This window comes from Oxyura jamaicensis, chromosome 18 (assembly GCF_011077185.1).
Source record: "Oxyura jamaicensis isolate SHBP4307 breed ruddy duck chromosome 18, BPBGC_Ojam_1.0, whole genome shotgun sequence".
NCBI classification, from domain to species: Eukaryota; Metazoa; Chordata; class Aves; order Anseriformes; family Anatidae; genus Oxyura; species Oxyura jamaicensis.
This window is the reverse complement of record NC_048910.1, coordinates 9,501,298-9,789,655: the sequence shown is the minus strand read 5'-3', so window position 1 is coordinate 9,789,655 and position 288,358 is coordinate 9,501,298. Positions and strand designations below refer to the sequence as shown.

Genomic DNA, 288,358 nt, shown 5'->3' with positions numbered 1-288,358 from the left:
AGACTTTTGTATCAAAAGCACAACTGTTAGCTGTACATCAGGCATGTTTCCAGGGGGATATGTATACAGTGCTGTGCTACAGCGAATGCTCATCAACTATTTTAGATCTAGGTCCCAACACAGGCAGCAAATGAACTGTCTCCCTTAGAAAGAAAGAAAGGAAAAGGGGTGTAAGCCGTCAGGAGGACCAGTGCTGCCGCTCGTCCATCTGCTGTACCAAAAGAAGAAACGCATGAATTCCTGAACCACAAGCCAAAATCCTGTTTGGCCTAAGGGAGTGCTCTGTCTTCAATAGATGTCTTTGCCAATCGGTCTGGACATCACTTCTAAGCCAGATACAGAGCAGAAAAGGCAGTGCTCGGAGTGGGAGAAGCATTTTATTGGAAAATACTGCAACAGGAGAGGAAGATGTAGGACTAGGAATTGTCCAAATAAAATAAAATAAAATAAAAACAGAATAAAATAGATCAAATCATCTTTTCAGTAGCCCTTGAACCTCAATGGTATCGTCTGCTATTAAGATAAGGGGCTTCTGCATAAATATATTGTGAATATAATATTATATTATTTTATTATATCATGAATAATAAATATTTTATGAATAATTTCTTCCACCTCCAAACTTACTTAAGTTGCATCTCCATAGCCATGTTTTACTCAGCTCAATAAACATAAAAATAAAAGGCCATGATATTTTACACTAAAGGACTACTTTTTAAGATTGAAAACATTTTTAAAAAATAAAATAGTATAGCTGCATGCAGAGATGCTTTAACTCTACAGGGTTTTTGAGCTTTAATCATTAGGGAAAAAAAATCATGTTTCCTACAAGTGCAAGGAAAGCTCCTGATCATTATTTGCCAAGCCCAAGAAACACTAGAGCCGAAGTACCATGGCATAGTCCTTACTGTGTCTTTCTCCTAGCTAGCATGAGCAAAAATGTGTATCTTGCAGTTAAAAATGTACCACTCACCCATCAAGGGGCATCAGGTGATTCTTAATAATCATGAGCTTGACAAAATAGGGAGCAGATGGCAAAAAAAAAATCACAAAGCCAAATGAATGAATCAAATATTGATTACAAGAACTGAAAATGCCAGACCTCATTCTAGTTCTCTCTGTAAGCAACTTTACCACACACACTTACACAAAAATGGCTCTGGAAGCCCAGTATTTCTGATGTGGTTAAGAGTACAGTGTTGCTATAGCTACTACAGATTTTGATTTGCAATACATTCCACCTAGCTACAAAAGAATTCTTCACTATGTTGTAATCTAACACGCGATTTATCTAAAGAGTATGTGTGCATGCAGAAGAACGAGAAAGGACAAAGCTACAAAGACAGTTTCAGTACTGCTTCTCTGATGTATTTCCATGAACCTTGGTTCCTGTAAAACAGTATTGCTCAATTGAATGGTAATTTACAGTAATTTTTAAGTGACAGTTGACTTTGTAAGTTTCAAAATTTTACCCTTCCTCCCCCCTCCAGGTTAATGAAACCATTATCAATCTTTCCAGAATTAGACTAAATATTTTATTTCTGCTCCAAAAATGATAAAGTCAAGTCATTTTGAAGTTGGAGGAGAGCCTCATGGCACAGTAAATGACAGAAACTGACCTTAAAATTGTAGGATTTGTTCTGTTGCCCTCAGAGATCTAGTTTGCAAAAACACACAGTGCTTTTATGTGTTTGCTCTTGGTTTTTTATTTCCAAATTATTATTTGCTGTCTGCACAGGTCTTAAAAAAAATAATCAGCAATAAAACGCCTTGCTTCCTTTTTCACTTTCGTCAAGGATTTTGGAAAAATCAAAACTTCGCAAGAACAACAAAAGGAAAATTCACTAAATTATAACTACATGACAACATATTTTATCCTTCTAAGAAAATTTCAAGCACAGTAGGTTTTCTTCTGTCAAACTTCTAAATTCATAGTAATTGTGAAACCCATATGAGAAGTTAGTAATTTGTAAGGGGAAAAAAATCTGTTTTAATCACCTCATGCTTGTTTTTCACATATCTGTCACTGTTTTAAATTTAATCTATTTTTGATTTTTGTACCTGTAAAGTGATTCTCCCCTGTAAGAAAGCTGTTTTCATTCCAAAGAATATTAAAGAATATTAAATTTCTGAGAGCTCCAATGATGCTTAGTAGTAGGTGATATCCATACCTTCATACATCAAACTATTCATATCTTAATATATCGATTGATCTTCATATATGTATATATATTCTTTTTTCTTTTATTTTTCCTCCAACTCTCCAGGTTTTGGAACACTCCTAAGGAATAGGAGAGAAGCTTTGTGACTGAAACTTTTCTTTTTTCTTTTCTTTTTGTGATAGAAGTTTTACCACTGCACTACACCATCACCATCCTTAGAAATCTTGTACAATATTGGATTACAGCATCCTGCTGTCAATAACAAGGTTTGGTTACGATGGGTGAGGTTAGAAAACTGAGCATATGGTTAGATAGAATTACAAACTCATGATACATATAGGGATTTTGATCACACGAACAAGTTAACAAAATACTGTCCTGTCTGTTTTGATCACCTGTCACTTATTCCTTATTTCACTTATCATGCTGCATTTTTAAAATACTGGAGATAATGGTTAAACTGTTGCTTGTTCCGTGAGGAATTTAAGATGCTAAAATATTTATACATAAATTCTTACTAGTAAATCTCAGGGAGAGAAAAATGGGTTTTACTGTCATCTGCCCATGGATGACAGCAGGCACAATGGCTCTGCCCCACGTAGGCTCAAACTGATTACAAGACCTCATTAACAGAGCCCAGAGTTGTTCCAAAAAGAGTAGGAAGAGACACACATTTAAGTGGGAAAATTATACACGTTGTTCTGCAGGGGTGTATAAACTAACACTTTATACTCTCACTACTGAAAATCCCTAATCAGTATCATAACTGCAGATATCTTTATAACAATGACAATTCTGGCTTTGTTAGAAAGATGAAACAACTGCTAACATCCCTTTTTGACTTGCTAGCAAAGACACTACATTGTGAAAGATTTTGATGTAGCACTATCAAGTGAAGCATGTTTCTGGCATTATAAGATCAGAATATGCTATCCTACTGAGACAGAGTTTCAGAAAGGCTGGCATTGTGACCTCCTCACCTGCTGTTTCATTTCAGCACAGACTTTTTCTGAGTTCAGCTCCACCTGCCGCTTAAACTCCTCCAGGGCAGCTTCTGCCTGCTGGGCCTGCAGCCTCTGTACCTCTGTCACCCGAGTCAGCTGCTCCTCCTTCTCCCTAGAAAGTCACAGAAAATTTTCAGAGTTCAAGTATCAAATAAAAGAACAAGTGTGCTAGTGTAAAAGAAAGGCCTTTAACCCTATCAGTTTAAAATAGTATTCAGATTTCAATTTCCTGTCCCAGCTTCTGCCAAACTTCCCTTAGCAATACTTTGAAGAAGGGAATAGAAGTCTAGAGTTATTTTCACTTTCTCCTGTTGAATTTCACAAGCCTAAACATAGCGTTCATAGCCTATGACAATACCTCTGGCTTCAAAGTCTGCATTGACGTGAATGGTTCACTACTTGGTCTACAACCTCCTTCTTTTAAATCTCACCCTAAGAAGTGTATTGTCCCACTAATATTTAAGTGAATTGCTTCTAGCATGATTGTATTCCACCACAAAACACTTATCCCAGTGCCATCTTTGCTCGGACAAGATGAGGAATTATTCATTACTTGGCATATATCAAAACGTAACACAGCGTTAGCGTGTGAGCTGTGGTACCTTCTGAATCTATCGGAAAGCCATAATGCTGCAAATATCTATTCAGCCTTCAAAGTAATGACAGATGGTAAATTTTTATGCAGAGATGGTACATATTAACAGCCTATACTATTTGGCACATTAATGTCAAAACATACATAGAAATTGGTCTGGGCATCTTAAGACATCAGTTTATCAATAGTAACACCGGTACAACATTTTATGTACATACACGCACAGATACACACACACACCCCTAAAAAAGATGTTACCATACTGACACACCACAGAAGAAAATTCTGATAACCCATAAATATTTAGGAAATATTGATGCGATTCTTCACATAGGAGACAATCAGGAAGCATTGTTAACTTTGTTTTCACAGGACAGCGGAGTCAGTTGCCCCGGCTGTGTCAAAACACACGCGAACACCATGGTGCTATCAATGGACAAAGCTGGCTCTACCAAGGGTTTATAACAGAAGACACATTCAAACAGACCTGTAGCTGACATTTTCATTTTACAGGCAGAGGAAGTACCTCATGATAAATTTCCCATTTTGACAGAGATTATTTCCATATAAAACAAAGAATCTGACACACAAGAGATGGAAAAGACCAACTAATTCATCTAGTCTGTCACCTTGCCAGCACTGAACTAGCTGTTACAGCACTGAGCAAGCCTTTTATAAAGGTCAGGAAGCTGCCAATCCCAAAGTTACAGTATTCACATCCTCTTCCGTGGTTTTCATACCAGACTTTGACAATGGGACAAAGAACATAATCCTACATCTTCACACAGTGTCCATTTGCTGTGCAGGAGAGCAGAGTAATTCTATTAGTAAAGAGATCAAAGAAATGCCACAAGCCCTGAGTAAGTATCTTACTGTTTACTTTTTTTTTCATTATGCACATTTGAAAATATATGCATATATATATATACATACACACACTTGATTTTGGTACCCTGCTTACAGATGATGATATTCAGACATAAGGAGACTGATATTTTCATTAAGGAAAGGGAAAGTAACTTTTTTGTTTACCCAGCATAAACTAGACCAAAAAACCTGCATCACATTTTGGTGTTTATTGTTCAGGTGTTTTGTGTATGTGCGTGTTTTGATAGAGGAAGGTGTTTCTAAAAACTTTATTCAAATTTGCTAAGGAGCATCCATCAGCTTTACACAAATACACTGTATTTCCACTGTCACGATAATTACATTTGCTAAACTCCAGCCCCCTTCAGGAGAAAGAACCCTGCATATTAATCTAAGTTACCATATTCTCCAATAAATTATGGGACAATAAGAATTACACAGGAAAATAACACTTTTTTTTTTTTTTTTTTTTGTATAAATTGAACTGTTATAAAGACCACTTAGGACCTAAGCTTCTACTGCACAGGATCCGAAATACCATAACCAACGTGCACACCAACGATGCCTCAAAAGCTAAACATGATACGAATTGTTTGATGAGTTGCTCATGCATTGACTCTAACTGCAGAGGCATTTGGCTTAATTATCCCCCTGAAATGCAAGTACTAGAGACAAAGTTCTGTGTTCAGCAGCTCCAAGTTAACAGCTGCTCAATACTGAAGTACAGAGCGCACATCATTCCCTTCTCCCACAATAAAATCTACCAACAATTCACAGAAATGAATAATAAGCAAACAAACGATCTTCTGAGCCCTAGACACAGCTCAACATCCTGAAAGAGAAGATGGGAGCAGGGCAGCAGCGTGGTGCAGCGGCAGAGCATTGCCTTAGAGGAAACACTGAGAGGGGAAAACTCTTCTCCCAAAGATCCTTAATTAATTTATGGGCACTGGAAAACACTTCTTCCTCCCCACAAACTGCATCTAAATACTTCCAACTCCATGCTGGAAACAAAACCAAAACCAAAGCTTATTCAAACACTGATAAGTGTCAAGAGGCACTGGAAGAACATCTTTGGTCTAGGCAGATGGAAACAACAAATCTGAACATAAAAGGACAAGATGTCAGTCTTTGTGCTGTTAGTGAGCCTCCAAATTTATGCATCTTCTTCTGGAGGAATATATATTATTTTGAAATATTACAAGGTAAACTTTTTGGAATCAGGTTTTATGCACCATCCTTTCATTTAAGGACTTAATCCCATGAATAGATGTAACATCTCATTATAACCAGGAATAAAACAACTTTTTTTTTTTTTTTTAAGGATGTGGGAGCTAGCTGTCTACTTTTTGTGCATTTAAGATTTGTACAGAAGCTTAGAAAACATGCACAACAATGGACTGTGGTTCACAAATATAAGAAAAGCTTCACTTTTCTTTCCCCAAGACACTGAGCAATGTGCCTAGCATGAAGAACTAAAATATTCACTTTGAAGATTATTTTTTTTCAGTTGGACTATTTGTGGGGCCGAATACAATACAATTACATCACTTAAATCCCCTACAGCTGAGCTGGCTTGAATATAAAAATAGGGTGAATTTACTCTTTGGCCCCAATTTAAAAAGCAGCAAATTCCTCTTGTTTCAGTGTATAAAGGAGATGTCCACGGAATTAGCAATCTTACACAGCACAAACCATCTCAATGAAAGTTTACTATGAAGTCCAGAATTGCAATTTCAGAAAGCAGCACTCTGAAGTGCACTGATAAATGGAAAATAGAAACATCTTAAATACTTCTTCATGCTTAATCAAAAATATTTTCCTTGCTTCATAAAATGTCTTCCAAGAGGTAACAACTAAAACACAGTGAGACACCACAGCATTGCGAGTCAGGTTAATGAAACACAGGGCAATCCAGCGATTTACATGGGGTTAAATAAATTCAAGATGTTCCAGCATAGTATGAACTGGCAATACTATTCACAGAGCTCTCGAGGCCAAAAGGTTCTCACCAGTCCCTACACGACAGCAAGGGCTGACCAACACCAAACAAGAGCAGAACATTCACACAGTCTTCAACAAATGAAAAATATTTTAGACCACATGTGAACATACACATGTACAGAAGGCGTACCCCCATGAGCTACACATGGACAGCCTCTGTAGATAGTTTCACATCCCATTAGCAGATCTGCACACAAGCACCCTGGGCATAACTTAGACGCTTTTCAGTGATAGGAAAAAATTATTAGATCACGTTTATTATAAAGAATACCAGGCTTTAGGTCATGAATATGCAAATTCTTTGCCAGGTCTCAAACTCTTCTGGCAGCAGTGAAAACCTGCTTGTGTCCAAACAGACCTTTGTTTCTTGAGTTTAGTGGAGCGCAAAAGGGGAGCATGCAATGTCATTGATAGGGATGCATCTTACCACTGAATAAGCTACCAAAACTCAGTGGCATGTATAGCAAACAATAGGAAAAAATAGTTATTAAAATGGTGAAATTCAATTTAGAAGATACAGTGCTTTCCAGAAAGTAGTGAGCTCTGTAAACTGCATCATGCCTGCTATGGCAGCACCTTGAGGTTAGATTCTGATGGACTCTACCAGAGGGACAGTCTTCATCTCTCGCACAAAACTATCACAAAACTATCCCTGTGTTTATACCTTCAGATAAAAACAAATGGTACTTAACTGTTTCCCATCACTTTGGATTAAAACGGTTGAGGATTAGATAGGAAATATCTAATCTGTGATCAAAATTAATGATTAAAATGAAAAAAATTGAGGGCTTTCTTTTTACACTAAGCTGGGTTCAAACTAAGTCAGTTATCATTTGTACAGTCCATTTAGGTTATAAAAACTATGTAAACACGTTCCTAAAGATGATGACAACTCTCTGGACAACATAAAACACAGCATTGTAAGTAACTAAAAGCAACCTTCATCAAAACATACACAGCCTTCCCATACAAAAGAAAAATTTGGGACATCCATCTTACTATCTTTACAAACACGAGTACCCATCCAGAATCCGGCCACGTTTCCAGACACAACATCTTCTTTAAGTGAACTTCGGATCCTGCTGCCTGACCTCGGAGAGCCTCGCGTGGAGGCGCCCTGTTACCAGCTTCCCCGTCGATGCAGCAGTTTATCGATCGATAGCCAAATGCAAGATTCATGACACTACTACACAGCTGGTGGGATAACCATTAAGAACACTCTGCACAACAGCCCCTCTATTTTTGTTTTTTAGAACAAAGACTATTTCAACTACAAAAACAACACACCAAGGCCTTACGTACCATGTACTTGGATAAAGCAAGGGTTGCTGGTTTAGTTTACTGCTACAGAAAAATGCTTCAGTAGCAATAACAACCCTCTGCAATACACCGCTTTACTTCTCACCCTCCACTATTTGTTACAGGCAGTGGTAGTTAACTAACAGCTTTCCGTGTAAATTATAGATAGGGCCTAAGACGTTAACTACAGCTAAGATGGATGCATCTTACTACGGAGGCAGTGATTACCAGCAAACAATGAGGAATAACAATGCTCTCCCACAGCAAGAGCGCCCAAACATATGGAATATGTGCATAACACTTCTTTTTGGTGTGGAGAGGAAGAAAGACAGTGTGAAGTCATTCAAGCGGAATGATAACTAAACCAAAGCCAGATCAAAGGAATGAAGAAGAAAGACTGAAATGTGAAGCTGAAATATTTATTGCCTTCAAAACATCATCCCTATCCTGTCCCTGGGCACTTTAATATTTCGAAGTTGTTAGAAAGCATTCTAACTTGTTTCATCATTTCAAAGAAATAAAGCCAAAAATATAAAGTAGAGAACAATTTTATCTTTTACTCCCTGATTTCCAGTATAAGATGAGCTTGTCTTTATGAGAAAAAGCATGAATCCACTTATAAATTGTTTACAGTTTGCATAATTTGAGATGTTAACATCAAAAAGCTGGTCTGGTCTGCATTCCTTCAAGTAAGCTGTAACAATGAGTGATATTTACAATGCAATTATTATTTTAAACTATATACTTATGTTTTAAATAAATCATGAGATAACATTAACAAACTAAACCACTACTTAAAGCTGTTAATGAATTTAGAGTAAATACTCCATGTGTCTAGTATCACACTTCAGTAAAATAAGAATAATGCATCACATTCAAAATTAATGGCCCACAAGTTAACCAGACATTGGTTAAACACACTAATAATTTTTGTAACTATTTCTCATTATAATAATGACAGGCTGCTGTTGTGCTAGGTGCTATGCAAACAGAATAAAACAGCAACTGCAAAATGATGAATGAGATGTGGCTTCAAAGCCTGGGTGAGCGCTGTAAATGTGGTTGGAAAGGAGAATGTTATAACTTAGCTAAACATTGCAGATATTGTCTACAAGATTTAGATACATCACATACAAAAGGCCACAGAGGCTCAGTTATCCAGAAAGGAGGATTAGGACAGATTAATTGTTGTGGCTTTTACATGCTGAGATGACAGCAAAACCTCAGCCACAAGAAAATGGAGGGGAGAAGCAGAGAGACAGGTGTAGATAACTGCTTAGATTAAAGGAGACAAGGCTGTAATTAAAAGGCAGACCAGAAAGTCAGCAGCACAGATAGTAAATAGATCCATGAGATCACCCAGAGAAGAAGTGCAGAGAAGGAAAAGATAGGAATCAGAGAACAGTGCTGTGCCACAGAAAGCTGGAGGGCAAATAAATACACCATCCAAAGGACCAACTATGGAAGAGATCACTGAGAAGAGCACCAGACAAGAAGAGTCATTTAACACTTGCAAAGAACAGCCCAAGATGTTATGAGTGACAGTGCCAACAGTGGCTAGCAAGTCAGAGACAATGAGGATTAAATAACAGTAGTAAGACTGTCTCCAATTTTTCCCAATATGGAATTCAAAGTATAATACCGAACTAATTACTTCAGTTTAAAGCATGCCAAGTTTATTACTTCAAAGAGGTCTGTAGTGATAAAAACAACCTGAGTCAAAAAGCCTTTAGTAAAAAAAGTTTCCCCACCGATCTTGCTTCTCTTCCATCCTTGACAATCATGGCTACATCACCAAGTACCATTTCTGAATGAGCAAGAGTCCAAGAAGTAAGCACATCACTCATGCACTTGTACAAGAATGTGCAAGGATCCCGTATTCATTCAGGCATTTTCTACATCTAAGGCAACTATTTTAAGGGCTAAAATAATTGTCCTATTATATTTTAGGGTTCAGAATAATATCCAAGTTGTAGAGGACTGAGTAGTAACTCAGTACTGAGGAGTGATGAGCACCTATTTGGCTCATCAGTTGATTCATGTCCACTAGCGTGGTGAACATATTTTTTCACATTTTTTAAATAAAAGCACCTGCAGAAATATTAACTTTCATTCCTCAGTGAAGGTTGCTTGTGCTGTTGATAAACCTGGAGGAAAGTTGCACAAAGTACGCAAAAAGTAACCTCAAAATTACCAAGCGTCATTTGAGTCTAGCAATCAATTATCTAACAACAAATAAACAAGGAAGAAAAACATTTTGCATGATTTTGGTAGATAATTTTAAACTAACCCTAAAGAGGTGACAGCCTGAAACATTTTAGGCTCATTAAAAATCAGTAATTGATTTCAATGATCTAGAAGACTTTCTTTGGCCAACAGAAGGCTCTTCATTCCATCAAAGTTTTCAGCACTGTAGCCTTGAAATACTCTGCCCTGAATTTAAAAGATGTGCTAATGTTGAAGGGAAGCTTCTTGGAATAAGGGAATAATTCTGACATTTGTGTTAAGTATTTATATTCTCTTAGTGAAGTCAAACTCTATAGCCCTTAACTATATTAATTATTACAACAGCAGTTTACATCAGTTAACCTAAGTGTTACAGCTCTACACACTGAAGCTGTTCACCTAACAGGACAATACTTTTCATTTCATACACCTGTACTTTATATCGAAGCATTTTCATTGTTAATATCATTAAAAAGATGGCATACGATATAACTATAATCATCTGAAGGGACAGAACAGTATATGCTGGATATAGACAAAAATTAAAAAGTCACTTTTCTTTTTGTACAAGTAGCGTTTTCTTTAAATACATATTTCATTATTGCCAGTAGGTCTCCAGAGAAACTGGTGAAAGAAAATGAAAGGTTGTAAATAGTTAATAGAACACTTTAGTTTTGCTTTTAAGTGAGACTATTAAATAAAGCTACCACATTTTTTTGTCCTCTGTTCATACTTTACATTGTGCCCCCTAGAGTGAGGGTTATGTCAGCATGTTCACTAGAGCTAAAGGAATGTTTACAATATGCTGGAAACTTTGACTGTTTTTGCTCTAAAAGGTTTCAGATGCTCAAACAGAGCACCAAGTGGAGAACAGCTGGCTGTTTTTCCACTGATTCTTAGAGGGGGAAAAAAAAAAAAACACACATACACACAAAACCACCACAACCCTGTCTTAAAGAGTAAGATTATATCCAAACTGTTCAGCCACTTGACATTACCATTGCTTTTAAATCACAAGGTTTGCCTTTTTCACCATATTGCAATTGTTGTAACAATTGTTGTATTTTTCATAGAAGAGAATGATGAACACAATGAACATGAGTATAAACTCTTAATGTTCTTTATTGCAACATTTGGAATTAAAGACAATGGCTTCTCATATTTCTTTAATTATTTCCTGCTTTAAATAGTAATAGCTTTTCCATTCCTACACAAATTCCTCCACAAACAAATACTTCATTTTCAAGGAAAAATGGAATTAACTACAGGAAAACAGCTACACTTGGGCAATTATCCTAAAAATATTAACAACAACAAGCAATTACTCAGAATCTGGATTGAACTTAGAGCAGCAAAAAAGAAGAAAACAAAAAACAATGAAACCTTGTGGTTAAAGTTATCACTCCATTTATTTATCATTGTATCGATGATTATCACGCAGTTGTATTTTTCTGTATGCAATGGCATTTGTCACATCCTCCACTACAGGAAATCCATACAATGTACTCCATACAATAGTATTTTGAAGAGGAATCCGTTTAAAAATATAGTTCTTGTAGGGTTTGGTATCATTAAATCCTCAAGATCCTCCATAAATCACAGCTGATTTAAAATACTAGTTCAAATTTCAAATTTAACCTTTTAGAAGTGTTGCGATCCAACATTAAATGCAAAATTATACAACTGTAGCCTGCAAAAATAAAAAAAATATATTCACTGCTATTTATTCTATCTACTTCTGCCATCTATCTTCAGGATTTTACTTATTCTTGCCTTCACCCATTTCCTTTTTTATTAGCGCAGCAGCAGTATGTATACCATCTCCTTATCTCAGACTTACGTACCCTCGTTTCTTTTACTTCGTCCCTGTTAAAACAATTTAGGCAAGTAATATAAAGACCAAGGGGATTTTGCAAGAGATTAGTATTCTAAGGGACTGAAAGACCCTTACATAAAAACTGGCGCTAAAATTCAATATATTTTTTGGTATTACAAACAAAGCAAAGAGAGCCTTTTAGAGCAAACAACATCTGGGCCTTCTCTTCACGTATGAAAGCAAGCTATACTATGAGAAATGAGTCATTGCACAGCCATAGCTGCAGGAAAAAGTAGGAGAGGGATTCAACATTAGTTTTTCTGTGTACCTGAGCAAAACTGTATATGGGAAAGAAAGGTAAGTTGCTTTTATTTCCGTATTGTATTGAATTTTTACTGCCATGAACCATCTTCATACCATGCTTTCAGGTGAAAAGACTTTGAAACATTTTGGTCTGCCATCTAAAACAAAATCACAAAATACTTTGAAAACTGAAATGCATGCTTAAAAAACCTATTCTAAAACTACAAATCTGCTGATAGGTAAGAGCTGCTCTGTTGGTTTCTAGAGAGTTTATCCCCTCTTTCTTCCCCAGGAGAGTTTTAAACAAGTTCAGAAGAGAAGGAGTAGAGAAGCACTGGAGAAAAGAGGTGTTGCTAGTTTCTTATGTAAACAAACAATTTTATTGAGTGACTTTCAATAAGCCAGCTGCTAAACATTTGCTCTGTATCATCACCACTTGCAAAGTGCTGAGATTTGGCTCCATAGGCAGGTTTAAAAAAATGAGAAAGATTATGAGGAAGAATGCTATGAAGCATTTAACTGTGAATAGCGTGGACATATTCCTTGACAATTCAATTTTCAGTTGCAACATCTGCACCTCGAGAGGTAACGTTTCATTTCTCCTAAGATCACTTTATAAAACTTGTTTCCTTCAATTATACTTCAGAATAGACGAGTAAGAACTCAGGAAAGCTATATTTCAGTAGCATAATGACAATATTAATTTACATACGGGAGATGCAAAGCAAGTAGCATTAAATTAGATCCTATAGCTATTTCTGTATGTGAGAATCATCACAACCGTTACCCTGAGAAAGCAGCAGCAGGAAGGTCTGCATTTCCATGCAGGTGACAGATGTGAAGACTTAGGAAGAAAGATGATAACAATCTCTTATATATATTTATAATTGATTCTAAAAAGTCCCATTTTGAGACAGACAGACTTAATACAGCCCATGGAGTCATAAAGGTATTATGGACTCCAGAATGGAAGTGAACTGAAGACACTAACACTGAGGCATCTAAACATATGCTGTATTCACACAACTCACATGAAGAAAAACAGTAACTACATACCATCAAATCAGTCATCCCTATCCTAAACACAACTATTTATTTTGTAATTAAAAAAAAAAAAAGCCATTTGTTAGGTTTTTAGGAATAGGTCATAAATCGTCCACCTGCAATACGGCTGTTGGGAACATTACCCAAGTGCAGATCAGCTAAGTGCTCCAGAGATGATCACTGAAATAGAAAAAGTGGTCAAAAAAGACAGGCTGACAGCCTTTAACATACATGCCCTAGCCTCATTTTTAAATCACTTCAAGGCTGTGCCTATTTCCATTTTCCTAAATTGCCATAGGTCTCTGAGCTTCAACATTTGAATTCTTCAGTTAAATGGGGAATTAAAATTATGAAGTAATCAGATATTAAAATATTAGCAGAGGCAAAATAAATATTTTTAATAAATTGGTGTCCAGATTTCACAGACAAGACACTATAGATCATTTTAAAATCTACTCTGGGTACGTGTTGTATGTCAGAAAAATCTTTTATTTCTCTTCCATGTAATTTCTTTAGCAAAAAGTGAATATAGATTATCTGTTGTATTCAACTCAGTACGGAGTGTGACAAATTGTAATGTAACTATACCTCTTTAATTCTTATTCCTCTACTTAAAATAAAAGATAAGAACCACAGAGATTTAGCCTGTATGTAACCCATTCTCATGACATTTTATGCAACCGAACTAAAGGGATTAGAGAAATAACCTTTCCCACTCAGTAATTACACAGAAGCTTTCTACGTTGTTATAAATATGCAGTTTAAATGCTTTTCTAGAAAAAAATAAGGAAATCCTTGGAGCACTTCTTAGAGTCACTTTTGCTATGAGGCAATGCCTGTGATGTTCATTGCTAAACTAAGTATTAAATTTCTATCTAAAAGTCACTGCCAATAATCACAAGTATTAGAGCAATTCTTTTGCAAAAGATTTGTTTTTGACAAAGATTTCTGCCATGAACATCAGAAAGAAAAAACACAAAACCTTCCATAAACCGTGTAAAGTCCTTCAGTATTAAAACTCTGGCAGCATTATTTATTCAAAGTGAATGATACCCGTAGAAATATACATTTTACTCTTTCACAAAACGCCTCAAATCACTTTCATTGTGCATCCATATGGATGTGTTTGAAACTGCAAAAGAACTCTGCTGTCACACCACTGAAAAAATAAAAGTAATAATAATAAAATCACTAAAATGCTTACCACTTCCCTTTCTTTGTTTGCAGCTGACTAGCTACTCAAGATATAATCCTGTGGCCATTTCAGAATCAAAGTGCATTCAGATCAAAGTAGTTCATGAGATATCACTGATGTACCTACTGGATTCTGAGTTGCAATTCCACAAGGCATCATTTCTATTGAAGATGGTGGACTATATTTTCACCCATCTCAAGGAAGATAAGGCTGTTTTCTAAAGATTTACTGTGTCTGCTTTAGCCTGTATTTACTTAATTTGATTCTGCAAATAGTCAAAGAAATTCAGAAAAACAAAGCATTTTCAAATAAAACATTGTATATTTGAATTCATTTTAATAGCAAGAGATTTTTAAATTAACTAATTTTTGCAGCAATGTAAAGAAACCTTAAAGAACACATCCATTTTTCTGATAAATTTATTACTGCTTACTGTATTACTTATACAGTAAGCTGGTGCTTATTGTATATAAATGCATACATATAAAATCTTTACGTTGTTCAGATGTAGAATCACAGAATGGTTTGGGCTAGAAAAGGCCCATAAATATCTAATTCCAACCCCCTGCCATGGGCATGGACACCGCCCAAGAGGCCAGGTTGCCCAAAGTCCCATCCAACTCAAATGCTTCCAGGGATGGGGCATATTCTGGTACTAAACTAAAGGTTTGTTTTCCAGAAAGTCACCCCTTCGTAATTAGCATTTCTTCTGTACCAGACTCACAGTGAGTCTCTTCCTAACATCACGTGTTACTAACATTACTGATAAAGTAGTGAATCATCTACGACATAGAATAAGCCATTTACATCTCCAATTAGCGTGTTCTGTAGCCTTCATGTGAAGTGAAAATGAAAGCAGATGACCAGACCATCAGGAATATTACTACTTCTCATGCCAAAAATACCTTCTTGTCAACTACTTTTAGTGATTCAGTTTCAACAGGAAAGCAGCCTCTGGACAGCCTTTCACAGGAACTAACAATTCAGAGGTTTTCTACCAGAGTTGAAATCTGAAAGAACTGGTTAAAAGAGTATCTGTTGGACTTATACTATGGCACTATACCTGCCAGTAAAATGTTTTTAATCTCTAGATGCCCAGATCAGCCCTGATGATTCTTCCGACATCTGACTCCATACAGACAAAAACAAAGCTCATTTTAATTTTGATTCTTTTTTAAAAAAATCACTTATTAGCATTACTAATTCCATTATTAACCTTAAAATTAACCCTAAATCACTTCTATAAGACAAACAAAATGCCAGTAATACAGATTTGCTACTGAAGAGTAAACTATCTCCAAAATTAAAATGCTTACCCAGAGGCTGACCCATCCTCAGTTTCAGGCCAAGGACCCATTCACAAAAGCAAAACTTTGCGAGCCCTGAAATATCACCAGAAAACTGGGTTCTTGAAACATCAGTCTTTCACATCCTTACTGTAACCCGAACATTAAACCTAAGCTAATTACAGTTAAGAAATATCTGAAATACTTCACCACCTCCTCAGATATCTGCAGAGCTTCGCAGCACAGTGCTGTTAACTAAAAAGTAGGTTCAAAATCTCCAACCCACTAACCCACTGTACTTGCCTGAAGGGAAGCACTACCATGTTTACTCTGCTAGAGGAGCACCCACATAGGGTATAAGTTCTGAGCAACCAGTGGCCTGAAAATTCAGGTTTGTTGTATTAAACATACACATACTTAACTTCAAAATGACATGTTATTTGTAAGCCATGGAAGATAATTAATGCAACTACCTTAGCAATGAGTCTGATGATTCAATATTAAAAGACATGTTCACTTGATAAACAGTAAAATCTCTCATCTTATAAAAAGACAAATAGCATAAAGAATTTGAAGATTAAGTGCTGAAGATTTTATTCATATTTGTAGGGACTTAAAAGAGTCTCTGTTGATAAATACCTATGAGATTACAGAAATAAAGGAAAACCAATTTCAGCCAAAGTGACCTGTATTGAATAAAAGTATCTTCACAATGCCTCTATCAGCTTACATAAGGTATATTATAATATTTAACTACTACTACTACTTTTATAGTTTTCACACACAAATTGTTTTGTCTCAGAATAACCTGTTTTTCTTAGAAAAAAATACATAATTTTTAATTTAAACTGTATCAACATATGGAAATGTTTTACTTAATCAAAAAAAGGAAGAAGCATAACAAGAGAATCTTGTTATATGTGCATCTGCTGTATGTAGACTATGCCTCTGCTCAGAAAATATCAGACTTGTTCTATCCTGATTAGTTTTGTGACGTACAATGGTCAGCAAAAAAGCTGTCCAAGTTCAGTACTGAAAAGCATCTTCTGTTTGCAGTAGACCATCTCTCTGACCCCTGGCTACATTTGTAAAATAACGACTGACACCAAAACGTGAGGTACCAGAAAATAGAAAAAAACATGTTAAAGTTGTGATTCAAATACCCATAAATTACAAATACATTTACGAAACCAAATTCAAATATAATTTCCAAGATTAAAATCAATATTGAAGTTTTTCTTAACAGTCTTGCCTGTCCTGTGACTTCTCCTAAATCATAAATAAATACCTTAAGTACTGAACAGGAGATTGCACAGAATACAAAATCACAGACCACTACATTAGAGCCTAATGCAATAAACACATTTTCAAATGTATCCCTTCCAAAGTAGTCCAAAGCAATCTTTGGTTTGGATTCTTTGCCTATTATGTATCCACTCTAAACTGAAGACTGTTTCATATATTTGACAGTGAATGATCTGCTGAAATCACTAACTTCGATTCTGTTTTATTCCTACCACTTAACAGATCAACAAACTTGGGTGGTTTGTTTCTTGCCTTGTTTTTTTTAGTTTTTATAGCTAACACCCCTAAGACATGGCTTTACAATGGGAATATAACTCAGACAAATTTTGGGAAGGTGGTTAGACAGCACACAGCATATGTCTACCTAATAAATGGGACTAAAAATTTACAAGTGTTTCAACAATTATTCCATATTCACTTACTTCAAAGTCTCTTGCAGCTTGTGAATTTTCTTTTGAGCATCCCCTCTTTCTTTATCAAGATCATTCCGGATACCATGAATCTACCATTGGAAGGAAAAAATACCATATTTTAGGTAAAGCAAAGCCTGATAAAGTTTTATTTTAAATTATAAACTTTATTTTACAAATTTCTTTTGCACTGATATAGATAACTGTCGATATATTTCTAAAATTACATAAAACGACAAGAATAAATATTAACAGAGATGTGAGTAATTTTGTTTGATCCTGAACATTTGTACAAAAACTGTAACCAGATACAGCACAACGTTCAGACCTCCAATGAAAAAGCAAATCTACTTTTGCTACCGTAAACAGCTCTATGTAGGTGTTTACTATATGGAAACCTGAAGTGTTAGCCTGTTTCAAAAAGCCCAAGTATTGGCAGGCTGTGCATCAGAGAGTAAAGGTGTTACCAACTCTGACAAAGTTATATAGATGTAACAGCTGGCTCAAGGATAGTTCTCAGTAATAATCTGTCACTGTTCTTATGCTGAGCTGAATGTTTGCAAAACAAGCAGTAGATTATTTATAAAAAGCAGGTGTTTCCTTTGCTTGTAAAACCATTTAGCCTAACTGGTTCCTGATTCAGCAGATAAGCACATTTAATCAAACAGTGACATTTAGGGTTACTACCTATTATTTGTTTGATGTTTAAATATCATAGCAGGCAATAGCCACTGTAGACCAATAAAGATTATTAGATAATGGGTAGGTACTTAAGTGAACAGATTGCATCAGGGACTTCATGATTCCTCTACTTGAAGGCAAGCTTGATTTTAGCATTTTATGGGCCAATCTATACGATTTTATGGATCAACAGATTGTTCATGTGTATTTTTCCCCCTCATCCTTTCTTGAGTTTTTTTTTTTCCAACGCTTACTGTTGCATCAGAATTTCTGAGTACGCAAACTGCTATAGAATTATCTATTGAAAAGAAAGGGTCTTCTTTCGTGTTTAGTGATTCACAGTATCCCAACTAAAGTAAGCTTTACCTTACCTATAATAGAAATCAAATAACGTAGTTCTGCAAGATTCTGCAAGAATCTATTTTTAACCTGAGCTTGAAATGACATCTTGAAATATCAGAGAAATTGAAGTTTGAACCTTGTGAACACTGTAAGAAAATGATTCTAACTAGGTGTGCTGTTACTATCAAACCAACATCCACTGTACTTCAGTAGCCAGAAGTTATCCAAATCTTGCTAACATACTTTTATTTCAATCAGCAATATTATTTCAATCCTAGGCCTTTCTTGAGGCCAACGTTCACAAAAACCATGACTTGGTCTAAAATGACAAACGAGGGCTAGGATTAGTGCAAAACATATCTTGGAACAAAAAAGAATTTAATTCAAGTCAGCAGGAGGCACTAACTCAAACCAAAAATCTCACTACAGTTCATGTAGCAAATGCTATTACTAAGCGACAAGTCGCTATGATCACAAGTCATTATTTTGTTATATATTTGCCACATTCTGAAATGATGTTTGAATAACACATCCTTTCCAGTAAACAGTCGTCTAACACACTCTCTTACTAAACACTGCATGAGTTGAATACATAACGTTGCTAAAAATGAAGTTTAACTTGAAACCTATTGATGTTTAAAGCCTGAAAGAGTAGATAGCATTTGCAAAGTGCTTAGGATGAAGTGCTTCTGAGAACTACACTTTCTAATTTAAGTTTCTAATGTAAAAACAATGCATATTGACAACATATAGAAACCACATTCAAACCACGTAGCCTTACAGAATAAAGATACATTGGGAAAAAAGTACAGAAGAACATATGGAGATGGACAACAGGTCAGGCAAATTTCAACTTAGTTCATTGTTTTTTCCTCTAACAGCAGTTAGTATCAGATACCAACAAAAGACGACTTTACAAATAGGACAGGCATACAGCAGCACTTTGGTAATGTTCTCCCAGCCTGCATAATTTGAGGTGATATATCAGCAATTAAATGGCTGCACTTAAATCTTCCTCAAATTTGTCTAATTATTTTTCTAACTCGTGAAATGCTTGGACTGCACAGTACCCTATAAAAGACCTCCACATATTCACTAGAGATTTTTTGAAAAAGTTTGTTCTGAAACTGCCACCTGCTAATTTTGGTTAAGGCCTCCTGCTTCTCACACCGAGAAACAGCAAACAAGCAACCCATCTCCAGAATCTGTCACTGCCAGTTCTTCGTTTAAACAACAATAGCTAAGACAGACTCAAAATAATAAAAGAAATACAGTAAGAGCACTGAAAGCACTGCGCCCTTTTAGCTGGAGTGAATTCCTCTCAGAGGGAGTTAAAGAGCATGTAAGGAGTCTTGAAAACGTGCATAAGACAGTATATTTTCCTGAAAATATTACCTGCTTTTCATATACACGCTCCAAGTGAAGTTTGTCCTGTTGAAGTTTGTAGTCTTGATCCTGCAAATGAAGAGGCATTTCTAAACTGACAAATTACAACTTTCTTTTATTTCAATGCAGTCATTATCAGTCACATCCATATTTGCACTTTATAACATTGCTAAATACTTTCAAATTGACATTTAGCTGTTATTTGCAATTATGGAAAACACACCACTTTATTTAGTGCCTCATTGGCTTATAAAGGGCATCTAAAAAAATGTAAAGTTACAGGACTTCGTTCTTTGTTCATAAATCCAAGATGCGAGCAACACTCAGATTTTTCTCAGAGAAAAATCTTTGACAAAAAAATCCAACCAACAGCAAAAAATACCCCACAAAACCATCTCTAAAGTCATGGTTTAAGCTTCAGAAGAGAAAAAGCAACTTGTTCTCCTGAGCTATTAAAATGCTGTTCTGTACTATGTCAACTCTGAAATGAAAGACATCAGAGGAAAAGTAGATGTTAAAACATGAACAGGCTTGATATGTTATACAGACAGGGAACTCATTATCCTGAGATAATGAAAATTGAACTGAATTGTTAAAAAGCAAAATAATTTGAATCTTAAAAATGTATGCTGATTAGAAAAATGTATCTGTATTTTTTTGACATTTCTCTTTAATACAGACACAGGTTTCTACTGTTAAATCATATTAAAACATATGAATTAAGACAAATAGTCAAAAAGTGCCTGTAAAAATTCTGCTCTTACCCATAAAGTGATCTCTTCTACTCTTTTTAATCAACCTTGAAGCATAAGGTGACATCTATATTTCTGGGAATAATATACAATATGCATCCTCATGTATTTGAGTGTATTTTACTATGGCTATCTAAAAGTTCAGATCACTGAGAAAAGTGCTAGGAACTGGTCATTCCTGAGTGAGAAATTCAGGGCTCACCCTCAGCTGTTGCTGTCTTTGATGTTCTGAATCTTGTAACTGTTGTTTTAATATACACACACCATGCTGCAACTCTTCAATCACATCAGATGCCTGTAAAGATTTAACAGAAAGAATCTTTGTGTTATTAGCTCTACAAGATGCAACTTTGGCCTTTTAAATTCACTTTTCAAAGGTGACTAAAAACTGGAAAATTATTAGTGTAGGAAAAAAAATGAGTTTTTAACTCCAAATGTGTTACATCAGCGCTTATAGAAGTACCACTTGTATATGCACATAGACACCCACCCACCAGAATTACTAGTTAGCTTCAGATACTTTTCCAGGGAAATTTAGGAATGAAAAATTAAGTTAGTGTTTTTGCATTTTTATTTTTAAACTTATGCACATGAATAGCTTATGCAACTGAACATTTTCTGGGATTTATTCATATGCATTACATTTATATTGAGGAGACCACTTTAAAATAAACATTTTAATTCCTGTTATAGATGGAAGCATACCTTAGCTGCAGAGAGAGCATGCTCCTGTTTTATAAAATTTATATCAACATCATATTTACTTTGTAGTTGCTGAATGTTCTCCTCATATTCCTGTACAATACGGTCCTTGTCTTTCTCAAGTGAGCTGTGCCTGTAAGTAGTAAGCAAACAAAACATGGAAATTGCTTTCATATTTTGTCACTTTACCTGCTCAACTTCTATTTTACAGAGTAAATCTGACCGTATCACATGCTTGTTGTAACAGAATTAAATGCTTATAAAAAATGGAAAGATAATTTACTTATGATGGTCAGTTGGGTCAGTTCCAAAATGAGTTTTGCATCAATTAATACATTTTTATGAAAATCCTCTAAAGCAAATTACCATTCACTGAGTTCTTGAGTGAAAAAAAATGTTTGAAGAATATGGAATTTCCAAAAGCAATTGTTAAAAACAGCAAGCTCTATTTAATTACCTTGCTTTTACTTCCTGAAGTTCAGAGCATACCGCCTGGTAACGTTGTTCTGCTTCAATTTTTTCTTTAGATAATTTTTGACGCTGTAAGTTACTATTTTCAGCCTCAACAGTCAACTGCTGCACACGAGCCTCAAGATTTTTGACCGTCTGGTTCTAAAAGAATAAGTCATTGTTAAAAAGCACCAGAATAAATTAGCATATACCCCTGTTGCTATCCAGTACAGAGCAGCAAGGTTCTTTGGTGGTCCAGAAACACAGGAGTTACAATGGCAAATCATGATCAATGTCAATCGTGACGGTAAGTTTTATAAAAAGAAAAAAAGATTTTACTGTTTGTTATTGTGAGGAGCAGCTATAGAAGTCTGCTAGGAAACGTAGTAGACTGCATAGCATCCAGTTAAATCTGTAGGTTTCTCATGCCAAAATATTCTATCAAGTACTTTTACCATCATCATAAATACTTTTGTCTGTAAGCGTATCAAATTTCTAAACTAAAATGCAGAGTAATGCACTTAGGTTGCTAAATTATAGATTTTAAATGACTGTTTTAAGTGTACACTTTGGGAAAACCACATCCAAGGATGTAAACCATAAGATACAGCAATATATGGTATGGACACAGAATACAAGAGGAATGATTATAATACTAATGCTACATTAACAGTGCAAATGCTGTTGTGTTTCAAATCCACTAACAAATATTAACTGAAAAAAAAATCACCAATTATCTCATAAGGTATGTATATCACCTCCATTTTATTACTGGAAAAGTGGAGGCACACAGGGAAGGAAAGCATGTGCAGGAATATAGCAAATACATATCAGGACTGAAACCACATTCCTCTAGTCTCTGCTGATATACATTTCATTAATCCACTTCTCATAAACATATCATATGCTTGATTATAGTGATTTTCTTTCAATATATTACAAATATTTCCCTCCCCCCCCCCAGTTTTATACTCCTAATATAAACAATCTTGAAAATGAGCAGAAATAGAAGAGGCAGGTAGCATGAGACTACTATTTCTCACTCTTCCCTAAATTTATGTTAATATGCACGGAAATGACTGAAGTATTCCTCAGGAGGTTAGAGTCAAAAAATAAGACACAGCTGTCCTTCCAGGATGTACATATCATTGTTATTTTTATATTAACAAAGGTCTGAACACGAGGGAAGTGGAAAAGTATGTTCACCCTCTGTCAAGTAAAAGAAAAACCTCAAACATCTGCCCTCTCAAGTGAATGCCCCAACTGCCACATAATTTTAAATGAGCCCATAAAGCAAGAACCTCATGCAGTTGGAATGGTTACCTGAACTTTGGCCAGTCACTTAAGATATTTTATGCACATAGCACAGCAATTTTTTCCACCAACACAAAGTCAGCTGCGCAGCATGTTTTGTTGTTGTTGTTGTTGCTTTTAAACAGTCGCGTACACATCACATTGCCAAATATCACAGTTCCTCCCTGCGAACCCACCCCTCAGGAATAGTTCAATGTACAAAACCCTGCTTAGGAGTTCTACGGTATTACTTAAATTGTTCAGCCAATTTCACTTGCTAAGAGCAATGGCATTCTTGACAATGTGAAACTCTGAACAAGAAAACTCTGAAATACAAAAAAAAAAACACAACCAAGAAAGAAAGAGAAAGGAAAAAGAAAACTAATTTCCAGTGACAGTCTAGTCTTTCATCTTAAGCCCTGCCTTGAACTGTACCTTGTTTAATTATTAAATCAGAAGCTGCTCGGCAAGATCTGTCTAGTTTTGATGGTTCTTAAATTCAATCTTGCTGACAGACTGTGTCCATTTTTCTTTGTATTTACTGTTACCTATGACATGACCTGAATGCTAGTTTTTAAATTAAACATTCATTAATAAAGGAATAAACTTTATTTGACATTGTCCTTTCACTCATTCAATTTTCTTCATACATCACAATGATAAAAACCAGGATGCTTTCTTAAGGATACTTGTTAATTTCTTTCTTTTTTACACTCTTTACATATTGAATTATTTCATATCTATCATATTCAATTCCTCGGATTTTCTCCTTTTTTTTTTTTTTTTCTTTTTTTTTTTTTACAACACAAACAGTTTCACTTGATTTTTCTGTGCATTTCTGCAACTGGGGAAGAATTTGTTTCTATTTGTCAAACTGATGGTCATCACAAGTGCATTTTTGTGTATGAGAACACCACTTGAACACATGACAAAAAGTAGGAATAAAAGTATGAGCTTTATGTAAGCAAAAGTTAAAGAAACACTAGAAAAAGTTATCTCGGAGAGATAAATAGAATTCAAATCCTGCGCTTTCAGAAAAAGATAGATATTGCTTGGAAAGATTTCAAATCTATGTTCCACGTCAGAAGAAAAAGAACGAGGACAAAAAAGTATTCACAAAGTAATTGAACAATATGGTTTAGGCTGATGATGCCTTACTACAAATTGTTGTATAATTTACATAATTACAAACCTTGTATGCTTGCACAAGACCCACTTAAAAGGTCTGGTATAGGATTACACTTCCTTACGAATAAAGTTGAGGTTGATGATTAAATCTCCCCACCTATCTTATCACCACCACCAGGAGACATTTATCTATGACACCGATTATGATTACAATGTATTTTTTAAAGCTAAACAAAGATCAAAAAGATTTGGGCACATGATTAAATAGCATCTCTAGATTATTAGAGTGCTTCCAGAGTTTTATAGACAGCTTACAAATTTCCAATTGAAAGAAAATTACACTTTTGCAAAAATAAACAGGAGCTTCGACCAACCCTGTTTCTGTGAGATGAAGCCCAGAAGAAACATAAAATGAAGTACAGGGACAGAGGCTAATAGCTAAATCCACATATCAGCACCAGGTTCTTCCTTACTAGACCAAAAGCAGGCTTTGGAGGCAAAACTCCTGCACTTGCCATCTACTGTGCTTTAGTTCACACTGCAGAAGTCTCAAAGCAAAGGAACTGGATTCCTTTTGGATACAACTAATTTGGAAGATGTCAATCAGAAACAGACCTAATGACTTCCAGTCATTAATTACTATTAAATCAATGTATCCAGGCTAAAGCTAGCCTGAAAAAGTCTCTGAAGCATGTTGAACAGGGACATTGGTCCTCAGTATCAACAGCTTCATTCTACACACATGCTCACACAGCATCGACCTTACTTGATCACACAAACCTAGCTAACTCTAAGTAGCTTGGTAGAGAGGGCAAATTAACACCTGCTTACATTTTTTTCCTGATTATTCTAAGAAAGAAGCTCAGTAAATTAAAATACTACTAGGATTATTAAAAAAAAAATATCTTGGTATTTGATCTCCAATCTAACAGAAGCACTCAGTCATTTGAAGAGGAGATTTGTAAGTACAAAGTTGCATGGATCTGTAGATGCTACATAAATCTTTTTTATAGTTTACAAATCTACAGAGATGGAAGTTTTGGTAATTTGACTCAAAACCAGTGAGAAATGGTAGAAACAGTCCTTCAATACGAATACTTATCTGCATAAAACTCATTGAAGGGCTGTATTTCAATGTTCATTTCCAGTGGCAAAAAATCTTTGACTGAACTAGCTTTTTGTACTGTCCTTTCCCAAGACAGGATAATTGCATTTCTTGGCCAACAGTATTTATGTACACTTTTGCACAGAGACACAAAATTCAACTGCTTAAAAAGACACTATTCCTATTGTCACACACTAACAAAAACTTACTGTTGACTTTATTTGCTCCAGATAATCTTTCTCCATTTTGCTAAGACGAGCATTGGTGTCCTCAAGTAGTTCCTGCATATCTTCTGTGTGCTTCTTCCGAATATTAAACTTCTCTTTTTCCATTTCAGCTACAGCATTGTGAAGCTGCACCACAAAAATATTAGCAGATAGTAACTGACATATAAAAGTAGCATTTATATATTTTATTATCACAGTACACCAACAGAACACCTGACAAGTGCAGGTTACACCTCTATCATCTACAACACAACTATAAAATTGTCTCACTAAAAATAGTCTGTGACTCTATAAAGCAGTAATTTTTTAAAAAATTATTGTATTACCATCATCCTTCACACTACCATCTTCAAGATAAAGATGCTACTCCAATTTAACTTTTATAGTTTCGTTACATTATAATTAACATTAGCATTTTGTGTTCTTGTTTGTATTCTTGCCTCATTGATGACAATTACAGATGACAATCACAATTACTTGCTATGTAACTACCAAAAAGTGTGATCTCAGGCCGAAAATAATGCTTTTCTAAAACAAACAAACAGAAAACCCTGAACACTCAAGCTTCTAGGTCTTAAGCACGTAGGACAGGATTTATGATTTCTCTCTTACAAGACAAGAATTAAAACCAACATCACTTCCAGATGCAGGGCTGGGAAGAAAAAAAATTAAACGTAAGCAGCATGCTTCATCTATGAAGGGAAGCATTCTGCCCTTTTTGTGACCCTCCCTCTCCTGAGAGGGGTAAGCAAGGCAAATACTGACAATAATTTGGGCAAAGGTGAAGCTGTTCTGCAGTAAACATGCTTCTCTACGCTTTGCTGCTGCCTTAAGTCTAACAATAATTAAAAATACCTTGAAGAATTCATGACCCAATGAGAAAGTAATAGTTCAAAGGAATCACCGTGACAGCAGGTAGCAGGAGGTTTACCAAGATTAAAATTCCATGTCAGGTCAACCAGAAATAAACACTTCCCTATTACCTCCAGCGACTTGCCAGGAGGACCAGATGAAGCCCAGGAACAGCTTCTACAGAGACCAGCTGGGTGGGGGCACGTGACTATGGGTGTGCAAGAGAGTCAGCTAAAAGAACCTTGCAAGATTACTCTAGATGTAATTAAAATCAACACAAGAAAATCTCCCTAAAAGTAAAATCCTTTCTATTATATTTATGTTTTTGAAGCAACAAAATGTATTATCCCAGATACAGACTGTAGGAGTCTTTCAAAGAAAGCATTATATTCATTACCCTTTTCTCCCACTCATTGTTCAAAGAATCAGTGCTTTGCTCACACATCTTCTTTAACTCCACAATCTGCTTTTCCTTTGCTTCCCTGATGACTTGTGACTCACGAACAAGGGTCTGAACTGTCAAAAAAAGGAAAATAAACAACCATTCAAGAGATACCTTTGGGACTTTTCACTGTTGGCTACAGATGCAATCAGATTAGAACAGTTTTCCAATTGACCTGGCTTTCTGATGTTTTTCTGCTGTTAAAAAAAAAAACAAAAAACAAAAAAAACCACCTTTATGCCTGTGCTTTCTAACTTAGCACACTTAAATTCTATGTCACTAAAATAGTACAAGCTGTTCTCTATTATATTTAAAAATATTTCGTAGTGAGGTTTTCCTTACTCTAGCAGTAAACAAACATGAGTAAAATTCCTAAAGAAAATGGGGATTTCTAAGCTGATTTCATATGCATCCAGAAAATATTTTCATGCAGGTTGAATGACCAATACAAAAAAAAATAATTTCCCAAAATCTCTCCCAGGAGAAGCACTGGATTCCTTGCAGGACACTTTACTTAGCAAGGAGCAGGAAACAAAATACATTTAACTTTCTCTTTTCTGTACCTAGGTCACCAAACTCATGCATTATTTTACATGGGGGTTCCATACAGAGTGTGAATACACTACAAGGAATTCTAAAAGAAATTTATACTCAAAAACTGCTGACAAGCCACACTCAGATGGGCCAAGTTTTATACATATGACATACTCAGGACTACTGCTCATGTTTGAAACCTCTTGCCACAACAGTCCTAAATAAATAATACATTGTGGTTTGATTAAAATGTACTGAATGTATAAATAAATGAACCTTGAACCAGAGATCCCAGAAGTTTTGAATAAGTGGCCAAAATATTTCAGTATCAAAAAAATGCTTGGTGACGCTCATGAAAGCGTGTAGGCATTAACCATAAGCACACACTGCCTCTTGGAAAATTTGCTTTGGCAACTAGACAACCAGCAAAGAACCAGGCAAGCCTCTAAAATCTAAAGAAAAAAAAAAAAAAAAAAAAAAAAAAAAAAAAAAAAAACAGGAAAGACCTGCAAATGAGGAGGAAGAGTATGCTTGCACCTAGAAGGAACACACAGGCTCATGACCACAAGGACGCAGTACAATACCACCATGTAGAAAAAAACAAACAAAAAACCCAACACAACAACCAACAGTTGTGAAGATAAAAATCACCTTTTTTCTCCAGTTTTCTAATCGTCTCCTCAGCTTCATTTTGTTTGGTTTTGTAGAGGGACTTCAATACCTCTATTTCATCATTCTTTCTATCCAAAATCTGTAGCAAAGATTCACAATACTTTAACAAATTTCCAAAAACCACAAAGCTACAACCAGTGCACACTGATAACTGTCAACGGAGCTGCCTTCAAGATATCCTTAGATCTTGCAGGCTAAGCAATGAAATATAAATAATTTTCATAGCTAAGACTACCAAGTCATAAACAAAGGATTGATTTAGATAAAAGCAGGCACTAGGGTAGATTAAAAAGACATTTCATGGTTTTTTTTTGGGGGGGGTGGGGGGGTCTTTTTGTTTTCTTTAAACTTGGGCAAATCCAACCTTGCATTTACAAGACAGAAAAATTAAGCTAATGCCCTAGAAGAGTTTGGAAGTTTCACGGTTCTACAACTCCAAATAGAAAGGATTTGTTTCCCTTTCCATATTTATACTGCCTAGGTATACTTAAAAGCATCTCAATATTTCTTAAACCTGATGAGAATTTAAATCATTACTGAACTTCATTACACTTTCTTTGACTTCACCAGTACTATTAATTGTAACAGACCAAGTCCTTGAGGTGTAACTACATTTACATTTCTGTACATGTTGATTTTGGAAAAAATGGTTTGAGTATTTGCATACTTTGAGATATTATATTAATTTAAACTTCAAGTTTAAAATAAACAATCAACTCAGATTTTATAGCAGTGCCCCAAATCTCTCATCAAACAGATGCTTTTATCTTAAAACAATATTACCCTATTTGCATTAAACATTTTTTTTTTTTGTCTTTAAAGATTGATATGACGATATTTAACCTTTTCTAAAACATCCAACACTATTAAACGACTTCAGAAGCTGGAATTCTAAGATCAGTTAGAAAAGGATGACAACTCACGGGATGAGAAAGCATTTAAACTATTTCTTATTCTCACAAAGCTGTTTCCTTTAGACTCCCATCTTTGCTAGCTAGTTATGCTTGCAAGGCTCTGAGAACAGATGAGCCAAAAATGCACCTGACCAAATATTAACATCCTTTCAGGAGGCTTTGATGTGTCATAGTGTTGTGTCAACTGACTTCCTCCAAGTCTGTGACTCAGTCTTAAGAAACAAAACTGAGATACTCAGTGATGCTAAGCGTACGGTAGGATAAGTCATTGTGATCCCAATCCTGAGCTGAGCTCCCATTACACTCCTGGAATCACAGCGCTTCAGAAGGCACTTAGTACCTCACAGGATTTGACCCCACACATTCAAAACACGGTATTAAATGTAACAGAATGGTCTTTGATGGTCTTCTTGTCATCTTCCCCCAAGTGGTGTTATGCAATACAGTAAAAGCAAACCCAGCTTAGCCTAAAGGAAGTGCACCTGGTGTCATTTTATTGCTGTGAAGGGTTAAAAGCAACACACAGCGTCAATAATGCAATAGCATAAAAAAACTGTTTATAGACCAGCCCATGCTTTAAGATGGTGTCAAACCAGAGACTATTGCTGTATGAGTAGAAACGTGATAAACCTGCATATTGTCTTACTGCTATTTTTTGCACTGTCCATAACAATATAATTCTTTTCAATATTTTTGTGTACAATTTCCTAATATACAGGTGTCTTCTCTTTAAAATAAAAATCAGAAGTTTATGATTTCATCAGCATACAAATCGATAGAAGCTGCTAGACTGGTAAAATGGGTTGCTTAGTTAAAACAAACAAACAGAAGTCACCTGGTATGTTCATCTGCTTTCTGCAAGCATTTTTCTTTTCCTAAATTCCTGCTATCAGAGAGTATTCCACGTTCTTATCAGCTTATGGAATCGGTTACCTACAATCTTACTTTAAAGGAACATTAATTGCAATTCTGAATAAGTACAATTGTGAACAATTTATTAGTCGGATTCTCTATTATTTTGTTCTATATATTGTCTCTGGAAAAAAAATAGTCCTTACCTTTTGAACATCAGTATCATGCTTCTGCTGTAATTTAACTTTTTCTTCATGAAATTTACCTTCCAATATTTTCATTTTCACATCCAGCTTTAAAAACAAAATAGAATCAATAAACAACTAAATTCAAGACTAAATTTCACTGATGTCCTTTGCATAACCTTTATCTTATTCATGTATGTTCTTTGAGAAGGCAATGGGAAGTCACTAACAAATAACCACGATGAAAAAAATTAAAAAATCAACAGTCAGGTTCTTGGTGTTTCCATATTTATCTGATAAAGCTGCTACAGAAGTTCTCAACTTAAAATATTTATTTAGAAAATGAATTTGTAAGATGTTTTAGTTGGCAATAAAAACAACTGCTACTGCCCAGAAAAGAGCTATCGTCTTTTATTTAAACAAACACTTAAGAATTAAACTTTTCATTTTTGTGTTACTATACCAAGCACGGTAAGCATGCTTTTATTCTTTAGGCAGGTGTTACATTTACACAAAGAACGTCCTTTAGCACAGATGCATGTTTATTTTTGTTTTCTATTATTCAGAGGTTTCACATTATAATCACATTTCCTTTTAAAGGTTTCTTATAAAGGGATTAAGATTACTGCTGAATTTGATTGCTACTATACATTTCTTGCTTCCGCTCGTTTGTTCATTGTAGTGTACTTAACACCCCCCCAACAACAGCATATTGCTATTTATTACTTATAGTCTCAGTTTGCATCCTAAAAGTGTTTTTAATCTATTGTGTATTTGCACTATGCCTCTAAAGCTTGTCTTCAGGACTCTGCAAATATGAGAGAGGTTTTGCGCTTTTCAGAGCTCTTCCCCAAAATGACAGATCCCAGCGACCTCCCTCACTTTACAGAGGACAGGCCACAACCATTGCAGCATGAGTACCAACATCTCACCAGAAGATGTATTTAACCATTACGCTGCCATCAGAAAAGAAATTTGCTTTCAGGATGTTCCAAGAGCCCACGGTGCCAAGGCCCATCTGGACAGCAGTGGGGCACCAGGCTCAAGCCATTGTGCAGCTCTCTCATGCTTAGTTTTGGTTAGCTCGGCTAAGAACCTCACTTCCAATCTTCTCAGCTGACAAACTCTAAAGGAAGCAACAAGCATTACTCATTTTGCCCTTATTTTTACTCCTCTGACTTACCCAAAGCACATAAAGATTCTTGCTGGAATGAGTAACATATAGAAGCAATAAATACACCACAGATGATTAATAGCTATTATACAATTACTTTGTAGCATGCATCTGTTCACTATGACTTGCAGAAATACTTTAAAAAAAAATCGAGCTACAAAACTCCAAGTCATCATTCAACAAAAAAATGCAAAATGTAGTGCAATAAATACTGCAGTCCTCAACAGCTGAGAGCAGAAGAGCAGCACACGCTGTCCATTTCCAGACTCCACACCCACTGACAGCCAGAGTATATGCCTGCTTATTACACCACGTAAAGAGGCTTCTTATCTCTCAAGAAGAAAGAGGCACTCAGTCTTATGCAAATTATCAAAAAAATAAAACTGGATTGTAAATTAATCCAAAGAAAAGGGTAAGTACGCTTAGCTGTCAGACATCATCCAAAAATAAGCATCACAATAAAAACGCATGTTCTATTCTTTAAGTATATGCATGTGTATATGTGAAAAGAAATGTATGCACATATCCTTCTAACAAAGTGACATTATAGAAGAAAATCTCACTACCAGGAGATGAACAAGCATTGATTTTAAAAAACAGCACAGTAATCCACTTCCAGACAGACAGTTTGTGAACATACCATAAATAAATACAAAGTACATGTAAAAACACAAAGCCTAGAAACAAAACATGACAGAACCTTCAATCTACTTGAATTACATTAAAAGCGTACAAATTTCTATCCCACTCACACACCTATTAAGTACACGCAAACACATTACATTTAAAAGTCATTAACGAAGTGAGAACATCTTGGCTGACATAATTTAATCCTCAGCATTTTGCATCAGTTGAGACCTGGCCCATGCCTTTATTGTTCTATACGTTGAAAGAACATAAAAATGAGACAAACTAAAAGTCGTCTTGTATTAAATACAGACACCTATTTTAAAGTGTTGGTGACTGTTCTCAGCAACTTGGCTGTCTTTCCACAGGTTAACAGCAATTCTTGAAGTTGGCTCCTGCTTCTAGTCATTAATCTTCCACTTAACAACTTTCACTTGCATTACTTCTTATCAATTTCACTTCATTTTCTATTCATTGCACTAATTCTGGGAGGGTGGACCTCCCCCTTAAAAAGCACACAGATTTTGGGACTACTTTCCAAAAAGGTTTGACAGCTTCGTCTCAGGAGAGCTACTGGCAATCAAACAAAATGAATTGGAAAAATGTGTCCAAGACACAGAAGTCAACTCTTAACAAAGGCAAGCACTGCAGTAACCACATGAACTACTTGCTTTTTAATTAAAAAAAATAATATTTTTTAAAAATCTCTTGATAATGATTTATCAAGCTTTCAGCTTAAGTTGAAACCTGTATTTGTAATGAGTATCCGATAAATAAAATAAAAATAAAATAATCTCCAGGAACAGTACTTCCAAGTGCAATACTTCCAAGACACACATCTTCAGCATTTTTCATTGTAATCTCTGGAAATGTTAGTGCGAGTATTTGCTGTAAAAATACAGATGTATTGGTTTTAAAACCCTACATTTGTAATTTCTTCTATGGAAAATTTCCAGAAGAGCCAGAAAGCAAACTTTTTGGCCCACACTTTTTTTGGCCTTGCACAAATTCTCCGCACACGTAAATTAAAAAAACAAATCGCATGATGCAAACACGTTTTAAAAAGGGATCTCATCAAGACTGGGCTTGAAGCAAATGGGCTCACTTCACAATTGGGTGAAACTTCTCCCCCGCCACTTCAAAGTTTTAATCTTTGATTAAATACTAATTTAAATAAAGGAGTATCTTTGAAATGACAAGCATACTTAATTGAATCAATTACATATCTGTAGTTACCCAAATGCCAAACCTCGTTTGCTAAGTTGGTCTCAATTTCCTGTGGAACAGCACTTTATAACTTTTACGTGTTCATCTTTTATAAACTGCCCTTTACACTTCAGCGTTTTACTTTATTAAACATATATTGAGAAACAAACTGACTGAGTGCAGTAACAAACTAACACTTTCACAAGTGTTAGAGAAAACACATAAAGGCAGCTTAAAAAATCTGTCATTCACTTTGGTAGAAGCGACTAATTGCTCTGATGCTCATCGGTTTTAATAGCTTTTATTACTAGTTCAGAGGCAGCAGAGAACATTAAGTTTACAACATGTTACCAGAGTAAAAAAAAAAAAAAAAAAAAAAAAAAGCATAGATATTGTGTAGATAGCTGTATCAGAAAAGTTTCCAACTATGTATGAAATGCAGCCATTGCTGTAGCCTGAACATCATTCCTTTGGATTTCTGTCATTGTTTACTCTCCTTACAAAGAGTATGAGGCAATTAAACCCTAAGGCCATGTAAACATTACTGATGTCAAACATCTGTGCTGTCCCTGTTATTTAAAGCCATGGAGGGTGGTATCAACAGAACCACTTTTATGTGCCTAGTCACACTTTCTTCCTAATTAACAAAAAAACAACAAAACACACACTAAATCCAGCAAATAGTAACCTGAAAATGGACTTTCATCATATCACTGTCTTACATTTTCATAATGCAAGTTAGTTGCCATGAAAATTTAAATAACTGTCCAACTAAAACTGATAGAAACTAAACTGCAAGAGTCATAAATCTTAGGAAAAATAAAGGTGACATCCCAGCTTTTCCTCACGACAAAAGACAAATATTCATCTTGTCACTATTTACAAGAATTTGTAGGAATATTGAAATACCTGATTTAAAAGTCAATTACTAAGTAAACTAAGGATATTAATTTGAGGCTGTAGTTTGGAGAGAGCTTTGAGCCACTGCTCACTGTTCGCTTGTCTCATTACCAGGATCACCCTTAGGCCAGAGGGGCATCGCGAAGCTCTAACATCCCTCAGAGAGGGGTTTTGGATATTTGACAAAACAGCACTTGTTTGCTTGCCAGATTTCTTCCAAGTCTATGAATATATGGGAGAGGGAGGAGGAGAGGAAAGGGGGAGGAGGATGTAAACAATAAATGAGAACTTCAAAGTAAGAGCTAACAGCGCAGAACAATGACTTGCATATCTTACAGCGTACCACAAAACTTACTTGTTGTGGTGTAATGCAGCTGCTTAAAGAAAGCAGTTCACAATGCAAAGCTTTGATATTTTCACGGAAGAGAAAGATTTCTTAAAAAAAACAACCGGAAACACAACCAGAACTTTCTACTGAATCATGTTTACTTGATTTTAACATCCAGGGTTAAAAAGAATATACAAATACCTATAATTCATATGGTGTTTTAATCCATATGGGCAGGCTGCGGCAATAGACACCACACCTGAAAAACACTCAAGATTACGTGTAAAACCAGAACTTCAAGCAAAAGCAATTTAGAATAATGCATCTCAGATTATAATTAACAAGGTATTTTTTTCATTGTGTTATTTCTCTATCTTGTATTGTACCCTCAAAAAAAATCAGATCAACTTTGAGGTGCATTAAATATTAAAATAAAAAATGTTAACATTTAGAGCAATTCAAGGGGCAGAACAACCTGAAAAACATCAAAAAATTACTGGAGAGGGGAAAAAAGGAAAGAACTGAATACTATATTTATAACAATTACTTTGAATAGAAATTTCTGCAGTATATATATTTTCTCATATTGCAACTACTCTTCCATTTTCAAAATAATTGTAAAAATTGTGCCTCCTGTTTTTGTTGCAATCAGCTGTCTGTAACTAGCACACTTGTCACATGATATATACCTTAATATCATTTGTCACATTTAACAAGCACACCAAAAAAGATTTGCTTTCCTTGTAAGTGCTGATCGTATTCTTGGAGCACATTGCACAGGAAAGTTTTGTGACTATACACAAAGTCTAAAAGGTGGAATAGCAGAAAAACTGTATTTTGGAAGCGTCAAGTCTCTCAAGCCTGCGTTGTTAAATTAAACTAATTAGAGGAAGGATAACAAGCCAAGAAGTCTCAGACTTACAAGAAAAAAAAAAACATCTCGGATCTGACACGGATGACATTGTAGGTAATTGTTCACCATAAAATCCCAGGAAGGGTAAAACCAGGAGAACGTTTAAGCTATGGCAATGTAAAGCAATGTAAGGCTACAGACAAGCTTGTCAAAGACACCTTTACAAATAAATTAGCAAGGTGTAAGGATATATGTTTTGTTGAGGAAAATGATACTTTGGTGAGAAGTTTGCATTTCTCCACAGGTTTAGATATCAAGAGGTCTGACTTTGAGCAGCAGGAAGATGAAGCCTAGCCATAGTAGAGTTCCTCTTCCTGTGCTCCAGGTACAAAACCAGCGAGTGCTCCATCTCCCTGAGCTTCACTTTGGTTCCTTCGATAAACAGGATTCTATACAATAAAAGGACTATTTTGAGTCCTTTTTACACATACATTTTTTATAATATGCAAAGGAGCTTTTAAGTGTCAAGGCCCATTGTTTTTCACTGTTTCTGGTGCAGACATTTCCCAAAATGATCCTGTGAGGGCTAGACAGGATACTTTTGCAGCCTGTCTTTTTTTGATTTCCAGGGCACTAATGTATAAATTAAAGGAAGTCATAAATAATATTTTTCCTAGTAGAACATTACACACAATAAAAGCAGGTTTTCCAGCTGGGATTCACATTAAGGTTGGGCTTTTTTCCTGATGTTGCTGTGCTCATCTTCCCAGGGTAATATAGATATCTCTTTCCTTGCCCCCCGAAAAATAAATGTATAACTTCATTTTGAAACAGCAGATACACAATCACTCTTTAAATAATAAATAAATAAACTCCTCAAATAATAGATAAACTCCTGCATTAAATACCATCAATATTTCCATCCAGCATAATGTCTAACATGAAAAAAAGTGTCTTGGAAAGTCTCTGTTGCAAAGAGCTTACAGTCTCAATAATCCAGACAGACTGAAAGAAAAGCAGCAGACAAGTGAAACATGCAAGCCAGAAGTTAGAATGTAAAAAGAGCCTTTATATACATGGCATTTTGCCCAGATGCAGAGGTCCTTCCACAAGAGACTATGTTTATGATCTGGACTACATTATTTGACCTAACAAACATCTATACTTCCCTCCACATATCTAACCTTCTTTGTATTTGTACTCTTTAAAAACATGACAGCTACTACTTTCAATTACAATATTTTTACAGGGTACTGTTTGAAGAGAAACTAGATATTCACCTACGTAAAAAATTAGTATGACATTGTTCCATTTTTATGGCCACTAAAAATGAAAGGCTTTGTCCTAAATCAAACCATACCAGCCCAGCTTTACGCTGTCAAGAAAAATGTCTGAGTTGTTTTTTTTTTTAATGACACTGAGCATTTGATGTATACAGAAAAATAATTGAATGGATAATTGTTGGTATTTATATGTAAATGTCATTAATCTCTTCTAAAAGAGAACAATATATTTTTTCATAGATTTCCAAGTTGAGGGTGGTGGGAATGGAGAGAAAAGCATACTGCCTTGTATCCCAACAACTGTTATAACTTCAATTGGTATTTTTACTCTAAAGGGTTTTTTATATAGCTAATAAACATAGTGTGTGTATTAGCACTACAGCACATCATATTACTTAACAGCTCTATTTGGAGTGGTAACCACCCCACTTCCATACATAACAAATGTGTCTGCCACTTGTAGCAGAGACTGACATCAATAAGTACCAAAAAAGTTAAAACTGTGTTTAGGAATTGTCAAAGCTTATGTATGGTAACAAATTATCAGATGCAATTACATAAAAGAGAGCTCAGAAATGTAACAAACTATCTTCAATTGACAGCATTGAAAACTGACCCCTGCTGAGCCTTCTGAACGTGCCAAAATCATACCAATTTTAAAGGGAGTTAGTAAAAATCTGAGTATAATGAAGATAGTAGATACTACTTGAAAAGTTCATATAATTGAATTCTGCTTAGTGCTATGCCTAGCAAAATAAATTGTTCTATATACACTCAACCAACAGAACTTATTTTCCCAGTGTTATTTCATATTTGTTTATATGTTATATTTTACCAGCTACTGGATTTTGTACTCATCTCAGGATCTCCTAAAACAGTCATTAAAAGCACACTTCTGCCTTTATCTCACAATTGCAACATGTGGCAATAACAATGTATGGTACCCACTTTTTCTACTCAATGTATTTTCTGCCATGAATACCAGGATCTATACACATAAAAAACAAACTTAAAAAGACAAAAATGAGACACTGAGGTAGAGATTAATCATGCAGCAAAAGATTAATTCCCAGCTGCTTGGCAACCATCTGGACATTTTACTGGTTAAAATGCTAGTTTGAATTGCTAACCTACCTCTTTGATCTTTCTCAATGTCTCCAGCACATATGTGCAATAATTAAAGACAGTTCACAAACTATTGCAAAAAAATAAATAAATATACATGTCCATATATATCCCCATGACCAGCCCAATTAGTATCAGGAATTATAAATCACAAGTCAGTTTATGAAAACATGTCTCATCCTGATACACACTATATGTCTCACACCAGTCTAGCAATAAAAGAAGGTTTGGATTTTATTACACTACATTCTGAAGAGTTATCAAAGCAGACAGGATGCGATTTCCTCATACGGGAGACAATGGACAACTTGCACATGTTCTTGGGAACAGGACATTCAGTCAGGAACCGTGTTAACAAGTCAAGATTGTTGTGTTTTTAAACTAATAGATCTGTGATCGGAATGATAACTGGGGGGGAGAGTCAGTTTACAACTGAATTCTCAAAGTAAATCAGACACTTCATTCAACATAGACTTCAGGTTAGTGCATAAAGAAGAGACGTCAGACAAGCCAGAGAATATTCTAAGTCATAATAGTTACTGTTTGGAATATAATATATTGTAATATATATCATTTTTTTTTAAGGGAAATAGAAAAGTTATGGAAAAGTAAAAATCAAGAAGGAATAATTATGTCTTTTCTGCCTTTTTGGATTTTTTTTTTTGCCTCTTCTTATGAGCCACATTTAAGTAAACAGAATTCAACATGCATTCTGGTGGATGTTCTTGTTAAAATGTAAGAATTAAAAATTTTAAGTTTTACCAGTTTAAAAACAGCAGGAAGTTTAACAACAGAAGTATGACTTGGACAGTTTTGGGTGAACAGGGAGACAAAAGAAGATGAACAGTAAATTAGGATAAGTGGGAATAAAGAACAGAGGGATCAGAAAGATCACTGCAACACAAGAAGCTCCAAACTGACCATGGAACTGCATGAAGCTCCAGTTACTGTACATTTCAAGTTTTAGGCCCACCTGTAAGTACCTTTGCAACTGAACCTCATTCACAAAGTCAAAAACATTCTCTCTCCTGCTATTATCAGTAAATAATACTAATACTCTGAGCTTAAAGTGTAAGCAGGGTCACCAGCCGCAGGACATGCCTAAATAGGCTCCTTCAGCCTATAAGCTCCTTCAGCCTTCTCAGCTCCACATCTATACATATTTATATCCATCCACTGTGTACATTTAAACTCTAGACAGACATATGTACACATGAGCACACATCCGCTTTTGTTTCATTATAACGTACAAGAGAGCAATACTGATCAATTTTATTACCATTCTCAGAAAATATGGAAAAAATATCTTTTTTCAATGAGGAAAAAAATATCAACTCAGTGATGTAGCTCAAAGCACAATAATGCTAAATTGGTAAAAGCTTAATTTAATTACAAGCATCTTTCTTTAAGAATACTGTCTCCATATAAGTTTGGTTATTGCTTCTAATTAATCTAGCATGCATTAAATGTCTCATTCACGTATTTAAATATTTTGCCATAGAACAAAGCAATTAAGAGGAAGAGATCAAAACCAAAGTAATGGTGCTCACTGATCCCTTCATAGCTTTGCTGAAAGGAGAATACAAGGTTCAGCTGCTGTTGAAATTAAGGTTAATATAATTGTTTCTACAATCTGATCCATTTTGCATCATTCCTACACAGCATGTCCATCTCCTTCTAATTGGAGTAGCACATTTTTATCTCCAATTGTCTTCTCATTTGTTTCTAAAACACCACTGCTATTCTCTGATAACACCAGCCAGTACTATTTACTCTTCCTCCAGAAGTTCAACAACTTACTTTCCTCTCTGCCTTCTTTCCACTGCATCCCATGTACATTCCCTTTTGGTGAATGTCTAGACCACAGCCCTTGTGCAATTCTCTCCACATCAAGCTATAATCTCCTGCTGGTTAAGTGAGAAGCAAAGCATATCTGCTTTCAACACCTTAAATTCAGGTCATTTTTAGCCAGACCAACACTTAACTATAACATCGTCACTGCAGCACACTGATTTTATCTGAATGTAAATAAATGACTAGATGCCAACACTTTCAGCGCGGCAAAGCTATATTCATTGCTCGATGATCTTTACAGACAAAATTTCTATCATTGCAGGGCTATTCACAAAGAAGGATAGAAAAAAATGAAGATTATGAAGACAAAAGTTCTAAATCTGTATTTTAAACATTTTTGAAAGCAAAAAAAACCTTTCTTCTTTTTCAACTTCCATCCAGTCCTCAATCTATTAAAGTGAGTTCAGGGGGAAAAAAGAGACCTTTTCTCCCCATTCTCTTAACTTTAAGGTATCTTTCAATCCTCAGATCATCTCTCCTTTTCTCTGGGCTCCTACACTCTCCATCAGTCCTCATTTCACATGACAAATTGGTGGAAATTATCCTGCAAGCATTCCATATCCTCTTGAAAATTCAACCACTGCCTTCCCCACAACTACTCCTCCCTTCAGTTGCACTACAACATCTACTCAGCTGACTGTAGAAAAGACAACCATTTCTGCCAGATTGCTTCAAGATACATGAGGCTGGAAAAGAGTGGGCCCCGCAATACTCAGTCTCTATCATCACCGGTTTTCTAAAAATCAAAACAGCAAAGTGATAAAGTCAACAAAAGCATCGCAAACACTCAGTGCTTTTAGTTATCCCAGACAGATGAAACTTCCTAACAGTTATTGCACAAAGTACTAACATTGTTTACAACCTTCAATTTAAAAAGAATAATACGAGAAGATTCTTGTCTCAGATTCATTTAGACATCGTTTGTAGAGTCTAGTCTGCTCTGTGGAGTATTGGGTTGCACCCGGGATGACCAAAGGTGAAGTTCAAAGGGAGGCTTTTTCCTCTTTCTCAAGATAAGCCACTCATACAATCTGTTCTGTTTTTCTGTACCGCTGAAAACTGATATACTCCTGTTTTGTGACATCTTCCTTGTTTGAATCCAGGATTTTTCGGCAATGACAGTTTCCCAAATGGTTTAATCCATGTCAGAAGTATTTGGGGAAAATATGACTAAAAACCACTGCCTGATGATATTCACATTTTCATAAATCTGTGATGTGGTTATCATTGAAAACAGCCATGTGTTTAGCATTACAGAGTCAAAACAGGTGCAGGAATGGTTTATGAACAAAGGTCTAAAGGTTAAAAGCAAAAAACCACAGTTATCCCATTTTATGTTCTACTACAAAGAGGTTGAAAACAATTAAAGGTTTACAAAAGCTCTTGTACAGCACTCCTTCTGTTAATACATTTACATTCTATAAATGAAAAGACTTTATTCTTAATTGAGCTTCACAAACAAAATAAGATGAAAACACATTTAAGTTTTCTACTTAACAGCGCACACATGGTGATTGCGAAACACTTTCTATAGCCTTTCCAGTTTAAACTAGCCCATTGTAGAGTAACATTAGGAAAAAGCTCTGGATTTTTACTGCGTGGTTTAGAGGATTTTTTCACATAACTAGAAACCCATTCACTGAGTACTTTATGTAGCTACTTGGCATGCATTCCTATTTGTTTAATTTAAAAATATTATTTAAATGACAACATCTTGCTTACAATTTATTTTTTAGTCTGTTTTCTTATCTTATGAAACCTTGCCTTGTCTCACCCTGAGGCAATGGTGGTTTGAAGACTTTCAATACAAAAGAACAGTGAATACTAGAACAGTGCAGAGAAAGTGAAATACATGGGTCATGCAACTGGTGCATGTCTGCTTGTTCACGCATCACATTAGACTTCCAGCCATCAACATAAAGCAGACTTTCATACTCATTGTTAATAAAATAATGTAAGTATCTGCAAACCAAATTTAACCTCCCTTGTGCCTCAGCTAAAGTTGCTTCTGAATTGTCCTTGAAATTAATTATAGGGCCACTCTAATTATTAAATGTTCTTACAACATACCACGTAAGGGAGGGGTGATTTCATGGTTTGCAGACAATGTCCCTTCCTTTCCAGCTCATGCATATTTTCAGTCCTATGTAGGTTTAAGTACTTTTGGATAGCTGGTTCCCTGCACGCACATGATTTACTTTTTCCAATGGCAAATGACTAAAACCAGAAAATTGAAGGATTTGAAGAAAAGAGAAAGAACGTGTGCTGTTGTTTGGGTTTGGTTTTCCTCCTAATACATGTTGAATTTGCTTTACTGAAGTCTGGTTCATGCCTATATGATTTCAGAAGAACCCATGTGCTAAATATAGCATGTTCAAGTTCCATCTCATGACTGATGTTCTAAATGAAATTGGTTTGTGGCAAAAGTCATAGGAATGCAACTTATCAGGCCTTGAACTATGAAAACAGAAAAAGTGATCACAAAACTAATTTTTTAATCTTAAAAGTTGAAAGTAAATAACATAGTATGAGAGAATTAGATAGGCATGTTTTGATGCTGATCTTGCCAAATAACGTTCAAAAGAAATAGCACAAATGAATAAAAGAAGACTGGAGCTAGATGAGGCAAACACAGAAATAATGTAGGCTTTAATAAAAACAAGTTTTATAGCTGCAGATTCTTAGAGGTATATAGAAAGTAAACGCACTAAATCCTTGTTAAGTCGAGGGTTCCATTGCTTCTGTTAAAAGCTAAGTTTGGAAAATTCCTAGATTTCACTTTTCCACACAAAAAAATCATTCGAAAGAATAGTCCATGTGCTCAGGTCTCTTTTATTCCATAAGTAATTGGGAAATACATCAAGTATTTAATGAAAAGCCTTGTCACTTCAGGGAAAATATTCTTATATGAGATTTTCTGGTAGAACAAACGGCTTTGTGAATACTTAAATTGAGAAGAAAATGCCCTAAGTAGCTAATTTAGCTGTAATTCTCTCTTTTTTTTTTTTCCTGAGGAAAAATAAAAAATAAATAGCATCTTACTTCTTTCTCATGGATTTGAAATAGCGCCTGTTCATCACGAGAACTGCTACTTTTTCCTAGGCCAATTTTGGATGTCATCTATTGAATGAGAAAAAGCAGATTCTAAATTCAAAGTAATAACTCCAAGTAAAAATCATTCTTAAACAGAAAAAAAAAAAATAAGCATGTTTTCCTGTCCTTGTAAAATATGAAGGGAATATAAATATAAATACTTACCAAAGACACTGGCTTCGGTTTTTCCCGCAAATATCTTGGATTTTCTAGCTGAAAAACAAAGTTACAGAATAAGCAATCATGTCAGCATTGCCTTCATATTTCTTAAAAAGTCTAAAAAAAGATTATCTCTTTTATTATCTCTTGAAAAGATTCAAAAATGTTTGCAATAAAACTTTGTGTGCATAGTTCGAAAGATAATCTGTTCTAGCGAGCCTGTACTTAACTCAAGCACAGTATCGCTCAATAGGAAACCTGCAAAATATTTAAGCGTGCCTTTGGATGAATCTACCAGTTGAAGAACCTTTTATTTCCACTAGAAAGTTTGCTAATCTATTTGTGTACTTAATCTGCAAATCAGAAACACAGTAATGTTTCTGCTGTTTCTAGATTCAAAGGGTACCATGGCTCTTAAAAAAAGTCAATTTCTCCCATGCATAATTCTTTCTCCTTTTAGAACATTTCAACACATTTTAAGAAAAGGATCAGAATTTAAACGTCCAATACCACACTAATATCTTTTACAAGGTAGAAAAATAGACCATCTTCATGAAAAACTTATTTGTGGATATAATCTTGACAGCAAATTTAAAAATTGTAGTGTTTCCTACTGCAAATGCATTTCAAATTGCACTTACAGAGTAAATATCTGAAAATTGCATGAACTTCAAAATAAGAAAAACCTGGCTGACAAATTACTTCAAAACAACTAAAAATAGCAAGATGAAGAAAATCTCTTCAATGTTCTTCCCTGAAAGATCTAAAAAAATGAAATAAATAGTTTAAAAATAATTTCAAAATTTTTAATTGAAGTTCTGAGATCTTAAGTGATTTATCCAAATTTTGAAACATACCAATGATTTTGACATTGCTTAGATAACAGTCTACAAAACAGTTTGGTAGGATTTGCTGCACTGATTTCTTTGTTAAGCCAGCTGCAGTTTGGGTGGAAATCGCACATTTAAAAATTCAACTTTTCCAAACTCTTGTGATTGTAAAAATTCAATCATTGTGTGTTTTAAAAGAATTAAGTAGCTAAATATGTAGTTTATACAAAAACAAACAAACAAAAAAAAAAAAAAAAAAAAAACACTATTCAATAAACTTACATTTAAATTAGTGTAAAGCTATAGAAAATTTACTGATTACAATGATTTTAATCTAGCATTTTGAAAAATATGAGCGCATTGAAACTGTAACCACATATGTAAGTCATAGAGACAAAACATAAGGAAATAATTCATTAACAGTACTGTATAATTAAAGCAGCTCTTTCAATCACTGTTTTTAAGAACTGAATACAAACCATTGTTCACAACCCACTTCCTCTATCTTTTTAATTTTCTCAGACGATAGGCCTCAAACATCACATCACATACCCAGGAAAAGCTTTCAAGGGTATAATCTGGTAGAATGTGGCAGTGCGATTTGGAATGTGTTTGCAATACATATCTTACAACATTTAGTCTTTTTTTTTCTAAAAAAATTAAAATGATCTGTGAGGCATGGCAAATATCAAGTGTTTGCACTTTCTTCAGTACTATTAAATACATTTGTGAGTTGAATTTACTGGTGAAAAAGAGGCTTAATCCCTCTAAAATTTCAATTTGATACAGTATTATTCGTTTCCTGTGCTAAAATGTTATGTACAATTTTTATATGCTGTTAAAGAGTTGTCATATTTCACCCAGAAGTACTTGAAAATACTAGCATGTTTAACATAGACTTCCAGCTATATCATCAGAAATATTGGATAATACTGTTCAGTGAAACAAAGTTCAATAATGTGTTTTTCTTTACTGTCAAAGAGTTTACTAAAACAGATACATTATGTCTTCTTTCATATAAGCTTTTTTTTTTAAAAAAAATATACCACTGTGACTGGCATGGCAAAAAGCATGGGTAGACAATAGTGAATAAAGGAATCCTGCACACACCTACTAAAAAAAAGTTAGACACAAGAGATTAGTGAGGAAAGAAATAGAGGGTGAGAAATAGAGTAACATCATGAAGTGCAAGTACACAGAACATATATAATAATAAAAAAAAATCAAGGGTGAGATGGAAATGCAAAGGAGAGAAACCTGTAAAATAGAAAAATTAGGATTTTCTTTGGCCTACACATTTGTACCTGCAATACTATTTCATATCTGAAATTCTCCAACTGCAGTAGCATTATGCTCTTCCTTCTAACTCACTTGGTTTCCAGCTCATATTGCATCTGTCCTGCAAGCCTGCAATCTGTCCATTGCCTACAGACACCCAATATTGAAGACGGCTTGCCAAAAGCTCAAGGTTAGCTCCCTGACATTGCTCCCCAGAAAACTGAGCAGCAGATAACCTGAACATTGAAAGCCTTCATCATTACCAGGTGGAATTCTGAGAAGGGTAAGGCTGCAGAACTGAATTTCAAAGGCATAGATATTTTCCAAAAGTCCTCTCTCAGAGGAGAAAAAAAAAAAAAAAAAGTCACCCTTCATTTTTGGTTTTTCGAAAGCTAAAAATTATTGTAAATATTTATGATTAATTCAAAACTTTATCTGACCATGAAATTATACTGTTTACAGTCTAAATAACTAAGGTATATCCTACTTGTTTATAAGAAAGAAAGAAAATGTGTCTCTAATACTTTGTATGGCCTAAGTCTTGCATTTTTTGATTTTGTAACAGCAGCCATATGTGCTTTGAAGTTTAATGTTCCCACTTTGTTACTTGTTGTGGATTATATCCACTTAAACTGATCTGTAAACATTTAATGTCTCAACATTCATTCTTTTCATGCTGGTCTTCTGCAAAACTTCTTGTTCTCAAAATTATACCACATTAAAGAGGGAATATCACAATAAAGAATGCCCAAAAAAGAAAAAAAGCTTGTATTTATGAGAAACATGCAAATTTAAAAATAATAAGCAAAAGGTCAAAGCCAAACCAAAATACATATGCATGAAACTGAAGGGCTGCCATGAGAAGACCAGTAAATCACATCATGCTTTTTTAAGAGTATGAACCAAATAAATGTCATCATGAAAGACGTCTTTATTTGAACTAGAATTGAACTCTAATTTGTAAATACCACTTCTTAATAAAAAATGACATTTTGAATCTCTTTGTAGAAAATATTTTTGTTTCTCCTGTTCTATTGGGCAGTTAGACAACAAATCATTTTTCAATTTGTGAGGACTGCCAGGATCACCTTCCAGTACTCAAGTCTTCATAAACCAGTAAATCCTGGTGTTGGGAGGGCTATAGATAATCAGATTCCCACTAAGAGGGGAGGAAAAAATAAATAAAAATAATCTACTTTATGAAAACATATGCTCTTAATTCATGAAAATAAGTAAAGCAGAAATCCTGCATAAAAACAGATTCCAAAACTGAATTTGAGGTAAGTTAACCATAATTTTTAACTTCAATATTCTCAACTACCATGTATTTTAACAATAGATAGCAGACAAAACTATGTATTTTTAAAGTATACTATTTTAAAGCAATGAAAGCCATGTGTGAAGCATTCATTGGAAGAGTAAACTGAGCTAAAAGGGTTTCACATAATAGCAAGGACAGTGCAGAAAAAGCCTAAGTTTGAGCACGGAGCACTTCCACAAAACTCATCCTCAGGCTGTCAACTACATTTTATCCTCGGGGCTGAAAACAGCATCCAGGCTTTCTACCAGTCACAGTCCAAAAACTTACACCAAAGCTTCTGCTCTTTTGACACAGTAAATATCACAACAAGGACTATGGTAATGTTATGCTTTCATTCTTCCCCTTCCAAAGTCACATTTTGTTCTTCAGAAGATGTTTATCAAGGTCTATTTGTCTTCAATAATACACAATTGTATCCTATTACTGTTCAGTAACGGAGTCAGAAGGTATGTTGTATATATTAAGATGCAGGAAAAAAACATTTAGATCAGCAGGCTTGTTGTACATTCCTCCTGTAAGCTCCTTCAAAGACAAAATGTGATTGTTTTCAAAACAAGGATGGAAAAACACACATGAAAGAGTTAAGAACACTTCAGATTTTGAAATGGTAAACAACTAAACTGAACCTTGCCCTAAGTTCTTACTTTAATCTAACAAACCCAGCCAGCCAGCATGTTCCCTACAGAAATAACTGCTGAGTAGCTTCAGGAAATTTGAGTAAGGACATTCTTATCTAACATCATAATTTGTAGGGAAGCTCACTTTAATGCTGCTTCTGCAGTCTTAGTGGAAGGACATTAAAGCGCATAAAGATTGTTTGTCAGCATAGAAGTTGAATTTATTTTTTGAAGTCACAACACCACTTGGAGTTCACTGTGGGAAAGTTTTTACAGTGTTGCTGCCCTCCAACACCACAACATATACAGTAGGTATGTTTATAGTAAGCAGACAGACTAAGAAACCAAACAAAAGATAATCAAATGGTTTGTACAAAAATGGTTGAGCTTAACGAGACTGGAAAGACACAGGCAGACGTGAACTAAGTACACAAACCAGGCATATCATATGCTGCTGCTGTAGCCACCCAAGAACTCCGTGTTTGCATCTACTTTAACCCTGTGTTATATATAATTTGTCCAAACAAGAGAATATATTTCAAGCCACTGACCACAGAATTTCTTTGGCCTCAGTCCTGTTAAACCTTTATTATGCAATAACGTTTGCCATGATAAATCTTCCTGTACAAGACCTGAGCGTCCAAATTCTTTGGACTGAAGATTGCACATCGCTTCTGGTAAAAGCCAAAGAGATAACTCTTTTCGTTTTCAGTAACGAAAAAATGATGTTCTCCCTGATTAAAAACCCTTTTGCTATTTCCCCAGGATACAATCTCCTTGTATGCTTCCTACCTAAGATGAAGCACTGAATTTCCTGGGATGTTTAAAAGACTGGCTTTGTCACACCTGAAATTGACTACAATGACAAATGAAACCATACCAGAAGCATTGTGAAAAAAACTAAGTAGGTTGGGTAACAATATGCAGGGGTCTAATTCATTGTTATTCCTCTACATAACTTATATTTTACATCAAAAAATTGTTTGTGTACAACCTACAAGTTTAGCAAATACTAGGAGAAAACAGAAAGCAAGTTTCTAAGGAAATAATTCCCTTATTCAGCAAGCTTGTTTTCCTGACACTACATATATTTTATGGTATTTAGTTACTTCTCAAGAAATAACTAAAGGGAAGGTGGGGATGTCCCACTTATGAAGTACACTAAATTTGCAACAGCATGCAGAAGTTTATTGGAAGTTGTTAATAAAATATGATAGTTGAGGAATTTTTAAATATATTCTAAAACAGCTGAAAAATAACAAAGCAAGTTCAAAGTAACAGCATGGCCAAAGATTACTTGAATTTGTCTAAACTCCTGGCTCTGAAACTTTTCCCTTCAAACAACAAAACATTTTTTTTCTTTTCTACATTGCAAATGCAACTTCAAGGCATGAACACTTCATAGTCCCACATCGGTTTAGATAAGAGTCAATAAGGCTAAGAAAAACACATTTTTATAATATATTTAAAATTAGCTAGTTTTAGTATTCATTGTGTGAAAAGCAAATTTAATCACAATCAAAACTTTTTAAAAAAACATTTAACCAAGAATGCCTAGAATACAAAGAACTTGAACAATAAAATGTTTGATAGAGATAATCAGAAATGCTGCAACACAAACGAAAAAAATCTTATTACTCATAAGAAGCAACAATATTAGCAAATTGATTCAAGTTTTACTTTTCATGTAGGAAGTTATTACTGCTAACAACAAATATCTGAACTCTTCATAATACAGTCTGCTAAGCCTTGACCTCTCTGCTTTGTAGAGAAAGCACAAAATTTACCAAACTTTTCACACTATTTTTAATTAAAATATAAAATGCCTGAGCTACTGATGTAGGCATATCATAAAAGTGAAAACGCATTAGAACCACAAGCAGCAGCTATAGTGCAATGTTAAATTCAGTATGTGACCTTAGAAATACATGACCTACATAAGGATTTCATGTTCCCCATAATAAAACTCATATTCCTAAATGTAACCACACTTGTCTGTTCCTCCATGTTTTTAAATTACTCTAATGTCTACATCAAGTTTTTTGGAAACACCTCTGAATCCTACTCAAGGAATTTTTGAGCTTTCCTATTTTCTCCATCAGAAAGAGCCCACTGCCTGGACTAAAGATTCTAGTCATTAAAAGGGAAGAAAAGAGATTAACGCACTGAAAAGCCTCTTGAACTTGCCAACAGGAGGCAAAGCCTAACCAAAAATGTTGAGCTGTAGTAATGGCTTACAAATTTTATATTTCTATATTTAAAAAAAAAAAAAAAAAAAAAAAAAAAACACACACACAGAAAGCCAAGCTCTAATTTATACTAACCTTAAATTCAGAGTAATGTTTTCACGTTTACTAGAAACAGTCTGTGTTTCTACCCTAGTATGACATTTGGTTTTGACCATCAGGTATTATTTTCATTGACCTATCAGTAAGTATATTAAAATTGTTTCTTAGAAATAAGACATTTGAACATTTTTCCTCTTCAGATGACATATATTCATTGTAAGCTTTTCAAGCTTTATAATTTCATTTCTGAAAGACTGACTCCTACACAAAATTTTGACGACTAAATTCAATGATTAAAACTCTTTAGTAATATAGTCTTCATTTCAAGCCAATAAATAAGTAATGTACTTCTTTTTTTACCCCGAGATTCCAACTGTTGAGACGTGCTTCGAGGTCACTGTCATCCAAAGCAGTGTTTTTTTTATGATGGTCCTGGAACATAAAAAGTCAAACGAAATATCAGAAGAGCAAACAGAGGCACAGTGCAAAAAAAGCTTTTCATTAAATTTGGCAATGCCTACTCTGCTCTTTCTAACTGTGTCATGGTACTTGTCACAGCTTTAATCTAAATAGCTCAGTTACCAGTAGCATAGTGTGCTAGAAAGGAGTTCAGAGAAGGATGAATCACCCTCCCTCCTCACTTTAATATAGTTCTTTATTTTACTTACTAATTCCAAAGCAATGGCCTTGTCTACACAGTGTGCGTTCACAAAAATAAGTAAGACAAAACTCCATTCTTCAGGGAACACACTCTAGAAATGAGCCACACCTAACTGTCTTTGGCAGCTGATGGGAGAGCCATACAAGCTTCCAGTTTAACCTGCTTGCAATTCACTTCCTCAGTTCTTATTTGTGCCCAGTAAAGAATAATAAGAACAGTCTATATGAATTGCTCACAGGTCAATAGCCCACTCTCAGCTGCAATCGTTCTAAGCTGTTCCTCTGATACAATCAAGAAAGAAACATGAGCAGACCTAAAATATACATACAGCAAATAAAATATTTCACAGAGTTGTGAGACCTATAACTGATGCACTGGCTACAGTGAATAAACTAGAGGAGATGGACTTCTCTGAGGTAATGAACACTGGATGTTAAAAGGCTACAAAACACATTTGTAAAAGAGAACAGCAACATCATATGTTTTGATAGCTTTAATTTCTCAGGAGTAATTTTTAGTTTTAAATGCTTGCTGTCATACAATACCATTAAATAGTTTGGACTAAGAGTTTTAGTTGAAGTCTGCTGTCTTTCAGACAGATATAATGCTAGTTGTTGAGAGTTTGATAAAACAAACTGTCCAAAATTGACTCAAAGGTCAGCTATCATTAAAGAGAGCCATATCCATCTATGCAGATTTTTTAAAAATCTATTATTGCAAATACAAGATGATGTCAATACAGCCATTTTGCAAAGCCTGTGGATAACAGCATGTCTGACATTAAACACACCATACCAAACATAGCTCAACCTTTAGGATGAATTGAGAGTATTCTACAAGAATTTTTTTCCTGTGCACAAAGGGCAGATTCTGATGAGCTTTAGTCCATGTCACTCCTTCGTAAATATCTCCATTTGTACACAGGGATCATGACTCACGCAATTGGAAATAACAGCTTTACAGGAAAATATAAAAAGAACTCATTGAAACTACAGCAGGTTTTATTACAAGGAGAAGCATCTTACAGACAGCGATGCAGCTAGGTTATCTTCATCTGTCTGGTGAGGAGGACTCATAGACTGTGATCTTAATGTTGGCTTCCCATTGAACGTGAATCTCTCCCTGTTGTAATAACAAGAGTAAGCAGAAAGAAAATTTTAACACTTGTGGCACACAACAGAGCTTACCCGTAATAAGATCCTTTCTACAACAGTAGATGATTATCCAGAAGTAAAGGTCAAAAATAGTATATATATATATATATATATATATATATATATATATATAAAATGGTATATTAAGAGGTGTTTTTTTTTGCATTTCTCAGTTACTACATTACCCAACATCTCTCAACAGATTTTTGAATAAACTTAAGTTCACCAAGAGGGCTGATTTAGGAGAACATGTTTTAAGACAGAATTCCTAAGCACATGAGACAGCATAGGATAAAGTCTGACAACACAGAGAACAGAAAAGGAATGCTGATGTTGGTTGTCCACACCACGGGGCAGACTAGCCTGGGAACTACTAAAAATGAGGTTAGATCAAGGTATATCTTCATGTAACATACAAACCTGAAGACAAGGACAAGAACCACACAAACAGCTCAACAGAAAAGCAATGACTTGAAAGGTCAGGGTGAAGAGTAACACGTGAAAGAAAGAAGTCATATGTATTAGTGTAGTTGCACCTTATTTCAGCTCTCTTTCAGGGACTATAGCGATGAACATGGGAGGGATGGTAAGGAAAGCCCAGAAAGCAATACAGGATATAGTACAGAATAAATAAGTACTCTGTCCAGTACAGAAAAAAATGACACAAGGATGTTTTGGAAAAGCTATTAACATAAAGCTTTTGCACAAGAGATTTCAAGTAGCAGAAGATAACTGTCGTTCGTGAACCTGGACAAGAGACGCCTCCCAGTTACAGAACAAGGAAAGAAGAGAACAGCAGCACAGAACAATAAAAACACAAGAACTGTAAAAGTTTGTTAAATAGGTTGATAGAGCAAAGGATCCACAACAGTAGCAAAACACCTTTCAGCATATACTTGTGTGTCAATTCAGTATGTATTAAAGTAATTAAAGATTCCTGTTAGTCAATCCACCTTCCTGTGACTAGCTATATAGTATTAAAATCAAGTCAGGACATTAAAATGCCTTTCATTCTTTCCATCCAGCAGAAAATTAGACTGTAAGATATGCCAAAAGACACTGAGATGAATTAAGTGTTTATGAAGTGAAAGACAACCGTTGGATGTACAATATAAACTAGTCACTTCTAGGAAGACATACACAAACTTTTCATGAAGCACACCAGCCCAGCTTTCATCAAAACAGCAGGGAATTGTGAAATATAACAACTGGAAGCATATCTTCCCTTCGAGCACCAGTAAATATGAGCAACATATATGGACGCGAAGTAACTACTACTAGCAGTAAATTAGATAAGTTTAGTTAGAAAAGACTTAGAGGAAAAAACCTGAAAAGAAACACACTAATACAATGACTTTCTCTAGCATTCTAAATCACACATCTTACAAAAAATTCATTTTACACAAAATCATCTTACTAGCAGGTAAAGATTTGTTGTCTTTCACTGCAAGTCTGCACTTTTATCAATGGACTTTTCCAAGCAACGTTCAGGTTACCTAGCAATTAAAGTTTCATTCATTTAAAACAAGAAAGAAAAGAATTCATGCTCCTATCATTGAGAGATTGAGAAATACCCAAACCAGCCAACAAGCTACCTGTAATATTTTTAAACTGGAAAAAGGAATGAAGAAAATTAGATATAGTCTTAGTTCTGCACTTGCTATTTTGAAAAGGAACTGAAAAGAAGTCACTTTTTCTCTATAAACAGGCTCCGCAAAGGCCACTAAGGATGGACTGCAACTCTGCTCGTTCCAAATGTATACCACCCATTCACTCCCTTTAGCTTTCAGCTATTGAGTCAGGCTCCAGAAAGCACAAGATGTCATGTAAGATTATTTATTTTTCTTTCCACGGCAGGTGAGTGAAGAACGGTCAGGCCTGACGCTAGCTCTGTGACCTGCCTCAACAAAAACTGAGCTAGTATGGAAGAAGGAAGCAATTTGCTGCTAATAAAAGAGATTAGTAAATAATTTCCTACTAGGAACAAAGTAAGGGAAACTCACTGGTTCCTCCCATCATAGCACAGCCACACACTAACCTTTAATAATGTTTTTGAGGCATAATCTGTAATGCTACAAACATACAGTAGAATTTTCCTACAGTCAGAAGGGCCAGAATTTTTTCCAAACCTAACCATACGTTACTAAAAGCTGTTCTCTAAAGTTTCAAATTAAAGATGCAGCTTTCTAGTGCCTGCTTGCTTGGTTTTAGACAAATCTTCCTTGGAAGTAGAGCAAACATACTTTTTATTTAGCCAGATAAGCAGCAGCTTCTGTAAAAAGGCAAAATCTTCAGACATATAATGTAAATTTTAAGATAAAAATAACTGAACAAAGCTTCTCCATTTGTCTGCTTCTTTTAGAGGAGAGAATCTCAAATAAACAAACATGGAGAAGTTACTCACTGGCATATCTGTTTTGCCTTGAGAAATGTATTAGTCCATCTGTAAGAATTAAGTCATGGTTGGAACATAAAATTTCCATCAAACTAAATATATCACACGCCTATGGACACCGCTTTCCTAATACACATTCTGAAGTAGAGGGACAAGTAAAACGTAACAAGATCCCCATCTGCTGGCTCTTTACAAACTGCAGATTCCAGAAGATTTTTATACTTAATCTCTTTACTTGCACTGACAGCACATTCAAAACTACAAATTCAAAGAAAAACACAATCTTACTATAGACTCTTGTAAATGAGTATTAAAGAAACTGTCCCCATGAAACATAATATCTGAAACATTCACCTGTGGCATTTCTTCCCACATAATTCACACATTTAACATAGTTTCTCACTGCCTTAAGGATTAATTCTTGTTAATCTAAAGGGATATCAATATTTGCAACTGCCAACACAAATTCACGTCTCCTTGTACACAGTTCCATTCTCAGCTTGAGTACACATCAGCAACACCATGCCTATAGTGGTAGATTTCACTTCCGGAACTCATTAAACCAATTACTTGTTTCTCCTGGCATGGTATAATGGGCAACGTGGGTCTCCTGAAAACTTAACAGAGCCTTGGAAACCATCTGTTGATCACTAACGTAGACATTGCTATAGTCCCATGGGACAAAAAAAAAAAAAAAAAGCCCACATCTCAGGGAACTTTGCAAGACCCAGCTAAATCTTGGGTACAGACATGGAATGGGAAAAGGGGTCAGGCTTCCAATATCCTACTATAATCCAGGTAAAGAAAAAAAAAAAAAAAACTAGTAAAGAACATAAGGGAGGGAGTAGGCAGCCCAGCCCTGTGCCTCAGCCTTCCTCAAAAGTAGACAAGTGCAAGCTGGATACAGAGGGAGAAGTATGCTGCCTCACATCCTATTCAATAACACCCCAGCTGACACTACAAGTAAGGACCTCAGAGCAATTAGATGCATTTTTTTTTTATGCTGCAGACATGGCACGGTACAGGTATCAATGTCAGGTTAGGTATTAGAAGTAATAAACCTGTATCAGCACAACTCCACACTATTAGGCCCAAATGACATTTCAACATGGTCATATCAGAGCACTTGTATATAAGCAAAATACCCCTTAGTATTAATGCTTTTAGGACTTGGAAATAGGATTGATGCTCTTTAAATGACTGTTACCATTGGATAATTAATGGAAACATAAGAGGAAAAGTTTTGAGATACTGAATATTAACATGACATAACTTGCAAGAGTGCCTGTCACCTGTAAAAATGACAGCTGAACTATTTGAAACTGCAAGACTCAGCACTGCGATAGAAGGAATGTGAAATGTACACTATAAACATAATTGTCCTTAAAATATAGCTAATTATAACACCTATGAAAAATATAACTGAACACATCAAAAAGCTTTAGACTTCTGAAACAAAACCTATGAACATATTTATAATACAGTGAAACCAAACCAGAAGTTTCATACAGAATGAGAGCAAACACTTCCTCTTCTACAGAGCTTACTTAGGGTGTGAATATAATTCAGAGCTACCTCTAACAATGCTTTTTTTCTGCAAGAATGAGAGTTTAAACATTAACTAAAACGTCAAAATAAGCAAACAAAAGGCAACTCCATTCATGACTGAAATGCAGCTACATAAAAATGAGCACAGAACTTGATCATTAGTACAAAGTAGTACTATGTAAGAAAAACTGAATGAAAGGAAATATTTAAGAATAGAATGCAGACTAAATTTACAGAATCCTCGAGTTTTGAAAAGTACAGCTTCTGACCTGTAATCCAAGATTCAAAAGACTAATGAGAAAAAGAAATCCTGCTATTTCCTAAAGAAGCCATCATGAAACACAGGACAAACAGGCCAAGAAGTTTTTGTTAGAAGAACTATAGCACTTGCAAGAAGATGTATCAAGTCCATTTTTCTTTTTACGCATAAAACTTTTCTTTCTTTGTCACAGAACAACAAAACTTGCTGATCTTCAGGGATCCAGTACTCAGTTTCCTCCAACTTCTGACTGTGAACAACAGAACGTTCTTTAAATTTACCGTCTGTGTGCTTGATTCTATCTTTATTCTCTCGAGAGAAAAACCATCAAAAACTATTTTACATGAAGTTCCTTTCAGCATTATCATCTTAGAACATATTTTAAAAAAATATTATATATTTAATCTCCCCCAAGTTTTTTGTAATTTGCTCATTGTATGTTCCATTTATTTTAACTACATAGAAACTGCGAGGATTAATCTACCTCAGCTTCATTAGTTAATACCATTCCTTTATGCTGATGTACAGAAACTGGAAAGAGAAGACTGCACAACAACTCCAGGGGAACAGTAACTGTTCTGATCTACTTTAAGAAAAATGTGGCCTGAGAGTCTTCATCTACATTGTCTTTTACCACATCGCTTCTTCCTTCCCTCTCCCAATTAAGTACTTTTGTGTGAATTTTGTCTCTTGCCTTGTGACCACTGTGCTTTGCCACCATAATATCTGAGGTCTGAAAAACATAATCAGAGTATCAGCTTATTTGATAGATGTTTAGAATGTCAGAACAATAGCTATTATCTACTTCTGAAATCTACAGAGGATATATTATTACCACAAAGTGAAGTAAGAATGTTGCAAAAATATAGACAGAGATCATTTAGGAAACGGGCTCTTTGGGCCATCTGTGAGTAGCCCATGGTAATCATCAGACCAAATCACTATAAAGCCTTCTCTTCAGTCACTGCTAAATTTCCCAAACTGTTTGCCCTATTGATTTTCCATACTGTCTGTAACTATAAGAATAAAAGGAAAGGGAAAAGGATAGAACTATGAGATTTGGAAGATGACTTACAGGAAGTAAACATAACAGATGAATGAAATAACAGAAAAAGTAGAACAGGGATCATTAAGACATAAGATATTAATGAAATTTCTGTATATAAAGTACAAACACTGTATTCAACATGAGTCCATGCGAAAGTGTAATAAATTCAAATTCAAACACGCAGAGCTTATCAAACCAAGTATATGTTAAATATGAATCAAATACTGAATAAAGCAAATGAAGAAATCTTACCCATATGTAACTGATGTTGCTAAAGATGATTCTTCTTTAGAAGATATTTTCGACAATTCCTCATGTTTGGATTCACTGTTTCCTAGTTCTCCCATTACCCAGTCAGGTAAGCACTCAGGGCTACTACTCTGAACTCTTGGTGAATTTGGTTCATCAAAATAAATCGACTGTAGTTAAAAATACATACAAAATCAACGCTATATTTACACAAATACATTCTTTACACTAACAACGTAACTTCTTGCAGGAATATCTGCACTATATGAATTATTTTCTGAGTAAAGTCAAGGAGGTATGCAAATATAACCCTCCCTACACATGGAGATTAGTACAACACACAAAATGGTGTGTTTTCCTGTACTTTATTTCTTTCAGTATGGGTAACATGGGTAACATGGTTAGCATGAGTCCTGCACTTTCTCAGTAAAGTTGATACTTGCCACGCTACATTCAGGTCTTCAGAAAACTACACGCTTAACAACATTTCTCATAGACATTGTAATCTTTTCTTTCATAAAGTTTTAACGGCTGGAGTTCACAGCAACAGACAGAATGGAAGACTACTTAAGTCACACCACTCACACTTCCTCTCACAAGGATATCTGCTGTTTAATACAAAATACAGCCTAGACTTCTGGGTTTTTATTAGATCCTTTGAAAAAATTAGACAGAAATCATCCTCATGTTCCTTCAGGACACCTATTTTTGTAAGCCTCCTTAGAACCTGAATTTTGAAGAAGAAATAGGTCTCTCATAAAAGGTTTTTGCATAAAAAGATATTTCCAACACTAGTTACAAGATGTACAACATAAATGTATTCAACACACACAAATGCACTCGATTCATTCAAGTTTTTTCACATTTATGCCAAATCAAAGACTTCAAAGTATTTTCAGAATACGTTTAAGCAAGTTTAACTGATAAAAAAGTTATACTCACCATGTACGAAGGTAAAGTTTTCAGTATTCCTGGTTCTGGTTTGTGTGTAAAAGGACCTTCTAGCAAACCCCGTTTTAGCATGTGGAGAAGAAGTTTTGCATATAAGTTCCGATTCTTCCTTCCCGCTACTCCTGTACCTGCTCCTGAGGGTTCACATAGTTTTTTAATCCACAGTGCACATCTTTGTCGTTCTAAAATAAATAAGAAATATTATACATGAAAATTACTATATATCAGAGAAAATTGAACACACAGAAATAACAAAAGCCATTTCTGGTCACCATTTTTTGTGGATGCTTACATTCAACCCAAAAGTTTAAAGCAAAACCAACAAAAAACCCGAATGACTGAACCCAAGTACCTAGATTTAAAATAAGTCTTTAACAACAGCTCAGATTTCTGCCATTCAGAAATATTTTCTATAGATTCACATTTACTAGAAACTTACATGAATTCTAAAAACAACACATTCTGATTAAATCTCTAATGATTAGAGAGCCCTCAAATGACAAAGATTTCTGAACTCCTTCAAATCATCATGAACTGAGGGCTGTTGCTCACTGTAAGGTGATGTATTTAACTACAACATACAGCTTGTATGAGAAATAATATTTTATGAACACATTGAGTCTTCATTCATTCTAAAATTCTCTACACAAGCATTGCTGCCAGATGATAAAACTACTTATATGATTAAATATTCACAAACCAAGGCCTCAGCTTGCAGAAAGCATGTATTTAATAATAATAAATTTGCTTCTAGTCACTAGCTTTATAAGACATCATCTGTGAATTGATGTTTATATCATTACAAGTTCCTAACTCAAATTAACAAAAAAGAGTTTAAAAAATTATATGCAATTTGGTAAATGCAATCTCAGAATTAATGCCTTTTAAAAGCTTTTAGTTTCTACTCAATTTTAAAAACACAAAAACTAATATATTTACGCAAAATCACGTTTACAGTCAACAGTATAATACAGGTAAGTTCAAAACAATAATAGCAACAGCAACCTAAAAACTTTTTTGGGGGAGAGGGGGGAGTACAACTTACAATACCATGTAACATCAGGCATTAAGCATCAATTTAATCATTAAAGCGATACAAATACACAAAATAATTACCAGTAACCTGGAGCTTTGATATTAGTGTTTCTCTACATACACGTTTTATGACATTTACCTGACCTATGCTGTAGCTTTAGAACATGAGGCTTCATATCCACAACGCAGTGATCAAATTCTGCATCTAGTTTTTCCCACGTTTCCTCTTCGCCATTCATTTTGAAAGAACGCAAAGTAACCTGCAAAATTATTCATATTGAAGTAGATGAGACTGAATACCGCTCTATGTTGGTCTCTATTCATCTCGGGCCATGTCAAGACGTCCGTTGAAACTATATAAAGGAAACTTTTTCATTAAATTCACGCAAAAATGACTGTGGTTTGCATTACAAATGATGTTCAATTAAACTTTCTACAAGAATACGCTTGTCTAGTTTTGAAAATAGTCAGCCACACAATAAGGTATTTGGTAGGCACAATTTGTAAAAAACAGCACCTACATTAATTTGAGTAACAGCTACGCTCATACTAGTTTATCTTCCTTTTAATTAGTAAACTTGTAAAATTCTTATTAAAAAGAAAAAAGAAACTGGAAGAAAAACACCAAGCAGACTTAGAAGTGGCATATCTAACATACATTGGCAGAATATTAAATATCATGTTAAAACAAGAAGACAGCCAAACGGGAGCTTTTTATCCAAGCTCTCAGGCCAGAGTTCCCAGGGGGGCAGGCAGGGTTCCGGCTCCTGAGCAGCACCGGGATTTGGGAGGGCCGAGCCGGGCCCGGCCCAGCCCAGCCCAGCCCAGCCCACCCTGCAGCCGGCCCGGGACTTCAGCACCGTCCCCGCAGGGTGAGAGCCGCTATTTCCTTATTTCTCCTCCTCCTCTGGGTGGTTACCTGCGGTTTCACCGCGCGGCGTTGCCGCCTGTGGGGATTTCCTGAGGGGATCTGCAGCGCTTGCCACCCTCAGCGACACCTCCCGCGGTGACAAGCTCGGAAGGACAGCCAGGCTGCTGCTCCCCCCGGCTGCTGTCACCCCACCGACCCCAACCGGTGCCCCGGTCCCCATCGCCCATTTTACATCGCCCACTTTACCTCGTTCTTTTACCCCGCAGCGCCTCGGGCCCTGCCCTGTGGGGCAGCAGGCGCCCGGGGTGGCACCGCGCGGGAAGGGCCGGGCCGGGCCGGGCCGGGCCGGCGGCTCCCGGTGCCCCGGAGCGGGGACAGGCCGGCGGCCAACGGTTCAAACCGACCCCACCCCCGCTCCCGGCGGCCTCCGCTGACAGCCGGCCCCGGCCTGGCCCCTTCCGTTTCCGCGCTGTGCCGCGGGGGTGGCCCCGAGACGCGACCGGCCGCGGCCCGGGCCCGGTGGAGGCCCCGGGGTCGGCGGCGCCCTGAGAGGGGCGAGGGGCGGGCGCGGCTGTGGAGGCCGCTAGGTCCCGGGGTGGGGGCGCTGCTTCTGAGAGGAGCTCTGAGAGGATTTTTGGGGAGCGGGTAGGTTTGGAAGTGCCCAGAAGGAGCTGTGGCCTCTTCTGCTTATATTGCACGAAAAGGAAACACAAATAAAGATTTGGGGAGGTAAAGATAGGTGCTGAAGGCGGTTGTGCTGTGTTAAGAAATGCAGTCAGTGCCCGTACACGCTGTGGTGTCCAGGGTGATCGATGTCGCCTTGTCACCACCTATAGCCACCATCCTGGAGGCCGCTGCTGGCCCAAGCCAGTCACCACAGCATCACCTTGTGGATTTCCACATCAGTGAATAAGCTCTTTGGAAGCTGGTGTGTCTCTAAAACCAAATTGTGCAGTCATCGCTGTGCCCAACACTCTTCCGCCAACGTACACGTGCATAAATACTGATACTTGTTTGTGCACACTCTGAAAATGACAAGAGGGCCCAGCAGATTCTCTGATGGAGCACCAAGAGAGATGCAGGTTCCAGGAATTCCATGAGGTTCACTAAGAACCTTGTTGTGATGTGCCAGGTGCTTCAGCACTGTGGTGGAGCCTGTGCTACAAAAACAAAGGTGTAAAAGGCGTGGGAGGCAACTCTGGGTTAGTTTGGCTGCGTTCCTTTGCTTATTTGTTTTAATTGTTGCTAGTTGGATATCAGCTGAAACTTTTTAGCTGTTGTTTGGTCCATGTCTTTGTTACAATCAAAATCAGTAATCAAAAAATGCTTCCACTCAAAACTTAGTGATCAAAGCTTAGTGAAAAGTGTTTGACACTCTGAAATCGAAGGTCAGCAAATCAGAGGCAGCTTTTGAGTTCTGAGCAAAGTTTTTGTGGCTTCGTAGTGGGTACCACTGAGCAGAGAAAATGACACTGAAATGGCAGGTGCAGGCCGAATAATTTCAGAGCCAATTTTAACTACATTTTTCCAATATTTCTAAGTAAATTTTGTTCAAGTATATCTTTGTAGATAATAGATCAATTTGGGCTTCATCTTAAACCACTTAATATGCTTAATATTGCTTATCTGTCTTACGAAGCTATCCCAAGAGAAAAAAAAAAAAAAAAAAAAGTGTTGTGGAAAAAAACAAACAAACAAACAAACAAACAAAAAAACTTGAAAAGTCCATGCTTGACCTTTTTAAACTAAGTCAGAGGTTATGCTTTTCATTTTGTAGCCACATCAAAAAATCATTAATTAATCCAAAAGAATTAGAGAAACCTCCTAGTCCTTTTAGCTCTTCAGCCACACAGCTCTTTGGCATGCATGTATGATTCTAAACAAAACTTCTGACCTCTTTGATTGATTTAAGTATTTCTCTTTCCCCAAAATCTGTCATTAGCCTATCGTGTGTATAGCATCTGAAATGCTTTCATCTGGAATATGTAAACTCTTCAACTCTTCTAAGCTTGATTCACATGCACATATAAATTAAATAAGAATTTCTTAAATGTATGGTAGCAAATTGGCTGTTTTCTTTGATTTCTCAGCTAATCTCCAGCAGAAATAATTCTGTATCAGTGCTCATTTGGTGATGGCTATGACAGCTATACTGGTTGCCTGCATAGATTTCATGTAATTCCTTAAATCAACATTTGCATAGAAGCAGTGCAAAAAATAACTGATGGAGTGGATTACAAAGGTTATCATCTTTACATTCTAAATTTGAAATAATTCTCATTCGATATATTTTTGAAGATATGACTACTTTCAGTGTTTCAAAATACTGTGGATTTTTGCCACACAGACTAGCAGGAAATTGACTTGCTCAAACAGCTGAACTTGCCAAAATTTTCACTTCTGAATTCCCAGATTGGGAATTTTGTGATCGTTAGGAAATCGATCTGTTCAAGTCAGTCCAAATCACAGGAGACAGCCAAGTGGTTTGTTACTGACTAGGCTGTGGGAGGCTCTATGGATGTACACATCTCTTTCCAAGTGTTTTTTTCAAGAGGTAAGAATTTATAAATCAACTTTTTTGAATGTTAATGTTTATTGATACATGTCTGTGGATTGCCTTCAGAGATGAATACCTCTCTGTCATCGCCATCACAAAACACTATAGTCTGAAAAAATGTATTTGCTGGTGAAAACATTACCAATAGCAGCCAGAGAGGCTGAAGACTACCTGCACTGATTTGACAATTGCATCAGTTCTGTCCAAAAAGAAGGAAAACCAAAAGGTTCAAGCAATGACTGCCGTCTTGTCTGCAGCCAAAGATGCAGTCTGGACATGATGAGTACTGATGTGCACTGAAACTCCAAAGGAAATCACTCCAGATACACAGTTGTAAAACACACAAATATCTCAGCCGGAATACAGAACAAATTCCCAATTTGAATTGCAAAAATATGTTCATTTAAGTAAAACACGTGGTACTTTTTTTCCCCCAAAACTCATTTTACAATGTTCTCTTATCTCTGAAACTGTCTCAGCAGGTTGCCACAAGTAACATGAGCACAGCTTACAGCATTCTTTCAAACATCAAAAAAAAAAAAAAAAAAGGGCAGGTTTCACTCACTCATACCAGCATTCGGAACACCTCTAGTTGCAATACATTATTTTTCAGACCTTCTAAGCAAACCTTTCATGTCTGAAAAGTTGCAATTCAAAAACACTTCTCTACTTCAAAGACTTATCAGGTCACACACTCGCAGCACCCTCCTCCCCTTGTTGCTTCAGGAGACTAGACAATAAATTCAGCGTACAAACATTGACTCCTAAGGGTGATTCTTTCAAGTAGTCAAATACTGCACATTCAGCTAGGAAGCAGGGCCAGCTGATGTGATCAGTTGTCATCCTGCTGTAACTGGGATAACTTGTTAACATTGCTTAGAAAAATCTGAATGTTCCTGGGGCAACTGTTTTTGTGCAAAATACAAATCATTTCAGGGAAAAATAACATTTGCGTGGCAGCAAATGCTAGCTTTACTTATCCCAACTTCACAGTGTTTAGCTATGAAAGACAAGTTAATATTAAACTGTTTGGTATCTCTGCTACTTTCCTGAACATCCTGATCCCAATGTTTTATCCACAAAACATTGAGAGGAGATTTCCAAACAGATAGGTTCTTGCCAGGTGATTTATGTGTTTATTAAAGGCGGCTATGAATATTTTGGCTTCTATGTCAGATGTTATTCAAAGATCCCATTTAAACATGTTTAGAAAGCAAAACAGTGCACTTTGTACCCACAAAATAGAGAAATTTACTCAGGTAACTGAAGAGTCTCTCTCTACATTAGAGAATTGAACTTCTGATAAGTGCAAGTATTAAATACTTAATAACACCTGCCTCAATCTCTTCTTAAAAATACAAAGTATAAGAACAAATGAGTTGAAGAATACTGATAAAATATTCATGTACAGCCTTAAAAGAAGAAAAGCTAATAAGAGTACATTCAACTTTTTTTAATGGTGGCTTTAGCATGTTACAATTCTAGTTCGATCTTGGTGTTAATGTTAAATGGATCTTTTTAGAAGTTCTAAAGTATCCTGATTACTGTGTGGCTTCTGCTTCGAATCACAGAGGAGGCTTTCATACTTCAGAGGGAAGAACCTGTGACTCACTGTAATCTGTTGCAGAGGAATACGTGTCGTACACTAACCACTTTCTAGTAGGCTGAAATTATATATATTGTTTTCTGAATGGAAATACAGACACAAGCACAAAAATTGACAGACTGGATCAAGTGACCTACCTGTATCATAAACCAAATGAAAAGTATAGTTTACTTCAGAGCTACTTACTGACCAGAAATCATTATTATTGCTCAATGGTGCATAGTTCTCTTTCTTTAAAAAGGAATCACCTATGTTGCATAATATTTAAACAGTGTTAAAAATTAACTGATGTTTAAAACAACCATTTCAGGTGAAGTACAAGTCACAAAAACATAAATAGTTTTATTAATTTTAGCAAGTTTTTTTAAGAGTAAAATAATTCTTTATCTGATGCTATTGATATTTAAATGATGGTTGGACACAGCTTCTAAATGCATTTGGAAAGCTCGGTCTTTCTACATACATAAATTCTGGAAAATCCTATGATGACCCTCTGTCTCTCTATAATTAAAGGTCCACTCCCTATCACGGGGGAGAGGAAATGGAATCAGAACCCAGCTAATTACTAATGATGAAGGCCTTCTCTATAAAACAGTTAAGAGCCGAAGGATTTGACTGAGAGTTAGGTAATATTAAATAAGAACACTCTACTGGGGGAAAATTACTTTATTCTAAAGGGGTTGCTATTGAGAAAATGCTTTACAATTACATAAACATTGGCAATATGGAAAGAGAAGTAGTGTTGTGGGGATGTTGAATAAGGCAGAGAAAAAAAGGATGGAAGTTAATGGAAAATGGCTGAAGTAATGTGTCATAGCTTGTGAAAGAGGCTGCTAATAGCAGCAGTAGGGAAAACAGCTGAGACCGTGTTCTCAGAGAGTCCCAAGTTCACCTGGAATTTACCCTCACAGGACCTAGGTTGTCCTTTCTTATATCTCATGTTTTGCCTCAGTAAGGCATTTGGTGCTGTATTTCTTTTTTAACTCATTCGTGATCTTCACATGGTTTCATGTCTGATGGGTCCTTCTTCACAAGAGTTGAAAAGAAGCCACGTTCTGTTGAAAGCAAGAGGTTGAGAACTCAGGTTAAAATAATAGAACCTGCAATAGCTGAAAACAATGCATCTCGTGGACACAGCTGGGTAAGCAGTGAATTTCTGCATCGTTGCAAAACCGCTGGAAGAAATACACTATTTTAATTTCTATTTTAATAAAAGTTAAGCTACATCCATCTGAAGCCAAGCCAAACATAAGGAAGGATGTTTTCACCATGGATTAGGCTGTGTTTTTTCCTTTGCTTACAAATGAAAATAAGACTTGCAAGGAATATTGATAAAAACATGTACAAAGCATTTTGTCTTGCTGACAAACTTCAGTACTTAGTCTGTTTATTTATTCTAAACACCTGTGTGCCTGCAAGCCAGTTTCTCCAGCCTCAGTTCCTCACAATGGCTGTCAGCTGCTTCTTAATGCTTGACCCGGTGTCAGAACCAGTCAGCATAAAGTGGCAATACTTCACCAGAAGATATATATATATATAAGAGGGGAAGTGAATGCGCTTGATTTTTGAGGCTCAAACCGTGTTTAGGCTCCAGAAGTTGATGTGAGGATTTGTGAAATCCCAGAACACGCTACCCATGGCCTGTTGTCTGGGCTAGGCCTCTGCATAACGCCTTCTCAGAACAGAAGACGGATTAAAGCAGGGCCCTGATGTATCAGAACGCTGTGTGTTCTTCCCTTTGCTTAGGTTTTCCTAAATGCCCAATAACTTCAGACAAACTAGCTGGTCAAGTAGGACTCAAAGATGAAATCATGGCAATGCCCCCTGACACAGACAGGCAGCTGTTTTGAAATTAGCCGGGCTCGTACCTTTGAAACAGGCAGGGAGAGTAAGATTGCCATCCACGCACTGAACGGGCACAGTGTAGGCACAGGACTTCTCTTTATTCTTGCAGAAGAAGGATACGGTTTCGCCATGCAGAATGCCTTCCTTAAGGTCACTCTGAACTCTTTTCTTCTCTCCTTCGTATAACACTACAGCTTTCTTAACCGGCATTTTACATGGCTCTGTAAAAGAATCCAGTTAAAAGCAACAAGACATAAGGATAACTGGAGTGTCATTTTGAGAAGCAGGTAGATTAGATCCCATGATAAATTTGCATAAGTGACATTTGAGAATGAAAAATACCGTGGCCCACATGTATGTAGTACTTCTGCTGGTATTACAATGCTGAAGAAATTCTCGCCCCTACATGTAGGGAGAAAAGTTTCTGGTGAATAACCAGCCCCAGTAAAATTTCTAATTATATTAAAGAGGAGGGGAAATATCCAGACATAATAAATTTTGGTAGCTGATTACTGCCGTCAGTTCAGATACATCATGGTATGCCATGTTGAAGGCTAGGAGCCATCGTAGATTATCAAGGCCTTGAAATTACAGCATCAGTTTACTTGTGAGAAGACAGCTCTTCCATGAAGGCACCATAGCTCATTAACGATCAGAGCAGTGCTCTTTCAGGAAAATTATATTTGATTAATTTGTTTCTAAGAGCTGGAATATATATACCTTTACAGGTTGGCTTTGTGGACCAGTTTCCTGTCTTTTCACATCGGGAATGCTTAGGTCCTTCCAGCACGTATCTGGATTGGCAGCTGAAGCTGACGGTTTCGTTGTAGTGATATGTTCTACGAACAGCAAAATTCAAGAATCCATTTTCTATTCCTGATGGAGCGGGACATGTGACAGCTGTGGTACAAAAACAAAAAACAAAGCTTTATCAAAGCTGCAGTTCTGGAAGATGCAGTATTAATTTTGAAGTATACTTAAAACTTTCATGGTGATTCATTTCAGCCTCTTTCACAGGCAAACATAGAGGAAAATATTTTAAAAAACAATAAATAAACAATTGCATTCACAATTATGACTTTCAGAATAACTGTACTGTATGTTTGCAATAGTATTATGATATTTTTCTTTAAAAAATTATGCATATAATCTGATATATGCAATTCTAGGATTCCTATTATATTTTTTAATGCTGCTAAAAGTAAGTTACTTACCCCTGCACTCCGGAATGCTGCTCCAGGTCCCGTTGGCCTGGCAGGTAGCTGTCTCATTTCCAATAAGTGCAAGGGGTGGTACACATTCAAAAATAATCGTGTCCATGTAGTAAGAAGTATTTCCAGGTTTTACGTGACGGTAAGAAAGGACTCCAAATTCAGAAAGCGATGGAGGTGGACAAGTCACAGCTAGAAAAATACTATATTCTTAGAATTAAGTCTTAAAAATTGAATTGTTAATAGTATCACAGGAACAACATGCTTATGGCCAAACTAACCCACAAAATACCTTATGGAAGTGTAGCTACCAAAACAAAAAGATCAGATTTAAAGTCTCAGAAGCCTGAGAGTATGTAATTCATAATTTTTGCTGTATTTTTCATACAATATTATGCAGTATATTGCTTTATCAGTAAAGTGTTTATGCAGGAAAGGTTATAGCAAAAATATGCATAAGAGTTGTAAAGCATGACAATGTCCTCTTTTTAAATACCTGGAAAATGAATTTGAGTGGATAAGCATCTTACCTTCAGCTGTAAATAGCATCCCTGATCCTAGCCTTTCACACAGACCTATAAATTGTATTTCTCTGTAACCAAAAACCACACATATAAAACCAAACATATAAGCTGCTTCTTGATTTTTCCTAATCTCTTTTTGCACAGCACAGTAGGAGGCCTCTGAACAAGAGTATACGTAATTCTGAACAGCATAAAACAGCCCTCCTGTAAGGATAGAATAGTTTTTTGGTATTTAAACACGTACGTTGACACTGTGGGACACTTCCACTCCACTTGCCATCTGCCATGCATTGGCTTGTTCTTGTCCCAATGAGGTTGTAGCTGAAAACAAAACGTCCTGGTTATCAGAAAGCTTAATGAACCTTTATGTGAGGAAAAATAAACTCGTTCTCTGCAAAAACGTGTTTCCATTTCTCACAAACAGACTTAAAAGGAGTCCGGTTCTGAAATCCTTCTCTAATGCAAGCACTTATTAACCTCAAAGGAAGTTTAGATTCAAATATGAAAAATCGTTAATATTCAGGTATTAAAATTTTCCAGAAAGAATACTTGATGAAAAAAGATGTTTTGTACTTTCAACTCAATATCCTGTTTTAATGTTATAATAATTTATACAACTGGTTAATTTTGTGGATATATGTAAATACTGAGCATTGATCTTTGATCAGTGATGTTAATGTTATAGGTTCTCAGGAGAAATTCCTAGTTGTTTATGGCAATTCGGGTCAGTCTATTTGTAACAAACTCAGCACTCAATACCTAAAGGTACTGAAGAGCTTTATTTTATTACAATATCAGATAGCCCAGTTTAATTCACATTTGCATTCCCTCTAAATACTTCTCTAGTTCTCTGCATACATATTACTACTAACTTACACTGAGTTTTTAAAATGCTCACTCTATATTTATCATTTCAATATCACACAGCTGAAGCCTCGTAAATTATCATTAGCAAAATTAAATCAATTCAAGTCCCTTTGCTACACTTGATGTCAGAACTAAATTTATTTATTCCTTCTCTTGCTTCTGCAGAGGAAGGGGTAACTGAGGCTACTGATGTTCTTCAGTGAACTCCAGGCTGTGGCTCTCTTAAGCTCTTTCCAGGTAAGTGCTATTTGTTAATTACTCACCAGGTAGAGTGACTGTCTGCTGCTATCAACTATGTCCCTGCATTTATCATAACTCTATTTCTTTAAACGAATCCTCGTTTCTAAAGTCAGTAAGCAGCCTTCAGTAAAAGTGCATTTGGTCCAGGGACTAAATGAGGATTAACTTTGTGTTTTCATTTACTGAGCTTGGAAGGACACAGAAACAAAATTTTTAGTCTCCAGAGCCTGACAGCATAGCAACTTAAATAGTGATTATCCTTTCTTTGCTGTAGGATTTCATCTCATGATGTAATAAGGGGATTTAAAAAGCAGGGGAAAGTGGTCTGGAATAAGTCGTGGTATAAAATCTCTGCTATTTTGTTGGTTTTCCTGTCTGTAAGATGTTACTTTGGAGTAACAAAGCCCTGGGATGTAATAATTGCGTTTGGGAAGGAACACTAAATACGGCATTTTTAAGCATCTGAGGTTCAGAGGGGTTTTAAGGTAGTATTTTTTAAGTTCCCTGGCTTTTAATGCTCCAACAAGTGATAGCAGAGTGTAATGCTGTGATTTAGATTACTTATTTAGCAGCACAAGAAAGGGAGTGCTTACCCTGGTTCACACGAAAAACTAAGAGAACTCTGGTAATAAGAGTCTATAAAATCAATTTTTCCATGCTGCAGCTGCCCAGGAGTGGGACATCTCTTTGCTGTTAATTAAAGATAAAAAAGATAGTATTATTTCACAAGGCATGAGGCTAGCTAGCATAGTGGAAACAGGTTGGTCATAAAGGGGTCTGGGTACCTTTCAATTTTCTCCACTTTTGTGTGCTGCATTTCTTAAGTGTAACTACTATATATTTCTATTAAAACATAGTAAAAGTAGCTTCAAAACTTTCATGATTAAATCACTTCTAACGACTGTCTGCAATTAAATGGTAAAAATGAATGGCAATGGATACAATAAAGGCAGATGATGTTATCAGCCAATCTGCATCGCTTAGAGTACAAGCACTGCTGGGCTGAGCCAGGTTAAGGTTTGCTTTGTCTGGATCCAGTCCCTGTCGCTCGCTCTCTGGTAGCAGAGGTCTAAGGGAAAACGTATAGAAAGCTCCTTCTCCTGTTACTTTCACCTCTTTCCCTCCACACCCGGTTGTCTTTTGATGACTATTTATTTTCCAGGAGAAAGCTTAGAGCAATCTACGTTTTTACCTATTTTGACTCAGGAAAGTAATAACAAAAAAGCACCCAAAATACAGCAAAACACACAGCTCCTTGGCAGGAAGCAGCAGCTTTGCAGGGAGTAAGATGGCTTCTGCATTTGCTTTTATATAGAAAACTTAGAAATGCAAGGAAAGAACAATCAGAGAACAAAAGCATATCAGTTTTAACACGTCAGATCCATCACATGAACTATAAAATAACCTTTTCAGCTCAGCACATGGTGTGTCAACAAGGTGGTGCAAAATTTGGGGGTAAGTTCTACTTTGTGTTACTTACGCAGGCACAGGAGCGTGTTGAGAGGCCACTTGCCGGTGGGCTGGCAGGTGTACTTCCTCTGGCCGTTGTTGGGGACAAACCCTGGCCTGCAGGTGTACTCGATTTCCTCGCCCACATCGTACACGGTTTTGACCACATTGATTGTGGCAAAGAGCACTTCTGGTGGCTTGGAACAGACTGGAAGAGAGGAGACACTGTACAATATCTCAAACTTTCTGTCCTTTTTCTTTTTTCTTATTTTTTTTTTTTTTTTTTTTTGTAATACCTAAACTGGAAGCACAAGTTTCTGTGTTAAAGCCAGCTGTTGGATGTCCCTACGCTGAGCTAAGTGTCCTGACGTCTACAGGTACCTGACTTACTGAGGCAAGGGAGGGCTGCAGTAAGCATCAGCAAGGAAAAAATGTATTCTTTTCCTTCTCTTTGGCAGCTCTATCATGGCCCCAGTTAGACTTCTTAGGAGGAAAAAAGTGCTTTTTTAAAAATGGATTTATGAAGTGTTCTTCAAAGTGAGGCAACTATGGTAAATGATTTTGGGGGCAAAATAGGGTGGGGGGGGGGGGTTAGAAACAAATTAATGCATTTCATTTTTAATCCAAGTTGGTTTGGTGGGGTCAGAAATTTCCCTCACTGTAGAGATGAAGGAAATTAAGTAAAAAAAGACAGGAAACAGCTTTCAGAGAACTCCCATTCAAAACACTTGACCAGAGCTATCTGAAGGCTTTACAGTTCCATTGCTTTCTCCAGATTTCCTCCCTCACGCTCCAGGGTAGCAGTGGCCATTAGAAAGTGGAGGGCGCTTACCTTTTGCTGCAAGAGCAGAGTGGGTCAGAGCAGCCGCACACACGACCAGCACCAGGGAGTACATTGCTGCCAGTCCACCAGTTTCCCGAATGACCCTCAATCCGGCGTTTCTTCCCCTAAAAATAAAGGCAGCCACAAAAGGGTGGTTACATATTAACTCTTTGTATTTATTCCCACCCTGGTAAACAGAAGATAAAAGGGTCCTTGTGTAGCTGGAATAAAGGATGAAATAAGCATCACATGTTGCACTGGTACATAATGCAGGAATTCAAACAGCAGTCTTGGCTGCAAACATCTCCGCTCCCGTTGTTGCTGCAAAGCTTCTCCTGTTGGGACTGATGGCTTTGGGAAAACAATATTATTTTCTCAGCATCTCTAAAGGATGAGGATGCTTGGAATTCAATATTGGATCAAATAATAGAACTGTCACTGAGAAGCTTTTGTTTCTCCCTCGAGCTTGTATGTTTTCATGTACCAAAGAGTGCTGAGAGTTATAAAGATCTTTTTAAGGCAAAATGGTTAGCGTTGGAGTGACATTGGTGGTGCTACATGCCTCCGGTGATAATACCAGCTTAATAATGATTTAGATGATGATCTGACCTGAAACTTCAGGCCTGCTTTTATCTGATTCACGTTGTCAGTCGTCATCTTTCAATTAATGGATAACCAGTTAACTACTGCATAAGTAGTATAGAGAAGAGTCACCGTGCCAGTGCTATGGGAAAAGTGAAATAGTGGTTCTAGATTGTGCTTATTTGTGATAAGGGCTCATATTTGAGTCATGGTTTTGGGTGGTATAAAAACTTGTTTCGATTTCCCCCGTTTGGGGTCATCAAGTCAAAACTTCACAGCTATCAGCTGATGTTCTGATCACTGCAATCCTCCTAATTTAGCAGATTTTAACTGCAGGAACATCTCAAGTGCAACCAAAATAACATTTGTGTAATCATTGTTCCACAGTTTGGTGTTTCTAATCTAAGTATCCTCCTTCCCCGCTGACTCACAGCCTGCGAGGGGGAGTGAGGGACATTTGAAGCTCAAACGAGAAGCTAGGTTATGTCAAACCCTTATTGCTGAGATCTTAAATAGTTTGTTTATTTTTGCTTGATGAAGTTTCCCTGTTTGCATGTAAAACACAAACTTTAGCCACAACATTAAACAATTAGGATCATGCTAGTTTTCTCAGAAAGAAAGCGATATGAATGTCTTGCTCAAAATATTTACCAAACACACAGTACCAAAGGGCAAAGTACAACTGCTAAATCAACCAAAAAATACAGACTTTATTTTCTGTATTTACATCTGATTATTTTCCCATTTGTCACAGCCTACTTCTTCCTCTACAAAATTTCACAAGTCTTTCACTTTTCCCTTCCCACCACAGTGCAATGCTGTAATGAACTTTCTTGCCTCTGGTTTACATCCTTCCTTAGGTCCGCCTGCTATTCTGACTACGTTCTTTTCTGTGTTTAAAATAGCCCAGGAATAGATGGGCACAGTTTTATCCATTTCAGTGCTGACCATGTGAGCACTTCTCACTGTGCTCACCAGATGGCAGAATGTACTCTGCCATCTACCTTACAGCCATAAACTTGAGCTGAAAAGTTTTTCCTATGCTACTTTAAGAGACAGGGAGACATAGAAAAAGTGGGTTGAATAAAGGGCATTATGATCTTTGCATACAGTTTGGATATCCATTGTGTGTGGTAACTTCGCTACTTCTAAAATTGGAAGCAAAACTTTGAATAATTGCATATGAAATGGAAAGAAAAATACTTAAGTATACCTTTCATACAACACAGTAATAACTGCCAGTGACTCTCTTAAAAAATGTTGTTCTGCAATAAGAAACATCAGGATGTATGTTGCCAATAACTTTTTCCATACCTGGACAAGAGTTATTCAACGTGGCAGAGTATCAGCAACCAATCTACTTCTTTCTGTGCTTGATAATATGCAATTATTTATATCATCTGGTTTTCCATCAAACCCAGCCCACTCCTTCCCATGTATGCTATTTATTGCTAGTGCTTCCATAAACCCAGTCGTGAAGTGGAACTTTGCATTTATTTGGTCACTAACAAAACAGAGGGGACTACTGTTCTCTGCCACAAATGGCCTTATATTCTCAGGGAAGAAATGCTAGCTGTGAGCAGAGGCAGGAGTGCAAGGACACACTGAGATGATATTGGCTAGCATGATGTGCGGAGTATCACAGTAGTCTGTTACCCGATTTTGTGCTAGCACAACCTAAAAGGAGAATATGTAGGAGGGATGTGAATGAACTTTGCAGAAGTTGTGTTGCCAAGACAAAAATATGAAGGGCAGCATAGCAGAGATCAAGAGCACATGTTTGAAAAGATAGCAATTTAATGATGGAGACCGGCATCGCTGACTGATCAGAGAAGTGTCAGTAACAAATAAGAGATGGGGAGAGGGTGTGCCAGCAGAACCTTACAAGTGAAGGTAAGAATGTGTCATGTTGAAGAGTTTAAAAACAAAAAATAGAGGGATGCAAAAGAAAAATGATGATGAAAAGCACTCTATGCAGCAGCATTCTTCATTGATACCAGGGGTCAACTGGAGCTGTCAAGATGAGGAAAATACCTTGTGGTAATTGGGACACTAGCTAATAAGGAGCCAGACAAAGATTTCCAGGCAGGAAACAGTCTTTCTGAGAGATATTATGCAGAAAGTTTGCAAGAACTAGCCAGACTCCAGGTCAGGTCACTGCAGAGTAACAGCTCCCCCAGCTAATGAGCCAGACCTTCCTTTAATCTGCCTGCCTGCTTCTCCAGCTGATGCTATAATTTTCATGATATTGTAGGATATGTCACACCTCTGATCCTGCCACAGACTTTCTGTCTGTCCTTCTGGATGATGAGTGTTGGGTCTGCATTATCCACTGCTCTCAAGGTTTTATGAGTGTTCTTCAACCAGAAGATGCATGACACAGCTTAGTCAGTTCAAAATGCAGATGTTTCTGACATCACCAAGAATATATTGGTTAGGGACACTGAGATAAAATATTAAAGAGATTTGAATGCATTCCTCCCTTACGTGCCAGCAGCCACTTGCTGAGGCACTCTCTCTGGCATGAAATTTGGGCTTGGGACTTGGTTGGACCAAGAGCTGCATCCTTTTCCTACAAGGCTGAGATATTCAGATTCCAGCTTCTTTCACTCTGATCCTCTTGCTTCGCATGCCAGGCACTGGGTTTTCCTGTGTACGCCCATCCCTCCCTGGAGCACGAGGAGATGATGGTCGGGTGTATAGCGGCTGGATCCCTGTTTCTCTGTGGGAGCAGGTGTTAAGTTACGGGTCCAATCATTGCCCTTTGTGTTGCCAAGATAGTTCTATTAATATTTGTTCAAAGTTCATTTATGCCCTGCACAAACATTTTTATCACCTCCACTCAATACATCCGATATTGAAGTGAGTGCTCCATTGCACTGAAGAGATAACAAATAAAAAGTAAGAAGGTGAACTGCATCATTTTCAGTCTTAAAGAAAATTAATTGCATGTAGTTCTGGCCAAGCTGAGGCCGTTTCTGCTTCCTAAATATCAGTTCATTTAATATAGAGCAGTATCGATAATTTAGATTTATGTATTCATTACGAGCAAAATATTCAGCCAGCCAGAAGCCAAGATCCATCTGCACTGAATCATTTTTCCAGTCGATGTTTATATTTCCTACCTTTAGAGATGCTGAAAGTAAGCACGTGGTAACTGATATTGACCTGGAAGAATGTCTCAGTGCCATCAAAAGTAAACAGTGTCTGAATAACTCTTAAAAACATTTTCACTTAGTAGCATATTTTGGGGTTAGATAGCACTTGGATTTACCACTGATGTTCCAGGATGTTTTTTCCTGAAGTTAGTGAAATAATCATCACTTTAGTCCCAGGCATTAAATCTCTTCAAGCACCCACCTGTTTACTGCAAGTGCAGCATCAGAATACCCGGGCCTGTGTTAATACCCAGTTCTTGATTTTAGGGTCCTTTCCAACCCAAGCCATCCTCTGATTAACCTGAGATGCCAGAGGTCTGGCAACAAGGATTTTTCTGGGTTTTAGCAGGCCTATTCTCCCTCGCAGAGGCATGAAGGTGTTCCAGTTTTCATATATATTAAACTCGCAGTGTACAAAACCAGAGAGCATTTTAAAGCCACTTCCTCCTCTCCGCCTTCTCATTTCCTGCACAGAAAATCCAGAGAATCTCTCTCACAGTTGTACTGTGACCCAAATATTGTAAAACAGTCTGTTCCTCTGATAGAACTTGTTTAAATTCTGTCTAAAAAAAAATAAAAAATCCTGCATTATAGTTCTTCATCAGGAATGCTGAATTATGAAGCCTTCAGGGCAAATTATCCTCTATGTGAGTTTGAATCTGCAGTGAACAGCTCTGCAAGGGCCTGTTTTTGAGACATGGGAACACAAAGGTACCGTAGCAAGCCACAGACCCTCCCACCCTCTTGTCTCATCCCACCTTGTTGCCTTTTGCCTCCATGCATCAGAAATACACAGATGCCTCCAAGGAAGATGCCAGCCAGAGTAACAGGGAGGCTGGAGAAGACAGGGAGCTCTCCAAGCTCAAACCAAACTCATTCTTTTCACCCACCAAGCCTGAAACTACGTTATTAAGATTCCCTTCATCATTAGTCTTCTGCTTTCTACTAAGCCAGATGCCACAGGTTTCTGTGAGAGCCTCGCTATGCTTATTTATGTGCGTTGCCTCAGGTTATCATCTTTACAAGCTGGGGAGAGTTCAGACCTGGTCAGGACCAGATGCGAGCTCTCCAGGGGAAGCGCAGTGCTGCAGGAATGCACTTTACACTGCCAGGACATCAGAAATGTCATTAGCATTCTTACCACTTTGTGATCCAGTGGATCAATCCTTGCTAGTTTCCATCCTAGATTGGCTTCATCCCTTCTGGTAAGGACTTCTGTGGGTAAATAAAGGTGCTTTTAACCTGGCTCTGTCTCCCTTGGCACACTGCCGTGATACTACCAGAAAGCCCAGCTAACTCCAGATTTATTTAGTGCTGTTCCTTGGTCTTCCCGAGTGATGGATAAGAGGACCAATAACCAGGAAGCTGTTTGGTATATTTGTCTACATCAAAAACTTCATTGAAAAGTGCATGTGTCTAAAAGCAGCCTAGAATCAATGTGTTTTGGCTGCGTCAGAGGCTTCCATTGCTATCGCCAAATACATCGACAGCCTCAATCTAGAGAGATCCTATGATCTCTATTAACCCATGGATATTATCTGTTAAATTCTTTCTGGGCAGAAGTCCAGAGTGTTCCAGAAGACTAAATCTACCTTCTTTATTATTCAGCTCCTGTGCTCTGTACGGTGTAATCAAAAAGTAGATAGATACTGATCTCCCTTATGGCCAAAGCCCAAACCTTCACGAGCCAGCCAGAGGCTTGTCAGCTGGGGCTTTTGTATGGCATTTCATCACTGTTTTTATACCTAACTGCAATCAACTTGTCAGTTAATGACATGACAGGATTAGGGATTAATGCCAAATTGTTGTTAATCAACACAAATATTTGACTATAATTTTTCCTGACATATTTTTAATCTGGTATTCTTGGTAAACTTATTGCAAAAGTGAAAATTCCCCACTTTACTCTTGTCTGAAAAGGCTGCATGTTCAGTCTCAGAACTGAAAACTTTACAAAACATTGGATCCAGAGGGAAGGCCGTCAGCTTCCACAAACTGATTTTTAAGTGTTCTTGAATACTCAAACTTCAGCTGGTGAGCTAAGGGCTACTCGGATAGGAAAGATTAGTTTGTCTTCAGCTTGACATTTGCAAGAAAATCCTGCTGCTATGTAAGCTCCTGATGCTCATGACATCACATCGTTCTGTGTCTGGATCCTGTGCACAGACTCATCTTGTACCAAGAAGTATGGTGCTTTTATAGTGGGGACCATTAGAGAGTAGGAAGATACCAATAAACTAATTTTGGTTTGTGACAGCCTCTAATATTCAGCAATAAATCCAGGACAAAGCCTTTCTAAGAGGAAGCAGATTTTGAAGGGGCCAGTATCAATAACTGGAATCAGATTTTCAGAAGGGCTTAGATTCTATTTAGACAACTAAATGAAGGTCATGCTTTCAAAAGTGCTCACTTTATTAAAGTAATTTTTTGTCATACTGGGTTACTTGGAAAATGTAGCTACCTCTTTTGGTTTCCAGAAGGCCACTCAGCTTCTTTGACAATCTTGACATGTTTGTATATTGCTGAAAATGTTGATTTTAGAGTTGTAATTTGTGTCACTACCTAGACACCTTTTTATTATAGGTTTGCATTTAGTTGGTAGTCTTATGTTTAAAAAAAAAAAAGTCAATTTTCTTTCTTTATTCATTGCGCATGGAGAGACGAGGATGTTGCCAGCACTTTGGCATCAGAATGAAATACAATTACAGTCATTCTGACATGGCCAGAGCCAGTACCAGTGACATTCTTGTAAATCTGAACTCTGAAAGGAGATGTACAAATCTCTTGGAAAGGACAGGTCATGAGCATTCTATGAAGTGCATAATATTTATGCTACAAGTTGAATATACTCAGAACGCACACAAACTCAGCAGCAAGAATACCTACAATTCATTTTTCTTGATATTTCTAGAAACAGCCTCATTTTCCCACCTCATGTCGCCTAAGCATGTCGCCATTAACAAGACAGTCACTTTATTTTTGCGTGGATATCAGAGCATAGTCAAGTAATATTAATCCACTGGACGAGTTGGCTTAACCACTTCTCCAAGCCTGTTCAAAGCGAGCTGGCTGCCCGGCTCGTATCGCACATGTGCTATGATGCAGCTGGGACAGAATCTGCTGGCCCTTGGCTAAGGGAAGCCCTGTTATTTTTTTTTCCTTAGCAGCACTGTGGATAAAATGTTTGTTTTTTAAAATGATATTTTCTGGAACAAAACAATTTTAAAACGTGATTCCTGGTGAAAGAGCATCTGTAGCATTTTGTATTCTCACAAACAGTAGCTGTGGGCTGTTAAGGTCACCGTGCCTTGTGGAACTGAATGGCAGCATGAGATTTACTTAACGCAACCTGGAGAGATGTTCCCTTGTTATGATATGTATTAGTCTGCTAATCTTTTCAGTCTTTAATCCACAATACTGGATTAAAAGACCAAAAATAGACTCTACTGTCTTTTAAGGACAGTTTCTGTTCGGGGGTTTTCTTTTTTGTTTTGAAAATGAAAATTCCAGAGTGGAATCAAATGAACATTAGATACTAGCATAGTCCTTCCTCGTGTTATATTTTCGAGGCAGAGTAGTTTCCCACACTTCATTTTTCTATTAATGGTCATTATGTTTTTAAATTTTCTTTCTTTTGAAATTAACATCAGCCTGCTTTGCATCAGTGTGTTCTCTTCTCAGTTCCTCTAAGTTAAAGGAATATTTTAAAGAGTTTGCCCAGACAAACTCTTGTCACTTCAATTACTAGTGTTCCCATAATGTAAACACTTGTGTAGAGCACAGACGGACGTGGTACAATTGGAAGCCATGATATTGGGAGTGATATTTGGCTTCCTCTGTGTCAACAGGTCATAATAGAATGGCGGCATGCACAAAGAAGGGCATATGCTGTGTATTCCAGCTGATAGGATTGTTTTCTTCTCAGAGTTATTCTCGAGAATAAACCAACTGTGGTACGTAAGTTACCGTTCCCTTTATCTGTGATAAATGATACTCAGCTGTCAAAAATGATACCTGGAAGTGCAGCGTATATACAACATCTGCTCACACCTCATCTTCACTTGGCAAAATGAGCTTGCTCTTACGAAATTATTGTCCCTTTCAATAGCAGATCTGTATGAATATGATAAATGAAAGATACCACACCGTGCTGTTCACATTGAAATAGTGGGAAATTTGACTTTGGTGTCAGTGGGCGGACATCACATGGCCCATAAGAAGCATAAAGAAACTTCGGGTGTTGTCCTGACACAGCATGGCCTGTCTGGTGCTACCTGTACCGATATTCCAAAACAGCTATTTTCCAGCTGTCAGGTAGTATAAAATAATTCATTTGTTGTCCTATTCGGTGTCAGAAAAGCACACTGGTGATAACAGGCTACCAGGAAGTGTAGTGACTCTGCTTCCCTAATGTTCTGATGGACACATTTTACTCTGCGAGGGATTGCTTGTGCACATACCTACCCACAAACTTAAACCCTACCTGTACAGATCACACTTGTGTTCAAAATGACTGAAGAAAATACAGAGTTCTGAGGATAACTTCTCATCTGCAGGGATGAAGTAAAAAATATGTGTTTAATTTAAGATGAAAATGAAACTCAGAAAATGGTGTTACTGGTGCAGGCAGGGCCCATCTAACCGAGTATTTTGTCTCCAACGGTGGCCACAGGTGCACACTGCAAAAGAAGTGAGAACAAGGCAAGCAGATACGATGCTTCCTCCTAAGAATTTCAGTTTCTGACCACTTTCAGGTTAGGGAGTTTTCAGAGCCAGCTGTGGCCTGTGGTTAGCAACACCAACGTCCGTCTCTTCCAGAGACTTGCTCCCTCCTGAGCCCCCTGTAAGCTCCTTGCAGCACTGCTGGTCCTTGTGCTTGGTTCTTCTGGGCAAGGGATTCCAGGAGCCGATTGTCCACAGCAAGAACCACCTACTTTGTTTCCTTTGAACCTGTGTGCCATGGTTCTCTAAACAAAGTATTAGAGGCGCTCTTGTTTAGCTGGTACAAGAGAGGTTTGTTCTTTTCCACATGGTTTGAGTGCTTTGTTTGTATTTCAAAGTCTGAGTCTTTCTGCCTTTTTTGTGCGTGTGTATGGTTGAAGACTGAAAATTTGCCTACACAAGAGAATTGTTCTGATGCACTCAAAAGAATGTGAATTACTTTTTGGAAGTGATATTTGTAATTTTCCAGAGAGACTGCTGGTGAGGAGGCCAAAATCTGCAAAACAACAATGATAGCAAATATTCCAGCTGAGGCAGAATTTTTTATTTATACAATCTAGAAAGACAAAAACCCATGAAACGTCCCAGAGGACCCCCTCACACTTCAGCATGTAACAGCCTCAAGCTTTCAGCATGCTTCTAATACACCTGAGATATGAGAAAAGAAAACAATAGGTTGTCACTCAGCATTCTGATGAGAACATTGATATATATATAAAAAAAAGATATACAGAACATTGAGGGTAAAATATATCACCAGCCATTTATTTCCAATTCTATGGAGGGCTGCAGCAAGGATAATTCACAGGCAGCTGCCAGCTATCTGTATGACAGAGGGTTTTGTATCACTTTCAAGGAAACACCAGTTGAAATAATGGCACCATCTAACAGGTAGCAAGGAAAGCAGGGCTTTGCTAATTAGGGTGTATCGATGCATTGCAATTTCATCCCTGGCAAATGATCGCTTTTATCATATACCATTTTTTGTCCTGAATTTTTAAGATGTATGCTTTCTGTGAAATTCCATTTCTCATAAGACTTTCTATGCTTCTTCTTCCTGACTGTTTTAATGCACACTCAAACCTTCACATTAGTACTAGCATGTGTGAACGAGCTGTCACGTGGAATGGTTTAATAATAAAATCTGTCTGCTGATCCAGTACTTCCAAACCTACAGTATGAGGAACTTTGAGGGGAAAAAGGCAGAAAAGAGAATCTAAGTACAGAAAGACTTGGAGGTGTACAGAATTTACATGCACAGATGCAGAAAGACACAGATACCAGTGCTGGTATATGAAGAAGCAAAATATTTCTACCTCCTTCTCACCACTCCATAACAGGCAAGCTAACGCTCACACGTGTTTAGGTTACCACATCCTACCTTTTTCTGAGTTTTGGGAAAACTTAGAGTACATCATTACCAAAGCGACTGAATAAAAATAATGATTTTGGTGGGGAATGTGTAAGGGTCTGGAAAACCTGTAAAAGTAGTGGACATAATCTCCTAATTAACAGCTATTGGACAAAACGTGGCAAACAGACTTGAGAAAGGGAGCTTCAAAACTAAACTCTGTAGATGATCTCAAAGGGAGAAACAAAGAATGTGTTGGATGGAAAAAGAAACAGCAAAACCTGACTTTGAAATTTGACTGAATCCTGAATTTTAGGGGAAACTCATGATTGATATTGATCTCTTTACGGCAGATAGTTATCCCACAATAGCTGCTAATGCAAATGTCTCACAAGCTGACTGTGTGGAAATTCATTTGAAAGATGAGACTGGATGAAGCAAATCATTTTTAGACAACAGGTTTGCGATGATCAAGTAGCCCTTCCTAAAAGGGGTTCAGAAAATAGCTACTTGTTCTGATAACTCTCTAGAAAAGGAAGTGGTTGTAATTTGTTTTGAAATAAAGGGAGAAATTAGGTTGTGAACTTCCTCATAGGTCTCCAGCAGGAAGTGATTCCCGTTTGTTGAATACTTCTCACAAGCAGGAAATAATAAAATAGAGCTACAACTGCCTAAGACATGGGTGAAGGTGTTCTTGGCTTTGTCTTTGAGTTAATCTGATGCTGTGCAGAGCCCATAAATCAGGACAGAATAACTCAGGCCTGTGTTGTTTAGGGAGGAGACATCTTTTTACCACTTTTTGAGTGAAAAGTCACATAGGCAATAGCACGCTGATCCAGCAGATGAGTAAAAAGAGAAGGCATTTCATAGGCAGCAGAAATATTCTAAGAAACTACTTTGAAAATGGACACAGGTGCTTGTCCTTACAGAGCGGGGATGGTATTGATGCAAATATAGATGGGACTAGAGGAGCTGTGTGTGTTTCAGCAGTCAGCTGCATTCTTCAGAGAAGAATTCATGCCCCATCCAATGGGAACTTCTAGCAGGGATGTACTCTGTAGGATATTACCCAATATTCATACAGGAATAAACTTGTTATCAGATGACCCCATAAACCGTGCTTTGGAGTCGGGAATTCTGAAAGCTGCTTGCTCGAAAAGCTGGTACTCTGATTAAATAACCACGTATATGCCTGAACACAAACAGCGATAATGCTGACTCCTTGTCCAGATGGCCTGACTCAGAAACAAATTGCAAACACTACCCTAAGCAGAAGGGCAAGGCAGGGGCTGCTGCTGGGAATGTGCGCGCTCGGGAAGGGCTGGCAGGCATCTCTCCTCCAGTAATCTGCAGAGGAAGCGTGAGTTCCTGTATCACCCACAGGAGGGAAAAATGGGTGTCGAGGCGATTGAAAGCCTCCCAGCAAGAGGATGCTACTGTTAGGATGGCATGTACCAAAAGTGTCTGGTGCATGGGATGTGTTCACTGTGGATGTGTCCTGGGCATAGTGAAAAATTATTTACGTGTAAAGACGAATATGTGTATTTACAGATACCCATATGTAAAAACATTGTGTAAGTGATGTTCATCCAAAATGCAATAGTCAGGAGAGTTGCACCTTATGTACATCAAGGGCAGGTTACAATGTCAAAGCAGTTCACCTAGTTACCTGAGGGCTGCTGTGCACACACAAGGGACTTTTTCCCTTGCCTCAGGTGCCTGTTCAGAATGGACAAATAAGTAGTAGGGTTTGACATAAACTGATTGCTTTACAGAGGCAGAGTGATCCCAGAGTGATCTCACAGTGTCACGACCGGCAGGGTTTGGCTTTTCCCCGGGGCCTAACAAGGCGATCAGCAGGTGCTGGAAATAGGAGCCTGGGACACGCGCCAGTGTTTCAGTGAATGAATCTTGACCGGAGTCACTCCTGGGAAAGAAACTGGAATCCAAAATGATTCAGCAGGTTTGTGAGACTGTAAGGAACTACAAAATGTACAGACTCCCCCAAACCTGGTGTGATGGGAGTTGTTTAATTCAGGTGGATTCTCCAGTTTCAGTAGCTCTGTTTGTAACACTGCACTAAAGGAAAGGAAATAAATATATTCCGTATTTCTTGATAGAGCACTTAATGAGAGTACAAAATGTTTCTTAGTGCTCCTCATGCTTTGGCATAAGTTAATTAAGGCAAGAAAAATCCATTCCCGCTGAAGAGGAATAAGGGATTAAAAACATCTGTGCATGATAGGTAGAAACCAAATGAGAAATCTTTCCATTGTGTTGCATTTCTGATCAAATTTGAAAATAGTCGCTTCAAAAATAAGAGTATATGAAGGAAGGGCATATGGCAACAGCTTATAGGACATGTGTGCTGATTCCATAAGCTTAGGAAAAAAAGCACGTCTATCCCTGTGCCAGTTACTTGGGGATGGGCCACGGCCATACCCGTTCAGCCAGGCTGCACCCAGAAACCTGGGTTTGAAAATTAGGAATAGGACAGATAACGTGTAACGAGTAATTTCTGGTCTGTGTCGAATGCCTGTGTGCGCACCTCCCATCAGCAAGACTCGAGTTAATTAGCCTTCTTTCGTTCTTGTGAAATAACAGACATGACACATGCTTACACAGACGTATGGGTGTGCAGGGGGAACTTTCATTGGGCATCCCTTCTCCGTAGTGAAAACTTGTGGCCGTGGGAATGGCGTTTATTAAAAGAAGGGATGTTTAGGATGTGTTCTCTTTGTTTAGAGCATACGGTGCCGTTTCAGGTCCACAGGGCCACGCTTGACACGCTGTATTCCTGGGTGTATGAAACACTGGCTGCACACTAGGTGCAGGTCATATTTCCACATCCAGGGACGTGTGAGAGCTGGGGGTGCAAGGCAAAGGGACGGAGGATTCCTGAGTGCTGTGTGCTGTGCAGGCAGACAGGGGTGAAGAGTTGGGCACGGGGGGGGGCTGCAGCTGCAGATGGGGGCTGCCTCGGGGGCGAGGTGGGGGTAACGGGGCCTGGGGACAGTGCACTCCTGGGGGCTGTGGGAGGGGAAAGGGCCGGTGCTGGGGGGGGGGGGGGGTCGGGGAAGGGGTCATGCAATGTGTGTGCAATCGGTGAGCAGCGGGTGCAGTGTGTGCGATGTGTGTGCAGACAGGCAGCCCCGCAGCAGGTGCCGGCGCCCCCCCCCCCCACCGCCCCTCTTCGCGGTGCCGCCCCGCCCCGGGCTCGCTCTGCCCCCGCGGGCGGAGCAGGAGGCGGCGGGGCCCGGGGCCGGGATCCTCCTCCCGCTCCCTACGCCCCGCTCCGACGTCAGGCAGGAGCGGGAGGCAGCGCCCACCGCCGGGGCCGGGGCCAGAGGCTCGGCGGCCGCCGGACGGGGCGGACGGCGGCGGAGGAGGAGGAGGAGGAAGGCGCTATGGCCGACGTGTTCCCGGGCTCCGAGCCCGCCGCGGCCCCGGACGCTGCTCGGCGCTTCGCTCGCAAGGGAGCCCTGAGGCAGAAGAACGTGCACGAGGTGAAGGAGCACAAATTCATCGCGCGGTTCTTCAAGCAGCCCACCTTCTGCAGCCACTGCACCGACTTCATCTGGTGAGGCTCCCTCCCCTCCCCGCCGCGCTTCGGGGCTCCCACTGGGGGGCGGCCGCCTTCCTCTCCCCCTCTTCTTCCTCCCCCCCGGTGCCGCCGTCCCCGGGCAGCCCCGGCCGGCTCCGAGCCCTCCCCCCCCCGCCACCACCACCGGGTGCTGGCAGCAGAGCTGAGCCCCCTTGGGGGGGGGGCGTTCCCGGTGTTTGGGGGTGCCCCCCGCCGTGCTCCCTGCCTTCACCTTGGCACCGCTCCGTGCCCCCCTCGCACCCCGGCATGGGGAGCGCACGGTGCCGCCCCCGCCGCCCTCCGCGGTCGTCCCGAGCAGGAAAAAAAAAAAGCCTGCAGCCGGAGCGAGGGCGGGGAGGGAGGGAGAAAACTCTTCCTATAGCCGCCCACCTCGCTCAGCCGGCCCGGCACAGCACCTCCCGGCCCGGCACAGCACCTCCCGGCCGGGCCCTGTGCCCGGGGCGGCCCCGCTGCCGCCCCGGGGTGACCGCAGCCCGCCGAGGGGCTGGGGGGGCTGCAGCCGGCCGGGGAGGGCGCCCCGCGTGTGCTCATGCGCCTGGGCACAGCCCTGTGCCTGCCCTCTGGAGTTTCCTTCCCTCTGCATGCCCAGGGGAAGGCTGTGCCTGCTCCTGAAAGGCTTCAAATGGGTTTGAGGAGTAAGGGGGAGAATAAGGACGGGGAGCCTATACAAGAAGCGAGGAGGAAACAGGACGGCTTCTTTGCTTTTTTCTCTTAGTTTGTGGTGTTTTTTTTTTTTTTTTTTTTTTTTTTTTTTTTTCCTTTTTTGTTTTGTTTTGTTTTTCATATTTGGAGGAAAAAATAAAAAAAAGTGAAGTTCAGTATTGTAAAAGTTAGGCACCTTGGGAAAGTGCCTCAAAATGAATCCGGAGCAGGCTGAGCTGCAGGTGTGGGAACGCAGCGGGCTCCTTGTCCGCGGCGACAAGTGGCACAATAAAAAACAAAGCCAAGGGCTGCGGTGAGAAAAGGCACCTGACAACAGGATGGGCTTGAAAGTGAAAGGATATCCTGTCGCTGACAGGTGGCAAGAGGAGCTGCGCTCTAGCCCTTTCCTGCTAGCGAGGCTAGGAAGCTCCGAGCCTTCATCAAAGGAGCATGTGACAGCTCTGAAACTTGTGTCGGTTCCTCGGCTGAAGATAGACAGGTCTTGAATAAGTGCCATGCACCGTGAAAAATGCTTTATCTATTTCCAGAGCGACACGTGGCTATTAACATATGCTTTAAGGTATAAGGAATAGTAAAAACAGCCTTTCAATGAGCTGTGCAGAGAGACTTTTTTCTTAGATTACACTTGACCACGTAATACATACTGAAATAATTCCATGCCTCTCTGTCTGCTTAAACTACCTGACTGGTTTCTGGAGTGCTGCTGTATTTCCGAGACCTTTACTTTAAAACACGCTGCTCCTGCCCAGGGAGCAGGGTGCTGCTCCCCGCTAACCTGGCGGCGCCCAGCTCAGGCACAGAGGCTGGCGGGACCGTTGGAGCAGATACCGTAGCGATGCCCTTTACAACGGAGACCGTCTAAAAAGACAAAACAAACAACCTAAAGCCTGTTTCATGTTCTTAGTTCTGCTGTCCCACAATTGCATTTGCACCCTTGCCTGTTACTTGTGTGAAGACAAGTGATGATAGCAACAGAGTGACATTAGGGTAGAGTTGCAGGCTGCCAAGTAAGCAAGCAACGTTGTATTTCTTCTGGGTTCCTTGATTTAGGCCTATCTGTAACAATAGTTGGGAGTCTTTTCAGTAAAATTTAGAAAAAATGTGAAGCTGTATAACGTCCCTTTCCAACTGACGTAACAGCGCACTAAAGAGTTTGTTCCTTCTTTAAATAATTTAATAAAAAAGTGGGAAAATGGATATACTTCTTAAAAATCACGTCTACAAAGTTCCTAATTAGACTGTGTGTTAACTGCAAGCAGCCTCCTGCCTGGCTCCTGCAGTGCCTGCCTCTGGTGGGTTTCTCTCTTGGTGTGAGCAGCTCCAGCTCTCCAGATGAAAAACATCCTACAAAGAGGGAAAACAGAGAAATGTTTATAGGTCAGATACTCCAAACATTTATTTTTGTGGAAAGAGAATGCTCAGTGTTTAAAGGTAAACAAATAAATACAAGCAACAATGGGGCAATTTGCCGCAGGTGTTGTAACTTTGGAGAGCACTTCGGACACGCGTGTGTGGCTGTATTCATTGGGAAGGGCTGCGTGTACATTTGTTAGGGAAACGAAGGAAGTAACTGGAAGAATAACCAGTATGAAACCAGTGGGTCCGTTGTCTCTCTTGTATTGAAACAAGCAACCTCTTTAACCTGCCTCCGTTCCGTACAACAGGCTGAGGCACTGGTGTGCATCGCTAAAATTGGGATTAGAAACCATCGCGTTTGTTTCCTAGGGCTTCTCTGGAGCTCAGGTTGTTTTATATTGCTGTTAAGTATAGATCTGGCATTATGTGAGTTGAAATATTATGCGTGAATCCCGGTTGATAATAATTGTAGATCCAAAATAGCTTGTGAAATAATAATAATAATAAAAAATTGTTGCCAGAAGCTGGAATTATGTACCCAGTGACAGCTATTGTTCTCTGCTTTGCAACGGGTGGGCTGTTCTGTGGTGTACGTTTTTAAATCTGTTGCTGTCTTAGCAAAATCTAAAGTAATTTAATAAGAAACTATTTTTATGTTGTTACAGATCAGTGAAAGGAAATGTTAACTAAACATACTAAGACAGGTGTTTTTTATTTTCTTTTTCTATGCAGGGGATTTGGGAAACAAGGATTTCAGTGCCAAGGTAAGCCACAAACGCTTTGTTGGCTAGTATGCTTTGTTGCATCTTACTCTGAAGGTAGCCAAAACTTGCCTGCAGCAGGAAGGAAACAAGCCTGGAAAATCTAAGCAGGCATCTTTGCCTGTGTAAATTTTACAGGAAGACAATTATTCAATTAAATAACTATTGGCATTTATATTGTATACAATGAACAATCAAGTCATTGTGATAATGCAAATAAAAAGATGTTATCTTTCTTAAATCTCCTCACAGTAAATGTCATATAATCTGCATATAGTGCAGCTTCTAACTTTTCATGAAAATAATCTGTGCAGTTTAGCTTTTGCAGAGACCATTTTTCACATCAGAAGCTCTCGTCTGTGTGGGCGTCTTGGAAAATGGATTCACTTTTTAGTCATATGGCTTCCTTTCATAACCCAAACTCCCTGTTTTTAATTTTTGTACGTTGTATGTTTAGGAGGACCTTTGGTTTGAATTACATTTTAGGACAGGCAGCATTATTCTCTGTTAATGTAATATTCAGTTAAAAACAAAACAACAACAAAAAAACGAACACATACAAAGCCACCAAAAAAAATCCCTAGTTTATTAAAATTCTACTAGCCTTGAGAAACTGAAAGCTGATACAGTGCAAGATAACTATATGCATGAAAACCAATGCGTGAAATACTGTACTCTCATATATTCTGTGCTATTGCCAAATTCTTATCATTATTCAGCATTTAATTGTAAAATAACCACACCCAACTATTGTTCTTCTTTTTCTATGTCACATGCTTACTGATGAGGCTTTTTGCTGTCCCTTCTCTTCCCCCACCTTCTTCCCTCCCACTTCACCTGCAGGTGTACCTTGTGTGTGCATTAGCTCACCTTCTGCTTGTTTCCTTTATTACATGTTTTAATGGCCATTTGCTAATTCTTCAGAGTGTATTTGACTATCATAAATGTTGTGTTTACTTATTAGTTGGTGAAATTACGGATTCTGGGGTATTTTTGTGAAAATTGATGTTAGCTGGTACTTCCTGAAGTTAAACCTTTGTGAAACCGAATGTAGATGAGGTGCCTTTCAAAGATGTTGCAATATATTTTTCTTTCTTCAAGCAGAGACTTGCAGAGCGGCTGTGGGGCATGGCTAATGCATACAGTGAAAATGCTGCGTGCCTTGTTGAGGCATGGTAGGAATGCAACCACGGTTTTACCACGAATCTTGCGCGCAATTTTGTCTCTGTTCCAAAACGTTACTATGAAATTCTGTGGATATCCTCCCGTTTTTTGCTACTCACCACTTCAGAGCAGCGCTATATGGGTCAGCCTGTGGTCCTGAGTGATAATGGAGTTACATTTCCTGCTGAATCCCATTCAGGATGGCTGAGTGGTTTCTGTCTAAGGAATTATTTAGATGTTCATTAGAGATTTCCATCGGTATATAGAAAATAGTTGGAGCTGTGTTTAAATTATACAGTTATCTTTCTTATGCTTTGTAATTTGCACAGTGCTGACTTTCTTCCCTCTTCTCATCAGGCAGCTAGTGGCTCATGGTGCGTGCAGTCCCGTCAGGTTTAGTGAGGGAGTTCATTTCCAGATTTTGGTCCTCTGTGGCTGGAATTCCTTCTACATTCTAACTGTAGCAATGGAGGAATAGTTTTGTCTGATAAGGACTAATCTTTGTGAAGCTAGCTAAAAATTTTAATCCAGTCTCATTCTCCCAAATGAGGAAACATATTCAAGAATGAAAGCAATAGAGCTGCCTACTTTTTTTTTTTTATGGATTATTACTATTTTTAATAATTCAGAAGTGACACTTTTCAGGAAACTAAATACGTTCTAACCTGACTTCTGTCTTTATGAGAGTAAACTTCTGCAGTTTCTCTTTAATGGGGGGTGTTGCACTCCAGTGTTTTTTCTCTGTATTCTTACACAGTCAAAATCTATCAAAAATATGGCTGGTTTTAATTCCAAGTTTTATGATCATTTTGTGGCAAGTGTTATTGGTGTTGCATTGATAAGTTTAGCAAATGTTAAACTAATAAGTTCAGGAAGTGGTGGTTTGGGTTCTTTTGTTTGTTTTTTCTGAAATTCTCATTCATTATATTTGATTGTAATCAGAGCATTCATGCTCTTGGGATGATAGTCTTGAAAAAATAAAACTTCCACAATAGACTTTCTCTTCAAACTTTCTCTTCAATTTTCTGAAGCTTCATTTAGGAAGTCACCAGCTAAAGCTGAAAGGACAAACGTAATGATTGAAGTCAGTGAGCATGTGAAGAATTAAATAAACCTGTGTGAAGCTAGAAGGTAGGTTGCAAAACAAAACAAACAAACAAACCCTAGCTTTTTAGTTTGCTACCTTTACAGAAAAGAATGGCAAATGAAGAACATAATGGAAATTTCAGTATGACATGAGAGAAAGGAAAAAAATATTAGTGACAGCTCATGGTATAGCTGAAGTCCTTGGTTTGGTTTGTCAGAGTTTCCATTGTAAGAAGCTGTTTCAGCTCTGTTTTCAAGACTGTTGTTAAATCTCCCGCTAGACAGAAACTTGACACCAGGCAGGTTTCAGAGGTGGGTGGTTTTGTTATTTCCAAAGTTGCTTTACCTTCCTCTGCTCTTTGTTACCAAGAGGAAAGGTCTGTAATTATAATGCACTGAAATTAAGTGGTACTCTACTCTTCTAGAACAGAGTAGTTCAGGTGGAAGGGACCTATGGGGATTGCAGGGAGCAGTGAGGCCTCCTCTCGGCCTCCTGGCCTCCAGCCCAGACAAGCCGAGAGCCCTCGGCCTCTCCTCTCGGGACATGCCTTCCAGCCCTCTGCTGGCTTCGTCGTGCTCCTCTGGATGCATTCAAGCATCTCCAAATCCTTTTTGTACCCACACTGTGCTCGAGGGGAGGCCGTGCCATACTCTTAAGAAACTGCAGTTATTTTTACAAATATCTGTGCCAGCAGTTCATGATTTGAAACTCTTAACTTAGTGCTTATGCATTATTAAATATTGCAGCTAACATGGCATGCTTTTATATATTTTAAAATCTTCTTTAAAAAAAGTGTCAAATGCAGTTCAAATGTTATTTTGAAACCACACCCTTGAAATAAGATGTCTTTGTACATAATTTTTTTAAAGTTGAAACTTAAATTTTAATCCTTAATTATATTTTTTAGCCATTAATACATTTTCATTTGAGCTTGCTTTGAGCCTTGGAACATGTTTTCAGTTGGATGTAATCCTTTTATATTTTCTGATTTCCATGCCTGTGTTTCTGATGTAGGGTTCAGCTTCAGCATTAAGCAAGAACCTTTAAGTGTGTCTTTTGGAGTCAAAGAGAAAATTTTCCATTTATTATGTTAAAAAGCTTTGCAAAACTTTTTATTTTTATTTCATTATTACGGGATCCCCATAAATTAGCAAAGGACAGCGAATTCAATTTTGGTATGGCTTTTAATGCCCTTAATGTAGCAGAGGTTCAGGACACAATTGCATTATTACTGTGCAATTGCTTAGCAAGAGACAGTCCAGGTCCTAAGTAGTTTTTCTTAATGTGTATTTTCTAATGTAGCTACTGTATATACCAGTAAATAGACATTCAGAGTTGCCACTTGGGTGTACAACTGAATTGCAGTACGTTATTTCATGGGGAGGCTGCAGAATTCTGTTGCATTTGGATATGATAGGAAATTTGTTTGTCACAGAGAGGATTTGGAGTCAAGAAGTATCAGTGGAGAAGTTCAGAGCCCATCTCTGGTAAGGTGTGAATTCAAAAATGAACTTGAACGAGCTGGATTAATTTTCTCCTAGCTATATTTTCCTTCCTTACTCCTATTTGTAGGATGCATTTTGCTGTTGTTGCTGGTTGTTGAAATTTGTGTTTTACAGTCTGTTTATACAAACATAAACTGTTCTAAAATACTGTGCTTTTGAAACAAGAGTTCGTATTCTGCTGGTTTGTTTTTCTGCTGGCTTGTTTTTCTGTTGTTTGTCTTTGTGGTAGTGAAAACATGAAGGTAAGACTCTTCGAGAGAGTTATGGCTTTGTTTGGATCTCTTAAGTTGTCAAGCAGAACAGCAAGCTGTCAGGGGCACTGAAAGCTTCCTTCTAACGTGCACCTGGAAACACTGCAAGGGAAATGTGAAAAATGGAATCATCTAAAACGTTTCTCAGAGTCTGCCACAGTATGAACGTTCCTCTTGTAAAAAATCAGGCTTTAAATTAAGCAAGCTTTTAAGCTAAATTTTGGCTTCATTTTTGTTTCAGTACTCATTGTTACCTTTTGAGTCGTATCTATATTTTTTCCTTTTGGTTTGATTTCTAAGAAACTTTTGTGGGTTTTTTGGTTTGGCTTTTGTATTGTTTTTATATCTTTTTTTTTTTTTTTTTCCAGTGAGCAGAGCACAGCTAATCATGATTCACTAGGATTTGAAGAATGTATGTGGAAGAACATGTATTCACATATGTTCTGAGGCTGATTTAAGTTTGGAACTAAAGGCCCAGCAAGTTCCTTGAGATGAAAACATATTTAGTTGCAGTAATACAAATGTAATGAACTCCTGCTCAAGGGCCTGCTGTTAATCCTCTCCCAAACATTCAAGATTTGTAGTCATTAACTGCACAATTTCCCTCTCTCACGTGACTTCTGCAGCATCTACTGAAGTGCAGTGTTCTGCTATAGTCCAGCTCTGAAGTGTGTTTGGCTTGAGGATAATAATTGGCTAAGGAAGAGGTTCACATGCATTTTCTAATTTATGTAAATAGAAATTAGAGAACTCAGTTGAAGCAGCTGATTATATTTAGCTAATCTGCGTAACTATTGCTCTTTCCATTTTCTATCTTCATTCTTTCAATTTATTTTCAGAGTATCTCTTAATGAATGTTGGATTTTAACTGAAGTGGCCATGGTAGGCTTTTTGGGACAGCCTGTATCATGCTAGGTGCATTTCCTCATGCAACTGCTGCTGGGCTAGTTAAACATCCGTCATAACTACTTCAGTAGAGATGGGAAAGGTTGGATTTTACTTTTTACTTTTACTTTTTTACTGTCCTTACAAATATCATAGCACTTGCACATTAAATCAGTGGTCAATTCCCCTTCCCCTTCCTTATTTTTTTTAAATCTTCTGGTTCTTGACCTCTCTTCTACATTGAAAAGACCAAAGAACCCACTGGTGCTGCCTCCTTTTAAAATCTGTTTTCATTCAAAATGTTGTATTAAAGATCTTGTGGCATGTGTGTCCAAAACTCATTTTGAATGCTGTATCTGTGGTCTGAAGACTTACACCGATGAAACCTGAACACCTGTGACCTGGTTTACATGTACAGTTTTTATTAATTCTCAGTTCTGTAGTAGCAGGCTCGTAGGGGAAGCAGCACAATTAATTATTGTGGATAGATCAAGGCTTAGTGCTTAGTTTCCCATCCTGCTATTTGTGCTCCCCCAACAGTTTCCTGTTCATTTCACTATGTTCAGTTTTCTTTGCAACAACAACAACAAAGGAAAAGTTAATGAAGAAAAACGTGTTACATTGCTGTGCTACTTCCCATAAAAATATTTTCTGTCTTCCTTACTTGGAAATGTTTTTGCCAAGGGTGAATAAGTTACAAAGTTCCCCTCTCTGTGCCAGAGCTGTTTCTCTGGTATCATTATCATTTCTATGGTAAGAGCGGGTATTACGTACCGCGGTTTGAACAATGTGTGTGTTTTGCTGTGTGCTCTTTGTAGTAATTACTCATGTGCTACAGTTTACATTATCTAAGGTTTCTATAAGCCTGAGACTGAGAAATGAATTCCATGGAAGTTGTTACGAGTCCGTGGCTGCTGATGCTTTCTGCGTAGCTTAAAGGTCAGCATGAATTCTTTGGAGAGGGAGACTTAATATAGATATACTTAAAGCAGCTGACTTTTTAATATATGTTCATGCATTTAACTTGGAGATATCTGTTCAACAATGGAACCCCCAGAGCAAAACAACAAAAACAAAACCTAAAACAACAACCGAACTGGGAGCACAAACTGTGTACACAGATTGTTTCCATCATTCCTCTGGCCAGCTCTGTCCTTCCCATTGGCTTTTTTCCCTCCATCTAATCTGTGGGCTCCTTCTCAAAGGACAATAATTTTAATGATCTGCACTTAATCTGACATGCAGATTACAAGCACGGAGATAAGATGCTTGTTATGCGTTTGTCTTGTCAGCTTTTATTTATCTATTCTTCCCCTCCTTCAGCTGTCCCTTTCCTTCCCCTTGCAACATATGTCCCATATTGTGAGGAAACATGGGCCTGTTAATTGCCTGAGTGTAAGTCGCGATTCTGTTCCTGTTGAACTCTGACAGATCTTGGAAAAATTACTCATGTTCCGAGTTCTTACTGAGAACAGCAGTGACAGATGCAGATGAAACTCCGACTAGTGTAGGTACACGAGGAGCGCTGGTTCAGGCCAGGAAAGCTTCTGTAAAGGTGCATCCCTGTCGTCCCTGCAGACTGTGGCTAATCCACCACAACTCCCCTGGAACACAGGTGGTGTGGGTGTTCTAGAAGTGTTTCCCTCTACAAAACTGTTCCCATCGGAGTATTAATTGCTAATTAATGGGGATGTATATGTTTCGTTTCTGGCAGTTGTTTTCTGTGCAGGGAAGGGGTTCTGTTGCCTCTGAGCATCGCTGCTCTAGAAAAAGGTCTGAGGGAGGCGCCTACAGAAGGGGGAAGATTCCCTGTTACTGCAGTCATGCATGCCACACACACAAAAATAATAATAAAAAAATCTGTGCCTCAAATAAAAATAGGTGTGCAATACACAATTCACTAAACACACAATTCATTCAATGTAGACCATGACAATAAAGTAGAGAAATATGCCATTGTACTACTTTTTTTTTCTAGATAATTGCTTAATATTGTTCTCGTCAAAACTGGAACATAATTACATTTTATCTTGCAGCAAAAGTTTTTTGTTTAATTTTTTTCTTCTTGTATTACATTTCAAGGGCAGAAACATCATCACCCTTCCCACACTTCTGACATGTGAAGTTTTGGTTTGTTTACTTGAATCTGTTCAATATCCCAGCAGTGTGTTCCAGTCAAAAGAAACTGACTGTTCCAGTGCCCTGGATGCAGTTCTGTGAAGCTCTTCAGCTTCTAATTAAACAAGTGGGAGTGATAGCTCGTTCAGAGTTGACAGATAAACCAGTTTGAGACCTGGGGAAGATAAAGTTTGGCATATTCTTTATTTTCCCTTGTGTTTGAGTGTAATACTACACATCAACTGCTGCTACGCAGCCACATATGGTGTTAATTTTATACAAGATTTTTGCAAATGTAAATGACTTATGCCATGAGCGGAATTTAATGAAACGTTAGAAAGAGAGTTGCAGAAAGATGAAGAAAACAGATTTCCCTCTTGAGATGCACTGAGAATTATTTATTTATTTTGTGTGTGTCTGGGGGGGATTGTTTCTTGTCAAGGTGAAGGGTGAAAATAATAAGTTATTTAATTAATACTTCAGGCTCTACTCCCCAGCTTTTACCTCTGCAGTAGAAGGTATAAAAGTCTGAGAAATGACTTGTGTATAGTGGGTAACAGGAGGCACCTTTATGTGCTTGTAGTTCTTGTAGATGCTGCAAGTCGGAGCGTTGCGTGATGAGGTTGTGTAGGGCTCTAGAGTGCTTGGGAGGCGGTTGTCAGCTGTTAACCTGTCAGTCGCAGCCTTTTCTGAATATTGCCTTCCATGAATGCCATTCGTAACAGTTACCTTGTGAGCCAGGCAGCCTAACGCATGCACGTGTATCTCTCGGTGGGTTTCAGTCTTATTTACTTTGATCTTTGAGTTATAATTTGATTTCCGTGAGTATTTTCTCATCATTTGCAGTCACACGTATAGACTGTTGGCACTGTCAGAAGGGTGACTATGAAGGGACAGTGGTCAGCTCAGCTTGTATCACCCATTCATTTACCTCATGTAATAATTGTCAGGTTTTCTTCATTTTTCTTGCTTTTTGTTAAGAAAATTACCCATCTTCAAAACACCAGAACTGTCATTTTAAAGTAGTATTGCAGCCATCCCTCCTCTTTTCTTTGGTTTTAATCAGAAGAGTTGTATAAAGCTATTACTTACTGCATATCTTGTAAACATTTGCATGTAGATAAATGAGGTTTCTGATTGCATTGGAAGTTGCAATTTTTATTCTGCAGCAAAATTTTATAAAGATTATATTTCTGAAAATCATGTTCCTCCAAGTGATCCTTAAAATGATAGAGTAATGAATAGTGAATATTGGTAACAATTTAATTAACAGTTGTCAAGTTATAAATCTACATAAATCTGATGTTTAGAAATTAGCCTTCCTTATGCTTGCATTTCAAAAGCACTGACAATGTACATGAGTATGTCTACTTGGTGTATGTTAAAAATTAAATAGTAACTTAGGTTGGATCAGATACTGTGCTTCGTTATTTTACTATTAAATAGGGGAAAAGTACATGCTGCAGGGTATGGACGGAGGGTAGATGTTCTCCTTTTGAAGAGAGCTGAACTTCCTGGTGTTCAGTGGTTCTCTGTCGCTCTTTCCAAAGCACAAATATTTCACTCCTTATTTTCATTTAAAATTAATAGCATTTTAGCTTCCCCAGAATGTGTGATAAATGTGTTATTTTAGTTCTTCATTAAACAAAACATTTTTCATGTATTAGCATGAGTTGGAGGTTTCTTCTTTCAACTTTTAGCCTGTGTCAGGTTTCTGTTTTGCCCTTTACTCACCAGCACGTCTGCCAGAATCCACTTCAAAACGTTGTCTCGAGGAATTGGTCTTGTTAATGATGAAACATCGGTAACTTTTACATTTTGGTGAAGAGTGCAGGAAGAAGCCTTATCTTGTGGTCAGCTGTTGTGTATGTTAGTATTTCAGTGGGTTGATCTTGAGATTTTCTCGAGTAACACTAAATCTTAGGAAACAATCGTGGTCTGCGTGCTTATCTTCCCTCTGCAGATAAGCTGAAACCAACTTCTGGCAAGTGCAAAACGCTCCCCCTTATAATTGCTTTTGGGGTTAAATGTCTGCAGTTTCACTGTTTCCCTGTCCATTGCAAAATTCCCCATGCACAGAGGCTTTTGGTGTCCTGTCTTTGGGTATCTGGCAATGGCCAGTGCCTGCCTCTCTCTTCACCCATCCTGCCGTGCATGGGGCTGCTGTACCCAGCTAGGAGCTGGGATCCAGCCGGAGGTGATGGAATCCCTGGATGAAAGGGATGGAGGAGGGAACCTCCTTGGGAGAACCCTGGGCTTGTCCATGAGAACTGAGCGTGTTACTTAGAGCTGTTCTGTGGCTCTGAGAGGTCACGGTGGGTTTTTGTTGCTGTTGTCTTCAGGATTTTTTGTCTTATTGATATGTTAAACTGTACGTGGATCATAGGTAGAATTGTACCTGAGGTGTTTCTGGTTTAGAAGTGTTTAACGGGTGCTGTATCCCCCTTTGATCCACAGAGGATTTCTGTGTGTCTGAAGATGACATCCTGCTAGTTGGTGGCAGCTTCTGGGAACCTTGATTTTCTCCTGTTCCAGAATCTTATAAAACTAATAGATATCAACCTAACAATTCCCTGAATTTGACTTAGGTTCTCTATGTGAGTTTCTGAATTGCCTGTGCAGTAATATTCCTGATTTGCCTCTAAAAAGAGCATTGTCCCACAACATAGTTTCTAAAGGGAGCTTTAAAATGCAAGTGGATGTTTTATACATTTTTCTTAGCGGCGTTGTTTCCTACAAGATCATATAGTCGTCATGTCAGCTGCACAGCATGCTATCATATTAGATGACTTTACTCTCTGCTATAATGTATGCTGCTGCCAATTGTTTCTCTGAGTACTACTTCCAAGTGTTTTGTTCTGCCTTAGGTACCAGGTGCCTGACACGTCTTGTAGGCTGTAAAGCTGATGCCTGCCCTTGCCGACTTGCAGTGAAGCTTTTTGCTAAGACTTCTGCAAAACTCAAGTCTTGCTTCAGCTTCCTGGGGCTGTGTAAAGATGAACAGTTTAGTTTTGATGACTCTGTGAAGTTCTGTTCATTTAATTAAGCTTGAGCACAGGTTTGCTTGGCTGAACATTTTGCAAAACCAGAGTTGTCGTTTGTATTGTTGGTGCTGCTACAAGGCCAGGTGTAATTTTCATTTTAGTATACAAGTACGTTATATTTCAAACATGTAAGGATTGTATTTTCTTCATGAATTTATTTTATATCTGCATTTGGTGGAAGCAAATGTTTTACATAATTTCTGCGGGTTTGGCTACTATATAATAAGTATCCCTAAGACAAGAAGGTACCTTAAGTTCAGGGTACTTCTGAAAATCTGCAGAACAGAATATGGAAGGCTGCCTTAGTACCTGGGACAGATATAATGAAACAGAGAGGGGTTTTTTATTATTATTATTATCAGTAATAGAGTAGAAAACATAGTAAGATCACTGTAAAATGCCCGATAAAGGAGATTTCTGTATTGGGAAGACATTGTTGTTACCACCGCATCCCTTTCCTGGTTTCTCCAGAAGGTCTTTGATTTTTGTTTGCTGCCCATGCCTTAAACTTCTCTCTGGGTCTGTGGTGTTGTGCACATTTGTACTCATCTCCTGCAACTACAGCTCCAGTATTTAAAGTACCCAGTGGCTGTAACGGGCATACTGGGACACGAGAGTCCCAAGGCTTTTACTGCTACTGTCATCTTAAGTGCTTTTGAATCCTGACAGCTGTATGATGAAATGTGGGTGGCCAGGTTAATGTTACTGCCTTCATGTTAGAAGACATTTAGTGAACGAATTCATTGATGCGAGGCCATGAATTTATGGACGTGTCATAATTTTGGAGTATTGATTATTTAAGTAAATGTGTAACTGAAGATGGATGAAGGGAATAAGAGACTTTATCATACATCATTAACGTATTGGGGAGGTCTAATTGGGTTTATGCACGTCTTTTATAAACAAGCTTTCTGCAGACAGCGTTGATAAATATGCTCAGTAAATTTTAATGAAGTCCTAAACACTCTCCGTGAGGCTTATTTTGTGATTTAAATCAATACGGTAGAAGAATACTAATTGTAGAACTTAATAGAGAATTTGATTTTTAATAAATCTTGCTCTTTCTTGGCTTTCGTACGATTTATGCAAATATTGACCTTTGAATTCTCGTTGCCTGTGTTTCACTGAGCCTTTGAAGGGTGTGTGCGTGTGTATGGTATCATCTTTAGGCTTTTGTTGTAATAATTAAAAGGGCAGTGTCAGACATACGGATCATTTGACATCTAACATGGCAAAATGAAGAGGAAATTGGTGATAAAATCAGCAGGGTTTAATTTTAGAGCCATCAAATGTGAAGTTTAGAGAATGGAAACTAGGTTGGCCAGCGGGCAGTGTAACTGATGTATTTCCAGAACTTCCAAAGCACAATTCACATCAGTCCTGTGGTCGGGCTCTCAATAACAGCACAGGATCGCATTCATGTTGAGCTAATAAATGTTCCCCTTAATATTTTAAAGCCTGGATCTTTCAAGCTGCTTTATGGGAGTGGATCAGTATCACAGTCCATAGAACATCGATCTATTCCGTTGTTCTATATGGAACACCTATTGGGATCTGACCTTAATCTGCAGTTACCACTATACGCTGTAGTACTTATTTTTATTTGCCGTGAAGAGATCTGAATAACCGAAGCCTTGCATTACACAGAATTCTGTGTTAATATTTAGTAAAGTAAGACTCCCTTTTTACAGGAAGTAAAATTTTACAGTTTAATAACCTAGATGTGCTGGTGTGTGGACAGGTTATCTTATAATTTCCCATATATTTTTTTCTGAAGTGGAAATTATTTGCATGAGCTGGTATTCAAATTTTAATTTACTAGCATTGTAGTCTCTTAATTTTACTTTAAAATATTATGTCACATAAATAGTCAATATCATTTACATTATGCTAGTTATGCCTGTCTAAGGGCAGAGCTGTGAACACCATCTGAAAGATTCATTGCATAAAATACGTGCCCCATCAGGAGAGAGCGCCCAGCTTGCAGGCCAGACCCAGCAGTTCTCGTTATACACACCCCTCTCCTAACAGCAGTGAAGAACCAGCAGGGAGATGATAGAGCCCTTACTTCAGAGGTAACTCATAGGATGGCTTCATCCCCTTTGCACATATAATGCCTGAAACCTCTGGGTGAAATCACCTGGGCATGCCGTTCTTCAGACTTCAGCCGTCTATCAAAGCACAAAGCCTGGCCTTTGGGGACGGGCTTGCTGCCACGTCCCAGCTAGCGTGTCGCATCCTGCTCTTTTCCATCGTTTTTCTTGTGCTCAGTGCACGCGTAGTCCCCAGTGCCACTGCTGAGCACAGCTTGAAGAGGCAGAGCTGGTGATTTGTCCTGGACTTGGCTGCTTCAGCTACCCCTTGTTGTGCCTATGTAGGTGGCGTATAATTGCTACCACGCTACACCACGTTAATCCTGTTAGGAAAACCCTGCACTCTGTTTCTCTGCAGAGATCTGCCAGACCTAACGATCCCAAGACGCCTATTTGTTTGCATTTTCCCTCATTTAAAGCTAGTTATCAATGGAGCAGGACACAATATACTTGAAATTTGTTCTTGGCAAGGAAGTCCTCATCATTTTAGACACAACTTTCCCGTAGTGCTGTTGGGTTGTGTGTGAGGAAGGCTCAGCTGATGTGTTTTGTGGAGGGAGGGACTTGCTCCTTAGACCAAGTTGGGTCTGTAGTTGCTGGTGAGTGTCAGGGACAATGAGGTCTTCCATTCAGGTTATCTTGCTGTGTGCAGTTAATAAACATAATAGGAAATAGAACAGGTGATGGGAAAGTGGATGATCTTGCTTGAAAAAGTGATTAGGAAGTATTTATTTTTTGTGTGTGTGCTATCTGTAATATTGATAAGACTTTTTAATTATTATTATTATTTTCCCATTTCAGGCTATTTTGGAAATACAGATCACTTCTTTCTAGTTCTTGTTGCACTGGCAAATTATTTAGGCCTAGGTCGAGGCTTAAAAACAGAGACTTATTTGTTCTGTGATCTGTTTCAGCAGTCAGAAATTCATTCTGACCCGATGGTGAGAGGCAGGGTAACAGATGCAGCCTTTGGATCAACCAGCCCCAGCTCTTGTGTTAACCAGTCATCAGGAAATATCACTAAATTACTGGAGTACAAAACGCATCTGTTGGAAATATGTTTAAGTCTTTTGTGAAATAGGATGGGAAAAACCTTGCCAGAGCAGAGAGTGGCTCTGGTACCAGCTGTGCTAGACAGCAAAGTGCGGTCCATGCGAACGAGCTCTTGTCAGGTCAGAAACCTGAGCAGACCTGCTTGGAGCTGGGCTCCTGTGGCTTCTCTCCAACTGTTCTGTTCTCTGACAATCACCCCAGTGAGTTCTGTGGTCTGCTAGGGTTTCTGTCAGTTTGAAATCTGCCTGTGTGCAAGTCGGGGGGCAGGAGCCTAAAACGTGTCTGTGGCTTCCTGAGAGATGAAGCTTGCGATTTTCAGGTGCTTGGAATTCCTCATTTAGTCTCACTATGTTGCCTCCTTATTTTGAAGGAACATGGTCTTAATTTCTGCTTTAAAAGGACAGCCTTAGGACTGTGAATCAGCCCTTTAACATTTCATTAACCCTCACCTTTGGTATTTTGTTAGTTTGTTCTAATGGCATAATCCGTGTTGCCATGAAGATGGTTCTCAAGGCGTGCTCTTAAAACCTGGTGCCCCGCGGTGTTTCGTAACAGCTGTCCCAATTCTGAAGCCTCCTGTCCTGTGGCCCTGACACGAGCATCCCCAGCATCTTCCCTTCACCACAGCCTCGTGCTCTGCATAGATGCTGGGAGCATCGCTCCTCCAGTGGCAGCTACAGCACCCGGGCTTTGCAAGGTGCTGAAAGATAATGAGTGCTGTATTCCTTGCTAATCCAGCATAAAAGGCCAGTTTCTTTCATCACTCTTGGTAATGAATCTTTCCAAAAGTTCACAGGCTGAGAGTAGAAAATCATCTGCTAATGTGTCTTTTGGACTTGGGCTTAGGTGCGGTAGAGTGCTGGTTGTTGTGGAACATGTGCAGTGTCTGTGTGATAGGCCTAAAATTAGGCACTGCTGCTTTTAAAATGTGGAGTGCTTTGAAGTTGAGTTAGGATGTGGAAACCTCTTGGAATATCTTATTCGGTAAGCTGTCTCGTGAGACCAGTTAGCCCAGAGCTTCTATTGAAAACTTAAAATGTCAAAGCTTCCTTGGCTTCAGAACAGCTGTGTCCAAAAGGGTTTTTGTGCTGATGGGAAACTGCTTTCTGTAGCACAGTGCACTAAACCATTGGATTTATTTTTTCAAATTCTGTTTTCTAATTCCAGATTATTTCCCTGATTGGACCTTTTGTGGAGATGGTGTTTTCCTTTAGGGTTAAAAAAAAATCTGCATACATTCTCTTGAGAAAATACCAAGGTTTCTGATGACACAACTTCTTACGTACAGATTCCTGATCTGTTTAGAAGGCAGCAGTTTATCGGAGATCCAGAACTTCTCGTTTATTACCTGTGTGTGCATACCCTTCAGCTTTCTTTCCGCACATGCACTTGCAGATCATAACATGCCTATGGACCTGTGTGAGCTAAAAGTATCTCTGGTTTCCTAAACGTTGTCTTTCCTCAGTAACTCTGCATTTGTCTTCATTCAAGATTCTTGAAAATAACTGAAAATGCAACTGCGTTACGTCTCGTTTAAGTGTCAGAGTAATATTTGCTCTGCCTGTAAAACAGTGAAACTTAGCAGTGCTTGGGCGATAGGCTGTGCCAGAATCAAGGACGTGAGATAAATGTGTAACAGACACTTTGTTTATGAGCCCAACCACAACGCCTTGTGCAAAGATGTATTTGTTCTTACCAGGATCTTTGTCCTGAGGAGTTTGAGCACTGAAGGGCTCAGGCAGTGTGGGATGGAGCAGGGCAGTTCGGAGCAGCGCTGCCTGCTTCCAGCCCCTCCTGCCTTCGCCCTCACTCTTTTTCTGCAGTGTGTTTTGGGGGAGCTGCTGCCTGGTTTCCAAGCTCAATATTCCAGAGGAGGTCAGTGTCTAGAAGCAGGGTCTCTTCACGTTGCCTTTCACTGAGGAGTTATCGTTATAATTTATCTGCCTTACCTTTAGAAGGAGTTATCTCCCTCCTCCACCCAGCTTTCTGACAGGGAAGCGTATTCTTGTCTAAACCTCCCTTGCCTTCTCTAGGATGCTACCCGAGTGAAGCGCTGTTTAAAAGGAGAACAGATGTATAATGTATCCCTTTCTCCATGGCTGCTTGCTCTGGAGTAATCTGTCCCTGGGATCATCCGTTTAGCTGGCACTAATTCAGTTCTGTGATGAGTTTCTGTAAACTGTAACACCCCTGCCCATGCCAGACCCCAGCTTGTCACTGCTCCAACATTGTCGTTTTATCACTTGCTTGACAGGTGTGAATTTAAATTCTGATTTCTTAGTTAAGATTTTATGTATTTAGGTTGGGAAGTCAGTGCACTGCTCCCTTTTTTCTAGTCCCTTTCAGGATCTCACTGAGGAAATCCGTGTGGGTCTAAGTTTTTGCACATCATTTTGCACCCCAGCAGCGTCTGCCACACCGGCGTTGTTAAATTGCAGCTGAAAGGCCACATGCAAGGGCTGAAGAGGTAAATGTATGGTTAAGTTGCTGTTATTTGTACTCCATTTCCGAAATTTAGACTCCTTGTAGAGCATGGCACTGTTTTGGGGTCATGGTTAAGACAAAAATTGTATCCAGTCATGCTCTCAGAATCTTGTTATCAGGGCTGGGTTCTGTTTTCAAAGAAGAAGCATTTTAAAAGCTCGTTGCAGATGGCGTTCCATCTTCTGCAGATAATAAGGTTGCAATGTGTGACCAATGCGTCTTTGGAAAAAATGGGATGGTGGTGGGTACTGCCACAGCCTTTGTGGAACAGACAATGATGCAGCAAATCAATGTCTGTACAATTTTCATTCTCTTTCTGGTAGAAACTTGGTACAGCTGTGTCTTAAAAAGCCTGGAAAAACTATTTATAGTAGCGGATAGCAACAAATTCAGCATGCTATCACCATCTTTGGGATGTTTCCTTATTTGAAACTGATGGAATGAGAAAGATGTATTAAAAATACAGAGTCCAACGTGGCTACAAACCCTCTCACGCATGGAATAATTCGCTCACCTTGGCATTGCTTCTTTCATCCTGGAATGGCTTTTTCATCGTCATACCTGGAGCAGCTCCTTTGACCTCTGTTTGGGTCTGATGCTGCTTTGGTGGCCCTCGAGCTGGAGGGAGAGCACACGGGGTGTCCTGAGGGGGCAAGACGTGTGGCAAGGCTGTGCTGGAGCAGGGCAGTGGAGCCAGAAATGCCCTGCCCCTGGCACAGCTCCTGGGGTGCAACCTGTGGGAGGGATTTTCTTCTCTTTGCTCCTCTCCCTGTCTGGCAGAGATTTGTGCCTGGCAGGGTTTACCTGCCCTGAATTCCTGCCATCAGGACAGGCATGTGGAAACGTAGGAGAGGGTGATGAGAAACAGGAAGAGGAGAAGAGGGAGAAGGAGGAGTCTTGGCAGAGGGCGAGGGACACGAACGGGAGCTGGGTGCCGCCGGGCATCCCGCTCCCAGCAGCGGGCTGCAGCTGCCTGCACGCCTCGCTAAAGGTCTCCCGTGTTTTTCGAACACTGGATGGCAAGCTGCAGGAAAGGATGTGTTCCAAGGAGCTAAAACTTCCACAGCATGGTGTTTTGCGAGTATTTGAAAAAGTTCAGTTTTTGTCTCACCGCATTTTCACAACTTGGATCTTGTTTGAAATGAAGTTTTTCCTTCTAGTTCTCGTTGAGTCTTCAGCAAGGCCTGTAGGCTGTTTACTGATATTTTATTATTAGAAATAAGTGAAAAGTGCTTAGTGGTATTTCATTAAAGACTACTTGCATCAAAGCTGTGATTAGTAAACGGCAGGATGCTCAGATCCTATTATTTTGCTTTGCCACTAGTTGTCATTTTAGCATACGCAAAAATATTTTAGCAGTGTATCCTGAAGCAGTTCTTTTGATTCTTTAAATGTTAAGTTTATTCAATATTATAATCAGAAATCAATTTATGATGAAATTCCATGCCACTTGCATCTTCTCCCAGAAGACTTCATCAGATTCATTTTATTTTCTTATTCCCAACAAATTGCACTCTGAGTTTCACCAGTTAGCTATATGGGTTGAAAACAACCTAGAAACCCCTGTGTTACATTACAGCCTTTTATCTCCAGATACCTTACACAGAAGAGTAACTTCTGTGACGTGTGGAGCAGGATAAGTCCAGCAGCCTTTGTGGGATGTGTTCTGCGTGCCCTGTGCTGCGTTGTTCTGCAGGGTTAGGAGCTTCTCCGAGCAACCCGGTGCTGTGCAGTAAGTCAGGCCCATCGCTGCAAGTGCTGGATGTGTCTGAAATACTTCATGCTAATGGAAGATTAGCGTGGTATGAACCCCCAATATTATGGATTCCTTCAGGCACTGCTGCTGAAACCCGATCGTTCCCTGATGGGCAGCGGAGGGATGAGGCTGGGAGAGCTGCAGGGGAGCACCCCCTCTGTTGTGGGGCCAGCAGCTGGGCAGTTTATTCCTTGCCTTTATTCTGTTAAGAACAGTCCCCAGGTAGCAATTTGAAAAATTAGCATTATCTTAGAGTCCTAGAATCCTAGAATTGGGTTGGAAGGACCTTAAAGCCCATCTCGTCCCAATCTTCTCCCCAGCCCAGGCTGCTCAAAGCCCACCCAGCCTGGCCCTGGGTGCCTCCAGGGATGAGGCACCCACAGCTTCTGCCTGTGCCATGGCCTCACCACCCTCACAGTAAGGAATTTCTTCCTTACATCTAATCTAAACCCACCTTCTTTTAGTTTAAAGCATTGCCCCTTGTCCTATCACTATTTATTCATATGCATACTTTAAGTATGCTACTTATAAGCATGTACAAGTATATACTTATTATACCTGCAATCTATTTGGTTTCTCCTATTTAAATAAAATACTGAGAACATTTGGGAACTGGCACTTCAGAGCCATGCCATTTTTAGCTTGCGAGGGGAATTTCTCACTTTTCCCTGCAGAACACCTCTGCCAAGGGAGGTGTCGTCTTGTTGGAAGTGGTAGGACTTCACATATCTTGCTTAGGAAGATCTGGAGCAACCACTCCACCTCCCCCAGACATTAATTATTACTCTTTAGAAATAATTAACCTAGGATTGTTGATACTGCCAGCCTCATCTTGGTACCAGATAATCTCTCCTTGGGACTTGGCACTTTTGTTTCTGTGCAGATCGTGCTGGATGAGCGTGAGCTGCCCGTCCTCTCAGACTTCCTCCTCCCTGACAGTAGCAGTGGATTATTTTACAGGCTTACATGTTCCTTTTATGAAATCATGGAAGAAATTAAAAAGAAGATTTAAGACACCTTGTTTCACTGCTGTTAGCGCTCTCAGAGGTGTTGGTTGTTGGAAATTTTGGCTGGACTCTGCATTCTCTATGATGTGTTGTTTTAATACTGGCACTTAATGCTCTCATGTACGTTTTTTTCTTTCCTTTTTGTAAGTTATCCCACAAGTAGCTTACTCCAAGAGTGCTATGGCATTAAAGATTTATTATTCTGAATTCAGTAGTGGTGGTAATAAAAGCTATACACTGCGGCCTGCTTTGTGGTGACCGGATGTAAGATGTTGGGTGAAAAGAGTTTACTCGCCAAAAAAGACAGTCTTGGAAGAATCATTTTAGGAAACTGAAAGAAATGCAGTGATCGCTTTCTGATGCGAATGGAGCAAATAAGTTTGTATTTCTGTATTGTTACCACTTTGTGTTACTAATTAATAAGTGTCTTGTATGTGGAAAAATTCCCATGGTCTGTTCCTGCTGTGATTTATTTTTGTCACCTTCATTTACGTGAATTTAGGTGCAAGGTAGTTAAATCCATAAGATTGTTGTTGAAACTCCATTTGCAAAATGGCTCAGAGACTTGCTACAGAATGCTCCATTTATGCTAGCTAATATTCTATTTTTAGGTAGAATATTCCACAGCTGAGGCTGTTAATTCTGTCTTCAAATCTAGGAAACAGTTTTACCAATTTAACTTTTAAGACAATTGGTGAGTTTAAGTGCTGTCATCTCTCATCATTTTTTAAGCTTACAGAACTCATTTATATTCAGGTTATTGTGTAATTATAGCTCTTCGAATAAAATAATATTCATTTGAAATCATAATTTAATCAAGCTCAAGTCACATTAGAAGAAACTTCTATATTTGCCCCCAAATACTGTAGTTCCTAATCTGAAATGTGTCTGTTTAGTTCTTCATTTTTTGTTTTAATTTTAAATAACGTCAAAGCCTTAAAAAGGTTTAGAGCTGAAGATTTCCTTTGTATTAGATTTTGGTGATGAGCCAGTGTCTCTGACCCTGTGGTACATAAATACATAGTATTTATTTGTCTCACAAATGCACATTATCTATATTTTCAAATTTTATATAAATAAATTTATGCATATATATATATATATACACATGCCTATTTTTAATTGTAACTGTAATTTTTGCTTATCTTTGCTTTTGCTGGGCACCCTAGAAGTGATACATTTCACAATTAAAATGTAGGAAAACCTTGAAATGAGGGATACCAAAAATAACGTTTTTCTGCTTGAATGCCACGTGCCAGGGAAATAAGGTATATCCCCAGATGACAACGAATTGTAACATTTTTGGTGTTCCTCTTGTTTTCAGCTTTTTCATTTTCCCATAAAATTAGTTAGTCTCTTAAGTACTTTATACGAGAAAATCTTATTCTTGCTAAAAATAGCTGTGGTACTCATCCCCTTGACTGCATTTTGTTAAGTATTAGGTATCTCTCCTGGCTGATCTGTATGGTGCTTATTTTTGGGGCCTCTATTAATATCCTTAGATGTATGATGTAAGAAGAAGCAGTTAAAGTAGAAAACTTATTTGTAGTTTTCACTGTTATATATAAGTGGAAATCCATACCAGTGTTTAATACATGGTTTTAAACAGGAGAAACTGAGTGCTGGTATTTTGGGGATTTATAAAAGCTCGAATTTAAATACGAGGTGAAAGTGCCCATGTTTATGACTACTCCCATTACGTGGCTGTTTTGCGTTATTCCATAATTTTTGTAGGAACCTGCGTGGCCAAAGTAGTGGTTGACTTAACTGGGGAATTTTCCAACAGAACAGTCTATGCAATGCTCTCTACGTATCAGTATAAAGGTTTTTGTAATTATGGCTGTTCTGAACTGTCTCCCCTTGATGCTGTTGCAAAACCTTCAGTGTCTTCGATGATGTGCTCTAGGTTTTTCACTAGGTTCTGCCATCCTTCAAAAAAAAAAAAAAAAAAATTAAAGAGGGAGCTTATTATTATAAATGAAAGTTTATGCTCTTTTTCTTCCCTTTCAGCAACAATTTCAGAAATCAAAAAATGAAACAGAACACCTTTCTTACAGTACTACAGCTTGCTTTTATCCTGTACAGCTTGTTTCCTGCTGTTGTTGTTCTACTTTGTAATTTTTGGAATTAGTCAACAAATACTGAAGATATATATATACATATATATATATTTTTTCCATCAAGAACCTGAAGACTACTGTTGCACATTAAAATGCAGCCTGTTTTTTCAGTGCTAAAATGCTCTTTATTTCTAACATACTATATACATGTTTTCCTCTTCTCTTATGATGAAATGCTTCAATGGCCTTTATATCTCAGAAGTGCTTGTATCATTTGTGACAGTGAACCTGCGTTAATCTGAGGACAAAGAAGTGTATATTTGTCATTAATAAGTTTGGGATGAAAACTGCAGATTTTCTGCCTAGCAGAAGGAGGCTGTCCTGGAACAGCTTTCCGAAGAGATTAGCAGACCAAGAAACCAAGTTTTTTTTCTTCGAGATGACCTTCTGAAAGAATCCTGTTCTGGTTGCCAGTAGCAGCAAGGAGCTGGATTCAATTACCCTGGAGGTTCTTCTCAATCCTCTGTTCCCAATTAAGTAGGATTTTGCTATATTCAGCAAATAAGTTTTTCTTGAGCTAGTAAATGCTGATAATATGAGGTAAAAAAGAATTTTAAAAAATCCTACGATTAGAATGTATAGAAGTTGGTGTAAATATAAAACTATGATGATATAAAGAGCCAAGTATGAGTAGAAAGGTTATAAGTTTTTTTACCAGATTTTGTATTTTTTCCTCCTTACATGCTGTCACTGTGTCAAAATCTGTTTCGTAGGGTTTTTTATATGATGCATTTCAGTAATCTTCTTGTAATCCCATGATAAACTGCTTAGTTTGATGGAGAATGGTAGATATTGGTAACATAGTTGGCCCATGTGAAATCAGTTTCATTTTGTAACATGCTTTCAAAGGATATACTCTTAACAGCTGTGTAGCTGTCCTTGCATTAACCTAATCAACCTCTTTTTGAGAAAGGAGGCATGTCCTGGATTAAATTCTTAAAATCAGGCCATTAGCAGCAATGCCAGACGAGCTATGTGGTTTTTGAGTGTTTAATGTTCTTGTGTGCGTTCTGTGTTGATGAACCTTTGTCACTTCTGTCTTTTTAACCTTTCAATGCTGTCTTGCTTTAGAGCCCTGTTTTAGAGCAGTTACACTGCTTATCATCTGGAGAATTTAAGAGCCTTGTAGGCAGGTGAAAGCTGCATACATTAGTCTCCTTACTGATGTCTTTAGGTCTTGTAAGCAAAGTAAATAACTTCCTTGAGTTGTAGAAGGACAATTTTGGGCATAAATGCATCTCCTGAGCTTGTAAAACCATGCACAGAAGGTGTTTAAAGTCCATGTTTGAAGTCACTTTATATTCATTAGGATACAGCCTGCTCCTTTATTCAACTTTGATTTCTTGCTGAATTTATTCCAGTCCTTTCATTTTCTTATTCCAAAGAGCTTGTTCCCTAGGTATGGGGATGGAAGCGCTCTCGTTCCTAAATGGTAGCTGAGGGGGGAGGGAGGAGAGCAGTTGTCTAAGGACTCTCTTCTTTGTGCTAAAAATACAGCTGGGATTCAAACTGTTTGCTAGAGCTTTATTTTTGTGTTTCCTTTAGATATTTCCTCCGTTACCTGTTTCAAGGAATGTATTTTTTAAAGAACTCTGCATTTATGGTGATGCACCTCCACCCACCGGGTACATCACAAACCAACTTTGTGCTGTTTTTAACGTGCTCAGGTGATGTGTTGGGAAGAGAACTGCCCCGCATCGTCTGCACTGAGCACGAGGTCTTGGGAGGTGGCAATGCAGTGGCCTCGGTGCAGGCTGTCTTCCCAGGTTCGGTTTTAAGTCGTACACCTCATGCAGTTAGCTCCAGGAAAGCTGATGCTTTTCACCTACCTGCCCTGAAGCTGCCTGAAAATGATATGAAATTTGGCTGATGTTTGTAGCAGAGCTGCAGTGTTGCTCGTGTTGTGACCAACATGCTCCTTTTCTCCTTGTGCAGGTGGGTTTGAACGTGTGCAGCACACTTAGGTCATCTCCAAAATACCCTACGTGAGGATTTAATTCTAATTAGTTTTAAGCCTTTGCTTCCAATAGCTGAGGTAGCTTGAGTCCAAGTTTGACCTAATTTTCAATTTATAAGCCCAATGAGCGAAGTCCTAGGTCCTAAAACTTTGTGACCCTTTGCGGGTCTCCTGGGAGTGCGCGGGGTGAGTTTGGGAGCAGCTCGGGCCGCACTGCTGCTGGCAGCACCAGCGTGTGAGCAGGAGCCCAGCTAAAAATCTATTTTAATTTCAGGCTCCATTAGTGACACGGAGAGAAATCGTTATTTGTTAAACAGAAAATCAGAGCTGCTACGTTTTGAACCATTTGTGCTTCAAACTTCAAAGCCGGTGCAATGGAATACCGACGTGTTGATTGATCTCCGCTTTTTTCATAATTTTGTTAGTGGCTTAAAAATGAACTGGGAAATATAACTAGATTTGCTTTAAAATGAGAAAATGTACCGTGGGCAAGGACTGCGACATGAGCTGGGGAGGTCAGGAGAGTCGATGTGGCCCATGGTTTGAGCTGTGTATGTTGCGTGGCCTACGGAGCTCGAAATAACCACTGCCCAACTAGGCAGCAAGGAAAACGCATCTAAACCAGCATTTACAAGCTTTTTAGTACTCGGCAGTCATTTATTCCTTGACTAACTGGAGAATTTGATTGTTTAAGACTTGACTTGCCTGCTTAAAGTCAGCGTTATGTACAGCTCAGAGCAGGTTTCTCCTCTGATGCTTGACTTTTCTGAGGAAAAGGAACATATCTTCGGACTCAGCGGATTTGTGATTACTGCCATCCTTGTTTAATTTGAAAAATATACTGCTGGCTTTTTCAAGCCATTGAAATAAAGTGAAAGCATTGTATCCAAAGTGATTGGTGGTCATGGTTTGGAACCGATCTTAAGTAACAGAATTGAAAATATTTGCATGTGAAAGCTTCAGGCCTAGCTCAGGTGCTTGGAGGGGGCTGCCGAACGGGCGCCAGCCCCTCTCAGTAAGGCAAGGTAGTAGCAGCCTGCATTGGGTGCTGTAAATGATGCCCAGCCTTCCATTGTATCACTTTTTTTTTTTTTTTTTTTTTTTTAAGAGGAATCTCTTTAGGGGACACCGTCCTGCCTCATTTTAAATTAGCTGACTACATTTTGCCTCCAGAACCTCCGGTGTTTGTTTTATTCCGATTACACAGCCTCCGATGAGCTGTGGAATAGCTGGTCCTGATCTCAAACCTGCAAGATACTGGACGTGGTGCCTGTGACCCAGCAAGTGGATTTGCACAGGAAAAGTCCAGTTCTTCCAAGGAACTGGAGAGAGTAATTGCAGGCAGTCCTCTATGCACTGCAGGAGATGTATGGCATCGGCTCCAGACCGTGGAGGAGCCCAGGCTTTAAGGTGCTGCTGGCAGCAATGCGACAGGGTGCTGCGTGGCTCCTCATCCACGTGCAGCCTCTCGTGTAGGTGTGGCAGCTTACACTCAGCCACCTTCTCCTGCAGAAAAAAAATATTTGTGCTACCGAAGTGTGGTAGCTTAAAGGCGAGTTTGGTATTGCTAAGTGAGCCGCAGTCACCTAAATATGTCCTAAGGTGTACTTTGCTCAGGCTCCTCCCTAGCAGAGTCACCACAAATAATTCCAGTAATATATACAATATTCATATGTATTAATCTGCCCTGATGTGGTTTTTATATAGCACAATTAAGACCTTTTTTTTGAAGACATAGGCACAGGAAAGTGCTTGTGTACTCTTTTTCTATTATTATTACTTAATTGCAAGCAGTTTTTGCGTTTATTTTAAAATAAAATATTTGCTTTTTTTTTTCCTTTGTTTTAAAATTACTTCTCTTGACAAGAATATGTTGTATCCCCTTATGGGTCCATCAGGCAGTTTTACTGTTTTATGAATGTTTTTCTGGTTTGCCATGCCTGAATTATGACTGCATGTATTTGCATCTTGTAACATCTATTAAATGTAAATGTTGTGGTGAAGGTAATGTAAAACATGGTTAAAAAACACCCAGCGCAATTCTGGTGCTTTCAGCCTTAGAAAACTATGTCAAGCCATGCCCTGCTTAGCCAAAATGTCAGCAGTACAGGAAGTAACGTGTGCTGACATTTTTTCTGAATGTTAGGCAAGTATTTGTTTTAATGCATAAAAATTGATGTGGTCCGAGGATAAATGCCTCAGCTGGCCGTTGCCATACGGCCGATGTTGTGGCATCTTTGCCGTGGCCTTCCACAGACACATTTTGTCAGCGCTCACAAAAGAAATTGCCGTTCCGGGTTGCTGGAACCGGAGCGACCGTGCTACGGGGATATTTTTACCGTGAAGTTTTGGCAGTTCTTATATGTGCTGAGTGTGTGACTGTTTATAGCAGCTTATGGGTTTATAGCAGCTTAATCCCGAGGCTTACGGGTGGCATGTTACCCTGGTATTCACTAGCAACAGAAATTAAAAAGGCCGAGCTGAGGCCAACGTGCAGCGGGTGCCCGCGAGGCTCGGAGCATCCCACGGAGCCGGAGCCAGCTGCGGCAGCATCATCTGTCCATGCTATTGAAGCACCAATTTTCTGATGTTTTTGGATGTTCTGTGGTACATCGGCAATGCGAATAAATGCCAGTAATATATTTAATAGTAAGTGCATTAAAAAAAAAAAAGTTGAGTGCTTGATAAATGCAGTATTGCAGCTCGAAATGGAATAACGAAAGGCTCTAATTCCAGAGGTAACACAGCTTCCCTGAGCTTTACAAGAAATGGGTTAGTAACGTGTACCTTTCTCAAAGACGGGGAAAAGGGGCAGACAGTGAATGATCTAAGAATACAACGGAACTGTATTATTGTGCTATTACTATCTTCTCTAATTAATAGGTAAGCAAGTAGTACAGGCAGCAGCAGCTCAAGATGAAGCTTTTATCTGAGTCTTCATACTCTTTGTGAATATCAGTCAACTGCGAAGTTACAGTGGGCGGTAATGAAAGTAGAACTTGACATTTCTTTCCTTTCCCCAACTAATAATCTGACCTTTTGAATCACTTGACTTTAAAGCTGTGGAGTATTTTGAGAGTAAACTGTTTCTCCCCCACCCCCAGCTTTCACTTTTCCATGAAACTGTGGTAGAAAGTGGGCACTCAGAGTGAGTGGAGCTGGAGGAGACCTCTGCAAGTCCTTTCTCGTGGCCCCCTGCTCGAAGCAGGGCCATCCTCGGGCTTGGATCCAGCTTTGAAGTTTGGTCAGCTTGCTCAGGGTACGGCCCTTGGGTTTGGGACATCCCCAGGGGCAGGGATTTCTCCTCCTCTGGCCAGCACAGACCTTTTGTTCTAGAGGCTGACCTCCCTTGTCATGAAAGTCTTTTTCCTAATTTTTTTTTTTTTTTTGAATTTCCCTAGTTGCAGCTCGTGTGCACCATAGGCTGCCTGCTGTGCTTGGCTGCCAGCCACCACCCGGTCTGGTCCCAGTGCTTCCCATTCAGTCAAACTGGGCTGACCGCAGGGGTCGGTGCTGGCACCAGGATGTGAGCCGTGCGGTGCTGCTGCTCCGTAACGTGGCAGAGGCTCACGTACTTTGGGGCCATGCTCCGCTCGTGTCCTTGGGTGCTATGCAAAAATGCAGGGCCTGGTCCTGAGGAAATTGTTTGCATGAGGAGGTGGCTGGGGAGCGTGGCTGGGAGCTTTATCGCCTCTGCAGCCCTGGGTATATCATCAAGCAACCAGCTATAAAGTCAGTTTGAATTCTTTGTATTCTTTCTGTTTACCTGGTGTTTTCCTTTTTTTAATGATAGCATTTTTATTATTTTATTGCTCTTTGCTGAGCTAAATAATGCTTATTATTATTTTCCAGTGGCTCTCTTGCAGATATCAGGAATGGTCTGGTTGATTAAACGGTGTTGTGTTTGCCTATAAATTCTTTTTAGCTGCATCTTCCGTGTCCTCTGAGCTGTCACTTTCTTTGAGCTTAAATAGTGATGTGACACTGTTCTGAGCTATGTGGCCACGTGTCGCCCCTGCCACCCTGGGCTTTTGTTGCTTTGTTCATCTCAGGGGACATCAGGAGTTGGTGAGGTTTTTTGATGTTGGCCTAGTGACTGAATTTTACTGGGCCATCGAGAAGAACATTATTATCCTTTGGTTGCTTGTTTCTAACAGAAACTAAGCAGTGGGGTCCAACTAGAAATGTATGCTTTTCGTACGAAAGAAAATATTTTTAGGAGATAATGTAAGCAAACTGACAAAAATTGTCAGAACCGGTATAAAAATAAACGCCTGGTTTATCCTGAGAATTTCATTATCTGAAAAATTTAGGCGACAGATTTCATAAATCTGTAGTCTTTCTATATTATACCCATGAAGAAGTGTGTTGGTAGAGTTTCTTTCTACAGTAACTATCAGTGTTTTCCATGAAGTTCAACCTAAAATGCCATCGCCGGTGTGCTGAGCTTGGCTGGAGAAGCAGGCCACCGTTTGGCAGGGAGTACAGACTGCCTAAACTCTGTAAGCTGCTTTTGCAGGCGTGCCCATATTTCTCAAAAGTGCTTTTATATGCAGCATTTCTTGTAGTGTGTTACAAATGCATTTCCTTTTAGCTGTTTACTCATATGCTAAATTTCAGTTCTGCCATTCTAGGGTGCGAAAGTCCTTGCCTTTGATGTTGTACTTTCTCTCTTGCAGTGCATGAGTTAGAGAAGACAAAGGAGCTAGCTCCTTGTAAGCCAGATGACTCACGGCTCAATATTTGGGTCCAAAATGCTCAGTTGAGACACTGTCTTTGGTGGATCCACTGAAAATACCAGCTTATGATTAAAACAATACTCAGTCATCATCTTTGCTTCTGAGAAACAGGAGAATTTTCAGATGTGATATGAGCACAAGATCAACTGTGCGTTTCTTTCTTGGAAACGCATCACGGCTCTGATAAATTCACTTGTTCTCCCCTCTCTCTTATCTTTTCTGAATACCTGGATTGGTACCACTCTTCTCTGACTCTCGTACTGTGTAATGTCAGCTGGGGTTTTTGATGTCTGAAATAATACAGATTACATTTGCAAAATGATTTTTTTCCATGAAAATAGAGGCACATTCCTTCCTTCTCTTGAGAACACAAACTAGAAGCAATACATTGCAGCTGAAATTAATAGAAATAAGTAATTAAATTGTTGTTTATTTTCCAGGTTTGAGGTACTTAAGATGACATGTGTATTTTTGTCTTTATATTAAAAATAACTATGCTTACTTATTTTAAAATAAAAAATACCCCAGAATCTTTCCTTAAGAGAATGAAGTTCATCTCTCCTGTTTTCTTTAAGTCTCTAAACTTTTCTTGGCAAGAAATGCGTGTGTAGCTGCAGAAATTACCCTTAAGTATTGAGCTGACTTAAAAATCAAGACAGTATTTTGTCCCTGCCCACGTCAGGGGGTTGGAACAGGGAGATCTTTAAGGTCCCTTCCAAGCCAAGCTGTTCTGCGATTCTGTGCGGTGAAATGGCTGATGACCCTTGTTACTGTCATTGTGCATGATATGCAATGCTTGTATGGCCAGATTTTCAGCTAAAGTACTCCAGTTACTTTTAGTGCAGTGTCGTCATCTTTCCCATTCCTAGATTTTTTTTGTTGTTGCAGGTGAGCAGCAATTGTTTGCCGGCCCTGTGTGGGGAAGGAGTAGTAATCTTGTGTCCAGTAGGATTTTTGTGTAACGCGGTTCAGGAAATTCTGGTTTATCAATCCATTTATTAAATATGTATAGGGATATAATTGTTATTAATCTTAATTAATATTAATATTTAATTGCATTTCATAAAGATGAAATGAGCAAGAATGTATTAGCCGTCCTATGAGCAATCTGTGAATACTTGCACTTGGTGCTGATTGATCACTTTTTAGTCCATTCAAGCCAATCTTTAAAGGATTAATTGTTAGGGAATAAATGATTATCCCGTTGCTTATTAGATGACTTTCTGCACATATACGTGTCTCTTCTTCCCGTTCCTCCCTTTCCATTTTAGTATGCACTAGCAGCTCTAGATGCAAAGCGTGTGGCTTCCGCAGTCCTCTGCAGTGATGGCACCCATTCCGTCCACTTTCAGGTTAGCAGCTCAGAAAGCCTACATCTTTTGGTTTCCTTTTTGAACCTGTCAGAAAGAAACAATGTTCTTAAGGAGCAGAGTAAATACTGCGGTGATCTGTGTGAGGACTGGAAACGTAACTGGAGTTGGACTTGGATTGAGGCTCATTGGAGGGTAACGTTCTTTGGCATTGACATGCAAGTAGAATTTTGGCAAGACAAGTTGTGTGCTTGTTTGTCAGCACATTTCTACTGTGTAATGATTGTGACCAAACTGTTCTGCAAAAGTCAAGGAAAAGGTTATTTAGCATGGAGTACAAATGCTTCTCAACATTAAAAATACAAATAGCCTGAAGCTATATTCTCTTGGTTCGTATTATATTGAGCTCTGAGCCTTGGCAGGTCTGTTTCTAGACAACTCACATTACTGATTTTCAGATATGGACATGCTTGCTGTTCACTTACAGCTCTCTTTAATGACAAACACTACTTGGAAATGGCTTAATTGGATTGCCTGCTTAATAGCATTAGGATTGTTGTGCTGGTTTAGCTGAGCTCTCACGGTCCTTTGCTGGTTAAAGAGATCAGTAAAGCGGCAAAATGGAAAGAGAAAGTGCAGCTTTCAGGTAAGTCCTTTCCTCCTCAGAATATTGCCACTTGTAAAAGAAAAGGAGTGGTCTGTTGAAGAAACTACTTATAGTCTTAAATTGTTTGATGAAATTTAGCCAGAGTGCTTTGTTATTCCTTTCTGTCCAGCAGCTGTATGCTTCAACAGCTATACGTGTTCTGGGTTCTGGTCAGCCCAGGATGGACAGAGGAAGCAGTGCCAGCACATGAAAGCACATTCCTTGGTTCTGTGTGCAGTCCTGAGCCTACAGCTGTAAGGGGGTCTTTGTCTGACACAGCGTTAAAAACCTGTGGGAAGGGGGCAAGGTAACCTCTTGTTGCTCTTCGTCATTTTTAATGCATAACCTCTGGCAATACACATTTTGCAAAATTTGGTGTTCTGAGTGCTCTAGGTCCTCATGTATTGAGGGGAGAGTTGGAAGAAATAAACAGATGAGTGTCGTCGTGGAGTGAAGGATTAAGTGAAAGCAGTAGAGCATGGCGTATGGACATTTTTATTGAGCAAAAGACTATGGGTTGCGTTTGTGTGGGGATTGTTTTTTTGTTTTGTTTGTCTGCTTTTTTGGTGTTTTTTGTGTGTGTTTTTTGTTTGTAAGTTTTTGCAGTGGTGTTATTGTTGTTTTGTAGCTGGTTAATATTCCTTCCTGGCTTTCAAAAAAGTTGCTTCAAGTTGTTTGAGGTATTCTCACCTGGTTTCTCCATAGCTGTGTTCATGTCCCTTGGCTTTGATGGATCCAAGCAGGGCAGTCTCTTTCCTTTGGGGTATGTTTCTGCATAACAGAGAAGACTTCACTGGTCATGCACTTCAGTATGATTAGAGAAGAATACATGAGATGATAAAATACCCTTTTGTTAAAACTATATAATACATATTTAACAAAATTTCAAGAAGCAGATGGCTAATTAGGTAGTTTGGTGAAGCTAAGCTGATCATATGTTCTAGCTCTAAATAAAAATGTAACAAAACTTGATTTGAATATTTTGAACAGACTTACATAATGTTTTCTAATTAATATTAAGTAAAGCGAGTGCTTTGGGGATTGTGCATATTAATGCGACACAAAATTAACGTTCTGCTTCCGTCTGAATCAGCTTTGTCTGGTGTTGACTGATTCTGTTTTCTGAGGCAACACAAACTGAATGTGGTATTGTGGTTATCATTTCAGTCTGCATAATTCTTTAAAACCACATCCATAATAAAATTAGGTAAATACTAAACATGCATGGAAAACTTGGTTATTTTTAATAACATTTCTATCTAATGAAATTCAAAGGCAATAACTCATTACACACGATAACTTAATTTTGCCCAGTGTCTTTCAAGCTGTATGTCAAGATGTTTTCACAGTTAAATACGGAAAAAAATTACTATATGGTAAAAACATTCAGTTACGCAACTAATTAGAGAGGCAAAAAAGACGATGAGAAGTGTTTGAAATTCCGTTTTGAAAGTGAAGTGAATCTGAGACAGTTCACTGTGGAAATCTGAGGAAAGGCAGTTGTTTCCCAATAGAGGGGATGTCGTAGGGAAGATGAACATGGTGTCATATAAGAGGCATGACACAGGAAAGAAAGCAAATTCACTTAGACAAATCAAGAAAAGCAGTTTTAAAAGCAGTGAAGGGCAGCTTTGTGACCTGGCAACGGAGAAGACGTTCAGCTGCTCTTAAGCTTCCTTTTCTGAAGACTTCGGTTTCCAGAAACTGATCAAATTACATTCTACCATATAGGACTCTTTGGATTAAATACTGTTGTATCTGTCAGACGCATGGAACTGAGAACACTTCCTAGAGAGTGCCGAGTATCACGTCTGTGGTTTTGCACAAAGGCCCGGATTGGGAAATGTTCTTCTCATCAGTGTGGTGTGCAGAAGTCAGCGTTTTTTTCTCCTCCCTCCTCTTCCTGATCAGAAGCTAAATGAGGGTTGATTTTGCCCCCCCCCCCCCCCTTTTTTTTAGTGTGTGGAAAGGCTAATGTCTAATATAAAGTACTTAGTGCTGTCTTTGCATTGCTTAGCTTGCTGTAGAGTTTTTGAAGGCTTTTTTTTACAAGATGAGTTAGAACTTCTACAAGGACCTCAGAGTAAAACCGAGTTACTCTGTGCTTGCAGACTCTACAGAACTTGCCTCTCTACAGAAGATTTCCTAAGTTCCAGTTGCAAAAGAACTGAGCGCTGTTAGCAGACAAATTAGTGCTGCATTAACATTTTGTTTTTGCTGGAAGTCATCTATCGAGGCAGGGTCAGGAGGGGTGTTTGCAGTAACCTTTTGGCCTTGCTTTTTGGTGCCAGATGACTCAACGTGGCTGTTGCCGCAACGTACAGTGCAGCATGGCTCTTCTGAATGATAGGAGAGGAGGAGGAGAAGATATTTGCCTCTCTCTTTTAATTGATTTCCTCTACCCTTCTCCAACAAGCTGTCAGATTTGAATGTTTGCCTCAGTTTTCTTTGTCATATGTAGAGATAGTGGGTTGGTTGTTCAAAGCTGGCAGGAATCAGCAGTTACTCTGCCAGTAAGGAGAATTCAGTTACGATGGATGTCTTGGGATATTGGCGGAAGTGGTGGGATTCGTGCAGTGAGTTGCATTTATAGGGCCATCGCTGCTGAAGGAGCTGAACACTGAAGAATGTGAGTGTTTTCCCATATGGAACTTCCCACAATGTTATTCTCCATAAATTTTGAGCCATTGGTTCTATGACTCTTTCTACCTTGATTTTATTTCTCTGATTCATTGACTTTGGTTTTAACTATCAGCTAGGAATGGCTGAAATAAACTCCCTTATCATCTGAAGAGACTCTTGTGCTGGTTTTGTATGAACTCAGCTCTGGCATTTTTGCACAAAAGAACAGATTGAAGTTAGAGGAATAACGTGAGTCCATACAAAACACCCAAGACTGGCTCAGTACACGTTCCTGTTTGCTCCTGCTACCTTGGAAACAAAGGATGGCATGACAACAAAGGCAATTCAGGAAAAAAGGTTAAATCTCACAAACATTAGAAAAGTATTCTTGTGGGGAAACTCTTATTTCATGGTGTTTCAAGTTTTAGTGTAAGTAAAAATTGTCAGCATGTTTTTTGAACCTCATCTTTGGTTGAAATCACAATATCTTAAGGATAAAAAATGTCATTTTAATCTAACAACGTTTTGTAAATGTTAATGTTTTAAGAACAAGCCAAATATGTCTCAGGTCTATCTACAGCTAAATTTTTTTGTCTGGACTATTTTATTTTTTTTTTTTGGTGAGAAATTTGTGGTCAAAGGTTTCCTAGAAACAGGCCAAAAGTGTTACTTGCATGGATGGAATTATAGGTAGGGACCATGTAACATTGGTTCTGCATGTACAGCTGCACTCTTAGCTAAGCTGCTACCATTTTTATTTTACCCCTGCAGGGTTCTGTACCCTGGCATGGTAGAGCAGTGTATTATGTGGCTTGTGCATCATATCACGGAAAGACCTGGAAATTTTCTTGATGCTTCTGCTCCATCTGTGTCCTAATGAGTCTGCTAACTAAAGCTGGCGTGGGCAACCCCTGCCGTGTACCCTGCTCATGTGCAATGCTGCTGGTGGCCTTCCAGGGATGACATTTTTCCTGATACTTCTCCCTGGTTTGTTTCTCAGACCTCTATTCTGCAAATGTGTCTGTCTTGATTTCCATAATAACCCAGTTTAGCCAGGATTTTAAAGGCAAATATGTGCCGAAAATGGTATGCTTGAGCTCACACTCAAGTTATATGTAGAAGAGTAACAGCAAGAGAGTTTTTCAGAACAGCGTAATTTTGAAATTTCTTTTTATAAGCTAACTTACATAGGTGTAAGTTCTCAAATTCTTAATACTATGCTTTGCTGTTTAGTAGGTCCCTCTAAGGCTATGCCAAAAAAAGGAAGAAAGAAGGTATTTATTTTCCAAGCAAATGCTTCTGGTTCAGTTCTGAAGCTCTCTTTATTCATGCTAAGCTAGCAATGAGGTGAACAAATAGTGTTTGCTTCCCTTTTCAGTCCATCTTCAAGAAGTGCTTTTCTTACTTGGTTAGACTTTTCCAGTTCAGTCACCTAGCAACTTCTGAGGGCCTTTGATTCAAACATTAATCTGTAAATGCACAAACAGTAAGAAAACAAGGGTCCTTAGAAATGCTGAGCTCAAACATTAGGAGACTTGAAGTTAGCTTCTACAACTCAATAAGAAGCCATTAGAATTAGACTTTAATTCTTAAATATGCATTTCCAATAAGGAAAAAATTTTTAAAAAAATAAATACATTTGCAAGTTACCATGCAATTAAATGTACTTTGGGAAACATGCAGATACTACAATGTAATGGTACATCTCACTGTATGCCCACATATTTCCAAATTAAAATAATCCGATACTAAAATGTGTTTAAGCTTTAAGTCCAAGATAGAAAAAGCTTCCTGCAAGAATTTAAGTATTTGTACTTGGTCTTCTACATTTTCAGAAACATTTGCATTAATTTGATTCCAATTTTAACTACTGCATATTCGTCCTCAAGCATTCTGCAAGTGTCAGAAACAAATTTGCTTTTTCCTTGCCCCATGACACAGCCGCACAGTGCTGTTAGCCAGCAGATCACCAAAGGTATTAAAAATCAGTATTAGCAGGCCTCAACCTGTATTAAGAAAACATGAAGATGAAAGATGGCACGCAGATTATCAAATGATTAAAGAAAAATGTAAGAATGATTATGTTGGTATATGGTAGTATAGCATCCATCTTGGATCTGCCATGTGCTGCGTTCCACCAGCATTATTTCATTTTAGAAGTTAGACATGATCACCACCCCTGGGACCCTATTGTCAATAACTGCATCAAAACCCACTGCAAATGCCTCTTTTTCTGTTGTTGTTTTTGAAACAATAATGGGATTACTGATAGCCTGAGGAAGCAAAGCACAATACAGCCAGAGAGCCAAGCACAGAGGCAAATAAAAGTACCCAAACCAGCATGTTTCTCAAGATGAAGAAGCAGTGATGCAGTCAGCTTGCATCATTTTGATTTTTGCTTGTGTGTAGTGACAGTAAGAAAAAATGTGTAGCAATTGAAGTGATTTGTTTCCAAGTAGTCCGCAAGAAACAGAAAACTGACAAAGTTTGCTGGGGGGCTACTTGGGAAGGATTTTAATCCAAGAATGTGCCTCTGCTGTTTGAGAACACCTGAATGTTACTTCTGCAAAGTATTATAATATGCACAATAAAAAAAGGTCATTTAATATCTTGCTAGTATAACTTTGAAATTCTGAATTGCTAAAGAAAAGAAGCCAATTTTATGTAGCTCCTCCAATTTGCTTCAAGGCCTTTTTCATGTAAGGGGCTTCCAGTGCGAGAAGCTTTTATTTGTCCTCCGTGGTCGTACCTGTCACAGCAACTTCACGTCTGGGACTGAAGTCGTGATGAAATTGGCACACCGCTGGAAGCTGCCTGCTCAGCTCAGTGTAACGTGGCCATTGCTTCACGTCCTTGTTTCAAATGCTTCTTTAAGCATTATTAAATTAAAGCTGCATGCGTAGTCTTCTGCACTGGAATAAGTGAGAGTTAAGCTGTTGGGGGTCTTTCCTTACTGCAACGCTATGAAACATCAGTTTGGAGCAATGAAAGTAGCTTCATCCCCATACCTAACAAAATTAACTTATATTTTAGAAACACCTTATGAAAGTCTTCCGTAAAATGATGACTTTGTGGCAATGTATAAGGAAATGCTTGATCTCCCTCAGTAAAACCATTAATGATGGTCTGTGTTCTGTATGAATCACCGAAGTGGTTTATGTGTTGTTGGAAGGGGAGAAATCTCAAAAGTCATCTCAGCCTCTTCTCCCCAGTGCTGAAAGACATCCCAAAATCCTTCAGCTATTCTGATCTCTTTGCAGATCCTTCTTTTCTTATTAAACTCATCATTTTCCTTTCATTTCTATGCTAGTGTCGTCCTTTTTCTAATAAGTTAATTTCACCTAAGAATTGAAACTTGAAGTTTCTGTGGAGCACAGAATTCAATATGCAGAATTCCTAATTAAGGTTTCATTATCCCACAGTCAAAGTTATGGTAGAAAATGTTAGAATACTTTATAACGGTGACAGATTTAACCACAAATAACAAAAATATTTCTTAAAATAGAAAGTTTTTGAAAGGAATAGTAATATCGAATTCCTCAGTTCCTTCCCACTCCAGTCGTGTCAGATTTGTAGTACAGCCTCTCTAGAATGAAGTTTAGAACAAGTCTGTTACTAGAAAATGTTCAATGCTGTGCTAACGATAATACAAAATGTTGATGTAACGATCTCTACTGGAAATCAGTCAAGTTAAAAAGGGCACAAATCAAAATTAGCAATTCATATAACAGTATTTTAAAAAAGGGCCTGTTTTGCATACATTTCTTCAAAATGTGTGCTGCCACAATGATTGTTCTGTGCAAATGCTTTAAGTATTTTAAAATCAAATCTTATTTAGACCAATACTGAGACACTTGATGTGTTTCAGCGGAATCCCTTGAGAACATCTTTGCTGCATGGTACCTAAAGGTACCTAAATACTGGCCGCAGCACCCGCTGTCCCCGTCTGGAGCAGGCGCCAGCTCCGTGCCCAGGCAGACCCCAGCAGGATGCAGCTGCCAGCAGGCTCCGCACTGAGACCTCTCGCGTGGCAGGATCTGTGCTAGCACACTAAGCCTGTACACATCAACTGCTTCGGAAACCACAGGGAAGCCTTTCTGTGTTTCAGCTGCAGACTTTTTCTGTTTATATTTTCCTGGATTCATTTCTAGGATTTAATTATTGAAGTACAAAGTGTAGTTCAAAGTTTACCCGAGTTTGAGGATTCAGTTTAGGAAGCCAGACGCCCTTCAGCAGTTTAGCAAACTACCCAGGCAGTATAGATACACTCCTAGAGAGAGACTCCTCTGCTGTAATCCCTCAGTGGATTCCCTGATGTGAAAGGAGCTGTGATCAGCCACACCAAAAAAAGGATTTGCTGCCTTAGAAATGAATAAATTCTTGAGAACGTAGCAAGGGAAAAATATAAGCATGAGGAGCCAAAGGATTGTAGTCATTTTACTTTTCCAGGAAAGTACTTAAACTAGTCTGAAAGAGTATTATTCACGATGGGAGTCTGGTGGAGGAAAATACCCGACTGTATGTTCTGCAGTAAAATTCTTTTTCGGGCTGTCAAAGGCCGTGAATGAGATGTTCATACTTTGAATGAACGCGTTGTCCTTGAAGACAGCCTTGTTTTGAGCAGAATAAAAATAGTAGTTGAAAGGATGGAAAAATGTGTTACGTGTATGGAGCAAAGGAACAAGTATTCTGTTCTACGTAGTGCGGCTTATTTCAAGTTTTTGTTATAACGTGGGTTTGGGATATTTTGTTGCATTTTCTGTTCTGTTGCATTAACAGTTTAAATGATTAAAACAAAATTTCATTAACAGGAAGCAATCAGTGAAATGCATCCTCACTTAAATCTGCTAATACTTTTTGGCTTTTACTGCTCACTGACGCAGCAGTGTAAATTTGATGCAACGCGTGGTCCAAAAGCTTCTTAGGCTCTTTTAATCTTAAAATCACAAAATGTTGCATCTGCCGAATGTGTTGCTTCATTTGAGGGGCAGGTTCCTTGCTAGAAATGAACACCTCTGATGTGAACACAGATTTTCACCTTGAGATTCAAATACTGTACCAGTTAATCTAACAATCACATTGTTAATCCATGTGGTGGCTGGCTACACTTAGGCATTTGGCAAGCCGTGCACAAGGAAAATATGTTAATTGTCCCCTTGAAAAACAGTACCAGCAGAAGTTACACCACAGTCTCTGGCTCCATTTTATTTTCATGTTGTCATTTCTAGTCCAGGCATGGCATGAAAGTGCAGTTGGTTTTGTCACAGATAACTTTTGTAAAGTTGGACACATCTGAAAATTATCAAATATCTTTTTCCACAAAACATAAAAACTGTTAAAATAAAGACCATGTAAATGTTAAATGCTGATTAAAAACATACCTGTAAGTAGCACCCTTTAGCTTATTAGTCTGTTGTAAAAACTAGTAAGATTGATAGATACAGCCACTACCTTTTCTAGTAGCAAAGAACCAAAAAAAATCTGAAATCCTGAAACCAAACATTTAAATGAACAGAGGTTTCCTGTGGATCATATTAAATCTGTGATAAATGCTCCACGTACCGGGTCTCAAGGAACATGGACTGTAGCTGCTTTTCCATGAAATTCAGTTATTTCAGTTTCAGTTAGAAACTTAGCAAAGATTGCAGCCTGGAAAAATTAGAGCATATTTTTCCCATCAGATAGAAAAGAGGCAATTAAGACATCTTCTAGGTCAATGAATGAGTCTAGACACACTAATAGCCGCTAGGGAATTTGCATCTACTCTTTCAGTTTGCATAATATGTCCAGAAATTGGTCCAAAAAGGGAAGGAATGAACCGAAAATGATGAAAGTCAGTGTGCTCTACTTACAGGGGACTTGGGTCTGACAGTCCTCGCGCACACGCTGCTTGGCCCTAAATGAGCTTTTAGTTACATTTCCTGCGTATGCAGTGAGATGTAAGTTGACATGATTAAATGCCTAACCGCTCACTGTGTAGAAGGAAGGCAACACTTAGAGACAAGAATAAAGATATAACAGTTTTTAACCTGAAATCCCTAGGAAGGAAATCTTCAGTAAGTGTCCTACTAATGGGAAGCAAAAGGCACGAGGCAGTGCATTAGCTCTCGTTCGGTCGTGCCAGCACAGGGAATTCTCATTATTTGAAGCAGCGTGCTCCGACAGGCCAGCTCCAGCCAGGCAGCAGTAGCTGGCTCTGAGCACAATGCATATACAGATTATGCTATTAATTTAAACCTTATTTTACTTTAGCCAACGTATAGGATGAGCTTAATCCACTCGTATCTAAATGCCAACGCTGTAAATTAGAAACTGAGAGGTGCAGTGAATCCTTTTACAGCCTGCGTGGAGAAATGGGCTCTCCTCAGATGTGATTAGTCTCATCCTGAAGCATTTTCCTAATAGAGCCTGTCTTTTCTAAGGGGACACCTGTCCACGTGATGCAGGCATTTACATCAGGATGTGATAAAGCACTTCTTTTCAAAGTAGTGCCTGCTTCCCTCCAAGCAAGGAGCTCAAACAGCTCTGAACTCCATGAGTGCCTGAACACGTAGGTGAGATAAATCCACTGGTGTGCGTTTATAAACCTGTGATAATCAGGAAACCCAATGCAGTTTCCCCTCCCACTGCAACTTGGTGAATCATAATGCTTCAGTCAGGAAAAAAGAAATGACTTTTTCTTATTTACCGATCAAAATCAGCTGTAAACGAGGAATAAAGCCAAGTGATGCCTCACCCAGCAAAAGCAAGTGAGGAGCTGGGTTTGTGCTGTAACAGCAGCGTCCCTGAGCTTCAAAGGGAGAGCTCTGCTGACAGTATTTGGAGGAAGCCGGGAGGGTGTTAACCTGAACGTAAGCCCTCGTGTGAACAGAAATGCTTTTTTTCTCTTAAAGCAAAACAGATTTTATTGTAAATTCCTCTCAAACAGAATGATAAATACGTACAGCATTACTGGAAGTGGAATTTAAATGGACACCGTATGTCTGAGAGGGGAGTCGTGCTCTGAAAAGGCTGAAAGCCATCTGAGTATGCTGGGGGTTTAATAATTCCTGTATAAAACAACTATCCCGAACTAGAAATAATTTTCCACATTAAAAGGATGGTATGGGGTTTCATTTCTTTTCGTCTTTTACCACAGGTAGTTTTTAAAAAACGTTTAACAAAGCCTCGCATGTAAGGTCCTGAAATGAAGAGGCCAGCATAAAGCACAGGAGACTGACTTGTACTGTACAAAAGCTCCTGAAAATGAGCTAAAATAGGCATCACTGTAAGGCAGAACAGCATGTGCCATGGTCCCGAAACACCAGCAGAGTAATGGAAGCTCTGCTGGCTTGGGCTGCGTCTTGCTCCAAAACTTTCAGATAGTTAATGCGAGGGAGAGACTCTTAGAAAGTTAAGCTATCACGTTAATATTTAAAATTTCTACATTTTGGATTGCATTGAATGACTAAGGAATTTATAAATGCTATGAAGTGTAAAGAGACATTTTTTGGGTGTATGTCAGTATTTTGAGAGGCATAGACGTGGCCCTTCCACACCAAGCATCAACTGCTTTCAGTACCCAATCTGCTGAAATCCCAGTGCCGTGTTTGTTCGGGCAGAAGAGGTCGGCCTCCTTTTTGTGTCCCTGCACATTCGAAGGGACCAAAAGCACAGCATTTACTCTTATTTCAGAAGGCCGTAATCCATCATTGCTGCTGGGATCTTGGGAATAGTGCCTTTTTGGTGCAGCTTTCTACAGGCGTGTCCTCATCCCCTTTGAAATAAGGGGTTGAGTGGGTTGTGTGCTGTGGAAGTACTTTTTTCCATATGCTCAACGCTAGGAATGTGAGCTGGGATGAATGTTTTCTGCAACCTGTGTTATAACCTAAAGTTGTTATAAACATCTTGCCATGAAAGTAGCTTAATATTTCAGCCTTACTCATGGCAGCAGAAGTGGAATTATGAAAGAACTAAGGAGAGCTGAATAACGGATTCAACCAGAATTTCTTAGTAATATAATATGTTCTTATTAGATTAAAGTATTAAGAAGGAAAAAAAGCTCAGATTTGCATATTCCTTTAATGGGTTATTTTCAGCTTCCATTGAAGCAGATACATTTTTAGCAGATTGACTTAAATGCCAATTGGGTAATAGAGCAAGAAAAGCCATAATCTTTCTTTAGAGCAGAGAGTCATTTAAAGCTGAAATAATGACTAATTACCACAATTGAACTTGTGAAACCCCTTGCATTTGTTAATAGACTTACTGTGTTAATGGCTCTGTGAATGGATGTAAAAGCCAAACTAAGAAAAACTTTGTGTACTTCTAAGACATAAATAAGAGCTCTTGTTTTCCCCCACGAACAGGAGGGCATGAGATAGCACTTTACACTATGTAGCAGTAGCATAAAGGAAAAGTTTTCAATTTTGGTAGGATTTTTATAAAAGGTGAAAGCATTTGAAACAGTATCTTATTGAAGAACTTTTGTATTCTGTAAAACAGATTTTTGAAAAGAATGAGATTCCATTGTGCAGTAGGAAAATTGATACTCAGTTCCTGATCCTATTAACACTTGGTATTACTGTTATTGCTAGTAGTATTATTGCTATTACCTTTAGCTTAGCAGAAGTACTCCAAAAAAAGGAAGAAGAAAACGTTGAAAACAAACAAGCAACAAAAACAAAGCAGAAACCCCACCTCTCTGTTCTGTAGTTGCACTGTAAAGCAGCGAGGGCGAAGAAGGAAACATGTACAAAGGCTTTGAAATCAGGAGAGCGGGGCTGTATCCTCAGCTGGGTCAGTCCATGCTGTCAGCACTGCACATTTCTAAATGAATAGAACACATTTTTTCAGTTCCTTTTTTTGTTACTCATCTTTAATTTGTTCCAAATTCTGAGTCACTTTCATAAATCTGTTTCTAATGAGTTCTATCCAGTCAGTGAGTCGCAGAGCAAATAGATCGATGGGTTTCTCAGCCATGCAAGTTCTCACCAATCACATTTAATGCAACTCAGGCTCCGTATTTTTTTCCCAAGAATTTAACAATTGGTATTCCAAAGCAAAGTCTTAGGCTTCAGTGCTGTGTAACGCTAAAATAATGGAGTAGCAGATGGTGGGGAAATGGGACAAAACCTGAAAGTGGAATTTTCCTCTCTGTCTGATCTGGGTTGAGAAGATGCTGAGTCTTCCTGGGCGGGCACCGTGGTGCTGTGCCAGGGTCGTGGTGCTGTGCCAGCGCCTTCCTGCAGTTTCCTGGCTGAGCCCCCATGCAGATCTATCACTGCTCGTGCAGGAAGGGGCTTTGCTGCCTCAGAAGGTGAGCCCTGATGTGACCAGGAGGGATTCCAAGTCAAAAAGAAGGGTCTGGCCCAGGGGCAGGAAGGAGCAGCCACAGAAGCATTTCTTTAAGCAGTAATGCTGATTTACACCTGGGGGAGGTGGATGTGAAGCTACAGACTGACCTTCCTCCCTCTAGTCCAGAGTGGGACGAGTTGGTGGTGGTTGGCCTGTGTCAGAGGAGAACTCTTGCTGCAGAGGCAAGGAGCTGTTCTAGGGTTGCCCTCCAAGTCCAGGGAGACGGTTTTACCCTAACTAGTGAAGAAACTAATTCCCAAAGAAACTTCCTATGGAAAGACTCAGGCTGCAGTGTGTTGTGACCTCTTCACATCCTTGCTCCCTCTCTTCTGTCCACATGCCAAAGACATGGTTTAGTCTCATTTTAACACTACTGAATTTATGAACAGCACACTTGCTTGTTAACCATAACAGCTTTGAGGCAAAGTCCCCACCACACCAAAAATTCGCATTGTTGTTGAGTAATACCGAAAGTTGGCTTTCTTATAAAGCAGTGTGTCGATGTATGATCCTATTGTATAACGGGATTCACGTTTTCCAAGTTTGCAGCCTGGAACTCATTCTACCACTTCAGCATAATTCATGTCGAATTTATCTCTGTGTGCGCCAGTTGGAATCTACTTGGAATTTGTTATTTTCCATCCATTTCTGTAACAGTTTCACATTGTTTACAAGGAGAACATGCAGTCTTATATGTATCTCGCTTTCATAGTTTTTCTGCATTTTTTTTTACTCAATTTGTGAAGGTTTTAAGCACCCTGCAGCGTGCAGCATTAAAAGGCACAAAATAATTGCAAATAAAAACCATTTTTGGCTTCAGTAATGGACTGTGCATGATCAGAAATATTAAACAGCATTTAAGAAGTGTGGGTGAGATGTAATGAACGAGCTGTATTATATAAAAGTGCATTATTCAGGCTATTGAGTATGAGGTCTAAAATTTGAATCTTGCAAGGGAGAAAGTGTTTTTTTTTTTTTTTTAAGCCTTGCTCCAAACTTGCTGTAGGATAATCTTTGTTACTAAACTGAGACCTAAGGAGAAAAAGTTGCCAAGTTGATCCATTAGGACTTAGAGGCAGCACTGAGTATCTGGTTTATGCCTGGCTTGGGAAGTAAGAGATGCATAAACACACGTGGTAGCACTGGGGAAGCTATGTAAGCAAGGTGACTTGCCGCAGACTTTCTGGATTAACAGACCTGGAGGTTTTGTTGTCTGCGCTGAGTTTCTGCTGTTTTCCATCAGTATCAGATGGGCTTGGTAGAACAACAAGGAAACCTCGTCCCCCTGAAGTGCTTTTTCTCTGTGGGCTCATGGAAATCTCCCAGCAGTGCTGCCTGTGCACAACGTTTGCTGGGACCGGGTGCGTGTTCTTGCGTTCGTGGCTGCGCGTTGCATGCACAGATGCAGGCAGTTCTGCTCCCACAGCAGCGTCATTTAGAAACGCGGGACCTGACTGCAGCCTAGGGCCGAGCTGTGCTGCCCGGTAGGACGCAGCTCCGTGTTTGGTGCATTATGCATCTAGTGACTAACCGCTCCCAGATGTCGTGCTGGGGCTGGGTGCCAGGCCGAGGGGCTGGTTTTCCATGTGTTTTCCCTCTGCCCAGCTCACCGAAGTGCTAGAAGAGCACGAGGGTTAAGCAGGGAGTCTGCTGACACCTAATTTTTGCCATATACTTTCTCCTTCCTGCAGAAAAATAAAATAGGTCCTTTTTAACTGACCCAAGCATCTAGTGGGGTGATTCATACCGTGCCGTTAGCAACAACTTCTCCTTAAAATCAATTAATCTACCAGCACTTTTAGTGGTCTTGAAATAATACAGCATCCCAGGTGTCCATGAGTGCATTGTGGAGACTTCATAAATGACACATTTATTAAGATGTTAAATACATCTTACAAAAAGGCTTGATTGCTTTGTTGCACTGTATATAAGAGAAGGGACAGTTAAGTTAGTGGGGGAAATAGTTATGTCAGAATTTCAAAAGAAAGTGGTTTGAGCATTTTCTTTTCAAGAGATATTTGTGTATTTTTTTTAACACAAATGAAAAAAATAGAGCGCTTTCTTATTTTGCCTATTAGTAATCTGTGCTCTCAAAAAGTGTTGACTGAAAGCTGAAATTCTTGAGTTTGACTTTTGGCTGTTGTTTTCCTAAATTACAGATTCAAGGTGCACTGATTTAGCTTTTCAGTTATCTTTATGATCTCTTTTAAAGTGCTAATATGTCACATAGTAAAACATTGAAGAAAAATGATCAGAAAAGACAGTAACAGAAAGTAATTTGTATCATTTTGGGGCTGTTGACCCTTTCTTTTTGTGTTTCACAGCCAGTAGGAAGGAGCTGCAATCTCAGAGCTCTGGTAGAATGCTTCTTTTTGGTTTCTTGGGCTTGAATGATGGCTTACTCGATTCTAGTCCCTCACTGCTGCTTGAAATCCTTGTCCTCCAGTAAGCAATATTCTCAGACGAATGTCTGCTAGCATGTCGCTGACGTTTATGCCTCGCTTATTACTTACACTAATATATTGCTTTTAGTAAATGTAGGGCATAGAAAATAGTATTTACCTTGCCACATCATGAGAAAACTACTCATTCTGTGTGACATAAACTGAGAAATACTCTTTATATTGCTGCTTCAGTGAGCCAAGAAAAACTGCACAAATATGTCATGACCATACAGTGGAAAATGCTTGAATACTGTTCCTAGTGTATTTGTAGTCAAGGTTCCACCTATGATGTAATAACAAGACATAATAACAAGAATATGTCATATGACATAAAGAGAATAGCTGTTACTGTTTTCTAAAAACTCAAGCTTAGGCTTAATTTTGAGGAATATTCTGAAATAAAGATTGAATTCTCGGAGTGTTTTCTGTGCTTGAAAAATGTTTTGATATCTTTGTCAACCATCTAGACAACCTGAAGAGAGCATCTCCGTTCATTGACTTCGTCATGCAGGATGGATGGAGTTCTGACATTCACTTAGGTCGTGAGCCCGTGGCTGCCCTATCTGGTATAAATCTAGCATAAGCCTAGGCTGCTACGGAGGTCTTGTATCCGTTTTTGTGCTCTGGGAACATTCACGTTCTGTGCATTGAGCTAGCTCGGGGAACGGATCCAGCTAAAATCCAACCTTGCCAAAAAAAAATTGGCTGTATAAATGTTAATAAGTAGAAGCAAGCAGACAGGACCGCTGGTTTTGACAGTAATGTGCCATATGTCAAATGAGAGTGGTCGTGTAACCCTGACTGAAGAAATCATCGCTGCGCCAGCTCTGGCTCCCGATGCAGTGTTGCCTTGAGTGTGCAAATGTTTGAGATGGCAAAGCACGGGGAGCCAGGACGTGGGAACTGGTCAGGGCTTTACACAAGTGCGTGGTGCTGAATTAGGAGACCGGGGGTACAGCTGGTTTCATTTTCCCGAAGTCATGCCCAAGTTGTAAGAGTTACAGTGACCAGATAACAAGAAATTCCTCTGACTGTTGCCATATTGGTTTCCTTGCTGCAAATCTCCCATCCTCACCTACTTCTTCATTTTGAAAAATATTTTTCTTTGAAAGTCCTACTGCAAATGTAAATAATTCATTTGTAATTAAATGACCTGTTTCCATGGTTTCGTGTTTTGTTGTGTGTATTACCTACTTCGGAACCCACAGGCATTTCCTATAAATACCACTTTTGCTATTTGGAAAGAATTGCTGTAGCTTGTGTCAGTCACTCAGCCATGTAATTTTCATAACTACCAGACCTAAGAAATGAATCTGCTTCTTGGAAGTAAATAATGTGCCCTTCAAACATGCTGGGGAAAAAAAATCTCCCACCCATTGGCTAGGGGTGAATTTTCTTAATTCTGTAATTGGTTTCTCTATGAGTTTGTTGTCTTAAGTGGTTTAAATTACTTTGGCAATAGATTTCTGACCGTAATTGGTCTAGTGCAGAGTTTGTTGTTGTTGATTTCCTGGGAGGTTGCTGTTACTTTGGGTTTTTTTCTGTGACTGCTGAGAGGAGAAAAGTGACATTGAAGCTTCTAGCAGATGACCCTTTGTAAGATGTATTTAATTGGATAAGACTTGCAACAAATATTGGCCATCTGTTGCATAACATCAAAAAAGTGGAGAGAAATAGCAACAGGAAGAATCTTAAATGAACAAAATAGCTTCAGTTTTGTGATACAATACGGTGCAAAGCAGGATGGATGTGGTTAAGTTGTAAAACCCCAGCCTGAACCCCTTGTGAAAAGTGTCCAAACCCACTATCAGTTGGTTTCATTAGTATCTCTCATGTCCAGAAGGAGATGGACTTCTTTTTAATTTGTATCCTTTGAAAATTTCAGCCATATTTATTGAACCTTCCCACTTTTTAAAATGCTTTTGTGCTGTTCAAGTCATGCTTTGGGTAGGTTGAGAGAGGCAGAGAATAATTATTGCCATCAAAGTCTGTGTTCTCTTGGCACGGAGCTTGCAAGGCCTTGGGCAGGAATGGCAAGAGGCTGCTGACACTTCGACTGTGAAACTGCAGTGGTCTAAAATCCTGGAGAAGAGGAGGTGAGAGCTTCGTTTCTTACAGGGTGTCTTGAGCTGCTGTTGTGTGACACCTTCTCCCACCATCCATCCCATTCCCTGCTCTCACCCTCTGCATTTTCTAGTGTGCCCCTGTGAAGGTTGTTTTGTATGAAGGCAAAAGAAATTATCAAATTATAGCCAATATAGACTAAATTATAAGACCTGAATTTTAATAATGATTACAATCCGGCATCAAATTGGGAATGCCTATATATCTTCAAACACTAGTAAGATTTGCACTGCAATCCAGTAATGCAATGAATACTGCCAATTTTTGTTATATCCAAATGATTTGTTTTGGCGACAGCAAGGGACTAAATAATGATTTTCAATTTTTGTGTGTGTGTGTCTTTTGGGCACAAAATTAATATCTTTCAGTTTTAATGCAGTCATGTTAGCACAGAATACACCACAGAACAGGCCACAGAACTGATGAACTGTGCAAACAGGAATGAGCTAATTGTTGGAGTTAAACTTGCTATCTAAATGTGCTTTAAACTCTTATGGAGATAATGACTAACATTAAACAATATAAGATTATTTTTTTTGTAACAAGATTTAAGAAGTTTTATAATTATCTTTTCGATTTAAACTTCCCCAAGCTGAAAGGAACTGGAAAGAGCAAATGAAGTCACACTGATGAGAAAGAAGCCCGTCTGGGCTGGTATTCCTGGAGATCAAGGATCATGATTATTTTCTTACCTGTAATTCTACATCAAGCATAAACGTTAAATAGCACTGAAATGCTGTAATAACATTTACTTTGCGGGATTAGATCTTCATCCTTTAAACTGAGCTGCTCTGCTTTTAAAAATAAATGGGCAAGGCACAAGTATTTCGCTTTAATACTTCTGGAGCCTCATTGCACTGCTCTGGAATCATGATGGTGTGAAAGTTAATGTCGAAGGATGCTATAATCCTTTTAATAACTTTTATATATGCAAGTAAATGTAAAATTGGTTGATTATCCTTGTCTTGTTAGTAATGGCAAATTAATTCTCTTAGCACGATTGTGTCTAAGCAGGAAATACAGGCATCCTATTTCTATTAGTGTAGTACTTGGGACATGGTTCTGTTCTTATTTTAAACAGCTTGTTCCATGTCATCTTGGCCTCACTTGTTCATATCCTGGAGAAGAAAAAAAAAAGAAAAGCAACAACAAAAAAATCTTTTGGCAATAATGGAATTAGCATGTGGATTGTGTTTACTGGCAAGTAAGGTTCATTAATTTTGTTAGTTATGTTGTAAGGTTTCTCAAACACAACTGAAAACATAGACCTAAATTCAAAATACACTGAAATACTTCGTGTGCAGCTCTTGGCATCCAGCTCTGGCGTTTCACTTGTGTTTGTGTCCATTACGAGCCATGCTAAAGGAAGGAACTGTTTTGGTTTACAACTACCCGTAGCTTGGTATCATTAATTTGTTAAGTTAAGTGTCGAGAAAAACAAGCTATAAAATTCATACTGAAATATTTCAAAATATTTCTCAAGCTCTGATGGTCAAAACCTCCCAGCTGTGAGAGGATGACCTCTGTCTTTCCTCCGATTTCCACGCTTCCAGCTGGGAACTGATTCAAACATGACCGTGAAGCATGGCGCAGCCTGCGATAACTTGACCGTGGGGGTGGCTGAGCGTCAGGTGAAGGGTGAAGAAATCACCTGCGTCCCTCGGATGGTTGTCTTCAGCACGTTTAGCATCTCGTGGCTGAACACGAAGGCTTTCGGGCAGAGTTTGGGGCATGGGAGTGATGCCCATGTTGGAGGAATGCCCACGCGACGCCTCTCGCTCCTGCTGAAGGTTTACTTATGTAGGACTACGATTGTTGTGTGTGAGCAGCACTGGCAGAGGCGGTTCGCGGGGATTTCCAAAAGCTCTTTGCTCTCTGTTGGCTTCCTGCAAGGAGCCGTCCAGGATTCCAGCTGTATTACAGAATAAAACCCAACAGCTGCATTCTGGAGATCGGTTTCATGTCGCATCCTGTCGGTTCAGACAGGCCTAAAATACGGACAGCCTGTGCTGCTCCCTGCTACTCGCCCTCCCAGCCCTTTGTTTCTACACTTGGTAATATCCCAAGCCGAAGACAGCTGCTTTGTTTAAGACATCCCCTTTCTGAGGTTCAGCTCGTTGCTGAATGAGTGAAAAACCCGAAGGACTAACGTTCAGTCTTCACAGGAAGCATTTGTGGTCTTTGTGTTGTGCTAGTTGTCTAATGGCGAGCGCTGTGCCCTGCCTTGCTGCTGTGCCTGTGCACCGCTCAAAGCAGGCTACAGCGGGCACCTGCAGCGTCGCTGGTGCTGGCCTGCGGCCTGGTGAGATCAGGCTTTTAATCTACAATGAATTCGAGCCTACAGAAGTGATATTAAAAGTCTGGTATTGTGGGTCATCTTTTTTGTCATTGCAAGTTCTTGAAAAAGCTATTTCAGTTCTGGTTTTGATAGATGGCTCCTGGGTTATTATTCTTTTATAAAATGGGACACCGCAGAGGAGCAAGATTAATAGCTTCATGAAATTTTAGCAAGGACTTTTCATAGAAATGGTGATCTCTGTCTTTAAAAAAGTACATCGTTTAACAACTGGGTTGAAACAGTTTTGAATACTTTCTATTCTGTACTTGAAAAATACTTCACAATTTTGAAACTCTTCTGTTTTGCAAGCATTGCTGCACAGTTTTGGGGGGAAAAAAACAATATCAGGTAACTTATCTTCCATGTAATTGAAGGTAGAAATGACCAATCTGGGAAATAAGCTATGTGAGATATTTTACTATATCCCAACCGTTTAAAAAATGTTCCATATGTAGCTGCAGGAAAATATTCATCGCTTTATCCCCTGGCATTTCTGTAAATGAATATATATCTGCAGTCTCTCCCAGGCATGCAGCCTGTATTTGCGTACAGCTGGAGATCTTGCAAAGCCAGCTTACTGGCGACGTCCGTCTGTTTTGTACTTAATGTAAAGGAGTTAATGACCTGAGTAGTTAAGACTGTCCAGGCGATCTGTGTAATCCTTTCACGCAAATAAGATAGTGTTGCAGTTAACCATTGCTTTCTCTTAAATTTTGTAAAACTTTGTAGTAGAGATTTTATCACTGCCCCCCAGTTAATTCGCCTAATTGAAGTTGACAAAATTGAAAAAGAAATATTGTGGTGTGTGAATGGAGTATTCTGTGGGTCAGATGTATGAACCCGAGGATATGCAAGCAGACTCTTGGAGCTCACAATGAGGAATCAGCCCTCATTTATCAATATTGATTTCAAGTAGGCTGTGTACTCGGACTTCAAGGTAGGTTTCTGATGCTACTTCAAGGACTGCAGAAATGACAATGCAAATAAAGATGATCCATGAAGCAAGCAATGTGTAGCACTACAGGTTGGCACCGTAAGGTGCTGAGTGACCTCGTGCTGCTGCAGAAGAGCTTTAAGCAGCTTAAGGTCAGGCAATGGTGACGGGGGAGAGGGCTGTTTTCCTTACAAACCTTGTTATCCTGGAACAGGCTGCATCTCGCGGGGCCGCGGGCTGTGTTAGTGAGAAGGGTATTGTAAATGCTAAGTGAAAAGATTGCAGGTATCAGGTACTCTCTTGAGATTGCCCTCTCTTGTAGGTGGGGTGAAACGCTGGCAGAAAAACTAGCTGATGTGTTATAAATTACACATGTTGGAAAAGTTAGGGTAATGCAATTTTTAAAATCCCCTGTGGATTCACTATGTTAATAACATTCAGAGGAGGCACTTCTTCTGACTTGCATGTTTGATATATAGTAAGCAGCCTCATTTATATTAAATACAACTGAAATAATGGATATATTTTTTTTTTCAAGACATAACCTTGTCATATTCAGAACAAGAGAAGGAGGAGAGTTGCTAAATCCTTTTTCTTTAAATGCTACAATTTCTGCTCTGGATATATTCTCTGTTCCTGAGTTTACTCCATTCCTAGTAAATTTATTTAAATAGCAGTATATATTAAAAAATAATAATAAATGTAGTTAATACTTAAATGACCTGTCTGTTTTGAAGTAGTACCCTATTTCCATTTAATGCAATTGCTATATTCATTCTTAGAATGAACTAATGCATGCCATGTGACAAATTCATTCATTGCTTGGTGTCGCGCAAGAAGCACAAGAAAAAGTCAGCCCATAAAATGGGTCCCTTGGGGAAATTCTGTGGCCTCACTGAAAATGCAAAGCATGTAAAATAGCAATATAAAAATTATACAGTGCTCCAAGCTACTATAGAGGCCCTTAAAGTTCTCTAGTACGCTCGGAGACTAATGCAGAGAGTGATTTCATGCTTATTTTGGTTTTATTGTAACTCCTTAGTCCAATTTGGAATCAATTCTTGTTCTGTTAGACAATAAAAGTAAAACCCAACAACAAATATTGCATGCGCAGAGTAATTTCCCCACTGCTGCCAGTCGGACCTCTTCTGCCATTTCCTTTGAAAGAATCAATATTCAAAACCTAGAAACAAATTATGTGGGCAAGTATACATATAGCTGTTGATGTCAGGCAAATAACTGTTGAAACAGCGGAGACAAAGCTTTAAGGTTGTGTGTTCTCTCTGTGCAGTTTAATTTGTTTTATTGAATATATCTGGGGTATAGTATAGAAATACTCGCTTCTGTTGGGAAGTCTCTAGCTTGTTTTTTTGTTATTTTTTGTTTTCCCAAAAGTGGGAGTGTAAAAGTATTTTTTAAAAATATCTATTGGATTTTTGCAAGTAATTCCAAATTGTAAAATGTGCACCTTTTGTCTTCCTACTTTTTACCCCAGTTATCTGCAATGTTTGTGGCTGTAAAGCTCTTCAGATTCATGTCTGCACATTGTGTAGGAGACTAGGGTTCAACAAGAGCTTTTCTCCTTTATAGATCATCTAGTAGAGAAGATTGCTTCTGTTACTTACCGCGGTAATGTTTCATTTCTGTTTCATCAGTCTGTGTCATATATGAAAGCTACTAGTAACAGTGTTTTTTAGGGGAGAAGCCCCATAATGTATCATACTGATAACCTCCGCACATCAGATAATTTAGAAAATAGCTTGAAATTTACAGCACTGCCTTGTAACTCTAAGTGACTGCTGGCTATATATTATATATATATATATTTATGTGTAATAACAAGACATTTTGCTCAGTGCTGTGAACTGATAGAATAAAGTTGGCCGGAATGAGTTGCCCTCCGTTAAGTACCATAAATCCCCAGACCATGTGGTGCATGAGAAAGGACGGGGTGCTCCTGGCCGTGCTCTCCCCTCTTTCCTGGCAGCCACTTGGCATCTTCTGCTCCCTGCAGCCGTGCTGGGGACGGAGGCAGGGGCAGCCAGGAGAAGCAGCGTGCCGGGAGGCCAGTGGTGAGCGTGATCCCACAGCACAAGGACGGGTTTGTTCTCCCCATGCTCCCCACCGCCCCTCCCTGGGCTGCTGTGAGAAGTATTTGTCTCCAGCAAGTCCGGAGCTGGAAAGGATGGAAGTTTGCACCCACGATATGCATACCCCAGATCAACATCGCGCTGTCGAAACATGAAAATACTTCAGTAATTTTCTTTTTAATCTTAGCTGCCAGCCCGGAGTCGCTTTCCAGCAGCTATGCATGATGTGTGCCAGCTCTCTTCTGCTTATACTCTTGTTAAAATGTAAAGCAACGAATTTCCTGGCAGTCTCTGCAAAGTAGTGTAATATAACTTTCATTAGGAGAAGGTGATGAGCATAATGTGACTTCTTAACAGCTGCAGTAAGTGATGTGTAGCTATTAACATCTTTTCAAAACAAGTAACAAGTGAAAGGTTACTTTTCATCTTTATTACTAAAAATGTCATGGTATTTTAAGCAGGTAATATTTTGTTTTCACTTATCTGATCTAAGTAAATTTTTATTATGAATTCTCTAGCTATGTGTTGCTTTGAAACTAAGAAAACTCAAAAGATTCTGAAGTATGCTCTAGTGGATGAGTTTAACAATGAAAATTTAGACAAATTTTATGTATGGAAATGCCTGCTGCTAACAAGGGATTTTAGCTCACTCTTATCCCTTAGCTATTAGGTTTACGATTCAGCAAGAGTAGCCTATTCCACTGTTTATCTTTACATCAAATTATTTGTTTTTCACTTGAGTGTTCTCAAAAGGTGAAAGGTGAGACAGCAGTGATGCTTTGGAATTGCTTACTGAGTAATGAGCTCTGTGGAGATGGGTTATCCACTGTGAGTACAAACGGGAAATGGAGAAAGAATGGAGACCCTCAGCGTTGAGGTGCACAGCCCACTCAGATAGTAGGTGAGTAGAAAGGTTTAGGAAGTTGAGTATTCCATATTAATAAGCGTGTTTGAAGTGTAGCTTGAAGTCCAGAAGGACAAATGGGGTATCGTTAATTTTGGCAGCTGAATTTGGGTGTGCATTGTAGGGTGATTGGCATCGTTTTCATGGAAGTTAGTGGCTGCGGTTTGTAGCCATAGAATGCGGTTGTGGCAAGGAATGGCAGTGGTTCTCCTACATATTGTGACATGCCGGTATTAAAAACAGGGTCAGCATTGCCTCTAGTTGAATGAATTCCTTCATATGCTGAGAAAGGTTGTCAACCCAGAGGTAGGATCTGACTAGAGTATTTTGTAAATATTACCCCAAATAGATGCCCAAGCACGCAGAGTTGTTCCAACCTACACTGTAGCTGAATAAAGGCAGAGCTGGACTAGCTAGCCTGGGATCTCGGTTTGTAAGAAAGACATCAGCAATGCAGCTCAGTTCTGCAACCTCGCTGGAGATATTTTTCCAATCTTTTGCATAGTTTATCTTGTATTTCTGCAAATATGTGACCACTGCCCACAGAAGTAATTATTTAACTTTTTTGTTTTCTGGAGGATGTAACAGAATTATTTTTCTTGATGTGATTTACTCCTGCAAACAGAAATCAGGCTATTGTCTTCAAGAGTGGAAAGTTTGGAACCGAAAATACAGTTTGGACATGAAACGTGTTTCAGCTGCAAGTAATATTAATAGTAATTGCCACTTAGTGATCTTTCAGTTGGTAGAAACAAACCATCAAAATGATAATTGTAGGATTGATTGGGATTTAGATTGATTAACAAACTAGCCAACCAAGTGGGCAGCATGTGTTGGGCCAGAACTCTGCTTCTGGTGAAGTCAGCAGAGCTGAACCGGAATCAGTGGAGCAAAGCCAATTTTACACCGTTTGTCCTCAGAATAAACATATGCCGTGTCAGAAATAGAACGGTTGGAAACAATTGCTGCATGGGCTGCTGCTGAGAAATAGCTGGAGAGGGATGTGAGGGGGATCAGACTTCTTTACAGCCAGCTGACTTAGGGTGCAGCTGAAGCCACTATGGCTTCGAGTTGGATGCTGTAGTGCCACCAAGACGCTCTTGATAACATATTTCCTAGCTCACTTCATTGGGTGAAAGAATTTGATATTCATTATAAATGGGAAAGAAAACTGTTAAAGATTCCACACAAAATAACCTAGTTTGAAAAAGTGCAAGAATTTAACTTGGTTTCCATTGAAGCTGAGGAATTTCAGTGCTATTTTGCTATTGCAAGTCAACTGAAATCTATTTGATTTTTTAAAAAACTCTCCTTTAAAACCGTGTATTTTTATTTATTGGAAACACAGCCTAATGTTTTCAGGGAATGTATAATACACAGTTTCTCTACAGACTACTTTGGAATTTTCGTTATAATCTTCTGAGTCACTGTAAAACTTTGCCTGATAGTACAGTGTTTACTTCGAGATGTTCACCATCTTAAATCTAGATTATTCTGTATTGCTCAGATGTGGACTGTCTGATTGTGAAATGCCAGAACTAAGCTTAACACTAAGAAAGAACCTCTGTAAGGGTGAAAAGCTAAAATACCTGGTTTTTGAACTATGCTCACTCAAGCAAATCATCCTGTTTATGTGGTTTTGGGGCACGTGTGTGACCTCCGTTGTGTGACAGCCTATAGCCTCCATCACGTGACATAATTAGATTAGGCTTTCCTTATATGAAAAAGTTTTTAGATCATTCTTAAATTCTAAATGGGAGTCGTACTGTAATCAGAAGCTAATTTTCTTTTCTCATTACCTCCTGCCATTCTGTGATACGAGAACACTTTGTTCTCCACAAGAGTCTTCACTCAGAGCTTTGGTTTGTCACCGAAGTAATTAACTAGTAAAGACATTGGATTTTCTTAGACATCTTCGTCAAGGCATGCAGGTGAACAGATCCCACAGCCAAGGATGGGTGTCCTTCCAGCTTAATGTGCCTCATTTACTGCCCCTGCTCTTGCCTGAAGGCACACTGACAGCCTTCCAGTTACAGATTTGGGTTTGGATTCAGGCAATGCAGCTTCGTAGCATTGTTCATCCCACACCAAACTTTGACGCTATGTTCTGTGTTAAATATTAGAAAATTATCATTGTAGAGTGTTTAGATTTTTAAATGTGCCTGCTTATTTCCTCTAATTATGTAGTTTACTTGAAGTCTGCCTTTTTTGTGTGTCTATATTTAACACTAGGCTCTACTTTCTTTGAATAGCTTACAGGTGAAATACTTGGCTGTAAGTTTCATTTTATTTCCTGTGTAACTGCATTTGTTTCAACAAAAGAAAATTAAACCTGTGCAATCCTAACTGTTTTTTTCCCTTTTCTTCCTAGTTTGCTGTTTCGTGGTTCATAAGAGATGCCATGAGTTCGTCACTTTCTCGTGTCCTGGGGCTGACAAGGGACCTGACACTGATGTAAGTACACTGGCATTTGATATGCTGCTCTTATGAATAGTTTTATGTTGCCACGCCTAACAGCGAGAACACATTGCAAACAATATCAGTAAGTTCTTTATGGTAAATATTTATCATCCTAGTTGTTTTTAAGTGCTCTGAAGTGAATATTAACTATCCATGGACTTTAAAGATTTGTTTTTGGTAAGAAAATTAACTACAGATGAATGTGTGACCAAGATCAATATTCCTGAGAATGTGACAACACTGAGGTGCTTACCCAAGCTTGAAGTCAATGTTTTATTTTTGTTTGGTTTGTGTTGAATGTATTTGATGCTAACAATGGCCAGGAGAGGCTGCACATTTTTCTGAGCTTGTTTGTGTATCCGTCGTATCTCAAGGTATAACCTCGAAGTTGACTCTGGTCCATGTCCTCTCTGCACACAGGGGTCTGTAGCTCCAGCTACGTGCCAGTGATTAGATCCAATCTAATCTTGAGCCAGCAGGCATATCTCAGATAGGTTGTTTGAAACTTGAATTATCTTCGTGCCTGAGATAGTACACCAGTCAGGATATACCCATTCTATCTTACCCTGTCAATACTTGCATATACCAGGAGTATTTTCGGTCAGCAACCAGTTTTTACGTTCAACACATCTGCCTACATGGAGAGGCTTATGTACAAGGATTTTGTGTCACCCTGCTGAAATAATAAACTAATTGTTTGTTCACATAAAAATAACATTTCTTTGGGATTTGTAAATTCCACTTTACAGTGAAGTAATTTAACATCTGCTTATGGGAACAATACATTCCAAGTGTTCTTTCTCTAAACGGCTCTGTTTTGTCTCTTATAACATATTCATGCTCTAGATTGTAGGCTATTATCTCCTCTGATGAAACACACCAGAAGACTTTTCTTACTAGGTTTTAATGAGCTTCTCATGAATTGTTTTAATATGCTAGACATGAGATCAATGAACAATATATGGGTAGAAGCTGCAAGAGGTTCTGGAAAATTAGAGATGTCAAAAACTTTTATTATTTTTAAGCTCAAGTACAGGGAAATATCCAAGAACTGGAAAGTATTTTTAAGACAGCTTGTTTTTTAAACACATTTCACATAATCTAAATTTAGGCACATAAGAAATGCTTAAGTTAAGAGCTGTGTGGCAGCAGACTGAAGTTGCTGGCAGAAACACTGCAGTCCTCAACACCCATTTCTTCTCTTCCTATCTTCCCCCCTGCCCCGTACCCACTTACCGGGAGTCCTGACCCTCTCATTGATCTGCTCCTGACTGGTGTAACTTTGTGATACTGCCCTCTAAAATCCTACTTGAAAACTTGGGGCTTGGGAAACTCAATTCAGAAGCAGATAGTTGCACCAACTTCACGGCAGCATAACCCATCAGGGCATTGGGTCAGGGTAGAGGTAGAGGGAGACAGTTTCTGCTGTCCAGTTTCTCTGCTGTATCAAACGGCAGATTAGATTCGTAGTTAAGTTACACGACTCCAGTCCCAAATCCTTTGTACATTGTTCAGGTAGGTAAGCAAGAAGTACCTCAGGTCTGCACTAAAAACTGTTTCTTCTGTGGAAATGAAAGATGCTGCTTGTTTAACAGTACTGCTGTCTTAATGACAGCTCCACAAACGCACCATAAACTTTAGAGCATGATGTCATGAAATAGATATGCTAAATTTAAGTAGTTGTAATCGTGAATATGTTGAAATGATTACAATAGGACCTTTGTTTAGGAGTACCAAATGCAGCTACATTTTAAAGAAACTGTCTTTCTCCAGAGATCACCTAGCTTCATTTGCTAGTACTTCGGTAACAGCTTAAAATGGGAGCAGCTTCACAATACTCTACATATCATTGCTAAAATCAACTTAATCAGATTAAAACTATAATTGTAACTGAAACCTTTCTTTTCACCTTTCTTTTCACCTTTCCATCTCTTTCCATATTGCATTCTGATATCTCACAACATGTTCCATGATTTGTATCTGTATCTCCAGACATCTTTTTCTTCCTGTTCACTGTACGGGTGTAGTCACCAGAAGTGAAGGAGATCCAAAGATCAAGTCAGGGTGTAAGACTCAGCAAGTCTGGTTCCAAGCACGGAGCTGTTACTGAGTACCTGTAAAGAATGTGGATGGTGCTGAGGGTCATTAGGCATGGTGAAAGGGACCAGGGAATAAGAAATGCCACTGCAGCTGCAATGCACTCCTCGGGAGCTTTGAGGGTTATTCTGAGCTGTACACTAAGCATCTTTTTCCCTTTTGTGTAGAGCACAGCTTCTTTGTAGGAAGTCACTTAACTGAGCTGAGGTCAATTTTTCTGACAGGAGTCAAAGGAAGAGACTTTGGCACAATACCATAGTGCTTAGAGCCCTCGCCTGGAAGATAAAGCAGGGCTTGCAGCGTTCACGCAGCCTCCCTGCCTGGTGCAGCCAGGGAGCCGGTCTGCAGCCTGCCTTCGGCTCATCATGTTTGTAGCAGGCAGGCTCTTGGTGCAGGCTCTTTGTAGCAGGCAGGTGCACTTTATTTAGCAGGCTGTGCTGCAGAAACAATCGTGAAGGCAGGAACAAGAAGCCGAGATTAATTTTCATGCCTGTCCTTTTCTGAAAGCTCCTGAATTATTTAAACGTTGGAGAGAGGTGTGGAAATTGGCTCTGTCTGAAAGGTGTAGCAATTATAGCAGTCTTTTGGACTTTGGAAGTTGTGGATTTGAACTGCCCTGACCTGCAGATGACTTTAGGCGTGGTCCAAGCATGCCGGCTCATTGGGGTGGCGTTTGGGTGATTCTCCAAGTTTATAACCCCGTGTACACCTTCTGTATCAGATGCTGGGCAGCGGCAGCACCGACGCTGCGCTGCCTGCTCCGTGACCTGTTTTTCCAGAACCTCTCAGCTGGACTTTGGTAGGAGCCCTTTGCATATCAGCTGCTGTCGGTACCAAACCCAGTAAAAGGGCAGTGTTATCAGTAAAAGCCAAAGCAGGCAATAGTGCCTACAGTACTAATGCTGACACTCGTGCCTTCAGCTCAGCAGCCTTAGCTTCCGTCAGGCTGGATGAAATGCAGCATCACCGGTATCGGTGCCAAAATCTTAGTGTTAAAGGGAGCCAGCAGGCCAGCAACGCACTCCTGTGCCTGTCCAGCTACTCCTCCTCTCAACATGGCTCATACCATTGCTGATTTGCTTTGGTTGGTCCTAAAAACAAAGCAGAACAAAACAAAAGTTTTGTTTTAATGCTCAGTTACAAAATAAGATGTTTAAAAACAAGCATTGTTTGAAAATTTCAGTGGTGACACTTGGCTTATTCTTCTACATCTGCAATGAAAGGTTTTATTCTTGAGTGGTTTTTATTTTTGTTAACTTTTTTTCTCTGGAGTTCATAAATAAGAATGAACATCTGTGACACCATTTAAGTTTACCAAGAATCTTCTCCCTCTTTTAGAATCTGTTATGTGGCAGGTTTTTAATAGTCTTTAATATCGTTCACTTTATTTCCTGATTTTATTTATTTATTTATGTTTGCTTTGGTGATTAAATATATAAAACTAATGCCTTATTTTAGTATTAGGGTTGCAAAATGATCATTTTCAATATTTACATAGAAGTGATATCTGAAAAACGCTTTTAAGATTAAAAGCAAACAGAAAATAAATGTTTTATTAAAACTGTGGTACATTAGTGGGTCCTATTAAATAACGAGGATTGTAGAATGTTATACTTTCATTTACTGAAATGTTTGACTATAATGTCTGTGCTTTTACAATTCAGTAACTTATTCCTATCCTCGTCAGTACAAGCTTCTAATGTACTGTGGAGCTTATCATAATATTTAGCAGATTTTTAAATATTTTAAAAGTCCTTTTCTAAATTGTTTTGTGCAAGTGCACCATTCATTTGCATATTCAAATTCTTCAGTGTCTTTGCCTTTCCATTAGCTGTAGGAGCGTGCAATATTGCCGTTAATGGAAGAAAATTTCCAGAACAGTGCTATACACAAGTTGCAGTTTTCCGTCTCTCTCTCTCTCAAATCAAACATATATAAAAAAAAAAAAAAAAAAAGAGAGAGAGAGATGAGAGAGATAAACATATCCACCTGCATAAATATATCTTCCTTATGTTTTGCTCAGGTGAGGAATTTTCTGATTTTTTTGCAGTAAGACATCTCCTTGGAAATGTGTTGTTTTATTTTTATTTTTTTTCCTGTAAGCTTTTTCAAGTGATAGACGTTTATTATAGGAGACAGCAGTTTTTGTCTTACAAAACACTGTGATGTTTGTAGCAAAAGCAGGTCGGAGCCAAGGGATGGTGCAGGTCTGTTGATGAACGGCTGGGCATATGCCATGTGCTCGAGCCTTTCAGGGAGTATTGTTCTGCTTCAATAAAAGTTACAAGCTAGCACTCACTGCACTTTTCACATAAAGCAGGCAATGCTCACAAATACCTAATTGCAATAATTATCAGTTATATTTATTCTACTTGACAAGGAGACCCCACAAAATCTAACAGCCAGATAGGTGCCTCACAGCCAGTTAGCCAGGGTTAGAACAAAAAAACATTTCCATGTACAGGTTTCCCACTCAAACAAAATTGCCTTTTACAGCCACAGGAGGCAGTACTTGAAGGTGCATATTCCCAAACGTCCTGCGGAGGTCTGGGTATCTAGGACATGATGGCAAGGATTTATTTATAGATTCATCTTGAGGCGAGATGGTATGGCATTTACACTACAGGCCGCAAGGGATGTGGAGGGTTTCTGAGTGGTGAAGTTTGTTAGTCATTTACAAAGATCCAAAGGGGGGAAACCCTTAGTTTTTTAAGTGGCGTTCTGACTTCCATGGAAGCTGAGTGTGTGTACAAGGGTGAGGGCTAAGCAGATCTTTAATTTTATTTTTATTTTTTTGAAAGAGAGAATTGGATTACTTTAAATCACGTGCAAAGAGATTTCTGTCATGTAGTTAAGTTTTTGTCAAAGCTCTTTGTAGCAGTTTCTTGGCTGCAGCAATGCCCTGCAGAAAGGCAAGGCTCTGCTGGTAGTGTCAGGAGTTTCTACAAATGTACAGGACAGTTGCAGTGAAGCTTAGTTTTAAATTCTGGATATTCAGAAAATGAAGAAAGATTTTCAGACTATGCTATGCGCAACCCTTTTCTTATTTCCTAGCCTTTCTTACATGGCATACAGCTAAGTATTTAACAGTAAACTTTGACCATGCAGCTGCATAAAATCCTGTAATATGCTAAAGATAGTGGTGTACAAATATTGTCTCCTCATGTAACATTTTTTTGCAGTACTCTATAGCTGTAACAGAGAAAATAAGTCATTTTTATTACTTTCAAATTAAATGCCTTAATAAAGGTGCATGCAAAAAAGAGGGAAGTCTAAAATCCCCTCCTTTCTGTTTTACTCAGGTTAGCTGAAATGAGAGGTTAAAAGAGCTGGGTTTGTGCCAAAAGGAAAATATTATTGGTGAATAAAGTGGTCTTCTCTATGGCAAGTGCTGAAATGATGGTGCCTGGGGAGCAATATTTTGCTTCAGTTGAAGCAACAAGACTTCAGACAATCAAAAAAAAATGCAAGTCTCCAATGTCTTAGCAAAATCCCAATGCAGGAACTTACCTTATTGCTATCTAATATGTCCCTGTAGTTTGAATAGAAAATATTCATCTTTTCTTCATGACCAGCTTTTAAGGTGATGCTACTGAGTACTATTTAACAGCTCCTGTATTTCAAGCCTGCTGCTGTTATACTCTGCTTGAAGCATTATCTCCAGTTCAGATTAATTTTTTTTAGTGTTCATAAAACTATTCTAAATTGTTGATGAAATGCTTTAAATTTGGGTAAACTACTGTAAATATATGAGCAACCTCTAAAATTGACTGTGGTGGTAACTAGCTTCACTAAGATGAATTTAAGGGACAACTAATTGAATTTCTTTCAAAAAAGATACTTTAAAACTGTTAAATCGTTTCTTTGTTTCTTAAAGAAATGTAGTAACCAGCCTGTTTTGAAACTGAATTTGAACTAAAATAAAACACCAGTACTTTAAAATACTTTCTGACTATATTAACTTTTTAAAACAATGAGTCTATATAACAATATAGATGGCACAAGAACTCAGACGTTGCAGTGTCTGTCTCAGCACTGTTCTCCTTTCGGACTTGGAATAATATAGGATCCCTAGGAGGTTTATAAGCTAAATAAATAAATAGAAATTCAAAAGTCAAAAAAAAGGGGCGGGGGGGAGCAAGTGACTGTACTGTCAAGGGAGATTAAATCTGACTTTCCTACTCCAAATTGCAGTGAGTTCTTAATATTTAAGCACCTGGGAGAGAATGAAGTGATAAGATTATGCTTACGCAAAACGAACCAGCAAAGCCATCTCATCTCAGCCGGCGGGGTAGCTGACCTCCTGGATGGTGAAGGTGACATAGATGGAAAAGATGTTAAAGTGGATAAGCCTCTTGATATTGAAATTATTCAGGAGTTTTATTATCTTAAGCACATTTGGCAAAAAAAAAAATAATAATAATAATTCTAAATTTGAACAACTGAGATTCCACAGGACGCTGCTGGAGCTGAACATGCTCACGAGTAGCTGGGATATTGCAATAACATACAGCTACACAATTCGCAGCTGACAGGAGGGAGGGCTGACAAGAACTCAGGAGGATGATACTAAAACTTCAGATTTTTTTCCACGTATAATGGCGTGAGGTAATCCAATGGGGGTGGCGGATCACTGTGAGCTGATGGTGAAGGCAGCAGTGCGGGAAGGAAGGAGCCAGGCCTCCTCGCGGGTGCTCCTCCAGGAGCCAGGCCTCCTCGTGGGCCGCACGCAGCCCGCGTCTCACACCAAGGTGCTGAGGGGAGAGCGGGGATGGCTGAGAAGTGAGTACGCCGATTTTCGGTGCTTTTTGTAGAGTTCTGCAGCTCTTCCGGAGGGGAATTTAGAAAAGAAGGAAAATGCTAAAGGTCTTTGAAGGTGTTTGGCTGCTTTCCGTGGCTGCTGGGATCTAAGAAGGGACCGTGCAGGCAGCTTGTGGAGGGGTCCTTGGCTGCCGAACGGTGATGGCTTTGGGGGCAATGAGGGGAAAATGCCGCAGCAGGTTGCTAAAAAAGTGAAGGCACCTTGTTTGGGGGCTTATGGTGCTTTTCCAAATGGCGCTGTAGGTTTAATTTTGGCACTCAGACACTGGGGAGAGACGAGTCCTGTAAGGCTCAATTATGCTCTTCATGTTATGAGCCCTGTGGTTTTGGAATTAGAAGAAAAAAGCTGAACCTCAGATACTGGGGGGACACCAGTGGGAAATGATCCTTTGGGAAAGAGTCCGGAGGTTCATCGGGACAGCAGTGGGCTTGGGGTTGGCGTTAGCCTTGGAGCAGTGCTCCTGCCCACCTGGGCTGGGCAGCATCACCCCGGGCAGTTCGGGAGCTGCTGTTGTGATAGAAATCCTTCAGGAGCCACACCATGGGGTTAAGCAGGGCTAAATGGATGTAGGTGGGCTGTCCTGAGCTGTGCAGTCATCCTGACCGCTTTTCTTTTCCTGTTCAGTGCCAGGTGCCGAAATCTTCGCTGATTTTTGTGATTCTTTTTTTTTTTTCTTTGCTCATTTTTTTGTTTTGCTGGCTTTATTTATATATCCAGACTGTTTATATGTTAGGAAGACAGTTTCAGAATATTTCCAAGTTTTTTTAAGAAATATTTCCAAGTTTCAGAGTGAAAGATGAAGTTGTTTTACCAGTCTTTGCTGGGAATTTAAAAAAAATAAAAATAAAAATAATAAAAAAAAAAGCAAAAACCTCATGAAAAGTGAAGGCAGTAACTGAAAGCATAGTATTAAGACTTACTGTAGAACTTAGTTAAAAAGGGATTTTAATCAGAAAGCTTTGCAGCCGTTTTTCCAGGGATAATGAAATGCGACAGCAGGCTGCGTCTGATTTGCTTTTAACCATTTGGTTGTTTTTGCAATGAAATGCAACAATCATCTATGTTTAACATCGTGAGGGACTTGAACAACAAACAAGCATCCCTGACAAATATTATAGCCAACAAGAATTTTGTTCTTGCTAATCTGCGTTTTGGGTAATAGGTAATCATATACTAGAAATATTTTCTTTTTAATTAAAATAAAAATCAGCTCACTTTATTACAAAAGATACACGAAGGCAGGCAAACCTGTCAAATAACAAAGTTTACTGCCTGCCAGAATATCAAAAAAAAAAATAATTACATTTTTCTTGATTTTTGCTGTGCAGTATACAGTATAATACAGTTGATCCTAGGAAGAGTTAATAATTGAAGAGAAACTACTGCTGAGAGATAGGAAATTTATATAAATGATGAATCTAAAAATATCAGTGATTTTCATAAGAAGTTAGCATTTGAGAACGATTATTAGGCATTGATATTATAGAAGGAGAGCTCTCAGCAAAGTTATTCCCAGTAGTAAAAAGAAATCTTGTTGGTAGGGTTGCAATTTTAATGGCAGTAAGTTCAACTGATTAAGCAATCTGCTGGCTGCTCATTTACAATCAAAACTTTTTTGAATCCCTAGAACTGAAGTTTTTCCAACAGCCCTTATTTTCCCTGTCCAATTGTTAGTGGGTATTTAGTTGTGCAATTTAAGTAGAATTTAATTATTTCCATGTCATCTTACAAGGAAACCCATTCCAAAAGTTAGTTGTGTCAATCTTTAAACTGTATGTAAATATTAATGATGTGTTATTAGGGTGTAGAGGGGGAAGAAAGCATCAGGCTCACCAATAATGTTTTATTACGTGAGATATCATGTGTAAAATGTAACTAAACCGTTTCTATCAGGTTCCACCCCCACAATCATGTTTTAAAAAAAGCCTGATTATGGCATACTGAACTTATTATTATTAGCTGGGAGGAACGTACACAGGCACAGACCACTGAGAAAATTTTGCAGAATGCCAAACGCTTTTAGCACTGTCTGTTTTTGAGGTGGCAGTTCTTGCACCAAAATTAGATGAAATCTTAATTTGGAATAAAATGAGTGGGCTAATTTTGAAAAGCACTGTAGATCCCATATGCTACAAATAATTCTGGGATGTGTCACCAGGGAGCATACCTATCTTTGTAAATTGTTGGTGGCTGTTTCCTTGGGGTGCTGGGAGAAATTTGCCAACGCTCTCTGAGATAAACTGGTGTAGGCTCTGTCTCTTAATTTGAATCACAACTCCGGGAAGCTGCCTGTGGGGCTGGGGGAGCAAGAAGCACTTGTGCTTTGTAGGAGGGAGCAGGATGCTTTTATCATTGTGCTTTGATCACAGGCTAGAGGGAAGAGAGCGAGGGGAGGTTGGGTCAGACCCTTACCAGCAAGAGAGCAGCCACCACCCTCCTGTTTGCTGAGCTCTGTTTTTCTGTCTAGTCCTGGTAAAGTCTTTGGGCAGCTTTGCATAAACAAGCTCAGTTTTATGCTTGGGCTTGCTTTTGTCATTTGTTTGTTTCCTCTTCCTCTTAGCTGTCCATCACTGGGGTAACATGCAGGTAGTTCACAGATTTTCTTTAGGCTTTGGAAGAGATCAGATTGTCTTGAAATAGCCAGTGATATCAGGGAGCATGCATTACTTGATATCAATGTCAGAAAATAATTATTCATTTTTATAATTGGACAGATTTTTGTGATGTGCTGATGAAAGTTTATGCACACAGATTTTCAACCAACAGCATACTATCTGCACTGAAAAACAAAATGCTGGTGCTTCCATTGAAGTACCGTTGTGCCAATCATGATTCCTTTCATAATTTGATTTCAGCTATTCCCTTGCAGATAAACAGGAGTGTGACCCATGTGATTAATGAAACTTAATCCTTAAAATACCAGCGATCATAAGCTGAGCTCATAAAGTAAAAGCAAAAGCATATCATAAATTCTGCTAATGAGAATTTAATAGATACAAGAGTCTGAGATTGATTTATTTGTTTTTCTTTTTGTCCCCACGAGGAGGGTACCTGCCGAACTAAGGCGTGAAAGAGATTTCTCTGTGTTGGGAAAACCGTTGTAATCTGTAACAGAGCTACCTTCAGGTCCGTTTCTACGGCAACAGGAGCATCAGACCAGCAAAGAACGGACCAGAAAGGAGATAAAAGCCTCTATAAAAATAGTTACAAAAAGCATATGCATAGATTTGGCTACTTCTGTTTCCTCTTTAAAAAAAAAAAAAAAAAAAAAAAGGAAAAGAAAAGAAAACCAAAGAGGAGTTTTTTGAAATCTGTTTTTTCTGGTAGCTATTTAGGTTGGACCTTAAAGACTAGCAGAATAATAGCAAGTGATTAACTTCATGGACATTAATTAAGAAGAGTTTATAAAAAATACACTCCAGGCTGAGCTTCCTGGAAGTGATACAATTTTTAAAGCAGTTTTTATCTAACATCTTAAAAAGGCATTTTCTGAATCTTAGGGTTTTCTCTTTTTTATTTTTTATTTATTGGAAAAGTTATTCTGAGATGGGTTATATATATTTAGTTTGCAAATAACCCTTCTTCCTTTCTTACTAGTTGCTTTATTATCAGTGCTTTCTTTTGGGTGTCTAATTGTGACGAATGCAAATTATAAGTTACTTATTGCTTGTCCATGTGGTCAGTACTATTCTTCTCTGTGTCCCTGTGTTGTCTGAGATTGGGTAAGACCATGTGAAGAAAAAAAAAAAAAAGAAAAAAGAAAAAAAGAATTTAAAAGCTCTTTTCTCCATCTCTTACATGGCTAATTATGGTCATTCCAGCAGAAAAGGAGCCATTTCTATTGCTTATCACTAACGCTAATTAAAAACACATAGAGTAAGCGCAATTGCATGAAAACTTGACATTAATACTGTGATACTTCTTGAAAATGAAATCTTCTGATCTCTTTTTAGCAAAACCTATTTTTATAATGGCTTTCTCATTTCAAAGAAAAAGATATGTTTAAAAAGAATTTGGTGCATATTTATCTGCTTTAATTTTATTGTTGAAATTAAAAATCTTTATTCAGAAAGGAAGAAACCTTTTGAAAATACTCTAGCTCTGCTTTTGTGCTTCAGATATTCCTAATTCATGGTTCTACAGGTGCTTTGCAATGCATTAATGTTTAGAAGTCTGACTTTCGGAGCTTTGAAAGCAAGCAAAAAAGTCTAAGTATTATACATAAATAACACAGCAAAAGACTTGCTATTTTACTTTAAAAAGTTAGCATATCACTTTATAGAAGTGTGACACCACTTTCTTTATAGTTTTTACTTCTGATCTTTGTAAAGTACATAAAAATGTGCACTGTCACATTCCAAATGTGCATTGCTAATACAGTGATTTGGAAGACGGGACGATATAGTTGCACAGTCTCGATTTCTTGAAATGAAGAGCACTGTGTAAATCATGATAGTTTTGTTGAATAAGAACTCAAATGAGCATAGGTGAATGATTAATTTTAGTGTGTTTGCATAGGTAGTAGTTTATAAAAATTCTTATATACCTTGTCCAGAAACAAGGCTAAAAAGCAGCCTTCCTGCAGAGCTGATGTTAGAGGGAGCTGGGGACAGTCAGGCATCAGAATGTATATAAAAAACCTGTGCTAGGAAGGCCATTTGTATATACATGTTGTTTTTATGAAGAATATTCTTTCTTTCATTGCCACAGGTTTTTGCTCAATAGTTTTCTAGATTTTTTTTTCCTAGAATATCTTGAAATCTAGAATTATCCCAAATGGTTTTCTTCCTGAGAAAACAAATTGAAATTAATTAAAGGCAATTTGAGCCCCTCGGTCCTTGCACACAACAGGCAGAAGACCTGGATATCTCTTATAAATAGCTTTATGAAATCCTTCCTTAGTTCAAATCCACTTTTATTTTTCAAGGTCTATATTAGTACCTAAAGATTGACCTACTTACAAATAAATGAGTCATGTTGTATTGTTAAATCTGGGAGCCTAAAATCCCATTCCTCACCACACATTAATGGCATTGCATTTTGAACATGCTAAAAAGCTTTTTACTTCGCTTAATTAAAGTAGGAATTTTAACAAGCAGAGACGTTATACGGTCGTCCTCAAAGTTTATTCATTTTGTCCTGTTGACTTTGTTCTGCAGAGTGAAATTCATTTGTCAATCTTGAGATTAAATTAAGTCAACTGTAATGTATAATTTTCACTACTTCTTCATTAAGATAGAGCCCTTCTACACATACGGGTGCTAGTTAATATAAAAGAGGAAATAAGAATTAACCAAAGAAAGGTGGAAGCTGTCAATATGGAAGGTTTGAACTCGAGGAAGTGCTGAGGGTGAAGGAACAGGTGCCAATAACAAATTGACAGCCCTGGCTCAGTTCTGGCCTCCAAGAGAAAGCGCTTTAGTAGAGGAAGCAGGAAAAATAAAAAGGGTTGTGGAAAATAAAGGAGAAATTAAAGCAGTCCTGTAACTTTTAGGAGATATGTTCTGTCCCTCAGAGTTTTAACATCTGTCACTTGTGTCCTCATGTGCCAAGAGCGTGATTGGGACCATTCATGAAAACCAAAAGAGCTGTGCAATCAACAGACTTTGTTCAATATTCCTGCATAAAGGGGATTTGCAATAAATAATATGAAAGACTGCAGTCAAACACAAATGGCTTTATTTTTAATGTGCCTGATTTAGAAACAGGCCACACAGAGGTAAAATTAAGCAAAATAGAAATACACTTTTTTTTTTTTTTTTTTTTTTTCTGGAAGCACATTATGCAACGAATGGGGTAGAAAATGTTCTATTCTACCATTCCAAACTAATCCTTTGCTCTTATGTGAGAAGGTGCAGCTGTTTACTGATCTTACAAGCTCAAATCAAATCAAAGTGTTTCCCAGTGCTTTGTATTTTGTAACAATAAAGCCTTCAGGTCAGATGAGGAGACCGCTGCTGCGCCAGACGGATGCTGGAAGGCCTGAGGCCTACCTCCGGGCAGTACGTTGTACACCTAAATTAAGTCGGAGGTACGTTGTATACCTAAATTAAGTCACTTCGGTGACATACTAGGCCAAAAATGGCTGCTAAAATAAAAGTTCATTTTCAAGTAGTCCTAAAATGAATGAAGTGCCGTTTTATTTCTTTCTCATTAGCTGTCATTGCACAGCACTATTTTTATATCTCCCTGCTCCTGTCGGAGTACAGTCCATTCACTCAGGTTCATTACTGCTTGTTTTGCCAATACTGTTGGGATACGCTCCAAGAATTTGGGTTGTTAGTCATTGCAGTGAACGACCAATGTATCTTAATCAATACAGGCTTCCAAAAATTAATCATTTCCTGAAGTTGTGGTTCCAAATGATTGCATTTAAAAGTAAAGTACCTCCTTAATACGTAGATTATTTTTTTTCCTCTTCTGAAAAGGGAGTCTTTAACGTGACAATATTTTTTGAATGAAGACCATTTGGTAAAATTTGCCCTGCTCTCAAAAGGATATGCAATTCCTCATGGACACACATTTGACATATATGCACAGATACTGTGCAATCTATATGCCCCTTAGTATTTGCGTTCACCGTCAGAGTCAGCAGGAGCTGCAAGTAGGCACTCAGAGCTTTTGGAAATGGGGTTTATAAATCACAAACACCAAATGTGGGAAAGTGTGTATTATACCTGATTTAAAATATTTCACTGAGATGCCTGCTGTTTGCACTCGCTTTTGTTCATGCAGTTGCATGCCTATTTGTGCATAAACACTGTCACTACGTATCATTAAGTATTTATAGCACCTATATATTTGAAAAGCATTGTGTTTACACTGATATCTAGGTAGAAGAAACTCAGTACTGCAGGTAGTGCGGCTCAGCATACCGGTTTTGAAGAAATCGCTTTTCAAGGGAAAATTCTATAAACAAATGAAAGCTTCTCTGCATTGAACAGGCTAACAGTTGTTTTGTAAAATGTACTGGATGCAAAATACTGCTTCAGAAACCTTGACGGTAAAGACAAATTTAGAAAAAGGTCACAGAAACAGTGGGTTTCTAGGCATTTCTAACATTAACACAAAATTTGCATTTATGTCAGTGGGAGTCTTTTCAGTGCCTAATGAACTGTGCTTGATTTATGAACTTGATATTGAAGCTGTTTCTTTAACACAAAAAATAAAGAGTAAGTAAGATTATAACTGTAATGAAAACTAAAGCGTCACAAATCTACTGTGTTGCATCTATAAAATTGAGAGTGCTTAGGAAAACGGTGATTGTGTAGGAGTGAGTGCTTAGTGCATCTTCCGGCAGGCAGAAATAGGTTCGGCCCTGGTGGCAGTGGAATGAGCGCACCCTGCTGCTGTGCTAATGATGCTGAGTGATACCTGTGAAATTGGATAAAAAAAAAAATTATAGTTTTAGTGGGAAAGGGAATGTGAAATTTTCCTGCTGTCCTGTTGTCGGAGACTCAAAGAGCCACAGCCCGGAGAAACATTGCCTGCAGGGGCTGCGCCAGGATGCTGTGGTGCTGAGCTGTGCCTGTGCTGAAGTTGTGTTGAGCTAAATGTGCACATGAGCACCAAACACTTCACCTTAAAAAAGCATTACACAGTCACTCCCATCGTTTTTTTTTATAAGCTCTACAGTTTTTATATAACTTTTCATCTTTCCGATTAAAGAGAGGTGGAGGTATAAATAAGTCCAGTGACAGGAAACTGTAGGTTACAAAAAATTAATAGGATTTCAGAAAAGGAGATAGAAAAAAGTGTTTCAACTTGATTTCTCTGATGTCCAAATCCTTGTACAAAATCATGCAGTTATAGCTCGTTTAAAAAAAATTGTTAAAGTCAGTTAATGTTACTCTAACTTCAAAGATAACAACTTAAAAGTGATGTCTGTCAATAAAGGGAGAAAACTAATAGGTAATAATCAAAATAAATTGAATTAGGGCCTTGCTAATGACATTCCATAATTAGATCTTCCTAATGGATGGGTAGAATAATCTATTTAATTGTAACTATAGTTTGTGGTAGAGTACTATGCCTTATTTTATTATGTCTCTATAAAGAAAGAAGCAGCATTACTTTTGCAATAACTACATTTTTCTCAAAATGCTCTCATTTCTAAATTTACTAGACATTTAGCTACCTCTTTGTGAAGCGTTTCCTTACTTTTTCCTCATGACACTGATCCTTTGATGGAAAGGGATGTTTCACCAACCTTCTGAATTATGCAGCGTGGTTTTTTGGCCTTACTTATTTTCAAGTTTACACTGCTGTCTAATGATTTATCCTTGACTGGCGTTCCATATGTTGAGATGTTCTTTATCTACAGCCTAATTAAATGAGAGCATATACTGTCTGTCACTGATTCAATTAAGATGAATTGGACAGACTGGCCTCCTTAAGGCTCTTCAAAGCACGTTATTAGGCTGTACAGTCCCTTCAAGAAGACTTGTCAGAGAATGAATCACAGAACAACAAAGGGTTGGAAGGACCCTTACAGCCCCCCACTGCCTCCCCCTGCCTCGAGCAGGGACCCCCCCCCACCAGTCCCAGCTGCCCAAAGCCCCCTCCAGGGATGGGGCACCCACAGCTTCTGCTGCAACTTTTTTGATGAGAACTAATAGCATTGAATTATTTCAGTAGAATATACTGTATACCTGTGCTTTGGTAGCTTCCTAAATGTTAGCCCTATTTAGGAGATTCTGGGGCATCTTGTACTGACTAGATAGCACAAGAAAATCAGCAAAGCCCATGCACTGCTGGTAGGTTTTTAAGTTCCATCCTGCCTCCGCTGGCATGGGCAGTCACGTGCAGTACGGTGAGCTCTGCTTTTTGATTCTGTTTACTTAACTGGACTTTGATTAGTCATATTTTCCTTAAGTTCACTGCAGTGCTTGTTTGGTCTCTTTGATTAATTAATTATGCTTCTAACACAGCAATTTAGCTTTTTATTTCTCTCTCGAGCCCTTACTCTCCTCTCACATTGAAGGCCTGACCAGGAGCTCATCTTTAACGTAAAATCACCATTTTTCCCTTCTCCACACGTGTAGATGTTGTTTCAGTTCTTGCTGGAAGTTGTCTCTTGCTGGATGTTGCCAAAGTGTCTTCGTTAACTAGCTGGCAGAAGTTTTGAGCTATTGGCCACCTCTACTTCAGATGATCACAAATTTTAGCCTGCTATTTTTTTTATTATAATTTTTAGTGACTGCTGGAGTTCCTTTGTAGCCGTCCTTTGAAGAGTGGGGACAGGTGAGCACGGCAGTGTGCTATGGGTCTTGTCAGCCAGAATTAATCTGTTGAGGTTCTGCAAGAGAGGGAGGTAAAAAGAAGGAAATAGGAAAAGACAGTTACATACACACCATACTTTAATTCTGCAGATTAAATTATTGTGAACAACCGTCCAACAGACTTGAAACATTGTTTGTCTTGAAGCAAAACAGTCCGTTAACAGCATGATTCAATGTAGGGCACCTCGTGAACTGCACTTCTTCGCTTTGCTGGGTTTTCCTTTGGGATATTTCACTGTCCTGACCTTGCATAAACCTGCTGCAGCCAGAAAATCCTCTGCGATTACATCCTGAGATGCTGTGACTGTACAATAGTATTCCCCAATTTCCTTTAAAAGGTATTTAATGATATTTTAAAAGCAATTGGATTATTCCACAGAAGAGAAGAACATTTATTTGTTTGTGATATAGAACAACACAGAAGGCACACAGTAATTTCTGCTGGCTGTTTGGATGATTCAGTGAAGGCTGATGGAGTATCTGTAAGTACTTCAAATTGAAGTTTGAGATTTAGCTACAAAATTCATCATCCTGCAGTAAAGAGGAAAATTTAATTTCATTGTCAATATGTAAGATGAAAATTTACTAAAGCTAGATGTTACTGTGAGTAAATTGAATTTGAATTCATTAAGAACCTAGAAACAATCAGCAAGTCAGTAATGAAACAGCAGCAAATGCAAAGGCAGGCATTTAATATTAGCACAGGTCTTGGTGAGCTTGCTGCAAGCTTCTTACTGCTACCTTCTTATTTCCTAATTCCTAGTCTGATTTTGTAAGGAAATTGTGTATGGCCTGTCAGGACATTTAGTCCATCCTGGAGATTGGTCTTTGTGACTTAAATAATTCCCTGCTCTACCCGTTAATTCATCTAGCCACTTCTCTCTCCTCTCTGCTCCCCTACCCGCTGTAAACTCCGGATCCTGATCCCTGGCCGGGCATCCTTGCGGCGCCTCTTGCAAGTCTCTTTGTGGCCCTGCAAGATAACGGCCCCTTAGCATAGGTATTTTACAAACTGGTAATTAGACACAGAGCAAATGAGTCCTGCATCACACTGGTAAGGGGACAGAATTCCCATTCTAAGCTCAAATTCTTCCCAACCTCCCGTGTTACAGAGCAAGCTGTGAGTAGCTCTCCTTGCCGTCACAAAGCACTGTGAAAATAAATGGTTTCCTCAGGAGATGTTTACAAGGATAGTGTTCGTCCTTTTCAGAGGACAGGGGATTGAAGGTAGGGAGAAAAAGATTTCTGATCAAGAAGAAATTGAATCCCTTCCTTAATAAGGGCTCCATTTGGGTTATTACAGCGTGATATTTCAGGCATTTATTTTAAGGCCATGTGAGAAGATTGTGGCTTTAAAAGATATTGAATATTTAAAAGAAGTGTTCTAAAATGTTCCGAATTCTCAAGGGACAGATTAATAACTTCAAGCTAAAATATTTCAAAATAAGAAAGTTATATTCCAGTGAGTTTTTTGCCTGCTTAAAATAACCCAGCTGTGAAACTGGAAGTACGTGGTACCAAGTGTTCTTTGTTCAGAGTTTAAAAATAATTCAAAACCCCAGAGATCTGGAAGCAGATGTCTGTGCTTCTGGATTCAGAGGGCCCCAACAATGGGAATATCTCATTGTCAGCTTCTGCTTTCGTATTCATGTGGCACCCATTTGTTTGCAGAAAAGTTTCTTTTTCCAAGGGTTAAGGCATAGTTTTTAGACATATGGGTTGATTTTATTTATTTATTGTTTATTATTATTAATAATAATAATAATTTTATTTTTTTCATGCTGTGTGTGCTTGGACTGATCGCTGTTCCAACCTGAATCAGCCCTCTCGGGTGTGTAATAGGGAACCAACCCCTGCACAGGCGTTAATCAAGGTGTTTTATCAAGGAACATTATAGAAAGCTTTAGGTGAGGGTTTAACATGAAATGTTTCTTTTTCTTTAACACTAGAATAATGAATACTTTCTTGTAGTGTTTTTCACCCGTAGCTTTTGTCTGTTTTGCCTGCGGTTTACGGAGATAGTTAATTGTATATGTTGTTCTCTGCGGTGGAGCTTTTTTAAACACAGAATCTTAGTTAAAAAACATTCCATATTCATATTTCAGACATCATTTCAGCCTGTGTATTCAACACTTCTATGCTTAACAGAGAGAGCTTTGATTAAAAAGTACCTCCCTGATTCACAGTCTTTGATTAGACAGACACAAGAACATTATCCTGTTGTTTTTCACGTAGTTATTTAGTGCGGTGTCAAGGCAAGCTGAAAATAAACTCTTCCTTAATTGTGTTAAATTAAAGAGATGTCTTTTTTTTTTTTTTTTTTTCAAGGGAAAGACTTGAGTGAATAGCAAAGCAAAGCAAACTGAGGTTGAGGTAGGCCCACAGCAGGCAGCTTTGCGATCTCCTGGGGTCTCCAAGCCCCTCAGCAGCCCCCTGAGCCGGGCTGGGCTTTGCCCTGTGCAGCCCTCGGGGCTGAGCGGCGCTGGGAGCTGCAATTTGTGTTTTAATCCAGGGGGGGGACCTGAGGATGTGCCGCTCTTACCTGCAGCTTTTCCTGGGGAATCAGCACTGCACATTGTAAAGGATGTAGGTAGGGCACGAGCGCCTGTCTTGCTAGACGTGCAGTATGTTGGTTGTTTCATGGATTTGGTTCAGTGCTTTTGGGAACTAGCAATTCTACAGAAAATGGACTGCTCATTCTCTGTTCTGTAAAATCAAAGCTTTGAATATGTCCTGAGTCCGTAGGCAACCTGCTTTTTAAGCCCTTCCCATTTTAGGCCATCAAAGATGCCATGTAGGGTCCGGATACTGCAAAAGGGGAAAAAAAAAAAAAAAACACAATGCTGCATATTTTATGAAGCACTAGAACAAGCATACTGCTGGTGAGTGCGGGGTCTGAAACCACTGCACTCCGGCAGAGACAGGGAAGGTGTAGATAAATGTTGAGGTGCACAAGGAGGCTGCGCTGCCCCCAGAGCCAAGTCCTGCCTAAGCACTGTGAGTATCGGCGGAGTAGCTGGCACCGACAGGAGAAGAATAGGCTAAGTGATCGGACAAAGTCACTCATACAATTTTAAATCTCTACTTGATTAGCCTCTGTCTCTGCCCATCGATCACGAGCACCGATGAGCGTGATATACTCGAGGCACCGGCCTGAAGATGGAGGAGGGCAGTGATGTGACAGCGTCATCTGAACGCTGAAAAAACAAGTGCACAGCTGCCGGACTTCGTGTTTGAGTTAATATCCCTCCATCAGGCGTGCTGCTTGAGGTTTTCTTTGGGAACGTTTGAGATCTGCTGCTCTTGCAGTGGTTCGTTGAGTGAGACTTCATTTACCTGCTCTTTGTTATGTAAAATGTAAAAGGAAAAATGGGGAAAGAGAAAATCTGGCTGACAACATCTGGGGTTGGTCTGTGAGACAGGCGGCGCAGCGGCCTGACTTGCACAGACAAATGCTGCGTTTGACCAAACCCGTTGTGTTTCTGTCTCTTCACTGTGGGTATTTGCTGTTTGTTGACAGCCAGCCGCGCCAGCTGCAAAATGCACAAACTGGGCAATAGCTTCCCAGCCAACAAATTTGGTTAATGGTTTAAAAAAAAACAGCAACAACTGGGAGACATTGTGCATTAGTTTTGTGGATTTTGGAGTTCTAGAACAGCAGTTACTTGAAAAATCTTCAGAAAACTGGATATGGCAGGATAGCCTCTGTTCGGAGAACCTGACACGGCGTGTCACAACCCAGGTTTGCTCCGACCTTTGAGACTGCCCAGATGACTGTAAGAAAGGCTCTCGCTGTGTCTGGCGTTAGCTAATAACTTAACTGAATTGCGTTCAACTGACTTGGGCTGTTTTCTGTAGGACGATGTATTTTGGAATATCAGGGGTTGGCAGGCTCAATATTTACTCTATTTGGAAAGGACTTTTTGATGAAAAATTAATAAATATCACCCCCGTGAAAATAAAACATCTCTAAATGCTTTAATATAAGCTTTGCAAATAGCTAGATTACATAATGTAGGGATGAGGATGCGCCTCCCCTTGACGTGGAAAATGAGCTGGCTGGTTTTGCTGCTTCTGTATTAAAAATAAAAATGCTGAATAAATGCAGCATAGAGCTGTGTTTATACTTTGTGTACTTAAACTTTTATTAAGCTGTGATAAAAGCCTTTTTTTTTTAATGTTGTCTTGCTGTTGCAGAGTAGCCTCATTTGTTGTGCCTGACATGAAATATGTAAAAAATAAAAAATAATAAAACAAGACCTTGCTCTGTCATGCTTAAAGTAGCCGTGGGAGTTGAATGGAATGAGACTTGATAAATTAATGATGCTAAGTGCTGAAGGAAAATGGAAAAGTGATAAATGTGAGTAGAGAGGTGCCAATCTGTACTACTGTGATTGATGGGCCAGGCACATAGGTAATGGCAGAAACTGTGGGCAAGGGTATAAAGCAATGAATTGAATTTAAAGCAATTGGGTGAATTTGGGACTAACAATAACTGTGCTCACCAGAATAGTGAATTAATTCCATAGAAAAGCATGTGTTTAATACACACATTTGTTGTAATCACTTTAAAAAATACATATGTTTACTTTAGGGGAGATGATGTGATTTTGTAAATATTTAACACGTTATTCCAGTTCATCTTGTAACCGTGTGCTTTGTTTTACTACAAGTCTAGTCTTTTTCTAACTGACATTTATTATGAAACTTCATTTTTGTTTGAACCTGAACTAATACTTTTTCTGTTTTTCAGATCATATTTTCTTAAATAATGTATTTTTATAGATTTCCGTGCCAGATTCAGTCAGTCATCGTCAGTTTTTTGTTTGCTGTTTGTTTGTGTGTTACTTTGCCTTCCTCCTAGCAACCTGGGGGCACGTTGGTTAATTTTCAGCTGAAGCCTGTCTTAGGGCACGGGCATAAAGCAATTGGCTTAGGTGCAGGAGCAGCCTCCCTAGCTTGGAAGGTGAGTTTGACTTCGTGCTGCTTGCATCTCGGAATAACCCCACGTTAAAGCAGGTCAGCCCTCTTTGCCTTGCCGCCATGTAGGCGGAGGATGGGTAGGATGGATGGCTGCTCTTGGTGACAGCAGAAATTATGAAATAATTTCTGGTAGCTGCTGCTAACTCTTTTGGATAAAGCAGAACTTTCCTCTTTACCAGCCTCAGCTCCTTTGGAGTTTGTCATTCTGATGATTCTGTTGTAACAGGAATATGTTGCAAATTATCAGATAACTTCGAATCAGCAGAGCTCCAAGGAGTCGCCTTTCAGTTCCCAGCAACCAATTTGCAGAAATTGGTCAAACAGCTCATTCTCAGCAGCTTCACCACTGCAGTGCAGTGAGACTTGAGTGTTACTGCTGGACTAGCTGCTCGTCACGTCACGGTGCGTGTCCAGTGGTTGAGCTGAGGTTTCTCCTTCTGTAAGTTATATCCCAAACAATTTGTTTCTCTGGAATTAATGTGTATGGCAATAGATGCAAAAACATCTACCCGTGGCTTGAAAAATGTGTCAAATTACAAAAGCACTGGCAAAGGCTGGGGCTGCTCTAGCAAACAAGTGCTTTGCATTATCCACTGCAACTGCTGCCAGGCTTTCTAGCTGCCCATAAATGCCATGGAAGGGAGATGTAGAGTGCTCAAACTAAAATCACAGGCAAATCAGCATTCAGTGATCTTGAACAAACATGTATTGTCCAGGATACGTGAAAGAGACTAAGATGTGGATTATATCTGGAAAAAAATATATTTTATTTTTGTACCAGGAATTGCTTTTATTCGCCCAGCTCCTCCTGGAGTTTGCTGGGCACGCTGTCGCTCTGGTTGGGGCTGCAGAAGGCAGAGCAGGCTCAGCCCTCTTCCTAGGTTGTGTCCCCTCCACTCGATAACTTTACGGATGTACTGCCTGTCTGGTTTGTCTTGCATCACTGTGGCTAGAGGGCATTTTGCATCCTTATCATTGGTATGTCGTGCAAAGCACGCAATCATTGGACACTGCAGAAAAATACTTTGTCTACTTGATCCAGTACGTTTTTATTTTTTGGAATAGATAAAGCATTTACTGTAAGTCTGAAATTCTTCTATTAATCTCTTTTCTTTTCCAAAATAAAAAAACAAACTGCCAGCGAAGAGCAATATATGAGACACATTCCTCCTGCGTCTGAAATTCTCAACGTAAACTGCACCAGCAGCATTAGTGTTACAATTTCAAGTAACCGCCTGCTAATTGCATTATATGGCAATCTAATAACTTAGAATATGCACATTATAACAGTGTTATCTGGAACAATTGGTTTCCTTTAACATGTAAAAGTTCATCTGGAGGAAGTGTATTAATGCCTCCTTGTGTTTGTTTCTTTTAACGGTGAGAAGAGGTTTTCTGGGCTGAAGTGACTTCTGGAGACAAAATGTAATTCCTGGCTGCCTGGTTTATGAATATTTACTTTGCATTTATGTTTTTCTGTGTTCTGCGCTTGGGGTAGTCTGTTATGGAAGGATTTTTTTCCCCCAAATTTAATATCTTATCTTCAATTAAATAAATAAATAAATAAAAAAAAACAACAACAACAACAACAACAACAGAAATACTAGAACTTTAATTTCTTCAGGTTCTCCTAGATAGGCTATAAAGGTCTAGGTTGTCTCCAAGATGGGTGTTATAGAAGGAAGGGCTTATATTTTACTGAAGGGTTTATTTTCCATGTGTTCCTACACATGGTAGGAACCTGGTTTTCAAAGATCTTTTTTTTTTCCTTTCCTTGTTCCTTATGTAAGTCTGCTGCATGTTTATCATATCAGATTTTTTCTTTCAGCAGGATTAATATTGTGCAATTCCATTTGTTCCTGGGATTAATTTTAATAATTGTTTTTGGTGCAGCCTTACAAAGGCTTAGCCAGCAGTGCTAGAAAAAGCCTATGTTGAGCTACATACTGGATTACAGAGGAAGGACAGTTCCTTCTATTCTTCTTTTCAAACATTACATTACTTGCAGATTAGGAAAAATGCAATTATTCTGCTCTGGTACATGCCAGGCAATTTTCATAGATGCGTTTTTTGTGTTCCCAGACTGAACAAGGCACTGTAGGAGCTTTTATGAATGTGACTTAAGATCTTTCCAAATTCTTTATTTCCTCAACAGCGGTATCAGCCTGCAGAGTTCCTAGCAAAAGGCCGTCTATGCGGTGAGCGATGTGATGAGCAGACAGGTGTCCAGCCTGATTTGCGTGATGTTGGCAAATTAATAAGAGCTGCGATCATTGCGGGGACTCCCACCATGTGTTTGGACTGGATTTCGTCATAGCAGGACAGAGGCGCAGCTTTTCTATTCATTTTCCGTCCATTTCAAAATGGAAAAGGTTTTTCTCATTTGTTAAGGGAATGAAAAAAGCTATTTATCTGTTTCTCACTCTTCCATTTTGTCTGTTGCTCCTGGATATGTGTTTTTTGTATAAAATTGACCCGGTAGTACTCAAGACAATGACATCTAGGAGTGATGTGTGCCAGCATTTAGGGCACCGTTAATTCCTGCTGGCCAAACAGAAGAAGGAAAGAGGAAAGGAATGCAGAAGTCTTGCCATGTAAGTATGTGAGGCTCTGTAAGCACAGAACAGGCAAAGCTGCTGAGATTTGTTCCAGCCATGCCATGTGTTTGGCAGTTTGTCCTGGGTTTGTTCCCTTACCTAACATCACTATTACAGGGAGATTTTAATATCTGGGGAGGTTTCCATTGTCTGATAGGGGTAGATGCTGCAGTGCTTGCTGGAGGTGTGCAGTCTTTGTGGTCTGAGGCTCCACTGAGGAACGTTCTTGCCCACCAGAGGTTTCTGAGAAATCAAGAGGAGGACTCAGGACTCGTCTTCCCATCTTTGGAAGTGCTCTGCCAGCAAAGCTCTTCTGTGCAGGCTTCCTTCCAAACGAAAAAGCCTTCAGTTTGATCTGGGAAGCTCCTTTGCCATCAGCAGCCTTGAGAAAGAACACTGGTATTAAGAAGGAAAAACCCATGGTACTGACAATTGTGTCTATGGAACAGTCTCAGGACAGGCGTCCTGGAGAGATCGAGCTAGAAAGTTACGTTGCGATGTTCCTAAATGGTTTAGGGAGGTTTCTCTATCTCCATAATTTCTTCTGCTTTGAACAGAGCACAGTTAATTGCAAGGGATTAAATATTTATAGATCAGATTACTGTGCAGTGCTGAATGCTGCAGGGACTTTTCCTAACGCTGCCAGGCGGGTGAGGCTCGTTCCCCCCAGGAGCAAGGCTGAGCTGGTGGCCCCGGAGCGCTGCTCCCAGGAGCTCGCCGCTCTTCTAACGCCACCACGGCTTGTCGCTGCGTCCACCTGTTTGATTAGCAAACCTCAAAAGGGTCCAATTCAGCCCGAGGGACAGCAGCTTGGTGTCAGTTTTTATTTTTAATGTAACCGAGCTCTTTTCTGTGGTCTCAGCGAAGCATTTTCCTCCCTGAAGTAACGCTGCCTTTGGGTTTTAAAACACAAGTAATGCTGCCAAATGTCTGAGAATCAAGAGGCTGTGCTGAAAGCAGGTCTTTCTTTCAGGGGTTTATAGAGCACTGCTAACTTCTTCTTGAAGTTTTAGTATTGTTTTCTGAATTTATAATCAGCTAATAATTTTCCACTGCCGTGGAAAAATGCTATGGGTAAGACAGCTTGGCTGTGATCTGCCATCGTAAGGGCAGGGTTTGAGGACCAACAGAGCATCTTGTACATTCAGATGTACAATAATTTTTACAATTATAATAATTTATTCTTTTATATTTTTTTCTTTACTCAAATAGGACTAGTGACTCAGAGGAGGAGATAGTGACTTTGCTATAGGAAATACGCCCCGTGCTCTATAAATGCTAATGAGTCTGTCTCCGTATTCCTTGGTCTGCAAAATTGAACGTGCCTGAATTACTTTTCTGAAGAAGGGTTATTTAGACATATGGAAAAACATCTGTTCAAGGCATAAATAAATAGTGTTTCAGTGGTTATACAATTCCAAAGAACATTCAAGGACTCTGTGCCTCCCTATCTACCACCGTACAATTCTGGCTGTGGTTTGTGGAGCGCAGCCTTTTTCACATTCACGTTCTGAGATAAGCTTCAAGCCCTTCAGTCAGTAATGGCATTTGTACGGACAGTCCTTCACTGGGGTTTTTGTCTCTGGAGAAGGAAATGTTAGGAAATACCCATGTTAAGAAGCGTATGCCTACTTTATAGGTACTCACTTCTGTGCTTCTGAATAGGCAGAGCTGAAACGAGCCCCCGTGCTTATATCACACATATTTTACCCTCCTTCCTGCCCTCTTTTTGGTGATTAACAAATGTATGAAATATCAGGCGAAAATGAATTATTCAGTGAGTAACTTTGAAGGCAATTTGCTCAGGTGTTTTAAATTCCTGTCTGTCTGTTACGAAAATAAGAAATAAATGTAAAAAAAAAAAAAAAAAGTCAAATGAGGAGCAATAGATCACCCCACAAGTTCTCGTGTGAGGAAGCTGCTGAGTCATGAAAATTGGACTGCTTTTGAACTGAAATCTTCCCCGACCTTTCAAAAATCGCTGTTTTTGATCACAGGCACTGTAAGAGCACATACTAAAAACTCTGCTCTTGTAGCGGCGACGCAGGATCGCAGTGAGGTTTGTCAGAAAGACAAAAATAACCCCCCCGATGCATGTGTCGGCACTTACCCTGCAGCGAAGGTGAGAGAGCGGTAGGGTATAGATGAGGCAGTGCCTATATATAGGGACCGACACGTATCTCAAGTCCATGGCGGAATAGCTGTAAAGACCTTAATTCAAACCACACAAGACAGGACTGGCTGGGGACAGGTTTGGCTTCACAAATAAAATACTGGATTTTTTTTTTTTTTCTCTTTTCATTTTTGCAGTCGTGAAGTTTGGGGGCACAGAACCACATTTTTAAGTCTTAACATGCCAGAAAAGATCTGGAGTTATGGCTGTGATGGCTTCTGGAAAAAAATAAAAATAAAAATATTTGGAGTCATTCCTGTTCTTCCACACCTTGATTCTGATTGTTTCTTGGAGACGTGCGTATCGGTTGTCTGTGTGAGTAGCGTGCAAACCATGACAGATGTTGAATTGTTTGACCCGATACCTCTGCACTCGGGGTCGCTGCTTTTACAGAGAGACCAGGGGATTTCAGGTTAGGTTAGTTTTCAGCCTTTATCTCATTTCATCTTGTGCTTAAGTGAATGAAAGAAGCATAATACGAGCTCCAACTAAGGGTATCAGGGGAAAAAAAAATTAAATCACATCATCTCTAGAATGAGCAAGGTGGCGGATAGTGAAATTTTAAAAACCTGAGGAGAAGTTACTGTACACAAATAAAGGTGGTTCATGTGTGACCTGATGTCCCCCAGCCAAATGACCAGGACAGCATTCCCTCCTCGTGTTATGTCGTCCATCGCATTAATGCTGCCCCGCACCTAACCGCATTTCAGCTCCGCTGGGAAGCAGAGAAGCTGCGTTGCTGTTTCTGCTGTTCAACAGGTCAGCACGGGAATTTGTTTAAGTTACTTCCTCCACCTGATCAACGTTGAAGTATGTATTGTAAAAAGTATTCTAGGTGTAAAAAAGTAAAGGGTATCTACTGTTTTAAAGGATGTATGTCCAACAGATATATTAATAAAATGAAAAAAATAATATTTTTTAAGGCACAGGACAGCTGTGCCTCTGTCTTTCCAGTACTCCTTTTGAATCCAGATCCCTAGCATCTCTAGACCATCCTAAGCCATTTGCTTAAAACCTCTTAAACTTAAAAAAAAAAGTTTGTAACTTGAGTTTTTAATTCAGGTCTGTATTGCAATGATTGATATGCTGGAACATTTTGTTGAGTTGTATCCGAAACAAAATTTTGCTTCATTCCCTCCTAGTCATTAATAAGTTTCTGACAGGATCTTTTGTTTACGCGCTTTCTGTAATTATATTGCAGTTTTTTCATTAAAAAAGAATGAAAAAAAAATAGCCGGTAAACACCAAGTCCCTTCTGAATTTAACCGTATTGATAGTAATTAGGAAATTATAAATCCCTCTGAGTACTGTTATGCAGATCTTCGTTCTCCATTTGCCAACTCAATCAGAACTATTCTGTGCCAGAAGAACTTGAACAAAAGGCAGCAATCAAAATCAGTCGATTCAATGGCCACCTGTTTCTTTTAATTAAAAATAATAATTTAGTTGAATTCCAGGAGGGACCTGAAAAATCTGCTGCTCAGTCAGTTTTGAACTGGGGTGAAGTTCTCTTCTGTACAAGTATAGGGAAGGAAGTGGCTGATAATTGTCAATATTAACTAAATACGAGTTTTTTCCTTAGTGTACTTTCAGATTAATAAAGCATAGGAGTGGTCTTTGGTAACAGTGATGAGAAATGGGGTCTTCTGCTGCTGTTGTCAGCTGGAGAATGTTTCTTATGAAAGACTCAAGTTCTTCTACAGAACTTGAGACTCGCTCCTACCTGTTAGTTGGGAAATCTGTCATGGAAAGAGCCTGTCCCTTCTCTTTTCCACTGCATCCGTGTCGTACAGTCTTAAAGCCCAATTTACATATGGTTTATGACTTGTATTTTTGCTTTATCTTGGTTTTCTTATCCCACTGCCACCTTTATTACCATTGATTTGAATGCTGCTATTGCTATTGCCTGTGTTAAGGTGTGTGTGGATGCCCACCTTGGAGATGCGAATGGGATTAACGCCTCCTTTAATCTCTCAGTCTACCCAGCGAAGCTCCTCGCTCTGCCTGCAGCCAGGATTCCTGGGCAGAGCCAGCTCTGTGCCAGCAGGGGAGCAGTCTGCAGGTGCATGTCTGTAAAACACTAATTTGAGTTCATGCGTCTTACTGAAGGGAGCTCATACGTTCATGAATTAACAGAGTTTACCAGAACAAATGGTTGCATTTTGCTTTTGAAGATTTCTTGTGCTATTTTGATTTTTTCCTCAAACTGTTCTGCACGTCCTTATTTCAGGGTCCCCTCTTATTTAACCAAGGGAGATGCTGAGTAGTTCCCTACCATCATTCCTCTCCTTCTCTGCTGGCAGCTGTACGCTGACCTGGGGCTCGAGGCGATGGGAGCGTGGCGTGCCACGGCGTGCTGTGAGCTTCTCTTGTTGTGTCCTTGCCAGAAAGCCACAGCACTTCTCTACGCTGTGGCTCTCAGAGGGAAATACCAAATAAGCTTTAAAGATTTGTACAGTTTGTAGTAAGTGGTGTGATCTTTAAATTGCTGACCTCGTCGTGCCACTTAATCATTCCTGAGAGTCTCCGGCTCTCTTTGCTTTCCCTTTGCCAATTACACAGCCTCGTGCAGGCAGGGCCGAACAGAGCTGGGGACCAGCTAGGCAGAGAGAAACAGAGCTGGGGACCAGCTAGGCAGTGACCTGATGCCATTCTCCCTCTGGCTGCAATCCTAGGAGCTGTATTTTAAGCCCTGGAAGTTATTTCCAACAGAAGCATCTGGCTCCTTGGTTCCCTGGCTCCTTGAGGTTGAAGCTGCTTCCTTGCAAATCCCCACCTGATGTTTTTGTCGTCTCAACAGGAAAATAAACAGCACAGGAGAGCTGCTCAGGCGGTCATGATGTCAGGGTGCAGGCTTGGATGTTGCAGTCAGTGCCGGTGAGGTGCTCAGGAAGGCTGGTGTCTGAAAACTTTCCCAAATAAAACAGAAGTTTGCTTCAGGGAGGTGTGGGATGAGCATGGGATTCGTTTCCACACGGAGGCAACACACTGGGTTCTCCTAAAAGATGTTTTATTAACTTGGTATTCACTTGGGGAACTAAAAGCTCTTTTAAGTGAGATGTATGTGGTACAAACCGCAGTGGGTTCGTCAACCTGCTGGAGCAACGTTGGTCACGTTGCTCACGTTGCTGCACAGGCTATAAGGATGTTTGGGTGGGGACAAAGGATGAGGATGTAGGATTCGATGTTTCTGTCCCAGTAGGAAATTGTTTCAATTACTGCCGCAAGAACAAATCTTAAATCCTGCCTAAAGCCTAATTCATGTGTGTGTGTTGGTATAAATGACCAAAAACGCCTTGATAACTAGAACAGGAGAGGCTCCAGCAATGGCAGATCTGCTTCTGGTGGCGGTTTTCTTCTGAAAAAATCTCACCAGCTCTTGCTTTTGTCACCCAGAAGATGCTGAATTAAATACAGTATGGGTAAAGCATCACAGAATCGACATCAAAGTTGGTCTTAGGGATATACTTCTGGGGACACAGTTATTGATATTGGAAGTCACATACTCTGAAAGGACTTCAGTAAGTAATAACGTGATGCTGCTTTGTGTACGAAGTGCCCACGGCTGCAACCTCGCATGAGGTGCTTTTTGTGTGTTCTGTGCTTAAAAGCAAAGTGATTATTTAATGCCTGCAAAATTATAGTGGGTTCAATGTTGCCATCAATGGGAATAAAATACTAATCAAAAGGGAGCTTTTAAAAAGAATTCAGAAGTATAATAATCATAAGCTGTTTTGTAATGTGTCAGAGCACAGTTTGACATCTGCTGCTGGTTAACCATGCGCTTTCAATTATTTCCCACTCCCATCTTTGATCCAGGAAAGTGATGGAATGGTTTCTGGACAAGGGGTGCTTTCAGTTGGTGCTGAAATGGATTCATTTTTGCTAAACAAAGCCCAAAGGCAGCGATGGTGGCAGTAGAGCAGGAGGCCCAGTGCAGCTCAGCACCCGGGGGAGATGCCGCCGTGTTCTGCTTCCCTCTGCTGGAACGAGGGAGGAATCCGGCTCAGGAGCAAATCTGATCTGGTTTCTCAGGGCCAAAGGTGTCTAGGGAAGTCACTTCTGAATGTCTATGGGTTTATGACCGGTTTCTGCTCACATTGCCAGTTTTTCTCTCCGTAGCTCCACACAGTGCACCTCTGTGTGCACCGCATTGTCGTGGATGTCGGTCTCCCTACAGGCATGCCTCAGCTTTGAGATTAATGAACAGGGGGGTTGATTTTTCACACCTCTTTGGGACATACATGCTGAATCCCTATTCATCTTTATAGGGGCTCAGTGCTCACACGTGCCATGACAAGCTCTCAAACTCATTTGTTGTGCTGCCATTGACTCGCGAGCCCTGCCAAGCTTTCTGCCCGTGTAAAGGTACTTCGCAGGCAGATATTTAAATGCTTGTGATACTCGCTGCCCAGAGTTCCTTTTCCCTTTTAATTTTAATATATTGCATACAGTTCTACATAAAAAAATCTGGAATTGCCTTAGTAAAAGCAGAGAAAAGAAGAGCACTTTTCAGCATGAAAATAACAGGACTTTCAATCCAGCGTATCATTCATCACTGCTTAACAAGTGCAGTGGTGATGCTTTCCCAATTGCCGCTTTCCCCCTTCATAATTTTGATGGATTTTGGAAACAGAAGTGGGTTTTCCCTTTGGAGTTTCACAATTAATCTATGCCAAGTTTAGTGCAAAGTTCAATTCTCTTGCAAATAGCAGCCATTATTTGGCAGTTCATCTGTCATATCCTGGCTTGGCTCCCTGTGTTTACTATGAAATATGACTGCCAGCAATGCTTCAGGAATTATTGAAAGTTTACATTGATTAAAAGGGGATATTTGAAAAAAAAAATCTCCAGGAGCTTTCCTCTAACTCACTAGTTTACCTCTAGCTGAAAAGCACTGGCAAAATACGGTGCTATTTCCTCAATTATGCATATTTAACGTTGGGAAATATTAAATTGTATCAGTAATTAATAAGTGTTAATTGCAATTAATAATATAAGCAAGTAATTAGTAATGGCAAAATAATTATTAAAAATAATTACAATTAAAGTGTAAACTATAGATCTCAAGTGCAGAAGAAGCCCGTGTTAATACAGGGAATAACATGAGCAGTTTGGTCATCTGTGATGGGTGTGCAGAGATCTCTTAGCTTTCTCTATTCGTTCTTAGATTTGCTTGCAAAACAATAATCTGATGTTTTGAATTCTTAAATTTACCAAATATAAAACAATGCCTGGGACTGAAACAGAAAAACAGGATTGAATACTGATGAAGAGTTTGATCTCTTATTCGTTATCCTTATTTGAGAAGTCCTTTTGTTTCCTTCTGTTAAAGAGATTGAAGTAGTTGCATCTCCTCCGTGCGAAGTTTCCATTTCAGCAAGTTGTGATGCTGTTTTACTTCCTGCTCTGAATTTTTATGCTGTGCCTGGAAGAAGTGACTTCGTGCGTGTGTACAGCATAATAAAATATAATAGAACATGCTCTTTAAAAAAATCTAATTCATATCGAATTGTTCATTGCAAACATCGTACAATGGGCATTTTCACAGATTTTGTGGGAAAAAGGAATTGACCCAACTTGATTTATTTACGTGACTGTTCTTATTGCATTGTTTCATACAAATGCTTTGCTGTTACCGAGTGCGGTATGGTTGTCCTCAAATGTCACAACATTTTTAAGCCCCACACACCCCTGCTAAACTTAATTACCATGTGTTTCCATTGATTGGAATGGAATTATTTGGTAGTGCTTGTTATATAATTTCAGTATAATACACAGGTTCAGTGTATCTATTAGACACTCACTGTAATAATTTCCCGTAGTTCTTTCCCCTCTGTATCATTACATGATACTCACAAATACCACTTATGTCTCATGTTAAACACAACTTTAAAAATCTGTTTATTCAGTGTCATTCTTAGTAGCTGTGGTTTTTGTCCTTCGTAGCAACAGATGTGCTCACCAAAATAATGTTTAAGTGGATATATTTATAAGGCAACAAGTTCCCAACAAGTTTTGTTTGTAAACACAAAATTACGGAAGAATTAGCTTTGAAAATGCATTTTAAATTGTTTGGTAGGCATATATCTAGTCAGAGTCAGGCCATCAGATAGCCGTTTACTGAAGCAATGTTCCCATGACCCCACACCCATTGGCTATATCTTTAATAAATAACGAAACAGATGTTCTCTGGCGCATTCTGAATGTCATTCCATCTCGGTTAGCTGTGTTTACAAAATAAATATGGTTGTTAGCAGTTTGCGTTTCATATCTCAGGCTGTATAATAAAAAGAACGACTGAAATACAATGTCAATTGCAATTCTGGCTGTAAAGTCCTTACTGGTTATCCCGAGTAATACCTATTTTCTATCTGTGCAGTGAAAATTACTGCTTACAGATCCATGCTAAAGCTTAGAATCAGTACAGAAAAATATAACCAAAAATGTATACCAAAACAAATAACTTTCATGAAGTATAGCATGGCAAACTACTACATTCTCAAGGCAAGATTCTGCCTTTTCATAGTCGTATTTTCATTTAAATTACTGTCAGGAGTTCCCAAATTCCTTGAGGAAGCACGTATACTACATTTTTTAAGAGAGTCAGCATTTTGTATAACGTGTTTTGCTTTTGATTTTTCTTGAAAGCTTTTATTGGCAAATGCAAGTTGAAAGCTTGGTTTATTCTTGATGACAAGTTAATAATTCTTATCTAATGCAGAGGTTTATTAAAACCAATATAAAATGTAAACAGGAGAAAACTTTTAGAGCCCTCATTTTGCAGTTTTATTTGTTAAGGATGTTTGAATGCCTGCAAGACCTGGCATTGCATAACTCCTTTGTCCTCATCTTCTGTCAGTGAGGCTGTAAAAATCTGAAGGAAAAAAGAAAATGTTAGCAAGAATTGATTTAAAACCCTGATGTGTTCAGTTAAGAATTGCAGCTTTTCCCAACTTCTGATGGAGATTGTGTAGTGTTGGTTTTGACAAAAATGCAGAGAGAAATCGTGCTTCCCAAACCTGTGCTAAACCATGAAGTCGAGGCTGGAGGCAATCACGAAGGATATCAAATACCTGATGTGCACAGAAAGTGTAGGGCTGTCGGGTTGTTTGTTTTGGCAATGCTCATCTTCAGATGTTGGGAACAGGCTGTGCGAGCTGGGTGCCCCTCAAATCCCGTACCTGTGTACGTGCCCGAGGTGGGTGAGAGTGCTGAAGTTGTGATTTCCACCTTTTGTATCAATGTTTGTGGTTCTCTGAAGGGGACCTCTGCCCCTGGAGGAACAGAATGTATTTGGACCTATCCGCAGAGTTTGTTTTTAAGGGATTTGGGTGTATTCCATTTCACTGCTCCTAAATTAGAAACCATTTCCAAGCTGCTGGTGGCCTCAAAATGTCCCCTCCGTAAATTTCTCTGTTGGAAAACCAGGCAGGAATGGTGATCTCTGTAAAATCTTAATACTTGCCAGGTTCACATTTGTTCTCTTTCATTTCCAAGAATACAAATATTAATTTGCAGGATTTCAAGATGATCCCACCTTCAAGATCCTGTTTTTACACTAATTTTGACTTGTTACTTCTAGAGGCTACTTTTACATGTTACTTCCCTTCTGTATTTTGTATTGTTCTTTCAGAGTGGTGATGATAAATTTTAAATAAACAGGCAATGTATGACAGTTCAGCCACAGGATGGATGCCATCATTGTTTTTTATGTTTATGTACAGTCACTAAATGGAAGTTTTAGTGTAGCTGAATCATCGGAACAAGCCTGGGTTCACTAAGCTGACATACTCTTTCTGACAAAACCAAAGCAAGGGAAAAATAGGAACCGAGTACTAAACCTGTGGCCAAAATACCAGCACTGATGTACGTACTTTTATAAGGGCTATGAATAAGATACATGCTGGAATATATTTTTTGCAGCATAGGTTGCAGAGCTGGAAGGTTTTCAGTATTTGAAGTAATGTATTAAAGGTGTGCCAATCTTATTTCTTATGACTTAAGAATCTGTTTTTGTTTTTCCTTCAGGATCCCAGAAGCAAGCACAAATTTAAGATCCACACATATGGGAGCCCAACCTTCTGTGACCACTGTGGGTCACTTCTTTATGGGCTTCTACACCAGGGGATGAAATGTGACAGTAAGTTAAGTTTTGCTTTGTTACGAAAGAGCATTTAAAAAAGTATGTGGAAACACTGAATAACAACTTATTTCTTTTCTGTGGAAAATGCCACTTCAAATGTGAGAGCTCTTTATAGTACCGATGCATTTTAAGCGGATATTTCAGTATGCTAATAATATACTAATGAAAACCACCTCCGTTGCTGAGAGTGTGCTGTATGGACTTCGATATGACTGAAGTGCACTGTCATGTCGCTTTTGAGGAAACCTGGTTTTGGAGTGGACAGATGAACGCACTGTTGAAGACTGACATTTCAGTTCACTTGGTACCCAAGGTCCACTACTTTTCTTGCATTTCATTTTTCTTGGAAGTCTCCTGCTAGAAAACCTAATAATCAATTTAAACCTAACTCCTTTCATTGCTGCTGCTGGCAGGAGTGCTCTGTTTTCTCAGTCATATTCCCAGCAAGTCCTTATTCCATGTTCACTTTTTTTTCTTGCACTTCATTAATACGTTTAGGTGTCTGAAGTAGATTATTTTATGCAGTGTTTTATTCACCGTCTACATCACGTAGATGGGAACTAGCCATGTTGGGCACTCGAAAAGCATGCAGCTATGATCTGCCAACAGTTAGGCATGGTAGTCTTTACTTCCACCTTGCTCAGTGTTTGCCATGTAATCATATTATTAGTTTCTCATAGCTGTCTGAACCATTTTTATATCCACAGCTTGTGATATGAATGTGCATAAGCAATGCGTAATAAATGTCCCGAGCCTCTGCGGCATGGATCACACCGAGAAAAGAGGAAGGATTTATCTGAAAGCTGAAGTCACTGCTGACAAACTGGAAGTAACAGGTAAACAGCTCACTTTGAAATGTTGCAGGTTTTTTAAAATATGTAATATGCCCTGTGGGTTTATGTGCTTTGGTCAACTTCTTTGGCCACTGAAGCCCATGACAGAGTATTTCCCTTCAGAAGTGAGAGGGTTTCATTCACTGTGTTCTTGGATCAAGAAATGCTACTGGCATTCTGAAGAAAATAATAGCTTTAAAGTTTAGAAATATTCATTAGGAAAACACTAATGTCAATCTTCCTTCTAGGAAACAGCACAGGGGTATCTAACTGGTCAGGAAGTTAGCCATCGTCTTCAGAACACAAGAAATACTCTGAACCTCCATCAGCTAAGGAGTTATTTCCTGCATTTCAGAGTATTTAATAAACAAAGGAACTTGGATTCAATCCCGAATATTACTCCCAGTGTATTATTAAATAATAATTTTTAAAAGATCAGATTCTGTAAGGTTAAGGTTCCCAAGATGGGGAGGAGGGAGAGAAAGGAAGGAAGGAGAGGGTGGCAGTTCGTTTCCTTGGAAATGCTTCTCCCAGAATTTATCAGTAAGATTTGGATCCACACCCCCACAACTCATTCCAAGTCTGAAGTTGCAGGAAAAAATATGGAAAACATATTTTTCAAGCTGAAGGACCATTTTGTGCCCCCAGAATGAATGTGTTGTTTAGCTCCGGCAGAACTTCCTTGTGCCATATCAGAGAGCAGAGTTTATCGCTCAGGATCCACTTAAGAATTTGTATTTACAGCGTATGTTTTGTTTGCTCTGTGTGTGCTTTCTGTTTTAACTGGGGTCAACTGATAATTAGTATCTGATATCTGAAGTGCAAAGCTGGTAGTGAACTTCAGTGTTGATTTTTCCTTTCTGTTGGACAGAAATATGCAAAAATGTTCTTTGCCAATCAGATTACAATAATTTACTCGAAGGGAAAGCACAGGGTGGGAATTAGGATAGACAAAATTGACATATGGGAAGGAATAACAGACAATTTTAGTTGTATTTTTCTTAGGTAGAGGCAAGTCTCTTAAATCAAAATTCTTAAAGAAAATAGTAATTTTTTTTCACTCAGAACTTTCAAGAAATTACAGAATCATGCTATAGTAATTAAAAACATAGGATGATATAACTTAGGAAAACAAGAAGACGGTTATAAAACACAAAGTTATCAATGCTTTTACTTCAGGAGAGGGATTGGTTCCTGTGTCGTCACAGGTGACCAACACTGCTTCAATGAAGATAACAACAACAGAACTTAATATATCTTTATGCACATTACATGTTCACTAATACAGCTTTAAAGTAGGAACTGCAAAAAATCGAATTCCCAATGTCCACACAATGAAGCAGGAACCAGGTGCTGCTATCAGCACATGCTTGGTGTTGCAAAAGGGAATCAAATTTGAGGGTGAAGTTACAGCAAGACAAAGTAGGACGTTTCGAAGACATCTCCACTTCTGCTTTTGCTTTTTGATGGGGTTGTCAGCAACCTGTGGACGCTGAGTCTTGTTACCTTGCTTCAGCATTGCTCAGTTAAAAGGCCAGAGCCTAACTTTTGATTATCCCTGAAGTGGCCAGGCAGTTGGGCTCGATGGCATTTTCAGGTCCTCCCAACTGAACTATTTTCTTTTTTCCTCTTCTATTATCTTCTGCGCCAGAAGGATGTGCCTTCTACCTCTGCACTTCTTACGTGGGGAATGAATCACAAAAGCTACCATAGCCCTTGTAGGCAGCATAAAGGAAATCAGGCCACCACGCTGGATTTTCACAGCTTACACAAGCAGCCAACTTCCCCTCTGTCACCATTCATTCATGCTTTTGTTATCTCTGCATCTGAATGCCTCCAGATTCTCCTGTCAAACCTTGTAAAATGCACTGAAAGGGAGAGGTATGATGGAATTTAGTTAGAAAGGACTAGAACAGATCCCAAGTGATACTTAATTGTAGCTAACTTTTCAAATAGCTTCCTGCCGGCGTAGGAGGGGTAAATTTGTCCAAGATGCTGTCATTAGGAGAAAGGTGCTTTCACTGAGTAGTGAAGCATTTCAGAGAGGGAGATGCGGGTTCTGAAAGTAATTGTACCAGGAGAGAGAACTAATTTGAAAATCATCCAAGTGAAAAAAAAATAATATATTTGCATTGCTCTAGGCCATTTTGCAGCAAGGTTCTTAAATACGACCTACAATTTCTGGCAATGTACATAATCAGACAAGTAATGTTTCTTTTGTGATGATTCAGCAGATTTATAGCCCTTTTAGGGTCAAAGGGGTTCTACAAGTCTTTGTGGAACCGAGGTGCTGTAAAACAATTATACAAGTAGGTTTTTTTACATCAGAATTTTAGTTGAAAAGGTCTCGTCTGAGATACGGATATGGTAAAGTTGTTACAGATGTTCTGTAGATGCTCTTCCTCAGCTCTTTTTGATGTGAGTGCACTTGGCAAAGGCTGCTATTTGTGCGTTTGCAGATTAAACATTTCCATCCAACATTCAAGTGGGTTTCTGGACTACAAGAGAAATGTTTATTACAGCCTTGTTCTGCATGCGACAGCTATGGTGCTGTTATGCTCGTATGGTTGGGGCTTGTCAGCACCTCCAAGGCTTCCAAAAATTTCTTTAAATAAAAATGAGTTTCCTTGAAAGTAAGCATTTTAAAATAAATAAATAAATAATAATAGGCATATACATATACTAAGCCCATACTAAGGGAAGGGAAGGAAATGGAAGAAAACCCCCTTACTGGGGGTGCCACATGCTGAACGATGGCAGGGACCGCTCACTTGGGGGGCACTGCTCAGTGCCTGGCAGGTTGTGTTTGCTTCCGCCTCACAGCTTTCAGGGTTTCACAGTTGTAATTGCTTTTCTTTCCAAAAAGTGGCCACGGTACATGCTTGGTTATTAAGTGTTTTCCCAATAAAATCTTGTAAATAATGTTGTTTTTTTATTTCCCCAGTGAATACTGGGAAAGAGGCCAGATGCAGCTGGCCAGTGGCTCAGTCAGACCATCTAAAATACATAAGCATTTTGGCCCATTTTGAATTGAACTAATCATGGGAATGATTCAGTCCTATACGTAAATATTATACGTTTCATTCCTGGGTACTTCAATGCGTACTTTGGATCTTCAGTGTCAGTACTTAAAGGTAGCCACTGTCTTTTCTGCCTTTGTGCTGGAGACTGAGATGCTTTTTCCTAAATTAATAGGAATTTTGTAGTGTCATACTCTGCCAAAACCTCACCATCTCCCCAGTGCTAGTCAGTGCTGTTCCCAGTGCTCATTTGTGTTGCAGTTTTTAAACACCAATGGTTTATTTTATATCTACTTCCTTGAGAGTTGCAGGGGATACCAATAATTTATTGCACTTGGAGTAAATCAGCTTGGTGATTCTCTTGTCTAAGGAACTCATAGAATTTTAAATTGCTTTTTTTTTTTTTTTTTTTGAAATCACTGAATTTGTGACCCTTTGAGAGGTTGGACCGATGGGTTTTTGCTTTTAAGCATAGTAAAGCAGTTTCTGCCTGTCTTAATTTCAGTGTTTTTTTTTGTTTGTTTGTTTTTCTGTTTTTTCATTGAAATGTCTTCTTCCTGATGTGTGTTGGAAGTTTTGTCACTCTTACATTTACTTGTCGACCCATCGTATAATTTGGGAGGGCTTCTGAGCGCTTTCGTAGGTGGTTGAATCACAGTTCTTATTTTCATTTTATTTTTGAGTTATTTTTTTAGTGAGCAAACAATAACCTTTGTGAGAAAATAACCCCATCTGGTGCAGTGACATATAAAAAGCTGCCACATTGTTGGGATCCCAAACTGCGACCTGTCAGCTGCCAGGAGCTGGATCTGACAGCAGCTGCCAACAAAGCTCTGCCCTCCTGACACGGGCGCGCGGCTGGAGGCAGGCTGGTGGCGACTCCTTGTCATCCACTGCACCCTGCTCTTACATAAATGGTGTTAAAATACATAGATATACACGCAGCCCAGAGCCTTCAGGTTTTTAAGTGTATTTGTCTTAGCTGAAAGGATACCAAATGTGTCTTTATTCTTCCATGATGCCTCTGTTATTTAAAAGAGGAGGAAACCTGGGCGTGATTTCTGCAGGGGCTGGGAGCACGGAGCAGGCTCTCCAACAATAACCTCCCCAGGAGTTCTCTACTCCCCGCTGTACATTTTTCAAATTATTTATGAATGCCTTCTGCTGAGCCACCCTATGGTACCGCATATTAATGTTTTGTCACGCTGCTTGCTGTGGGGAGCTGGGTGAGCAGCCTCTGCCCAAAAGAGCTGGAGCAATGGATGCAAAATATTGGCAAATTTCGAGATACTCATAAATCGCTTCCTTAAAACATCCCTCCACACACTCTAATAATTTCATTTATGTTTGCCTAGGTCAGTACTAGTGTATTTCTTTGTTAGCATCAATTTCATAATATTGTGCAACTGATTTTAAAACATACAGGAATATTCTGGCAATTTGACTGGCTGTTAGTATGAAGTACCTATAGAAGTGATCCCAAATAATTACTCACATGTGGGAGGCTTTTTAATATCTCAAATATGAATTGCACGTTTTATCTTGCTAATATCATCATTTTTTTTCTGGCTTTCCCAGAATCTGCAGGGTTGCTGTGCTCGGTACAAAGAGGGCTGTGCCTTTAGAAATGCCAGCCCGGGTAGCAAACGAATACTTCCCATTTCATTCAACAAATCTTCCTTACCATGAAAGAATAAGCAATGCGCAGTATTTAAAAGAAGCAGTAGTTTTTCATAGATGTCCATCTGCCTGCATCGAAAAAAAATAAAATGCTACAGATTTGTATAAGAATGTAAACAGATAGGGATATAAATTCAGTCCCTTTTCAGACAGTTTGATACAGTAAGAGTCAATTTTTGTGTTAAGGCTTATGATTTATTAAGTAGTTATCCTTCTCAGTACCAGGTATTTTCTATGAAAATATTTTTTATATAAGCAATCGTTTTAAAAATAAAATGCAGTTGCTGCTGTGAGACTTCCAGTTGAAACTGAAACTGGAGAACCTACTGCAGGCACAAGTACTTATTAAGTAGCATTAGGGTTGATGGTACATTTTTTATTAGTAGGAGAGACTGTCTTAATAAAAGACAGAGGAATAAAGCATCATGAAACTCTAGTTCATTTTTCCTGTTGTTGTAGGAAGGAAATTAATCACTCATCCATTTCTTGTGTGTAAATCACCTGTGAAGCGCGGCGTTCCCATGGCCTCCATTCATCATGCTGCCATCTATCAAGATTCGGGAAATTGGGTGTAATGAGCAGGCACTGGTCTCAGGAGGGATATTAAAAGAAAATTTAGCTAGGCAGGGGAATAGTTATGGAATAGAGGAGTCACATAGCAAAAAGCACTTTTAGTTACCAAGCACTGTATGGAATTTGACTGAAAAGCAAGATTTTTAGGGGAGCCAGTTGTACATGTGAGTCACAACCAGCTCCAGAAAGCAAGCATTCAATGATAGTTTCAATAAAACCATATTAAAAAATCTCGAACAAAAGCTGAGCAGTTCTGGAGACAGCTTTGGATTTTGCATACAGAGAGTATAAGTACACAGCTTGGAAAAAAAAGCTCTTTTTGATAAAAGGCAAATCTTTTAAACTGTGATTAAAAAGAGAATGTGGTAAGATGCAAGGGAGAAAGTCCCTTGGCTGGGAGTCCAAGGTCCTCTGCCTATCACCTAATTCATCTGTGCTCTGGACACATCACTGGAGAATGTAGCAGATGCTTTTTCTGGAAGTAATGAGGATTATGAAATAATTTACTAATGCTTTGTTGTGGGAAGACAGAAACTTTGAGCTAACAATGTTCTCCCTTTTCTTGCACTTTGATGGATAGCTTGCCAGCAATTTGAGACTTGAAGCCTCTCTTAAAAGAAATGGTTGCTGTGATTAGTAAACTTTTATTATTAATACTTGAAAATACAGGAAGGAGGTAATTGTGAGTCACTTGAAAAGGAACTGGGTGAACTCATGCTGCAAGTAATTCTGCTTTCTTTTAGGGATAGAAACATCTATTTTCTCAATCCTGTAACTAAACTTATCTGCTGATACCACAAGAAGTTATAAATCCATAGCTGCATATCGTTTGCAACGTTTGACCCATACGTTCTATAAAAAAGTTCAAGTTTTGTCATCTGCACCCTGAATTCCTCAAAGTTCTGCCTGAATTTCTTCTCTTTACATAAAGTGTCAGTTCTCTGCCAGCCCACTCTGTCGTATTTAGATATTTATTTAAAGTATGAGTACCTAAGAACCAGCTCTGTGTTTGCTTCTGTCTTTAAACTATTCCTGGAAAGGTGGGCGTCCCAGTTTTAGGCTCGGCTTCTGGATACTACCGTAATACCAGTGACACGTAATCAAATAAAGAGTCATCAAATATTCCACATTTTCTGCTGACTAAACGCTTGTGGTCTCTTAATTATGAATAAGGAGGAAAATGGTACCTTTTCCTTATGGCATGGTGACAACTATTTCTAGTTTCTTAAAAGAAATAGGGGCAAATTGAGATACGTTAGGAACTTCAGTACATGCTTCTCTTCGCTCCCTGATTGTCTGTTTGTTCTCGGTCCCCATTCTGAGTTTAATCTGGACGAAACGTTAGGAGATTTAGCTCATACCAGCCACTTTGCAGAATACAGACATCATTATCATGCTTAATATTTATGACATAAAACTGGCAAGGTGGTATTCTAGGTTTCTGTCCAAGTTCCTAAAGTGATGCAGCACTGCACCTGACTTGAACCAACTGTAAATTGGAACAACGTCTCTGTCACAGTGCTGGGTTTAATTAACTAATAATTACAAAGCAATGAGAGATGGCCTGCTATCATTACAGCTATAGCAGAATTGAACCTCCGTGAGCTGATCTATTTTCTTGGAGTTCTCTTTCATTTAACTTACTCTGTTTGAACCACACGCAAGAGAGAGTGCCTGTGATGGGGAGGGCAAACCTCTTCTTGTCAGCCCCCTAACAGAAAGCTGACCTGTCTTGGTAAAAATAGGATGCCCTCAGAGAGGTGGGCCACTAGAATATTAGTTCTTTATAAACACTGTTTGGCACAACTATCATCATGCTGTTTCCTCAAGAAAAGAAGTGAAGAAAGATGTCTAAGGGTACTAATTATACAGACAAAAATACAAATGGGCCAGATAAGGAGTGAGATAATGACTTCTTTAGCAGCCTGTATTTAGTATATGTTGCATCTTTCAGTACGGGTTCATCTTCAAGGTTCTCTTTTTTGTGTTCAGAGAGCTTTTTTCTTATTCTGCGTTTCCTGCAAAAAGAAAGTATCTGTACGCATGCTGCCAGGTCCTCCTGCTGACAGTGGTGTTCTCGAGGCTCAGCAGTGTGTGCGAACGCTGATCAGTGATGGCTTTCTGCAGGGAGCCCTCCATGGCTGAGCCTCGGAGAATGGCTCTGCATCCACACAGCCAATTTCTGAATAGCCTGCTTGGGTTCACACTGAGCCTCCCCACACAGAATTTAAACACAAAAGATTAACTGAAGACACCATGCTAAAATCAAGCCATTTTTGTTCAAGGAATTCTAGTAAAATATATATATATATATATATATACATATCCTTGTGTATATTTCTGGGAAGCTGTAGAAAATGTAAGCAATGTCTCTCCTCACTTACAGCAATTTGCAGTATAGAAGCAAAATCAAAAAGTGGATTTTGTAAGTAATAGCTCTTGTGCCAAACCTGGCAATGCAGTCGCAAGTGCTGTGCACAAGACAAACAAGAAGAGTACAGGATGGGAAGGACAGCGGTTTGCGTGGCAGTCTGCCACTTCATCCTTCCCTCACTGTGTGATGTTTAGCCCCTTGGGGATTGAAAATATTTAATTAGGTTATTTAATCTCAATGTTATTTCCTCATAATAATTTGAAGATCACTTTCGTTAAGCTAAATTTTAATATCTAATATTTAATAATCCTTGAGTCTTTTTCAAGCATTGAAAGCAGAAATGTTCTTCTAGCCTAATTTTGGGTGGGGAAACCTTCAAAAGGCAAATGCAGAGCACACGAGAGTGGAGGTTCTTCTCTATATCAAAAGCTACTGTTTTCCCTAGTGCAAACTCCTTTCACCTTAGTATAGGGATTGTGAAGAACAGCAGATGAAATGGTCTGCAAGACAGATGCTTGCTTCTATTCTGTTCTTCTGCAATACGATATATTTTTTCTGGTACAATTATTTGGGAAATGTAGTTAGTCAATGTTACTGCATTTGATTTTAAAATTTTAGCCAATAAGCATTTTCTTTCTCTCATTTTAAAAGCACAAACTTAAGAAAAATAACTTAATCATTATCAAATGTTGCTTCAAGTTAATGCAATTCCTTTCCAGCCATGATCTAATTTCAATAATTAATTTACATCAGGATATCTGTTCTGCATGAGAATTATCCTGACAAATGCACTCAAACTAGTGTGTTCCAAACAAGTAGCTCCTGTAGAAAGAGCTTCTTTCTACAAGTATTTTGGATATTCCTACCAGAAAGGTACCAGTTATACTTGGTATTTCCTCTTCGTTAAACAAACAGCGCTGTTCAGGCTGTTTGAAATGATGCATTTTCCATGGCAGCAGCCTTTTATTTTCCTCCAAGACTTTTCCTTCCACACCCTAAATGAAATGGTGAGTAGTATATTTGCACTAAAAGATGACTTGGCGGTTATGTCATTTGGAAGAATGCGGTCATTCTGACCACTACCGCTCTCACCACAGTGTGTAAAAGAAAAATGTCAGCCTAGGGCTAGATGCATGCAACTAGCAAATATACGAGGTGTATAGGGGATGGAGCAGAACCATCATACAATTTTGCAGATCACCTTCAACGCTCTGTTATAGCAAGGGTGTTGTCAACACCTCACAATCCTTCCTCTCACTGTCCTCAAGTAAAGCACAGTAATACCTATCCTCTGCTTCATTGTCCTTCTTTTTCTGTCTTTCAGCAGCAGCCGGGCAGTTGCCAGTCCAACCCAACCATGCCTTTATTTCTAAAGGGAGGGCAAAGGGCATTTTGATAAGATGTGCTTCAGCTGGTTGACACGTCATTTGACTGTTGTCCAAAAACAGCCCCCTTCGTTATTCTATACCTAATGAGAGGAAATAATGCACTATAAAATGTCTGCATTGCTTAGGTGCCTTTCAGCCTCCATGCTAGGAAATAGCTGCTGGAAATGCTGGGGATTTCTATAATTTGTGCTTATAATGTGAAAATGCCATTCAAACTGGGGGGAAAGGAGAAGGGTGCCTTGAGCCAATAGAAACTATCTGTTACCGAACATCCTGATTTTTATATTTATATGTCATGCATATATATCATATTACTTTTTTTTGCATTAGTTCCAATTGAGTTCTTAAGCGATGCTGAAGTTCAATTTTTGTGAGAAACATTCTCCATCAAGTAGTATTAGGTGACTTCAGGGTTGATCTTTCCTAATTTTCCTTTTAGATTTCTTCAGTTAGGTAGATGAAATTAAAAAAAATCCTTCACATGCTGACCCTGTGAAAGCAGTAGCTGTGTGCACTGTCAATCCAGGATAATCTCTCTAGTGACTCACTCTTAATTGCTGGCCTTTCTTCATACCTTAGGAACTATGTCACTCTCAAAGCTGCTTGAGATTGTCCTTCCAGGAACAATTTTGTTCTTAAAATAGGAATCTCACAAAGGAATCCCTAGATGAAAGCCATTTCCTGCTCTCTGCTGCCCTGGTAGATGTTGAGATGCCCAGACTGAATTCCACATCTCCAACTCGATCCCTCTTAGCTGCGGTTCGTTGCAGCCTGACCGGTTTGGGTGGGACTTCTTCACAGCACGAGTGAAATTCAGTCTTCTCTCAAGTTCAGCAGAAGCTGATGGCTGAATGCCATTGACACACAATAAAACCTTATGTGCCGTGTAAATGTTACTGGGTGTTAGGCCGGTCCTCTGCAGGAGGGAGGGAAATGCTGTCTGCTTATCCATGGAAATACTCCATACTCCATAAAAGTTATGTTAATGTTTTTGTGAAGCCAAAGTTAAACTCCTCTCCTCTGTGTTTTTACTTTGTGTGCTGTCGTGGCGATGCTCACAGTGATTCCAGCTGACAACTAATGAGCAATGAATCCGAGGGAAGTCTGGTATCGATAGCTTCCAGTGATAGATTGTATAAAACAACCTGTCCTTTGAAATCTGTTGGGATCCGACAATCACTCGTAGAGTATTTGGCTGATAGTCCTGTAGCTGTATAACCTAAGATTGATCAGTAAATCAAAGCGTAAAGAAACGCTCCTGGCTTAAAAATTTAGAGAGATGGATCTGGACATTTAATCATTCCATTGCAGAAAAGAGGTGCCCAGAAGCTGCATGCCATTTGGGAATTGCTTCTGTCTCCTGTCACTTCTCTCTACCATCCCTATAAATATGATCAAGTGCAACCTTACGTTACAACAACTAGTTTTATCCCTGCCAAGTCTGACAAGTGGGTTTTGCATCTGATTTGTTTTATCTTTCAAGGTGTTTCTTTCCTCTGGTTACTACTTTGTTACTACTTTGTTAATGGTGATTTGTAATCCCATGCAAATCAGCTGGCTGTTTTATATTGACAGTGCGAGAAGCAAAAAACCTAATTCCCATGGATCCAAATGGACTTTCAGATCCTTATGTTAAACTGAAACTTATCCCTGATCCCAAGAATGAAAGTAAACAAAAAACAAAAACCATTCGTTCTACCCTGAATCCACACTGGAATGAGTCATTCACGTTGTAAGTTTAACCCTTTTTAATACAATACCTTTTAAGTATTGAATCATTTATTTGAGTTTTGCATTGAAAATGCTTCTTCTCCTCTTCTTTTCAGTAAATTAAAACCTACAGACAAAGATCGACGGTTATCCGTAGAGGTCTGGGACTGGGATCGAACAACCAGAAATGATTTTATGGGATCTCTTTCATTTGGGGTGTCAGAACTTATGAAAATGCCAGCCAGTGGATGGTAAGAGTTTCTGGAGAGACTTTGAAATAGTACTTTTCTTCAGTGAAATTACATTTTTTTTGTAGCTTTTCACTGTATCTCATGCTATGAGATCACTGAAAATGCAACCCAAACCGGGAAACATAGGCTATGTATAACAAAGAAGGATAATTAAAGGAATGCTTCTCTTTTGTTATGTTGAAGCTTCTACTGAAGCCAGGAGTTGCTGCAAACTCAATACTGTGTACATGGTCTTGTGGTAAGCTTTTTATTTTTATCACAAATATGATATATTCATTATGAAGCATATCAGTTATATATAGCTCCACAAGTTCAAAGTACATGGGAACTGATTTTATAAAATGCCATCTTATTACCTACCAAACCATGCACAGAACTTACCAAACCTTCTCAAAAGTACGTCTCATTGAAGAGAATTGCTTAGGGCCTTAGAAGCACTGGAGAAAAGGTTCTTCAAGGTTGATTTCTCCACTATATTACAGGATGATTGGAATTAAATCCTTGTACATTACTCTGTGTACATTACACTGCCTTGACAGGTAGTTTGTGATTAAAGATACAAGTTTAGGTGAAATATACTCTGTTTTTCTGTTTGCTTTAGAACTTGGAAGCAGTTCTATACATACAAGTGACATCACTACAAACAACTAAATCAGATTTTAAATCTAAAAGGAATAAATAAAAATGGAACAACATTTCCTTTTCTCAAATGTTTTACAGGTACAAGTTGCTGAATCAGGAAGAAGGTGAATATTATAATGTTCCGATTCCAGATGCTGACGAAGATGGAAACGCAGAGCTTCGACAGAAGTTTGAGGTGAGGATTAACCATAAATATGCAACTGTATATTGCATACAGTTGTCACCTTATTACCAAAAAAAAAAAAAAAAGTTCAAAGTTATATAGCGTCATTAGTTCTATTGCTTATGCCAGCAGTATGTACCTTTGGGTTTCTTGAAGATTGGGCCAAGGGGATAATTCAGCACTAGCATCATTTATCTGACAGTTCTGCTTCTGTGTTACGATACTTATAAATTGGTATTGTAAAATATTTTATGTCAGGAATGTGTAATGATTTCAGTGTGTCCTTTAATTCTTACTCCAAAATCTGCAAAAGCGATTATTTCCAGTATCCTTAATAATTTGAAGAACAAAGGTCTCAGAAACAGCAGCATTTTATTACCTAAAATGTTTCACACTGAAGTTTTTTTTAAGAGAAAACAGTTACAACTGCTGATTTACTGGAGCCTTAAAATCTCTGTAGAAGGCTGTCACCTGAAGTTCTGATCTCTCTCATGTGGGTATGGAAGTTTCAGGAGGAGTGGTATTGCTGGTTATGTACAGAAAAGAACCACTGAAGAAAAACAGTATTTTCGGCAGTCCTCCTGCCCTCTGCATTGCATGTTGGAGTGGTTGGTAGACAAAGGCATGGTCTCACCGTGCCTTGCAAAGGAGTCGTTTCTTAATGAACAGACTTAGCCAGCCTCTTCTGACAACTGCAGTGATATTACGGCAAAATACTTGCTGTCTGTTAAACCCAGCAACAAGAATGGTTTGGGGATGGAGGTGTTTTGGCAATGGTTGTACTGGATTCAGCTGATCTGAGTACTCTCTCAAGTTGCATATGCAATAATGAATTCAAATATTCCAATAAATACCAATTTATTTTTTCTAGTTGAACATTTACAACTTTAGTCTAGCAGTTTATCCAAAAAGTAATTAATGTACCTGTTGTGCTTAACAAACGCTTAAGGCTGTTTCTTTCAAGCTGAAATGGCAATTTTTTATGTTCACCATCAGGCAGAATTCTACATTGTTATTATAAAAGATGGGTTAACCCAAGAAAGTGAGGAAAAACGGCATATGTTCAACTTTCAAGAAAGAAAAAGAAAAGGTGCTTCAATTTCTTGTGAACACATTTGGATCAGCTACCATACTTTTGTCTGCAGCATGAACTATAATTTTTGTTTTACATTTGAGAAGTACTTTAATCTCCATTTCATTTTCCTTTCTTTACAGTTGTGATCAGACCAGTGTGATTTTATTTCACTGCACTAGGTCATTTTCTATTCAAGATCATATTTACCTTTTATCCTCCCTAGAAAGAATAACTTCAAAAATAATTCTTTTCACCCCTTACATGTCTCTGTGCAATATACGGAGTCTGGAATTGGGTGGACGTGTATTTTAGTGGTGGAGCTATGGAAATTGCCTATTTTTTTTTTTTCCTCAGGACAGAGACAGCCCAAATACAAGTCACTAAAAATGTCTGCTTTAAAATGTCAGTAATTACATGTGGTATGTTTGTATATTGAATTTATAATCTCTTAGTTTTTTTTTGTTTGTTTTTTTTTCTAGAGCCTACTGTAAATGCAGAATGAATAGTCAGGATTTATTTATGTCCTGCAATGAAGTGGTGTAGAAATCCTGGGAGGCTGCATTGTGTAAAGCTCCTGGACTGGGTCTGAGAAACTGCAGCTTCAGATAGGGTCAGCTGTGTCTCAGAAATAAAGCCTAGTTAGTTCAGCTTCCACACCGTGCACACGAGGCTCTCCCTGTTCTGAAGGTAGCAAGGTTGACACCATTTTAGTGGTCCACATTGCTCAGGGAAAGGGAATAGGTTTTCAGTGAACACAGTGTCTCTGTGATATTGGTACTGATTTGCATAACGAACATGATGAAACCTAGCGCTGCTATATGTGAATATTTGTAGCCAGACAAAATGTGTGATTATAACTGGACCAAGGCTAGTATAACACAGTATTACACGGTAAAAGAATTTTGGTTCAACCACTTGAAGTCTACCATTGTGAGAAGGAACAGAGGAAAGCAGCACCTTCCCGTTAATGTTCTTAGTTGGTTTCAAGGGAAAATTACTGTCATGACATATTAAAAGTAACAGCACAGATGTCTGAATGGTGGTATTTAATTTATTAGCTGTTCTGATATGGTACATAAGTGGTGCTGGCTCTGATCATCTTTTACGTTATGTTTCTTACTGTTTAGATCTTGGCTTACAAAGTCATTTTATTTTAGGTACCCTATGCTAAGGAACAAGTAGAGAGCACTGAGAAGTGTTATTTGTGAGTCAACAGCGTCTTATAAATAAATATTTCTACTGTTCTGAACTCAGCTTTGAACCCTTACAGGAAGTCTCTTGGCAGCCATGTTACCAGGTGGGGGTGTTGGCAGGAGGGTTAAAAATATGGATAGACCAGGAGAGGTCATACCAAGCTATCTTCTTGTTTATCAGTTTATAGAAAAAGAGTAATTTCACAGCGCTTGCTAATCCAAGTCTCTATTTGTGTTGCTTGGTTCTACTTTTCAGTATGTGAACGTGTGATTGATAACCAAGCAACATTCATTTAATTTTGAGAACAAAATTACAACAATTTCTACAGTTGTATTGGATTAATAATACAAAATATTTAAAATGAATAATGGTAGTCTTCAGAGTAGAGTGCTAACGAACCTAAGAAATAAAGAACAGGAATAGAGAAACTTCAGGATGAGAATTTCATTAGCTTATATTAAGGAAGATAAAATATTTTCAGGTTCTTTTCAAAATTATTATTATTTTAAGTCTTAATCTAAAAACTGACTTTGCCCTTAAGACTGAATTTTAGCAATATGCTTAGCAGAACCTCCACAGCCTCTTAGGAGCTACGTCCCATTTAAATCAATGACGTTTTTTTTAATGTCTGTCCATGTCTTTAGTTCCACAAAAATCCTTAAGATGTGTCCTCGGGCTCAGATTGATTCCAGCTGTTTACACAATCCTATCACACCCTTCTGGCTCCATTTTAACAGCCCAGACTTCTTATTGAATTCACCCAAATCTCATCGGTATGCTGCTTTACTTAGCAGACCTCCTGATACAGAAGTCATTTATCAGTGCAAGTCTACCATAAAACAGCTATGCAGGATTGATAATAATATTCCAAAAATTAAAAAAATAAATAAATCATAACATTCTATTCACTTGCATTTGTAATTTGAACATTAAAATGTATTTTGTTATTAGAAAAAGTCTGTGTGTGACCCATTCTGCCACATCTATAGCAGCTGAAAAACGAGCACCCGACCTGTGCCCGATAGGTTGGGATTCTGCCCAGCAAATGGGCCAGCTCTGGGAAGGAGGAGTTGAGGACAACAAGGGTTTCATTAATGGAGTCATGCAGTGACCTCACTAAGTATTTTTAGTTACTGCTATGAGGATTTTCTTTTTATATACTGTCTATGTGTTCCTAGATGAGGTTGTGCAGTATATGGAAATTGAGGTATGCTCTGCATAGGTGCACTATTTTCTATACATCCAGTTTTATTAAATCTACATATTTCTGGATCTCACCTATCTCTAAAAGTTATGAATCAACTATGTGTTCACTCAGCAGTATGATCAAATCTGTCTTCAGTGATTTACAGATGATACATCATTATTAATATTTCAAGATAAAAATACACTCCTGTAGGAAGTGGAGGCAGGATAAAATCTGTCACTGTTTTTCGTTTGGTTTTAACCTTCGCTTGGGAGTTTTCTCCCCGGAATGGCATTATTGGTGGCCATCTCAAAACGAAACTGGATTCTCAACAGGCATATTCAGAATAATTGTGGCTCCGTAATTGTTCAGGCTGAGGTTTCCAAGGCAACTCGCACCAGTCCCAGGTGGCTGCGTGAACCCGAACTGCCAGGGCTTTGCTCTCCAGTAGCACTATTTGTCGTATCCTTATTTTCCTCGTACAGTATTTTGCTTGTCCTAGAATAAAAAAAGCAGGATATTGAAATAATGCAGCCTTACTGTAGTTTTAATACCTCATTGCAATTCGAGCAGTAAAATATTTTTGCTATTTCTGACATTGCTCCTTTTTTTTATTATTTGAGGAAAAGAAATGTGTAAATTCTGAACTTCTCCTGTAGGAAGTTATTTCTGATTTCTGAAGCCCTGTTTCCTGTAATTTGCTGCTTAATAAAGCACTTCTTGATACTTAAATATCACCTTAGAAGAAGAATAGAATCATCCTGGCTTAATAATAGGCTGGTTAATTATTCTGTCTGTCCCCTTCTTTACACATCGCCATCACAGAAAATGTTATTAAAAATAAAACAGCTGCTGTGGTTCATAGCAATGTTCGTTTTTTAATTAAAGAGAACAGAGTAGCTATAACCCTTATGTGTGGATATATTTACCAAGTATATGGTGCATTAAGTGATGTGAGCCACCCGAGTTTGGTAATTAAAGTGACCCAAGCAATTTGTTAGAAGGGTTGCTGCTCACAGAGCCTTCATTTTAAGGCATCCGTAGGGAGGATGCATAGCCATCCTCCTCCTGCGTATCGTTAAGATGCTGGACATTTTATTTTGCTCTAGCTGTTCCCATTAGTGTGGCTGTGAGAGGGTTTTAGGTAGAGCATGGCATTCCCTTGTTTCCCAAGAGAGAGCTCAGAGTAGGGACCCTGCTGGTGCATCTGCATGGAGCCACTCTCGTGGACCTTGGGAGGCATTTCCCTGGGGACGTCCCCGTCCTCCCCCAGTCCCACACCAGGACAGCCTGCAGTGGGTGGCTGCTCCGCTGAGACTCCCCCCCCAGTGCCTGGCACCTCTCACGTGTGGTCTTTGGGTGTGCTTGGGGCACGGTGCTGGGAATGAGGAGCTGTTCACTGCTGTCGCCTCCAGTGCTTCTGAGCCACGGGTAAGCACAGGACTTGGCTTTTCACGGCTGCTGGTTTTGTACCAGTCCATTTCACTTAGTGAATGACAATGACATCACCACGCAGTAATCAGACCAAGCTATCCTGATAAGTACTTTTTCTGACAAGTAATTTCTAGTCAGTGTGAGGAAAAGCAGGAACCATTTTCATCCACCAGTCGATGCTGGGGGCCAGGCCTGTAAAACTGTGTGGTAGAAAGCTCAGGCAGAGTACCCAGGGAAAGGGCTCGTGCTGGCTTTGCGCCTTGATCCAGGTAGCAGAGGCAGCACCCCGGAGAAGCTCCTTTTGTTCTTGGCCGGTTCCTGATGGGCTTTTTGCTGCCAGCTTGTGGGGGAGCTGGCCTGGCTCTGCAGTTCTCCACTCGTGGGGCTGGACACCCCGCGCTGTCCCGGCTGTTCTCAGGGCTCGTCACGAGATGCTTTTTAGCTGCTTTGTGCTGCCGGAATTGATGAGGAGTGCTGTATATAGGCTACAATTGTATATTTCTTTTGCAGACTAAGCAGATCAAGACATAAGGAGAGAGGAAAGAGTTCAGATGAGGGCAGATACTGGATCTGAAAACTGGAAGCCTACAGTCAGTGACATTTTGGTGACATCTCAGTACTTCTAAACATAACCATTATTACCATGCTCAAGAAAATGTCTTTTTAAATGTCTCACCATTTTAATTACGAGAACAGGGACAGTGTGGTGCTTGGCCATCAGGCTTGGTTATAAATACCTAGCCCCTCTCCAGTGACGCAGGAGCTGAGATATTTCTGCCTGTGATGTGCCACTAACCTCCCGCAGCAGGGCAGGGCTCTCTTTGACCAAACTTGTGTGTTAATCCTAGAGCAAGTGTAAATGCAGGCTCGAATTCCTGATTAAGTAGCCGATCCTGATCGGCGTGTGGATGTGCTGCACACAGAGCAAGCGCTCATTTACAGAGTCAGGCCTCTCTCCGTGCAGCACAGCTGGGGTTAAATGCTATTTGGAAATGTCTGCAGGTTGCAAGGCACATTCAAAGCTCTCTGATAAGTCTCAGTGTTATAGTCAGTGCTGAAGAAACTCATTTATTTATCATTCCCTTTCTGAACATGGGTAAATCATTTTGGTTTGTTTCGCTGCAATGCTGCCTTTCTTAGATCTCTACCACTCCCTTTCGTTTTATTTTTTCCAAGCAGCTTCTGGCTGCGTTATTAGAAAGGAGAGGGCCAGTACTTTCTGCATTAATCTGGCATTTTTTTCTGACGTTCACAACAGTTTTAGGTCAAAAGGACATTTTCTTTGTTTCCTTTCATCAGCAGCCGGGACATGTCGGAGCGGTGTGTCTGCAGATGAGTGCTGCAGCCGTGTGGCCAGCGCCTCGGCAGGAGGCTCCAGGGACTGCTTCAGCAGCTTCCTCAGAACCCAAGGAGCTTCCTAATTAAATTTGATATTTTCATTCAAAAAAAAAAAAAATGTAGCCATAGGGGAGTTTCAGATTTTGATAATTTGTGAGTTTAATTCTTCTGGTCTCTGTGTACAGTTCTGGAAGGGCTGTGAAGGAGACATTTCTTCTAAGCCTTTGAAGGATGCTTGTGCTTTTGCCCCAGAGCTGTTATGCTGCAGTCACTTTACTCTTTGTTTTTTTTTGAAATAAATAAAATATATGATCTCTGCCATATCCATATCTAACTTGTATGTGTTCCCATTTTGAGGCAATAACCGTAACTTCAGGCAGTTCAGCAAAGGTGACAAGGAAAAGAGAAATAACATTGCTGACGCTTCAAACTGTAAAAGAAAAGATTAAGATTTACTTTCCAGGAAACAGGCACTAAGTACACTGAAATCATGACCAGCCAAAATATCACTGGCACATCAATCCACACTCTTTATGTATATAAAAAGAGGAGCTGCTTTTTTTGGCTATGGCACTCGTTCCTATTTTTAAATTGTGCATATTTAATCATTAGAGAATAGTTTGCTGCTGCGGTATAGAAATGCTGTTAGATGACTCCATCTGTTCCATACTATCATTTGGCATGGGGAATTCCCATATGCAGTTACCGGAGGTTTCCCATCCACTCACCATATTTGAAAGTAGAGAATTTGAACATTCTTAACCAGAGGACAAACATCTTCAGTCCCGGTTCCTATAAGGTGGTGAGTTATCTGTGAGGTTTTTCTCACTATATGTGTTGTTATTACATGAAGAATATAGAAAATGACATTGGTAACAGGGATTTCTTTATCCCATACATAAAGACAGTTTAAATGCATATCTCAAAACAAGGCAAAAACTCAAAAAGGACTTTTGTGCTGGCCCCTGTCTGCAATGTGTTTGTTGTTAGGAGCCCAGACTTCACACATCTGTACATTCGGCTTTATGCATTTCAGTGGTTTAAGGGCGTTAGGAATGTCTCACACATGAAGCATATGGATGCACAGTTAACATTGAATAGCAGCTGACACAAAGACCTGCGCTTCATTGTGCTCTGCTGCACTGTGCTCCTCATTGCTAGGGTGATTAATGCCATGGTTTCTTTTTCGTGAGGTTTCTGCGCACAGCAGGTGCGCCCATCTCTGTATTCTCGCTGCCGTGTCCTTATTTGTTTACTTGTGCTACTGATGTCGCTTGGCTTCGCAAGCCCTTTACTAATGCAGCAGTTTTTCTCCTTGCCTGCCTCTCCCAGGACTGTCGTGTCAATGCCTGCTTCTTCAAGGTAGTTTTCTCCTCAGTGTTCTGCACCTTTCTCTTCACAAAACCTTCTCTAAGAGTGTCTGAAGCTTATTCAATTCTATCTCATACTCACAGTGTTATAAGGATGCACTCCTTTTAATCTCCAATTTAAGCTTTTCTAAAGAATAATAATAATTTTAAAAAATGAAGTATGCATCTTCCGTAATTTGCCACAAAGTTCTCCCCAGTTGAGAATTTTACTTACAGAAATGGGTCAGCAAACCTCAGCAGTTGCAGTGTGCCTTTCATTTTGAAGGACTTGGTTAAATGAATGGAAAATGGTGCATCTTTAATTTGAAATACACTCGTAGAACTTTAAATAGCTTCCACAGATCAAGTAATTCTTACCTTCACTGGACATTTAAGCAGATAAATTTACATGCTACGTAGCTTGCATGTAGTATGACATACTATGCTACATATATTTCTATATGTAAGTCTGGGTATACTATATCATGATGTTACCCATATGCACAGATGCTCTGATACCTGAAATACTAATCCACCTGATACTTCCCATTTTACTTCTTTCACTAACTGCCACCTCACTGAAATACAGCCATAAGCGATGCGGATTAGCATTAACAATATACGCGTCTGCACTTCTCATTTGCAGGTAGGGTCTCTCCAGCAGGTTTTCTTGCTTTATTAGGGCAAACGTTACTAACACAAATCACACTTTCAGTCTCATACATTGGTTTAATTACAAGTTAAATTAAAATATGAAACTCCTGTACTGCAAACTCTTCTAAGAATCTACCATTATTGAAGCCATTGCCATCTTCTAGTAATACTTCTACAATTGAAGTTAATCTAGAGCAGTTTAAATTTTATAGCCCAGAGTTTAAAAGTCTTAACTTAAAACTCTTTTTTAAAAGTTGTTTGTATTACTAAAGTATGATTTTACCAAATATTTTAATAATGAACCAGAAAAAAATAAAAAAAGTGATTATTTGTCATTGCCAAATATTTCCTAATGCAGTAGTCATCATATTTGTCATGCAATCAGTAACTTCTGTTCTCTTAACCTTCATCCTTTCTCTGGTATCGTTATCTCAGAAAAGCTTTTCAGAAGGTGAGTTACCCTTCGTCAGTCCTTTACACCTCCTCTTATTTGAAAATAAAACCACATGTTGATTTCATTGATGAAAGCAGGGAAGCTTCAAGCTTCTCTGATGAAATATATTTTTAAACAATTTTGTTTGAACAATTTATAGGTAGCATTTAAATAAATAACTATCAATACTTTTATGCAGTATAAAGTAGAGTAGTTAGCTGTAATATTTGAGGGTAGAACCCAGCAACATGAAAGCGTGACAGAAAAAATAGTAGATGGAAAAATCTCAGCAGCAGGGTGTTGCAAAGCCCATTTAAGCTGCACTGACAGAGCCAAAGCTACCCTAAGAAAATGCAGCTGGGATAAATGCAGTAATGTCTAATGCTGTGGTGTCACCCCAGGGTAAAACCCAGGCCCTGAAGTGCACTGATATAAACTGACAAAAGTTCTTAGTCCACTTTTGGTTCCATCATAGAAGCACCTAAGAAAAGAGTGGACAGTTTCATGCACTGCAGCTTCATAGGCAAAATTCTTGCTTAGTCCTTGTGAATTAGAAACGTGAATCCCAGCAAAGGAAGTTGGCAGTCTTACGATGCAAGACTCAGGAATTCCATTTCTCCAAAAAAAAAAAAAAAAAGCTTTCTTGTTTGTTGTCTGTCTTTCCTCACTGAATTGTTCCAAAGCCCCATTCAGCTTGCTGCTGCCAGTGCCTTAGCATTACCAGCCTAAGCTCAGAAGCATCCCTGCATGCGGCATTCTGTAAAGCTAATCACCACTGCCATTAGCATATCTTTGGTAATAATTCTGTCAATAATCAGTTTACGTGGGACTGCTGCGGAGGTTATGTTCCCAAGTTTACAAGACTGGAATTGAAAGGAAACAGCAGGAGCAGATGAAGGAGGAAGGCTGTGTTCCTGAGGATAATATAACACTTCTGAGCTAGAAATAAATAAAACGTACAAAAATGATTTTAAAAGATCATAGAAAATTTGAGAATGCTGTGAGCAAGGTCAAACAGCTTAGTTATTTATAAATTGTTTATCAGATACTGGGAAGGATCATGCATTTATGCTGCTTTTGTTTGCCCAGCAAAGTGTATATTTAGATTAGTTTATTTTCACAACATCTTGCAGAAACCACCTTGATTTTGTGTGTGTGTGTGTTTGTGTGTGTTAACTAATCACATAGTGCGACCTGGTTACAGGATCCCCAGGTTTTAAAATCACTGGCTGTGCTTGTCTGCAGCTTTTCGTCCCTGAGGATTTTGTGCAGGGATTTGCACTCAGATCAGGTAGAACTGAAGTCTTTGAAGATTGCTTTAGAACGGAACTTTAGTTTTTCTCCATATTGAAATGAGTTTTATGCTTAAAACAAATTCTACACCCTATGTTATTATTGAAAATTAGCGGTAATTTGCATAATTTAAAAATGAAGGAGCATATATAAGAGCAACTCTTTATATATATATATATATATACACTCTTAGGGATTTGTTATTGCAGTATTGACTAGAAAGCCAGCAATGTAATTATATTCGCTGTTTGTGTTTTTATTGCCACTATCACAGGATATTTCAGTGAGAATTCTTGAATATTATTCCTAGGCAGCCTCTTTAATTACATTCCATCTAGTTAGACGCTGGTCTGTTGCAGGGGGATGGTGTGTTTGGCAATAAAGGCAGAAAACAAAGTAGACTCAGGTGGCCATGGGATTATTAAACAGATTAAACACGTTGACAGTGCCAAGAGGATAGCTGGAAACTCTTCCCTCTCTAGATTTGGCTGCTTGCAGCCAGAAGTCCCTTGTACAGGGCAATATCCCCTCAAACTGGTATTCTGAGGAAAAATGCATCCTGTTCTTAGGATAAACGCATCCCTTTCCAAGTGACTGTTTTCCATAGTCTTTTGACTCCTGTTGTCTACATTTTCTAGGGGATGTGGTTACCTTTATCTTGTCCCTGACAAATCTGATTAGAAGTCACTTACTCGAGTACTTTATAGTTTTAACTTCTACACAGCAATACTGAAAAAATAAAATAAAATGATCTAAATAAGGCATGTGGTTATAAGCCCCCCAAAGTAGCAGCACTGCAGAGATGCTGTATGGTATATTTAGCTGTTGTATTGTCCTTTGGGATTCTTATAGCTTATATCTTGAGTAAACTTCCTTTAATCGTAATGTTGAGCTCGAGAAAATAATTTCTGCTCTGAGTTAAGAACCACAAGGGGTCAGTAAAGAACACGGAATAGCAGCCAGAGCAAAAAGCTGGCTGTACAAAGTCCAGGACATGAAACGATGCAAATTGTTGCATGTGCATGTATTTGTAAAGATCCAAACCTGTTACATTAAAGAGCTGTTTTGATAAAAGTCACTGTACGTTTTTCATACAGCCCTTTGTACAAGCCTCTTGATCTGGCACTGACGAGCGTTTTCCCCCAATCAAAATATTTAGGAGCTTACAGCTGTAGGAGTTTGTGTGAGTTCTGCCTCTGCCCTCCTTGGTACTGCTCAGGTCACCTCCGCCTGCGGGTGATATCCGTGATTCCCAGCCCTCTGCTTGCCTCCTGCCATGATTTATGTGTTGGGGGACACGCACAGGGCTGGCAACCTCTGAGTCATGGAGTAAAACTATCTCAGCACAGGCCTGTGAACCTGCAGGGCGTTAGAAGAGGCACGGCTTACCACAGGCTGTGCATATGGAGAATTAAGCAAAATAACTCAATTTTAGTGATCACCTGGCATCCTTTGTGGGACACAGTGCTTTCTCTGCTGTTATTTGTAACCCAGTTCATTCTTGTGCGCTCTGATACCATCGTTCCTGAGTGTTACAGCATGTGGGTGGGCTTCAGCAGTGGGTTTCCTGTGCTCTTGGTCAGGCTTTCAAAAAAAAGGCATTTTAAATCCTTTTCACATATGGCACCAAAAATATTTCAGGCAAATCCTTTAAATAAATTTTCTCTTAGTAACCTAAAGGGTAAATATGACACAACCTTAAGGGGGGTAGGGAGGAAAGGGGGAGAAAAGTAAACATGGGATGCAAACTAGTTCATAGTCTGAGTCTTATTACTGCCTCATTTATATTTTTATGAAACATCCTATTTGCATTTGTGCCTTTTTACTAGCAATGGGAATTATAAGAAAATTTTAAGCTTTTTTATTCAATCAATGTTTTAGCTATTGAAGTAAAAATTCATTTTACTTCATTTTTTATATTTAGCATTTTTATTTCTTAGCACCTGACGCTGGTGTCCTCTGGGCAGCGGTGGTGTGCTCCTTGCTGGGCACATAAGTACGGGTGTATGCATCCACTAGCGCAATACATTTCTGTAATTTAGTTTGTTTAGCTCAGGAACAAAGACAAATCGCTCTTTAGAAGCATTTGTTAAGCCATGGAAAGAAGTGCAAGAGCCAGACACTGTGTCTCCTGTGCTGTTTCTCAGGCAATGCGGTGCAAAACCATCTCCCTAGGTAGCTGAGCACACATTTCGTATGTAGACAGGAAAAATGGTGAGGGAAGTTCCCTGCGTCCTTCCTGACCTGACAGCAAGATCAAGAGCTCAGGCTGGACCGGGAGGTAACTGATGCTCGCGCCGTCCCCTCGCCGGTTAGAGCTGCTGGGCTAAACCATCCTGAGCCCAGGCTGTAACTTTCCCTTTTCTGGGTTGTTTCCATGACTACAAAACTCTGCTAATGAGTTATAAGCTTGCATTAAGTTACACTATTGAGCTTAAAACTCAGTCTGGTGAAGTATTAGGACTTGCTGTGGCTTAGAAATGAACTCTTCTCATTTAAAGTTATCACCATCCTGACAATTAAGTCGTTTAAAGTAGGAAATTGATAGCCCTTCACAACATCTATAATTACATGGAAGTGGAAATGCAATAATATAAGAAACAAGCTGCCACAATGATGGAGCACATTTCTCTGAGGAGGAGGTTTTTTTCCTCCAGATTGTGACTTGAAATTTATTGGCTTTATTTAGTTTATTAAAGGCTTGCTAATGGCTCAACTTATTAGGCTGATCAAAATCCCCACCGAGCTTTCATGACTAGAAACCCTAAGAGGGCTTTTCGTCCTTCCCTGAGTTTCTGATCAACTATTTAAGTTTCTCCTTTCTACATCCCAAGCGTGAGCTTTGCCAGTTCTGCCAGTGACATCTCTGAGCATCTGCTCGAGATCGGAGCTGCTCCGATGCTTCTTGCACTGAGTCCAGGCAGTGACACCTGAACAGGAGGGTCTGGCTGCTCCTTCCCTTGTTTCTCACCAGTTGCTGCTCCACATCTGGAAGCGATGTGCAGAAGCAGGTTACCCACGGCCCTGCGATGGCTTTGGGCTAAATTCAGAATTAGGAAAAGAAACAGTGGGAATAAGGCAGGCTAGCCTGAGACAACTTATCTGAGGAGCATGCTAGGGTCTAGTGAGGAGCTGGTGAAGCCTCGCTGCAGGATGAGAGGCAGGGATTTTGTCAGAGTTTTCATCAGTTAGGGATTGAATCATGACATGAGGATGTTCCTGCTCGGCTGATCTCAAGAAAGCTTTGGGACCCCAGATAAAGCCTGCAGCGAGCTTGGGCAGTCAATTATTAGAATGCTGGCCTGTCAAAACTGTACTTTTTTGTGATGGAGGCTGATGAGAGTGCTGCTCCTTGACGCGGCATCATGCGCTGTTGGCAGCTGAACAGGGCAGAGCAGCGTGTGCTAGGTGGGCTCTGCAGCCAAGGAGGGGAGACGAGGCTGGTGTGTGGTGAGCAGCAGCGATGCCAGCCTCCAGGAGGCTCAGCTGCTAGCAGCAAGGCTCTCCATTTCTTCTCCCAGTAGGTGTCAGTGGAGCCAACAAGTAGCAGATGAAACGTGGCCATAAGCGTGCTGTTTCCAAACAGAAGTGGCATGTACTCCATGTGTACGTACCTCCCCACAAGCAACGTGAATTCAGCATTGTTGTTAAATATTCTTTTTGTTTACCGCTTTCTCCTCTTGAAAACCTGTTACCAGCAGATCTCCCCACCGGGCATCCGGGAACTTGCTCAGAGCGAGTTGCCGTGACAACCACGAAATACATCCTTGGTGCCCTGCGTGCTGCAGGGCCTTGTGGCAGCTGGAACGTGTTGTCATGGGGAACGATGCGGCCTTGCCCTTCTGCAGCTGCGCAGGGAGCGTGGCAGGGGCTGGCAGCAAGATTTGACAGTTTTGGAAACCAGCACTGAAAAGGCTCGATGAGAACATAGTGCGACTGAAAGCTGAGCGCTGTGATGGATTACTACCCCCTAAACCACTTCTGTGCTTCACACTTCTCAATAGGCTTTGGAGAACAGCTATACATATAAATTAAAAAACAATTTTTACACATAAGAATTTCTTTACAAAGAGCATTTTTACTACAAAACCTGAGCAGTCTTACCTAGAAAGCACGTACTGAATCCCAAGAGACTCTCCAATGTAACACACCGTAACTTTCTATAAAACTCCCTAAAGAAGTGCGTTTGGGCTGAATAGATAACGTCTCACCTGTGGTTTCAGGGCAAAAGAACTGGCCGAGATAAGGTGCGTCCAAGCCAAAGAAGTAAGATGATGTGCATGTCTTGTTTTCTTTTAAGATTAACTCTTCTGCTCCCAGTGCCAACTAATTTATCTTTAACGCGCCTTTATCCTGGTTTGTTTGCTGCAAGCTGACTTGGTTGTGACAATGCTGTGCTATTATCAAACATCAAAGTAGTTTACAGTATGCTGGGGGAGTTTGTGGACAAATTTAAGCAAGCAAAGGCATTCCTGCTGTTGTAAAAACCCCTAATATATATAATCAATAAAACGGTTTGAATTGTGATACTCGTAATGCTATAAGAATCAGGAAGTCCCAAAGTAATACAGAGCATTTAAGTAACTTTGTAAGAATTGCTTTTTATGAAATATGCTTCTCTCTAAGACAGCAACTAGTAGGCTGTGATCCCAGTTCGCTCTTCCCCCTTTCACATCTACCTCTTCCATTAGTTCCAGCTGTTTGCCACATCATTCCTTTTTTCCAGCCGTATCCGACTGTAAGAAAACTTGCTCCCATTCAAGAAACTGTGTGTAAACACCTGAGAAAAAAAAAAAATACATTGCTTGGGCTGTTTACAAGACCAGAGTTTGAAGAGGAAACGATGGATCTGTGCAAGATCCAGCAAGATCTGGTCAGCATTTCACAATGTCAGCTTTAGGGAACAATGTCTGTGGTATCGTATCTGGGGCCTTCCTCTCTGCGTGGCTCAGGTTCCAGTGCCCTGCTCTTCAGCTGTGTGTTTCTAAGGCTCTGCACCACAGATTGCTCTCCTTACGCACAGCTTATCTATCAAACAGAGCCCTGGGTCTTTTTATTCCTCTGTGGTTAGCACTGTTGAAACAGCATTTCCCAGAGCTCGGAAAACACTTCTATCCAATATCTGTCCTATTTTCGGTGCTTAAATTGGCCTTAACAAAGCATAAGCCTCAAACAGATTTTCTTCCCTTCTAATACATAGTAAAGTTATTCATCGTGGGCAACCCTGGATGCAGAGGTAATGGTGAAAGAAATGGTGCGTGGTTTTACATTTCATTTATGCAAATTAAAATACATTGTGCTTCTCACTGGGACTGTATTGTAACAACAGTTTTGGTTTGTAGCTCCACATCTGAAGTAAAAAGAAAAATTGTTTCTCATATGAAGAAACAATGACCCCACATGTTAAGGTATGCAAAAAGCTGGGGAAAAGTGTTTTTCTAGTGAAATATATTTTCAGCAAGTTATTTCCCATGTGGCTCGTACCAAGAGATTAGCATTACTGTATGCGAAGAAAGTTTGTAAGTAGATGGTCATCCCATTGCATATAGCACCATTAAACAATTCCAATCAGCACAGCCAACAAAATGTTCAACTAGAGGGTGAGATGAAGGCGTGTGCAGATGGTGGAAACCCTGCAGGAATAGCCACAGCATGGGGGCAGGTGAGGTCTTCTCCAGGTGCTCTCCCCAACTCTTTACTACACCTGTAAACATATGATTGTTTCCCAGTACCTCCACCCAATGCTCACATTAGGGCACAACATTTGTTTGTAGACTTTTAGGCAAAACAATTTTGGTATTTGAAGAAATTTTACTAATCCTTTAGTCATAACCAGAAATCATTAGATGAGTTTCTGAAGTACTTTTTTCTTGCCCCATATTCTGGGTAAGGTTCTGCAAGAAGTCAAGGTTAAAGTAAAAAACTTGGTGGCACAGGTGGGATCTGTAACGACTGGACTGTGTTCATCTGATTTTATTTGCATGCCCACAGTCTACTTTTGTTCCAGTAGCTCTGGAAATTTTTGTAAATAGTACTAAGAGGAAGATAAAATGATATGCCTGTGGCAAAGTCGTAACTGAAGCATTTTGTGGTGGTATTTTGGGAAGCTCTCAGTGGATTATCTGTAAAACGTTTTGTCTGGGATGAGTATTGTTTCCTATTTTTCTCTCACTACTTGTTTACCAGCTTTGAAACTCCCACTGTTTTCACTAGGTCCTTAAGCCAAAAAGCACTAAAAGGAATTCACATGGTAGCTGTGGAAACAGGTTTTGTTCATGCTCATGAATGCATGGTCAGTGGCCTATCTGAAGGGATGTGGACCTTTGGTAAGGTGATGGCAATTTGATCAGGTCCTTAGGCCATTCCGGCTGGGTCCCTGTGCTTTCTTTGGGTCTTTCTGGTCGTTTTTGAGCATTTCATGGGTGCCATTTTCCTATGTTTTCTCATGTATGGTTTGCAGCAAGGTTCTCTGTTTGCTCTGGGATGCAGCTGTGGTTTGGATTATCTTTCTAACATGGCTCGTTCCTCAAGCGGGCCAAAATTCGCAGCAGGATGCTGAAGGCACGTGCTCAGGAGAAGGTCTGTACAGTGCAGCACGTTGGGCTGTGGGCAAGCTCCTCCTGCCTCGTGAGCAGGGGCAGTTCTTGGGGCTAACGAGGCAACCGGGGATGGGGGCACGATGGTGGGATCGCCAGCTTCCCACAGTGCAGGCCGCAGCTGCCTTGTGCTCTGGTGAGCTCCTGCCTGCTCCACCCTCAGCCTGCAGTAGGTGGGCACCCAAGCCTGCCTCACAGAGCTGGAGGCACCCCGTCTGCTCCCGAAAATGCTCCTGTGTGAAGGAAGAAATTACCCAATCGAGAGATCTGATTAAACCATGAAAAAGACCAGAAGTGGAGGAGCATGTCTCTAGCAACTCATTGGATCTAAACATCTCCTAGCAAGAGTGCAGAGAGGCCTTGGCTTGGTTCTCTAGTGTTATTTTAGGATGCTGCCTTTGCCTCCTGGCAGTTTCATCCTCCATGGGCTTAATTGGGGTGAGCTGCAGCTCCCCGGGAAGGCACAGGTCACACCGAGCCCCCGGGGAGCAGTGCTTGGGGATGGACGGACAGAACGAGCTGCCTCGGAACAGAACTCCCTTTGTGGTTCCGAGTGGTACATTTTTCAAACAGGCTGCCCCGTGGGTTTAAAGTATAGGGAATAAAACTAGCATTTTCCAGTCAGTGCCTGATTTGGATCTCTTGCTTGGTGGCAAAGCGGATATTGAAATTGTTTCTCTTATCACAAGAACAAGAATTTCATCTGATATCACATATGTGAGAGTCACAGACATGTCCAGCAAAGCTGCTTGTTTAAACCATTTCTTCATCTTGTAAAAATACAAAAAAAATTTTGTTTGATTGTGGGTTTTTTGGTTGTTTTTTTTTTTTTTTTTTTACTTCATTTGCTTAAGGCTCAGTCTTACACAGGTCTTGCACAAGTCTTAAGGCCTTGAAGGGCAAAAAGCTCCATTAAAGCCCCTGGATTTCCACCAGCAGCAGCACCTGCCAAGGGAAAATCTGGGACCTAGGCTGATGCTCAGGACTTGCTCTTCCTAAATGTTTGTGCAGTCCCCCATCCTGACTGGCATCTCCAGGTGCTGCTTTCATGCACACAAGTATTAATGATGGTGAAAGGAATTCCATGTTTTAAGCTGTATTACAAACAAACAAAACAGATCTAAACTGCCAAAACCCCTATCCATATGGCCAGTAGAAGATTTTCTGCACCTATAAATCCTAATATGCTCTTGCAGGTGTGGTTAGTTTATGGGAAGTTTATTTGACATGCCTGCCCGCAGCAGCAGAAGGTTGGAGTCTCTGAATCAAGCCATCCCTTCCAATGTTAGGTTTCTAAACTTGTCTGGGGAGAGGAAAGTTCGTATTTTCCAGTTTCCAGTGAAGCTGCAAAAGTTATATGCCAGGCCAAGCCTTTAAGGTGATTTATTGTGTGACTCTGGATACACTTTGCTTTCTATATTTATTTTTTTATCTGTAAAATGGATAATATGCAACTACTGTCCTTTTGTGGCATAGCGAGAAAAGTAGTTATCCTTAAATGTCAAGCATATGTCAATGGCACAAAATAAATTAATCATATTAGAGATTATTTACATGCCAACTCACTAGACTCTTGGAGGAAAGCACTTATATCCTGAAGTAATACTATTATTAAACATTCTTGGCTTTGCTTCTGCTGGTATGTGGGATAAGTTTGAGAAAAAGAGGGATATTGTGTTCTAGCCTGCATTATCTTTTGGTGAGTCTTACTTTTTTCTCTTTTGTTGACTTCAAAATTTGAAATGCAACTTACCTGTGCAACTATACGGTGTCTCGTGAAATACTGAGACTGCTGCAACCTTCTATGAACCAGACTGTCTTGCCAAGACAGAACCTTTGAATGTAATAGAATCATAGACTGGTTCAGGTCGGAAGGACCTTATATGCCATCATTCCACCCCCCCTGCCATGGGCAGGGACGCCTCCCACCAGCCCAGGCTGCCCAAAGTCCCCTCCAGCCTGGCGTTGAGCACCTCCGGGGATGGGGCACCCGGAGCTTCCCTTCTTCGTTTATCCAGATCAACACTTGATTGAAAATCAGAGTTGATTGTAATGCTAGTTTGAAAGTGGCCATGTTCATCTGCATTAATTCTTTTTTTTTTTTTTTTTTTTTTTTTCCTTTGGCTTTTGTTTTTGCTTTGGTTTTGCTCTGATAACCAGATAAGTTTATCTGCTTTTATCTGGTTATACATGAACACAGTTTTCCACTTTAATTCACTCAATAATGTCAAAAGTATTGTTGGAATGAGTCTTTGAACTTGTGTCTGTGCAAATTTTGTTATGCAGCCTTTCTCTCGAGAATGCCGTCTCAAATAAGGTCATCTCCGATCTAACATTAACCAATTAGGCCAAGAAAACAGGCTACTCTTCTCACTTTCCCATTTTTGTGTGTATATGTGTGTATATGTTCTTCAGAAAGCCAAACTTGGGCCAGCTGGTAACAAAGTCATTACTCCATCAGAAGACAGGAATTCAAGTACACCATCCAACAATCTGGACAGGGTGAAGCTGACAGATTTCAACTTTCTTATGGTTCTTGGAAAGGGGAGCTTTGGAAAGGTAAGAATTCTCGATAACTTGCCTTTCCTACCTGGGTCACTCTGCCAGTTCTGGAAGTCACCAGCATTGGTAGTTCTGGATATTGGGAAAAATAATGAATAGTGAATCATGAATACATATATATGTATTTGAAATCTGTTAGTCAAATGAAAGGACTGCTATTTTTCTGACATTTTATCAGATACATATATGATGATGTGCCCTTTACTGAAGAAGTCCCCAGGGATTTAGCATTTTATCAGCCCCTGGGCAATACGCCTGTGATAAACCAGCGAGTTTTGGCTCAGGCATTGTCTAAAATGACTGGTACAGCCCATTGCAGTAGGTGACTAATGATGATATTTTTGGAGTTTTGATCAAGTTAGTCTGTACACAAGAGCTGGATTGCCATCTATACATTTCATTGGGCATATGAGTCACCTTCTCCCATTGGTAGATAGGAAGATTTTCACTCTTGTTTCTTTTTGTGCAGGTGATGCTGGCAGACAGGAAGGGGACAGAGGAGCTCTATGCAATCAAAATACTGAAAAAAGATGTGGTGATTCAGGACGATGATGTTGAGTGTACAATGGTTGAAAAACGAGTGCTGGCTTTGCAGGATAAACCACCATTCCTAACACAACTTCACTCTTGTTTCCAAACAGTTGTACGTGAGCTCACTTTCTTGCAACTGTGATGTTTTCCATACTGTGTGATCATGAATTATGTCAGTTCAATAACTTGTATTATTATCCAACCTGTATTCCATAGGTTCTGCACATAGGAAACAGTGAAGAAAGAGACACCCCCTTATGTATTAAACCTAAAATCTAGGATTAGAGATTTTTCTCCATATAGTATTTCCAGCAGACCAGTGGGAAAATTTGTAAATTTAATAATGTCTGCTTTGCTAAGTCAGACCCTTAAACCCAGATTCTCAAAGGTTCCTAAATACATTTAAGGATCTGAGGATAGTACTTGTAAAGTCTTAATGGTGCTTATTTTATCATGAGGGCATTACTCATGAATCAATGTTGATGGATTTAATTTAGTTTGCTGGTACCCCTGGCACAGAAGAAAGTGCTGGGCTTTTTTCTTCCTTTTCTATAAATAAACAAAGTGGAGATTTCCCCATCACATTGCAAAACATCTCTCAAAGACAGACTGCAGGATGGCTCTGACGATCCAGTGGCACCGTACTGGTCTGAAAGCAGCACGGCAGGCAGTGGGCTCTCGGTGGCCACTGGCTCTTTGGAGTTGCCTTTATTTACACGAAGTCAAGGCTCTTCTTGTCTCACCTTGGAGCTGTCTTAATGATGATAGCCCTGAATTAGTGCCCCAGCAGTGGGCTGTAGCTTAATGGGGTGACAAAAGGACATACGTATGTTGTTGTTTTTCCACTTGACTATTCCATATCTTTTACATTAGATACTTTTAATCAAAACAAACAAAAAAACTAGTTAGTTTGAAGTGATAACATTCCACAAACAAATCATGTCATCCTGTCACCATTTCATAGTACAATTGTCTGTGTTGTTAGGGGCATTTTCAAACTCTGTTTAGTATCTACAATTCTCTGAGCAGAAAATGGCCTGAATGTAACAGATTTGCAAACATAATTAAGCACAGTAAAACATGAATCTGGGAACTATTGCATGAGGTAATTTTTTTTTTCTATAATATTCTTCCTGCCTCTACTTAAAAAATGAAGATAGCTGTAATAGGATGAGAGCTCCTAGTAAGAAATAGACTTCTATGTCCCTGCAATTATGTATATCTTTATACTGTTTCATTAGCAATCAAAAAGCTTAGTGTCATCAGTAATTGAAAAAGCACTTTGATTAATCTTATCTTTCTTTTGGGCAGCTTCTTTTTAAATGTAAAATATACAAATGCCTGGTGTTTTCTTGTTAAGGGGAGTGGAGGGTAAGAGTTGAGGTTTTTGTATTTGCAGTACAATTTTTCTGGATGATCACATACAAGAACAACGTGGCCACATAAAGGTCTAGACAAATATCGCAAACACCTTTACCTCGTTTACTTCGTGTTTTCCTAAGTGTAGAGTACTTTGCACTTGGTGCTGTGAAATGCTCTGGAGGATTAGTATTAGCTACAAAAATGAGAAATTGAATATGAAAGAGAAGAAAAAGCATATGTTGTTTGGTCATAGAAAAAAACTGATTAATTGTTGTTAATGTTTTTAGCTGCTCTTTTTCCTTGCAGGCTTCTGTTGCCATGGATTTTACAATAAGACAATTCATATAAAAATCTAAATTTTATAGTTCCGATCTGTCCAATTAACCATTTTGCCCATGGCTCATCTGTTGGACTTAGCTTAGAAAATCACAGCTTTTAAATGTATGTTAATGTTCTAAAAACTTAGTTTCTGGACAAGTAGAGACTTCCTATTTCCAGCTTGTGGTCCTGAAGGAAAGAGGGGGAGTAGAGGTTATACTAGAGCACCTTAATAACGAGCCTCTTTCCCATCAGATTATCGGGAACTTTCATATAAATACTTCAGGATAATGCTTCCATCCAAAATAAATAAAGGAAAATCAGAGGAAGCCAAAAATATCTCTTCTGCCACTGGGAGGAAGACTATTAATGCATCTTACATGCTATCTGGATCACATTATAACTGCAGAAAACAAGCTTGCCATAATGTCGTCTGCCAGAATTTTCAAAGTTGGGTGGCCTAAATCATCCACCCTAAATAAAAGATGTTTGTAGAGTGTGAACAATGTATTTGTACAGAAGGCATTTGGAAGAGGTCAATTTTAGTCCTCTGGAAAACGGGGAACAGATTGCTTCAAGTCTTACTGTCTGAAGGTCACTAAGTGGGGAAAATACTACATAAGTGCACTGCAGTGTGTTGTGGTCATGTTTCACTTGAGATATCTGGGTATGGATTTTGAAAGTCTTAACTGTTGAAGAAAAAGCACCCTTCAAAATACTTTGTCACAGTCTTTCTTTAGCTGAAATAAGGTCTTATGAAAAAGGAACTTGGTGTCACTGGTGAAGGTAGAAGATACTTTTATAAACCCTTTAACTTCTTTTCTTGCCTCCTTTTAGTTATGAGAAGAAAAATATATACTTCCTAAGAAGGAAAACTTATTAGGAGGCATTAGAAATGGGCTGAAAGTAAGAATTTTCAACATCTTTAATGCTTTTTCACTTTTATTTTTAGCAGACAGAACTATATGTGAGTAATTATGGGAACATTGTAGACAACTAATATATAAAATTGCATCGCTTAAATTGGCAAAACCAGACAGATCCCATCAGTCATTTACTCTCGCAGGTTTTACAAAACATCCCATTTCCATTTCCTGATCTATTAATTCTGCCAGAATGTACAACCAGTCCCAATAATCTTAAAAGCTTTATAATAACATATCAGTGATTTTTTTTGCCAATCAATGCATATCTAATATTATGTCTCAAGTATTTATGTTCATCTTTAATACTTTATCCTAGGACCGCCTGTATTTTGTTATGGAATATGTGAATGGTGGTGATCTCATGTATCACATTCAGCAAGTAGGAAAATTTAAGGAGCCACAAGCAGTGTGAGTCTTCACGTTTATATATTTAAATCATGTCATCATCTTAATTTTACCCTGTAAGAGGGTTAGATTTCTTTGTCACACTATCTAGTTGCATCTTCCTAGGTTTAGTCTGAAGTCTAGGCTGTCCTTTTTTGTGTTGTGTTTTTTAAGACCCAGAAGAAGTCTATTTTGAAGATGTTTGCACACACAGGCCGAAGGTAGCCATGCCTTTATTAAACAATACAGCAAAACAAAGGCATGCAGTGTGTGCTTTAAAAGTGACAATTTAAACAAGGCAACAGGAAATTAAAAGTATTACTTAGTCTTCTCGTGTTGCTTTTAAAAGCAAATATTAAAAAGCAAGAAGATTTCAGTCTGAATTAATATTATAGGGAAAGTTATAGAAATACACTCCACATTACAATATAGTTTATACAAGATAAATTCAATGTATAGCTTATAAGAAGTTCTGTGATTCTACTTTTTATAGAAGTTTTATTTGTGAGAAGATAATAAATCATTAGAAGTTGTTTATATCCATGGTCCTTTTTAGATTATTGTACATCTGGCATATCAGTGAGTAACTGATAATGATCTGCCACATATTCAAATGTGAATACCATCAGCACCATTTTAGTCATGCTTAAAACATCTCGTCATCATTTATTAGTGTTTCATAAATCATTTACCAGTGAAACTTTAAAATCAAGTGTGACCAACTCTGTTTAAGAATTTGGCTAAAATAAATTCTCATTTTGATTTCAATAAGCAGGGCTTGTTTAAATGAGAGGCCTTCTAAATATAAGCGTTTGAGATATAAAACAGAGTGTCAACAACTCGCTAAATAAAAACTCAGTGGTGTCAGAACACCCTTGGTCCCCAGCTAATGTAACTTGCCGAACACCCGTTGGAAACGGTGCTTTATGACAGCTCACGTCTGTGGAGCATATTCGTTCGCACACGTCCACAAATAGCTCTGGTTTCAGAGCTAAGCGTTCATTTTCCTTATGCTAGCCTAAAAAATAATCTTGTCTTTGGATAATCCTTTTGCCTATAATTTGTGCAGCAACAGGCTTCAAACATCCATCAATATTATATATCCTTTAACTACATTCAGCAATTATATTTTATATGGTAATCATTTTAATTAGCTTTATGTAATTAATCCATTAACAGCCTGTATAAAGGAATACTATTTCTGCAAATGATTTAGTGCCATATGAATTGCAATGTAAATTGAATTGCGTCCTGAATTCAGCATTGATATGTGATTAGAGATAATGACCTATGCAGGCAGCCTGATCAGTGCAGTAAAAATGCTGTGCTTCAGCTGCAGAAAGTTTTTTTCTTGTCTAGGGAGAAATTTCCAATTAAAAAAAAAAAAAAAATCTGAACTATGTTATCATCAAATACTCAAAATTAATTGTATCTGTTAAAGGAAATTTGAAGAAATATATCTTTTATGTCTACCTGGAATGTATATTTTTATACCTAAGTTATCACTTTTTACCATGATGCATTTCCAAAGTATTTTGTGAGAGGGAAATCATGAGGCCATATGAAATCTGTGGGGCTTTTTTTCATGCAGGTTCTATGCAGCTGAGATCTCGGTTGGGTTGTTCTTTCTCCATAACAGAGGGATTATTTATAGGTGAGTATAATCTGTTGTAAGTAATTTCTGAACTATTTTTAAAACCTTTAAATGATCAGTTCCTTGAATATTTCAGTGCATTTTTACAACATAACAAAAAGCAATCGCAGCAGCGTTCTGCTGGCGGTATTGTTGCTGGAGCACTGTAAACCAAAGCCTTTGCTTTACGTGAACTTTTCTGTACTCTGCCCAATTCAAGTGAAAACTCTTGAAAATGTGAAACATCTTGTGCTTTCCCATATGAAGGTTCCTAAGTGTCAGTGTGAATGTGCTCATATCATCCACAGCTCTCCCTTCATTAATTGTTGGGTTTCGATGCTTTCTCGTATATCTGCAGGGAGGTACCCTGCTCCCTTGGGACTGCAGAGTGCCGTGCACGCACATCCCTCATCCCTTCACCCCCAGATAGCTGCACATACCCCTCACCTGGCCGCAGAAGTAGATAAGTTGGCCCTAATTGATCCTAAGCATTAACATTAAATCATTGTGATTCTTCATAGAGATCTGAAGTTAGACAATGTGATGTTGGATTCAGAAGGACACATTAAAATTGCTGATTTTGGAATGTGCAAAGAACATATGTTAGATGGAGTAACAACCAGGACCTTCTGTGGCACTCCAGACTACATTGCACCAGAGGTAAATATTTACCATTTCAAGAATCTTACAGTCTCTCAAATGGGAATTGTCAGCACACGCGTCTCACACCTCCAAATGTTGATAGCTGGAGCTCTGGATACTCTATGGATGTACCATGTGTGTTTCTACAGGTGTACTGAATAACTTCTTGATCAATACAGTTACATCAGTAAGACCTCGCTATTTTAAAATGTATCTTGTTGATTGAAAACTCTGTTTGGTATGAGATCAGTATTTCAAATTTTGTTTGTTCTAGCAAAGACTAAATAAGCAGGCTCGCCCCCCTGTGATTTTTAATTTGTAGCCTGAAAATGTTGTTATACAAAACTGTGCTTCAGTGTGAAGTCAGAGAAAGTTCGGGGGGGTTGCTGATGAGATCAGCAAAAATTTTATTGGGAGCAAACATAGTTCCTTTAATGTTTTTCTCGATCGGTTCACACAGCTGCCAAAATACATATCTTTAAAGGTTGTTCAGCATTTTCAGGAAAACACAAATCTCATTGATTTTTGGGAAGGGACTGATGAGGCCTTGAAGCTTTTCATTGACCTCCCTACAGTAAGCGACTTGGGTCCGCTCCAGGCCCTGTCTTACAGGGGGTATGCACTTGTCCTGAGGTACTGCTTTTGATCTCAGGAAAACTCCTGTCATCAAAAGCCTCACCTAAGCTGTAAGATCAGCACTTGAATGAAATTGATGTAATAAATCCGTACTTTGACTTGGGTTTTCCATGACTTACCAGTACCTCTGCTGCATTCAAGCCACCAACGTACTGAAAATCCCATTCAGACACAAACCTAACTGCAGCGAGTCTAAAATGCAAACTGGGGGATGAGAAACACAGCTCTATTTTAAAGCACTGAGACTAAAAATCTTAACTCTAAGCTCCTATTTCTTTGTCTGGATATGATTTGTATTTCAGTAGTCTAGGTATAAGACATGAAAAACAAGCACATGTGGTGATTTGGAAATTATTCAAATATATGAATATTAAAATCTGGTGTTTGTGCATACTGAGCTTTCAAGAGTCTTGATTTGTTTGGCTGCAAATTCAAGGCAAGAGGCTGTATCCTGATCCAAGAGGCGCTGTGTTTCACCGAGTGCTGAGCAAGAGGCAGCGCTGGCTGGAACATTTCTGGCTGTAATTGAATGTTTGTTGGAATAGAGGAGATTTATACATGGACAAGTAAATTAGTGTCTAAGGTGAATTTTGTCATCTTTATGAAATTGGAATTAAAAATAGTTTATTTTTTTCCTAGTTGCTAATTCATGCTTTTCAGAGTGAAATACTGTGTATTATAAAACCTTTTTTTTTTTTTTTTTTTTTTTCCACAAATTGCCTTTGCTTGCTACAGGATATCAGAACCACCAGAGCAGTATTTCATTTTCTTCTGTCAAAACATAAATGAAGCCAATATGACAAATCAAAAAGTCTCCTTTCTGTGGCAACCGGCTTGTGCTAGCTAATACCAAAGAACGTATTATCAGTGCCAAAATGCTCAATATGGGTCAGTGTTGGAATGATTTATTTTACTTTATTTGGAAATCCCATGTGAAGAAATAAACCTTTTACCAAAACATTCAGTCACTGGGAGGAAATTATGCTTTCCATTATCTTACAAACAGATTTTGTATTTTTTTTAGTTAGACATTTTTCTTTAGTTTCTGAAGACATTATTGTGACTAACAAGTTGCTAACTAGGCTTGTGATAAACTTCAAAGTAAGGTTCATGTCTGGCTTCCAGGAGCATTTCAGCATGTTCCCATGGGCTAAGTTGTATAATAGATTATAATGAGGATGCATTTCCAGAGTACTGTTCCCTGCTGCATGGAGATAAATGGGCTAAATCTAAATAAACTGTTTGAGAAATCTGGAGTAGAGCTGTCTTGTGAGTGTGGGGCACTCAAAAATACAGAACTAGCTCTTTTGGTCAGTGTTAGGGAAACAGTGTGACTACAGGGGGGTCTGAAGGACCCGCTGTCTCTCCGTGAGCTATCCCCAGGCAGTTCAGAGGTAGTATGGCTGGGGCACAGGGGTCGGATGGGGCCGCAAGGGACATCTCAGCTGGCTTTACATGGATGACCTCTGTGAACCCAGAGGATGCAAAACACTTGATGTTTCCATTAGGCCGAGCAGCAGAAACCGCTTTCTTTTTGGTGTAACTGGTATCTGGTTTCATACTTAGAGTATCTCAGTCCTGCAACTTGGGAAAACGTAACTGAGCTTTTTGGGGTTTTGCTCTTAAATTTTTATTCCTCTTAGAGTGGAACAAAACCATAAATATTGAAAAGAAAGGCTTAATTATTAATAATCTGTAAATTAGTGAGTCTCATAATTTGAAGCTTTGACATGGATGGAAATTTTTTTTGTCTTGTCTCTTACATCGTGCTACTCTACTGCCTTCTTTGCCTTCAAATGCACATCTCAAGATCTCCTAAGAGCTGAATTTCCCAAGATATCAGAATACCAAACAATGCAGGTGGGTTTAGAATAGCATTCGCAAAAATGCCCAACTCCAGCTGGAAGCAGTGATTAGCTGGAGTGAGGATTACAGTGGTGGCTTTCTGGGTCCTTGCAAAGAACTGTGTTTGTCTCAGTGTCACTGTTTATCTAATATGTCACCAGACTGGATGTTGGATAACATAGGATTTTTTTTCTTGTGTGTGTGTGATTATACAGATTATTGCTTACCAGCCCTATGGGAAGTCTGTGGATTGGTGGGCATACGGAGTGCTGCTGTACGAGATGTTAGCTGGCCAGGTAAGAGTTACTCTCCTGTGCTTGCCATGGCCTCTTCCTGCCCGTCCAACGCTGCTCTTTCAAAAGTTGCTAAAGGGCTAGACCCTTAGGGGACAAGCATGGGGCTTTTCATACTCATATTATCTCCGTGTACTCTTGCCTGTCTCTGACTCCACTGAGAACATGTTTAGGTTTTAAGCTCTTTATATTGCACCCACATAATAAAGCACTGCCTTTGAATATGCTTCCTTTGTACTGTAATGATGTTTTAAATAGCCATCTTCAAAATTGAATGGGAGAGAGGCGCTTTAGCAGGAAAATGCACGTCAAATGGAAGAAATATAATTTAGGAGCTTGAAACCGCAGGGAGACATAATAAGTCTGTACATATGCTCTGCACTGCAGTTAAGTCACACGAATACAGCTTTTGTATTCTGTGTCCTGGGGGTAAAGTATGGGTCTCACTGCTTGAAATAAGCTTAGTTACAGACCCCTTATTCTGCACAGTTACTGAGATGCTGCTCTCTGAGTCACTGAAGTAGAAAAGCAACTCTGTACTTGTACTACAGTAAATGGCAGATAACTACCGACTTCAGGAACTCGGTTGATCTTGAGTTGGAAAAGATTTGTGCAGGTGGCTTTCAGTGAGTGTTAGCTAGAGGTATGCATTTCCTAAGCTTAAAATGTACATTTTAACCAAATGCATTTAATAGTTTGTCTACTAAATTCCACACAACATTTTAAAAACGTTTTTGAAGGGTTGAAATTGCAGTTGTTAACATTTACAGTATGCACTGCAAATATTAGGCAGCGGAGTGCTTTTGAGACAGTGAGATTTATTATTAGCTAGAACTTACACAGTGTCTGTATCCTGGGGGACTCACCCACGGGCACTTCCCTCATCACCTGTATTTAAAAATAAAATGCAGCCCTGTCTGGTGATGCAGCCTCCTCCTCACAGAAGCAGAGCCTACATGCATGTCTTGTAAAACAAACTGGAGTTTAGCTGGAATTAAGCGAGGAGCGGATATACCTTACCACAAGGTAATTGAAAGTTACAGTCTCCAAACTTTACCCCTGCTGCCTGCCTGGTGCACAGGAGCTTTAAAAACTAATCAGAGATGATCATGAAGATAAACTCACTGAAGGTAATCCAGCAAACCTTTCATTAACTTTGCTGCCATTTTGGGGGCAGAAATGCACTTTTTCTCTTTGATTTCTATCTGAGACTGCTAAGCACTAAGCTTCTGGGTCAGAAGATCCCCAGGCTGCAGATGGCTGTGAGCTTGGTGTGTATTCCTGAGCAAGGAGCACAGCTTACACTGATGTCTTCGGGCATCTCTGCCTGACTGGGAGGCAGGCTGCTGGGCTGAATGCACCTTTAACATGACCCAGTATGGTATAGTATTGTTATGCCATCTCATAAAAAGTGGAAAATTAAAGAAAAAAATAGGCAATTAACTTACATGTGCTTTATTTTTAACAGCCTCCATTTGATGGAGAAGATGAAGATGAACTTTTCCAGTCCATAATGGAGCATAATGTTTCCTATCCAAAATCACTGTCCAAAGAAGCCGTCTCCATCTGCAAGGGGGTGAGATAGATGTTTCTTTATCATTAAGTTTCTTTTTGGCAGTCTTTATGAATAACTAAATTTGTCTGGCTTTGCTATGGCACTGTAGTATTTTAAGTGCAACTTCTGTCAGGCTGTGTTAAGTTATATTGTCATAAAGTGCTCATCGCTTGGTGGCACTGATAAGTATTCAGCTCCTCCTGCTGTGCCTGCTTATTTTATGGTAAGAACAAATGTCAGAGTCAGTAGCTGCCAAATCCAAAGCAGAAATTATAAACAGGATGATGGTGTGAAACGTCTCCTCCCGCCTTGCTTCTCAGCCCTTGGCAGCACAACCCCAGTTTTGCAAGGTGAGGAGATTTCCCAGTTTAGATGGGTGCCAGATACTCCAGCAAGTGTGCTGTGGTCCTCAGCCCAGTATGCCTAAGCACAGCAGCAGAGTAAAGAGTTAATAAAAATCATTTTTCAATGCAGACAAAGATGAGGCTATGTGAAAATCTGTAGCATAAGCACAAGGGAACTGTGGAGAAATCGTGACCCAATTGTAACCTGTGGGGCCAAAAATTTGTCTTAGATTTGAAGTTGTTGTGTTTTTTTGTTTGTTTGTTTTTTGTGTGTGTTTTTTTTTCAAGGAAAAGAATAATTTGATTTGAAGGGATTCGCTCAGAAAAAAAAAATAATAATAATAATAATAATTCATTTGCCTTTCTCTTGAGTCCCTAGTGATGTGATTCCCTAGAGCACTGTCATTCTGCAGCTTTTCCAAACCATCCCCTATAAAGCCTTACTTTGATGTCTGACATCACTGCACTTAGTGTCAGTTAATTTGGTAATTACTTTTTCCTTTCCTTCGGAAGAATTTAAGTAGTATTGCACATAACTTGGATATTAATCTTGAAAGGAAAAATCATCAAGAAAAAGAAAAAGTGCTTAGAACAAAGTAAAGGAAAATACCACTCTAATTTTGGAGCCTATATCAATGTAGACATGCTGCTTCTGGCTAACAAAAACTAAACGATATATTTTTGTAAAGTACACGGAGATTGATGCCTTGTTGTGAAAATCATACGTTCACCCAGCACAGTTTGCACCTGCTCCAATTATCCTGTTTGCAGCTCTCCTGCTTGCTGCTATTCCGCTAGCTGCTTATGCAAAGGGAGTTCAGAAAGTCAAAATTGCATCACGCCACTAGGTATAAGGTCAAGTCTCTGTGATATAACATCTTCAATGTCTGCATTAAGCTAACAAATTAATCCCAGACTTCAGTGAGCATTATACCTGAGCTAAGAAGTCAGTGCCAGAGAGCAGCTGTGTTGCCGGTACTCAGCAGCAGCTCAGCAATCCCAGGATGGCACACGGTCGGGCAAGGCGAACGTGCCCGCTGTGCTCCTCAAATTGAATTCTCTGCTTGACAGCTTTTCCACTGGTTCAGAGCGTGTTGGGTTTGGTGATCTCAGTGACTTTGGAACAGAATGACAACTGCTAGAAACGTTATTCACATTTTCTCCTATCACCTACTGTTAAAGTGAGGGGTTTAGAAAAGTTAACAAAAGCGGCAAAGTTGCTGTTAAGCTGGAAGAATGGCATGATGTGATCCTAGCCCAGTGCCTAGCCGGCTTCCTGAAGTCTGCTCCGGGTCTCTGCTAGTTTCAGAGTTGGAATTTGATCAAATGAACATTTGGAGGGAGACTAAAGTGGTACAGCTGAGGTTTTAAAAAGATGTGTCGAGGTATCACTGCCTGCAGTGTATTAATCACGTACGATTTGCAGAAGAGCTTTAAAAAGTCCCTATAACACTGGAACTGAGAGCTGAAGGCTGCCTTGCTCAATGGTTAATGTACAATATGTAGAACTGACAAGTTTTTGGAAGAGCTTGTTATTTGGGGAGCACATTGCTGTTTCCAAGCTGGCAATGCCGGTGTTGTGTTTTGTTTTTGTTTTGTTTTGTTTCCCAAGTCTGCTTAATCTATGCAACTGGGTGCAGTATTGACCAAGATGTCATTAAGGATGCAAGTGAGGAAACACGGATGAGATGTTGTCAGCTGGGTGCCAAGAAACTGTAGGCTCCATAATGAGATGTCTTCAACAGGCCCAGAAAAATGTACTTCAAACAGCTTCGGTGTACTGGGATTTATTAAGTTTAATTGATCGCTGAGGCTGGGCAGAAGCTGTTCTGGAGATTTATAAGACTGAACTGAAAGACCAAAGGCAAAATGCAGGAGCGAGTTGTGTTGTGAGCCAACAGGACCACAGTGTGCCCAGGGCACCGTGTGCCCACCCAGGCCTGCAGCACTCGCCTCTGCTAATGGGAAACAGTGCACAAGCATGACCTTTAATTTGGCTGCTGGCATGCTGTCTCCAGCGATGAAACAAGGGAACTCATCTTCAAAAAATAAATTTTAGCTTTTCAAAGCAATCTTATTAGCAACTTGCATTTTCAGGAGAGGAGCAAGAACATTGCAATCTGGGGAACGTCTGTCTCGCTTCCACTCCAGCACTCAGGGTAATCATTTGGTGTTTTCTTCCTTGGTAGCTAATGACTAAACATCCTGCAAAACGCCTCGGCTGTGGCCTTGAAGGTGAAAGAGACATCAGGGAACATGCTTTCTTCAGGAGAATTGACTGGGAAAAACTGGAAAACAGAGAGATCCAGCCACCTTTCAAGCCCAAAGTGGTGAGTGAGGTGCCAGACACATCCCTTGCTACACGTGTCTGCGGGTGTGCTTTCCTGTGGGGTCAGTGTGGTGCCAGCTTCATGGTGCTAAAAATCTTCTAAAATAGGGCATTTTGATGGTGGCAGACCCATCTGAAAATCTGCTAATGTTTTGGCAGCCTGCAGCATAACCCAGTGTTGTTGGCTCCTTGTGAAAAAGCCCCACAGTGGTTGGAGTCCTGACTGGACATTCACGCACTGCATGAAATGCTGAAAATGGGGAAGAACTGGCATATTCACATCAGCTGCTTGAGGCATGTGGTAAATGCCATTCCCAACTGTCTCCTCTGAACAGCATCCAAAGTCAGTGACTAAAAGTGTCTGAATTACTGAATTCCCTCCTCAGTGGGCTCTGTTCTCCAGGGACTTGCATTCCTCAGCCCAGAGTGACAGAACCGAGATCAGCTGAGATGGCAGGAATAGTACCTGATTTATTTGTCATGTCTATTACTGTTTTACACATGTGTATCTGTAGGAATATTTTAGAAATCCAAACAAGTGTCCTTAGTGCAAGAACCATTTGCATAGCATAATTTGAAGAACTGCATCTGTTGACACAGAAATTCTTTTTGCATGTCCTGCGCTTTATTGACAGGCAAAAAAAATATTTGCAGACAAGAATATAAGCTTTCAGGAACAGCTGTAAATTGTTATGTCTTGACATCAAATCTTTCTTCTCTAACACTGTTTACACTTCAGCTGAGATGTGTAACAGTCTCTAGCACGGCAGGTATAGGAACGTTGCTCTGTGCGCTGATTTATTTGTCAATACAGACATGCTAGTGGGGTATCACAGACTAATGAGCAGAGGCAGAATATATTCCTCCTGTATTGCATACAAATCCCTTTTTCACCTCGCCAGGAGGGGAGTTGCATGGCGAGAAGTGTTTAGTGCTAGGGGAAATCATCCTTTACATATAATGTGGATTCTGCACGCAGGGAGGAATGTAAGTACTAAAAAATCCATACCTGGTACTGCCAACCCTGGCCAGCCGTTCCCAGAGCTGGCTGTCAGAGGGGAGCTGCACTTCTCTACAGAACATTTTATGTAAGATTTTCATTATGTGCTTTTTAGGTCAAAATTACAGTTGATCATAAAACAAGTCTACCTTCACATCTGTAAGTGTAATTAGCTTGAGAACTGAGTGCTCAGACTCTCTTTGCACTTAAAAGTAATGTCAGCATGATGATACTAAATGCTGAAATATGGTCTGATTCCATCATAGCACACTTGGTGGCAGATCCTGGCTCCCGTTCAGAGCAGCTGTTATCTTTCTCTGTGGTTATCATGACCGGTTGTGTTTATACAGGCTGCTGTTGAAAGACACCAAGGAGATTCAGGCATTCACATGGAGCTGAACTTTCCCAGACAAAAATAATTTAAACTCCAAATCTGATATTTACATACCCTATGTATAACTCATTTATTGTGGTTGCTGATTCTTTTTATATTGATTCTAGAAAACAAAAAACACACAAACCTTAATGTGTGTCAAGACATGGACATATTGATAAGCTTCATTTTGTTCTGTTTTCAGAAAAACACTAGGTGTATCTTTTCTGGGAAGCACTTTGCTGCAGGAATAATCCTGCTGCTTTTGCACACAGGCACAGTTCTCACTCCAGCATGGAGCTGCAGATTTGGGGTCAGCAGTCAGTTGGTTTAAATAACATTTTCCCTTCCAAACTGACATTTCAGAGGCCGTAGACATAGAGTGACTACTTGGCAGGAAGGATGTTTTCTCATATTTGTAAGTGTAAGAGTTCTGGGAGTCCCATATTTTCAGTTCTGCTTTAATACCCCATTAACACTCATGATAGCAGTGGTGATCTTTAATGTGAAGAAAATATATAATTGAAGATGCAAATAGATTGATAAATGATTAAATTTGTTCATATTACATTTACATTTTATGAGTTATTCCTCCATCTCTACTAATATAAGCAGTAATGAGATACCTAATGGAGTCAGAACTTCAGTTTCAATATGCAGCTGGTTTGAATAGCTTCCATTTACTGGGGGGGGAAAGGCAAAAAAATTGAGCATAATTTTGTGGAAGCATCACACATCTCTGTAAAACATCTGTTAAGCAAAAAAAGTCTTCCCTGTGGAAATATCCTTTAGGTTGCTTCTCTGAATCGACTGTACAGCCTCAAAATAAATTTGGCTGTTAATTTGGAGATGCACTGACTTTCATCCAAATGATGGAGAGATTTCCCCTTGTTAGAGTTCAGCTCTGTCCATTCCGTGTCCCAAAAGGCATTGCCTTCAGTGGGCACCAGGATACTCAGTGAGCACAGCACCTCAGGTGATTTTAAAAAGCAAACCACCATTAGCCTTTAACCTGCTCGTGTCCCTCTGCTTGTGCTCTTCGGAGGTGGAACAAGCCTACTTCTGTCAGCACTGTGGTGCAGTACCTGAGCATGTGTTTTTCATCTGAAATATAAAACAACTTGTGCCTGGGGCAGCAGCAGTTCTTTGCAGCTCAGACTTGCTGGTGCGTCCAAGTCCTTGTGCCAGGTGCTTTGCAAGGAGATTGGAAGCTGTACGGTTTTCAAGACAGGGCATGAGCCACACATCTCACCCTTGAATTCCCTTAAACAGGCCTCCCTTCTGCTTGTTCCTCCTCTGAGTGGTTTTATTCATGTTAGATTAGTTCAGAAAAATCAATGTTAATATTGGCCTGTTGTACAAATCATCTTCTGCCCTTTCAAAGTGACCCTCTAAATCTGAAGATGGCGGTGTAATGCAATGTTATCCTCCCAGTCCCAATGAGGATACGTTCACTAATGCAAATATTTGATAGTGCAGCCATCCTCCAGGGATGGGTAGAGATGAAAGGGTCAGGGATGATGAGAAGTGTTCACTGCACATATAGTACATCCAGACTTTGTTTAAGAATCTGTTAGAGCAGATGGTTTTGAGATAAACAGATTTACCAGTTGCCTTTGGACCTCTCCACAATACTCAATGTCTGTTTTTCTGCAGATGTGAAGTCTTTCTTGCACCCAAACTAATTTTGTTCTGCTCCCACCTTCATCCTCTTTTACTTGCTGCTAATCATACTCTCCTGCCTTCCAGCTGTTTCCTACATCACCCCAAACTATCCTTTTGCAAACCTGATTTCTTTTGTTTTCTGTTCTGAATGAATTGTGTTCCATGGGTAGCTATATATAACGGTGCTTCTCAGCTGGGCTTCACGAGACGATGTGTCTCTTCTCTTAGACAAAAAAAGAAAGCAAGCTGTGATAGCACATTTTGTAATGTGGACCTGCTCCCAGGGTACGCTCCCTGCACCAGTTACCTTCTTGGGCAGGCAGCTGGAGTTTGCTGGGAATTTGGTGGTTTGGCTCCTGGGAGAAGTTTGGAAAAAGAAATCACCTCCACTTTGTTTTATGGAGCTGCCTGACATCACTGCCCTGTGAGGTGACCTGGGGGTTAAGTCAGGGAGAAATTTGGAAGGCAAGGATCAAAGAAATACCTGCTCTACCTGAGCATCTCTGCGGTGTGCATCCAGCACAGAGGTGCTATATGCAGGGTCTCGTGGTGGGGAGCATTGGTGAGCATTTGGTCCCAATTTGGTCCCAATTCCTACCTCTAAATCCACGGTGCAGTGACTCTTCAGGTGGAGCTAAGTAGTTCGTTTGACTTTTATGTGCTTCTTCTTCTTCTTAAGAGAGTCACATTCATCTTCATGTCTCCACTCCACACTTAGGGGACTGTCTGGTTGTGCTCACAGTTTTTTATACTGTCTTCTGCGAGGTCGCCCAGGTTTTCACTACCCTGCAAGACTTTATTTTATGTCTGCTTCACTCCAAGTGGGACTGAAGTGTGATTTGGAATAAATGTCTTCTGCAACTGAGCAAGAGCTAGATCTGGGAATAGACAATTGCATTATAATGTGGTATAATTTCAACAATAATGAAGATTATACATGCAAACACACATGCATGCAAATATATCTATATGCCTATGTAAATCTGTTCATAATTTTCCAAGCTTTATTTCCAACTTCAGCTCATATTTTCAGCGTACATAATATTTCCTTTGGTAAAACCTGTCTCTTTGCTCTTTTATGTTAATGTTATGCCAGGGTAGCTCTGTTCAAGTTTATGGATTCGCAGGAGTTTATGTGCTGTACGAGGAAGAATTGAAGTATGTAAATGAATTTCATTAAGCTTTCTGCAGATCATGAAAGGAACAAAGACTAACACAAAAATTTAATTTTGCATTGTAAAAGTTTTATGGAGAAGCAAAAGACTTGACAGATAAAGTATCTCTTGCCAATACATGGCCATAAAAATATTTTGTTTTTCCTTTTTTATCCCACTGGCTCTGAATATTTACGCCTCTTTAACTTGTCACCTCATGCTGATGGATGGGAACTTTTCTAACTCTACTTTTCATCAGAATTCATCTGTTAAAACCTCTCTGTTTGCCTGAGATGTTTTTTTAAAAATATCTGAAAAGAAAATTCTCTGTAACTAGTTGTAAGAAGTGAGGGAAAGTCTTGCAGTCATCCTGAGAAATCTGCAAGCAGCTGGGACTGCCAATGTATTGTTGATTTTTTTCAGTCTTTTTTTCTCTTCTTTTTTTTCTTGCAGTGTGGCAAAGGTGCTGAAAACTTCGATAAGTTCTTCACACGAGGACAGCCAGTGTTAACACCGCCGGATCAGTTGGTCATTGCTAACATAGACCAAACAGATTTTGAAGGGTTCTCCTATGTCAACCCCCAGTTCATACACCCCCTTCTACAAAACGTAGCATGAAACAGCAGAACAGGAAGCGATCCCGCAGTGGGGAACAGTCCTTAACCCTACAATTTTTAGGGTCTTGCCTTGTTGATTCCATTTGGGCCTGAAAATTGTAGGGTTAGAGAGTGTAAGATGGGGGGAAAGGCCACTTATTCAGGATTTTGGCTTTGCAACAGAGACATTGTCTTAATGGGAGATAAATTAGTATACAGTGTCCATTTATTCTCCTAGAAGTCACCGCTGACTCATCTAAAGTTACCCATTTTTGGTACATAACAGTCTGGCAATTTCCCCCTGTCCTTTTTCTCCCTTTTCCACTGTGCTATTGTTAGAAATTATCTGAGACCCCAGCTCTGAGAAAACACCTCGAGCACTGAGCCCTTCTGCGGGGATGCCTTGCGACGGGAGCCCGCGGCCCCGAGGGACCACTCCTCCCTGGGTCTTACGGTGACTTTGGGGAGAACAGCGGCACACGGGACTGAAACGCGCCGGGGAGGAGAGGCATTGCAAAGCATTGTGGAAAGCGGTTGCTTCAAACACTTCACAGAAACAAATTTGGGAGGGGGAGGGATAAAATCAGAGTAGACCCCGAGGCTTCGTGAACGAGTCCTGTAAGCAACACCCCTTTTAAACACGCTTCAGCAGTGGCCAGATCTCTAGGATCTTTGCTAAGTAGCATGTGATAAACTCAAGGGTGAAATTTTGTCTTTAATAATAATAGTAATAATTTTAATAATATTTTTGTGAATTTTAATCTCCATGAGATTATTCTGTGATCCAGGGTGCCATTGTGTGTTCAGTTAATTTAATTTACACAACTCCTGAAGTTTACTGTTAACTGGTTCTACTAATACCAATATTTTACTAAGAAATTTGTTAACCTGGAATGTAAAACAGAACTGTAACTCCTTCAATCTTATTTACATATGCGTGTTTGTAGTCTGCAGTGTAGGGCAGTAAATCCAAGAAAACATCGTGTATACTAAATTAACAAAAAATTCAGCCCCAGGTGACTTCCTGATTTCTCCAGAATAACTCATGAAAATCAATTGAAATTTGCTCCTAAAATAATCAATATTAACTCAGACAACTTGGGGCTGTCAAATAATCAAGTCAGAAAGAAGCACCTAAAACTTGTTTTATTGATAGAATGGAATTTAATACATTTTACATATGCTTCATGCAATGAATTTTACATCTTTAGTAATAACTCTTAATAATAAGGGTTAACAATAAGCAGATCTATAATACTGACATAATCATATCAAGCATAAAGAGTATTATAAAAATTTTATAAAACAAATTGTGCTTTATTTGTGAAAGTTCCTGTTCTGAATGGCATCATTTAGGTTTAGCTAAATGTTTTATTGCTGTTGTTTTGGTTTTGTTTTGGGGTTTGGATTTATTTTTTTTTTTAGTTTTTGGATATTGTTAATGACTTTTAGGGTATCATCTGTTTTTTTAAATGTAGATCTACTTTTAAACAATAATTGCTACCTGCAGGTTTTATACAAGTTTCAATTAGGCTTTCATTTCACGTCTGCTTATTACTTACAGGGAAGGAAATAGACTTTATTTGCAATGATGAACATTGTAATTAATGCAATCTTCTCCTCTCCTATCACTTAGATAAAAAAATGATATTTTCTCTTACAACTTACCAGAAGATATTAATTCAAAGATCAGTAAATATTTCTGTGCTTATTTTGGTTTTGTTGCAGCATGTAAAATAGTAGTGCGTTTTCCTTTCTTTTCCCTTCTGCCTTGTTCATGGTAGCAGCCATAGGCACTCTTTGTCTGTCAGATGTGCATGACGATGCCAGAAGCATGATGTCTCTGTTGCTGCATGCAGACTGATTACAGTTTTTCCAGCATGTAAACATACTCAAAAAGTAAGATATTTGCCATAAGAGACTTAAATTTATACTAGAATATGTAACTGGGTGGGGAGGGATCTACTTTCTAATCATCTTTTATTACAATAAAATGTCGAACCTGTGCCAAAGATTCTGTCAGAAAGATCCGGTCCTGCAGATCCGTAGCCACGTGGAAGGCCCCGACTCACGGGAGTGACCCCAGTGGCGCACTGGACAATGTTTGAGCAAAGTGCAGTCGGTTGGGAAAGGCAACTCTGTCATGCTTCTGCACTCGTGATGCCTTCCGAAGCCAGATTTTGGTGCCTAGGACACGGGATTTGGAACACTCCAGACGTTTGGCTTTTGCCCAGCCATAGTCCTTTTGCAGTCACAGCTCTGAGCACGGAGCATCTCCCCGGTGAGAGGGGTCAGCCCTTAGCGGCCGGACGGGACGGTTCTAAGGCACGGGAAAGCACGCTGCTAACGAGGGGCATTCACCACCTAACCGTTTCCAAAAATGATGCCTAAATAAACAGAACTCAATGATTTTAATATGTTTTAGGAGTAAAATTTTTAATCCTTTCTGTGTCAAATATGTTAGCCAAGTCTGGGAGTTAATTTTCTTGTTTATACATTATATACCTAAAGATTGTGGTATGATTTTCACCATAAGGCATGTGGACAAGTACAGTGTTCATGACTATGTTTTTCTAAATATTACTAGCCTGCCATAGTTTAGGAATATCTGGGTGTCATGCTGTAGAAGATAATAGATTCAACAGGTTTTTGAGGCTCAGATTTTGAGTAAAGAAGAGGCTCTCAAGTGAGAAAATCTGCTGAGAGCAGGCATTATGTGCGTTTTATGAATGTGAAGTGAAAAGGGGACTTGTGAAAAGGAAAATACAGGGAGAAATAGCAGAGCACAGGATATTGGAGCAAGAAAAGCAGCACATGGGTGAAGCTAGCCCAGGCCAGAAAGAGAAAAGGGTAGATGTTACTGAGCAGTTCTGCTTGAGTTGTGGAGGGGCATCCAGCCAGGCAGTTGCTGCTGGCACAGCAGTGATGTGTCACTGCCTGTACCGTGGCAGTAAGGAGCTGGTCCAACACCTGAACAAAGCTGCTTATTTGGTGGCTGCTTCTCATTGTGAGTTTCTTAGGCACTTGCATTTGTTCCGCAGTTTTGCCACTGCAGAAGCAGGAATCCCTCTTTTGTGTCTTTACCTCAAGTTCCCGGGCTTGCGGCATCTCACGTCTCCTTCTGCAGGTGTCTGTAGTGCTTCCTGAACGGTACTGTGAACTTCTTGATGCTGCAAGAATCAAGCGGGTCAGAAGGGAATGAATTCTTGTGGAACTCCTCGCTGCTCTTTGATGCACATGAACACTTGGACCAGCCCTTTAACGAGAACTCAAAGTGCACCAGCTGGCGTGTTTGTTACCCAGAAATTTACATCAAGTAAAACATTACGTATCCAGCAAGCACGTTCCTATCTTTTTTTAATGCAGCTGTTATTTATATAATGTTTTTCACAAAGTCTGGCTTTTTAACATGTATCAGCAGAGGCATTAGGACCGCCTTGCTTCCCCTAGTAATCGATACCAACGGCAATCCGAGCACCCAGGGTACTACGAAGATTTCTAGAAGTAAAATTGAACACCACCTTGCAGAGAAGCTGGGTGGGGGCCAGGGGAGCTGGGTCTGTCCCACACATGCTCGAACGCCCTGACCCACACACATCCCTCGGGGGGCACAGCTCTGCAGCCACCCCAATCCCGAGTGCTAAAAGTTTAGGTTTGTGTAGAGCTTGAATTGTTTAGAAGCTTGGGATTCACAAAACTATAATCTCTCTGGACTCACTGCTCCAGTTTCTCAAATTCAAGACAACCTCCAAGCCCTTCTGTACTACTGGATTTTTATATTATTTTTTTAACTATTTGCTGTTGCTTTTTGTACAAGTGATGTGTGATTCCATGGTGTTAGGAACTCCCCCGCTCACTTTGTGATCTTCTTACTGTCCCCCAAGCCAAGTCACAGGGCAGCTGCAGCAGGGACAAGTTGGGGAATCGGTCATTTCTTTCTTTCCCTTTCACTGGAGCGAGGCCGTTTCCCACAGAGGGCATGGGTAGGGCCTTTAGGCCACGTAAAACTTCCAGGCTGTTTTCAGTGATTAAGCAAGATTTCACGTGCTCCTAGATAAATTATTTCATCATCTGAGCAAAATCTTGGGTGTCTTCATTCACTGGGGAATGACTGCGGGTCTCCAGGATAGCCTCAGTGCTCTTAGCAAGGATTGCAGAGACGTGGGAAGCAGAGAGCACACTCCTGTAACAACGTACTCTGCCTTAATCCAGTTTAGAGGAGAAATGCAATTTAACTTCTGATCCTTCATTCCTCCCAGAACTGCAATTGAATTTCCTTTTATATACTGAAGAAAGTTCTTCTAGAAATCAGCTGATAGTTTAAGAGATGTTCATCATACATAAATGCTGCTGGCCTTTGAAATCCATCCCGTCTTTCAGGGCAAAGATAATGCTGGGCTCTTGTAAAATGAAGAGGTCAGGCGGGAGAGGAGCTTGCCTTCTAGCAGGGAAGTTGCTGTGTCCAAGGCCAGGACTGACCAGTACCACTTGCATTATTTTTGTTCTCATTTGTTGCTTCTGGATGCAATCCCAGTGAAATGCCACAGGAGATGCATGCGATTAGCAGAGGGGGAAAGTCCTTATTAAACACACCACCTTGTTGGAAATAATAATAATAATAATAATAATAATAATAATAATAATACAATAATAAAGTTTTCCCATGAGTAGAAAGCACATTTGCAGTATTGAGTTTACAGTGGGCTTTCTGACCTGCCACAAAACTTCTGGAAACCTTTAATGTGATTTTGAGTTCTTTTAGTCGTTAGCATAACTTATTGTACATAGGTTCTGTCTGCAAGCGCGGGTGTCAGCTATAGGCAGTGTGTTACCTGAGTGCTGTGTGGTAGGCAGACACTGAACTGCAAAGTAGCAGAAAAGTAGAGAAGCTAAAGCACTTTGTTCCTCAGCTCCGCACACTTAGACGGGACCTGAAGTAGTTGAGTTGAAGAGAGAAATGAGACCTGACTCCATAAACGTGTGATTTCCTATCAGCCAGTAACCGTGCCAGTGGCAGTTGGCAATTCAGCAGCCTTACAACAAATAACCATGCACTAAAGCCCTTCTGCTCCTCAGAGAACCTGGACAGAGAGGGGTGCCGGGAGCACAAGCCTCGGCCTCCCAGGGCGGCCCCTGATGCCTGTGGTGGCCTTGGCGAGTTGGTGACCTCTCTGCCTCAGTTACCTCATCTGTAAAATGGGGATAATAATACTTACCTCGCAGGGAGGCGTGAGGGCTTCTTAGTTAATGTTTCTAATACACTTTTAACCTGGAAAGAGTTGTGTAAGTATTATTATAATTTTTACTATTATATCAGCTTATTTGACTCGCATGGTATCGCTGGTTATACCATGGTATTTCTACTTTTTTATATAACTTTAGTAATTCTACTGAAACCATTTGAAGAAAAACTAAAAACAGATCTGATACGCTTCTTACAGAATCTGGAGAACAGCTTTTGCTAATGGGGGTCCGGGTGCAGCGTGAGGATGCGCGTGCTGCTGGTGTGGCTCAGCTGCACTTCCCTCTTTTCCATTACTGAGATTTCTAAGTGCAATGTAAAAATTCCGTGTAAATGGAAGTCTTAGCAGAACTGACCTTGTAGGGTGTGATTCCCGATGGGTAAAGGAAGTCAGCACAGCTGTTTTGTAGTAATGTTTATACTGACTCCTGTTGAAGGAGGAGCGCTGTTTGTTACGCAGCTGGTCCAGCCATGACAGTTTTATTCCATTGATGTTTTAATGTATTCCTGTCATATATCCTCACCCTTTTCTTTTGCTTACGTGTGACACCGCAGTTCAAATCTAAGAGCAAATCATCACCGTAGCTCTGTTTTTTTTTTCTTCCAGTCGTGTCCGTTGACCAAAAAGTGATTGGCAGCCAATTATTAATTCTAATCAGTGGAGTACAGGAAAAGTAGCAGCAGCGCTGGCAGCGTGTCTGGCTGCCCGGCTGGGGATGCCTCCTGCCCGTGGCAGCAGATCTGACCGCCTGGTCAGCCCTTATTGCAGGGCACACTGCAAAGTCTACAGCTGACGTTATGGTTTTTATAATCATGTAGGTGGCAGGAACATTTTCATAGAAAGGAAGGTAACATTTCTGAGGTTCATAAGCCTTTTCCCATGAATTAGTTGAATTGGCACGGTTCATTTATTGCCCTCCTGTGTGAGCAGCGGAGGCAGTGCTGCTGACAGTGGTGGCACCACGGCGCAGTCCTTGCGGAGGTCAGAGCGCTCCTGTCCTGGAGCAAGGCAGCACCCCCAGGTGCCTGGAGCCCAGTCTGTGCTTCGGGGCTCTCCTGGAGCAGAGACTGGTGCTGGGCAGCCCCAGCAGCACAGCCTCCAGTCCCAGGGAAGGCAGCAGAGCTTGCACACTTGGCCGCCTTGCTGACTTGGGGCACGCAAAAATGTTCTCGCAGCGATAACACAAACTTCAGCCGGGGCTGGTTGCCCACAAAGCCTTTCATTTGTTCTCTCTTGAACTATTAAAATGAATGTAAGAATATTAATGTCAACAAACTGAAGCTTGTTGCCTCTTTTAAGAACACTTCGGGCAATCCCAACACATGTACGATTTTGCACGACAATACAGAGTACACCTGAAATGTTTAAAATGATTGCATGTTATTTTAATGTTACCTTTTTTTTAAAAAAAAAAAAAAAAGAAATAATACTACCTTGAACTCATTCATTTTTTTGATTGTTATTTTAAGACCCACATTTTGTATTTATAAAGAGGAGAACATTATTTATTTTCTCATCGTTTATCTGCAAGATGCTACTAGAAAATTCGGAGACACCATTAATTTAAAAAAAATATATATCAAAAAATCATTGGAAATATAGTGGGCAAGACTGATGTATAAATTACAGCATTTTTTTTTTTCTTAATTCTCAATATCTTCAATCTTTGTTTGCATGAAATGCTTTTGTTAAATATTAATTGTAGTTTCAAAGCAAGTGTGTATGAATAAAAATACTTACCATTACTTTGTGAGAGTTTGCTCTGGCTTTTTGGGATTTCATTTCAAAACCCACTCCACAGAGGCTCCAGCAGTCGTGATGTGATCGGCCATGGAGCTCGCGCGGGTCCAGACCTCAATCGGCAGTGACTTGAATGTAGATGTAGAGCTTAGGGATATGGTTTAGTGGGGACTGTTAGTGTTAGGTCAGAGGTTGGACTTGATGATCTTGAGGTCTCTTCCAACCTAGAAAATTCTGTGATTCTGTGAAGTGTTGGTGCACAGAATTTTAGCCTGGATCTTTCTTAAATTCCTGGTAATACATTGAGAGAAAAAGAGGCTTAACTAGGATAAGGGTGTGTGTGTAAGGTCAGCAAATCTTTTACAAAGAAGAGTTATAAAAAAGGGAATTAGGTGTGGAGGAACAGTTCCTGGAATAAGATTCCCATGTGTGGGGTCGGTGGGCTCCCGGCCCCACCAACCGTACTCACCCTGAGCCTGGGCACTCCCCCTGCCGAGACTGATCTCATTTTGTTTTCAGATTTTGAAAGCGATGTACAAATGCTGTGACAACTTGACAGACAAATTCTTTTTCTGCTTGCTCTCAAATGTATTGCATCTCCTGCTAATTCAATAATTGGGTTAGTTTAATTTGCAGAAAAGTCTGGCCGAGTTTGCCCAAAGGAATGGTTGAAATCCTTTTTTTTTTTTTTTTTTTTTTTTTTTTTTTTCATAGAGACAGCATTTCCAGGCTGCTGCACGCTGCTCAGCCTTCCTCTGGCATGTAGAGCTTCTCCTGCAGCCCGTGCAGCCCTCTTTGCTCCCGCCTTGGGAGCTTTTTGCAGAGCACCAGAGGGAGCTGCTGGAGGGCAGCGCTGCCCTGAGCTGCTTCAGATGCCCAGCACAAGCAGAAACAGGTCCTCAGGGCTCCATGTTGCCGTGCCTGGATCCGTCCCAACCCCTTGGCTGTTCAGACAGGGGCTGGTGGGATTTAGACCCGCCAGGCTCATCCCTGGGGAAGGCAGGCACAGGTGGAAAACTGCAGCCTGCTGCCGCTACCAGTGGTGGCACCTGAGGAGTGGGTGCAGTAGGTGCAAAGCTTGACCTGGCTGGTTTCATTTGACTTCTACACAGGGCTAATGTGCTCTCTGCCAGGAGTGCTCCTAGCACACCATGCTCTGTAAATCACAGCAATTACCTGTGGCCAGCTGAAGGCACGTCCTCCCTCTCCCTCTCCCCCGCCTGGCTTCTCTTTAGAGATTGGGTTATTTGGTTTAGCAGCCTCCAAATATTTTTACAATGCTGGTACGTGAGTGGCAAATATAACCACCTCACCCGAGAACTGCTAGGGTAGCTAAAATGCTGGTTGCATTAATTACTGCAAGGTAATTGTAATCCCACCCGGTTTGTCAAAGGCAAACCTCACTGCTGGGCTGAGAAAAAAAAAAAAAAAAAGAGTGAAAAGTGAGTGAGCTCCATGGAGCTGTGGTAAAGCAAAGACAAATCAAGGAGGGACACAGATGAGGGCTCCTCTTAACAGGTGAGGATGGGCTGACCTCGAAGAGGTTCCCCAGGTACATCAGGTAGGTGTCAGCTTCCCACCATCCTGCTACACCCGAAGAAAGGGGGAAGGATCTGGCTGGGAGCAGGCAGTGGCAAGGCTGCAGCCACAGAGCTTCCTGCAAGGGTTTTTTTGTGTGTGTGTTTGTCCTGTGTTTCCTGAAGGAGAGGACAAAAGGAGGCAGATCTCATGGGAAATGAATCAATGCTGTCTCCTTCCAAAGGGATTTGCTGCATTTGCTGCCAGGGTGGCGGTGTCAGCCCCCAGCTGCCACTTCACGTGCCCGTTACTTGTCCCTGCAGCAGCATCCCGCATCGTGTCCTGGGAAACTGTTGCATGACCTGAGGAAGGGTGGAAAAAAATCCCAAAACAATTTAAAGTACAGTATCTGAGTGAGGAAAAATATAAATAAATAAGTATTTAAAAAAGAAACACACATTATGGAAAGGTTGCTGAGAAGTGTTTGATATCTTATTCTCACCTGACAAGGCTGTCAAAAATCACCATCCATTTTTTCTGCCACTGGTGGTGCAGAGGCAGTGATTCACACGCTCAGGATGAATTTCCCTTCACTCTGAAGGGCCCAGCAGCACAGGAGCTCCGATGGGAGCAGAAGAAATCTGGCTGCTCACCCAAGGAAATGGACACATGGCTCTCTGCTGGCTGTTAGGGGGTTCATGTCATTTCGGGTATTTGATTTGTGCGACTTCTTTCTACACGACTGATGGTTTTGTCCTTGTTCCTGGTGGCTTTTTCCCACCCAGCCCTCCTCTCATGTATATGTGTGTTACAGGGCCGTACCCAGGAGATGCTCAGGGGGTTCAGGGCACTTGGGTTTTGAAGCAGCATCTGAGCTGCTGGCATTGCCCAGCCAGGCCTGTTTGCAGGGATCAGCCTCATTGGTAAAGCTGCATTTATTCTCCATTTTTCGCCTGCACGTGCCTCCAGGAAGCCCAGCTAGCTGGCAGCCCCCACACAAACCCCTTGTTTCTCAGGCTGCGAACGTGGGACCACAGCTCTGCGATTTGTTGTTCAGCTTTGGGAACTTGATCCACCCCCTCTTATCACACTCCTCTACCCAGAGCACTTCATGCAGCTCCATGCCTGTAACAGGTAGGCTTCCTAACCCATATAAAACACTGCAAGTTATATTCAACCTCATTAAAGCCTCAACATTTCCAGTGGCAGAGACACTCTTCTTTTAATAGGATTCATTTACTCCTCACACAAGTGTAACTGTGTCTGAGACACTGAGTAGGTGTGATTTCAAAAAAAAATAAATAAAAATCCACTGGAAATTGTTATAAAAGCTACCAGCAGTGACTGCAAAGGCAGAAAGCGGGAAAGAGCCTGGGCCAGCAATGACAGCATCCCAAAACTCCTTGGCTTAGTGCCTGGTCCTTTTGGGATAAGTCAGTGTTCTTGTGCCTGACTGACCCTAACATCATTAAAAGATTGGTAACAAGTTCCAGTGCCCTGCCTGCTGGCCCGGGGCCACCGTGAGGGCTAAAAGATGCAAGTGGCCAAGCTGCCGGGACAAAACTCCGAATTAGCACCTCCTCGGCTTTTATTAGCTTGAGTTAGTCCCATATGATTACAGCAGGTGTTTTATTTTAATAAAGCGTGTATCTTCCGTTCACACGTGCGCCTTTGTTGTTCCGTGAGTCAGAGCCCCTCGGGGGGGCTGTCTATGAAAGGCTCCGCACTTCATTTTTTTAAGCTTTCTCACAGCGTGTGGGTGCGGAGCTAAAAATAACGTTGCACCTCTTCTTGCACTTCCTCCCGAACAGCTACGAGGGGGCTGCTGGCTGAGCCCGAGGGATGTGCAAGGGAAGCAGCGAGCTGAGCCCCAGCTCCAGCAGCACACGAATGCCGATGCCTTTAATTTAGCGACGGCGTGAGCGGCATGTGAAAACCCTCCCCAGAGACTGGGGAGGAGCTGCTGTCCTTCGGTGCCATGAATTTCCCTTGTTCCCTACTTTCAGCGTTGGGAAGATTTAAAAATGGGGCTGGGGTAAGGAGCAGCGATTGCACAAGCAGCCAAGCCGCATCCTGCTTGCACAGGAGCCATTGCTGCCACGGCTGCGACCAAAACCAAAACCTCAAACCCAGCCTGCAAACGTTGCCAAAGCTCATGGAAGAAGAATATCTCAGAAGCCTCCATTTTGAGCATTTCCCAAACTTCTCAAGCTGCAGCAGGGACGGCAGCGGGTTCCCTGAGGAGCCAGGGCTGCCGCTCGCCTCCCCCACCATCTCTGCAGGCCTCCCCCCACCACGCGGCCTACAGCGCGGCAGAAATAGCAGGCACTGAGGCAGCTGGCAGGGAGCACCGGTCACCTCCCACACAAGGCACAGCAGCTTCAGAATCGCTTTGCCAGTTCGTTGCAGCTACCTGCTCGCCTTCCTCTTCCCTCAGGCAAATGCCAGGATTTTTGGCTGGCACAGACTTTTTCCTCCCCGCACCCAAAATGCTGCTTAAACCCTGCTGCACAAGGCCTGGTGGTCGGTAGCTGATGTCCGTCACCGCAGCAGATGCGAGGCATTGTGTGGGCTGAATAATTCAGCGTAGAGTAAATCGGAGGGAGTGGGAGTGGAGGGAAACCTGAGGCCTCCCAACACCTTGTGGCCCATTTTGTGCCGGTCAGCCTGCCAGGACAGGGTTTTGTTGGACAGGGTTCTGAGTCCTTCACAGCTACCCCTGCCAGAAAGGAAAGGGCTGGGAGGGAGGTTCTCTGAGGAACCTGCAGGAATTAAGCACTTGGAGCCAAGAGGAGATGGGACCTCTATCAGACTGACGTTCCCAAGGCAGCATTATCTGCTGTGCAGTCAGGGGCAGTCACCAAAAGTTAACATCACATCCATCTAGAGCTTTCTCTCCCGGTGTAAGGACGGGGACACCATCAGCCCCTGAGGAACTGCTTGTTTCTGACTGCAGCAGGTGTCTCTGTGCATTGCACTAAACGAAGGGTCAAAACCAGCTGTGATCATTTGGCTGGTGCGTTACCAACTGGGCCCTGGCTCACCAAAAAATGGGACCTTGGGCCTGTCCCAAACGCCACCAGCTCTGGTGCCCGTGGAGCTGCACGTTTCCAGGCTGGTGTTGAACGTGCTGGGGAAGGCAGCTCCAGCGGCGCATGGGCTGGCAGAGCTGCTCCTGCCTCAGCCCTGTAGAAGTGGCACAGCTGTGCTGCATCCCCTCACCTGCACACCCCAACCACAAAGCCTCCAGCCCCCGGGGCTGCAGGGCATGGTCCTCAGACTTGTGGAGGGGAGCACAGAAATAGTGAACAGTGGAGAGGTTAAAGAGAATCTGTTCCAAAAATGCTGAGATGGCACCATCCCACCACAGTGCTTAGAGGGTATTAAAGCAAACCAAGGAAAAGCAAAATAATAATAATAAATGAAAAAGTCAATCCTACTGCTGAAGGATTTGGCAAAGTCCTGCCCTGAGGTCTGGAGGATGCTGAGAGGACACAAGGTGTCGATCACTCTGCAAAAACCCAGAAGGGCTTTCCACCACTTTTTGCAGTCAGCTGGGAGATCTGTTACAGGGAAGGAATTACCGAGGGCTGCTGGTGAGGTAGGAGATCTCAGCTGTGCTTCTGGGGATGTGCAGGGTGTATGGGTGCCCTCCCACAGCCCAGTCCTGGTGTCCTGCTGGGAACCACTGGCGGTGTGGGCACCGCGCGTGCCGCGCAGGATGAGCAGCAGTGGAAAATCCATCTGAGTGTTTTAACCTAAATACATTTGCATTGAAGCAGAGGGGGGGAAAAGAGAGACTGAGGCCCAAAATGTGTATTTCTAATTGATTATATGCATGGCTGCTGGGGACCTCTTACACTGTAATGGTTAATTATGTCACTGGCTGCATGCACTGCAGCCTCTATTTGTATTGTATTCAAATAACCCTGCCCAGTGCCCAGGCAGCTAATATAGCAGATTGCCTTTCTGGAGAAAAATGGGTTTTGTTTTGTTTGCTTCTTTATTTTGTGTTGCATTGTTTTGTTTATATCATTTTAAAAAAGAGAAAAGAAAAATTATGAACTTCAGCCAATTACTGCATTAAAATAATGTCCCTGACAGAACATGATGAACATCCAGGTCTAACCTGCCTCTTGCAGCTGTGTGACTTCCCTGGTAATTCCCTGCTGATCAGCTCCAACCCAGGGAACCTCCTCCTGGGGGGCTGTGTGAGGGCCTCCCCAGGAGGGCATCCCCTCTTCGGCCCCCTTTTTCCAGCACAGGACCCATGCTGCTGACCGAGTGCCCGCTCTGTCCTTCCTGGCCATCCCCAATGGATTTGCTGCCTTCAGTTCTCCTCAAATGCACATGAAAGTTGCTTGAGAGGCATTTGCTGTATTAGGCTTTACCACATGGCTGGAAACAATCAAAACTTACACACCTGCATCAGCTTTTGTTATTGCTGTAAATCAAAAGAGATCTCAACAAGCCAGAGCACACGGCTCCATTGACTTCAAACCAGCTATCTAGCCAACACCTCCTCCGCATCTCATATCTCACTTTATTCTGAATTATTCCATCAGGATATTCATGCTTCACTAGCTGAGGATGTGATATGCTGCAGTCAGGGAAGTGTGGTTGAGGTAAGCACAATGTATGGGCAAAGCCATGCAGAAACTGTGACCAAGAATGTATTAGAGACTGCATTTATTAGACTTGTAATTAAGGAATTGCTTCCATTATTTTCCTGCTGGGAGACCTCAGGTTGCTGTTCCTTGGGGCCACCCCATGGAGCTGCCGCCCTGTGCTGCTGCCACAGCTGGGACCGGCCGGAGGAGCTCCCCAAAGCCCTGTGCAGGGGGGCTCTGGGGCCAGATTTGTCACTTGGCCCTGAGCCTCCCATGCTGAGGTGGCAGCCCACCCAGCAGAGGTCACCTGCATGGCCGGGGTCACCTGCATGGTCTGTGACCCTCTTCTTGTCCTCCCCACTGGGACCGAGGAAGCGTCCCATCGCTGGACACCCTGACAGAGCCGTGTCCTTATTCCCGGCTCCACCATTAATTTTTTGTGTTCTGGCTGAATCATTCAGTCTGGCGATGGTTTCCATGGCCCGCAGCATCTGCCCCTTTGTCCCTCTCTCCTTTAGCCCTGGCTTTCTCCCTGCCCTGGCCCAAGTCCTGCCAAGTTGGCTTTCTCCAGCGTGCTGGCTTTCTGCCCACCAATCCTCCCTGTTGTCTGCCATGTCCTCGGATGTGGCTTTGTGTGACACCAGTGGCCGCAGCCAGATTTCCCTTCCCCAGCTCCCAGACGAGTGTGTCCCAGGCAGCGCAGCCCTCCCCACACTGCTGGTCCCAGCCAGGTTCCAGCCAGGGGGGGTCCGGGGGTGCACGGAGGGGCAGGGGCAATGCTGGGTCCCCGACTGGGGACAGATGGGGAGGAGGGACAAGGGATGGATGGAAGGGAAAGGATGGGGGGGAGAGGAGATAGGAAAAAAAGGGATAAGGGGAAAAAAATACTGGGAAAAGGAAAGGGTGAAAGGGGATGGAGGGATGAGGAAGGAGGAATAGAGGGGAGGGAGAAAAAGGAATAGAGGGGAGGGAGGGAGGTGGAAGGAGGGATGGAGAGCGGGAGGGAGGGATGGAGGGAAGGTGGCTCGGGGGAAGGAGGGAGGGGGAATGGAGAAAGAGGGAGGGGAAGGAAGGAGGGATGGCTGGAGGAAGAGACGGAGGGAGGGAGGAGGGGAGGGAAAGGGGGCACGGAGGGAGGGAAGGAGGGAGGTGGGCTGGCCCCGCCGGCGCCATGTGATGCCCTCCCCTCCTCTCCCCGGGCTCTCCCGGCACGGCACGGCGCGGAGCAGCCCCGGGGCCGGTGAGTGCCAGGGATGGGGGCACCGGGAGGGGGGAATGGGGGGACACGGGAGGGATGGGGACACGGGGGGAATGGGGACACGGGGGGACCGTTCCCACTCCGCCCTCGGTGGGCATTGGGGCGCACAGCCCTGCGCCCTCCGTGGGGCTCCCCGCGTTGGGTGGAAAAGCCAAAAAGTTTAATTCTGAGCAGAAGGTTGGGGGGGGCTGGGGGTGGCGCTCGGGTGCGGGCGGCAGGTTGTAGGGGATCGGTACGGTTATTTTCCCCATCCCCGTCGGGGTGGGAGCCATCCCTCTGCAGCTCCCTGGGGGCTCGGCCCCTGCTGCGGGGCTGTTCCGGGGGTCCCGGCACCCACAAGGTGCCCGCAGCCTCGAGTGCCCTCCTGTCTGGCTCTGGCCCAGCAGCGATGGGACCTTTGGGTGGCACACGAGCCCCGTCTGAAAGCCCCACGGTGGACTTAGCACACCACAAACCCATAAACCCAGGCTCTTCATCCAGGGCTGCTTCTCTTCCAGGCTGAGCAGGGACACGGGGATGCTGTGAGCATCCCCGTGACATGGGGATGAGACTTTTGGACATTGATCTGGGGGACTTTTGGACATTGATCTGGGGGAAAGAAGTGTGTTTTTCACAAGGAATATAAAATCCACTGGAAGTCACAGGCTGCCAGTGGTTTCCAGTGCAGCAACCCCCTTGGAGAGGGCAGTGTGAATTCACGTGAGGCTACATGACATAAATCTGACCTGGTTGTTAAGTGAGGTAAAGTAGAGGGGGGAAAAAATGCTGGATCATGGGTTGCCATATGAACAAGCGAATGGGGATGTGGAGCCAGTCTTCACTTCTCCTCACACCACTTTTTCATATCCTGTGAAAGGTGGTGACACATGAAATGTGATGTTTCAGCCACCAGAGCAGCGAGCAGAGAGGGTTTCTGACACGCAGCTTGGCTGTTGATTAATTGCTTGGCATTTGGTGAAACTTCATCAGCCCCCGATGTGTGGCACTTTTAGGGCTGTGACTTCCAGGCACAATGCAGCAGGAGGCTCCCTGCTGGTGCCCCAAGCCCAAAGGGTCTGACGTGTCCCCATCACTGTCCCCATCGCTGTCCTTGACACACCCCAACCTCCTTGGGGCAGAAGGCACCAGGCTGGTAGGTGGCCTCCGTGGTGCAGGCAAGCCTTTGGAAGGGCAGCGAGGGCGTTGCGGTCACTGGAAGCAGCACAGCTCCAGCAAGGGCGCTGGAAAGCAGTACTTGAGCTGAGTTTTATGCAGTAACAGCAGGTGCCAGTGGCGTGACCCCCGCAGGCAGCTTTGCTGGGGGAGCATCCCCGTGTCTCCATCTCGGCTGCCCACCAATTTCATGTGCTGCTGCCTTTTAGGGGCAGTTTCACACCTTCATGAGACACAGAAAAAGCCAAAGGGCTGGGGGTGGCTCCAGCAGCCCGTCTCGCTGCCGTCTCACCTTCCCCTCGGCTGACGTGTGGCGGTTCCTTGTGGCATCCAGGGACAGGAACGGTTCTTTCTTGTATTCTTTCTTGTATTCCTGTAGCTGCTGAATATATTCAGTGAGCTGAATGAATCCCCATCTGGCAGCATCTGTCCTGCAACATTTGCAGCTTCAGCTTCTGTTGTGGAGAGGGAAGGGAATAGAAGATAAGAAAGGGAAATAATTCACAAGCCCACAGAGGCTTTAACAGTATCAGCGAGCTGTGATCTGCGCAAGTGTACAGCTACAGAAAGCACCGGGAGCTTTTTCATAAGCCAGCTGGAAAGATTTAAAGCCCTGATTTCAGGGTGGCATTTTTAAAATAATTAGGTGATGGAGCCTAGGTCCTGGTTTTAAGTTACCTGTGAGTCTTAATCTTGCTGCAATTAAAGGAGGTTTGGGTTCTAGGTGTGTTCTGGGAATGTGACTTGGAATAAAGTTACATCAATTTTTATTGCTGCTCAGCCACAAAATTCTGACATTTACAGTAAAATATTTACTGGGAACATGGGATTTGTCCAAGAGCCAAGCTCATGCATTGTCAGGCTCAGAAAATGTGCTGTTACAGGTGAGTGAGGTTTGTGGCCAGTCCCTTTGGGAGATGGGACTTGCTGCTTTTCCTTTATTATAAAGGAGATTTATCGCTGCTCACCAGTGGAAAACCTTGCTGGGACAGTGCTCAGGGCTGCACCGAGGGGGCATTATTTGAACAGTATGGCAAATGGCAAGCACTGACCCAGGACAACTCGCAGGTGATCCATTTTCCCACACCGTGCTGGGCCAGTGCTTCTGGGGGACGTCCCCATCCCTGGGAACCAGCCAGCAGGGATCGGGGCTGGCAGAGCTGGGAGCATGGCAGGTGGAGGCCTCTCACCTGGTGGCAGTCAGGTGAGAGGCAGGGTGGAGAAGGGAGGGAGGTCTCTGAGCAGGTTCAGCTATTAAATGCAGAGGGCACAACCCAAAATCAGCAACAGAGGCTGACACCGTAATGTCAGGCCTAGATGAGATGTTCCCACTGGTGTGCCGTGGATTAGGAGGGGATGAAGCTTCACCTAGTGGAGAATTAGGAAAGAGGGGAAAAAAACAGAATCACCACCCATTGCTTAGACACATGCAGCTCTGAAGAGTTTTCCAGTGTTCCTGTTCCCAGGACAAAGTCACTCAATGGGTGCTGTGTCCCATGCTAAAGCTTTGCCCTGGGCATTGTCAAAATGCCCAACCTGAGCAGCATCTTTACTTTCATTTCTTGCCATCCTCAGCCCTTCTCTTATCCCTGGTTCCTGCTGCTTTGGCAGCTCAGCGGTGGCGGCTCTTGGGGGGATGTTCAGAGCAGCACTGACCTATGTTTGGTGGAAAAGGGTCCTCTCTCCTGGCTACACGGGGAGACCCTGGAAGAAGCAAGGCCGCAAATCTGACCTAGGAAACTGGGTGACTTGGGAAGTTGTACTAAATCGTCCTGATGTGTGAGCTGCTGCTTGGAAGCAGCATTCCCTCCTGCAGTACGGGAACGGTGGGCTACAGGCAGGAAGCAAATTGCACAAAACTGCCCTTTTTCCAAGCAAAGTGGGGATGGCTGAAGAGGAAAGCAACCTCTCCGGGTCACTGTCATGTGTGCCAACTGTCCTGCAGTAAACTGTAAAACACCCCCTGGACCCAATGGAGCGGAAAACATCCGATCATGCAGAGGTGGAGGAGAGGCGCTGCAGGAACAAGTGGTGATGTTACGGAGGGAGTGTGCAGACAGGAGCAGGACGCAGGTGGAGACCAGCTCCACAGTCAAACCAAGTTACACCTGCTGTATGTGCTGGCCGTGGAGGGGTGAGACCGAGCCTCTCCCTCAGCTGCTCCTGCAGATGTTGTCCCCAGGCTGGGCTGGACACCCCCAGCCGTGCTCCTCCAGCCCCACCGCTGCTGCCTGGGCGCAGTTGGCTGTGTCCTGTGTGGTTTTCTCTAGCCTCTCTGCTGGGGTGTTCAGTTACAGCCTGCCACTGGCAATGAATCTTTGCTAAAATCAGGGCATTAGGAAGTTTAACACCCCCAGATGTGGTGTAAGTGACCATTATGTTCTTCATTATCACATAAGCTCACTATTAAATACAAGCCACACAAGGCAAAGACCTTCCCTGTGTGAAGATGGGACCAAACTTCTGCAGCAGCTCCGTGGCTGAATGTACACCCAGACAACACTCCAGGCATATCAGAAACTGGGTCCTGAAGTCCTCAGCATTTGGTAACCGGGTTTAATGACAGCTGCTAGCGGCCTTTCAGCTCTTAAGATGCTCATCCGGGGTGTGGATATGGCAACCCTTCTCTTTCTTTATGGGATGTTTCGGTACTTGGAGGCTTTGTGGCAAAGCTGGGGCAGGCAGCTCTCTGCGGCCAGCACACACACAGCCTACGCATCGCACCACTGCCTGCAGCCTTCCTCTCTCAGAGGTGAAAATGGTGCTCGGGGATTCCTTGCTTCGTCTCACTTATCGTATGGAAAATATCCACAGGAGCCATGCAGCCGTGGGCGCTGCGGAGGGGAGCTGCACGTCGGGGAGCTCCCGTGGCTGCCTGTGCAGGTACCGGGATCGCCTCTCCCAGCACAGGCACGGGGGAGGTGGAAGAGTTTCAATTAGCTCCTGATGCTATTTTTTCCTCCCAGCGCTGCTTAATTTAGCTCAGGCTGTCACGCACTGCCACTAAGGGGAGAAGAAGGAAACAGGGGTGGTGGCCCCGCTCTGCTCAGCAGCGGCTGGAACCTGGGCTCATACCTGGGGCTTGTCCTCAGATGTCCTGCAGCAGTAAAAGCTCCCGGCCCAGGGAAGCTTCCTGCAGTCGTGTTCATAACTCGTGGTGCCTGCAAGGCAGAGGGAAAACCTTACACCGGTACGTGCTCTCTGTCCATAGCCACCTCAGTTTAAAACATGAATATCTTAAGGAAAAGGTGCCCAAGCTCTTCAGCAGCCTTGCTGCTGGAAGGACACAGAGACGTGGAAAAGCTGTCATATGCAAGGAAGAGATTTCTTTGCCCCTTTTTAATACACAAGACTGTTGCAGGATTTCATACCATCCTCAATGACAAGTGGAAGTGAACACAAACCAACAGTTAGAGATCCAGTACTTCACCCCGGTCCTGCGGTGAGCTGCATGTCCGAGACTGAGCCAGCTGCTCTGCCCCAGTGGCTGTGTATGCAGGAGATCACGTTGCCATCATTTATCTGTGCTGCTGCCTTCCCTCAGGCTCTGTGCCAGCCAAGGTGAGCTGAGGGAAGCACTAAGCTGAAGCCAGAAGAGGGTCACCCGATCAGCGGGTTGCAACCTGTGATTTACAGCACGCAGAGGTTAATGGACAAGCACAGCTCCACATGACACTGCAATGAGATTTCTGCTCATCTTATAGCAAAGTCCCCAGCTGATCTGCTTTGCAGTGCTAAATATCCCCCCTTTTATTCTTCCTTTGTAGCTCTTTGTAGAGGATAGAAGCCAGTGGTTTGGGTCGTGTCCCTGACGGGGAGCACTGACACAGTGCAGGGGGTGGCTATTGGGTGCCAGCTCTCATATGCAGGGGGTGAAAGGGCGTTGGGAAGGGTCCAGTAAGGAAAGGTGTTGGCTATTGCTACTGACGGAAACTTTGAATGTGTATATATATACACGTAGTTTGTTCCTCAAGAACAGGAGTTGGGTGCATGGGCAATATTCCGAGCTCCGTGCTTCACCTCCTGTTTCCCTCCTGAGAAACACATTTCATGTGCTGCTTTCCTACAAAACCACAGGGTCGGAGCTGTGAGACCTGCCTGCCATCTGCCTGTCCACTCGTCCCAGCCTTGTGCCGCCCTCATGTGAGTCAGTCTGGGGCAGAGAGCCTCTCCTGTGGCCCCGGACCTTCACCGAAACCACCTCGTGCCCATCTGCTCGCGGGCACCCCGCAGCCCAGGCACCAGCCGGGGCCCCCTCCTCACTGTGAGCTCCCTTCCTGCTCTGTCAGCACCTGAGCTGCCGAGCTCGGAAGCAAACACCGCTGATTTTCCTCTCGTGACAACATTGCTTCGGCTGGCATTTAGAGGTAAGAGCTGTAAAATGCTGAGGAGAAACGAGGCACGCGGGTGCTGCCGCTCGCAGGGAGGGGATGCTCGGTGGGAGGTTTGGGGGGGGATATTTGTGGGTCCTGTAAGACCGAGTGAATGAGTGTGTGCAGACAGGCTGTGCTGGCGGCGTGGGAGCTGGGGCCGGGGGGGGGGGGCGTTCGGTCGATGGTTTTATTTGTTGGAAGTTGCTGGCATCATCCAAAGCCATTAGTGTGAATGAGCTGGAACAGAGCCAGCGCTTCAGCGAGCGTGGCGGCACGGGCACGGCGGAGGCGGCCGTTTCAGGAAAGCATCTGGCTAGAGGTCTGGGGCTGGGAGGTAAATCTCAGCTGCTGCTCCTGTGACCTTGGGAATATCGTTTTATCTCCTCTTTGGTTCTCAAGCTGAAGGTGGACTCAGTTACAAAACTGTTCCACGCAGAAAGGGCAGTTCAAAGACAAATCCTAAGTAACCCCATCATAAAACATGTCGCTGGTGACCATTAACAGTGTGTGGCAGTCGCACGTTTTAATCCTAATTGTTTTTCAGGTGTTCCTTGTGTCTGATGACAAGCAAAAAATTGATAGGATTATCATTGGTGTGACTTAAGCTAGACTTTAACTCATAACCAGCCTTCCTTTTTTTTTTTTTTTTTTCTTTTTTTTAACAAACAAACAACTCTCTTAAGAGCCTGTGAGCCCAGCGTGCTTGATTGAGTCAATGCTCGTGTTTCTATCCTGCTGTAATGGCTATGCACCGTGCCGGGCTGGCAGCACAGCGCTGCTGTTTGCAGCCAAGGGAAGCTTTCAAGTCCGGTATTGATTCTTTTGAAGTTTATGGCTGCTGGATGGAGCAGTTACTAGCGTTTGTTCACACTGCCATGAGCTGGACTGCTTCATTTCTTAATATCAGGCTAAACCTCCTCCACATCTAAAAGATTTATTTCTGTACTTATTTTGTCCAATATGCGATTTCTTTCTCAGAAACCGAGCCGACACATTTCTTTGTGACACTAATGCAGCTCTGTAAAGCTGCCTTATATATTTATGCCCTCCTATATAATACGTGTCGTGAGATCTGTGCGGTGGCTGGGCTCGAGCAGAGCACCATCGCAGGGCCACGTGCCCTGCGAGCTCAGCAGACACCACTGCGTAGTTGCACCACCACCTTCCTACTGCATTAGGGTCACAAATGACCAGGTGAGGCTTTGGGGCATTTGCCCAGAGGGAGCAGCGTGGCGCTGAGCAGCCCAAGGGCCGGTGACCACCTGTGCCTGGCTGCCCCTACGTTCACAGCTGTGAGCAGCGTGGTTTGAGCGAGCCCTTCTCCTTGACCTATTTGTTCTTGCCCCCACTGTGGCCTGCGCTGTGTCCTGAGGAGCAGATCGTGCTACTTGAAGGCCCTTTATTTTTAGCCAGCCCAGTTTTCTCGTCACAGCTTGGTGGGCGCTGCTCTTTTCAGTTCAGCTCCGCCGCAGCTCGCTCTCCTCTTGTGCCATTCCCCAGCGCTCTTTGTACATCTCTCACGCACTCAGTGGGTTTCCTATCCCCCTTTCTCCAGGTTTCATTCCTCCTCCTTTGTGTTCTCCTCTCCCACTGCTCTAGATCCATGGCTTAACTCTGAGCTGCCTCTGCCTCTGGCTTGCAGCAGGGCTGTTGGAGGAGCAGGCTTGTGCTGGATACCAGCACCCCACCACAAACCGAGCCTTCCCTCTGATAACCTCGGCTGTGCTTCCCCACGCCGCAAATGTCAGGAAATTAGAAATGGTGCTCTAGCCTCCTGGAAATCAATAGCTGCCTGCTCAGCCCTGCTCTTTCTCCCCTCGCCCAGGCGAGGAGGGAGTGCTGTTACACTGAACTCACCAGCAGTGGGGTATTGATACGGTTCCTCCAGCCCAGGCAGCTCTGCGGTGACATTTACTCTTCCCAGCGCCTCCACATAACCCAAGACAGTGACCTGTGCTCTGAGTCAGATCAGGGGGTGAGCAATCAGGATCAGGACAATGTTTTCTACTTGTGACCATGGAGCAGGACTCCAGGTCGCTGCTGGACCTGGGTGGGCTGTGTTAGGAGCAATGCCAATGCTCACTTTGGGTTCTGCAGGGCTCCGTCCCAGCAAGGGGCATGTGCGATTCCCATCAGAAGCTATGGCTACAAGACAAAAAGAAATTCATTATGAGGCCTGCAGGCTACACTGCAGGCTGCCTTTAACATTTCCTGGGCTAGTACAAGCAGGTGCAGTGTAGTTGAAGGAGCAGGAACAGTTCTCAGGTCCTGCTTCTTGGAAATCTTGGTGGTGATATTCATTTAAATTTAAAACACAGATACTGTTGGAAGCCGAACAGCATCACCTTTTCATCTGTATGGAGCATTGCACAGTTTGAAAAGGTTACCGGGAACTAAATCCTTGCTGAAAATCAAGCCAGCTTCTCTTTGTGTCCTTGAAAAATCTTTCTCTTGGGGCCCGGCTAATTCCAGCACCGCTGGACGTGGGGAGCGCTGTGCTGGGAGCACCGTCCCTGCCTCCCCGGCCCCCACTTCATCAGGCTTGATTTTATTTGCCAGCTTGGCAGTAATAAGTATCACTCTCTAATGAACCCGTGATTACATGGAAATTGAAGTGTGAGAGTGAAAAGAAATGAGGCAATTGAGAGGTGTGATTCTGCTGCCTGAGCCCTCTTCCTACTGCTCGCGTCACCCCAATGACCAATATAAATGATGCCAAACCGGTCTATTTCCTAATCCCTGGTGTTGGTAGACAGCAAAGGAGTCACGCATATATCTATTTCCCTCTGAATGGCTTTATTTGGACTTTTACATACTCCCTACTTTTATTTTTGGTGCCTTATTAACAACAGCAACAAAAAAAAAGTGCAGTAAGGACCTTTGTTGATGATCCATGAGCCAAGAATAGATCCCATCTCCTTTTTTACCATTTTGGCACTGAAATGCCAAGAGGGATGAGGCATCCTGTAGTAAACACTGTTCATTTTGATGTGGCAACTAGAAAATATGGTCACAAGTTAGGGAGAACAACAGTTGAGTCAGAGGATCTGCCCTTTGCATGGTCATGTTGTTGGACCCGTGCAGGGCTGGGAAAGGACACATTCCCATCCAGTGAAGCACTACAGTGGTGTCCTAACTGCTGCAGCTTTATGCCAGCCCATTCCCCTCACAGGGAGGTTATCCTCATTGCTGCTGGACAATTGAGGTGCAGTGCTACCTTGCTTCTCTACCAGGACGTGCTTCTCTTGCCTCAAAGCTTCTATTCCTTCTTAAGCTGCTGCCTACTTATTCCTCAGGAAAAAAGGGAAAAAAAAAAAAAAAAAAAAGGAAGAAAAAAAAGCTCTGGGCTTTTCCTCAATGCACCTTGTGCAGCCAGCAGCATGTGCTTGGCTTGCAAGGGACATCGTGGCAGGGACACATTGCTGAAGGTAAATAGGACTAAAAAGGATCCCATGTCCCCACCACTGCACCTCTACCAGCCTGAGGGCTGTGCCCATCTGCTGCCATGCCCAGCCTGTGGACAGAACACAAATACCCACAGTCACTGCTGGGGACACGTCCTGGATTTCTTGGGCTGAAGAAAATGTTAAATAACAACATTAAAAATGAGCCTCTTTAGCAAAGGCAAAGGTGGAGAGCTTGCAGGAGCAGGAGCCAGAGCATTTGCTTGGGCTGTGACAGCACTCCCCTTCCCGTAGGTCGGTACCTTCTGGGAAGCAGCTCAGTGTGAACGTAGGAAGAGCCAAATCCTTGATTTCAGATGGGAGAGGACTGTCAAAGAGGCTGCAGCGCTTGAGGGTGCAAGTACATCTGCTTCCTACCGAGATGTACTTGTCTGCTTTGTCCTCGGTGCGGTATGTGATAATAAAAACCTCTCTCCTTCCTTCTCAAGCTCTCCCAAAACTTTGCGAGCCTCCCAGTAGCACTCCTTGCTTTTTTTCTCCTTGTCCCTGCCCAGCAAGGTGGAGGTGCAGGCAGGGCTGTGTGTAGGACCAGCTGCAGGGGTGTATGTGTATGGGGGCTACCCAGGGGTGTGCGCTGCAAGAGCTGAGCTCCCCAAAAGAGCCCGGCTTGCTGCTGCTCCAAAATAGCTGTCAGAGCACCGTCTGCTTCTGGGAGGGACCTACGGCAGAGCAGCATCTTCAGAGGCTTTCAAGTGTGAAAGTGCAAGCTGTGAGGATTTTTGGCATCTCTGCAAGTCACTGTAAGCATTAATACCTTTACAGCAGAGGTGCAAGAAAAATCCAGTCTGCTCACCTACCCAGGTGTGTCAGCACAACAAGCGCTGCCATCTCAGCTCCTACCCTCTGGCTCCCATCCCTTTTGCCACAGCGACTGCAGCGAGACCTCCCTTCCAAGACAGCCTCATCCCCAAAACAGCTCCATCCCCAGGACCTGCTGCAGCACCAAGCACAAGGCGTGCATGCAGACAGCATCGAGTTATTCCTGCGTGGGTTCAAAACCTGGCACCTGGAGAGATGCACGACACAGCGTGCCCCAGCTCTGCTACTTAGCCATCATTAGTTGGGAATGGCTGTTGAAGTGCTGTGTTTGCTCAGGAGGGCTCTGCCTTCCCTTCCACACCATCAGGTGCAGTGGGTGAAAGCTGTGCTCGGCTCCAGGTCTGTCCTCAGCCATCTCCTGCTTATCCCACAAAACTTCCCACAGTGGGAACAAGGCCTGTGCCACTTTTAAAAGAATCTGCCCCAGGACAGTGTGCCCTGTCACTGCTGTGTTAGGTTTGGTGGCTTTGTTGTCCAGACAGACTTTTTTTCCTTATTGTCGGCAGCGCTGAACAACAGCAAAATGTGCCTTAGAAAATAAACACAACACACATTTACCTGTGATTCATGTCATCTTTATAAAAGCAGTCAACAGCACTATCTGCCTTGTTCCCCTCCCCAGAACACCATCTCGCTCATGCATCTTTTCCTTCTTGCTCTTATTATTCTAGTCTTTCATTAGTATGTCTTTTCCCCTTCCATCCCCCATTATTAATTGTACTTCTCTGCCACATCCGAAGTCCAATTTCTGGTGATGCTTTATCAGCCTGCAAGGCACTGTGAGAACTGCTAAATCAGTGAGAACAAAAGAAAAAAAGGAATATTCCATCCATAAGCAAAGTAGGGAGTAAGGGAAGGTTTTCTGCTTCCTTTCTTCATGTTTGCCCAGAGCCCAGCTGCAGCTCTCTGGCCCCGTTTCCCCATCTCCCCCTGAAGCACCAGCTCCACTTGCGCCTGCTCAGCCTGTGCCCAGCTGTCACCAGCACTTGTGGCTTTTTACCCTAGTAGAGGAAAAATGGCAATATTGTGGGGACACGGTGGTGACCGGAGCTGTGCAGGAGTATGTCGGTCGGGCAGTTTTCTTGCTGATGTGTTAATGCGGTGCTCTCAGGCCTCAGCAGCTCCCGTGCCAAGGCGCTCTGCCTCACGCTGCCCCTGTTGCAGGAGCTCTCGGACACCGAGGTTTGGCTAAACCCGGGGTGAGGAGCAGGGGCTGTGCCTGAGTAGCCACCTGCCTTGACCCAACTGCTTCTGCCAGCTTCTCGCAGCCAGCCCCCTGCTCCATAGACCCACCAGCCTACATGGGCAGGGGGCAGCCACAGGTGGGATGCCGTTCACTCATTCCCCATCCATCAGAGTGCTATTTGTTTAATGGCTTATTTCAGCTCCACCTACATCAAGTGCAGAGGACAAAGCTTTTGAGACTTCTGTTTCTCCCACGGAAGCGGCCGACGCCAGCGACCCGAGCCCCTCTCCCCGTGGCGTTCCCCCCTCCATGCTTTTGGGGATGAGTGCGTGCGGCAGGAAGGCGCTGACCCTGCTCAGCAGCGTGTTCGCCGTCTGCGGCCTCGGCCTCCTGGGCATCTCCGTCAGCACCGACTACTGGCTCTACCTGGAGGAGGGCATTGTCCAGCCCCAGAACCAGACGGCCGAAATCAAGCTGTCGCTGCATGCGGGGCTCTGGAGGGTCTGCTTCCTTGCAGGTATGGCCTCCTGCCCCAAAATGTGCCCTGCTAGGGCAGCGTTTGCTGCTTGTCATGGGGAAGGGCTGGGGGAAGCTGGATTTGGAGAGGATTGTGCCCATTTCGTGCCCAGTCAGGCACAGCCCGTGCAATGCTGCAGTCACCCAGTGTCTGGCTGGATCAGACGGATGGATAAATCTGCCGTTCATTGCGTGCAGGCACTGGGATGATTTGTTGCTGCAGTACAGGACCCTACTGCTCACAAGGCAGCAGTCGCACAGCCCCTCACTCCCTCCATCCATCCCAGCGCCTGGGCAGCTGCTCAAACCTCCTCTTTGTCCCAGCGACATTGGGATTCAGGTCAGCTGAAACGTCTCCTCCACTCGTGCTGGTTTTGATGAAGCAGTTTGGCTGAGGGGATGGAGCTGGACAAAACGCAGTGAATTGGAGTTTCAGACTGACAGGTCCAAAATGTTCTGGGGTTGCAGCTGCTGCTTTGGGAAGCTGGGAGGAGATGAAAAAATTCATCCCAAGCTCAGTGGACAGGGCAGTGTGAGAGGAAGGATTTTACTCACCATGCTGTTCAGTGTGCCACACAAACATCCGAGATGGAAGCAGCACTAAACAGTGAGATTATGTTCTTGCATGCACTGAAATTAATCTTAAAGGCACTCCCTCCCCCCCCCAAAACAAGCAGATACGCAGACTGCAGGCCTGACTCGGTCTCTGTTTACTGCAGGTGAGGAGCGTGGCCGGTGCTTCACTATAGAATACGTCATGCCCATGAACATCCAGCTGACATCTGAATCCACAGTCAATGTCCTGAGTAAGTGATTCTGTGGGGTCTTTGCATCCCGTAGGGCATCAAAGGGCTGTTATCTCCCAGTAAACCCCTTTGTACCACTGCTGAACACGCTCCATCCACCCACCCACACACCCACATCCACCTGGCAGCGAGGCAGGACCCGGGGACCCTGACCTGTCCTCTGCTCCTCTCCCACCAGAGATGATCCGCTCTGCCACCCCCTTCCCTCTGGTCAGCCTCTTCTTCATGTTCATCGGCTTCATCCTGAGCAACATCGGCCACGTCCGCCCACACAGGACCATCCTTGCCTTTGTGTCGGGGATATTCTTCATCCTGTCGGGTGAGTAGTGCTGAGCAAAGTGCTCCTCAGAAAATCCTTGGGCACGGAGGATGATCTCCGGCTTGTGGCGAGGTGGTCACAGACACGTCAAACTCCTCAGCCGGGACGTTTCTGCATGAGCCAAGAAGGTGTTTTATTTATGTGATTACATGAGTGTTGAACAAATAGCTGTGACAGCCAAGCTCTGAAGCCAGCTCCTGGCTGTGCACAGGGAGCGCAGAAGGACAAGCTTGAGCACATAACACTCTGACTGACATGGGAGAAGTGCCCTGGGTGAGCTCTGCGGGAAAGCAGCCTCCTTCCCCGGTTATTTCAAGCACCCTTCCACAGTTTTACATTTTCACCTGCCACTCTGCTCCTAAAGGCAGCTGCTGCTTCACCACCTTCCTCCCCGAAGCATTTCTCACTGCCTTCCTCCTCACTTTCTCCCCAGGTCTGTCCCTGGTGGTGGGGCTGGTCCTCTACATATCCAGCATTAACGACGAGATGCTCAACAGGACCAAGGACTCGGAAACATTCTTCAATTACAAATACGGCTGGTCGTTCGCATTCTCTGCCATCTCCTTCCTTCTCACGGAGGTACCGGCAGCTCCCGGACATCCCTGTAATGAGCGCTGTCCGTTCTCAGCCATTGTATGTCAGTGTTGCACAGGCTGGAAGCAGAAAGAGGACGGGGAGGGGTGTTAAGGGTAGACTATGAGGTAATATATAGTATGGCGGGAGGTACATATAATGGAGAACATGCCTGGAGCAGTGAGGGACAGCTGATCACGATTTGATGCAGAGTATGAAAGCAGAAGAGCAGGAGATGGGCTTGATTCTCTGTGTGTACTGTGGGGAAGCAACTTTCCTTGAGCACTTGTGAGCCATCAGCAGGGCAAAGAGAGCCATTTGTTTTTCTTCTCTCCCCTCCAGAGCGCCGGGGTGATGTCTGTGTACCTGTTCATGAAGCGATACACCGCCGAGGACATTTACCGGCCTCACCCTGGCTTCTACCGGCCCCGTCTGAGCAACTGCTCCGACTACTCGGGGCAGTTCTTGCACCCAGATGCATGGGCACGGGGACGCAGCCCGTCGGACATCTCCAGCGAGGCATCTCTGCAGATGAACAGCAGCTACCCAGCTCTGCTCAAGTGTCCCGACTATGACCAGATGTCCTCGTCCCCGTGCTGAGCGTCACCTCCCCTGTGCCTCCCCAGGCCCACCAGCCGATGGTCACTGTCCTGACTCCACTCGTCATTTTTAGGCCTCTCTTTCAGGGCAATTCTCTATTTATAGGAGCGTAAATATAACCATAGAGATTGGTTATATAACCAACAATGTAACCTAGGGAATTGGGATATTTTATTTTCTTTGTTGGTCTCTTTTTTTTTATTATTTATTCTTCCCTACATAACTGAAATGTCTCCGAAGCCCTCTTCTTCCAGCTCTTCCCGCTGAGCAAACAGCAGTTCTGCCTGAGGGACAAATCCAAGGCTGGACTCCAGAGCAGAAAAAAAGAATATGAAGTAGAACTAGGAAAAAAAAACAAGTGTATCTTTTTGGTTTAGGTAGGCTGCAAAAGTTTGTGCATTTGGCTATCATTTAATTGTAGATTCACTGGCCTGAGCACCAGCAGGCCTAAAAGATTTGTGTAAATTTCTAAGGCATAGTCATCATTAGAAAAATAAGAATTTTGTCTTGATTCAATGTTTACTGGTCGATACCTCTCGTTGGATATCACTTTTAACCAGGCTGCAATGGGAAATAGCCATCTTTCTCGACTATACCTCAGCAGGCTCAGATGCAAGCAGGTTGGGTTTTCTCGGTGGCCATTTGCAAAGTGTCACTTTCCCATCCCATGTGGAACTGGAGACACTACAGCCACAGGTGCCCGTGCTGCTGGGGTGGCTCAGGCACCCACGTCTCCTCCACCATCCCATTGACGAGGTCTGAAGAGTGACTGGGAGGATTTCAGTGCAGGGTTGAGTGGAAAACTACCTAGAACCTTCTCATAGGAAATGTTAGGCACAGGATTTAAGAAAATCACAGCCATCCGAGCAAGGCCCTGCAAGTTATTTCAGTGAAAGGCAAGACTCCAAACTGGTGTGAAGTGACACAGCTGAAATTAATGGCACTAGTCCACAATAGCAAAGTAGTTGGTCTATGTTTTATTTTTTGCAGAAAAAAATGGATTTTTAGCTGCTTTTTTGTGTGTGTGTGCGTGCATATGAAATTTATTTTGAGGTTTAAGTTTTAAGCTGTCATATGATGCACTTTGGTCCTAGAAGACTGAGCGCTGCCAGGCTGAGAGCATCCATCGGACAGGGCAGGGGACAACGGCGTGGCGTTCCCTCACATGCTCTTGTGCCAGCTTCAAGCTCGTTGCCTCGCAGAAGGAGCTTCCTCCAACCTTGAGTTCTGGTCTTGTTACTTTGAGTCTTTCTGAACATTTCCGTTGTGCAAAACAAAACCCTCTGGGGATTCTTGGTATATTTGAGCTGGTTTTGTCGTACTGTAATTAAAACAAATAGAATATACACAGTTTTGATGTCATTTGTAGCATAGTGTTTAATGAATGTTTGCACTGTTTTATTATTAGTTGTCATTCATGAACTACTCCAAAGTTGGACACAAGTCTCGAGCAGGAGCTGCTGTCTGCACTGATGCTGATGCCCGTCCTGGGGACCTCGCTGTAAGAGTATATCCAGCCAGCTCTCGAACAAGACAATGTCCTCTCCAGTGCCTTCAGATAAGCAAGTAAAGTCATCTAGCATCTTTTACTCCTGATTTGCTAAGTTATAAAACCAAGGCAGCTTTCTGTGAACACAGTTATACTTACCCCTATTCTGTACTTCTCCCACGTGCCTGTGTCCTCATACTAAAACCATTCCGTGAGTGTGCTATGAGGGGTTAGCTGCCAGGAAGGGCCAAGCGTGGGGGCACAATGTGTCCCTGTGCCTCAGGAGCAGCCCCCACTGCAGCCTTGTCTGGACACTGCCCCTTGCAGCTGCTTTTTGTACAAAACCTGCAGCTCATTTGCAGCCCCAGGGCTTATCCATCCACATGAACTTGGCTAAAGTGGTGAGTTGGTCCCAAAATGTCATCTTGATCACTTTTGGCCTTGTGACAGCTGATCCAGTGGAAGGACAGTTTCAATCTAGTTTGCTGGGCTTGGTGTTACTGCTTGACTGTGCCTCAAAGGTTGCTGCCTTTGCATTTTCCTCTTGATGGGTCCCTTATATTTCAGCTCATCTTGGAGGGGAGACCTTCGGGACTGCATGGATGCAGAATGACATCACTGCTGCCCAGAGGCACCCTCCCCATGCGGGGATGCTCAGCACAATTAATCCTGCCCAGCGTCCAGGGACATCCCTGTCCCGCTGTGGAGCTTTCCTTTGTAGTGATTAAATACAGAATTACTCAATTTAAAGTGTCTGCCTACAAAAACAGAAGGCATGGAAGAACCTCATGTGTTCCTCGAGGCCCTAGAGGGTTTAGAAGAGCCTAGGAGCAAATTAGAAAAGTAATTATTTTAATTCACTGGGGAGGTTGTCATCATCTGGCTCCATTTGTGAGCCTGGGAATTCACACATTTACCTGGTGAGCATGAGCCCTTCATAAGCGCAGGACTGTGGTCAGAAATTTGTCAAAAGAAGGGGTTGTTGGCTCAGTAAATGCTGTGTTTGGACAGGAAAGTGTGGTCCTTGGGGAAGCCAAGGCTGGGGGGGGGCATTGCTGCCCACGTGCTGGGTGATGCCATCACAGGGGACATGAGCACAGCATGCCTGGTGGGGCAAGCGAGCCACGGAGCCTGGCCATGCTGTGATGTCCTCAGAGCATCACCCCATGGCTGATGTGCTCCAGGGCAATAAGTGCCAAAAAATAACCCTAGTACCCAGGGGGAGTGCCTACTTGTTATCTGACCATCTCTCCTAGTCCTCACCCCACCTTAATCTCTGTTATGCCACATCCTCAAATAGTGGCACTTGCTTTGGTCTCTCTCCCATTCTTATTTCTGTGCCAGCCTCACAATATCCTGTGTCCGTCTCTTGGATTGCAGTAAATGAAAAGCAAAGGTTGGGGATAAGCTAGCATTTAAATTAGAGGTTTAACACCCACAGGACTAGAGTGCTTAAACTCACACCTCCACTGCTGTACCCCAGCAGGATGAACCAAGCTGCTCATGGGGATGCAGGAAGATAATTGCTCTTGTAATGCTTTATAGAGAATCGTTTGCACTCTTTGAAGGAAAATATCTCATATTTTGCATGACTGACACTGGTATCAGACCCTTTGTGCACATGGCCACGGGTGCTTGAACCTTAATGTTACAGCAAATTACTGGGATTAAAGGGTAAAAAAACTCCAGTGCTGCCTGATCTGCACCCAGTTCGTTGTACTCCCTGCCCCTGCTGAAATCTGCAGCTTCCTTGTGGAATCAGAGAATCGCAGGATTACATGTTTGGGGTTTTGTTCAATAACAGCCCCTCTTGGTAACCCCAGCAAGGATATCCCAGGAGGCATTTTCTGGCTCGTCTCTCCTGGGCAATGGAAGCTCCCTTCTCCCAGCCCACAGGCTCTGCATCCTGCCCCTTGTCACTGAGGTGTCCCTGCACCCCAGGGGTGATGGGGCCATGCAGTGAGCAGCTCAGGCTACTCTTAGTTAGTAGAGGCCTAAAAAAACTCATTGGATTGTGAGGAGAAGATACAAGAGGTTCACTAGAGACCAGTTGTGAGCAATAATTAAGCAGCTGGGAATAACGAGGCTGTGCTGGGGCATTCTCTGCTTCATTTGCTGCTCTAGCAGCTTATAGCTCCAGAGCTCCTTTCTGTGCCATGGAAGAAGTATCTATGTAGATATATAAAGATGTGGCTGAAATGCCCTCCAGTGCTGTTCACTTGCACCTGCACTGCCAGCGGACATGGAGAGCCACTGGGGAGGTTAAGGTGAGGCAGGAACCCCAAACCTTCAGGAGTGCAGACCAGGCATGCTGCTGGGCTGGCTGCTTGAGGAGCTGTTTCTGGAGGATGGGGAGGTTTGGGCAAGTTTTGGAGCAACCCAGCCCTGCTCTGATGCACAAGGCCACTGCTGTAGCAGATCCAGGGAGAGCAAACTCTAGCCAAACCTTGCTGCTGTCTCCACAGCAGCAGGGCTGTGGACTTGAGCCTTTACATCCTCACTGACCAGCCCCAAAGGTATTGTGCTGCGGTGGGTTTCAGCCAAGCTTTCCTGTGGCAGCATGAGGAGCTGACCTGGGCATACTGTATGCAGGCTGGGGCTTCCAGTGCAGAGAGCCTTGCTTATGAGCCCTTGTTCTGCCTTATAAATGCTGTTTGTCAGCGTTGTATATTCATTTTCCCAAACATGAGTTAGCCCCATGGGCTATTCAAGGTATGCTAAGAAATTAAATACCCTCATTCCTCCCTGCTGTTAGCTTGTTAATGATGCAGAACCGATGCGTGCATGGTGGGAGCACTGTGTGAGCAGGCAAACAGCCACCCAGGTCAAGAGCCCTCCACTAATAAGGGAAGAAGTAATTGAGAATATTTTTTTCCTTTCTTCTTTCCTTATGAGATGTATTTATTTCAGGTTTAAAAAATAATAAAATGAGATAGAAGTCTGACATCATGCCTGACTAGAAGCAGCAGCGTTTTCCTCCCCACTTTCACAGTTTCAGGTCCTCCTGCTGGGTTCTTCCATACCCCTCTGCAGCATCGCTCGCTGCATGGGCCGCCTTTGTTCCACCATCTCTCCTTTCACTGGGGACCACAGCAGCTCTTTAACTTCTCTGTCTGTAATTTGTCTGTACCACAGCTCCCCCATACGTGATAAAGCTGTGACTTGTGGGGTGCAGAGGAGGGTGTCCCCAGCATCCTGGGTTCCCAGCGGGGCCACCTTTGCCCTGCTGTGGTCGGGGCACTCTGCTGACCTCTCCTGCTGCACCGCAGGGTTCTTGTCTATCGCTATTGTGTGGTTATCAAACTGCATCCTGTTCCCATGGATACAGTACCTTATAGAAAGGGAAGATCTGCCTCTTTGCTTTCTTTTTGTGTAAGGTTTTATATACCTGACATTTTGGATCATGAGAACCTCAGTGGGCAGTGGTTATAATGGGCAGGTGATGGCTCACCCCTTGTGTCTTTGGTTCTAAACCAGGATGCAACAATTTTAAAGGACAGGAGAGCTTGCTCCTGATGGCATGGGACTGCCCATCACTTAGCCCTCCCCTGGGGCTGCAGGTGTGTGCCAGACCTGCAGGCCACGTTGAGCTGGGGCAGAATCCTCTGATAGCCATGTCACCAGCTCTTTTCAGGTGGCACATGGAAGAACCTTTAGGCAGTCAGCTGTGCTGGATTGTGCCATGAAGGTGAACCCAGAGCAAGCATAAAGATGTTGTGATGCTGTCAGCATCCCTGATCTGGTGCCCGTTGCTGGTGCAGGTCAGAGCAGCTCTGGTCATGTGCCAACCTCCTCCCTTTCTCTTGTTTTCACACCACTTCATCCTTGAGCCTCTGGACAATTCGCTTTGTAGGGGGGAAAATGAATTTATTATTATCTGCAGATTATTTGCAGCAGTATTACAACCAAAAGATTAGCCCCACTTGGCTGTGTTGCCAGACTCTAGTCCCGAGGGCTGTACTTGATAAATATCTTGGCTCTACCAGGATGCTTTCAAGTCCTGGGCAATCTGTACCACAGTGCTCTGCAGGCTCTGTCCAGCATTTTTATTTAAACCATTTCAGAAATCCCTAAACCCCCCCCCTCTCTCCACTTCCACTGAAAGGTGGATTATTCCCATGCCAGTTATGATTTGTATGCCTTGAAAATACGCAGTGCCAGCATTCTAGTTTATTCCCCAAGAAGCTATCATTTTCAACATCAGCTCTCGATAAATCTTCTGGCTGTGATCAGATGCAGCTACTTTTAATCTTTAATGTTAGGGCAGAGTGCATTTGTTTTTCTGAGAGGAAAACCATGTGTGAAGGTGCAGAGGAGGTGCTGGGTGACTCCTGCAGCTGTGTAAGCTCAGGTTGCTTTAGCTCAGGCTGCTCACAGGGCTGTGCCAGCCAGCCTGTTTGCTCAAGCCAGGCCTGCTTGGTTTCTGTTTAAATTGCTTGTTTTGGAGCAAAGTCCACACTGCCCTAACTAGTACCAGTGACCACTGAGCACCTGTAAGTCTGCATGTAGACAAATCACAGAATCAGAAAATTTCCTGAGTTGGAAGGGACCCACAAGGATCTTCAAGTCCAACTCCTGTCTCCACACAGGACCACCCAAAAATCAGACCCTATGTCTGAGAGCGTTGTCCAAACGCTTCTTGAACTCTGACAGGCTCGGTGCTTTTACCATGTCCCTGGGGAGCCTGCCCCTGTGCCCCTGTACCACCTCTGGGTGCAGAACCTTTCCCTAACCCCCAGCCTGACCCTCCCCTGTCCCAGCTCCATGCTGTTCCCTCGGGTCCTGTCGCTGTCCCCAGAGAGCAGAGCTCAGTGCCTGCCCCTCCGCTCCCCTCGTGAGGGAGCTGCAGGCCGCCATGAGGCCTCCTCTCAGAAGCTTCTCCTCAGCCTCCTCTTCTCCGGGACAAACCAACCAAGTGTCCTCAGCTACTCCTCATGTGTCTTCTACTCTAGACCCTTCCCCATCTTTGTAGACCTGCTATGGACACTCTCTGGTAGTTTTATGCTCTTCTTATACTGTGGTGCCCAAAACTGCCCACGGTACTCGAGGTGAGGCTGCACGTGAGGTTCAGCGCTCTGCTGCTAACCAACAAAGTGTGCAGGCACACACTGACATCCCGTGGGATGTGGATCACAGCCAGAGCCAAGCAAAAGCAAAGTGCTCTGCTAAGCACGTGTGTGTTGGCAAGCACCTGGCTCTGGGCTGCTGTAGGAGAGGAAATGGAAGGCACAGAGAGCGTGGTAGAGGGAAATGTCCTCTCATTTCTTATTTTGCTGCAGTGATAATGTCTTCAGTGGGGTGTTCGGTCACAAAAATACAACCCTGAGGTCCTCGTGTCTGCCTGGCATCCTCACACGTGCCAGCTTCCCGCTGCAACTTGAGGGGAAAAGTCTGTGAAGAAAGTGGAAAGGTGTTATTTAACTAATGAGAGCTAATTTGATTAAGTATCCAAATGTCATTCTGCTTATCTGGAGATGAGCTGGGTGGTTTTACCTCTGGGGGAGAAATGGGATGTTTCCACAGCAAGGGGGAACTATCGGTGTCGTGTATGAGCAAGGAGCAGCCGTGTCTGGAGTCTCAGCATGCTGCCATCCCAGCACGGGTTGTCACCTGTGCTCCCATTGTGCCAGCTCTTGCAGGAGGAAAGGTGTGTGAGCAGACTGTGACCCTTCCCTGTGTGACGGGGACTGTGTTTTTCCTACTCGGGACAGGTGGCAAAGGCACAAATGCAGGAATTATGTGGGTTTAGAGGCCAGAGCAGGGACCGGTGACCACCTTCTCCCCAGGAGCCACCCACAGGCCCCCAGGGACATTAAAATAACATGGCTTTTAAAACTGCTTTGCCTCAGTGCTGGACAAATACCTGAGTGCAGTCTTCTATTTACCCTTAAAAAGCAAATGGTATGTTCTATTTTCACAGGAATTACAGGGTCTGTTTTTTGACAGAGCATCCCCAGTTCCTGCAGTGCTAAATGAATTTCAGAGTGACCTGTGCTTGTCCAGGACAATATAAATATATATTATTTAGTATTATTATTCATAATTTAGGTGAGCAGAGAGGGTCTTACTAGCAGTGCAGAGCATGTCCATAGAAACCCGACCTTCCCACGCACATCAAATAATTTATCCCCGTATAAATTATATGCTGTCAAAACTGCTCTACTGATCCAAAGGTTACAGGCTGCATAATGGAAATGGAGCAGCTTGCAGTCATCTCAATCAAAACGTGATCACTTCCAGAAGAAAGCAGCCTGACAGTTGTGGATTTCCTATTGATCTGCTTCAGCATCTGTCTGACGGAGAACAGTTGAAATAAATGCAGTAAAAATAAAACCTTCAGTTGTTTCATCATTCCTTATAAAAGTAGGTCATATCCCCAACTGAGCTGTATTTTATTCATGTAAGTACATTTCTACAATTAAAAATGCAGCAGAAACTCTGTTCATGCCAGCAGGGATGAGCATGGTGGAACTGGGTGAGGGCTGGTTCCTGGGCCACCGTGGCACGAAGCTTCATTGCCAGCCAGGCAAGCCCATTGTCCCATCTGCCATGGACGTGGGGCCCCAGAGCACCCTACAAAAGCTTCTCTTTGGGGTTTTGTGGCCAGTGCCTGTGTGCAGAGCCTCCGACAGCGCCAGCATGCCATGGCTCCTCTGGATTGAGCTCTGCACAGGAAAACTTATGGCTGCTATTTTAAGGAGTTGTTTAATAACGTTAAACCCATGACAGCCTGAGATTATAACACTGCCACCTCCGCACTCCTGGAGGCTTTTTCTTTCCCCTCCCCCCTATCAATTCTTACATATTTGCATTTTTCCAAGCCTGTGTTAATAATTGTCATCCTGAAAGCAAGCCAGGAATCAGTTTGTGTGAGGGGAGAATATGAAGTATTGAAGTACAGAAACAAAGGCATTAGTCCCTCTCCTGGCGTATAATCAGGGAGTGCTCAGGAGCAACGTCCATACTTTAATTTGGTCCAGAAAAATATGTGGGGGCAAATCTGATCTGTTTCCTATGGGAGACTGCACCAGGAGGTGACAGCCACATGCAGGGCCCCACGGTGTGCATGGGGCTGCCGCAGGGTCAACAGGAAAAAAAAGCCCTCTGTAGCAAAACGTGTCTGGGTTCTCTGTTTGCCCATTTATAAAGAAGAAAAAAATATTCCTCATAGGCACACTGGTACATTGGGAACTTTGTATTAAATGTGCTTCCTGTAGTATGCATACAAATAACAATATTTTCCTAGAGGTTTCACATTTTGCTTGCCCTGCATGGTGATTAGCACTGAGCAAGATGCTCCCTCCCCATGTTACCTGTGCAAAAGAAATTGAAACTGCTCATAGAAATTGCTGTAAGGGCCATCCTGGGGACCTGCACCCCCAGGAAAATGAGGAGCCTGAAACAGAAACAAAAGGAAAACAACAGCTACAAAGAATTGTGCTTTTTATTTTTCTGGTGCTTTATTTATAAAGTGCATAAAAAACAAGGGGGTTAGCCCCAGAAAAAGATGGTGTGAGGGGGCTCAGACCCTGCCCGAGCCTTAGGCAGATGAAATACAACTTAAAGTTTTGTGCAAACAGATCTACCAGGCCATCCCATTTGTTTGAAGGTCTTTGCTTTTTTGTTTGTTTTAAGATGTCAGGAAAGATGCTTGAAAATAAATTAGGTATAATTTTGCTCGGAGTAATAATTAAAACTTGGAATGGCTGGGGCCTGTTTAGGCAATTCAATTAAAAGACTGGCACATAAATGATGTGGACCTTTGTCTTTTCCTGGTCAAGGCTGTGAGACCTTCAGACTGGGATGTTCAAAGGTGAGGCCATCAATTCAACTCCAACTTCCATCAGCAGGGAAGCCCATGGGAAAGATGCAAGGGTAATTCCAGTGGATTTTGGGGATTGAGAAGCCCTTAGGAAGCTTGGTCTCTGCTTTTTATTCCCTCAGTGAAGAGGTTAACATTTTTCATGATTTACAATGTAAAGGAGACAAAGCACCAGCTATTTAAAACATCAGAGGGAAGCTGGATCACACATCAGACATGAGAGGACCCTTCAGTCCAGCAGACGAAAACACTGCTGGGCCAGAGGAGGTGAAATGGGACAAAATCCAACTGGAAGGTTTGGCAGAGGGCATGGGAAGAGCCGTGGCTTCTGCGGCATCCCAGCTGCAGCACTCGTGGCATCAAATATTCATGATGCAAATTGATGCAGAGAGCTCCCCACGGCCCCCCTCTGCGCAGCATCCAATCTGTGAGGGAACTTTGCTGACAAGGCTGAGGGAAGCCCACAGACTGAAATATTTAAGAGTCGCCAGGACGATTCCCTCGTATCCACCCTGAGGAGAGCGATTCTGCACTTTGCATGCGCTTACATCCGCAGCTGGGCAAGTGCAGCCCCCAGAGCAGCCCCATTGCAGAGATGTCAATGGGCAGTGCGTGCTGAACCATTCGCAGGGCTGGTCTCAGGCAGGGCTGGGTGGGAGCACGCAGCATCACGAGGCTCTTGCCACTTGCATTTGGGGGCTCCCTCCTTCCCTAAAACCCCAAAGGATTTTTTTCACTGGGTGGGTGCTGTGCAGGGAGCTGTGGCACAAGCTGGGCTAAAACCAGCTGCTTCAGATCCAGGGCATGGAGTCTCCTGCCTGCCCCGGCCCCCGTGGGCTCCCAGCAGCTGGGATCCACAGGCAAAGCAGGGGCTCAGCACCATCCCTTCACTCATTTCCTGGGTGGGGATGCTTTTCAGCATGGAGCATTGATAACATTTGCTGTTCCTCTGCAAACTGTGTCGGGGGCCTGGATGCCAAGTGCCCAGCTGAGAGGTGCTGTCACTGCTGGGCTGAGAGGGGAAAGGCACCTGGCAGGGTGGTGAATGCCGCTTTTGGCAGCTCCACTGCTTGCATTTGGCCGAGGTAAGGATCAATAATTAAATAACAGCCACAGGAAAATGCCCCTTCCTGAAAGACATGGGAGGCTGTAAAGTTCATTGTTAATTTCACCAACACCTGGATCTTCTTTTTGGATCTTTTTTTTTTTTTTCTTTTTTTTTTTTTTTTTGAGTTAAAAGCATTGCAGAATGAGCTTGTGGAGCCGGTTGCCCCCTGCCCTGCTCCTCACCGTGCTGCTGGAAGGTTTTGCAGCGGAGCCCCCCGAGCCCCGCAGGCCGGCAGCGGGCAGAGGAGCGCCGGGAGCGCAGCTCCCTCTGCTGGCCCTGCCGCCCAGCAGCTCCCTCAGGGGTGCTGCGAGGGCTCCTCAGCTGCACCGAGCCCTGCTCTCGGCAGGTATGACACGCTGTTTTAAATCGGAGTGAACTGTGCTTGAGAATAAGGAGGGAAGCGAGCCGGGAGACACCTGAGCAGCTCCGGCAGCGCGGCGCACAGCAAGCACGGGATGCTCCGGTCCGGGGGACCCCTGTGCTCTGCTGTGCCCGCTGTCTGGGCATGGAAAAGGTTGTTTCTGGGGACACGAGCCACCCAAAAAGCAGATGAAACTCCTTTTGGAGAGGCAAAAGTGATGCTGCCCTCTATAAGTTATGTTCGTCCTGCAGAAAGTAGTTTCTTCAGATCCTGAAACAGAGCTCGAGTCCTTGCTCAGGTGTAATTCCACAGGCTACTGGGATTTTGTCAGAGCAAAAATATTAAAAAATAATAATAAATAAAAAATAATAAATAAAATAAAAATAAATTAAAAATAAAAATAAATCAAATAATAATAATAAATTAAAAATAAATAAAAATAAAAATAAAACAGATTGGGGTAGACTCAGCTCTCTGTATACACATACACGTATGTAGTATTATTTAGGAACTAACATAACACCGTTAAAACAAGGGAAACCTGCTGCAGAAGTGGTCCAAGTGTGCAGCCAGAGCAATTAACTTGGGCAACAAAGTCAGTGTGAAGTCAGTGGCAAAAAGTGTTGCTGTGGGAGCAAGCAGTGCCCAGTGCATCCGCTTTGGTGCCATGCTGGACACCATCACGGTGCCATCTCCCACAGATGCTCCTGCTCTGAGTTAAACCAGCCACGCTGTTGAATCAGCAGAAAACCTGGGGCCACTGGAAGGATGTGAAAAAAATTATTTGGGAAAATGATATTTTCACAAGCCGTGAAGCAACAAAGCAAGCCAGGTTTCTGGTGGATCCAGGGCCTGTGCGTGGAGTCGATGATGGCTGGTGGAGGTGCATTCCCACAGCAATCCTTCCCCCAGGAGGAACATTAGCATCCTCTGCTTCTTTTATCCATCTCCCTATTTTTCAGTCACTTTGTAGTGCTTGGATATTGTTCCAGCTTGCATTCTACATCCAGATGAAATGTCTTGAAGGTTCAGAAGGTATGGAGACAGAATGACAGGTCACGCAAAGTTACATACACACAAACACCCGCAGTCAGCACTGCAGACATTGCACAAACCACTTCTTAGGAAGAAAGGGAACAACAACAGCAAAAAGCTGAAAGTTTTATGAATTATTAGCAGACAGAAAAAATGTTGTTGAATGGGAATAGAATATGAAAGGTCCTTAGGGCAGAAAGAAGGACCTTTGAAGAGCTACTTGAGTAGTACCATGATGGAGAAAAAGCAGCACCTTCGAGCAGGCATTGCTAAACAAGAGCATGGGCTTGGAAAAAGGAAATGGACAATGCAGAATGAAAGGAGCCAATTAAAGCTGCAGGGGGAATGGGAAGATCACAGAGTCTTGTGCTGGGTGGAGCAGACAGGGAATTGGGAACTTTCTGAAAAACAAAAGCAAAAATACAGCAGCAAATACCCAGGTAAAAGCATCCCTGCGAGCCTGGCAACCCACCTCCTAGGCAGCCTCAACAACTTCAGCAAATCTTCCCCCCCCTCCTACCCCATGTACCATGGAGGGCATTTTGGAGCTTTGGAGTTTTTGCTCTGTGTTTGTGTTTTGCCAGTGACTCTGAGCACACAACTCGACAGGAGCCCCTTGATGAGATGCTGACTGCAGGTGCCAGGCTCCAGTCACCAGCTGCTGTCAAATATGATTCCCGAAGACTCACTGTACCCTATTTCCTGTTCTGTAGGAAAGCTACTTTTATGCTTTTATCAAGAAAAAGGTACCATACTCCTGCCTTTGCTTAGGCATTGAGGATACTCAGTGTTTATGTTGTTATGTTGTTAGATATAGGAGAGCCGAATGGGAACAAATGCCCCAAAGGAGGAAGAGCCTGCCAGAGGTACTATCCTGCCCTCCTGCAAGTCCATAGCTCTGGGACATGAGCTTTTTCATATAATGGAGCAGTTTTTGTTCTGGCAAAAGGGATACATCAATAAACACCTCTTTGGTGTGATTTCTGGCAGCTGAACTTTGATTTGCAGGGCCTCTGCAACTACCTCGGGGACACGGCTCCACATAACGCATGGATTTTTGTTGATAAGAATTGAATGGCTCGGTGTGGACAGAATTAACCCCTTAGTAAATACTGCCCTAATAAAAGCTGCCTTGCATCAGCTGCCACATTGGGCAGAGAAGGTGGGCAGCAGCTTACACGTGGACAGCCTGGGACAGGGAGAACAAGGGAAATGACCTGGCCAAATGATGTGACAAAGCTGGAGATGAGCAGATGGGACAGAAAGTCTGTACGAGGCCTGGGTGAGCACATCTTCCCACATTCATCAGCAGCTTGCTGAGCATGGCAGGGGCAAAGAGCTCAAAAAATTCCTCATAAACTAAGGATGTGCCGAGACCAAGAATCCCCCTGAGTTTCCCTGTTATTATTTTGAAAAGAAAACAAATGAGAATATTGTTCTCATTAGAAGAGCCCATCTCAGGAAGCTGAAGATCTCTTCAATATCTGCTTGTATTATTAAAGGGAATGAATCATTAGATACATCTTGAGATGCAATCATAGGTACCAGGATAAATCAATCCCTGGGACAGAGAAACATCGGCCGAGGGGCTTATTTGCAACTCCTTCCCAAAGCAATTATGAGGTCTGCAGGCCACTGCTGCAGGAGGGCAGCTGGGTGCTGTGGCAGGAATCACGGCAGGCAGGAAGGCTGCGAGAGGCACCCACACAGCACCCACAGCCCGCCGGGACCCAGCACCAGGGCCAGGAGAGCCGCAGCACCCGCTCTTCCTGATGGTGCTGGAGGAAAAAGCCAGGCATCAGCGCTCAGCAGCGGGGTGTATTAGCATGACAGATGGCTTGCCAAAAAAGAGAAGCTCGCTCGGGTTCTGAGATTTGTGCTGACTGCGCTGCAGAAAGGAACTATTCCAATTAGCATCTGTACAGAGCAATCGAGGACCATTTAGAGCACCAACCCAATTTGCCGCCATTGTGGAGCAGTCATTGTTCCTGATTATTTTTCTCAATTAGCCGTTCAGTCACTGAGCCTGGGGATGCAGCAGAAGCCTCTCGGGTTTGTGCCCGTCCCCGCTCCCCCCGAGGGCAGTGCAGCAGCAGCCGGGCTTATTCCTGCCTGATTAAGCAAGTCCATCACGAAGCAAGAGTTGTGATTCATCGATATGGCTATAGGCAACCCAGTTTTTAGCCATACGGCCATGTGCAGCCGTCAGTTTGCATCGCTGTAATGTAAACCCATGCCAGGCTTTGTCCGGGAGGAAATTCCTATCGCTATCAGACGTACCTGGGGGAGACGCCTGGGCAGGCACGCTGGAAGCCATGGCCCTGGCACTCATCGTGTATCTGTCTCCTTCTGTTTGCCAATTATCACTGAAATGCAAGTGCCTCTCCTGCTTATCATGTCCAATTAGTGTGGCTGTGCCCCTGGCCAGGTGTAGGGAGCCAGAAACCAGCCTCTGGTTGGAGAAATCCTCACATCGCTCCCTACCTACCAGAGCTGCCCACAGGCACAAAGGAAAGTCGGAAAATATTCTTCCATGCCCGTAATATCCCTTCAGGAACGGAAGGTGGCAGACGAGTTTGCTTTGAATGCCCGGCACAAGCAGCAGTGGTAATACCCAAAACTTTACAAGGTTTTGATTTCTCGGTGCACAGCATCACAGCGGTGTGTGCACACCGAGCCCCACAGCTAGACAAAATCCCTCGGGTTTAGGGGTGAAATCCCTCAAGTTTGGGTTTATCTTGGGGGGGGGGGGGGGGGGGGGCAAGTGGTGGGGCTATAAAAGGTCTGCAGTGACAAATGAGGCACCTGTGAGGGGGTTTCTGCTCTGGCTAAGCAAAGCTGCAGCAGGCTGCCCTGCAGGGAGGGTAGAGGCAATGGCTCAGGTAAGGGTCCTCTTCTCTGGTCGAGCACTGATGCTTTTTTATTTAACTTAAAAATAAAAAAATAAAAAAATGTTTTGAAGCCTGCTTTTCTCAGGAGCTTCTGTGGACTTCAGCTGAGGTCTCCTGTGGTGCCCTGTGCTGCTGGAGAACCTGCTGGAGCTGCTCTTTGAGCCTCCATAGGTGAATTTTCTTGCTTAGAAGAAAAAGGTCAAACTGACTGCTGAACTGTGTCTGGTGATAGCTGCTGTGGGCTCCCCGTTTGTTGGGGCAGGTAGGAGCCTCTTTGCCTTGGATTATCCCAGTGAGCCTAAAAGGAGGCAAGAGAGTTTGCTGGTGTGAGGCGAAAGCTGCTTTCTGCTAACTTTAAAAAACCTATTTCTATATCCCTGCCTTTACAAGAAAAGCTCTCCTGATATCAGTGTAGCCAGGTTGTGACCAAGGGAACAGAAGAGCTCTGGGAGAAGGTTTCCCTGTGAGAGGAGGGGGAAAAAATAATAATAATAATAAAGGGCTTATACTTTTGTAAGGAGGGAATAAAATGCTACCTGATGAGGCAGATTCAGCAAATTCAATCACTGCACATGGAGAAAGAGCTCAAAAACCTAATCTTATCTGTCTCTTGTTTATAGAGCATATGTGGATAGGAATTAGAGATGTTGCCCCCTGAACAGGAGCAGGGTAGAGGAGGTGGGCTGTAGTAAACAATTACGGCCCTAGTGAGGGATACCTTGATTAAAAACATTAATGAGTTCCTCCACCTCTCAGCCAGAGAATGCTGTAATCAGGTGGTAAACCCCTGTGTGGATGAGCCGTGCTGCAAATTCCTCCATCCATCTTCCACCACAGCAAGGCTCAGTTACAGCTGGGACTTTGGGGTTTCACCTAACCCTCAGCTGCAGCTGGATGCTGCCCACTGCAGGACCTCTCCAAAGCCCTGTGCTCCAGAGAGCTTTATTTAGAGGAGATGGTAAAACCCTGATGTCCCAGGAAACTGTTTCCCTAGCTTCAGAAAAGTCTCCTCTGGTTTTTATGTGGGGAGGGAGCTGCTGCTCCCCTCTGCTCTGTGAAGAGCTCGGCTGCGGGTCGTTCTCTGGGGACGGATCCAGCCCCAGGAAGGGCCTGGCTCCAGCTGCTGCCTCCCAGAGCAGGCCTTTCTGTGCTGCCAGGTGACCATGGCAAGCTTGGCTGTGCTTTCTCTCCACACCAGGATTCCTTTTTTCCTTTCTTTGTTTACCTACAGCTTTGTCCAAATGAAGGATGAAAGTCCTGAGCCTGGTGCAGAGCTGGATCCTCTGAGATCTGTGTGGAAGCTTTTGGCTTAAATCCTTATTTCTTCAACACTTATTATGATCAGATAAAGGTAAGTAACAAGGCTTCCCTCCCAGCTTAGACTACTTACTAGTAATCCAAAGCTTTAAAGGTGAAAGCTAACTTTCCAGCCCTGTACCTTCCTAAAACTGGCAGGTGGTGCTCCAAGCAAGTGGGACAGCAGTGGGGGCGCATCCTCTGCTCTCCCCTGCTAATACCCAGCTCACAGGAATACCTTCAGCTGGGAAGTGTTTTCAACTGGCAAAATGAGCTATATTGCGTTAATGTTCTCATAAAGATTCAGAAATGTTACACAACAAAAAGATTGCCAATTCACACCGCTTATTTAATAGACTTTCTAATGTACACTTATATATATAAAAAGAAAAAAGAAAAACAACTCCGTGGCAGAGTTTTCTTCTCAAGCTGTCTAGGCTTGCTATCAGGAGCAGCTTCAAAGCAATTTTTCTTTTCATATGCTTGTCTGGTGTGTCTAACTGAGCATGATTACTTTTCCTAAATGAATAGGTAATTTTGCCTTATAAGTAGAACACCAGGACTTTTTCTTTGACACTATTGGGCTGAATCTCAGGATGGTTTAGTACAGTGAGCGTTCATTATTTAATGAAACTTGTTTTTTTTCTTCCTACCTGAATTTGTTTCTGAGTAATATATTTTTTGCCATAGTGCATTCAAACACATCTGAAATATTAATGAGACAAGTAGCATCCCATTTCAATTGAAGTTTGCCGTAACAGCCACATAATCCTTAACAGGTCTCTGTTTTACTAAAGATGACAATGGAAATGTCTAATCTTCTCCCCAGTCAAATATTCCAGTTGGGTTTCAGTGTGTACCAGTTGTTAGCTAAAGGATTTTCTGGCTGAACTCACTACAGCTGCCAGGAGCAGGGCTCTTGCTGGCCCATAAGCTCTTGACACAGAACTGACTTTCAGGTGATGTGCTTGCTTTTGGTCAAATTTTTAAGACCCTCTTTAAACAGGATGGCTGCTAGAAAAAATAGTCTGACTCATTTAAGATGGTGAAATGCTTTCATGGCCATAATTATTCTTGGTCTAAAGCCTGAGATTTTGCCACCCTGGCTCAGGCAGACCTGTTTTGTTTTTTTTTTGTTTTGTTTTTTTCCTCAGGGTTGGCAGGGAGCTGGGGCTTTGTGTGGATGTGCCAAGGGTCTGGATGTGCCCAGGGTTGCAGGGGAGGATGCATCAACCCACATGTCTTGCTGTGTGTTGCCTGGCCCAGCTGCTGCTGGCTTAACTTTATCAGTATAAGGCCCCTGAGATGGGGTTACCTTTGGAGAACATGCCTGAGGTGTCAGGATGAGAAAAAAACAGAGTACAAAAGCAGCCTGTGGAGCTCAGCATCACCAGTGGGGAAGGCTGCTTGATGCAGCGGTCAGCTCAGAAACGAGGGCAAGTGCCTGAAAGGAGGCTGAACAGACTGTGGAGAGCTAAGTCTGCTGGTTTTACTAGCAAAGGTCCTGCCCCAGCTGCTTGTGTCTTGGCTTTCCAGGAGTCTCAAAACCCTCAAAGCTGCCTTCTAGGAAACACAGCCTCCTCTGTGACCCGGGCAGAAAGTAGGTTTTGCAGACATGAAGAGGCTCAGCAGCTCCAGTGTGGATCTGTGAGAGCTCTGCATCACCTACAAACCCATTTTCCTCAGATCGCTGACTTCTTTCAGGACTGCCTGGCTGTCTTGTGCTTAGGCTTTATTCAGACCTTGCTGTGAGAGATGTTTTGGCTGTGCTGCTGTGAACTTGGAGCAAAGCTGCTTGTGCCAGGCCAGCGTTGCCATTACAAGCCCTTTGCTGCAGCCCTGCCCGTGGGTTTGCTCTGGTGAGGGGTGCCCTGGTCAATGCTCACAAGCTGGGCTAGCCACCGGCACAGCTGGCTGATAAGTGGGCCTAGGAGCCCTGTCAGGGGGAGCTGGGAACCTTCTCTAACTCCCAGCTCTGCTGCTGGTTGGCAATGAGAGCTTGTGCCTCAAGGAGGCACATTTCTGGGAGATGTCCCAGAGCTGAAGGATCCCTGAGAGGGCTTGGAAACCTACCCAGAGGCCAGCAACCATCCTGTTGTCTTCCCAGAAGCACCACTCAGACAGCAGTGAGATGCCATACTTCTTGCTTCTATTTTTCTATTTCCCATTTGTCACTGCTGGCTGGTTTTGATGAAAATTCCCACCGTGCTGTTTGCGCTGCAGATGCATGGCACGTGCACCGCTGCGCTTGCAGGATTACCATGGGGCTGAACTGGTGAGGCAGTAGGGTGCTTGCAAGCTGGTAATTTGGCTCCAGAGCTGTTGTCTCAAACTACCACTCAAGAGGATCTGAATGGATTCATGGCAGAGATGCGAACACTCCACCTCCTTTCTGAAAACACCTTATGCATGGACCTTTGGGGGGTGGGGGGGACAATTCTTTTTGTTTGTTTGTTTTATTTTATATTTAAAAAATATATATATATATATATATATATATATACAAAGCCAGTTTTGTGTTTCTGCTGGTGGGCATGGGTGCTATTCTGGTCTCATTTACACTGCTGTCAACTGGAAGTAACCCCTCTGAAGCCAGCATATAAAATGAAGCTCTTTGCCACGTTTACATATTCTGCTCCTTACAGCATAGTTTGTCCTAGTTCTTAAGCACTGAATGCCTACGTAGGAATTTCATTACGGAGCACAAGTTTTGTCGAGTGCATTCTGCTAGTTTTGCTGGAGGTGGCTCAACGTAGTCTATTTTTTTCTGAATCCCTTGTACTGATAAGTATATTTGCCTGTATCGCTGGGGAAAAAAAATGCAGTGCATAAGAAAATACAGCTTGGTGTCATGTTCCTGGAAAAAAAGACAAGTTGTTTTTGTAGGGGAAGGGCTTTCTGTACTTGGAACACTTTCTCTGGCGCCACTTTGGGATGCAAATATGGACAATCTGAGGGTAATTTGGAGGATCTCAGACTTCTTGCCCAGTGGTACAGCAGTCAATGCTGATGATTGATTTCAACCCATCTGCAAGATGAACACCTGCTGTGCAGTATGGCCTTGCTAGGATTACATCTCCCTGCTTTTAGCTGGAGCAAAATCTTTAATGTTGACCACGAGGTTGGGAGCGTATTTGCTAAAATCTGAACCACGTCCCAGAGCCATGTTAACAGTGCAGTTGCAGCGTTTTAAATGCATTGCCTTGACACTTCTCATTAAAATCCACAGAACGCAGTTTCTTTCTAAGCAAAACTAATTCCATTACTAAATAATGTTTTTGGCCTCCAACCTGACTTGTGCTAATTACTCACGTGGTGAGTGAGTTTTAAATCTTGTTTGGAAAGACGATAGAGTTTGTCTTATTAAAAGCACCTAATGTGAGCTTTTCCTTTCTTTTTTTTTTTTTATTTTTAAGACTGCAATTGGTCTCCAGTGAAACCAAACAGATAATGCAATAATTTTTCACTAAACTAATTATCAGAGCGGAAGAGGCTAATATGTTTTGCCAACTGTGTCTCACAGCTCCTCGGTTAACGTGCAGCACGGTCACAGCAGTTCAGCAAGGCTTTGCATCTCCAAAGGCAGCAAGCTCAGGCTGTTTGAAGCTCACCCCTTTGCTCACTCTGCTCTGCAGCTGTGCTGAAGTGCTCAGGCTGTATTGCCTCTGTCTGTACTCGGTGTTAATCAAATGTTGGTCTTCCACAGAGGACTTGTAGCGTTTTCAGGCATTTTGTTATTCCTGCTTGCAAAGGTCCCAAGTATCCAACCTTTGAAAGTCATGCTGCTTCAGCTGCGTTGGATGTTGAGGTACCCAGAGTCAGTAACTGCTTCTGCAAATAGTCACAAAACATTTCTTCAAACTTAGAAACGGATCTTTCTGTACAAATGTGTGATTCTGACCATTTATGTTGTGTGCTGGGTCTGGCATGGTACAAAGAATGGCTTCTCGCTGCTATTAACTGCAGTATACAATAAGGGTGGGCTTTAAGAAGTGACTAAATGAATAAAGAGTCTGCAGAAATCCTGCCCCGAAAAGTGCCCTGGGTGCTAAGAAAAATATCCACTTATTGGAAGGGAAAAATATTAAGACTGAAAGAGTGAAAGTAACATTTTTACCTCAAGCATCTACAGGGTGTGCTTTTCTAGCTCTCTTCATAGCAGGCAACATTTGAAAACAGAATTACAGCTTTGGTAAGGACTGGGATTTGCCTGCCTGATTACCATTACTCCCCAAAACAAATAAACAAAACACAATTATCTTTGAATGTTACTCAGGCTAATGTGTAGAACTGGCACTGGGGAGTAGAGGACAGAGGGCTAAAATCATTAATTGGTAATGGAGTTCGTGTATTTGTCACCAAGATGCTTCGCTTGGAGAGCTGAACAAAAAGAAAGCAAGCTGCAGAAAAACAAACTGCTACTAAGCCTTGTCACTTGTATTTATTTAACAGCCTGTCACGAGCAGAAAACGTGGATCAAAGGTAGTAAATGCAAGGAAGGAGCAGTTTCAGTCCAAGGCATCTGCTCTGCCTTGCATCAGGGTTCACTTCTGGATCAGGGTATGTTCTGCCACATCATGTTACATCAGGGGAGCTGTGAAATGACGGAGCCTAATGCAGGATGAGTGGGAAGGGGAATTAAAACAACAACCCATTGTTGTCTTATTCATTTGTTGCTGTGGGTTTGGGGGCTACCAAGGAATGGAGCTGTTTTGAGTGAGGTATAACATTACTGAGCTGTGCTTCACAATAGCACTGAAAACTGCTTATGGGATTTGATGTCCTATGCCTCCAAAATAAAACAATGTGGTAGGGAGGTTGGGTTTTACCTTTTTTTTTTTTTAATAATTTGAAAAAACATTTGTTTAAAAAAAAAAGTTGTAAATTAAAAACAAACAAACAAAAACTCTTTTTACCTTTATTTCCCCTTAGCACAAACAGGTAGGGAGAAGCTCATGGACTTTGCTGATGGAGGTGGTGCTGTTGCCCCTCCAGGGGCCACAGCTGGAGCAGTGCATGTGTCCCCTCTGGCTGCCTGAGCAGAGGTGACTGCAGGCCACAAAGGACCTGCAGCTCTCAGATGTGTTTTCTGCCAAGCAAGCTGAAAATTATTCTTAAATGGAGAATAAATGGGAAAAGATGATGGGGAAAGAGCTGGAGGTTCGGGGGGGAGGCGACGCGCCGCCGAATACTGGTTGAAAAATGAATATTCATCTATCAAAGAACAAACTGAACTTGAAATTCAACTAATTTTCATGTCTTTGCATCAGAGAATCTGGGGTAGGAGGAAGAGCAAATAAAATTATTGGAGTTTTTCAGACACTTTAATGGCAAATTCTCTTCTTCCCTCCAGCCAACCCCAGTACTAAGATCACCACTAATCAGTTAGAAGTTGCCACAGATAACAGAACCAATTATATCTTTTATTGTAGTGTCAAACACTTCACATGTACAGTGAAGCTTTTGAATGTTTTTCTTTGTTTAGCACATCTGCATTCACTGAAGAAGAGTGCACAGGTCCAGCAGCAACAAACAGATTCAGGGTTCCTGCTCCCATTCACAGCTCTGAGGGAAGCACTGAAGCTGGGGTTATTGATCTCATTCTCTAGCTGCATAACACACACCTCCTGGTTGTGCTCATGTGCCAGAGTTGTGGCCTCCAGGATTAACTGGTATTGATAAACTTACTTAGCACCTTGCTCTGCAGACCCACATTGGCTGGCACCTGGCCCTGGAGATGTGCGGACATTCCTTGGCTAAAAAGACCAAGCCCATGGCAGAATGAGAGGTGAGTGGGGGTGGACTTGGGACATGTTTTATGCTTGAATCCTGTTTACCCAGTAAGCCCAGGCTGGCTGCTCTGATGTCTAAACACTGGCTAACTGGAGTCAACCTCTTTGGTTTCAGAAGTGTTTCTTGCATTTTCATTAAGTTGATGGCTTTGAATGGGAGTTGCAGCAGTATAATCCATGCACTGGTGAAGCCCCTGGAGGCTCAAGCTGGGGATAATCACATCCTTTTTATACTACTGATAATTAACCATTAGAACAATTTACTAATGGATGTAGTGGATTCTTTAAATGATAAATTGATATGTTTTAGCACAGCTATGAGATATAGGGTTGATGCAAACATTTCTGAGTGCAAAGCCAGCCTGCGTTACAGGCTGTTGAGGTCAGAATCTATTAGCAATAATTCCTCTTGGCCTAAATTCTTCGTCTATGTAATAAGGTTTTCCTACAGAAATTATTCTAAGAACTTCAAAACAGAGCTGCGTGTGCCCTACCATATGGCAGTGCGTGGTCTCATTCACTAAGTGGAGAGGAGAGGTGCTTGTATAAACTCCAGCCAAATATGTAGTAATATTACCCAAATATATTAGATTTATTGGATCTCTTGATTTAAGTGGATGAACTCTGCGTGCATGTAGATGAAACTGTACTTGCTGGTAGGAAGTGAATGGGCCTAATCAGAGTAGTGGCTGTGGAACGGCTGCACCATCTACTAATTGAATAGGGAAAATAGTTTTACCTGATTCTTTATTTTTAATATAACTTCAGTATTTACATAACACAGCTGTCACAAAGTTTAATTAGATATCAGAGATCTCCCAGATCTTGTCAAATTAATTCCTGAACTCTTGGCATTTCTGCAACAACACTGTCCTAATTCTTCTTGTAGCATTTTCTTAGAAGACTCTAATAACTAAGTCATGTCTGTTTGACAAAATAAAGATAAGCTGTTATTTCCCTCTAAGAGATGACAGTTCCATTTTTCAAAGGAGAAGGAAAGGTTGCTCACCGCTTTACTTCCTGCAGCAGCAAAATTTTCAGGCGTGGGACTGGCAAAACAAAGAGTTACTTGCAGTAAGTAAAGGGTTTTGTTTTTTTTTTTTTTCTTTGCATCTAGCCATTGTGCTTGGATGGAAAGGTCAGGTGTGTCAGAGATGGTTAAAGCTTTGAAGAAGACAGATGTGTGTATGCAGGAAAAACATAAAGGGGACTGGAATAGCTTAAAGGAATGAGCAGAATTGGAAAGATCTGGGCTTTAAATTTTATTCTGTTATTGAAGTCATTGTTAGTGCTCTCCCCCACTGAGGAAAAAATGCCTTGGGGGTGGGGAAGCAGAAAAATGGAATATTAAATGTAGTTTTCTGGCTATCTCAACTGCTGCAATTACAACACTGCAATTTACTCCAAGCTTTTAGCAACTGAGTAAAATCTACTTCACCTTTCTTTCCTCCCATGGAGCAGGCTGCTCTTCCTTCTCCAATCCTGGCTTGGCACTGTGGGATGAGCACTGCCCATGCTACCGAAGTAAGAAAAGCTGGTGTGTGCAGCCTGCGAGCTCCCTGCAAGCCTTGAAGGTAGGAGAGTGACTGTGTGAGGGTGTTTGCAGCCAGACCTGGCTGTTACTGTCAGCAAGGCAGAGTTCTGTACAATAACTGAGGTGGTTATGCTCAAAATTTGAGTAACCAAAGCAAAAGGACAGGAATGTCCTTCACCTCCTGCCCTTCAGAAGCCAGAGAGAGCCACTTTGGTCCCCACAACATCTCCTATAGCATCCCAAGTGGATCTGGGATTTTCTTGCAGAGAGCTTGTGCATCCCCAGCCCTCTGTGCACAGGGCTCTCAGCAGCCCTGAGAGCAGCGCCTTGGGAGGATGGCATTGGGCTGCTCGCTCAATTGTTACCAAAACATGGGCTCTATGGTTTTTACTCCATTTAATACCCTCTGTTACAGCAGGGCTGGGAGGGCAGCCAGAAGCCTGGCACTGCCGCGTGCTCTCCAATTCCCACAGCACCACATGGGAAACTCACGCGCCCTCTCCTGCATCTACCGGGCTGCAGATGTTCAAAGAACCATAAATAAAGCTGTATGGTTCATCTCAGCAATGAGAAAATCCCCAACACATAATCAGTTTATTGCAAATTGGAATGGCTTCTGGCACTTTCTTTCGCGAGGCTGTGGTCTGGGGTGTCTGTGGGTGTCTCATCAGCCAATACTCATTAAATAATCCTTTCCACCCATGCTGCCCCGTTTGGTTCGTCTGCCTCTACGATGTTGCATGAGGGACTGATTTTGGAGATTGAAAAGCTTCTGCAACTTCTCATTACCCCTGCAATGTCCCCTCTGAGAGGGGATTTGAATTTCTGATCACTTGCATGTAATCTTTGGCATGCAGTATTCACCATTCCTATTTATTTTCCATTTTAACACTTGTAAGACGGGAACACACCTTTTTACAGAAGCATTACTGGCATCACAGTTATGGGTAAAAAGTCAACATCTGCCATCCTGTTCAGTCAAGATGCTGTGGGTTTTTTCCTTGCTACCTAGAAACCATTGTATTAACACTGGTCTTGTCAGAACGATTTCCTGTGAAAGATATTTAAAAAATAAATCCAGTAAAAAAGGCAAAAGCACTTGATATAATCAGTTGCCCAAATAATGCTAAAAAGGGAATGTACAGAAGAAGCGGAGGTTTGTACTTAGGTTTCCTAGTTCCCTCTAAGGACGGGTTTAAATTTCAAGCAAAGCAGGCCCTTTCTGCCAAATGGGGGGAAAAAAAAAATCTTGTTGAAAGTGTTGTTCTTCTTTCAAGAAAAAAAAATACAATTTAACATGACAGTTCTAATGAGCCTAATTGTAAAGTCTGACAGTAGATGTTGACCTTGTAATGGGTCTCTGCTATGAAAAAGAGGTTATTTACATTTCCAACCAGAAAGGCTATTGTTATTTTCTCATTCTATTAAGTAAATTATAGGAGCATTAGTCACACAGCACCATGGTTGCGTGAAGCTCAGTGGAAAGCTAATTCCTTTTGGTTTTTTTAGGTTTGGTGGGCTGTTATTTTTTAATTTTTTTTTTAAACCTCAGCCTCATTCTTGAACAGCGTTCCCATAGACAGATACTAAAAAATAAATAAATATAATGTGATTAACCTAAAAGAGTATCTAGAGATTTATCTATTGAATTTCCTAGACACATGTTTACTGGATACATCACAAAATAAATAGCACATTACTTATTTTGTTAATCAAATTGAATAATTGAGTCTCATATGAGAGGATTTTTTTTTCTCTATTAGCAGAGCTGAAGGCACACTGAAAACCCGTAGGTGTATTCCAGCCCTTCCTTGCGCAGATCGCTCAGAAAACAGCATCTCTTTAATAGCAGTGCCAGTAACCATCTAATAATCTGAATTAGGAAGGCTCTAGCAATTGGCAAGTGTTCCCTTTTTTTTTTTTTTCTCCACGTTAAATATTTTGTCAAGGCTTTTCACAACTCAGGCTGCTGCAGTTTGTCATCTTTCTCCACAAGCAGTTTTACTTTCCAGCCACAGAAACTCGTACCCTCTTGGGCAAAGCCTCCTGGTTCCTGAGCACTCTGTGCAAGCCCTCGAGGGCAGCGCTGGGCTGGCTCAGCACCCATGGGTGCTGAGAGCACTTTTAGGTTCTGCCTGGTGTTGTCTTCCTGCCTTTGCTGCTCAGGGGCAGGAAGCGTGTGGTTTTGTTTGTTCCGCCACGGGGACTGGTCTCTGCTGCCCCCAGCTCCTGTGATGTCCCCTAGTCGCTTCCCAAACTGGTGGCATCAGCTTAAAGTAGCCAAAATGTTCTGTATTTACAGTTTATTGGTAAATGCCTATTATAGAGCTCTTTGTCCAAAAAATCCCACAATCCTGTCACTATGGGATATGGCAGTGTTTGAGGTGTGAAGAGACCTAAAATCAATAGATACACCGTTTGCCATTTACTCAGCCCAAATAAAATACTTCATTGAGACACCAGTGTAACTTTAAAAATTCACAGTACAAATTACAGTTCTGCTGAAATGTGTGTAGCAAGGTTTTATGGCTTTCTGCTGGCCGTATTTACAGCTCATTTAAAACACGATGTCAGTGCACTGTTATTATTGCTACTGCTCTTCCTCTCCTCATTGCTGCTATCACACTAGTCAGCAGAGAAGCATTTCTCTGTCCATGGACATGGACATGACCACTAAACAGGGAAGAGGAGCATGTTCCACATCTCTGGGGATCCATAAACTCGTGCCAGGCTCCTCCTAGTTTCTGGGCTTTGCTATTTCCTACCAAGGCACCATTAAGGAGTGCCTTAAACACTAGGAGGCAGCAAATCAACTAGCTGAAGCATCTTTTTTACTCATGGCTGGGTTATATATATAAAGGCAGACGCATTCTAACAGATAGTCTATTAATAAGCTCAGAGTTAATGTCGCTGCTTACAGGTGGCTGGAGCAGAGCAGGGCAGCTTCTTCGTAGCAGGCAGCAGAACTTTTTAGGATGCCTCCTCTACTTGAGGTTGGAGGGAGCTTCTCTAGCTCAATTTTTTCCTACCAGCATATGTGAATTTTGGTGCTGTTCAGCTGCTTCAAGTCCATTCAGGTTTCCTCCATGTTGAAGCAATGAGGAGGTTCATGGACAGACTTCACTTCTGATGCTTCAGATGTGACTGCTGCAGTGCCCAGGAGGGCAGGGTGGCAGGGTCAGCATGCTTTTCAGTTCAACTTCATCCAGTTTCAGCTGATATTGAGATTAGCTGGAATAGTCAGGATTTGGAATGAAAGCAGAAATGCTGGAAGAGGCTGTGTTTTCAGTGGATCTCCAAGAGCTGATGAATTAGGAGTGGTTTTCAAGTTCTGCTTTTCTTGTTGAGACAATGGCAAAGCTTCCCCTGGGTTCCCTGCACCTCACCTGCCATCTACCCCTTGCAGGCTGGTGTCTCTATCAAAGCACCGATTACATCGAGTGCAGAGAACAGTAACACAATGAGAGATCCTTGACAGAGCAGCTTAAAGCCTCTCAATTTAGATAAGCTCGGGCCAGTGGAGTTAGGAGTCTCCCAGTACAGCTTTATCTGGTTCGATATCATTTCCTGGGCAAAGATTCAGATGGCAAAAGAGCTCTTTGGACACATGTGTTAGGCATGTCTGATCAGGACCATTTTTTGGTAACTTGTGCACAGCTGCAGAGGCTGCAGTTCTAGCTCTGGCAGCAAGTTGATCTTAAATGATTTCCTGGTCCCTTTTGTAGAAATAAAAGGGTCAGAGCAAAGGGAAGATCAGATAAACCGTGTACTTTAGGAGGCTTGTTTGATCGCTAACCTCTCAGAAATAATGGCTAGCTTTAATTCCACATTCCAAATTCCTTTCTTAGCAGATAGAGCTTATTAAACGTTTCCAAGTGAGCAACGGGGGTGTGCTCCCAAAAGACCATTTCTCTGGTGAATAATTGGCTGAAATTCTAATAAGAAAATCCTTCCACTGGGCAACAGAATTTCGACTTGAATGCTGTATTATCAGCTCAAAATTATTTAGACAGATCTCAGGAATTTACTTCAGGCAGTTCAGCAGACAAATTCAATGTAGAACGCTATGATTGATTTAAGTATTTAAGACTTATCCTAAAAACCTGTTTCACTTAATCCACCTCCTAACCCGTTTCCATTGGAGACCTCCTTTTCAGGTTAAAACGCCATCTAAGTGCAGCAGGCAATTTCCCTTACAGTGGTCAGGAGGGATTCTCCTCCATCCTCTGGGCGTGCGGGTGATGCATTGTTTTGGAGACGCCGAGCTCCCCGACAGATTGCCTCATTTTACACTTGATGGGACTTGAGCGAGCATCGCTGTGCCCGTCAGCCTGCGGTGCGCTCTGCCACAGCACCTTCCCCCTTAGGGCTGGGAGAAGGAGCATTTGTTGGGAAGAGGGTTTTTTAATTATTATTTTTTTATATATTGATATAAAAGGACATTTAATGTTTCTTTGTTTGTGGAATGATCAGGAACTGGTGCTCAGGAATGCCGGCACTGAGCAGCAGGATGTGTATGCACAGGCTTCGAGGCCTCAGAAGTGCAATCAATCACGGTGCCACCTGACTTCCTATTTCATCTTTTAGTCTGTCTGAAGTCACGTACGCTTGTGTGGAGTAACAGTGTGTGTTTTTGTGTAGTATAAATAGCCTGTTGCAGGGGTATGTGCAGGTATATAATTATTTTTTAGAACTGACTGATAACAGGTGGAATGAGAAATCCTCACAGGCTTTTTTTTCCTCCCCACATCGTACCATACTCCCCACTCTGTTCCCTAGGAGAAATGACTGCTCACTTGTGTTTTGCTCTGGACACTACCCTGAGGATGAGCACAGTTCATCCCGACAGTACCTTACATGGATAAACCCTCGGTCAGCACACTCATTACTCCATCATCAAAAAGACAATGAGTTTTTTCACTTCACTTCAAGCAGATTTCTTGTGCTAGAAATTTCCCAAAGCATCTCATTGGCATGCTGTCTCTAAGTCCTTAGAAGCATATTGCAAAATGAAGGCTCAAGCCCTATTGTTCTTCCTCCCACTCCCCTTGTAACTCTTTTCTAAACATCCTCCGAGTAACCCCCTCATAGTTTTAACTTGCGCTCCAGGTGATCTGTAATGCAGCATTTAACACCGCAATGAATTTTCCAGCCATTGGGATGTGGACAAGAGGTAGGACTTGAGAGGTGAAATCGCGTGACAGGTAACGGGCACAGTGAACTTTAGATCTGAGAGATGTGTGCAATATTAGTTCATTCTGTAGCTGAATGTGAGCGCTATTGATATTTAATCTTAGCAGGAGGGATGAGTATTTGAAGGACAAGCATTCATAAATTGCTTTGACATTTGACATGATCAAGCAAGTAAAAGACTAATATTCCTTTTCTCCATTGTCAAAAAGATAATGAGTTTCATAACTATTGGTATTATGGGAAAAATACAGTCTATGCAGTGTAAAATGAGTGAGAGCTGCTATATATTTTTACATAAATTGTGTATGTTGTGTTCTGATGGCCTCACTCAGACACAGCATGCTTATCCTTTTTAATTTTCTGGTTTGCTGTGCAAGTCTCTAGCAAAAGAGACTTTTCATTTTTTGAAATGAAAAAATGTTTTCTTCAAATTATTTATAGAAAGAGCAGTGCTGTCATCGAGTCTGTCTCATCATATCATTCTTGGATATCAATTTCTAGGCTCAGATGACAAACCATGGCATCTACTTTTCCAATAGCAGCATCTGGCTTCCTGGCAAACTCAAAATGCAGTTATCTGGAAAGCTTCAGAGTTGCTTCTGAGCACATTTTATTTATTAGAAAGCAGTTGTGTTGCTTCGCTTCCCATGACTAAGCCAAAGAATATTTAATATATTAAAAGGAAAAATAGGATCACAGCCAAGCTGTTGCCCCTCAAGTGGCCAGGGAGTGACAATATTTTTCCTTTAAGACCGTTCCTTCACTTCTGCAAGACAACCTGGAACTACTGATGCTGATTTCAGATGATCTTTTATAGGACTAAAGAAGAAAGTCGGTCTTAACACCACAAACAAAATTCAAGTTCACCTTTTTCTAGGGTCGTCTCCATGAAATGTGACGGTGACTCCTGTCAGTCTTTCTGTGCTGGAAGAAGCAGACCCTCCAAAAAGAGCAGGGTCCCCAGACCAAAGACTACATCCTTGCAGTATGTAATGAACAGTAAGTAATACAAGGAGAAGGTGGGTCAGTGGGTCAGACACTGTACCAAGCCTCAGAAGTTGAATTCAGCCTTAGCTTTGTCACAGACTATCTCTATGAACTTGGTGAGCCATTTGGACCTGCTCTGCAAAGGTGTCCCAAATGTAATTCAGTAGGCGTCACAGTAACCTGCAACATCTGAAGCAAAGTATATGAAAACATATCTCCATGAACAACTTTAATATTTCTCCTTCTTAAATACACCTCAGATGTAAATGATACCTTCTGCCACTTCCCATAGTCCTGCAAGGTCCTTTGCTAGGGCTGGAGATCTTTGCGCTTTTAAAGCTTTGCTGCCAACCTTGTGTGTCGAAGAAAATCCCACTGCTATCCTGTGTATAAAAGACCATCTGACACAGAACAAAATGTATAAAACATTTCTCCCATTCTTCATATGCAGCATAATTTAAAGGAAATGATTAAGAATGATTTCTTTCCTAATACCAGTATCAGGTTAGACAGGAGAGATATGAAGACCTGTAGGAGATGACAATATTCAATTATAGTGACGCACTCATAGCTTTAGGACATTCCTAGATGCTAAAAGTCATTTTCACATGCACAGAGCTAAAAGCTAAGAAAGGACAAGGGAGAATGAAATATCTGTTGCAGGCTTTGATGGTGTATAGGCTGTATCTACATCAAAAGCTCTATTTAATTGAAGTGATTATTTTCATTCTGAGAAAGAACTCCCTGGATTTCTTCAGCAACTTCCAAAAGTTTCTTGTCATGAAATCCTAGTGTGACTTTTCTAGACAATAGATTTAAAAATAATAATAATAATAAAAAATCTACTGTATTAAAGTCAATGTTTGGCAATTAGCAGCAGAAGCAGTAATCCTAAATGGAAACGTCTTGCAGTTTTTTATATTCTTCTGATAGAAGTGGTGTCTCTGGGGCAGGACTTTGTTGGTGACAGCTCTCACTGAATTCAGTTAAATCCAAAGTTTCATCACCAAAATAACTGAATTTCAGTACAGAAATAAAATGATCAGTCACAGGATTTCATTTAAGCTTTGAGCATCAACATCAAGAAATGAAAACATTTCTCTTGTGTAAATATATATATGTACACACATATTTCTGGGTTTGAACACGCCCTTGCACTGTAAAGTCTGGGGGGAGGAGGGCAAAATTACAGAGAGAAGACATCGGGCTTTTTCTTCTCCTTGCCATGAGTTTCTGTGTCTGTTCTGAGCTTAGAACAATTGGGTCTTAATTCTGATTGAGGATGGAGGATGCTGCTGCAGTGCAAAACACCCTGCCAAGGCTGTTTTACTGCTGAACTCAACAGCAGCATTATAAAGCTGTATCACAAGCAAAGTCTGAAAATCAAAGGTTTCATGACAGGCAACCTTTACTACATATAGTGGGTCAGATAGCTTTCACATTTAAGAAAAGACTACATGCTTTTTTGCTATTGAGGAGCATAAGCACTTTTGCCTTCCTTCCGCCACAAATGGAGATTATTCAATGGTTGGATTTAATGAATTCAAAATCCTTAGAAAATCACTAGAGCCAGACATCAATGTAAAATACTCCACCAGCTTTCAGTAGTGGAATATAATATTAGCTCTCCCACAATCTACTTCATGCATTTCAAAAGAATAGAGAACATTTTTAAACTAAAGAAGATAGCTTGGGCAGAAAATGATTGCCTGTCTTGGATGCTTCTCTGTAACCCTTTAGGAGTCTGAGAGCTCTTGCAGGGTGATAGAAGCGGAAACAGCAGTTTTCTTTGGAAAAGTGCCGGGGGAGGGGGAGAGGAACAAGAGATTTTTTTAATGATTTCTGTTAATGTACTGTTACCTCGCACAACCCATAGGACTTCACGAGAAGAGTGCCGCGGGGCTGGTGGCTCCCAGCCCATGGAAAACCCCTGAGTTGTGTCCCCCCTTTCTGCAGGCAGAGGCAGCTGAGAAGCCACCAGACCAACCCCGTTTCATCCTGCCTCTGCTTGCAGAGCACTGGGAGCACGGGAGGCTATTTTTGCACCAAGCAGGCACGCTGCCCCAGCTACAGCTCGCCCAGCCCTTCCGCTGCTCCTCACCGGGGAGAGCCGGCCGTGAGCAATACAGTAATGCAAATAAATAATATTAACTAAGGCTCAATAGGTTTAAAAGCTATGGAAATAGCTTCTCTCCTGCTGTTTCAGTATCTCATTTTCCCTCTCTGTCCAAACCCCCAAAGCACACAGGTACAAGCATATATTTTAAATGAGAAGTTTGTTGAACCTCATTAAATTTAAATGCTCGATTCAGTTTTTCTGAACGAGGCTTCGCTCTGCTTTTGAGTTTACCTGCCTTCATTTTTCCATCCCTAATGGAGACATTAATTTAGAGGGTGGTTTTGCAAAGGCACCATCGGACCTATAAAGTGCAATTGAAAAGTAAAGCCTAATTTATACGCTTAAACCTAGCAGCTAACTTTGGAGCATTTCTGTGTTTATGGGCTTTGTGTCTGAGCAACTTGCCGAGTCTCTGTGAAGTGAAGACCGGCTTTTAATCTGTATTTGCTTTTTGCTTTCCCAGTTTTTTTGTGAAAAGGACGAGCAGCTGAAAAGCATCTCTGCGTTGGTATGCTGAGCGGTGGAGTCACACAAGCACCTGCAGCCATCCACGCACTGCTCGGGAAGAGCGCTGTATTTCTCGGGGTTTGTAGCTCTTGTCCTCCCACTCCCTAATTCATATACATAAAACTGGTGTGCTGCCACGTTCCCTCCACACAAACGCATTAGCTGATCAGGAAGGCTTCCCATTCATCTGGCTTGTCACTTGGATGAGGTGGAGGCAGGACTGACTTGTCAGCTCGCGGTGATGGGAGTCAGGGTTGGAAGGCAGGATAACGTGGTTTAAAAAAATAATAAATGTTTAGATATTTCTCCCCCTGGTTTTCCACAAGAAAATATTGCCAGGTGCTGGTTTCTCTCCATCCCCTCCCAAAGAGGAGAAAACCAGCAAGCCACCCACTTGCCTCCAACCTCCTTGCGTAACTGCCAGAGGAGCGAGGCTGCGGGAGGACGGTGAGGCTGAGCCCCCCGAACCAGGGGGGTGCTCTGGGGGGGGGCTGCAGCACCCTTAGCCCCAACCCCCCGCGGTCCCCAGGGCTGCGCGCCCCAAAACCCCCGGGCACACCCCCGGCCACCCCCAGCCCCGAGCCGGGGGGTGGGGGGGGGCGGGCGGTCGCTGCCCACCCCCGGGGCGGGGCGGGGGGCGTCTGGCGGCGGAGCCCGGCCCCGCGGCGGGGCGGGGGGCGGCGGGCAGGCAGGCAGAGGCAGGCAGGAGGCTCCCCCCGCCGCCTCCGCCCCCCGCCCCGTGACTCGGCTGCCTCCCGCGGGCGGCGGCTGCTGCTGCTCCCGGTGGTAGCGGTGCCGGTGCTGGTGCCGCTGCCGGGCGGTGTCGTGCGGGCCCCCCCCCCGGGGACTATGAAGCACCATGGGGTGGTGTGACCGTGGCGTCCAGATGCTGCTGACCACGGTGGGCGCCTTCGCCGCCTTCAGCCTCATGGCCATCGCCATCGGCACCGACTACTGGCTTTACTCCAGCGCGCACATCTGCAACGGCACCAACAGCACGGCGGACGAAGCGCAGGGACCGCCGAGGAAGGCGAGGGGCGACCTCACGCACTCGGGGCTCTGGAGGATTTGCTGCCTCGAAGGTACCGGGGACGGCGCGGGGGGGAGCGACGTGTCGGGGGGGAGACCGGCTCCGTGCCCGGGGTCTCCGGGCAGAGCCCAGCCGGGCGCCGGTGCCTCGGACACGGCCGAGGAGGAGGAGGAGGAGGATGGCGTTGCCGTGGCAACCGGCATCTCCGAGATTGCCATGGGAACCGGGCGGCGGGATGCGGAGCTCGGCCCCGGGGAGCTCGGTCGGGGGGGCGGCCCCGCTCCGCGGCTGTCTGCGCCCCCCCAGCAACAGCTCGCGGCTGAGGGACCCCGGGGGCTGCGGGGCTCGGGGGGTGGCTCCTGAAGGTTTGGGGCTTTTGGGGGTTCTGAGCCCTGCAGGTTTTAAGGCTGGCGTGCCCCTAGGGGCTTGATTTCAGGGGTTTGGGGGCTCAGCTGCAGCTCCTGGGCAGGACAGCGGGAACCCAAGTTCCTTCCTCCCTGTCCACCCTCAGAGACACCAGGAACCCGGCCGAAGGTGTTGCTGCTGTTTGAGTGCTTCAGCGTGGGCTCGGGGTTACTTAACCCAGCCCAAGTGTCGGGCACTGAACAATGTTATCCAAAAGATTGAGGTGGGGGGCACGATGCCCTGCTCCCCGCAGAGGCCAAACATGTGGCTCTCTGAAAATGAGCTGGTAGAGGAGGTGTGGCAGTAGCTACCGGCACAAAGAAGCACATGGGTGTTCAGAGGAATTGGCAGGGCTGATAGGAAAGCCCAGATGGGAAGCAACATCTGCTCGCCAAGCGTGGAGCTGTGAGCGTGGGACGTGGGCAGGTCCCCATGGCACTGGGTGTAGGGCCCAGGGTGCTGAGCCCCCTCGCTGCTGGGTTCAACCAACGGTGCTGGTAACAGGGAGCAGTGCTGGTAACGGGGAGCACGGGGAGGAAAAGCTGCTGGCTTTCCCTGAGCTGCTTTGGTGCTTCTGGGAGTGGGGGTATGCCAGAGTCTGCCTCGGTACAATAATGTGCCTGGCACAGCGGCTGCAGCGCACCTAATTCAATCAGCACAACTTAGCACACATGAACTTTACAGACCTGGTTCCCTGCTTTATTCTAACTGACAGACGGCTCAGCCCAGAGGAGTCCAGCTGGAGCTGAGGGACTGGCAGATCTATTCTGAGGGCTTCTTTTCTCAGAAAAGGCCGTGGCATCGTACAAGCACCCAATTGTCGCATCTCTTCTCATCTTCTCCTTTTCCTAAGCATTCAATGCTACAGTGTAAGAAGTGTAGCCTTGTCTAAAAACACCTCTGTGTTTTTAGACAAAGAAGAGAGAAAGAATTACCAAAACATTAAGTTTTTCTGGTGATGATAATGCTTGGCTTTGTGACACCTAAAGGAAATGCAACTCTCGGCATGGGCATTTGTTACACCAGGAAAATGTGGGTTTGCCTCTGAGAGCCTTGGAGTTAGCCTGAGAGATGCTGAGCATCCTTCACTTGAACCAAATCTTGTGATCTTCACTGAGCTTGTTCTAGCGTCCCCAGGCTCTGCATTTCATGGAAAGTAAGTTGGTTTGTGTCTTGCGGGAGGTGCCGGGCATGCTCTGCTAGACCAGGCCTGCTGTCTCCAGGAGAAATCCCGGAGGTAACCGCCGGCAGGCTTTCTGCACGGTCCTCCAGGAACCTTATTCACAGAAACCAAGTGCAGCTTTGGCCGAAAGCAGTGGAGTTTTCGCCTGGATTTCCACTGGGCTTAAGTCAGAACTTTATAAAATGAGAAGTCGGTGAAGTCTTGAGGAATGGGCAGCATTGCAAGCGGTGCCCTGTGATGCTCTCTGAGCTCCCAGGCAGTGCCTTTGCCTTCCCGAGCAGGTTCAGTCCGCGGGGGTGTTTGTGGAAAGGTTGCGCCTAGCAGTGGTGTGCAGGGAGACCTTAAACCCTCATCAGTTCAGGCGACAAAAAAGTGTTTCATGTGACCCCCTCAACGTCAATTGAGCTTTTCTTCGCAAAATTCAAGTGCTCTTAATCAAATTACAGAGTTGTCAAATATGTGCTCAGAATTAGTAATTTGAGAAAACCATCGTCTGCTCACAGATAAGAGAAACAGGCTACATTCCCCCCTACATTTTCATATGGCCTGTCTTTGTAAGATAAAATATACAGATACATGAAAATATTAGTGTTCTAAACCATGCTGTGGGATCTTGATTTCAACATGGAAAGGTTCATCTGTTTCACAAAAGAATTTAACCATTTCTAGAAGTAAATTTAAAGCACCATCCCCTGGGTTGTTTCAGAATGTCACTCATCCTGCATGGATGGCTCTTTTAGTAAAATTGCAGAAATAGTTACAGCTCTGAGGAGACACAGCAAGAAATAATGTCAGTTATAGTTTTTTATATATGATTAAATGGTCTGGCTTCAAACTTATTTTTAGAACTCTTTTTTATTTTGGAATAATAATTATAAAAGCCAACTTAATTTATTGTAGTGGTCTTCGTCACCATTTCACTCTTACCTCAAAAAAAAGACATGTTTAAGACACAAATGTGCAAAGGCTGGAAATATCTTGAACAGCCTCTTAAATTGCTGTTGACATGAATAAAGCATTACACAGAGTAAATTTCAGGTCAGTTGAAAATTTCCATTAAAATGTT

The 288,358-nt window shown here is 41.1% G+C and overlaps 5 protein-coding genes and 1 long non-coding RNA gene across 15 annotated transcripts in view; 4 read left to right on the top strand and 2 right to left on the bottom strand.

Annotated features, from left to right (window-relative positions):
- Positions 1-59,693, bottom strand: part of CEP112 (centrosomal protein 112) — a 160,454-nt gene extending 100,761 nt beyond the window's left edge. For 2 of the 8 annotated variants that reach the window (XR_004755094.1, XM_035342199.1), the window contains exons 1-18: positions 59,387-59,693; positions 58,409-58,529; positions 57,226-57,416; positions 56,287-56,453; positions 50,656-50,752; positions 49,330-49,401; positions 42,642-42,689; positions 42,426-42,503; positions 30,055-30,141; positions 28,062-28,161; positions 26,832-26,950; positions 25,565-25,708; positions 21,837-21,991; positions 21,383-21,512; positions 20,880-20,972; positions 19,935-19,994; positions 17,529-17,608; positions 3,143-3,278 (exon numbers count right to left, since the gene is read on the bottom strand). Coding sequence is in view for 7 of the 8 variants with exons in the window: in XM_035342199.1 (XP_035198090.1) it covers positions 3,143-3,278; positions 17,529-17,608; positions 19,935-19,994; positions 20,880-20,972; positions 21,383-21,512; positions 21,837-21,991; positions 25,565-25,708; positions 26,832-26,950; positions 28,062-28,161; positions 30,055-30,141; positions 42,426-42,503; positions 42,642-42,689; positions 49,330-49,401; positions 50,656-50,752; positions 56,287-56,453; positions 57,226-57,416; positions 58,409-58,508 (1,857 nt within the window). In the remaining variant the exon portion in view is untranslated. Of the gene's footprint in view, positions 1-3,142; positions 3,279-17,528; positions 17,609-19,934; positions 19,995-20,879; positions 20,973-21,382; positions 21,513-21,836; positions 21,992-25,564; positions 25,709-26,831; positions 26,951-28,061; positions 28,162-30,054; positions 30,142-42,425; positions 42,504-42,641; positions 42,690-49,329; positions 49,402-50,655; positions 50,753-56,286; positions 56,454-57,225; positions 57,417-58,408; positions 58,530-58,927; positions 59,299-59,386 lie in introns of those variants that run through there. The other 6 variants (XM_035342202.1, XM_035342203.1, XM_035342205.1 and 3 more) reach the window with 4 other exon arrangements.
- A 4,261-nt stretch (positions 59,694-63,954) lies between these two features.
- Positions 63,955-70,387, bottom strand: APOH (apolipoprotein H). 2 transcript variants are annotated; one of them, XM_035342207.1, is made up of 8 exons: positions 70,272-70,387; positions 69,471-69,647; positions 68,584-68,680; positions 67,128-67,204; positions 66,363-66,551; positions 65,869-66,048; positions 65,172-65,369; positions 63,955-64,358 (listed from the first exon to the last, which is right to left on the bottom strand). In XM_035342207.1, the coding sequence occupies exons 1-8, from the start codon at positions 70,333-70,335 to the stop codon at positions 64,288-64,290; spliced, it is 1,053 nt and encodes a 350-aa protein (XP_035198098.1). In that variant the 5' UTR covers positions 70,336-70,387; the 3' UTR covers positions 63,955-64,287. The 2 variants fall into 2 exon arrangements, with proteins under 2 accessions (XP_035198098.1, XP_035198099.1); XM_035342208.1 differs by lacking the exons at positions 67,128-67,204; positions 68,584-68,680.
- Positions 70,388-83,326: 12,939 nt separating this feature from the next.
- Positions 83,327-231,351, top strand: PRKCA (protein kinase C alpha). Of its 2 annotated transcripts, XM_035342641.1 has the most exons (18): positions 83,327-83,655; positions 86,431-86,462; positions 140,842-140,924; positions 174,915-175,026; positions 175,737-175,865; positions 186,473-186,629; positions 186,724-186,858; positions 187,579-187,675; positions 201,843-201,866; positions 206,631-206,774; positions 207,247-207,420; positions 210,231-210,322; positions 211,890-211,952; positions 212,453-212,591; positions 215,270-215,350; positions 216,816-216,923; positions 219,436-219,576; positions 224,221-231,351. In XM_035342641.1, exons 1-18 carry the CDS (start codon positions 83,483-83,485, stop codon positions 224,383-224,385), a joined length of 2,049 nt encoding a protein of 682 aa, XP_035198532.1. In that variant the 5' UTR covers positions 83,327-83,482; the 3' UTR covers positions 224,386-231,351. The 2 variants fall into 2 exon arrangements, with proteins under 2 accessions (XP_035198532.1, XP_035198533.1); XM_035342642.1 differs by lacking the exon at positions 201,843-201,866 and having other exon boundaries at positions 83,483-83,655; positions 224,221-224,385.
- Positions 231,352-238,552: 7,201 nt separating this feature from the next.
- Positions 238,553-253,886, top strand: CACNG5 (calcium voltage-gated channel auxiliary subunit gamma 5). Its single transcript, XM_035342643.1, has 7 exons — positions 238,553-238,714; positions 243,962-244,251; positions 249,924-250,243; positions 250,962-251,048; positions 251,227-251,367; positions 251,801-251,946; positions 252,283-253,886. Exons 3-7 carry the CDS (start codon positions 250,036-250,038, stop codon positions 252,538-252,540), a joined length of 840 nt encoding a protein of 279 aa, XP_035198534.1. The 5' UTR covers positions 238,553-238,714; positions 243,962-244,251; positions 249,924-250,035; the 3' UTR covers positions 252,541-253,886.
- LOC118175964 lies at positions 240,040-255,807 on the top strand. The gene is made up of 3 exons (XR_004755219.1): positions 240,040-242,133; positions 244,951-244,956; positions 254,659-255,807. It is a non-coding gene; the product is annotated as an uncharacterized LOC118175964 (long non-coding RNA).
- Positions 255,808-285,332: 29,525 nt separating this feature from the next.
- The window catches only part of CACNG4 (calcium voltage-gated channel auxiliary subunit gamma 4), a 40,993-nt gene continuing 37,967 nt past the window's right edge, over positions 285,333-288,358 (top strand). Inside the window, exon 1 of the mRNA XM_035342500.1 lies at positions 285,333-285,756. Coding sequence (XP_035198391.1) covers positions 285,534-285,756 — 223 coding nt within the window. The 5' untranslated portion in view covers positions 285,333-285,533. The remainder of the gene's footprint in view (positions 285,757-288,358) is intronic.

Bases quoted from the DNA above. Each gene is read 5' to 3' on its own strand.
- APOH (XM_035342207.1), bottom strand. From the start codon at position 70,335: ATGTACTCCCTGGTGCTGGTCGTGTGTGCGGCTGCTCTGACCCACTCT. The intron at 69,648-70,271 runs GTAAGCGCCCTC...CCTCTCTTCCAG, and splicing joins CTCTGCTCTTGCAGCAAAAG to TCTGTTCCAAGCCACCAGAA. The intron at 68,681-69,470 runs GTAAGTAACACA...TTTAATTAACAG, and splicing joins CAACACGCTCCTGTGCCTGC to CAAAGAGATGTCCCACTCCT.
- PRKCA (XM_035342641.1), top strand. From the start codon at position 83,483: ATGGCCGACGTGTTCCCGGGCTCCGAGCCCGCCGCGGCCCCGGACGCT. The intron at 175,027-175,736 runs GTAAGTTAAGTT...TTATATCCACAG, and splicing joins CCAGGGGATGAAATGTGACA to CTTGTGATATGAATGTGCAT. The intron at 212,592-215,269 runs GTAAATATTTAC...GTGATTATACAG, and splicing joins CAGACTACATTGCACCAGAG to ATTATTGCTTACCAGCCCTA.
- CACNG5 (XM_035342643.1), top strand. From the start codon at position 250,036: ATGCTTTTGGGGATGAGTGCGTGCGGCAGGAAGGCGCTGACCCTGCTC. The intron at 251,368-251,800 runs GTGAGTAGTGCT...CTTTCTCCCCAG, and splicing joins GATATTCTTCATCCTGTCGG to GTCTGTCCCTGGTGGTGGGG. The intron at 251,947-252,282 runs GTACCGGCAGCT...TCTCCCCTCCAG, and splicing joins TCTCCTTCCTTCTCACGGAG to AGCGCCGGGGTGATGTCTGT.